Consider the following 223,866-nt stretch of genomic DNA (forward strand, 5'->3'; position numbering starts at 1 on the left):
AGGGGTGGGAGTATAATGTTACAAATAATACAACTGCAAATATTTTATCAGCTATTTTAATCCATATAAATTTGATTGAGACTGAAAGATTAAAAAACAGCTTCCTCTGAGTTTTGGTAGATTATTGTAGCTGACATAAGAATTCAGCCCGACAAAAAAAAGCCCCGCTGAGGGAACAGAGAGTTTTATGTTCCTCAGTTGAACTTTTGCATCCTCTGAGGATTTGAACACTGACCTTGCAGTCTGTCCTCTGAATTATAATCAGCTAAAATTAGAAAGTTAACATCAATACTCTTAACTCCAGCTTTACAGAGTAAGAAGATTTCTCTGTTATCTTTGAAATTACACAGTGGTGGATATTGCTGCTGGTCCTCCACAGTGAGGCTACACCTCAGGCCCAGTGTCAGGCTCAATCAGTGGGGACCATCATTAGCTGTATCCCTGAGGAGCTGTTTCCACTCCACTTCACCCTCAGCCCTTTGTGGCCTGTGCTGATAAGGCCAAGCTAATATCTGCTCAGTCACTGGCTGCATGGGAAATGATAAACATAGACTGAGCTGCTGTCTACTCCATCAGGACAATAAAAACTCCAAGTCTAACACCTAAAGTACACTTTTAGTTTTATACAGTTCCAGTCAAAAGTTTGGATACACCTTCTCGTTCCATGTTTTCTTTTTTTCTACATTGTAAATTAACACTGAAGTCATCCAGACTGTGAAGGAACACATAAGGAATCATGTAGTAAACTTAAACGTGTTAAACAAACCAAAATATGTTTTAGAGTTTAGATTCTTCAAAGTCAGCACCTTTTGCTTTGATCACAGCTTTGCTCACTCTTGGCATTCTCTTAATCAGCTTCATGAGGTCATCACCAGAAATGGTTTTCCAACAGTCTTTAAGGAGTTCCCAGAGGTGCTGAGCACTTGTTGGCTGCTTTGCCTTCACTCTGCGGTCCAACTCATTCCAAACCATCTCAATTGGGTCCCACTAAGTGTAAACCGGATGGGATGGCATGTCACTGCAGAATGCTGGGGTAGCCGTGCTGGTTAAGTGTGCCTTGGATTTTGAATAAATCACCAACAGCGTCACCAGCAAAGCACCCCCATACCATCACACTTCCTCCCCCATACTTCACGGTGGGAACTACACATGTAGGAACCATCCGCTCACCTTTTCTGTGTCTTACAAAGACATGATGGTGTTTGGAACCACAAATCTCAAATTTGGACTCATCAGACCAAAGAACAGATTTCCACTGGTCGAATGTCCATTTCTTGTGTTCCTTGGCACAGCCCATTCTCTTCTTCTTGTTGTTCTTCATTAGAAGTGGCTTCTTTGACCATAAAGTCCAGATTCACGCAGTCTTCTCTGAACAGTTGATGTTGAGATGTGTGTGCTACTTGAACTCTGTGAAGCATTTAGGTGGGCTCTTATCTGGGGTGTTGTTAACTTGTGGTTTCTGATGCTGGTAACTCTGATGAACTGATCCTCTACAGCAGAGGTAACTTTAGGTCTTCCTTTCCTGGGGCGGTCCTGATGAGGGCCAGTTTCATCATAACGTTTGATGGTCTTTGTGGGATACTTTGAAAGTTTCTGACATTTTTTTGGATTGATTGACCTTCATTTCTTAAAGTAATGATGGACTGGTGTTTTTCTTTACTTCGCTGAGTAGTTCTTGCAGTAATATGGATTAGAGCATAACTCAAATAGGTCTATTCACTGTATACCAACTCTACCGCTTCACAACACAGCTGACAGTGTCAAGCACATTAAGAGGGCAAGAAATTCAATAAATTAACACAGCTTATAACTGAAAGCCATTCCACGTGATTACCTCATAAAGTTGACTGAGAAAATGTGAAGATGTGCAAAGCTGTCATCTAAGCAAGAGGTGCCTACTTTGAAGAAAGTAAAATATAAAACATATTTGTTTAACATTTTTTAACTGAATAATTCCTTGTGTATTTCTTCAGAGTTTGGATGACTTTATCATTAATCTGTAATGCAGACAATATTTAAATAATGAAAAACCACTGAATTAGAAGGTGTGTCTAAACTTTTGACTGGTACTGTACATGGTTTCTAACTTAGCTTAAATATTTTATTTGAACATCAATGACAATATGGCTTTTATGGTTTCTATTGAAGTACCTTTGAAAATGGCTTTCAGTAAAATCTCAAATGGAATATGAACACAGTCTGCAGCTATTTTTATTTTTGAAATATCTGACAACATTTCCATTCATTGTTTAATCTATAAAACATCTTTTTTTTTGTTTAATTCCCCCCAAATCTGGTTTGAATAACAATAAAAAAAACCGTCATCTCATAAAACAAAAAAGCAACAAAGTCTGACGCCTGAGCCAGATTCACTGTTGACAGTTTAAGTTAATTAAATGACAGATGGGAAGAGGCCCCGTGGTAGACCCAGGACACGCTGGAGAGATTATGTATCTCGGCTGGCCTGGGAACGCCTTGGGGTCCCTCCGGATGAGCTGGAGGAGGTGGCTGGGGAGAGGGAAGCTTGGGCTTCTCTGCTTAGGCTTCTGCCCCCGCGACCCGGCCCCGGATAAGCGGAAGAAAATGGATGGATGGATGGATAAATGACAGATGGATTTTAATATGGATGATGGATTATGTAGCAGAAGACAAGAAAGGAAACAAATAAATTCCTCAGTAATATTTGATGGTTTTGAACTGGTACAATTATAAGATTTTAACTGTGAAAGTCTGAGGATCTTCATGCTCAAAGTATTATCATCATATGATTAGGAAAAGAAGCTCCTCAAAGTAATATTTGTTTTCTTGACTAAATACTCAGACTTCACCAGCGTTGTTAATGTGATGGAGATCAAGGATTCCAGCGAGCTGTTGAAATCGTGATTTGTCTTGTGTTCTACTTTTTTTTATTCTCATGATCTTGACTCCTCTAACAAGGCCTCTGGCAGCTGGTTACTTTCAGTAGTGGTTAGTGTTAGTTTGTCTTTTATATAATGTGTGATTAAAAAGTTCTGGGAATCAGCCAATCACATGACAACAACTGGTCTTTAGTATTTCAGAATCCACTGAACTACTGGGATTTTCCCACACCGCCATCTCTGGGTTTTACAAAAGAAAAAGGAAAAAAAAAAAAAAAAGAAAGAAAATGTTGAGTGAGCAGCAGTTCAGAGCAGTCAGAGGTCAGAGGAGAATGGCCTGACTGCTTTAAGCTCAAAGGAAGGCGCCAGTAACTCAAATAACCACTTCTTAAAACCAAGGTATGCAAAAGAGCATCTCAGAACGCACGACACGTCAAACCTTGAAGCAGATGGTCTACATCCGCAGAAGACCACATAGGGTGCCACTCCTGTCAGCTAAGAACAGGAAACTGAGGCTACAGTTCATGAACTCACCAAAACTGGACACTTAAAGACTGAAAAAACGTGTCATCTGATGAGTCCATGCAAACTCCTCAAAACAGAGGCTGTGTTTGCATTTTCTCCCCATGTCTGCATGTTCTATTTTCAGGTGCTCTGACTTTCTTCCACAGTCCAAAGACATGGATGGAGGTTGGGTTAACTGGAGATTCTAAATTGGTCGTAAGCATGAATGTGAATGTGAGTGGTTGTCTGTTTCTCTGTGTTGGCCCTGTGATGGACTGGCAAACTGTCTAGGGTAGGGGTCTCAAACTCCTGGCCCGGGAGCCACTTCCCGCTGCCCCCCCCCCCCCTTCCTTCCGGCTCGTGAATTGATGACTCACTCTTGACTCGTGTCACGACCCTTGTCTTTGTTACGTGATACGTTACCCCTAAAATTAAACTCACAAGCTTCGCTGGTTCCCGTGCCTGTTGAAAGGCCCTTACACACTGGATGTGTAAATTACGTACATTAAAAATATTTTTTCAGACTTGCCTGTTTTTAATGCAGCTGACTGCGTCATTTCACAGGACGAATTTGCAGCATTTATTTTTTCTGATCAAATTTGATTCTTCTGACTTTCGAAAGCAAAAAAAACAGATCTGACCAATCAGAGCGCTGCATTCAGCAACATGTGAGCTCATAGCTCAAAATGCGCATGATACAGTGAATATACAGCGATGTGGGAACAGTAAAATCAGACTATTTTACCTCAGAGACACACGCTGCTCCTGCTCCGGGTCAGTCGGCTCTCTGAAATTATTCTCTGCCTCCTCAGATGTGATCCCAACACTGACATCATGAAATGTATGCGAAAGCAGCCGTGATGCAGCTTCAACTCTGGGATCAAACCATTAAACTCTCCCTGCTGAACTGGGTGAAATATTATATAAAACCACAAACAGTGGCCCTCCACTGAGATGACAGAGCCAGAAGTGGCCCCCAGGTCATTTGAGTTTGGTCTAGTGTGTACCCTGCCTCTTACCCTATGCCAGCTGGGCTAGGCTCCAGCTACACTGTGACCCTGAATTTAATAAGCAGAAGGATGGATGGATGGATGGTTTGGTATTGTTTTTTCCTACAACATTTGCATGGTAATGTCAGAGTTTGGGTAAATAACAAAAAAGCATGGATCTATCCTGCCTTGTATCAGTGGTTCAGGCAGGTAGAGGGGGATATTTGGATGGTGTCGAGGGTATTTTCTTGGTTCACTTTGGGCTGCTTAGTACCAACTGAGCTTTGTTTAAACACCATGTCCATCCTTTTATGACCAGTGCTTCCAGATCTCAATCTGATAGAGCACCTTTGGGATGTGGTAGAACAGGAGATTCACATCATGGATGTGCAGCTGATGGATCTGTGTCAGTATGGACCAAAATGTGGGTCCAAACCAGTATTAGCAAAATGTAGTTAATAGTAGTGTCCTGTGAGAGTTTATACCACATGTACGGTAAATTTGCAGGTTAGTATATTAACATTCACTACAAATAAAAAACTGGTTTCCATCCATCCATCTTGAAATCTGGCTCACAAAGAAGCCAAGCCAAGCAACAGCCCTGATGTTTTTCAGTATTCACCCTTTTCCTGAGTCTGAGGTCACAGGCCCTACAGAGGATGCCTGTTTTGTTTTTGGCTGCCAGCATCAGTAATATTTTTCTTTTGGTCAGAACCTAGAGGTCATGACCACAGACAAGAGTAGGAATCAGATCAACAGGATCCGGCTGGTAGAGCAGCTCCCCCATCACTGCAGATGCTCTCGTCTCCCCTTCGTTCATCAACAGGATCTGACGATGCAGCTCTTTCACTCGGGGCATCATTTGTCTCCACACAGACAGTTACATTTAATAGCTCAGTTTTTGTTTTTTTTTATTAAGACTTATGACTATCTGTTACATTAATTAAAGCAGAGTAACATTAATTTACATCTCACTGAACAGCTGAGTGACAGCTACCCTCAGAGCATGAAGTGATGCCTTCAGCTGAGGATGGGTGGTGAGGCAAGAGGGTCTTAATGTGTACAGAGGCAGGTCGACAGTTTTTATCTCTTCACTCAGTGTTTGAGTGTATGCATATGTATGTGTGGGACCACCTTTGAGGAACTTCCCTCCCTTCTACAGACATGCAAATGTAGACAAAACCACCTCTGTGTCTCTTTCTACTGGTTCTGCATGGTAATTACATTCTGCCTGGTTATTTAAACACGCACACATACACACACACACACACACCAGCTGACAGAGTTCCTTTCTGACTCCTGATTTTTGTTGCCAGCCCAAACTGTACGTTCACGCAGAGGGTCCGCTGAATGGAAACCAGAGACTTTAAATGCGGTGCAGCAACCTTACACCATGTTGCTTGCAGTATTAAATTTTGCTTGGAGTAACTTGAACTTGTTTAGTGTGTTTGTTAACAATAGCTTTTCTTGGCTCAGGGAAAGTTTTGCAGACATCAACACTGTCCTGAATTTAAAGGTACGGAAAATAAGAGCGTCCCCATTTTATGTAGTTCCTGTCAACATTTTTATGAACCCCTTTTTTATAATGATAGTCTGTGGGGATAAAGTGGGTTTCAGGCTCCAAGAGATTTATGCTGCAGTTTAACACTTGAACAGATAGGCTGTAATGTTATTTACTGCACAGTTCCTAAGTCTCATAGCACATCGATACTGCAGTCATTATTTATGATCGTTAACCAAGTCGGGAAAACTTTTCAAAATATAGTTTTAATTCATTAAAGTGAGATTGCTGCAACAAGTCTTTGGCCATTTGTTAGGTTTTCTTTTGTATCTTTTGATTCAAATGTACAGAAACAATCTTGACTCTGCTGACTAAAGACTGACACAGTAACACAAACTTTATAGTAAATATCAATGTATCATTCATGTTCTGCATTTATATACCAGATTTAATACCTAAAACAATGTGCATGTATGCACTATATTCTGCCTTCACACACATATGAACTTGAATGACATCCCATTCATAATCCATATGGTTTAATATGATGTTGGCCCACCCGTTGCAGCTATAACAGCTTCAACTCTTCTGGGAAGGCTTTCCACAAGGTTTAGGAGTGTTTATGGGAATTTTTTTTGACCATTCTTCCAGAAGTGCATTGTGAGGTCTGCATGCCTAGGTGCTTGGTTTTAGACACCTGTGACCATGGAAGTGATTGGAAGACTTGAATTCAGTGATTTGGATGGGTGATTGAATACTTTTGGCAATATAGTTCATGTTTTGTAACATGAAATTCAATAAAAAAAGGCTGTGTATAATACATTATTTCTTATTGAGCTATTTTTGTCTGCAGTGGTGGTACTACTGCAGTTTCTACTCTGCAAATTTTTTTTGTATTGAGTATGTATTTAGTGATAAAAACAAACAAACGAGTGCTATAAGCAGCTGTTTAACCAGCGAGTCTCTGCTGCACAAATTCATCATCTCAGACTGCAGCTCCTGATGGCAGTCCTGTGTTCTGCAGCTTTAGTGAGCTCGGCTTAGAGGCTTATGGACCACCTTCTACAGGTTCTAGCTAAAGTGTCCCTCCAGCTGTGAGAAGATCTCTAGGACAGAACAAGGCCCACCGTCTCCAGCTGTAGTCCAACAGGAGGTCAAGAGATCCTTTCTGGAGTAGGTGAATTATATTGAGGACTTCTACAACAACCTGGCCGGCCAGCTGTTTAGTTACTGTTTAAGACCTAAGCTAGCTGTACAGTGTATAGTTAGTCATTAAACAGGAACAAAAGGTATAATATCAGAGGTTGGGGCAAACTCAAAGACTTATAAAGGTAAAAGAATTGGACAAACAGAGGTCGGCCGGTCAAAGGACCAAACACTCCAGGGGATGGGAACTTTTCACTGAAAGGCAGGATGTCAAAGGTAAAAGATTCAGAATAGTGAGGCTTTCTGAAGATCCTTCATCAAACATCTTTGTTTTCTCAGAGGAATAAAATATCTTAATATTTTGAAAAGCCAAAAAGAGCCAAACACACTGGGGGCAGGTATTAATATGGCTGGACAGACCACCCGGGTAAGTCTATGTGAAGGAAAGACAGTAAGATGCTAAGAAAGAGATGTATATCCATAATATTATATACTGCTATACTGAACTTTAATGGCTTTTATTGTTCTACTATTCTACTTCCCCGACCATCCAGCTCTATCACAAAATCTCTCCGTACATGTCTTTAGTGTGTTTCATGTGTCTCCACTACATATGGTACCTGTTGTATTCTAGAAATATTTACCCCCCCCCCCCCCCCCCCCCCCCCCCCTTATCTTAACCACACTGTTAAATTGCTGGAGTCTGCTCAGACCTTCATCACAGAGCTGTCAGAACAGAAGACACAGAATGGTCTTTGGTATGGAAGGCACTGATAATGTGTGAGGATGCGATGCTCTGTGTGGATGAAGCTAAACATGTTTACTTGAACAACACAAAAACAGCCACAACTGTTTTTGGTGTTAAAGCTCTGGGCTGGTTTTTGTCTCCGTGAGGCTTTAGGTTTCAGTATTTGCTCCAAACTGTGAGATCTCTATTAAGATAGACCTGAGTGACAAGAGCTCCAGGTAGCTAACAATCTCTCTGTGTCTCCCGCTGGTTGGCAGTGATGGTATGGTGTAAGCCACTCACTAGTGAGGGGGGGGGGAAACCCTAGCTAACCAGCAGGATAAAAATCTGCAGGGAAGCTGCTCAGCCTCTTGAAACGTTGCTCTGAATTTCCACTTTATTTTTATCCAAGACAGCCCTGAAGAGTCACTCCTTATCTGTCAGAGAATGAGCTGAAAACTCATCCTGTCAAAATAGGTTTCACACACCCACTCCTCCCTAGCCAGATTTTTCTCCCTGTATTTGCTCTTCTTCAACAGAAAGGCCCAAAATGTTGATGAGTGAGATGGCGTGCTGCTCCGAGGTGATATCGTTTCCTGCCTTCAAACAGAAATCACAGGGCTAAATTTCCCCAAGTGAGAAATGGCATTCAGGTGGTTTAAGTTGTACGAGCAGAGAGAGTGATGAAGTGGGACTTCTGAAAGTTAAAACGATGGCTACCTTTTCTCCAAGTTAAAATTGAGGACCAAGATAACTAAAGTTACCACAACATTTAAAACACAGCATATTTCACAACGCCTGTGAACTTTCAGAAATAAGCTTCACAAAGTAAAGGCCAGTGTTTTCTGAGGTAATAAATCAAGTGAGCAGTGGGGTCATTTTTTCCCCATATGATCAGACTTATTTTTGGAGTCACAGGAGTTGCCCCCTGTGGTTCATAGAAAGAACACTGGTTTTAATGGCACTTCTACAGCGGGGGCTGCACAGATCTCCTATATACTATCAACAGTTTCTCACAGTACAATAGTCTCAGTCTCAGAAATGATCACTGTTTTACAGAATTATTATAATTATCAGTTGTAACGACCTTTAAAGAAATTAAACCAAGGTTTGGTTTTTATAATTGTCACTTGAAAACCAAGTTGATGAGTTTGACAGGCAGTTGAGGAGACCCACATGCAGGTGAGAAACTGCTGATCTCATGGGATTTTCCTGCACAATCATCTCTAGGGCTTACAGAGAATGGTCTGAAAAGAGAAAATGTCCAGTGAGCAGCAGGTCTCTGGGCTAGAATGCCTTCTTGGTGTCAGAGGTCCCAGAGGAGAATGGCCAGACTGTCCCTCCCTGAGCCTGGCTCTGCTGGAGCTTTCTTCCTGTTAAAAGGGAGTTTTTCCTTCCCACTGTCACCAAGTGCTGCTCATAGGGGGTCGTTTTGACTGTTGGGTGTTCTCTGTAATCATTGTAGAGTCTTTACCTTACAATATAAAGTACCTTGAGGTGACTGTTTGTTGTGATTTGACGCTATATAAATAAAATTGAATTAATTTGAGAAATCTGCAGCAACTGTGTGATGCTATCGTGTCAGTATGCACCAAAACATATAAGGAATATTTCCAGCTCCTTGTTCAATCTATGCTATAAAGAATTAAGGCATCTCTGAAGTCAAAAGGGGGGGTTGAACCTAGTACTAGCACTATGTAACTAATAAAGAGGCCATACTGAAAGTTTTCCTCTTGTCACTACAGGCCAAGCTGCAATTCATTTATGAAGTTATTCAAAGGTAAATGATGGTTGTGTCATGATCTTTATTTTGCGCATGATTCTGCTGTTATTGTCCGTATTTGTTTTCATCTTTTGTGTTGTTAAACACTGATTTGTGCATTCTTCTTTGATGCCTACGTTAAAAATTATTTTAAAACCTGAAGTTTTACCAGGCAAATTTGATGATTTTAATACTGCAGAATAGATCGCTGTGTAATTATGCTTCTTTGACCCCAGTACTAAAATTTTTCACTTGGACTTCTGGCCCTGCCCCGTCCTTTGCGGTTGATGTTTGTTTAGTTAAAGTGAAGTCTGAGAGCTAGCGGTCTGCTCTTGACAAGACTCGAGCGAGAGGTTTCTGCCTCCTCAGTGTTTGATGGGCTTGTTTAAAAATCCCTCAGCACACGGAGCAAAGGTGCCAAATTCCTCTTGACATTTTGTTTTGATGACTGACAGCAGAATAGCAATGTTGCCCAGTTAATGAGATTTATCCAGAAAGGCCAATCTGCTGATCCACAGCGATGCAGTGGCATTTCTCTCGCTATAGATTGATCGATAAGTGGCTAGACCTTCCCCAAAGGCTAAACATTAAAACAAAAACACAACAAAAGCTGACTTTAGATGAAACTGCTCACTGGATCAAAACCTTTTCTTTCCCCCTTCCCAACAGATTGGCTTAAATGCTTGAAATATTCAGAAAAATTAAAATGCAAATGTAAAATGCTGTATTATAATATGAGGTCTATTGTGTGTTGTTCTTCCAAATCAGCGTGGGCCCGTATCAGCTCAAAGAGCTGAATACATTTTAAACCTTGGAGCTGTCACTTAAGTAAAATTGAGCATAGGTTAAGTACAATTATGAAACTTTACATCAATTACTGCATTTAAATAGTGAAAGGAGTATTTAAGTTTTTTTTTTAATGAATATTATGCATATAAACAGATTTAATATGCATACCACAGGCAGGAACACAGAGGTTGCATATTTATTGTTTGCTCAAAAAGAACCAGTGTGCAGATATTGTCTCCACATTAGCAGATGCAGCACATGAACAAATACAAATTATCTGCCTGTTCACTGCATTTTTATTTTCTTTCAACACTCTATACAAGCTATGATATTGTGGGTATTTGATTTGGTTTCTAGGCAGGGTGGAGAATAGAGTAAAACCTTAATTCCCTGCTTTGCGGACAGCTGTCCAACACAGTGCAACACACAAAACACAGACAAGCAACAAACAGGACCACGTTTACTGTTTGCTATTCGTGCAGCACCCTCTGTGCATGTCTTTTCATACACGGCTTTAAAAATGCACCAATTTATGCTGATTTGGGTGGAGTGGGTGGAGGCGAGCGGCAAGGGTGGCAAGAGTGAAAAGGGGGCTGACAAGAAGACAGGAGGCAGAAAAGATTTTCACTGGGAATGACCAGGATGGACAGCTCAGGCTGAGCAGCTTAGAGACAAAGTTAGAGATGCTGAGATTGTTTGGACATGTGCAGAGGAGGGATCGTGGATGTATCGGACAAAGGATGCTGAATATTTAGCTGCCAGGCAGGAGGAAAAGAGGAAGACTACAGAGGAGGTTCATAGAGTTCATGGCGTGAAGGAGGACAAGCAGACATGAAACCATAAGAGATGGTTCTCTCCAAAGATGGCTCTCTCCTCTCAGAAGTCTGGTTTTCATTTGTTGTTGAATTCGCCCTCATTTTACATTTTTTAAATTCAAAATTATTTTGTTACAAGTTTATACAAAGTGTATCTTGATGAGCTACAGTAATCCCTCATGTATGAAGGCTGTTAAGTTGGGTGGGTTTGTCTGCTGTATTCAGGGGCGCTTGCAGGAGTTTTTCAATGGGGCGGTACAGCAGGAATAAAGTGGTTTGATCAGAATTAATGTAGAAAACATTGGGTATGATTTTCAAGCACATGTTAAGACTTATGCATTCACACAGATGTATTATATTAATTATGGAGTTGTACAAGACAACTATTTAAATATCCTGAAGATATATTTATAGTACCTATAATAAAAGTACTCATTATGCATAATCATATGCATTGTATTCATATTTCAGTGAGGGGCACCACTCTGGACATCCCCTTGCTTGTAGTTTTAAATAGAATAGCGTTATCAGGATTTTCTTTTTGGCTGGTTTCCCAACACAGAACATTTAATTCCTCCTTGAATATCTTCAGTTTACACAGCGGCGGCTGAAGGGTTAAATATGTGAGCTTTTTCCACTCGACTGGCCGAACTGTTCTGGCTGGCCAGAGTGGCGAAACTTTAGTGCTTTCTCCTCTTCATTTCACCCTCGAGGGTCGCTTTGTCAAGCTGACCGGGGGCTGAAGTGGGCAGCTTCTAGGTGTGAGTGTTTGACATTGTTGTCATCTTTTAGTTGCAGCCGCAGCTCCTCGGCTCTTAGCGGGGACCAACATTAAGTCCTGTGTTGAAACAGCACAGGAGTCTGTCTGAAAACAGTATTGCTGTTTGGGGAAGAAATGTGGCGTGAAAAAAAAAAAACTGTTTAGAGATCTCAGCAGCTGCTCTTATCCAGAGAAAGTGTCGTGGTGTTTTGGATGACAAATGTTATAAATGTCTGCTGGCTGGAGCGGTGACAGAGATCGGTGCTGAAAGTCAGTCAGATCAGCTCCAACACACACACACACACACACACTCTGTCTATGTGTGTGTGTGTGTGTGTGTGTGTGTGTGTGTGTTTGTCATGGCAGGCATTAATCCAAAAACTGTTTCTCCAACTTGCCTGAGGGTGCAGCTGTCTCCATCAAGGGCAAATAGAAGCAAATAATAGAGCAGATTAGCATAAAGTGTCAAGACTCAGCTTGGGGATTTGTCTCCAGACTGCTCCCGCACACTTCTCTGAGTAAATATTCACTGCATAAAAAAAAAAAAAAAAAAACCCACTCCTCCTAAACTTAAGTCTTCAAGGCTGAATGTTTGTTTTGCTTTGATTTTATTTTTAGAGAAACTAGGGGCACCTAAACTCCATTTGAAACGTTTAACCCTTGTCCCACCAACTGGGGTCCATCCAGACCCCAGAGGTATTTTTTTGTCAGCTCTCATTTTTTTTATGATTTTGCCAGTTTGTTTCTAATGATGTGTCGTTGCTTTCATTTGTGTATATATATATTTTTTAATATATATAATACAACTGTTTTATCAGGGGACCCCAGTCAAAAATACCCAATCCTACCTATAGAGTTTTAATAACCAGAATTATTTTTTCAATTAATATTTGCCATAGGACCAAAATTGAAGTAACACATATCACTCAGGGGTTAGGGGAAGTCATTTTAAAGGAGATTATATGGTTATATGGTATAAGACTATATGGTTGCAGATTGGGTGCTATAACTGCCTGTAATCTCAGATTAGCCGCTAGCGAGAGCTTTCTTTGAATCGCTAGCTGTAAATCAGACTCAACAATACTGTTCCTAATATTCATGGACAGAAATTCTAGGTTCAGCCAAGGTGTGGAGGGTGGCGGTCATGACCTCCAGTTTGCACTGGGGTGTCACTGAGTGTGAAGCAGATGGGATGAGAATTAACACCTCCAAGTCTGAGGTTGTGGTTCTTCAGGTGGAAAAGGGTGGAGGGTTAACAAGTTGATGCCCCATATGGAGGAGTTTAAGTATCCCAGGGTCTTGCTCATGAGTGATGGAAGAGCAGAGCAGGTGGTTGAGCAGTTGCACTGATGTGGACACTGTACTTGTCTGCTGTGGTGAAGAGAGAGCTGACCCCAAAGCTGTCGATTTACAGGTTGATTTGCATTCTGGTCATGAGCTGTTTTGGTGACTTTAATTACATAACTAATAATGCTTTAAGAAGAAATAAGTTTTGCTATTTGTATTAATTTGCTATTATGATTGCTTTTTTACAGTAAATTATTCTTGAGTTCCCGAGGGACCAGCACTCCATGTATGTAAAATATGTTGGCAGGATGATGGTTAAATAAAACCTATCGATTGCAACAGCAACTGTGAACACACCATGCTTGGTTTGATCGGTGAGCTTCCTGTTCCACGATGACACTGTTGAACAAAAGCAGGACAAATGCCATGTTGTGATTTTACACGCTCGGTCAAGTTTGTCCACCGTGTCATCCTCGAGATTCGCTGCTATGCCTGATTGCTTTCAACAAGTTCCACTTCTCCAGTCATTTTGACGTCGGCAAGTTCCAGTAGAAAACATCACACGCTTTGATTTCTGGAGGTATTTGCCTGAAGAACCTCTTGAGAAAAGCAGTGTCGTTTTCTCTGTCAGGACCTTACAGTATAGGAGAAATGTAGGACTGGACAAAAAAAAATGAGCGAAAATGTTCAGATGCCTCAGAAAGCCTGGAAACTACTGATTAGGACCACTTTAAAAAATGACAGGAAAGTCTGGCTCCTTGGAAGCAAAATATAAAGAAATAAAGAGTACATGTCACAAACTGTGAGGCTGTTTTACATCTCTTTCTTTCAGTGGCTGTAAATAAAAAAGAAAAAACTGAGTCGAAGGCAGATAAGTTGATAAGTTGTTTATGTGTTGGCTGTTAGGACGGAGGAGTCGAATTGGCAGAGACAGTAGATGTTGAGCTGAGCTTCTTTGGAAGGAAAGGACAATGTTTTCTTCCTGTTTCCACCACTAATCATTGCTTAACTCAAACCTGCCAGAAAGCAAAACAACAGCCCTGGAATTCACAGCAGTGTGAATTACAGTGAGGGAATCCTTTTCCTCCATGTAATACAAGTTAACAGGTTTAACTGCGGAGCTGAGAACAAATGCCGGGATGCTGCGGGATTGAAGGAAGAGGAGAAAAAAGCAGGGATGCAGAGAGAGAGAGAGAGAGAGAGAGAGAGAGAGGCATACACTCTGAGTTATGTAAATTTCCAGAAGCTGTTTCCAGTAATCATTTCCATTGTAGATTGTGGTGTCATTGTGCTGCTGTTTTGCTGCTGATAAACCTTTGGAAGAGTCTGGTCTCCATTGGATTCTATCAGGGTGGTGTCAGACAGAAAGTGTTGGCTCAGCCAGCAACCAGGAGGGTTTTTTGCTACATTAGCAGTAGTTTTTCTTCTTTGTCTCAGCACTAACAACATGTAACGAGAAGACAGACACGGCACACAGGGAGGAATACCGACACCTCGTTGTCATACATACATGTAGCTCTCTGGATGCTCTTATCTGCAGCAGCTGGCGGTGCTGAGAGTGCACAGCCTCTCAGTTTAGATGGTCCCAGTGGAAATAAAACCACCAGTGGAGCAGCTTCTCCACTGGTGGAACTTCTTTACAGAGGCAGTGCTGAAAAAAAAAGTTTTTAAAATTTAATTAGTCAAATATCGGCTGGAATACTTTTTTGGTTCCATATATTTGACTGTTGTGTGGGGGATGTGACCTCTGAGTAAAAGTTGTCCTCAGTGAATCAAAGAGTCTGTGTGAGTCATACACAGCACTACACCGAAGTACATTCATAAATACAGGTGTTCATTTAAAAAAATTAATTCTAAATAAAGTCCCCTGGTTTAATGTTTTATACTGCTTGTTATTTCAAAATCAGCATGCATTAGATTGGACTCTACCAAATATGTAAGGACTAGGAGAAGGTGCACTGAACTCAGATGTAACCAGTATTCCTCCGACAGAAGTAATGGTTCCCTGCAACTGTCACCTCAGCTGGTAAAACATGTGCCCTACTGTGCATGCATGAAGAAACACAGCAGAGAAGCAGAAGCCAACAAAATAAATTGCCTTTTCTCCAAAGACCTATTTGGGTGTACTCCCAGCTGCAAGAGAACAATAGCACACAGATAAACCAACCCAGAGCTGACACTGAGCAAAACATCTGGAGGAAAGAGGTGTCACACAGCACCAGTGACAAGTGACTTGTTATTACATCAAGAACCATCCAACAATGAGCCTCAGGCATGAAGAACTGGACAGCACCAGGACCTAACACCATCCACAACTACTAGCTGAAGAAGCCATTCATGAGCACTTCACAGCATAAATGAATGAGCAGCTAATTACAGGTACCCAACCTGATCATGAAGAATCACCGTGAAGCATCACCACTGAACTATCCAATCCAACTTTATTTATAGAGCGCTTTAAAAGACAACAAAGTTGAACAAAGCACTTTCCAGATAAAAGACAGCAATACAATACAGCACAAAAAAACCACATAAAATAATAATAATAATAATTTAAAAGGATAAACCATAAAAGGAGTACTTAAAAAAAAAAACAAAAAAAAAAAAAACAGTTCCCAAAATGACTCAATACTAACTAGAGACTATTATTTTGAAATGCCTCAGAGAAAAGGTGTGTTTTTAATCGAGATTTAAAGACCTCTCGTGTTGGGGCCAGCCTAACATAGAGAGGCAACCCATTCCATAGTTTAGGCGCCACCACAGAAAAAGCTCGATCACCTCGGTGTTTCAGTCTCGACTTGGGGACAGTAAGAAGTAGCTGGTCAGCCGACCTGAGGGACCTTTGTGGGGTGTATGTGTGTAAGAGGTCTGTTAGGTATGTGGGGGCCACGCCACTTAAGACTTTAAAAGCAAACAATAAAATTTTAAAATAAATTCTAAAATAGACAGGCAGCCAGTGTAGAGAAGCAAGAACAGGGGTGATGTGCTCGCGTTTACGTGTCCCTGTCAATAGACGAGCAGCAGCATTTTGGACCATTTGTAAGTGCGACAGTGAAGCCTGGTCAATACCGACATAAAGTGCATTACAATAATCAAGACGGGTGGTCACAAAAGCATGTAAAACCCTCTCTAAGTCTTGAAAAGATATAAGAGACTTAGTTTTGGAAAGCTGTCTCAGCTGAAAAAAGCCATTTCTCACCACTGCATTTATCTGTTTGTCCATTTTAAAAGCTGTATCGAGTTTTACCCCAAGATTGGTCACAACTGTTTTTACACAGGATGTAAGCGGACCCAGGTCAGATGGAGGAACACCTGGGCCACTTGGCCCAATTATAATGACCTCTGTTTTCTTATCATTACAATCCAAGAAGTTCAGAGCCAGCCACGCTCTGATATCTTTAAGACATTCTAACAAAGGTCTAAAAGAGTTAGGGTCTTTACGCTTGAGTGGTAAGTAGATCTGACAATCATCTGCATAAAAATGAAATGACACCTTATGTTTTCTGATAATGGAGCCAAGGGGAAGTAAATAAATGCTAAACAGAAGGGGCCCAAGGATGGAACCTTGGGGAACACCACATGACGGAGCAGCAGATGAAGAACAAAATTTACCGACAGCGACTGAGAAACTTCTGTCAGTCAGATAAGACTTGAACCACTGCAGGGCAGTATCCCTAATGCCAACGTAATGTTTTAGGCGAGAAATTAAAATATCATGAGCTACTGTGTCAAAAGCCGCTGTTAGATCTAGAAGCACAAGTATGACAGAGTCTCCTGAGTCAGCAGTTATTAAAATATCATTAAAAACTCTCAAGAGTGCAGATTCTGTGCTATGAAATGCTTTAAATCCTGACTGAAATGTTTCAAAAATAGTGTGAGTATTTAAGAAAAGATTGCAACTGTGAGGCCACTACTTTTTCCAAGATTTTTGACACAACGGGAAGCTTTGAAATCGGTCTAAAATTGGATAACAAAGAAGCATCCAGGCAACTGCCTGTTTAAAGGATACCGGTACTTCACCCAAGGTCAGACTGCTGTTTATAAGCCTTTGAATATAAGGTCCAATAGTGTCCCAAACCTCTTTAAAAAAACCGAGGGGGGAGAATATCATTAGGAGAGCCTGATTTAATTTGTGTAACAATTTTCTGCAGATATGAAAGAGACACAGGTTCAAAATGGCTAAAAACTGCAGGTGGAGTGGTGACAATGGAAGGGTCATAGGAAGGGGGTGAAATACGTGCTCTGATAGTCAAAATCTTGTCAATGAAAAAGTTTAGAAAAGCTTCACACTTTTCATCAGAAGCTTCCAAGCAGCTGGATTGTGGAGGGTTAAGAACAGAGTTTAAAATGCTAAATAAGACACGGGGCTCGTGACTGTTGTTATTGATTACACTTGTAAAATATGCCGATTTCTGGTTCCTAACAGTTTTCTGATATTTACACCAGCTATGCTTTAAAATATCATAAGACAACTGAAGCTTATCTTTTTTCCATTTCCGTTCTGCTTTTCTGCAATCTCTTCGAGCAGCACGAGTGACGTCATTAAGCCAAGGCTCAGACTTGACTTTTGGCCGCCTGACCTTCAGGGGAGCAACAGTATCCAAAATGTTTTGACAAATAGAAAAAAATTCTGCAGTCAGCTCCTCAGTGCTGGTGCAAACGAGCCGCTCTGAATCAGCCTCAAATATCTTATTAAAAGCAACAGAAAACTGAGCAGCAGATGAGGGTTTGAACATACGAGATGCTGTAGGAGGCCCATGCATAGCAATGGGACGAGGAAATGAGGGTTCAAATAAAACAGGCATATGATCGGAGAAAACAGCATCATAAATTTTAACATTAAAAACAGGTAAACCATGAGACAAAACCAGATCGAGTGTGTGTCCATGTTCCTGTGTGGGACCTGTGACAGACTGTAAAAGGCTAAAAGCATCCAGAAGGTTTAAAAAGTCCCGTGCTAGTGGTTTAGTAGGACAACACACATGAATGTTTAAATTGCCAAGAATTAATATCCTGGCATATTTTGGCACTATTTCAGCCAGAAACTCAGAAAAGTCATTGATAAAGTTCTTGTGATATTTGGGTGGACGATAAATAACAGCGCACAGGACAGGATGACTTTTCCCAATCTCAAACAAGTTCAGTTCAAAGCCGGAAAAACAGACAGACGACAGCTGACGACAGTGGAAAGTATTTTTATAAATAGTGACCACTCCTCCACTGCGACAAGTTGTCCTCAGTGAGTTAAAATATGAACAGTCTGGTGGTAAAAGTTCTGAAAATGGACTTAACTCACCAACACTTAGCCAGGTTTCAGTCAGACAGAGGAAATCCAGCTTATGACAGACGAAGAAATCGTTCAGTATGAACGTCTTATTCGCTACCGATCTAGCGTTAACCAGGGCAATCCTGATAGGGTCCCCCGGGCCAGGGTCAGCCGTCCAAGGAACCTGTTTCAGTGTCCGGAGGCTCCATGGGTTCACTCCACCGCTGCGAAGGCGAGGTGGAACAAAACGGAGTAAGTGGTTCCCCTCAGCCATTCCGACGACAGGTATCAGCCAGGTGCCAACAGGTTCCAAGGAGCGATGGGAGACAACACGGCGGTGCAAGAATTTGAGTTCCGCCAAGATGCTGTGGGAGATTGTTTTGCCATTTCCAGATGACCGCATCAGGCATCTTTTTAATTTCACCAACAGACCGCTGCGTTTACCCCATCGTTTGCAACGCTTCCTCTTATGAGATGAGGCAGGAGTGCGATGCAGGTAAGCCGGTGTTCCAGGTAAAAGTAGAGGTCGGACAAAGGCCTGTCAGCCAGCGTTTTTCCTTCCCAATTCCTCTGTGACAAGTCGAATATTTAAGAGAGCTTCGCGATCATAAGTCAGTAAAGAGTCAATGTGGTTCACAAAAAGTGTCAATAGCAAAAAAACCACAGAAAATACAAACAGAACTGAGAGCCGTGGACGGCGAGCCACACACACCGGCGCCATCTTGAGATGGATCTACTGCCTCAGCAGCATGGAAGCTCCTCTCAGGCATCATGGCCACCACACTGAGTAGGTGCATGGGTCAACACATGACCAGACAGACAACACAAGAGGGTCAAAGCACCAGCTACTTGTTTAGAGCAGTACACCAAATATCTAAGACTGGGCAGGAATGCATAGCACAAGGCTAATAATGCTCCAGGAACAAGTGTAACACTGGAAAACAGCTTTGGAAGAAAACTTCAAGACCATCACATTTGAGAAAATACCAAGGTGACAAAGGCTGTCGGTCAGTTCTGGTCAAAGATTCAAGATTGGAGAGACCATCTGAAAACATGAATGAATGAATGATACCTTTATTAGTCCAACAATGGGGAAATTACATGGATGAAAAGAACCTATATGCCAAGAGCAAGTAAGATATCAACCTGTTGATCAACCTCACCTGGACCTACAGCAAGGGCATCAAGATGTAATTCAGACTTGCTAATTGTGGCCCAAGTTCCAAGAAGGCAGGATAGGAGACATACAAGGCAGCTACAAGTACCCGGATATCCCACAGACCAATGATGAAAGTGCAAGGAGGTCATCTGCAGTCATATACTGCCAAAGGGTAAGATGTGATGAGAAGCCAGCTCAGCAGTAGGGACAAGACTCAAATGATGAATACATACATCCTACCGTTCATCAAATATCCTGCTGGAATAATAAGATGGCTGCATCAGGAGAAAGATGCCACTGATGTCAAGATGTGAAAACTCCTCCCAGTGGACGGTTCCACCCAAAGTCCATCACGCTGAGGCACTTTGAGCAATGAAAACGGGAGAGAGGTTTTTCAGAGCCACAATCCAGGATGTTAGAAGGACACACACACATCAGGAAGGATCGCCCTGAGCTTGAAGGAGACACACATACAACTCTGTGTTCTATATAGTCACTGAAAGATGAATTAGTTAGGAAGAGTGTTCAAAAACAACAGTTTTAAATAAAGGTTCCTAAATTCACTACACTGAACCAAACCATCCTCAGTCATTTTTAATCCAATGTGTTTTAATCAGCAGTTTTGACAAAAACCGCTGCCCTCTAAATGACTTCCTCTCCTCTCTGTTTGCTCAGGCGTAGTGCAGAGGACAGAGCTGTTTGATGACTTTAAGCCACTCAGGGTGAAGATTTGTAATTACTCTTCAGGACTGTGAAGCCTTTCAGCGAAGCAAAGGCAGAACCTTTAGAAATACAAATTCAGAATTTCACGTTTAAGTATGAATACTTCATTTTACTTGTAGCAATATAATTATAAAAGAACAAATACAACACTTTTCATGGTGATCAAACCGAGTACATGAAAGTGCAGCTTAAGTAAAGCTAGTGCTGCTACATGCTGTCCTGCTTGCTCACTTCTTCCAAGACAGTAAGGACACAGCAAGGTGACTAAAAAAGGACCAGCATAGCTGTGCACACCACTCCTGTTACACATTAATCTCATAACTATCATTTAGTGAAACCATAAGTGGCTAATGAGGCATCTGTGCACTAAACAATTAAGGAATAAACACCAGCTTCTCGCATTAAAAGAAAAGCTCCAAATGAACTTGCTGTGACTGGACGTCTGTGTCCCTGAGGACTCTTTATCTCCTGCAGCTGAATATTGACAGAAAAAAAAAAAACTCCTCAAAAGGTTTTGTTAACATTTTTCCAAAACCCAAAAGTCCAAGGTCATTTCATCACAGCAGCAACAATAAGATGAGAAGGTGTTTCTGTCCAGTGGGACAAGGATTTGTTCGGTGACTGGAACTTATCGAGGTGAATGGACGTCCTTGGCTAAACTCCAGTTTCAGTGTCTGAACAGACAGGATGAACAGCAAAGCTCTGAAAACTCTGAGTGGATGAAAAGTCTCCAGAGATATTCAGGGTTTATATGTGTTTTGTGTTGCTGTAACTGGTTACTGGCAAAAAACAAATGCAGAATTGCAGATCACTTTAATCTATACTGAATGCCTTTTAGGAGCAGTGAAATCGGTCTCTTCATTTTTCAGCTGCAGCAGATTAAGTCTGTAGCTTTGAGGAACAGAAGGATGCTAACATATCCCAGACCTGATGTCTGCCTGAAGGAAGCCAGAGGCATGTTATTGTTTACTGCAGTGGGAAATCATAAACTCATTATTAGATAATATGTACAGTTGTATTCTGTAACACTATGCATTTCAGTCACACAACTATAGTCAAAAGATTTTATTTCCATCTTCAGTAACTTTTATTCCGCGGCCTCCTCATCTTTCTATGAGCGTATATGGAAATGACAACAGATATTATACTGATTAAGGCAGATGCACCTGAAAGGTGGCGATAGAGTGGGCCTCTCTTGAGGGTTCAAATTTATTCCTGGTGTTTGAAGTGTTTGATTTCTGTGTCGGATTCCTCAGGTCCTGTTTTGATTTCTTTATTCTAGTAGATTGTAAGCTTTATTTCCTGTGACATCTTTGAGTCTTTGATTTTTCTATGGATGAGGTTCAGTTTTGAATTGTCTTTGAGCTTTGGACACACACACACACTCATATGACTGGTATTGTCTGCTTGAGTAAATGACCCTAATTACCAAAACTAGTTATAGTGTGTGTGTGTGTGTGTGTGTGTGTATATATATATATATATATATATATATATATATATATAATATAATATAATATAATATAATTAGGGGGAACTCAATGGGGATGTGGAGAACAGCACTAGGGGCCAACTTCAAACCCATCGCACAGTCAACATCAAGTGCAGCATTTACCAAGGAGATCTGTCCCCACTGTTCTGCATAGGCCAAACATCAGCCACCTCCTGTGCATGGATGACATCAAGCTGTTTTTTTGCACATTAATCACACTTACATGTTTCAGATTATCAAAGAAATGTTAACATTAGATAAAAATAACCTGAGTAACTATAAAATTCAAGGCCAACACATGAAGCGAGGACACTGGACTGTCATTTGGACCTGATACAAGTAAGTGCGGCCACATTGTTGCAAAGAGCAAGAAGGTGATCCGGACTGAAGGGGTGGAGCTGCCCGAAGGCAGAATAGGAGATATACGGGACAGCTGCAAGTACCTGGGTATCTCACAGGCCAACACGAACCATGATAAAGACAAACAAATGTCAGCCACAGCCACCTGTCTTACCTCCAGAAGGTAAGACAGATGTGGAAGGTAAAGTCCAAATTGGTCCCAGTGGAAATAAGAACATTAGGAATTGTATCCCCCAAACTGGAGGAGCAGCTCCAGCAGGTTCCAGGCACAACATCTGAGGTCTCTGGCCAGAAGGGTGCAGACCTAGAAACAGCTAAAATACTGCTTAAAAAAAAAAAAAAAATACTGTGCAGAGCCCTCAAACTCCCAGGACCCAAGCTTGTGGATCAGACACATACCAACATACCACCTCCCCCAGGAGGTGAGAGAGAGATTTTAAGTGTGTGTGAAACAGTATTACTAAATAATACTGATCTGTATCTTTTCCTATGAAATAAGTTATCTTTAACTGTAAATTCACAGCACGTTTCCTGGAAAAAAATTATATTTGTTATTGGAAACGTGTACGCAGCACTCAGTTCCAGTAAATTAACTACAGCTAATTGCTGGTGTAACCCTTGCTTTAAGTCTGCTTGCAGTTGGTTTGCAGAACATGGAGATGTCTGCAAGCAAACCCACGATTTAATATAAACAAAGTTTCTGGTGATGAGTCATATAAATCTTTGCTCAGGGCTTAAATCGACTAATCTTCATAAGCACATTTTATTTTGGAAATTGGAATAAAATTCATCAGGGCTTGCTGAACAGCTAACTGAAGAGGCTAAAACCTGCTCCCTGTTTTCCCATAGTTATTACCAAATCACAGTTTATTCCAGGGCATTTTGGAAATATGAGCCTATAGCATTTGTCTGTTATTAACACTCATCAAGCAAGCAAAATGTCTTTATGTTGGACCTTTTAGAGGGAAACGTCACAAACAAATGTCATTACAAAGAATATTATAATGGAATTATAAAGAAATTTAAAGAAGCATAAAAATTGAAAGCAGTAATAAAAGAAATGAAGTCAACATTGAATTAAACAACAGAATTAAAATCAATAAACTAGCTGTGGGAATAAAACCAATAAATAACTGGGGACAAAATATAATACTGGATTTGAAAAAAAAAAAAAAAAGAATTCAGAACACCTTAAAGCAGGCCTACTGCACCTAATGCCACCCAAATATTTGTCTAATCAGAGGTCTTTAACTGTCTTTAAAATCATCCACAGAACTGGTAGATCTTAGAGATGCATGCAGAGTATTACACAGTTCAGGAGACTGAAAAGCTCAATCACACAGAGTCCTTAGGCGTGTATAAAAAGCTGTGGGGACAGACAGTTAGATTATTAGACTTAAGCGAGCAATATGAAGAGTGATTATGAAGGAGATCAGCCACGTACGCAGGAACCCGACCATGAAATGCTCAGTATGTAAGGGTAAGAATTTTAAACTGGATCCTCAACTCAAACGGGAGCCAGTGAAGGGAGAAAGTAATGGAGTGATATGAGGCCATCTGTTTGACATAGTAAGTAGTCTAGACTGGTCCAGTCATGATGGAGCCTATAGGAGGCTATAAACAACAGACTTTATTGTAATTTCATGTAAAAATATTCACCGTGCACAGAGATCTGAGCCTGCACACCAATGTGAATCGCATGCTGTTCTCAGCCGCTGTGCACAGTAACAATGATCAGCATCGTGCTAGTGCTGAGTTACTGCTATGTGCTTTGTGCAGAGATGTTTTGGACTCTCAGTGCCAGACATCAGAGATGCAATGACAACGTTAACCCCAAGCAGACGGCGTCACTCTCCACCAAACAGACAGGATGAAGTCTCCAGCAGGAGGATTAGCATGATTAGTGTTCTGGATGGTGGCGCTTTCTAACTAATATTTTTTTTTTTCTGCATAATAGATTATTAACTGTGTTGCTTCTGTTTACTTGGGTTTTGTGTATGCTATATCCACACTAGCAGCTCATATGCAGTATATGGAAAAAAAGTAATGGGCCATTTCTACACCTACGGGAGCTGCTTGGCCGTGCAAACCCATGCCACTAAGCTCCAAGTGCAAAAGGTTTGTGCTGATGTTAATGCCCAAGGAGGTTTGGAACTCTGCAGAGCGCTGGCATATTTTACATATTACGTAAACTGACTTGTTGCAACGATGGCATCTTGTTGGCTGATTGGTGGATTTAAACCCCGGCTCTTCTTGCTGTGACCTGACAGCGTTAACCACTGCAGCACTGTGTTGTCTAAGTGTTGGCTTAAAAGAGAACAGAAGGCTTGTGTCAGACTGTGGATGAACTGAGGCGCTGCAACCAGACTGTGTAAGTTAAATAAAGACTATTTTTGACCTCTGAATATCATGCAGTCCCATTCTCATGCATTACAAGAAGAAAAATAAGGAGTTGGAAATTAACAAAGAGGCCCCCTTTAAGACCCAGAGAACAGAAAAACTGACTAAATCCATGCTGAAAAGCAACAGCTGTACCTGCTTTTGTAGTGAAAGCCAGAAAATGCACTAAACTTTGTCTTATAAGAAACATTACACTTCGCGATAGCCACAGTAACTCAGTCAATAAGAGAATTTTATCACTGGCAGCCACACAGACGTGTAGAAGTGCAGTGAGTCGAAGCGTTTCTCTGTGGGGTTTTACTTCCAACTGGGAATACATGTTCTACTAAATGTATGCACACCCAGTACGTTAAGAAACTGAACAAAAGCTTTTGTTCTTTATTCTCCTTCAGGGCCATTTTCTAATTCATGCTCATAATTTTCCCTGAAGGAGATTTAAAACATGAACAAATAATTAAAGCATGGGAAAAGAAAAGGGAGAGGAGGGCAAGAGACGAGTGAAATAAGTAGAATAGAAATGAGGACAAATAGAGAAAATGACACTCGAGGGGGGGGAAGTGCACAGCAGGAGGTGTCGAGGAAGAGAAGCAGCAGCATGTAGACTGCCGCCCTCTCATTATAAAGGTCATTAGTGGTTCCCCTCCTCCGGCTGCTGATTAATAACATCATTTAGATCAAAATGCCGCTTAAACTCAAGAACTCTGAATTATAGTTTAGAGAAAATAAGGTCACCAGAGAGTGAGGCTGAGTGAGGTAGCTCTCTTACTGCAGTGAGCACAACTTTCTGCTCTTGAATAAAAAAGCTTTTATCTTCAAACAGTCAGATTTACAAAAGTCTGCAGCTGCATAATTACAAAAAAAGGCCTTTGTACCCCCCCCCCCCCCCCCCCCCCACACACACACACACACACACACACACACACGCACACATACACACCTGAAAAAACTTCAAAAGTAATTGTACAAATGTTTGATTAGAAAGCGGCCAACTTCTCTTAACTGCACTGAAAGAGAAGGGACATTTTCTTTTGTGCTTTAATCTCTTTGTGTCCATCGCCTCTGCTATCTGATCTGGAACCAGCTGCTGATGGAGAGAAATTGAAATTCATAAAGAGACTAATTCCCACGTAGCTTCAGTTTGATTATTTATCCAGTTCCACCCCTTTCACATCCTTCTGTCTAATTTCATAAACCTGGCACCACATTTGACTCTCTTTCCCTGTCTCATTCATCAGTTCACCTGGCTTGGTTTAAATTTTAATTTCTCCTCTCGGTGCCGTTCATTACGCGTGTAATTGTCCTGTTTCTTTATTGGCCGACTTTGCCTGCAGCTCGGAGAGCAAAACAGAGCTGCAGCGGGGTTGTTAATGACGGCAGGGAAGAGCCACAGACTGAAGGTTCAGGAGACAAACTGCTGTTACTGTACCTGCTTCACTGATGACGTCAAATGAGAATGTCCCAGTGCTGTCGCCTTTGACATGGCTGAATGTATTTTGCGATGCCACAAAGTGTAAATTACAACAACAACTGGCACACTGGTTAAAAAAAAAACCGAGACCACAAGATCATTAATATACTTATACACCAAGGCACTGATACATCAATGCGCTTGGCTTGTCAAATGATTCTACTGTGTGCTTGTTTAACTCCATGTAAACAAAAATAAATAAATAAATAAAACATCAAGAGCTCGCACGCTGCCAGGCACCAGTTTTGCCTTTTTGTTGCACCATGGAAACGGTATCATTTTGAGCATACCTGGTATTCATTAGATGGACAAAAGAGGAAAATTGGAGTCCCACAGTGTGAACATTTAATTAAAAATTTTTTTTTTTTTACATTTATTGTTGACTTGTTTTCCGCCCAGCACCTGTTCGCGTCTGGTTTTTAATTCCATCAGTTATCGTGACTCTTCCTAGCCTGCTCCTCTTTCATCTCATGGGAATTATACTCCCCTGAAGTCCACACCAACATGAGTGTTTGATGTATTGTAGCTTAATGTCAGGCAGGCCCATGAATGTCTCATGTGTTTGATGACAAAATGTACAACACTCAGATCCAAGCAGAAGCAGTTAGAGGCTTGTTGCGGAAGCTCCAGCAAGTCTCTAACGGCTCATTTAGACTTCTGCTGTGAAGCTTTGTGTGTGCATGTGTGTGCTTGTGAATGTAAACTTGTATTTTATTTCCTTGCAATTTTTTTGTTGCTTTTATTACCTTAAGACATCGTAGACCTTCATGGTTTTTTTTTTTAGCATTTATGGTAAGCACATTGAATTTACATGCCATGAAATATGCCATATATATAAAATTGACATTGACATGACACAATCTGAAGGAGCTGCCAGCTTTCATGTTTTTGTGTGGTGATTTATGTGGTCATGTCCAGGTGTTATATATCCGGTGCCAGCCATGATGGAACCAAAAAAAAATGCTGGGATTTTTTTTCCTTTCTGGGTCCCCACTTTTTAAGGAAATCTGTGAATCCTTATATTGAGATCATGATTATTTTTCTCTCCCTGATAAATTAAAAAAACTGAATGAAAAAGAAACCAGAAATGCACAGGAGGACTCAATGGTACCAAACAGGCTGCACTGACACAATGTGTAGTTGCATTTCCGGGGCGTCGTGTCAGCTTACGGTGCAGGTTATGGCATAAGTTACTGTGTAAGGTTTCAGAGGGATTTGTGGTTGTGATGTACCCATGGCATAGATTTAACACAGAAGTATAATTCCCCTCTTAGATGGAGAACCAAAGTGAGGAGAGGTACATCAGGGATATACAAAGTGAGAAATGTGAAATGTTTGAGCTCATCTAACTCCTGAGGAACATTTCTGGCTTTGTGGCTTAACAAAATGCAGCTTCATTTAAATGCTTTTCGCAGGGGAGCTGGTAAATTTGGCTGTCATCTGTCGTGCTGGGCGGGTAGTAGATTGATCTAAACTTTATACAACATTTGGGAACTGAGATACTGAGAACTGTAAAACTAAATTATAAATAAAACAGAGAAGTCAGGCTCTAACATCAAACTGAACTGACAGACACTGAAAAGCTTTGCTGGCTGATCATTCATGGCGGCTTTTATTCCTACAAGCATCACCTTTCACTGACATCTAGTAACAAATTTTTGATCAAGGCAGCTTTTAGATTGATTTTTGTTTCAGTAGATGCTCACAAACAGTGTTTAGACCTGTAATCTGTATCATAATGAAGGACCTAGAGATAGTTTTGTGTGCTGAGCGCTTAAATTCACTTTCCACTTCTTTAACCAGACAACCTGCAGAAACGCCTCCCTGAGAAAAGTTTTAAGCCGAAACAAACTTTAGTCAGAACCGGTTCTTTTGAAATTACAAGGTTACCTTTTCTTTGAAGTTTCACACATTTCATTAAAAACCTGGCTCTGCCCAGGTAAAAGTACCACCACTGCTTTCTAATGAAACAGGAACCACAGAGAGCTCAGAGTGTGCAGAGACAAGAGCTCTCCACCTCCACATTTACAGTATCACCAGCAGCGTGCTGCAGGCATCCTGCTGAACTGATCTGAGCCAAAGATCAAGGCAGAGAAGGCAGGGGATGGAAAGACTGTGGCAGAGAGAGACTGATTCAGACAGAGGAAGAATAGAAAAACAATGTGTTGCAGCGGGCCGAGAGAAACCCTTCGTTTTGTATTAACAGTCTGTTCAGCTCTGCTCTCACTCCTCATCTGGGATTCTCTCCTTTCCCTGTGCTCAGTTTAACGCCTCAGCAGTTATCAAATCATTAATTAGGCATGCTTCAAATCTACTCCCACAGAGCCCACATTGTGTGTGTGTGTGTGTGTGTGTGTGTGTGTGTGTGTGTGTGTGTGTGTGTGTGTGTGTGTGTGTGTGCGCATGTGTATGTGAGTAAGTGAGGGGTTTGCAGGCAGGCAGTGCTACCCTCCTGCTTTTTGAATGCAAATATGAAGACGCAAAGTCATCATGTTGTCAGTGGTGTTAACTTCTCCACAGGGAAATTTTATTAGAGTTACCACTAAATTAAACTCAACACGACATCCCATGTCTCCATTAAAACTAAAAAAAAATCTTTGATTGCAATTACATGCAGAGATTGAACATTTCCTTTTGTATAATTGTATTAAACTGAAACGTACAATCGATGGCAGGTTTTTACTTTATCTTTGCATAACATTGCTGGCTTCATCAGTCTGTAAGAGGGCATCCTGCCACTCAGACACTGGTCACATTGCCATTAATAGGCCTCATGGATTTGCTTTGAGATAACCACAGAGATTCCTCTTACAGGGTGTGATGAAAACTCATTTTCTCTTCATGTTACTGTACCCTGAAAAATGTGGTAACAGCTGTTTTTACTTAAAAACATCTCCTGCCCAAATCCTGCCTCATCCATATATATACAAAATTGAGTGGCATCTTATTGGCCTTCAACTCAAGTAGTCTGTAAAACCCAGAAAGAAACATTTGAAATAGTGTAGCTTAGGAGAAAAGAAATGTGTGTATGTAGGAGTCGGTGGAAGGAGACACGAGCAGGTATGTAGTCTCAGCTTTATTCGTAAAACACACAACAACTAGAACTCCAAATATAACTCCTGCAAAAGGAGGAGTCAAGCCCTTTTATCCCAGGCCTCTCTCTCCCGCCTTTTCCAGATCTATTCCGGTCTCTCTCTTCGCAATAAGAGCTTGGGGCATTCTGGTGTGAAATGTGCATATATGTGGCCACCACACAGGCCCCCCTGAACACACAGAATGGCAAACAATACAATAATAAAAACAGCAACCATTTTCAAGTCAACATAGCAAAAATAAAATACCACATCAAGAGTATCTCCTAGGGGGTTTAACAAGGCGGCCGCCACGGCTGTGCTTGGCGACCACAGGTGGTGAAAACGAGGGAGGGGCATAGCCCCGACTACGGCGAGACTGCCCCCTCGCAGGGGAAAAAACAGCAGCTGGGGGCAGGTCCTCCGAGTGAGGCATAGAAACGGGAGGACGACCGCGGCGCGGAGGTTGGGCCAACTCAATAGGACCATCCGGAAACATGTGAGCAGGCTTAAGGCGATCCACCGAAACCCGCTCCTGACGACCTCCCAGCTCAACCAAAAAATCCTTAGGTCCCACCTCTAGCACACGGAATGGACCATCATAAGGAGGTCGAAGTGGAGAACGGTGCGCGTCATGGCGGATAAAAATGTACTTGGCAGACATCAGGTCCTTTGGCACATATGACTGTGGAAGGCAGTGATGCGCCGCTACTGGGGCCAAAAACCTATCATTCCCCGGGAAAACCGGCCCGCTCCTTTTGTCGGCCCCCGAAGCAGATGCACCAGGAAGGAATTCCCCTGGAACCCTCAAAGGCTGGCCCAGGACCAGCTCGGCTGAAGAAGACTGCAGGTCCTCCTTAGGTGTCGCACGCAGGCCCAGCAGGACCCAAGGAAGGCGGTCAACCCAGCTGCTGTCCACCAGCGCAGCCCGTAAGGCAGCCTTCATGGTACGGTGGAACCTCTCGCAAAGGCCATTGGCCTGCGGGTGGTACGCGGTAGTGCGATGGAGTCTGACGCCAAGGTTCTCCGCCACAGCAGTCCACAGCTCAGACGTGAACTGAGGACCCCTGTCAGATGTCAAGTCAAGCGGTACGCCAAACCGAGATACCCAGGAGGAGACGAACGCACGCGCAACATCTGCTGAGGTGGTTGACGTCAAAGGAACTGCTTCAGGCCACCGAGTCGTCCTGTCCACCATTGTCAGGAGATGGGTGAAACCCCGGGAAGGGGGAAATGGACCTACCAGGTCTACATGGACATGTTCGAACCTTCTCTGGGGTATGGGAAAGTGCTCCAGAGGGGATTTGGTGTGTCGTTGCACTTTGGCGCGCTGACAAGCAACACATGAGGAAGCCCACGCCCTGACCTCTTTCCGGAGGCCGGGCCACACAAACTTGGCCCCTACCAACTTAACTGAGGCTTTAACTCCTGGGTGCGAAAGAGAATGAACTGCCTCAAAAACCCGCCGACGCCAGCAAGCAGGAACCAAGGGGCGAGGCCTGCCCAATGAGACGTCGCAAAGTAGGGTTACGCCACTATCCTGAAATGAGACATCTTCCAAACGCAAACTGGACTCGGCCGCCTTAAAAGCCTGAATCTCCGTATCCGTAAGTTGGTCGGCAGCCATGGCAGAGTAGTCCACTCCCAAATGCACAGAACTAACCTGCGCCCTGGACAGACAGTCAGCCACCCGATTACACTTGCCGGCGACGTGCTGAATGTCAGTGGTAAACTCTGAAATAGCAGAAAGCTGCCGTTGCTGCCGTGCAGTCCACGGTTCCGAAACCTTTGCCATGGCAAATGTGAGAGGTTTGTGGTCTACAAAAGCGGTAAAGTCACGGCCCTCAAGCAGGAACCGGAAATGACGCGTCGCGAGAAAAAGGGCAAGGAGCTCCCTGTCAAACGTACTGTACTTTCTCTCCGCATCCCGAAGCTTCCTGCTAAAAAAGGCGAGGGGCTGCCAAGCACCACCCACCCATTGTTCGCACACGGCCCCGACTGCAAAATCGGAGGCATCGGTAGTAAGGGCAACAGGCGCCTCGGGAGACGGGTGGGCCAGCAGGGCAGCGTTGGCAAGAGCAGCTTTGGCACTGTCAAATGCCTGCACCCGCTCAGGTGTCCACTCTATCTCTTGGTTGCCTTTCTTGCCCTTAAGTGCATTGTACAGAGGGTGCATGAGGTGAGCAGCCCGGGGGATGAAACGGTTATAAAAGTTCACCATCCCCAAAAACTCCTGCAGGGGCTTCACTGAGGAAGGGCGCGGAAAAGCAGAAACCGCCTCCACCTTAGCGGGCAGGGGAAACGCCCCTTGGGGCGAAACGAGGTGTCCCAAAAACTCTATGGCCGGCAGACCGAACTGGCATTTAGCTGGATTCACAATCAAACCGTGCTCACTGAGACGCTCAAACAACTGGCGGAGGTGCACTGAATGCTCCGCGGCGGAAGGGCCGGCAACCAGTATGTCATCCAGATAGACGAACAAAAATGGCATACCACGCAAAACGGAGTCCATGAGGCGCTGAAACGTCTGTGCCGCGCCCTTCAGACCGAAAGGCATTCGCAAAAACTCGAAAAGGCCAAAAGGAGTGATAACCGCGGTCTTGGGCACATCACGCGGATGGACAGGAACCTGATGGTATCCCCTCACCAAATCCACCTTTGAAAAAATAGTTGCCCCCGCAAGATGAACCGAAAAATCTTGAATGTGGGGAACCGGGTACCTGTCATTAGTCGTCGCATTATTAAGGCGCCTAAAATCCCCACAAGGGCGCCACCCACCGTCAGCTTTAGGGACCATGTGCAACGGGGACGCCCACGGGCTGTTTGAGCGGCGCACAATACCAAGGCGCTCCATGTTTGCAAACTCCTCCCTGGCTATCGCTAACTTCGCGGCATCGAGACGGCGTGCACGCGCAAAAACCGGCGGACCCACAGTGGTAATGTAATGCTCCACACCATGTTTAGCTACGGCTGCAGAGAAGGTGGGAACCGTGAGGGTGGGAAACTCGGCAAGCAAACGCTGGTACTCATCACCTGTGGCAAGCATGTTAGCGAGGGGCAGGGGGCCAGGACTACCAAGTGTACAGGGGTAGGTATCAAAAGACACAGCATCTATCAAGCACCTATTAGCTACATCGACCAACAACCTGAAAGCACACAAGAAATCAGCGCCGAGTATAGGTACTGACACAGACGCTATCACAAAGTCCCAGTTAAACTGACGTCCCTTGAAACACACAGTCACCAACCTCATTCCATATGTGCGAATGGGGGTACCGTTCGCCGCGTCCAGCAGGGGTCCGTGACATTGTCCCAAGGCGTCCGCAGCTGAAGCCGGCATGATGCTACGCTGAGCACCCGAGTCCACAAGCAGACGGCGTCCCGAAGCAGTGTCCTCAATGAAGAGCAGCTTGTCCGAGCTGCCAGCGCACACAGCTGCTAGTGAGCACCGGCCCTCTCGTTTCCCTGGTGCTGGAAGGTACACGGCGGAATGCAGCGCTTCGCCTTCACTCCGAACCGGCGATGATAGAAGCAGAGCACGCTCTCCTTCCTCCGGCGCTCTGCGACGGCGGCCACAGCACCAGCTTCTCTCGTCTCCGCCCCTTGTAGAGCCGCACTCGGTAAAAGTGCATGCACACCGGAATGCCTGGATGCCAGCAAAATCTTGTCCGCCTCTTCAGCTAGCCCGCGGTAATCCTTGGCCCGTATCAGAGCGGAGCGGGCTAGCGCGGTGCGCACGGGAGGGGGGAGCTGGCGCAGGAACAGATGCGTAAAGAGAAACGAAGCGTCGCCCGGGCCGAGCAGAGCCAGCATGTGCTCCATCAGCTCGGAGGGTTTACCATCTCCCAAGCCATTCAGGGACAACAGGCGATCAGCCCGCTCTTCGTCTGAAAGCTGATAAATCCGCAGCAGGTTCTCCTTCAGCGCTCCATACTTGTTAGCAGGCGGCGGGTCCCGGAGCAGTCCCATCAGCCGGCGGGTAGAAGCAGAGTCCAGCGCCGCAACGACATGGTAATACTTGGTGTCGTCTGAGGTGATCCCGCGGAGGTGAAACTGGGCCTCCACATGCTGGAACCAAGGCTCTGGATCGTGCTGCCAGAACTCCGGGAGCTTGACCGTGGCCGCAAAAATAGCGGGAGAAACGGCGGCGGCTGGTGAGGAAACGGCGGCGGCTGGTGAGGAAACAGCGGCCGCGGCCGTTGAGCTGTCGTCAGCAGACATGTTCTTTAGTCGGGGTCACCAATGTAGGAGTCGGTGGAAGGAGACACGAGCAGGTATGTAGTCTCAGCTTTATTCGTAAAACACACAACAACTAGAACTCCAAATATAACTCCTGCAAAAGGAGGAGTCAAGCCCTTTTATCCCAGGCCTCTCTCTCCCGCCTTTTCCAGATCTATTCCGGTCTCTCTCTTCGCAATAAGAGCTTGGGGCATTCTGGTGTGAAATGTGCATATATGTGGCCACCACATGTACAGATATATCCTTACCTATAGATGTAGGTGTCTAAGCTCTTTTGCTCTCACTGGATCTCTTTTAGCCTTATGGTGTTGTTCTCTCTCACTATGTCCACAATCTGCTGTGTGTGCATTAAAATTGGTCCTCTCCCACCAGAATACTAGTTTGATGATACAGTCAATTATTATATAGAAGTCACAGATTCTACCGTTATTTACATTAAACTGCAGAAATGTGATGTTGCATATGGTACAGAACTCTGGGATCAGATACCTGTTGTCATTCCTGAATGTCTGTATTACAGAAGCCACTGTAGAGTAGGTCACCTGACCCTTAGGTCAACAATTGTTGCCCTTGTGCTGGATACCCTAAGGAACCCATTCATTTCTCTTACCCATGCCCCTGACACTTATCCTCAGTATCCTCCTCTCCCACTGCCATACATCATAGAGCCTGGTTCTTGTACCTACATGCCATCTTTCTGTTCCATTTTCAACATTATTCACTGGGTGAAACATGAGCATCATCTATGCTTTTGTGTAATTAGCAGTGCCATGGCATAAACCTGTGATGCAAGACGGGGAGCACCTCTTTCTCTAAACCTGTTCTGAGAACATGCGCCTGTATTTGTTTTCAGCTGAAGAAAAATTTTACTACTACTGCCTGGAGTGTGTGACTGGCTTTGCTCTTTCATACATATTTGAAAAAGTTTGAAATGATTTGTTTGAAATCATTAATGCTTCACTGGAAAGTTTTTAAGGTAAAAGAGAGCTCTGTAGTTCTGATTGACAACATGATAACACAATGGCAAAATGTCTTTAGTAGTCAAGTTTGTATACAGACAATAACAGTGTGTACAAATACAGTGAGTTCTGAATTCCTTTAAGAAGAAGCAGAGCGGTGTTCCTGATGTGAGAATTCCATCAAAGCAACTGAGAAAACTGTAATAGTTAAACTTCCACACAAAAATCATAATCTAATGACCACAAAGATACTAAATTGAGGATTTCATGCTAAACATCCCCATGAGTCTACACATGTACACACTATTAAATGAAACAAGTGTGCACAGCTATACTGTTCAGAGTGCCAGCCAAACATACAGATAAGTAAGTAAGCTTCAAGAGCTATCATAGATTAATTTATTTTAACTAACTACAATGTTTCCATTCATACTCTAAAGAAAAATGCAGAAATAAAATCAGAACTTGCTATAGTATAACAACATAAATATTTTTCAACATAAATATTTGGTTGGTAGTAAAGTGATGCAGCCAAGGGAAATGTGATAGCACACCAACACTATCACATCTGACATTACCAGGCACATTTCACACTCTCAGACTATCAGTTTCCATTTCATGGTCCCATAATGGATGGATGCAGCGTTTACTTAAATGTACAATATATGTGTGAGTGTGTACTAGAAGAAGAAGATGATGATGATGAAGAGGACATCTTCCCAATCAGAGTCTTTGTAAAAGACTCTCGAGCCGTTACTCAAAGCATCTCCTCTGTGAGTCAAACTGAAGATTTTTGTTTATAAAATGTAATCAGAGCTGCACTTGAAGAGCTTTGATTGGACGAGCACAGAGGCTCCTCTGTCTCCGAGGACAGAAACTGAATGCTTAACTGCTTTCGAAGGACTCCAGCAACCACTCAGCAAGAAGGATAAAGAGATAGAAGGAAATAATCTCGCATACCACTGGGAACAAGTCCACATCTCCTAGTTTTTCTAAGAGACCATCTGAAATGTGAGAAAAAAAAAGAACATTTATGTTTGGAGTGTTGATGAGGGAATTTTGTCTCTAATGTGGAGAGCTTTGTCACAGCTTGCTGATGAAATATGAAGAAATGGAGAGTAATGGATGTAGTTAAAGTTTAACTTTAGTCTCTCAGTTTTTTGTTTGTCAAAATAACATTACAATACCTGCAACCTAAGGTGTCCTGGTATTACATGCACTTGGACATCCTTATGTTCACACACTGTGTTCATTATGGACCAACTTTGGTTTGCACAGAAGTCCCCCTCTGCAAATTACCACTTTATTGTGATGGTCATCCCAGGGGCTAAGTTGTCTGGGGGAATTTAGCCTCCTGGTAAGGTCTCCAAAGGCAAATTAATCCTGGTGAGGGGCCAGATGAAGAGTCATTCAGACAGTCTTTATGAGAGGAAGTTCAAGACAACAGTTTACCCAGACTGGGATAGGGTTATCAGGGTCCCACTGTGGAGCCAAGCCTGGGAAGGGTACTCAAGGGAGAGTGACTGGTAGCCCGACCTTAGCCCGTGGGGCCCGGCCAGATGTAAGCCAAAGAGGGGCCAGACCTAGTGTAGGTGCACCATCCACAAGAACATAACGTTGGGTGTAGTGTGAGTTGGGCAATGGCCAAGGGCGGAGGTCCTGACAGACCCATCCCCAGATATAGAGGCTGGCAATTAGAACATGGAACGTCACCTCTCTGGTGGGGAAAGAGCCTGAGCTAGTGCATGAGGTTGAAAATTACTGGCTAGATATAGTCTGGCTCACCTCAATGCATGGCCTGGGCTCTGGAACCAGTCTCCTGGAGAGGGGCTGGATTCTATTCCAGTTTGGAGTTGCCCTCGGTGAGAGGCTGTGGGCTGGGATGGGTATCCTTGTGTCCCCTTTGCTTGCTGAGAGGGTTGTTTCCCTGAACCTTTGGGCCAGGGAACAGGTCCTGACTGTTAATTTGGGCTTATGCTTTTTTCACACCTTCCAAAGGGGACAGTCCACATTAGGGTTTAACCAATCTGCAAGAACCTTCAACTACAAGTTGTGATATAATTTCAGAATAATGTTCCTTAATGTAAAATTCAGAGACTTTGACTTTGTGAAGACTCATTATCAAAGTACATAATATCATCAAAAGATTCACAGAATCTGGAGAAATCTATGTACTCAACGGACAAGGCTGAAAATCAGTACTGGATACCTGGGTGGACCCTCAGGCGGCACTGCGTCAAAAACAAACATACTCTCATGGAAATCACTGCATGGACTCAGAAACTCTTCCAGAAATCACTGTGAACACACATCACAGGCCAAAGCTCATTTAAAATGGACTGAGGCAAAGATGAAATCTATGGAAGCTTGTTTCCGCCACTAAAAAAAAAAAAAAAAAAAAATTTACATCCGTAACTCAAAATTTGAGTGATTTTCTCAAAATTTCAAGTTATTTTGTTAAAATTTCAAGAAATTTCTCAAAATTTTGAGTTGTTTTCTTGAAATTTCGAGTTAATAACTCGAAATTTTGAGTTACGTATGGCGATTGTTTTTTTTTTGTTTTTTTTTCTTTTCCAAGAAACAGGTAATTTCCTTGTTACTGGGAAGCAGATGCTGCCAGCGCATGCACACTTAAAATGGGGTAACGACAGTATCAGTGAGCTCGCAGTTTCTAGCAAACATGAATAAATTGTCGGCATGTTTTACACAGTCAATGGTCAAAATGTCTTCTAGAAAAAAACAGCTGCATAAAAGCTAAGGAATCAATGTTTTCATGTCGATCTGTTGGACAGTTGATACATTCAGCTTCCTGCTTCCAATTAACAAGGAAATGGTGTATGGATCACGGAGCTTCCTGATTGGCCGCGGTAAGTAGAAAATTTTAGATACGTAACTTTAAATTTTGAGTTAAGGATGGCGATTTTTTTTTTTTTTAGTGGCGGAAACAAGCTTCCATAGAAACCTGTTCTGTGGTCTGACAAATTATTTTATGGAAAATGTGGACACAGCATCATCCGGATGTAAGAAGAGAGGGACCATCTAGGTTTGTTATCAGCAGTCAGTTAAAAAGCCTGCATCTCTGATGGTATAGGGGTGCATCAGTACCTATGGAATTGGCAGCTTGCACATCTGTAAAGGCACCATCAATGCTGAAACTACAGTTTTTAAAGCAACAAATGCTCCCATCCAGATGTCTGTTTCAGGGAAGGCCTTGCACAATTCAGCAAGACAATGCTAAATGCTATAGATGATTTTTTTTTTCTTTAAGGTTAGCTAAAACCACGGGAAAATCACTGGTGTTGCAATATAAATATATATTTGAAAGATGTTTTAACTGTCAAATAATTCAGAATTAACTGATGATTCTAAGTTGGCTGTAGTCTGTTTCTCTGTGTTAGCTATGTGAAGACTGGTGATCTGTCAAGAGTGAGCCCCGCCCTGTCACCCAGTAACAACTGGATAAATGGATGGATGGATGGATGGATGGAAGGATGGATGAGTTTATGTCATAGTCTCTGCTTGCATTCAGTGCCAGCCACCACTTTCTCTTTATCTTTCCCTTTCCCTTTATGCATGTGAACATGAGTGGATTTTCCTGTTATTGCCCTTAAGGGCACTTACCTGTTCCCATTGGATGCCTAGCTGACACCACTGCTCCTCATCAACCAATCACTCGCCTGCAGGATTTTAAGTCTGGTTCATCCACCCACTCTTCACTAGATTCTTACAGCAGTACAAATGGTATCACATTCAGACTCAGTGTTATGTTTACTCCTGGCCCTTCCTGTTATTTCAGTTCCCCTTGTGTGTCAGGCAGCACCCAGCCAGCCTCATCCCAGGAACTCACCTATAAACCTACCTTGACTCTAGTAATCCACTTACAGAATGACCTAACTGCCTCCTTAGTCACTCCACTGCCAAGAAAAAAAAACTTTTGCAACTTTTAGAATAAATACTATGTCCTGCTTTTGATTCAGCCAGTTCTGTAGTGCTTATAACAGATTTATTTACTGGGGGGTGATAACAGTCATTTCTATTTATCAAAGAAGGTAACAGGCTTAATTACTGCTTAATACCTTTATTGTATGCTGGGTATTCCTACTTAGTCACAGCCTGAAGGTCTGTTTTGAGCCATGAAAACCCCTAAAACCCCTAACACTGCCTTGCTCATGGAGTCAAGAGCAGCTTATTAGAGAAGTCACTGAGGATCAGATAACTGAGAGCTGACCTTGACCAGTGTGAGAGAAAGTCACTCTGTGTGTGTGTGTGTGTGTGTGTGTGTGTGTGTGTGTGTATAAAAGCTCTGGTGTCCCAGTGTCTTTTATTTCCACAGACAGCTGGAAGACCACTGCCCCCCCAAAAAAGACAAACAAACAAAAAATGCTTTTTTCCCTCTCTGTCCTCCTCCTTCTCTCTTTTTGTGCTGCTCTTTCACTCAGTCCAATTCTTTACACAAAAGCTGGGAAATATCCAAACATATTTTTATCTTTGTTCCCTTTCACTGTCGTCTCTTCTTCTCTTATGATGTTGTACTCGGTGCTCCGTTGCTTTGATTTTCTGAATCTCTTCCATTGAAATCCAATTCTGTACCTGACAGTTTGAAAGCACTGAATTTCCACATCATCTTTTTGAGGTCTTTTATATCCTGAATGAAGCCATATTAACCTTGCTGGAAAGAGATTTCACTGTCATGGAGGATCAGAAATAGCCAACATTCATATGTAAACTCGATTTTTCAGCAGTTTCTGCCTTGAACCATAAAAATGACACAAATTAACAGGCAATTTTGAGTTGGAGATGCAGTTCAATTGCTGTGATGTTTTGGGTATGTTTGACTATAAGTTACTGAATATCACCTCTGTAAATGGGGTCTGTATAGTTGGAAACAGTTGTAATTCCTTAACAGTCAATGTAAAATTTTTTGTAAAAACGCAAACTCTGCACTACAATCACTGGATATTAAACCTACAAAAATTGTGCCTTTGCCTAACATATTGTGGAGCTAGCTGCATACAGCACACAACAATTCTTTGAATAGTCTAAAAATAGCCCTAAAACCAGTTACATTTCTATCAATCTGTCTTAAAGCAGCCTCTGTGATTAACATGCGTCCATTCAGTTACTTCAAAAGCGATTCTTCTGTCACATATCAGCTTTTTGAGGGAAATGAAAGAACTGGATTTCATTTACACGCATGTCTTTTGGATTAGCATATTTTAGGGTGGTCAAGGCAAAAAAAAAGGACATTTCAAAGGCCTGTTTTCTACTTCTTTTAGTCAAAGGTTAGTAAACAGGATACAATGAAAAACTGCCTGGATCTGACCTTTAATCAGCAAAGTAGAATCCCATGAGACACAGCCCATACACACAAAACACACACTAATCATTACACTCTTATTAGTGGCATCACTAAAAGCTTTTCACATCAATAGCAGGGCTGGGCTTTATGCCATACATGCTCTACAAAACTGCAACACTAGCTAATATTTAGGATTTACAGCAGGAATTCATCTCTCAAAGGAGGTAAATTCCCCGCCTGAAGATGGACAAAGACAAACTGGCCACAAATGAGGTAACTGTCGTGCGTTAGTGGGGACAATGATGAGAGTCGAGGCGTTGATAATTCTTTCAGGTACGAGGCTCTGGTTCACTGTGATCTCTATATTTTTATCTTCCTCATTCATATTCCAGACAAGATGCTCAGACTGTGTCAAATGGCTGATAATTGCATAGCACAAAGAGAGTCCCACTTATGCAGCCAATGTGATGTGACCAAGACAGGTCCGGCTTTTATGACTGTAGGACGGGCTAAATACCAACAGATCACAATCCATTGCTCAACATCATTACAGTGGCAGATTATCATTGGATGATTTTAAATGAATCATCACCGAGGCCATCTTTGTGATTTTATTAGGTCCAGTACAGAGTATCACTTTATATCGTTTGTTGAACCTCAATTTACAATTCGCTAAAACTACTTCCCAAGCAGTAAATCAAGATTTAAATGCACTAGAAGACTTAGCAAAGATTTATAATGGACTTACAAAAGACTGAAGTCTGACATCCTGTTATCTAAATAAAGACTCGTGAAGTCAGGACAGATATGAAAAGACTGGGGTTCTACTCCCAGTGTCAACAGCTATTCCTTTTGAGACAATATTCCACTGTGCATCTGCTGGAAATTTACAGAAAGGCAAACTGCTGGCCACAGCTGCCCTTGTGTCTTGGGCGTGTGTGTGTGTGTGTGTGTGTGTGTGTGTGTGTGTGTGTGTGTGTGTGTGTGTGTGTGTGTGTGTGTGCGTATGTTTATAATACCTTGTGGGGACAATTTTCCTGACATATACTACGTTGTGGGGACCAATTGCTCCTTGTGGGGACTGGAACCTTGTCCCCACAAGGGGAAACCCTGTTTTTGGGTCAGGGGTCAGAGTTAGGGCTAAGGTATGAATTGAGTTTAGGTTAGGGTTAGGGTTAGGTATGTGATGGTTAGGGTTAGGAAAAGGGTAAAGGTAAGGTTTAGGCTGTAGAAATGAATGGAAGTCAATGGAAATTCCCCACAAAGATAGCAAAACACACGAACTGAAACCAGCTGATGCACAAGACGAAAAAGGCATGCTTAATGTTTTTTTCTTCCTGTCTATCCATCGTGCAGATAATTGAAGAATCTTTATAACTAACTCTGTAATTAATGACATAATTATAGTTGAAGTGTGATTACTGAATTAGGTACAGTGATGTTTTACACTGCTGCATTACTGAAAAATGGAATGTGATTATAGCAACATGTTCTTTGTAACCCAACAATGGAGTGTGCAGATCCAAATGATAATGACACGTGAATTTAACCTTTATGTTACATGTTTAAGTGTATAGCCATGGCCAAAAGGCCTACCTCTAAGGGTGACTGGGCTCTCCCTTTGAGGTAGGGTGAGGAGCTCGGTCTTTCAGGAGGGGCTTGTCCACATCGAAAGGACCCAATTGAGGTGGTTCAGGCATTTGACTGGACGCCTCCCAGGTGAAGTGTTTCGGGTATAATATACCAGGAGAAGGCCACAAGGTAGATCCAGGACATGTTGGAGAGATTGTGCAACCCCACCCCCACCCCAGGATGAGTTGGGAAGTGAAAGGTCTGGGTGTCTCTGCTTAGACTGCTGCCCCTTTGACCTCAACCTAAGCAGCAGAACATGGATGGATGGATTTATAACACAAGACAAAATGAGATTATCATTTTGAAACAGAAAGCAGCTTAATAAACATTTTATCTTTATTATCTTGTTTTTATGTTCATTGGAAGCTGAAAATTTGATTGAAAGTTTGATGAATTGCCTAGACCTACTAATTATTGTAAGCACTATTCATTTAATCATTAAAGTTCTAATGAATGGCAACATAAGTGTCAATTTTCATTTCAGTTTTCATTCATTACAGAAAAGCAAAAACATGATATAATGCGATATTTTCTTTTCCTCTGTTAGGCCAGGGCATTAGCTACTTAATTATTCTATGACAAAAAAAAGCAATATTAAGCAATTAATTAGACCTGCTCCAACATAAAAGAGTGTTACTTTGATAAAAAATGACCTGCTGAATCTCTGCTGCTGTTCCTTTGAGGGATTTAAAAGTTTGCAGCTTCTACTTTCTCATAAAGAGAGAAGGATAAAAGAGGTGCAAGATCTCCTCTACTCAGATTAACATTTCACCACATTATTTGCCTTTCTGGCCCTGAAGAAGAAATAATCCATTAACCCTTTGAACCTGCAGCTACTGAAGCAGCAAACAGCTTTGCTTTAATTCAGTAGGGTCATTAGTATCTCTGTTAATTCAATGCAGTTTGAGCTCCTGCACACAACAATTCAAACAGCTGGGGGAACTATACAAGCAGGTCTGTAGTTCTTAAGGATCATTACAGCAGAGTATTTATGCTCAGAGGAAAAGTCACAGTTCACATATAGCAGTTTGGGTCAAACATCATGATATTGAGTCAACAGATGATTGGTGACATTTTCAGGGGGAGCGTTGGGACAGTCCAGCGCTCTGAGGAATGCTACAGCTTGGCCATAAAATTGCTGAATTGTTCAGTGATTGCTTGACCTTTTGTGGGAAAGTGCTGATGGGGAAATGAGGTGTTTTAATTTGTTCTTTGTCCGTTAGAGCATTAGTGTCACAAGAAAGTCAGAAGTTTGATGAAACTGAGCAGGATGTGATGAAATAAAAAGGATTTCACTGCTTTAAGTTGGACATTTTTGTCTACTGCTAAAACAAATCTGTTGTTACTGTAATCTCTGATTATGGCATGTTAACAACTTCTTTGCTCTTTTGTTAGCCTGTTGCACCATCTGGGCAAAAAAAATGCTCCAAAAGTTGGACAAACATTCAGTGCAAAGGGCAGTGAGGACATGTGGCACTGTGGAGTCCTTAAACATGAAAGACATTAGTTGTAGCTGCATTAGTTGGAAGAGAAACATGACTGGCCTGGTGGCTGAACTCTCCCTTATAGATTGGGTGAGGAGTGCAGCCATTTGGGTAAATCCACTGCACATCAAAAGGAGCCAGTTGAGGTGGTTTGGGCATCTGACTAGGACGACTCCTGGGCACCTCTTGGGTGAGGTGTTCTGGGCATGTCCTGCCAGGAGGAGGCCCCAGGGCAGACCTAGGACACACTGGAGAGATTATATCTCTCAGCTGGCCTGGGAATGCTTTGAGGTCCCCCTGGATAAGCTGGTGGAGGTGACTGGGGAGAGGGAGGTCTGGGCTTCTCTGCTTAGGCTGCTCCCCCTGCGACCCGGCCCCAGATAAGCAGCAGAAAATGGATGGATGGATGAATGGATGACATCAAATAAAAGCCAGTGATGGTTCATAAGTGCTCATTGTGGAACTAACAGGGATGCAGGCATTTACTTGACTAGATAATTCTATCCTCACAAGAATATCGGTTAAACAAATTATTCTGCTTGTTTTAATGTACAATTCCTGTTAACTACATAGTCACACATACATACATACATAGTAAAAGGGCACCCTCTGATGCAAAAACTACAACACTCCTATTAAGGTGGTTGGGGTTGCAGCCATGCGATGAAACTGAGCAGTATTTTGATGTAAAAAATGTAAATTATGATGGTATGTATGGTAGGCATGTAAATTTAATCTACTAGAAAAATCAGTTACCAGAAACATTTCTAGTAAATTTACAGGCATTTCTTTGCAAGCATGTCAGCTATAATAACTTCATCAAGCAATAACATGATTTTATTGATTCTTTCATCATATTGTGGCATTCTTCTTTCCTGTCTTGCCAATAAATCGATTAATGCATCTTTAAATGTAAATTCTTTAATGATGTGGATTGCATGTCAATATTCCTTAGAACCCTATGTAACATCTTTGGCAGAAGCCGAGCAGTGAGCAATAAGTCTGTATCGCATTCATCATCTTGCTTCATGGGCTGCCACCGTGCATGCTGCTGATATCTTCTCTTTAAGTGAGCCACTGCTGGAAACAACTAATGGCCCGAGGTTTTGTAATGGAAGTAAACGGCAGCATGAAAATGTGATCTATTGTTGGGGAATTGAGGTCAAAGCTTTCTAAAGGTTTTTTTTTTTTAAATAGTAAAAGAAACTCCCTTTGGCATCTTACATCCTATTTCTCCCCCTCCCTCTGTGCCCCCTCCCCTCGCTTTCAGTGGTCAGTAATGGATGTTTACAAGAAGGGAGAAATAGTTTGCTCAGATCTGTGCTGCTGTCAGCAAAGCTGATCTGGTGGAAGGGAAACAAGTGTCTGCTGTGACAGGAAGAATCCCCACAGAAAAAAAAAGACTAACAGTAAGACAAACAGAAGAGGAGGGAAGAAAAGAAGAGAGAAAAGTAACTGATGTGACATGGACAGAAAGGCAGACAGGTGGAGAGAGTGAGACAGGAGGAGAAGCACAGGAGGAAATTATATATGTGAAACAGAAATTTAATCTGAAAGGAGAATGTAGCCTAAGGCAGCTCTAAATACATTAAGAGTTAGTGAAGAGCAGGAAATTATGTTATTACCAAGGAGTGTGAAGCAGGTTATTAGAAATGAGTAATTGTCCAAATGTATATGAGGGTGATTTCCTTTTTATAGGTTTAAGCCCCAAACCAGTGCAGCTTTATAATATGACTCCAGCTACATACGAACCCCCAGACCAGTAGGATAGAAGGCCACTTTCATCTCACATTTTAATTTTAAAGTGGACTTTCACTGATTTTACAATGTCAGAGCCAATTTACGGGCCATAAAAGGTGTTTCTAAGCCTTTGTAAACAGTGTTATTACAGTATAAGGAAAAGAATCTCAAACATTTTAACTGGAAGGTGTTGAGCCTGGGGCAGCATGGTGGTGCAGTGATTAGCACTATTGCCTCACAGCAAGAAGGTTCTGGGTTCAAATCCACCATCTGGCCAGGACCTTTGTGCATGGAGTTAGCCTGTTCTCCCTGTGACTATGTGGGTTCTCTCTGCGTACTCTGGGTTCCTCCCACAGTCTATAGACATGTGTTTAGGGGGTTAGAGTAACTTCTGTGATTCATCATCATAACAGATAAATTTTCTCTTACTGACCGCCTTGGCCAACAGATGTGATTTAGAGATGATGGAGTGCGGTTTAAAAATTTTTTTAATAACTCTTTAAACACGCTAGCAAGGAAGGGGAGGGAAGATGTCAAAATCCTGTTTAATAAAACGGGCAAGTGTAACAGGTGCAGGCTCAGCCAGCACAGATTCAGATGATCATATCTGAGAAATCACTATTAAATGTAACCAGCTGTTTTCCAAACACACCACCTTCATTTTTCAATAATATTTCAATCTCCTTGTTGACAGTTTAAAGTACGTTTTATATACTTTTTAAAAAAAATCAAGATGTAGGCTGAGTTGTGTGGTCCTCACAGGACAGCCACTACAAACATATGCTACATTTCCAAAAGTATTCACTCAGCCATCTGAATCATTAAATTCAAGTGTTCTAATCACTTCTATGGCCACAGGTGTTTCAGCACCTAGGCATGCAGACTGCTTCTACAAGCGTGTGTGAAAGAATGGGTTGCTTGCAGGAGCTCAGTAAATTCCAGCATGGTACCGTGATAGGACGCCATCTGTGCAACAAGTCCAGTCATAAAATTTCCTTGCTACTAAATATCCCAAAGTCAGCTGTTAGTGGTATTATAACAAAGTGGAACACAGCCATGAAGCGGTAGGCCATTTAAAATGACAGAGTGGATTCGACGTGTGCTGAGGTGCATAGTGCATAACTTTCTACAGAGCCAATCACTACAGACCTCCAAACTTCATGTGGACTTCAGATTAATTTAAGAACAGTGCGCAGAGAGCTTCATGGAATGGGTTTCCATGGCTGAGCAGCTGCATCCCAGCTCTGCATCACCAAGCGCAATGCAAAGTTTTGGGTGCACACCACCACTGGACTCCAGAGCAGTGGAGACATTTTCTCTGGAGTGACGAATCACACTTCTCCATCTGCCAATCTGATGGATGAGTCTGGGTTTGACTGTTACCATGGGAACAGTCTGACTGCACTGCGCCAGTTGTAAAGTTTGGTGGAGGGGGGATTATGGTGTGTGGTTTTTCAGGAGTTGGGCTCGGCCCCTTAGTTCCAGTGAAAGGAACTCTTAATGCTTCAGCATACTGAGACATTTTGGACAATTTAATGCTCCCAACATTGTGGGAACAGTTTGGGGATGGTCCCTTCCTGCTCCAACATGACTGTGCACCAGTGCACAAAACAGCTCCATAAAGACATGGATGAGCCAGTTTGGTGAGGAAGAACTTGACTGACCTGCTCAGAGTCCTGAACTCAACCTGATAGAACACCTTTGGGATGAATTAGAGCAGAAACTGCAAGCCAGGCCTTCTCGTCCACATCAGTGTCTGACCTCACAAATGTGCTTCTGGAAGAAAGGTCAAAAATGACCATAAACACTCCTAAACATTGTGGAAAGCCTTCCCAGAAGAGTTGAAACTGTTATAGCTGCAAAGGGTGGGCTGACATCATAATAAACCCTGTGGATTAATAATGCAATGTCACGCAATTTCATATGCATGTGAAGGCAGACAAGCAAATACTTTTGGCAATATAGTGTTTATATAATATGATGTATTACTGTAGATAAACAGCCTTAAACATCTTCAGCAGTAATGTTAAACCACATAACTGCAGAATAATTTTTAGTTTTGATTCTTTATGTACCAGTAATACATATTAATGTTCAGTGAAGTGTTCTCATTGTGTTATATTGCTTCTTTTGCTAAAGCAATGATTCTAAAAAAAAAATGTCCACCACTTCTCATCATCAGCTAATAGTAATCATTTTTGGTAACACACCAAATATTTATTTAAATATCCAGGTAATAATATTTTACAGTTCTTCACTAATGAGTGCAGAAAGGTGAAGATGTCCAGTGCAGCAAGCTGCAAGAGGCTGTCTGCATATTTAAAAGAAAAAGTGTGTTTTAATGTGGTCCACAATGGCAGACATTTTGTGTGTGTGTGTGTGTGTGTGTGTGTGAGAGTGGTGGTGGTAGGTGGGGGCGGGGGGCACCGTCTCTGCCTTTCTGTAAAAGTCACCGCACCCCACCACTTTGGCTTCTGTGAGGCTTTCAACAATTCTAAAAATGACAAAACGTAAGAATAATGATGATGTCAGCGTACCTACTGGTGGAACTGTAAAATGTACACTAGACAGTATCATACACACCATTGTCTGTTTACATTCCTTTTTCCTGGAAATCACTAGCAAGCTTCAACCTTCAAAAACAAAGGTCAAGACAGAACTGCCAAAACTGCAGTTCCTCAATTCGCCACTTGAAAGTCAGTGCTACCATGTTAAAATGTCCAGATAAACATAAAAACTAAAAAACATATAAAACTGTAAGAACTCTGGTGCAACACAAAGAGGAAAACAGTCATAACCAGAATAATGCAGCAGATAACTGAAATAATCTGTCAAAAGTGGGTACAAGCACCCAAATTTGCATATTTGTCCCTCTGTAGCCATTAATAAAAAAAAAAAAAAAATCCAATTAGACATTTGAATTTTCAAAATTATCCAGTTTGGCTTCTTTTCTATTCTAGGAAACAGCTGTTTTACTACAGAATTGTAACCAATGGATTACTCTTTTTGACTCTAAGAAAATCAAATTTATAAGTTAAAAAATTCTTCTGAGCTTCTTTATTTCAAGTAAATCCAAATAATTGCAGTGGCACATGCACGTTGCTCCAATGGTCCGGTGATAGTTGCAGCTGCACAGTCTGTGCAGGTCAGGGGATTACCCATTCACAGTATTATAACACATACAGCTAGGTTCAGACATTTAACATTCATATGGTGCCAATTTATTCAATGTTCAATTCAATGAGTTTCTTGTATTCGATGCATGAGGACTCCTTTTCCTTTGGCTCAGCTCTCTCATGTGGGGACATCTTGTTGCCCTTTTCTTTTTTTTACACAGAGAGACAGATAACAGTTAGCCCTCATACCAACAGCCCCTTTAGAATCACCAGTTAATCTGACAGGTTCAAACCTAGAACCTTCTTGCTCTGAGGCAACCGATGCACCACCGTGCTGCCCAGCTATTTGTTCTGTTGGCTTAGTCATTTTACTAATCTAACTCCACTATCAAGTTCATAAGCTTAGTTAATGTTCTCCCCTCTTCTAGTTTAATCCATAGTAAATGGGCCATGATTTAGATACCACTCTCAACTCTCAGCTAACACTCAAAGCACTTTTTTTCACTGCAGCCTGCATCCACAAACACAGATGGATGCTTCAGCATTTTTTCCAGGGACATTTCAAGATGCAGATGCAGCAGCTGGGGATCAAACCACTGACCTTCTGAATTGTAGACAACCAGCTCTAAATTCTGAAGATTTTGGGGAACCCTTGTTGGGAATTGGGTAACCAGTGAATGCAATGGGTCCATCCAGGAGATGTGACTGAACTCTGTTACTCCACACCCCTGTTTTCAAATTATTAAAAATAATTTTATATTTCCTTGCAGTCATTTTAAAAATAGTCAACATATTTTCAAATGTCTAATGGGCTTTATGAAAAAAAGAAAACATTAAAAAAAAAAAGTGCACGCACCAATTTTGATTGTACACACCTGTGAACAATTTCCCTGTAATGTTAGGTTCCCTGCTACATGAGCATGCACCACTGGAAAGGCTACATTTGATATAAAAGCCAAACTAAAATTATGCTTGCACACTTCTCCTGAATTTTAAGTGTATTTACAGTAGACGTCAGACAATTTTATCATGAGTCAAAATATTTAAAAAGCTTAAACAGAAAGACATTACATGAAAAAAATTTTTTATCCATGGCAAAACACTTATAAGTAGCTAAAACTATATATCAGTCTGTAAATACTGGAGTCCAACTATTAATCTGCATTTCACAACACATTTTTTTGTTGCTCTTTTTTTTTCTACCCCACACCTATTTTCTCTTTCAAAACTATGCTGTACTAAATGTAACTTTTACTTATTGCCTTTACTCGGATTCTCTCTCTGAAACTGGGGTTTCAGCAGAGTCATCATATCGTCGAATGATCTGTCACTCAGTCTCATCAGAACCTATTAATGTTTTCTAGGTGTTCACTAAGCTGTAGGCAGTCACTCTGCCCTAACAACAGGTTTAGTATGTTGACGCTTTCCTCATTATTTCACGGCACAGAGACAGCTTTAAGCAGCATTTTGTTCCAGCTGTCAGTCACAGCTGACGGGTCATAGGTGCCCAGAGACTGTTAGGAAGCCTCCTGCTGTGAAGTTCAGGGTCTAATACCATGCTTCACAACACTTTTGAGAGCTCCTCAGCTGGATAAGAACCTCAAGGAGCAGTCACTCAAACAGGCAGTCGTTAAGTGGTACAAACAGGTAGCAGTTCAGAAACAGAGTGATCAGATTCATTTAAAAGAGAACGGGGGGGGGGGGGACTCTTGCACACATATGTAAATGAAATGCCTGAGCAAAGAAAGCAGTAAAGGTAGAGGATTAATTTAGATTTAGATTCATATTAGTGATTCATAAAGAGAAAGTACGAGGTTATGTTAGCACAGAATCGGGGTTTCAGGGTTTCGCTTAACTTTCAGAAGCATGAGGTTAGTGAAAGTGCACTGAAAAGTTTTGGTTTGCTAAAGTTCTTCCATTTTGGGGGGAATTTATATTGGGAGTTATAAGTGATTGTTTCCATTTTGCCAAATCAGACCTCAGGTCAGTGTGTTTAAAGGTTGTGAGAAAAGTCTCAGCATGAGTACTTCTCCTGCCTTGCTGTGATAGTTCAATCACTGCTTAGCTCTGGCTCTTTTCTTTTCACCCGTTATCCTTTCTCTACCGCAGGCGATACTACCATTGCTTATATAGGAATGATAACACGCTGCTGTATCTCATGTTAGTATTTACACAGCAATCAGCGCTGCCAGCAAAGACAGTCTTGTGAGTATAAACCCTTTTCAGCAAGAAGCAAACGACCTGGTTTAAACTAAAATCTGAATTAAAAAAAAAAACGTAGAGTTCTTAAATCCCATAAATGATGTTCTAGAGTTTCATAAATATTGGAAATTTTGCCTCTAGGATTTCATTAGAACTTCTAAATACCCTCTTCTGAGTCCACTGCAATGTTCCCACATGCTTCTTCACATAATGCAGGATTCGCAGCTGTGAATAAACATGCAGGGATTAATTCCTGCTACAGTTTGTTGCAGATAAATCTTAGTACAGTCGACATGTTAGAAGCTCAGGTGGCAGCTTCAGGCTCTCAGTTTGCCGTTTTATCTTTGTAGATGACGGGCTCTTCCTTTTTGCTCCAACGTCTTGCTCAAAATGCCCTGACAGCTAACTCCTAAAAATGCCTGAAAATGACAGTTCTGAAGTTAACACCAAAGTTTGGTGGCAACATGCTGCATTTCAGAGTGAAAAGCAACATCTACAAACACTTAAAAAAAAAGGTGATCTTGTACTTCTGTAGTGCACATGAGGAGTGTATATGAAAGCTAAGTAACTGTAGCATGGGCTCAGGCAGGCCACAAAGTCAAACTTAGCTGCAGTTCCAGCAGATCTGCTTCTATCAGTGCCAGCCTTCATGAGCAGATAGCTTAGCTAATACCCTTCTATCTAACTGGAAACCTCATATAGGGTGAGCTATTAACATTGCTTTAGCCTGCCTGCAGTTGCTCTGCACTGCAAACAACTTTGCAACCCACCTCAACCTCAGCTTCTCTTTTCATGTTGTATCTGACTTAAACAATATAATTTCTGTTGTTGTTGACGACTCCCCTGTTCTGTGCTCAGTTTTGCTGCTGCTCTCCCATAGCAGAGAAATACTGCCAAATATAAATGACTGCAGATAGGGACAAAAATCTTCTAGGGGCAGTGATGGCTCTGGTGGTAGAGCAGCTCATTTACCAATTGTAAGGTCTATGGTTCAATTCTCAGCTCCTCTAGTCCATGTTTTGAAGTATCTTTAGGTAAGTTGGCCCCAATATCCATCGGAGTGTGTGTGAATGTTAGATTAATGTTTATCTAATAGACTCCAATTTGGTCATGTAAATGTAGTCTACTTCACACACAAAGGTTAATTATGGAGTTCCACAGGGTTCTGTGCTAGGACCAATTTTATTTACATTATACATGCTTCCCTTAGGCAGTATTATTAGAAAGCATTGCATCAATTTTCATTGTTATGCAGATGATACTCAGCTTTATCTACCTATGAAGCCAGATGACGTCAATCAATCAATGACATCAATTAGTTAAACTGCAGGAATGTCTTAAAGACATTAAGGCCTGGATGACCTCTAATTTCCTGCTTCTAAATTCGGATAAAACTGAATTCTTGTGCTCGGCCCCACAAATATTAGAAACATGGTGTCAAACCAGATACTTACTCTGGATGGCATTACTTTGGCCTCCAGTAACACTGTGAGAAATCTTGGAGTCATTTTTGACCAGGATATGTCCTTCAATGCACATATTAAACAAATATGTAGGACCGCTTTTTTGCATTTGGGCAATATTTCTAAAATTACAAACATCCTGTTTCAGAGTGATGCTGAAAAACTAATTCATGCATTTATTATTTCTAGGCTGGACTATTGTAATTCATTATTATTAGGCTGTACTGACAGGGACTAGAGAGAGCAGATTTCTCCCATATTGGCTTCTCTTCATTGGCTCCCTGTTAAATCTAGAATAGAATTTAAAATCCTTCTCCTCACATACAAGGTCTTGAATAATCAGGCCCCATCTTATCTCAAAGACCTCATAGTACCATATCACCCCAACAGAGCACTTCACTCTCAGACTGCTGGCTTACTTGGTTCCTAGGATACTTAAGAGTAGAATGGGAGGCAGAGCCTTCAGCTTTCAGGCCCCTCTTCTGTGGAACCAGCTCCCAGCTTGGATTTGGGAGACAGACACCCTCTCTATTTTTAAGATTAGGCTTAAAACTTTCCTCTGTGATAAAGCTTATATTTGGAGCTGGATCAGGTGACCCTGAACCACCTCTTAGTTATGCTTCAATAGGCCTAGGCTTCTGGGGGGTTCCTATGATGCACTGATTCTTTTTATTCACCTCTTTACTCTGTTATACATCACTCTGTATTTAATCATTAGTTATTATTAATCTCTGTCTCTCTTCCACAGCATGCTTTGTCCTGTCTCTCTCCCTTCAGTCCCAACCGGTCACGGCAGATGACTGCCCCTCCCTGAGCCTGGTTCTACTGGACGTTTCTTCCTGTTAAAAGGGAGTTTTTCCTTCCCGCTGTCACGAAGTGCTGCTCATAGGGGGTCGTTCTGACTGTTGGGTTTTCTCTGTATTATTGTAGGATCTTTACCTACAATATAAAGTGCCTTGAGGTGATGGTTTGTTGTGATTTGGCGCTATATAAATAAAATTGAATTGAATTAAAAAGTGCTTAGATATAGATCAAAGCACTGTATGAATGTGCATGTGATTGGGTGAATGAGACCACCTTTAAATGCCTCCTGATCAGTAGCATTGACTGTAGCTTCCTAAAGGTTTCGGATCATCCATGATTTTGAACTTTCCTGCCCAGACTTCTGTTGTTTGTGTGAACTCATAGATCAACCTTTTGCCACATACGTCTTCATCCAGCTGCACCAGGTTCTCACATATGGAAAAATTTGGTGAAGGTCACTTGGGTTGAGCTGTAAAGAATAAATGTTTTTTGAATTGTAATGCTCTCTGAGGAGCCTTTGATGAAGAAAAAGCTGCAGCTATGAACTCTGCAGTAAGTGTGCTGCAGGTCTCTCCCCTGGACCTCTGAAATGTCGTGGATTTTCAACAGAACACTTTGAAAAGTGCTTTTGTAAAAAAGTTTGCTTGCTCGCTCACTCGCTCAATTTTAAAATTTGCTGAAGAGCTCCCTGAACAGAAACCGGCACAGAAGCTCTTCTTATCGTGGGTTCAGGAAAGAGTGAAGTCACACTTCGTTGTCTCTCTCTTTTTTCTTTTCCTTTACTGCCCCTCCAGTGCTGGTTCTTTGCTCATAAAGCTCATAAAAATAGTCATAGTCACAGCATATGATTAACAATTATTACAGTTTTATTTGTATTGCAGTGTATGCACTTTAAGTTACTTATGATATTGTTTTTATTAATATTGACTGGGGTTAGGTTAATTGGCTACTCCAAATTGCCCATAGGTGTGAATGAGAGCATGAATGTGAGTGTGAAAGGTTGTCTGTCCCTCTGTGTTGGCCCTGCAACAGGCTGGCGACCTGTTCAGGGTGTACCCTGCCTCTCGCCCTATGACAGCTGGGATAGGCTCCAGCCCCCCCGCGACCCTTAACAGGATGTGCGGAAGCGAATGGATGGATGGATGGATAATATTGAGAAGATTTTAAACAGATTAGCATTGAAAAAAACATGCTCAATTCTGAAATTCAGTTTTATATATGCCAACTTGCATTACTCTGCACCCTACATCTCTAACATCTTGATTTGTGGAACACCATTTAAAACTTTAAAATTGACAATGTAAGCTTGATTTCTTGACTTTTGTGGAGACAAAATTGACCATATTTTAGTGAACAGGTTGAGTGTTACAGTATCAGGTATCTTCTTTAGCAACAACAGGGTAGGCGTTACAGAAATTCAGCCCCTGTACCAATGCTATGACACACAAAATTAGATAAAGACCAAAACTGTTTTTGTAGCAGGCTGTAAAAATGTTCATTCATCCTGTAAAAATTGTACATTTTAACATGGCAATCTGTGGATATTGACTCAAGTGGTCACTGGTGGAACTGCACCCTAGAGCCATCCTCTGAATACAGACATAATTACTGCTGTATATCTTAGCTGGTTTCAGCTGATCTTTGCTTGAACATTCATAGGTGCTCACTATTGAGTGGCAGGCAAACAATTCTCCATTAACTCCTGTCCTCAGTGAGATTACTGCAGCATCTCCTTATCTGTGGAAAATGCAAACAGTGCTTTGCTGACTCTGCTTTTCTTTTTTATCACTTTTAGACATACAAGATAGCGGTCTGATCCTGAACCTGGATAGATTCACAGAGTGTCCGCAGATCCGTAGAGGTCGGTTATCTCAGCAAAAGAAAAAGAAAAGTCATCGTCAGTCTAAATAAGTGAGGCAATTTGTTAGTTTTATCTTAGTTAGAACTCAGTTCAGGATCTTGCTTTCTTTCTTTTCAAGCAGGATAAATGAAAGGAATATGCACAATAAAAGATAAGCTTTCGACTGAAAGATATTTACCAGACTCTCTTTCGCAGCTAATTTGAGATAAAACCATAAAGTAATTGCATACCCTCCATATGTTTGAGAAGGCTTAAGGAGCTCTGCTGTCTCTTATCGTGAAGCAGACGTTGTGACTTCTGAGGCGAGGTAAACCAAACATAGCTTTTAAGGTTCAGACACTTCACACTATGTTCATTTATATTTTGGCTCCTGTCAGACACTGTATGAATAAATATCATCTGAGCAAAGCGAATAGAGAAACGCTAACAATGAGATTGACAGAACATTTTAGCTCTGATTACATATACTTCACAAAGTGCAGACGTTTCATGCTTTGTTCTTTTCCCTTTTCTCTTTGAGTCTGTAGCTTGTCTCAATAAATTAAAGGGGGATGTGAGAGCTTTTTTCAAGTAAGTCAACGAAAAATAAATCCTATTCTACTGTAAAGTTTGATTTGATTTTCAGTGCTTTCAATTATTAGCACGTCCATCTCTTCATGCTTCATTTTAAGTCCACTACTGACAGAGATACAGTATTTAAATATGAAAAGCAATTCATACTGATATATCAAAAATGAGACACATGACCTGTATCTTCTATGAAGACAGAAAGTGATGTGGGAGACTTTTCAGTACTTAAATAGGAAGTCTGGCAATTTCTCGGCACTTCGTCTGCACTTTAAATTTGAAATAATGTGAGACACTGTTTTAAATTTCAGTACAATTACAACTCTGATGGAGCTGCTTGGGCTCCGAAGTCTGTTTTACTTCATTTCTCTAACTTTTTTTGCCCTTAGTCTCAGGTGGAGTTGCTGGGCTTTCTCCTCTCACTGGGTCCACCCCCCCAGGTGGAGTTTCTCTGCGGTACCGTCCTTCCTACACCTCCACATTTGGTAATCAAGTGCTGTGTTGCAGGCTGGAGGCTGAAGGTTGCAGCAGTTTTCTGCCACGGTGTCATCATCATTATGGTGAACATTAGACCACCTCTGTTACAACTTGTTTGCAATCACCTGTCTAGAGTAATCACTCTCTTTTCACCTCACCTAGTACCTGCTCCATGCTCTCTTGGAAACCTTGCTGCCTTGGAAACATACTCATCTGTTGCCTGTAGAAACCTTTAGCCAAGTTTGCCTCCTTCATCACTCATTCTTTGTAACCTGTCAAATGAAGGACTTACCTGCTCACTAGCCTGCCCACCCACTGCCTGTTGCCCTCACCAGCTTTTGGATTGCTGCCAGCCACCCACATATCCCTCTGAGTCTCCAAGTAAGTAAGACTGTCACAGTTTATCAAGTTCTTTCCTGCAAGCAATATTCCTTATTTTAACTCCCATTAACTCTTTATCCCCTTTCTGACAGAGCTCCCGAGGTGTGTGATCCGTTTGTGCTGCAGAATCTCTGCACCTCCAACCATCTGGTCGATAACAGTTTACTCTTTATCAATAAATCTTTTAAACTTGCCAAGGGTTAGAGTTAACCCTAAACCAACCCAAATTATGACACTCTTTTAAAATGGTTTACCCTAAACCCTCAAAAAACTCTGAATCTGCCCTATAGTTTCACTGTTTTTCTCGTCCCCATCTCGTATTGGCACCTTTACTGCTGCTGTCAAGTGAAGGCAAAAAAGAAAAAAGTGTGGCTGTACTGTAATTTGAGAATGACATGGACAGGAAGCCCATGCACTGCTGAAGAGTCATCTTTAATGTTCTAACTCTGTACACCAGTTTAGGTGTACCACAGCATTAGGTGGGTGTGTTTGCTACATGATGTGAGGACAATGACCCGTGTTCAGGTCTGTGAAAGCAGTGCAGCTTGAGTTACCTTCTTGACCTAGCTTAGCTTGAATTAACAACCATTTTATTTCATTAACAAACATTTCAGTGCTGAATAACTGTTGGCTTAATGTTACAGATATCTAATAATTTTATGATGTTTTTAATCAATTAAAACGAACCAAGAAAAATCTCACTCACGGTAAAGTACTAAGAAGATTCAAACTCATGATCTTTTTCCTTGGAGATCTTCATTATTTTCTTTATATAAATATATATTAATGTGTGTGTGTTATAAGCTTGAAAGGCAATGGTTCTCAACAGTAATCAGTTCTCGTATATTTGGTCTGTAGCTCATGAGCTCGTGGATATTTGGGATTTTGTTTTTGTTAGATTTTTTAAGGAGACAAAGCTAAAAGGACCAAAACAAAGGAATAAGATAAAGTGTCCCTCTTTTTTAACTGCCATTGTTTTTCTGTGCTATCAGTTGAACAACTAATACTAAAGACGGCTTGTCATTTAGTCACGTTCCTGTTTTAGAAGACAGAAATCAGCCCAAATCCAGCTTTCAGTTCTTATTAGCTCATGCTGTAATTTGACTTCTACTTTTAGCCTGTTGCCAATACTACTTATAATTGTCCAGTTCACCATCTTTATTTCATCTCATCCTGTCTCTGCTTCTTATAAATTGTTGCTGATTTTACCTGTTGTGTTGTTGAGTGAATTTAAGCTCAAGTAGTTTACCCAGTGCTAGAAACGCTAACTACACCCAGAGAACTTCCATTAGGGAACAAATGAATGCATGATTATCTATAATATCTCCATTGGTTTCCTGTAAATGATTACTACATGAGCTAAGGGCTTGTTAAGATGTAGATCTTATCATACCACAATTTCTATTCCACTCTTTCCGCGCTTGTAAGCTGGGTCCTTCTAGAGTAACTTCTTGGTAGGTAAGCAGAGAGTTTTATCAGAAATCTCTCAGCCTACCTCCTCCTCAGGTAGCCCTCTGGCTGTGTTCACACTACAGTATAGTTCTGCAGATTATGTATCGGTGCTGGCATTAGCTGAGTCTAACAGGCTTGTAGTAGCGAGCCCCCAACTCCCCTCAGCAGGGAACACATACAACTACAGTACAGTAAGTCCAGAGGGGAAAACATAAATCAGTTACCACCTGCACAGCTAGCTTGTTACAGTGTTGTACGTTTTTTCTAAGGCTGGCAGTTTGGGTGCTAACTCATGAAAGCTGAGTCAGAGAGCTTTTATCATGTTGGTTTGTAAAGTGTGAGCATCATTTTCTATTTGTTATCCAGCGGTTGTCACATGGTAGAGCCTAAAACCACTGCAGGGAAAACGAACAAACAAGAGTTTGCGGATCTTACTTTCACTTGTGGGGGCATGAACTTTTTTTTTTTTTTTTTGCCTGTTGAAGAGGTGCATGGTAGAAAAACTCTGACAACCTAAACTGTGTCATTGTGGAAGTGCAATCTTATCACAGTTGGGCTGGAGCTTATCCCGCTGCTATTGGGCAAAATGCAGGGTGTACCCTGATAGGTCCCAGTCCATCATAGAACTAACTTGAGTATTTTACTTAAATAATTATATTCCACAAAGCAGCAGCCTCCAGGAATGAAAGTCAGTTCCTCAAGTCAATCCTTATAGACTCCCATGTTAAAATGTCCACCTGTAGCTCTGAAATTAACTTGTAGCCTGCTACAAAAGAAGGTTTTGGAGTCTATAACTAATTTAACCCTGCATAACTGCGCTGGAATGAATTCTCTTTATAACTTTGACTTGCTGGTGTGCCAACACAGTCAGCTGTAGCTGACACCAAGGTCTCACCTCCACTAATGTGAGTCACTGTGAATTTTACAGTATATAGGTTTATTACTTTAACCTCTTCAGGCTTTTTCATTTTCTCCATGAATCTGGGAATTAGGCTGTGGGAGAGAAGTTGATTTGCACCTGTACAGTTTATATATATATATATATATATATATATATATATATATATATATATATATATATAAACTGTAGACACACATATATATATATATATATATAAACAGCATGTTGGAAAACAACGTTATCTTTACACCATGTTCAGCAGCCCATAATCTGGTTAAAGCTCTCTGCATCTACACGCAGTACTGATGCTGAGGACGAACTGTACATTGGCAGTTGTGTGGAAAAAAAAGCAAACTTATCTAATATTCAATAATTTCAAATTACAACAAAAATACGATCCAAGTAAATCCACATTAAAGCCAAGCGCATAAGTAATTTATGAACTACATGATTAATTTCCTCACTATAATTGAGCTGATGATCTGGGCCCAGACAAATTTCCTCCCAAAAACATTTTTAATGAAGAAGGCAAATTGAAATGCTATTTTCAGGTTTAATGAAACCTCTTTCCCTCCATTCCTTAATTAATCCATTAATGCACAAAAATAGAGAAGCTCTGGTGGAATCAATTTACACTCAGCTCTGATTGACGTGTTGATTAATATCTTCTCAGCACTCTTCAACCTTTATTCTCCTTTGAGAGTATCAAGCTTCTTGGACTTCAACATTCAGATTGTTGAACATCAAGATTTCTACATATAGAGTTAGTTAATGTTATATTTTCAGCCAAGAGAAAATCCTTGTGTCCTATTAAACTGCAGACTTGAACAGTGGATTAGCAGTGAGGATCGGCTTACTGTAATAAATGGATTCTGATGAAGCTTCATCGCTTCACTGAATGCAAAGCGTCCCTTCATGGTTCTGGCAGGCTTCTGCTCCTCTTCTTCCTGCTTTTCTTCTCTCTCTTTCTCTTTGCTCTCAGGTGGAGTTTGGGCAGTACTCTGTTCTTGTCTCACCCCTTGGTGGGGGTGATCCTCATTGCTTCGCATCTGCTCATCTACTTTAAAACACCAGCTGAATCCTCTGTTCTTTGTCAGGGTGGGATGGCTATCACTCAGAAGGTAGAGCAGGTCATCTACTAATCGGAAGGTTAGTGGTTCGATTCCTGGCTGCTTCAGTCTGCATAAGATAAGATAAAACTTTCATGATCCACAACGGGGAAATTTGTGTATTACATCAGCTCAAGTACAGAGAAAAGGGATGAAATACAATAGAAAACACTATATACATATAATATATACATATAATATATATCAATATACATATACATCAAAACACTATATACATAAAGGTGCACTAAAGTGATGGCAGTGGAGGTAAAGTGTCCAAGTGACTCATGATGCGTGATACAGTCTAACTGCTGTAGGGATGAATGACCTGCAAAAGTGCAGCTAGTGAAGAAAAACGCTGACTAAGAACTAGTCCATTTACCATTCAGGTCGAGTTTGGGCAGTACTCTGTTCTTGTCTCACCCCTTGGTGGGGTTGCTCCTCATTGCGTTGCATCTAGATTCAACAGACCAGTTGAAACCTCCGCTCTTTGTCAGATTATTGTCACCCACCCATGGTGGCAACTTGTGAGTAGCTTGCCTGAGACTTTCTAGTTATCTCAGTTATCTCATCTTCTCTCCGAGTTTTCCTGCTGGTGTGTGTTTTAGCTGGACCAGGAGTAAACCTGCAAACCAAGAAATCTCCAAGTTGTTCATCTGAAAAGTAGGGACATACCTGAATTGCAAAGCTGACTGTTTGTAGTCTCACTTACCAGAAATGCCCTTGACTGTCCATCCTCTACCGTCATGGCTTCCTGGAATCTTTGCCTGCCTTCCCCTCCTGCAAGTCCACAAGAAAAACACAAGAATCCAAGTCAAATCTGACAGAATAATTCTGGCCAAATACTCACCTGGAAACTATACTAACGTGTTGCTAGCTGCTTGTGTAATAAAAGAATTAAAACTTGGAATTGAGTCCATTTGTTCTGGCAAATATGACATCCATAGCTGTAATTAAAGCCATATAAATAAAATCATTCTAAATTGCTTTTAAGCTGTGATAACTGGGCGCTCGGACCTTTTGTTTTTGACTAATGATGGTCATATAAACATTTTCTTATGTCTTTTTTTTTTTTTTTTAAGTAACAAAAGAGTATCATACATTTACACCTTTCAGGTAGTTTTGTGTTGAACAAGAAGCGTAATTTAAAAAAAATCTTTATTTAGTGCAAAAAAATCTAACTTGTTGAATAGTTTCCATTTCTTTTAATTGCCTCCAGCTTAATTATCAATTATACAACCATAACTGCATGATAATCTCAATGAATATTTTAATGAATATCATGAATATCTTGATGGGTATACTGTGATATATTGATAAGGGTGATATTAAAAAGTAAGGATATTTCACAGGTCATGAATAACAGAGTCTCTACGTTATATTGAGGGACTCACACAGCTGTTAGGCTGTTATGCTGCTGATTGAGGCACTAGAGATGGATGAAGTGTTGAGGACTGGAGGCTTTATTGAATTACCAGTTTGTCTGTTGTTACTCCAGCTTGTGCTGCTCTGCTCTCTAAGTGCAGCCTGTGCTGTGCAGGTGTTTCTCCAGTTTTGTACTGGTGTTTTTTTTTTTTTTTGCTTTGTGTTATTTTGTATACAAACTGTCCTCTGTGACATCTTGACTTTTGTTCCGAGCCATTTCAAAAGTGGCTTTTCTGACATTTTCTAAAATTTGTTCTGATAATGGTTCAATCTTATTTTACATGTCACTTGTAAACTCCACCCCTCCCCCAGTTCACATCACCTCCCCACTTTAAACTTCTTGATCTGCAGGACACACTGCAACACAAAAAACTTTTGTCTATATTTTTAAAATAGTCTATAAATATCACAGAATTGTAGTGATTATAGTGGCGTTCACTCACACACTTTTGTCTGCAGCACATGTAGCAGCAGACGGTGGTAAATATTCAGGAGGTGTCTGCATGGCAAGTTGTTAACAAGTCTGTAAAATAAGTGCACAGGTAATAATTTACACCACAATTCTCCTCTTTCAGTGCAACATGCGTGCATACAAAGGATTGTCAGATTAACATAGTGTCTTATGGGCCACCATGTGTCACCAGAACAATGTCGGTGTGCCTTGGCATTGTTTTTCAAAGTCTCTTGTACTCTATAGAAAGGATGAACACAACTTTCAAAAGATATTCACTCATTTGGTGCATTGGTGGTGGAGAAAGCCAGTCCAGAATCACCCAAAATGGTTCACCTAACTTGATGATGATGGTTTTCATTCTTAAACTTCTGAAAGTTTAATGAACCCGTGTTCACTTTGAATGGGATCCTCGTCATTCCAGAAGAAGCTGTTTCCATAGAAAGAAATATTTCAGCGTAAAGATGGTCACTCAGAGCAACTTTGTATTGATATGCAGTGAGCCTTCCCCCTAAGAGGATAGCTGAACTGAAACAATGCCAGCAAATTCCTCCCACAGCATAACAGCACCACCCGAGCTGTAACGACTCAAAGGTTCAGGCTTCTAATGTATCTCCTATCTTATCAATGCTGGAATTTTTTTACTCCTTAAACTGGGCCATGTTTGTTGGGCTTCAATACAGAGAACAACTTGATGCAAGTATGTGAGAGACATATTTCCTTTTTCAGCTGTTATGTTGATGTTTAATTGCCTGAGCTTTGCAGTAGCAGAGCTGCTGTGTAATCCAGCAGCAAGCATGTTAATTCCTGGAAGAGATGAGCTGCAGCGAACCGACCAACAGCTCAGACGTCTGGCGCTTCCAGGAAGCTGCTGCCTCTCTGATCAGCTTTGTTCCAAAACAATAGAAACCTGAAATGCCCTGAAAGGGAGTCCAACAGGATTAGCAAAGTTGCCATCTGTTGTTGTCTTAACACCAGTATTTCAGAGAAAAAACAGAAAATTATACCGAGTTCACTTTTAATGGCATTCTTTTCTTATCTGGCCTGGTTTCATAAATCCAGGCTTAGGCTATAAAACACCTTGAGGCTATTTTTAATGTTTATGAATCAAGGCTCTTGTGCAAAAACAACCTTTCATATTTATAGCCTCCGACAGGAGTCACTACCACCATTTGCATCAGGCAGTCTGAGCCAGAGCAAAAAGGGTTCAAGACCCCCCCACAGTGATACAGAAGAGCACCTTTCAAGCAAACTAAAGTTGTTTTATCAGTCAAATGATATCAGTAGTTAATGTTTACAGCTCAGCATTATTATATTGACTAGAACGTTTTTTTTGAGGCAAATGCTGATATGAGTCATGTTTGTGGATGTTACTGTATTTGGTATCTTCACTGATAAATTCGATGTTCACTGCTTTCTTGCCAAGAGTGATATTAGAACAGTAAGCACTGGAGCGGGGCCCCGATTAGATTAGCTTTCATCTGGTTTTCAAGTTAGATCAAGTTACATAATTCAGATATAAGGCAAACCTCAGCTATCAAAGATTTCCTGTCCTGTTGATTTTGCCAGTGGCACTAACCTAAATGCCTTTGAATTTGTAAGTACAGTGTCTGTCAAATGTTAAAATGTTCCAAATTGCAAGATTTGTCTAATTTTCACAAAGAAGACTGTTTTTTTTTTTAATGCTGAAAGTTATCAGGAAACTAATTTGATCAGCCACTATCTCTTCTTTCAAATCAGTAACACTCGAGGCTTTTTGTAAAATATTTTCAGACTTCAAACGCCACTGCGACCTCTACAGTACTAATAGATTTTAACTTTCTTTCTTTTTTCTTTTTTACAGACTGCGAGTGGACAGTCTGAGTGGTTGAGATAAATAACTGCAGTGTTTATGCTGCAGGGACCTTTGCTGCATTCGTCCCACCGTGTTTGCAGTCAAGAACTCTCTGCAGAGTGACCCAGTAAAACAAAATGTGGCACAAGTGTGAGTTTGCATGGGACATGTTGGTAGATGATTTGCTTACATGTAACTGATTATATCTAAAAAAAAACAAACAAACAAAAAACATGTATAAGTTGTGCAACTTTCCCAACTCCCTTACTGAGAATAAAGGAAGGAAACTGGCTTCAGTGGATGAGATGAGGAGCTGCACAAAGTCCATCATAAGGTAAACTGGACTCTGTGGTACAGTAGCTTTGTATGATTCCATTCAAAATAATCCCAAATGTGCAAAGAATATAGACCTAGAAATAAACATGAAATGAAATTGTAATGTTAACTTGCCTTCTTGTCGTACAGAATCATTTCTGAAATCACACGTCTTCTATTCAGAAGCTGTATTCTTATTCTGGTGTTTTTTAATGTGAGGTAAGTAGGTTTTAGTAATAAGTATAAATGGTTTATGCAAGAGACTTAATCTGTATCTGCAGCTACTTCAAGCATGAGTCTTATAATACTAACTTCCAAGTATACTTTCCCCCAGACCAGCAGTGATTAAGATGTGTAGCCACAGACAGACAAGAGACTGTCAGCTCAACAAACCCTCATTACTCTCCTCTAAAAGATCTGATGAAATACGACTCACCTGTAGTCCACCCAGCAAAGGCAGGAAAAACCCCTCTGGTGAAACCTGCCACCACCCTCATCTGACTGCCAGCCTGAAGGCATTTCTCACCAGCTGTCAGGTGAGGATTAAACAAAGCAGAACTATCGACACCCAAGGCTCTCTAACTCTCACTAACAATTCACCTTCTTACACAAAACCCCAAGAAAAAAAAAAAAAAGACAAGTCAGGATCTAGTTAGAGGCGGACATTGTGCACTTTTTGTAAAAGTAATTTATTCTTGGTGAAGTTCATTAAATCCAGGCGGCCGAGTTAATTATATGAGTGCTTGTCTGGTTGGTGTTTGTGCCCCTGATTAATATTACATATTCTTAGATTTAATCTTCTCAGAGGGACTTGATTGATCACCGACTGTCAGTGGATTGACAGCAGGATGATTTGAAGGTGATCTGAGTGATGCTTGTTTGTCAACTTTGTCCCAGATGAAGTTGATTTCATCATGTCAGTCTAACCGGATTGTGCAGAAACATTTTGTCAGCTGCTAATTACAACTTCCTCTTTGCCGTGTAGTTTTAATTATGTCTGGCATATGTTGCTGAACTTGGCAAGGGTGAAATGACATTTTAATGATTTTTGTTAAAATGTTACTGCAGTTCAGTGCTTTTAGAAAGGTTACTCGAGAAGAGTTTTGTGCTTGCTTAGAAGCCTAAAAGGAAAGCAGATAAGGAAAGCACAGATCCTGACTCTAGCCTATTATCACATAACAGTGCCTCTCCTTGCTAAAAGGTGACTTTTATACATCATATCTCATTGAGAGACTTTGTTTCTAGCTACAAACTTTTTGTTCCTACTTCATACGTAGGTTTCAGAGCAATGAAAGTACTCTTCCTGGCAACTTTTAACCTTAAACCTCACTGATAGACCCAATCTTCAATCGATACAGACTGAATGATGAGCTGCAGAGCATTGTAAAGTCACAGAAGTTTATTTTAGCAATTCAAGAAATCTGTCCATTCATCTGTTTGTGTGTGCCTGCTTCAAATTTGGCTGGTGTATTGGTCTCAACCAGAGTAAGTGTAGGGTTTTTCCCCATGACTGCTGCCTACTGCCTGCTCCACAGGGTGTAGTGAAAGGTGCATACGTTCTTAAAGACAGTATTTGACATTACTTACATTCCAGTGCCAAACCTCCACTCTAACCATGAGATAAACCCAATTCAGATACTGTGTGTGTGTGTGTGTGTGTGTGTGTGTGTGTGTGTGTGTGTGTGTGTGTGTGTGTGTGTGTGTGTGTGTGTGTGTGTGTGTGTGTGTGTGAAAAAAGCCCAGCAAAGGCTCTACTTCATCAGGCTGCTCAGGAAAGCTGGACTTAACCAACACCCTCTCACCCAGGCCTACAGAGGACTGATAGACAGCATCCTCACTGCAGGCATCACTGTCTGGTACGGAAACACCACACAGAGAGGAAGGCTCTGCAAAGAGTCATAAAAACTGCAGAGAGGATCATAGGGACAAACCTTCCATCCATGGACTCCATGTACGTGCAGCGCTGTCAGAGAAGAGCAGAGGGACTCATCAGAGACCCACTCCACCCAGCTCACTCTCTGCTCAGACACACACACGCTGCAGTCTGTTCTACACAGCCATGTTTTTAACTTAAACAGGTCCATAATGTGTTGGACAAACACTTCTTGTATTTTTGGCTCTGCATGACACCACAGTGGGTTTTAAATCAATCATTACGTGACTGAAGTGCAGACTTTCAGCTTTAATTCAAAAGGTTTTACAAAAATGTTGCATGAACGCTTTAGGAATTACAGCCATTTTCAGAGGCTCAAAATTAATTGGACAGTTGACTGATAAGCAGTTCCGTGGCCAGGTGACACCTGCTCCCTTGTTATTTCCTAACAAATGAAGCAGACATAAAAAACTGCAAAATTACAAAAATTGGTTGTAAGGAATTGTGGCAGAGCAGGTGAAAGTGGACACTAATGGGAAATGGTGGTTATGGAACTACATGAATATGTAACTAAAGACTAAATGTATTGTTTTCTACTAAAGGTTAAAAACCTCAAAATGAGAGCCAGTAGCTGGCTGCTCCAGGAGCAAAAGCATATTTATAGCATGTTCTCCAGTATTCAGATATCAGGAGGCTCCATAATGTCCTTTATTTTCACAAATATAAACAAACACTACTTGTACAGCAAAAACAAAAAAGTGACACAACACAGGACTTTAAATCTACTCGAGAGAAATTGTCCTTATGTGGTAAAAATGGGAATTTTTAAGATGTTTTTTATTTTGTTTTCGGGAAAAGCGATGAACCTTTTCTCACAGTGTTTTTCATTTGATGGAAATATGTAAGTTCAGAAAGTGTGTGTGTGTGTGTGTGTGTGCGTGTGTGTGTGTGTGTGTGTGTGTGGTGGTTCAGAGTTAATGTAATTGTAAAGTCTGCCTAACCTTTAGTTAGGCAGACAACAAAATTTTGTATGGCAAAGCTCTCAAAACTGGAACAGGAGAAGATTTAAAACACACACACACACACACACACACACACACACACACACACACACACACACACACACACACACACACACACACACACACACACACACACAAAAAGATCTATAATGGATTTCAGTCTATGCAAAGATTTGAAAGTATTCAGATTAAGTGTTTTAAATATAGTTCTGCAATGATTGTGTGGATCTCAAACATAGTTTGTAGTTTTCCTGTTAAACAGCTGCAGAGATATTTTTCTTGCAAAGATACTCAAACACATGATGGCACATTGGAATTGGCCTTGTGATGCTTTTTTGTGTGCATACACACCTTCACCCCCTCACCTCACGCCCACTCTCTACCCCTGCATCCTGCTTGATGTGTTATTGATGGGGTTGCAGAGCAATGCCATGATTTTTTTCTTTTGCCAGGGATTCTGAGGGTTATGAAAATAACTCATTCATTAGCTTAAAATGGAGAAAGAAATATTCTGGGTTTTTTTTTGGGGGGGGGGGTGTAACATGTGTGGTAATACTCTACTTGGCAATAGAAGCTCTACAGTGTTTAATATCAGGATTTAGCTACATGGCACATTATGTACATGCAAGAAATATGTATGGATAAGTGACCTTGAGGTGTGCTCTTGATGCAGTTGAATGGCAATTCATTTACTGCTGCACTGAGATATCAAACTATTTTATATTCCCAGTGACACATAAAACATATTAACAGTGGAGTAAGAGTGGCCTACAGATTTACCTCTGCACTCAAATAACACTGTCAGATTTCAGATAAAAAAACAAGAAGGCTCGAAATAGCAGAACCAGAGATTGACATTTTTAATCAGTTTACCTATTTTTTGACCTTCGTTTGCTGCATATATTCATGCACAGACCTTGGGCTGAAATTGGAGTATGTTACGCTAGTTTTTGGCTAAGGTACCCCCCCCCCCCCTTCCTGCTGTAAGACGATGAGAAGCGGGCTGTGCATCACTTTTCTACAGATCTCTTGAATTTTTTCACTTTGAATCTTTTCTTGCTCTCTTTGATTTAAACTTTTTTTTGTGGGGCAGTTTTGCTTTGTTACACACATCAGTGTTACACACATCTGTATAGGGCAGGGATCCTCAAATCCAGGCCTTGAGGGCCGGTGTCCTGCAGGTTTTAGATGTGTTCCTGATCCAGCACACCTGAGTCAAATATAGAAGTCATTAGCAGGACTCTGGAGAACTTGACTGCATACTGAGGAGGTAATTCAGCCATTTGATTCAGGTGTGTTGGATCAGGGACACATCTAAAACCTGCAGGACACTGGACCTCGAGGCCTGGATTTGAGGACCCCTGGTATAGGGTATTAGCAGACTAAATGACATGGCTGATCTCACTAGTTAGCAGCAGAAATGCTTCTTGGTCAAACTAAGTATTCATTTTTCATTCATTAATGTGCGATGCCAGTTAACTTTGGAGTCTAAGATTTTGCGCAGACAACAAAATCCATCACTGCAAGATGCAGGGTATGGCACTTATTTGCTGGTTTGCTGACTTTGCCCTATAGAGATGTTAATATTTATATTTTTACCGCCATATTTTCTGTTGCAGAATTCTCCCATAGAGTTGAAATTGAGATTCTGGCACAGGCCTGTGCTCTTCTGCAGTATTTGCATCTCCAAATGAGCAAATGCATGTTGCCTGTTTCTGGATGCTAGTCTGAAAGGAAATGAGGCTTTTTTGTGTTAGCACTACAAACATTAGCTATACTCTGTATATTATTCTGGCACTGTATGTGCCATATTATGTACAATGCCACACAGTGTTTCTTAAATATATGCACAATATTTTTACAGTGTTTAGCTCAGATTTGATTGTTTTGAGTGTTTTATTTTAGACTAGTCAGTTTGTTCACTTTTAGGCAATTAAGGACATTAGTAGCCAAGAACATCTGTACTCTGTGATCATCACTGGCCTTGGTCACAGTAAGATATCTTTGCAATGACCAGAAAGAATGAAGAGAAAGCTTTCTGCCATTCTTCAAGCTTTGGGTATTTACTGCTGCTTGGTTATTATTAGTGTAATGTGAGTATTAATGTTATCAATATTTAATTTTTAAAGATCACTCATGAGTATGACATGACACACCCACGTCTGATCTAACAATGCAACCCTTGTAAACACATGAGTGCGCACAGCTCCCTGCAAACACACACACACACACGCACAAACTATCCTCCAGCTTGTTCTAGTTGCCGCTACAGTCCAATGCTTGTTAGGATACTTGGTTTTTTAATCATCATTTAAATGTTAATCACAACAAGAGTTATAGTAATGAAAGCTTCCCCAAGTATTTCAGTCTCACTAAAAATAAGGGGATTCCTGAATTCGACACATTTCCTAGCACTATTTTATAGAAACCTTAAAGCACCTCTATTGTAGCTGCACTATTTCTTATTTGGGCTATTTCTAGAACGCACCCCATACAACAGACAGCAGGTCACTCACTCTGCTATTTGACTTAAGTGGGTCTTTAATCTCCAACAGAGGGGCTCTATTTCCAGCCGTTATTACCTAGAATGCAGTACAGAGCTTACAGTACACAGAAGACTGGACTTCTTTGTAAAATTCGTTAATTTCTCTCCCTCTTTTCTGGCTCCCAGCAGCTTGATCTCTGCTCTGCTCTCAAAGAAACTTTGTGTGTCTTTTCTGCTTCAGCCAACTGGCCAGCCGGTCAGGCAGCAGGCCTCCAACAGCCTGCAGCTGCTGCTGTGAATATAAAGCAGAGTCAGAGTGCACTGATCACCAGCTCGCTCCATCTGCTATTCAACACAAATACAAGTGTGGACAAAAGGCGAAGCAGTGGCCCGGGCTCAAATCACTCAGCGGCAATCTGACTCATCATGTTGGAGACATTTTGAGCCTTTAATGCTGGATGATTCTACTGCTTTCAGTCAGAGATTTTCATCTTGGAAAGATATGCGGTTCGAGATGTTTGATGGCATGAGGACTGTTTGCAAGGTTAACTGCTCTACTGATGATGAGTTTAATACTAGCCAGGTGGGTTCCTGGCAGCTCTAGTCAGTCACGATAACTTTCAGGGACTCTTGTTCTATAGACTGTACATCGTTTAATTTAATAAGGAGTTTAAATTAGCTGTGAAAAACTATGAGCAACTGCTAACTGTGAGTTTGGAACTTCATTAATTGGGTTTCTGGCAGCACTGACTGAAAAACATTCCTCTTTTAGACTCCAGCTTTTTGTTTCCTCAGAGGTTCAGGATGCAGTCGAGTATTCTGTAGTATCAGCCTAGAGATTCATGTCTCAGAGCAGGTCTGAATAAATGGAAAAGGTCTTATGTAGTGCTTTTCTACTCTAGCTGAGCACTCAAAGCACTTTATACAACACATTTGGATTTACCCATTCACACAAGCACTTCCTTCTACAGCTAAGTGCTTACTGTCTTAACATTCACACTCCGACGGTTGCATCAGAGGGCAACTTGGGATTCAATATCTTGCCCAAGGATACTTTGGCATGCAGACTGGAGCAGCCAGGATTCAAACTACCAACCTTCCAATTAGTAGATGGCCTGCTCTACCTCCTGAACCACAGCCAGTAAGCAAGTGAAGTTTAACAGCTGACAGTTAGTTGTCCCTGTTACAGGTGCGATACATTCTTGTAAAAAATGATAATGGGCATAGAACGAACTATGAAATCAGTTGGTCTAATCCTATCATTTGATCCATGGGGATCAAATGATAGGATTTATTTATTGCATGTGGTGGAATAAATAAAGTCTAAACCCTGTTTTAAAAGTCGTTTACAAAATGCTCAAATGCATGGGCCTACCTGTGCAGTAGCCCATTCAAATTTATTTCATTATGTTTATTCATCATGGCGGTAATTTTGCTGCAGAATCTAGGGAGGGAGCATAGCTGAACTTTGATCAGTTTTTTGCACTGGGCGGGAGATGTGAGCCTCTATAATGCGATCGACCACAAAAATTAACCCTGCACCATCGAGCCTGCGATATTTTGTCAACTCGCTGTCAAATATTTCTCCTACCCCCCACCCCCGTTTTTCTGCTGTTTTCTCCTCACAAACTGTGAAGTCACATCCCAGAAAGTTGATTCTGTACAGATGCAACATTTTTAGAGGGAGAAATGCTTCATCACTCATCCAAGTGACTTCTTCAGTCTCAGCTGATTGCAGGTTTCCCAAACCTCATGAACAGTTCTCTCTTACCTGTCCTCTTTATGACCTATTTGTAAAAGAAACAGGGGGGGAGAAAAAACAAATCCTCTGGTTGCTAGGCAACATGATAACATCATAACGTGATATAGATAAACCGTTCGGGGGCCTAAGACGTACTCGTGTTCCCGGACAGACCGACAGAGATTTGTAAGACTTCTTTCATACGACATAATGATGCTACAACTGTGACTTCTCTCCATGCTCTGTTGGAAAAAGGGCCTATCTTGATTTTTAGAAACAAACCTGATATGACTGTAGATCAGACAGCACATTACAGTGAAAAGCTTCTCTCTCTCTTTACAATATTTATCCTAAAACTCACACAGAAATACTAACAGATCCCAAGTTGATGTTTTCACCAGTATTCGCACTCTGGAATTTTCAGCTCTGCTCATGAAGCATAATTAAATGAATTTAAACTAAATGGAGCTGCAGAAAAAAAAATCCTACACAGATGAAGTCATAATTAAAAACCATGTATATTGCACAGCCTTTATATCAACCACTTACTTTCAGTTTTATTTACATCTAGACTGGCCTCTCCCTCTGTGCTCATTCTCATGCAGCTCTCCTTTCTATTTTTCAGAAGTCCATTCAGTGTCTCTGTTTAGCTGTGCAGGAAGTTACCATGGTAAAGGAAAAATATTTAATTAATGGTCATGTGGTGCAAAAGTAACAACTTGCTCGGGGATCAGGTTCAAAATCTGCTGAAAGCTTTGACCGGCCAACTTGGCAGGTCGGAGAAAGAAATTCCTCTGCTTTTGACAGAAGAGGAGATGGTTTAGTAGTGAAGGATCCATTGGGAGCTGAGGGTTGAATGAGCGCTCAAATAAAAGCAAGTTTGAAGAAGTTGATTCAGTCACTAAAACATTTTACTTCTTTGGCTATGACCACAACTTTGCAACTAATGGCAATATACTTACCAGCATTATTGCCTGGGGTGCTTTTTAATTAACAGACAAGCCCTGCCAAACGTTAGTTTGTGGGATTGGTAATTCATTCAGTAATTGTTTTACCCACTCAGGCAAGAAAAGCAAAGTAGTACTCAATCACCAAAAGACACCAAGTTCAGTCTCAAGAATCTTCAAACGCTGTGATGAAATTATGGAAAGGAAGCCCAAGGATCAATGCACTGTGCTAGAGCCTGCATCAGAACTTTTCAAAGTCCAAACTGTAGACACATCTGAAAATCACCTGTTGGAAGGAGACTATCAGGTTTTTATGGTCACAGATAAAACACTGATTCACATAGGTTTTTATCTGCGAATCAGGATGCTGCAACATCCAGGATAGTGAGCCAAAACACACCTCCAAGATCTTAAAGGATGCTTGACCAACAAGAAAAATGACAGAGTAGTATCAGATCACTGACCTTAACCCAAGTGAGATGGTTTAGTATGAGTTGAATGAAAAAATAAAGCAATAGCAAACAACAAGTGTAGTTGGGAAAACATTCTAGATGACTAACTTATCTTAAAACATCTACCAGAAACAGGAAGCCTGATCTGGCGCAAAATACAAATATACACCTCAAATGTATAGTGTAAGATCCTCTGCTTGTCCACCACCATGTCCGGTTGGTTAGCCATCACAAGTTTGTCTGTATCTGGAAGTCCCACAGGATCTTCATTCTGTCATTTTCAACCACCCGTGGGGGCGTATCCCATTTTGACCTCGGGATTTCCAGGTCATACTCGGCACAGATGTTCCTGTATACTATACCTGCCACTTGGTTATGGTGTTCCATGTATGCCCTGCCTGCTAGCATCTTGCACCCTGCTGTTATGTGCTAAATTGTCTCAGGGGCATCTCTGCACAGCCTGCACCTGGGGCCTTGCCTGGTGTGTTAGACCCGAGCCTCTATCAATCTTGTGCTCAGAGTTTGTTCCTGTGCTGCCATGATTAGTTCCTTTGGTTGGACTGAATGTATATTCAGTTCAGTTTTGTTCAGCCATTGTTAAGATTTTTCTACAGTATATCAGCCACTTCTTCTATCTGCCGGTGGTACATGCCGTGCAGAGGCCTGTCCTTCCATGATGGTTCCTGTTCTTGCTCCTCTTCTTTCTCAGGTTTCTGCTGCCTGAGGTACTCACTAAGCACCAGATCCTTTGTGGCCATCTTTCTGATGTTCTCACAGATATTTGTTGTTTCATCCAGGATAGTTGTTCTGACACTCACTAGTCCTCAGCCACCTTCCTTCTGCTTAGCATACAGTCTCAGATTGCTGGATTTGGGGTGAAACCCTCCATGCATGTAAGGAGCTTTTCTTTCTTGATGTCAGTGGCTTTTATTTCCTCTTTTGAACAGTTTATTATCCCAGCAGGGTATAGGTGTTGATTGCCCAGATCTAGTTCTTCCCATTCAGCTGACTCCTCAGGACTTTCCTTATTCTCCGCAGGTATTTGGCAGTTGCGGCTTTCCTCGTGGCCTCTTCATGGTTCCCATTTGCCTGTGGGATTCCAAGGTACTTTTAGTTGTCCTCAGTGTCTGCAGTGTTGCGTTCTGGTAGTCAAATTCCCTCAGTTCTACCTTCCCTCTCTTTGTTATCATCTGACTACACTTCTCCAGTCTGAATGACATTCCGCTGTCATTGCTGCAGCTCCTAGTGATGTGGATCAGTGAATCGATGTCTTGCTTACTCCTGGCATACAGCTTGATGTCATTTTAATACACACACACACACACACACACACACACACACGTGTGTCTCTGAGTAACCATCGCACTCATCTATCTGTTTTCTTTCATTATCCAACATAATCACAGGGGGCTCATCAAAGTTGACACTGGGAAAGAGGCTGGATACACCCTGGATACATCACCAGTCCATCACAGTGCTAGTGTTATTTTATTTTGGATCTTTTCTTGAAAAGCATGAGAGAAGAGAGTTGGGTCTTGTCATCATCACCCCCCCCCCCCCGCTTCCCCCAAAAACAAATAAAAAAAAAACATGAATTGCTCAAGCTATTGCTTTAAGGTACTGTGACACTAGCACCAGTCTCTATCAGTGTTTTTGTCTCCCTTTCAGTTAAATTGCAGTCTGTCTGAATGACAAATTCATGGGTGTGCTTCCTGTTTTGGTCTCATTTCTTTGCCAGCTCTGGCAGAATGGAAACTTTGCTAAGCTTTGTTCAGTGTCCCAATTTTAAAATAGAGAATTGATTATCCGAGCAGTGCCCCATCACCAGACTGTTATGAGCATTATTGCAGTACCAGATTATAAAATCCCCCAAGCCACATATAGCCCACTCTCAAACAATTTGATCATTCAAAAAAATATTGCAGTTCAATAAGGAGAGATCATTTGGAAAAACTGAACATGATTTATTGTGATACAGAAATTAATTAATCTATTGGGTGAGTAGACTCCAGTGAGCCATCATGGCAGAACAGAATCCCAACAGTGATAGGATTTAGGACGGGACCCCCTGGAGTCTACACGCTGGTGTTGATGAAGCTGGAGATGAAGGCTTGAATGGAGCTCTGAGTGACCAGGGTGAAGCAGAGATGGAGAGGAGGCAGGTTGTATGAATGAGAGTCTAAAAGGCAGAAGAGCACTAAGATTTAAAGCACACAGATTGGAGACGGATTGCTTTGCTGAAGGTGGGGAAGACAAGGATTGGACTCAAGTAATGATGTCAGTATTGACTTAGACTGCGTGGGAAAGTGGAAGTGATGTAAAGAATAGGCTAGCAGCCGAACACCCAGGAAGCAGGCACATGAGTGATTACAGATCTTCCTTATTGAACTTCCGTATAAGCCTAATTTTTATCCCATGGGCGGCTGAAGTGACTGTTCCATATTAGGGATATACTGAAGCAGAAGTTAACATTTAATTGACAGTGGTCTTTCATGCTCATCATATGAGTACTTTTCCACAGGCCTGTCACCCTGTGCTGTCATCACAATTTAGGATGATTTCCTTCTGCTGTCAAAATCTCCAACCAGACAAGATAAAAATGTTACAGTCTGATAAATGTGCTCCATCCAGGTTTAACTGACTAACTCCAGCGAGAAGGCCTTACCCTATCAAATTCTTCTCTGTATCCGTGGAGGACGGAGGGACATTAAAGTGTTCACTGATGGATAACTTCTGGGTCACAATTAACTCACGTCCTCTGCTTTCAACTATATAATACCCATTACTGCCAAACCAAATGGTCACAAAGACTCTTATCTTCTTTCTTTAACCTGTAAATGAAAAATCTGGTCACTTTTTTTTTTTACACACAATTCTTTGAAGGCTTTTCTATTTGAAATGAAGCAAATTGGTTTTCCCTCGTGTCCCATTGTAGGCCAGTTTCACTGAGAACTGCCAAGTGATTCTATCAAACCTGTCAGACGAAGCAGAAACTAATCTTCCTTTAACAAAGTGAAAACTGCATCCATGTTGTGCAGTTGTTTTCCTTTTCAAACTGTACAAAACCTAAGATGAACTCTTCCCTTCCCCACATTTTATTCTTCTGTGGATTTTGCGATCTTTAGAGCTGGTTGAAAGAGAAATGAGAGTGTGCATTCATTATCCCTTTACCTGCTTCTAAATGTTAGGCAGAGTTATTTTCCATTTGTCTTTATCAGTCTAACTTGCTGTGTGTGTCACTGTTTGTTTGACCCCTGCCACCAAAAGCCTGCTGTTTTCTCAGATCGACATAGTTGAAAAACTTCTCGCCCATCTGATTTTAAACATTAAACAGCCAGCTGTTTTCGCTGTGTGCGGTATGTGCACAGGCCGGCGAGGTTTCTGATGCTAATGCTGAGTGTTTGTATCTGATTCTCCCACTGTGTTTGCTCTCAACAGGTTTTTTATCATCTCGTTCCCCTGCTGTCTATACTCTCGGTAGGTTTTCATTATCAGATCCCCCTGCTGACTCTCTGCACGCCTTCCCCTCTCTTCTCTGTTTTCATGGCTTTTTCTTGACCGTGCGTTATCGACCAAATGCAACCAACAGCTTCTCTCTCTAAATGTATGCACTCTGTATTCTGCACTGCACCCGATCTGTTGAATGTGACATTATAACCTCATCCCCAGGCACTTCTGTGTTACACAAATTGGTCTAAAACTACTATTGTGTGTTGAATCACAGTGGCTTTAACCCACCTCTTACCCTTGACTTGTTTAAAGCCAAGAGACAATTTTCCTTCCAAGTGAAGAGTAAATTTTAACCAAATTTCTATAAAATCTAGGTGCCATTAAGGCCTTACAGAGGGAGACCACACAAAGACAGAAGTAGGTCTTTTTTAGTGTATTTATCTGTGGAACTTTACAGTCTCCTCGTCTTTACATGCAGAGCAGATGTTTTTGTCTCTCACAATGCAATGAACACAGCAAAACATTTCCATCCATACTACCTGACAAGTTAGTTTGAATTAGTGGCAGCTCCTGGATAACTCAGATTACAATGGCCTATGAGAACAAGCTGCTAATATACTTTATCAGAAACATTAAATGAGGAGACATGGCTCAAAAATGACTAAAAATGTGTGGGAGGATTCTGAATGGTGGCTGCCTCACCCCTGCCCCCAAAAGCCAAACATCAGATGGCTAATTTTCTTGGCATATTGATGTATCAGTGTAGTCTGAGGTCAGCTAGTCTGATGTAATTTAGCTTCTGGGGGCAAGATACAATATTGCAGAAGTTCCAGTGTAGGACATGACATATCTAGGCTAAGAAGCTAAGTAATTATTGGGTGAGGACCAGTGGTTGTCCAATGCATTTTGACATATGCAGTTCTTCTTTTTCTCACCACACAGACTTGCATGTAACCAGTTCTGCTGCAATGCCAATATCATAACCAGGAATTAAAGTGGGCTAGAAAATGAGAAAAATCTTTAACCCCTGATTATCACTCTTAGCTGAGATCAAATGTACCAATTATCAGTTTGCATTTAATCTGCTGATGTATTTTATTTTCCTTTGGGATGTGACATTAGCTGCTAGCAAATGGCTGGAACTCATTCATAACAGCTCATGTAACACTTGTATTGTAGAATACAGTTGCCTAAATCCACACAGAGCAGTAAACCTCAGAGCCATGAGCAGCAAGTCAGCTGATCACATTTCTCAGTCAAAGCAAGTCCACCAGAGTCCTCAGGACTAATTAATTCAACACTACCTTAGGGTCCCCCCATTTCCCAAATCCCACTTTGCCCCTGTGGGGCCCTGTAACAGAAAAATAAAGGTTGCTTTTAGCCGTTAATCCTGCAAAGCTACGGCAGTAGTCTAAAAAAATTGGGGGCTAGAAATGAGCATACTTTAAAAAAACATCATCTCCTGTAATGCTTCTCTTGCTAGCAGTTTATATTAAAAACAATGCACAACTACTCAGTGTCTGAAAGTATTTACTCATCCTAGTTTAATACAGCAAACTCCTCCAAGTGTAAAGGTTTTTGTGTCATTTAGAATTTCTGTGGTTTTGCACATTTCCAGTGTTTGCAGTTTTTTAATGTATAAGAACAAAGCAGATGGAAGGAAATGCACTCCACTTCTTTGGCTGATTAACACAAATCCCTCTGGGATCACATAGTAGGAAAATCAGGAAAGTGGCTAAACTGAGAAATCACATAAACAGCTGAGAGGCGTAATGGCTTTTCATTGCAGTTGAATTTAATGTCTTTGTCTTTCTGAGCTTTTTGTTTGTTGTAGCTTTTATTTTTGCTTTCTCGTCATCTGCTTGACCCTGTAAGTCCTGATGTTCCTCAGAAATTTGTCTGAAAGAGAGAGACCGTAATGGAGTGGCATCACATTTTTAGGAAGACTACAAAGCTGTATATTAGATATAAATCTGAGGTACTTATATTTTCATTTCATGCAAACCACCACATTTTACTGAGAATTAAGTGCGTTTGTGTGTGTGTGTGTGTGTGTGTGTGTGCGCACGTGTGTGCATGTAAAACTGAAGTGATTATTCAGTTAATTTATCAGTCAGTTGAAATGTAACTGATCTCATCTAAGTTTCATCAATGAAAAATACACATGAAGTCTAAAATTAAAATATTGTTTATATTGTTTAACAGTAGAACATAATGACTTTTTATATCTCTCCTACTCTTTGTATTTTATTAGTTATTAGTTTTATTAAGCTGGAGGAATAAAAGGTTCTTTAAATACATTCCTCATGACTAAATGATAGTTATGCTAATGATGATTCTCGTCAAAATTGCTCCACAACCAACTGTGTTAACTCCTGTGGCTTGAAAGCGAGCTATTAAATTGTCTAATAACATCACAGGTACAGTAATTGCTATCACTGTGTACTCACTGTAATCTTTGCTCGATGTCTCTCCGATCATGTTGCATAGCTCGATTTCTTTCAGCCTGATGCAGAGCTCGCAGATATCGTCCGCCTCGCTCCATGAAGCTGCACTAGGACCTTCTTCTGCCGCACTGAAAGCATCCAGAGGCTGGTAATCAGGCACCACCAAAACATTCGATGTCTTCCAGGCTGCTGAAGCTTCAAGCTGCTGATCAACACCATCATTCAAGTTCTTAGCAAAGCAGTCATTTCGGGAACTGATGGGGGAAGATTTCATCTGCTCTGGTTTAGGGTTAAAATGAGGCCAGATTTTCTTGTTGTCTGTTCTGTTGTGGATAAAAGGGTAATACCTGCCAGCAGCCATTTTGCTCATAGAGCGCATTATTATTGTTTAGATTCAAAGTGGGAGACATCTACCTTTAGATATTCTAGAATAGGAGGCAGTTTCAGGTTCCACAGTAACCGATGACAGATATTATGAAAAGACCAAACCCAACTCACAACCCTACTAACAGTCTTGCATCCAGAGTACCCTGTGGCACATTGTTGTTTAAAACAAAACACAGGCTGATATGCTTCTTCAGTCTGAAAAAAGTCTAGATCCATTTGAAAAGTGAAGCTTGCACACGTGTGCCTAAAACCTGTATTCTTTCCTTCAGTTGCCAGATGGGGGCACGTCTTCTGGTTGCTAAAACAAGCCAGATTGTATAGAAGTCTGTGGGAAAGCTTCTGCTCAGTTGATCTGTGGCCACAGTAAACCTTTTCTTGATACAGTAAGGCTACGGTCTCAGTTGCAAGTTGCAAGCCATTTAAACTAGCATGAGGTTCATGTTATAAATTATGATTTTCATCAGAACCAAAAAGGAGGACAAAGACATGCTTTAGTTTGGTTAACATGCTCCAAAATAAGGTTCTAACCCCCCTGAAAATGATGCTTCTATCACAATTTTCCTGCTGCAGACTTCCACAATAGATTTTAATTCAGGATTCTTTGAGTACCATGTCTCCTCTTCTAATGTATCTGCAGCATTTCAAAGGGATGATTAGAAATGTTGCTCAGACATTCCCCCCAGCCAAGTACACAGCAGTTTTGCTTTTTTAACACAAAACAATAACAAATCAATATTCCAGAGTATGTGGAGCGGCCTAGATGGTGAAGGTGATTGTGCTGATGCTGTTTTGAATGAATCTGTTTCCCAGTGCAATGCTGTGGCTCAGCAACGTCTCTTCAAGACAGTAATGAAACTCTAACTTTTCATGTGACTTGTCATGCTTTTGCAGGATTTGGTAGCTATTAAAATAAACACACACGCACACATGAGCGCACACACACCTCCTTTTAACAAAGAGATGATAATATATTGTGGAAAACGTGCTTGTTTGATTACTTGCCCAGAGCTGGGTGAAAAGATTGATGATGCTCTGATGTTTGTGTGGTAGCTAATGTGAAGCACAGTCAGTAGCTGATTAGGTTAGCTTGGATCTTGGCAGTGACCTCCAGGAGCTGAGTCTGGAACAACTTGTACACAGATTGTCCTTTTTTTTTTCTCTAAACGAAATGTAAAACATTTCAGCTTTTTTGAGATTTTACAGCCGAATATTTTGATGGCAACTTTTTTTCAGAGCTATCCCACAATTTTTTTTGTATTGTTTATTAGTAAAATTTATTTTAAACTATGACTCAGCAAAATGTAAAGGCTCCATTCTTCTCACAAGGTTTGATCTCTTGCTTTGCACACGTTTCAAGCGTACAAATGCACCAAATGCTTAAAAACTTAAGCGCATATACAGTCAGTCAGTAAAAAAAAAAAAAAAAAAAAAGCAGGATTTAAAATGCACATACCATAAAAATAAAGTGTTGAGTAAGGCGTGGATTTTTGTGTGTAAATGTGCATTTCACGTGAAACGAGTCTGCCTGGAAGGATTTATTACCTCATTGGAACTGAAGGACCCAATCTTGCAAGGCGCAGGGTTTTTGAAACTGCGCTTATTAAACATCGATGGAGTGGAGAGGAGGCGCACGGAAGCTGGAGCTGCGAACGCGTAGTAAAACCCTCCACTCTCTCTCTCTCTCCTCTCAGTCTCCCTCACTGCCTCCCTTCCTCTCCCCCCAATTCTGGTTTGAGGAGATCTCTCTTGGAGCTGGAGAGGAGAGGTCGGCCGTCTCTCTCCTCCAGCAGCCGCCGGGCTTCTGTGCAGCCTCTCGCCGCTTCATCATGGATCTGGGAACTAAAAGAGTTGCTGGGATTATCGCTCAGGTCGCCCTGCTTCTCTCCTGCTCGTACGGGACAACCGGAGAAGGTGAGCTTTTTTTTTTTTTTTTTTTTTACTTTTCCCGCAGGTAACACAGCGAGTGCGAGGAGCGCGGACACGGAGAGTCTGCTTGAAACACGGCATCCCTCTGATTACGGTGATAGAAACAAGGAGTCCCTGTTGTCTGGAAATTTTAGTTGTTACTTTTTTGTTAATATTAAAGCTTTATAGAGAGTTTTTTTCTTTAAATGTAGCAGCTTTCAGCGCGTCTTTGTTGCGTATCAGGGGAAATGAAAAGAGTTGAAGTGGTTTTAATGAATTTTTGCCTTTATTCTTAGAGCAACATTTAAGCTAAATGCTTCTAATCCATAAGCCAACTTTTCTAGAATATCCTCCCCCTTGTGATTAAGCCCATTGTATTATATTTTTTCCCGTCTTTCCCGATTCTCAGACTCCAAATGCCCCCTGAAAACCTTTGTATTTAGGATGGTGCAGCCCAGAGAAGGTTTCACAGAGCTCAGTGTTTGTCAGTAAAAGATCTCAGCTGTGTGTTTATACCTGTTTAGGCTGAAAGAGGCATCTTTATGACAACTATGGAATAGAGTTCAACCACTCAATGTATGCAACAAGGTTATGTATTTGCTTTCTGGTTAATTTTGTGCTTGGCACAGCATGTTGAGCCTGCAGGGACTACGTGTGTGTGTATGTGTGTGTGTGTGTGTGTGTGTGTGTGAGAGAGAGAGAGAGAGAGAGAGAGAGAGAGAGAGAGAGAGAGAGCGAGAGAGAGCGAGATTGACTGCAGGTTGAAGATGTGGACATGAGACTGAGATGTTTGCTGGCTTGAGTCTGAGGTGAAGAAATGCCACTTTTCATCACTGAATCATGTCTGAATTGAGCTTTAGTGAATCTCCAAGCTGTGTGTCTGAGTGGGAATGTGTAGCTGGGCGTTGCTGTTATCCTTCCCCGCCCGAAAGAGGAGCAGAATGGGAGAGAGATGGACAAAGAGAGCAGAGGTGGAGATGACATCTCAGTCGAAACAGATGGCAAAGGAAGTCTCATCCTCCTGTTTTGTTCTCTTCTCTCACAGCTCAGTGATTTCTTTTTCTTTCCCATTTCCTAGCTTTCCTGCCTTTGCCTTTCAAGGTGTGATTTGTGCAAGATATTGTCTTCACTATTCTGTCCATACCCTTTTACTCTGCCAGACTTCCACTTTTGTTTTTCTTGTTCCCCTTTCCTCTCGCTTCCATATTTACAGTCACTGACCCCCTGAATCCCCCAGTCACTAGAAACACTTGCTCTGCAGCCAGAACATTGCTCACACCCACAGAGCTTCATTTGAAATTCAAGTGGAGACCTCAAAGTTTCCAAAGATGCCAGATTTGTCAGACTGAATGTTGTGAGCATGTTGGGTTAAAGGGATACACTAGACATCCTGAATATTTTCACTTGATAGAAGGGTGCAGTCATGAAAATACATGAAGTGTTGTGCTTATTAATGCATTTGGATGTTTGAGCTTCACTGTGCAGAATGATATATGGGCAGTGTGACACCAGAAGGCTGGATTCACTTTTCATCTGGTGGAGGGGTGGAGGCTCTCTGAGCCCACCTTAAATCTTTGTTTAAAAGGAGACCTATTTTGATTTTCTTAATTTTCTGTCATAAATATATTGTTAGAATGGTGGATATTCATTTTTAAATATGGTCAGAGTTTAAATAATAAAGTCAGAGCCTAGTTTCAGTCCATTTTTTTCTACTCATTACTCTGCATGGTGTTCTAAAGAGGAGATATCATACAGTAAATATGGTCATCTCAGGCTCACAGCCACCTACCTGCTCAAACCTTCTGTTTACAAGGGGCAGCCAGTCACCCCCCCCCCCCCCCCCCCCCCAAACTTCATTTTCTTTGCTTAAGGGAAGAAGCGAAGCTAAAATTACTTGTTTCAGAGAGAGAGTGAACTGCACCGAGATCCCAGTATAAGGTGTATGAGTGAGCGGCTTATATAAGTGTAATGTGGACATTTGAAATATCGTATGTTCTGAAATGAACAATAATTGCATATTTTTAGGTTCTGGATTTCTAAGGGACAGAAGCAGAAACAGTTTTATACACTTTTGTGAAACTTATTGGGGGGTTTAATTTGTCTTTATATAATTTCAAACATCATTGAGCTTTAATAAAGCGCAGGAATGCCAACTGTAAAAGTACAAGCAAAGAGAACTTACGAGGATCCTAATCCGAAGGAATGAGCATAAGGAGCATTTGTTGGCTGACAATAATGATGTGATGAAAGAGAGACAGATTGCTGCGTCTACAGACTGTCAGATGATGGGCAAACCCTGTTATGGAAAGAATGTAGACAAAGTTGTGCGTATGCAGTTCGAGTAGATGGCTTTGTAGTTTCCATCCTTCCTTCCTCCCTGAATAAAACATCTAGAGCTTCACCAAAATGCCAGACTCTCTTTTTCCACCTGCTGTGTTTCTCCTTCAGTTGTTTCCTCTCTTTCCTGCTGCTTCTGCCTCAGATGTGGTGCTAACTCACCGTCCGCTTCTCCTCGACTCGTCTTTCTGCTTGTTGCTCTTTTCTTTTAGCCTTCTCTTCCTTTTGTTTCCTGTCAAGTGTCTCTCTTCACCCTTGTCCTACCCATGAGATGCAGCTCTATTTGTTTTCATTTTCCAGTCTTTTTCTTTGTCCTTTTCTACCTGACTGTCTTCTCTCCACCTGGATCAGAGTGTATCTTACTCTACTCACTCTTTTTCCCCTTTTCTCTACCTTCTACAACCTAATTTTTTCCTTCCAATTCACGTCCCCCGTGTTTTTAAAAAAAAATCTTTTCTGCATTTGTTCTTGCTGCTCACTGACTCCTTGCATTTCCACGTGAAGCTGATAACAATTTGTTAAACCTTTATGACCTAAAACCTTTTTTTCTGAGAGACCTTGCTCACCCCTTTAGGTGTTTTTCTGCACATTCTTCAGCCCAGCTTTAAGGTGGGTGGACCTGTATTTGGTGTCTGCTGACTTGCGTATATGAGGAACAGCAGAGATGTCATTTGTGTCACCTTTGCACATGCAAGAAAACTAACAGGGAAGCCCAGAAGATTTTCAGACTAACACACATTATGTGCACTTGTAATCCTGAGATAAAGTATATTATGAGTGAAAATGTGTATTTTGCTGCGCTGCATATCTGCAGATGCTGTTGGCACTGCTTGTCTGAGGGTTTAATAGCTACAGAAACCCTGTCATCCCACAGCAATCCCATATTTGATTAAGACGTCTCTGTTTGCAGTTGTGGCTGGTTGAAACAACTCAAAACACTTAATGTCTGATGTGCTTGGAGAACACCGCTTATGGACTAGCTCTGATTAAAAAGCAAATCTTTCAAATGCTAATTTTCTCAATATAAAAGTCGTGTGCAGTAGACTACTGATCCTCACACTGAGGTTAAATCAGACTGTTTTAAATAAATAAAAAATGTTCCAATGTCTAATTTCACTGATAAATACCAATTTAGTAAATGTATGTTCCTGGATATATTTATTTGTCACATTTTATTTTACAAAATTGTAAATGTTTAAGTCGAGCCTGATGTTGCTTTCCTGATAATGAACAGATCAGGTGCCGGGTGACAGACATTTTACAATGAGAATATAAAGAATCACTGACAGCAACGATAAGTAAAAATTAGAATGTTAAACAAAACGTCGTCCATTTGTGTCACCAGATGAAACACGTGGAGCCACCTGCTGCGGCTCGGAGCCGCAGGTTCAAAACCGCAGCTTTCAACATTCCTCCTAATGTCTGACCAAAGGTGAAATTTACCGCCTGGAACACATAACTGCATTAGGGATCCCCGTCTTGGGATGTGTCCGTGTGCCTTGAATTAGCTTTTAAAGTGAGTCACATGTGATCAGTGACAGGAAAGTCTGTGATTTAGGATGATTTAAAATGACCAGATAGTTTATTAACAGGAGCTGAAAGCTTAGAGAATATGTAGAAGTCGTGCCATGTCAGTGGCTCCATTGCATGAACGCTGAATGCTCAGTATTGACTGTTTCTAATAGTCTAGTTACTGTCAGTGTCTCTGTCTGTCGCTCTCAGTTTTCTTTATTTTTGCTTTGTGGTTCTTTTCCTTGGCTAGTCACTTCCTCTCTCTCTCTGTATCTGTCTCTCTCTGTGATTATCTCGCTCAGCGTGACCCAGCAGCACACTCATCATGCACGGGCCATAAACCACAGCAGCATAATAAGTTAAGACTGCAGAGATGGAGGGATCCCAGCTGCAGGTTCTTAGACTGAGCCTCACATCTCAATTCTCCACGGAGACTGTTCACTGTTCATTACAGAGGTGGCACTAAATGACAACAAAGTAGAGATACATATTTTAACAACTGATGATGCTTGGATGACTTGTTAGCTGAAGCAGTGAGCTGCTTTGTCCATGGAGTTGGCTTGATGAGATTCAGGGAAGTCGGCGAGCGAAGCAGCTGCCCGCAGGGCCGTAAAGCCAGTGTGCATTTAATCGCCTTCCAATATTAAAACATAAAAAAACATCAATGCATGTTCAGCAGCTCAGAAAATGGCAGCCATATGACTAAAATATAAACTAAAATATGCCTTTAAGCTGCCAAAAACAGTGAGTAACTGTTTATTCACCGGCGCCTCAGGTCAGTTTTAGGTGTTAGAATGAGGTAATGCAGGGATATAAATGGCATTGAAAAGTAGAGTAGAGAAACATAAAATCTGTAGTAATGCTGAGTTTATCAGCGGCCATTGGAGCTGGGCTGCCTTTGTTATGTTGAACACAGCCCAAATTTGACTAGAAAGATGTTCGCGTAATCCAATGATTTGACCATTAATCAGTAGTTCATTCAATGGCTCCTCTTGTCCTTGAGCAAGTCACTGAATGCTAAATAAGTGACACGCATGCCTCCTCTCTGTCAATGGCCAAAGTGTATTTTGGGAAATGTAGGAGATATACATAATGCAGAAAGTGGGACATTACTCTGATACACCTCCTGCTGTCTTTGAAGGAGGTCCTAAATATAGAAAAATAAAAGTTGGACGCGGCCTCTGAGTCTGAAAAGTGAAGCCAATGCAGAAGTGCCTTAAACCTGCATACATTCTAATAGTCACCAGGGGGGCAATACCTGTGGTTGCAAAGAAGTGCTATAGGAAAAACGACCCACGGAGTTGACCTCAGTAAACACTTTCCTAAAGAGTAGGAGTCAGTCCTTTTGGGTCCTACTGAATAAAATATTAAGTCCATCTTGGAGGATTATCTGGGGTGTTCTAATTGGGATTGCAATGAGCATAGAGTTTCACAGTTATGAGAGTAATTGTAATAAATGAGTAATAAATGCCAGTTTGGAAACACCAAGATGGCAACAGTGAAAACACTCATCTTGGGGTTTTAAAAGGGAATTTCAGAAACTGAATGATGACATCACGGCAGCGGCAGTGGCGGAAAGCAGATCAGGGCAGTAATAAGTGAAATGACATATTATAACATTTCAGTAATAATGATACACATACACACTGGCAACACAGTGCATAAAAGTGACACAAAATTCCTGCTTTTTGGCCTTTTTAGGCTTATTTCATATACAGAAATTGTGATGTGTAGATGTTGGTCTTGCAGTGCATCAAGTATGACCAGATCTCTGTATCATGATGCCAGCATTATCATGGGCAGCATTTCATGACAGTATTGTATGGCAAGCTACGCTGTGATTCCCAGCCTGAGTCTGAACCAGAGAATATCACACAAAACTGCTTTTTAAAAGAAAATAATTCATTCATTAATAAAAATATTGTTCTCTGTACCGAATGTCAAATATTAGTTGGAATCCATTTATTGCTCCTGTATTTTTTTAAAGAAACTATGTATGCTGAAGTTGAATTATAATAACCATTTCTTTTTTTTTTTTTATATAATAATATTTTAATCTTTATTAAGAGAAGACGTAAAGTTAAAATGTCATCTTAAGGTGTTATCAACCAGCCACAGTATGAAGATTGTTGAACATTAGAGCTTAGAGTGAATCCTCTCAGCTGCCTGCTGGGAAACAACCTGCACCGTGAAGGCTGGCTTGTGAAATCTTTGAGACAGCAAAGCAATGTTAACTACAGCGGTGAGTTAACTTATGTGAACCATTTCAAAAGTCATGTTGCAGGAACAGAATTTCAGCTAAAACCATGCACATGCATCCACAACCTGAGGGTCGAGGGGTGTGGAGGGAAGTTCACGGTCTTGTTTTGCTCGGCTTTTTAAAAGGTATTGAGCATCCAAATATTTTTTTATTGCAAGACTGAGTGGGTAGAATTGATGCAAAGAGAGGAAAGTAACAAAAATATAATTAGAGGTTTGTTTCAAATCTGCTGTATTTCCAATTGTGCCCTCTAAAAGTTTTATATCATGACTTATTTTTCCTCTGATTTATTTGAATAAATCTGAGCCCCACGCTACTTTGAATTTTGAGATTTCTGTTTTAATTGCTGGATTAAATCAGCTTTGCTGCATCATTAGTTGGTGCTTATTTCTCTTTTTATTTGATTATCTTTATTCTGCCTCTTCCAATCTTTTCCAAAGATATATATTTGTTCTACTACAAATTTTTGGCCTTCAGGGTTTTTGTTGTTTAGTTGTGTCCAAGATGTTGTTTTATTCTTGTGTTACCAAGAATGCAGAAAGCTATTACTTTTTTCTGAAAGTATTACTCAGTGAACAAACAAAACAATTAAGAAAAATACACAGTAGAGGTTTGTACCACATTTATGTGGACCCTCAATGACATCAGCCAAGCCTTACTGCTATATCTAGTCTACTATCAAGTCCACTATCAGTGAAGTTCAAGGGGTAAATCTTTGAAGTCTAATATCGTGCACTTCATTTGAATCCTAGGATCCTTCTGAGTAGCTTGTTGTCTCTGGTGTACAATATGGGTGTAGGTGGATGAAGCAATTGTGGTAAAGTAATGAACTTCCAGGGGAGGAAAAGTTGGAGTGCAGAGGGATCAGTGTTTTAGCACGCTGTTCCCATCTGTTATATTTATGAAAAAAGATTTTGAAGAGGCTACTTTGGGTGCAATATTGGTCTCCCGCCTCTTCAGTGATGAATTTTTATGCCTGTGCGCTGGAGACAGCTGTGGAGGAGGAATTTTGCTTTTTGAATTGTCCGTTCTTCCTGCGAACAGGATGCTGCGGGAGTGCGTCTGGAGCTATTGTAACCCAGGTTTTTTTTTTTTTTTGTAGGTACTATTTACAGATTTTCCCTGAACATATCACAAGCAGGAAGCATTAAGTTACTGTTTCAAAAACAGAATCCCTATGAGGATGCATTCACCGACTCTCTGTGTATATGATTGAACCCATTCAAACAGAATGGGTTAAATCATACAGAATGGGCAGATTGTTGGTTGCACCAGACAACATGAGTGGGTGACTGAAGTCAAACCAATGGCAATAAATAATCATATCAGTAAAAGCAGTGTAGAATATAAGCAAAAAAATTATAGCGTGTACTAGCTTTTTGAGAGTTTTAGACCATCAGGGTGCTGACATTTTGTAAACGTTATAACTTTTTGGATGGCTGTCATTTTCACACCATTTTCATATGCCTGTTTGCTACTTAAGACTTGGTTTTAGTATGCATGTATGTTTGTCCTTCCCCCTACACCCTTCTCCCAGAGTGAAGCAGGCAGCAGTCACTCTGGAGGAAACACCGGTAACAGAGAACAATTTTTAGCTAAAGCATAAGAACCGCCCAGTTAAAACGACCTCAAACGTGCTGCTGCATTTAACTGGTTGTCCACCCTGTGCACCCAGCAAGTTTGATGTGGAACAGATGAACTGTTGCCAAGATAGGTAATGAATGAATAGACTGACACGCAGAGTTTTTCAGCTTTATTTGGCACACATGATCATTTGGAGTCAAGGATAAACTTTTTATAATATTTTGATCAAAGACTGAGGTCCTTGTGACTTCGTAAAACACATTTTAGGTATTCTGGACAGCAGCTGTGTCCGTTTCACTGGAAGGTGCTACAGCAAAACGTCACCTTATGTTTATGTTTGTGGTTGCTGTAAAGGAAAGGGGTGTACTTAATTGAGCAACACGAGGCAACACAAGCTTCAGTCGTTTAATTACAATTAGTTTGTTTTCACTATCATTGGAAACCAAAATTTTATTTAACATTTAAGTTAATTCAATAATTGCTCAGTCCTATTTATTAATAAAGGGCTTTACAGTTTTTGCCTCTCATTCATAAACACTCTTACACCAGTGGGAGTTGAGGTCGCAGACAGGGCCATATGGCAGATATGTTTTTTTTTTTTTTTTTGATTAAACATTTATGTAACCAAAAAAGCAAGAATGCCATCTGGCTGTGCTATGAAACAATATCAGCACATTACAGATAAATTACACTTAGAAGACAGATTTATTTGGAACACTTAAGTTTAGGTCCACTGTTGGTCCTGCAGAGCAGGTAGTGTATACAGTACAGTAGGTGTAGAGACCGGTCAGTGACCCACTGGCAACAGTAAGAAAAATGTGTACTCCCCAGCTGGTTGGCGATTCATTGCTGGAGGTTGCCTGTTGTTGAGATGTAGGTGAAATTGGCCGCAAACAGTGTGCTGCACCAAAAACCTCCGTGTGATTGCAAGTGCAATTTGCATGAGAGATGCAGACATGTCTGCAGCACTATTTACTCAACAGCAGTAGTGAAAAGGTGTGATGCAAACCAGAAATGGAGAACGTTCACCTTCTGGTGGTGGGCAGAAGGTCACGAACCGGCCTCTAGGCCTTTGTGACTGCAGCCTTCCACAGCTTACTCACTGTAGACAATTCGGTGCCACAACTTGTGAAGATATGTGCTGGAACATTAAAAACAGGATCCTAATATACTCTGTAGAGTGGAGAGAGTTAAGATTTTGGCCTTTGAGTTTAATGTAGTGAGTAAACCACAGAAAACTACTCTCTACTCTTCTTCCCCAGTCTGTATTCATAAAACACACAATTAATTCAGTTAATCAAGCTTTTTAGCAAAGCGGTCAATTTTTGTGTTTTGTATCATGCTGTAAAATAATTTGAGAATGAAGTAAATCTGTGTTACACACATAAAGACTTTACCAATGGATATACAGACAAACTTAAGGCTGCATTGACAGAGTAGGGTTCAGGAATCGATAAAAAGAAGACTAGTGTGCTCCCTGAAAGAAAGAGAAATGAGATGAAAAGAAATAAAACTTTAATGTTCCTTGTGGGGGTAAGGGGTCAGTGCAGCTGAAAAAAAAAGAAGAAATGTGTGCGTGCACGCACACACACACACGCACACACAATCTGATGGAAACAATAAAACAAAAACAACAAAAATGTCAAACAGAAGGCAAAGCTTGCGTCGAGCTGTGTATGAGTGTGAACACTGCCAGATTTCTTGTTTAGGATGGAAAATGTATAATAAACATTATAATGATCCTGGAGTTATATTTTACTACATAGATAAAGAATAAAATTATAAAAGCCAGACATGACATGTTAAATCAATACGTAGATGGACAGTTCCTAAGATGGAGGCTAAACAGTAAAAACAATATTTGTAGGTTTTGACAGACGGTATATAAATTCAGAGTAACAAAAGCTGGCATTGGAAGTACATATACTGTCATCAGATGCTGGGGTGAATCAAATTAAAACCACCTTATAGCCGAGATGAAAAAGCTTCTGGACCCAGAGGAGATTCTACCATTTTTAAGCTATAACCAAACACGGATGCCTGAGACCAATAAGTTGTCCTTCAGCTATTTACTCCTCAGAGAGTCCACCTATAGCACATCGTTCACTTAATAATCATCCACGTCGACTTTTCCCTCCACATTTCATTTGTTTCAGTGCTCTGCAGCTGCCAGGGGCAAGGTCTGGCTAAAACTGTTTATCAGAGCAAAGTGAAAGAGCTAAAATACGTCCTGAGAGGTTTGAGATTTGTGTTTCTTCACTCACGATATTTCAATGTCTCAACAGTGAGACTAAATCACCTCTGTAAATTGAGCTTCTTTTCATCTGGATTGGGGGAGGGGAGGGGGGGTATTACACTGACAAAGCACAACATTAAAGCAAAAATCAAATCAGCTCTGACCCATCAGGGCATGGACATGTTGGTAGTATTTGGGGTTTTGTTGGGTGTGGAGTGGGGTGGGGCCTCTGTGGACTGGGCTTGCTATGGGGCACCTCACAGATGTTCATTTGGATTTGGGATCTGAGGAGTTTGGAAGCTGCCAGTGAGATGTTTTTGAAGTATATTGGAGCACAGTCCTGCTGGGGTAATCTGCATCCATTGGCTTCTGGACCTCATATTTTAAAGCTTAAATGTGAGCATTTTGGATGCCATCATGTTGGCTTTTTGGAGCCAGAAGTAAAAGTAATTAGACCAGAGGATGGACTTTTTGGCTAATGCAGGCAAACTTTGTTAGCAAACTGCGTCCATAAACTGCACTGGTGCAACATACACACAGACCTAACCTGTTAAGTAGCGGTAAGAAACATATAAATTGAAGCACAAACTGCATAAGGCAGAAAAATAGTTTGGGGGGAAAACAAGCAGGAAAAAAAAAACCACATGAAAAAAGAAAAAAAAAATTCACATGCTTTTTAATGTTGCCAGACTTTTATACATGGATGTTTATAGGGATTGTCTGACTGGTCATTAGAGGAACTGCAGGTTTTGTTGCTTTGCATTGGCTTTATTGCACACACACACACACACACACACACACACACACACACACACACACACACACACACACACACACACACACACACACACACACAATTTAAGCCAACATCCTTCTGATTGGCTGCTTCTCACAAACAGAAGGTTTAAACAGCAGGTGGGTGGGGCTTCTGTGCTCATAGCCAGATCTGCCTGAAATGACTGTACCAGGATATCCCTTCGTCCAGAACCAAAAGTTGGGGGAAAGTGTTTATTGTATTCAGGAAAAGCATAATAGGTCCTCCTTTAAGTTAAACTCAGGAGTTCATATAAGAAAAAGGAAACTGTTGCTTTTGCCTGTTTAATATGCTTTTTCTTTGCTGGTGTTTTTGTTAGCTTGTTTGAATTATTCCCACACATCCCTATATTTATTTATATAAGATATGTTTGTGATTACTCCTGGTTTAAACATATCTTGTTTATTGGACCCAAAAAACAAGATTTTAGTTCAGGTTCTAGAAAATTATCCCAATTTAAATAGGAATTGCAAAATTGCTCCGAAAAACTGCATTTGGATATTTTCCTCAAATCGTTTAGCCCTAATGGAATTTTTTTTGTCTCCATCGTCATAATACTCTCCCCCACTCTCATCAGTCTTTCTTGAGGATTTTATCTCCCCTCTGAGCTGGTTCACATCCACTGGAGTGTGTGCTATAATCATAGCCTAATGACAGATAATCTCAAGAACACTGAGTGACTTTAATCCTAGCCTAATGACAGATAATGCCTCCCGATTCCTGCTGTGTGTGTCTCTACGCTGATTTGCATTTTCGCCCTCGTCCCTCTATGTTTAAATGGCGGTGACGCACTGGTTCCTCTGAGTCTCCATATTCCCGGTACAACAAATAAAACTTTGTAGTCAGTTTAGTTTCTGCCTGCAGAGAGAACCTGGGGTGTCCTGACCTGCCTGAAAGTCAAACTAAATGCTCTTTATGAGTCAGATGCCAGACTACTGAGAAAGCTGCTGTTAAATTCACTCATATTCTGACTCTTTCTGCGCAGTTGTCTTATGATTGAACGTCATGATGGTTGATATAATGGACAGGTAATCCTACTTTCATTATCTTGAACTTAGTAACTAGTGTCTAAGCTAATTAGGCTGAAAGATGTGCATGGTCTGATTATTCACATGCTTGATGCTGAAGGAAAAGTTTGATTATTCAGCTGCTGCAGGCAGGGGGGATTTAATATGAGTTAGAGTAAATTATTGAGATGCTGAAGGCTCAATGGCAAAATCAGGGGTGTTATTATTCACCCAATGAAGGCTATTGGCTGCCTTTAGAAAGAGTTGGTTATTTAAGCTGTGGGGGCTCCAGGGGAATATTAGGAGGGCTTGATTAAATCTCTGTGCTCATGAAGTATCCCTCATCTGTCCCAGGATTAATCTGGTTAAAAAAAAAAAAACTGAGGATGGAGAGTGTGAATTTGAACTCATTTCAGGTGTGGCACAGACCTGTCCCAGGGGAATTTATTGCTTTTCAGTGAGGTGGCTGAGAAAAACAATGCCATTGTCATTTAGGTGTGAATATGTGGTGAAATTCCTTGCAAACCTCCCGGCTGTTTATGATTCATGAGAGGGTGGCATCAGCAAGAGCCTGGATGGAGGGGGAAAAGAAAGTAACTGAGGGTAAATCCCCTTCATATTTCTTCTTTAGTGTCACTTATGGAAATGTGTGCTGGCAAAGTGGAACCATGAATGGGTTTTGATGAAGTCAAGGTTGCAGAGCAAACGAGAAACCACCGGTCATGAATCTGGATTTATTAACCCAGGAACAGGTAGTTAAATCAGGAGCTGAAAAAGGACTACAGTCCAGCCTTGTGATATTAGGACCTGCTGGACTGGTGTTTGTTCAAGGCTGTCCCTAGAAGAAGTCTGGCTCCCAAAACAATGAAGCCATTTATCAAATGCAGCCATTGTCATCGAAGATGACTTGTTGTCGCTTCAAATATCAGCTCTCATGTGTGGAGGTCGTGATACTCCATCACTCTGAGACTGTAGACTCTAACAGTAAGTGGATTTTACACTTAAAACTCTATTTGCAGCAGCTCATACTCTATTAGTTATGAGTGTCATAATTTGACATATATACTGGGGACATTAAACTTACCAGCTCTAACTGCATTAGTTACCAAGGTCGCCATGCTCTTTCATCCTCTGTTACAGCAGAGATCAACCTTTCATGAGACAGACTGTCCATTTAGGAACAGACCCCCCCCCCCCCCCCCCCCCCCCCCCAAAAAAAAAGATACAAAATTTATAATGCTTATTAAAATAATATACTTATTAAAATGGAGACCTAAGATGCATTTCTCTGACTTCTGTCATATTATACTGTTAAATAGTGGTTTCCCATGTTAAACACATCTTATGTTCCAAATAATAAATAAGGTCAGCATATGTGCAGTTAAAGACAGTTTTTCCTACCTATGACCAAACCTTTTGTTTAAGAGGGACAGCCAATGAAAAAGGAAGCTGGAAGGGGGTCATTAAAGGGGGAAGTGCTAAAACTTCTTGTGTCAGACAGAGACTGGAAACCTAAGGGGCAACAGCAAAGCTCAGAAATGGATGAATATGGATTATTTTAACTCAAATCATAAAAAACAGCTGTAGCTGAGTTCATAGTTACATAAATGGTGCTGAAATGAATGTATGAGGTCCTCTTTTAAGCGGAGGAGACCAGCACACACGTGTGGATTCTATATGAGAAATCTACAGGGAGAATGTGTTAAAGTTCATGACACGCTCTCTGATCGGATCCATATCTGAAACTTTGGCCTCATGGTGGCGCTAAAGAAAAGCTTTGCAATGACACCAGTTACATTAGGATTCATTGTGTGGGGATCATGAGGTTCAAAACGTCAAAAAGGAGCACAAACAGAGTGTGACTTTTTATAAAAGTGTTTGGAGAGTGAATTTTTAATTGGTAATTTTACAGCTGTATTAGAATGTCAATTTGAATGTCAAGTCAAAAATTAGTTTTACAACACAGTCAGATTAGCTAATTATTAAATAATTAGATTCGATCAGAAACATAAAAGAAAAAATTTAAATAAAAACACTGTTGAAAAGAAATATATATATATATTTATTGTGTCTTTATATTAGGGATAATTTGTGTTTAGAGCTCTACTTGTGTACTGATGTGATATTAGCTTTGTGGAAGTACTTGCTGCAGCCTGATGGTGGCACCAGATGGATGCGCCGGAAGTCATAAAAATCATAATGATTCATCTTTTGGGGATCTTCAGTATTCTCTTTATCATCTGTATCCTTTGGCCTTTGTGTCGACCCTGCATCTCAGTCTGATGCACACTAGATGAAGTTCCCTTTGTGAAAATGGTTTTCCCTCAACATCATTTGAACCCCTCCTTTCCACTTATAGAAAAGTTGACATCATCCTGCCCTCATAGTGTGAGCTAGATACTGAGAGTATAGAGTCCCTGCAGTTCTTCTGCCACATCACTCTTTGTGCAGAAAGAGGACTTTTCTGCTGAATTAGAAACCCTTGCATTCTGCATACCTGTTTTCTCTCTTGTCTCCAATTCTTTCTTTTAAACATAATGCCTGATGTTATTTAACACCAGTATCTTATGGATACGGTTGTACTCTTAGTTTGTGTTATGGCTTCTAGTTTGAATTCTTTTCACTTTGTTTTCTGTGTGTCAGAGGCACAGATCATGTGTGAACAAAGTTTTCAACCCGAGTTCCTGGATTTGTCCATAGTTGTGTCAAAAAACAAACTGGAATTTTTGCTTTCAAATTTGCAAATTTTGACCTAAATTCTGACCCTCTGAATGCTGCGACAGGAATTGAGACTCATGAGACCAGGCAAAATTTTTCCAATCTTGTCCAATTTTGGTGACCCTATGCAAGCTGTAGCCTCACTTTCAGTTTCAGTTCAATTCAATTTTATTTATATAGCACCAAAAAAATCTTTCCTGCTCTTAGTTGACAGTTGCGGCACCCAGTGTGGTCTTCTGCTGCTGTAGCCCTTCTGCTTAAATTCTGATAAAACTTTGGAGTCATGTTAACAATCCATTAAACTTTGGCTTACATGCAGTAAGGTCTTCGAGGTTAGCTTAATGATTTATTGGTTGAAAATGAAAAAAAAAAAGCCTTTTAGCTTAGAAACTATGTTTCATACAAATGTGGTGTGTATTGTCAACATATAGAACGTACTGTATAAAGATTTAAAACATCATGTCACATTTGACCTCTGACCTCACCTTCAAGGTCAATAGATTGATCTGAACGTCAAAATGATACTAATGCTATTTAGAGCTAATTTAAACTGTTTCTTATTGCTATTGATTGTATGGACAATATGTAGGTATATAGGGAACAATATATAGGGATTCTAAATACCACATTATAGTTGCATCCAAATATCATGTCAGATTTGACCTCTGATCTCACTTTTACATTTCTTTCTTTTGAGTTGACCACAAAATGTGTTCTATCTAGAAACCTAACCTCAGTTAGGGCTTTAGCCAAAGTTATGGAAAATAGAATGAAAAATCACAGTAGTTTTTAAGTGCTGTCAGGTTTAAGTAGCTGGCGTGTCAACCTTACTTTACAAGTTCTAGGGTGTCATCTTTACACACTAGAAGGGATGCTGATCACAGTTTAATGTTCTCAGTACTGTGTATTTTTTATGAACCCAGTGTCCAACAGCTCTGCGGCCTGCTGCTCTGATATTCTGCAGCGACTGCTGATGAGAAGGAACACGGCCAGTCAGTTTGTATTAGAGAGGAGGACAGAGCTGAGTCAGTGGCCATTAAAGACAGAAAGTAGAGGCTGAGTTTCAACACAATAAGTCAGCGGTAAATCAGAACTAAGCACTTTAAGGTGAAACAGAAGAGGATGAGGAGAAGTGTGGGCAGCGAGGAAGAGGAGGAATGAAAAGTGGGGAGAGCATATAAAGTATGAAAGGCTAAACTTTAGAGGTCAGAGTCTGCAGGGTGTCTGGCTGTAGTATTCCCTCTGTGTTTCTCACAATTGCAGTGACATTTTCTTCTGCCTTTCCCATTTTATCCCTCACTGACTTTCCCGTATGTGTGTACCGGCCTCCATCTGCTTCTCTGGATGCACTGCCTCACATCTTGGAGATGATTTGACTTCACGAGAAGCAAAGAACAGACTGTGTATGGGGAAAGAAATGATAATGAGGAAAGTAAAAAAAAAAAAAGTCTTGAGGATAAGAGTGTAGAGAAGACGGGGGAAGAGGAGGATTAGGATGAGGTGAGGAAAGAAAAAGAGAGCAAAAAGGGAAGATAAGAAAAAGTGTCTAGTGTCTAATAGTTCCCCCGTCTGTTTCCCTGCTGTGACACGCTGAACGTCTTCTACAGTTTCACCCCTGCTGGCTTTTTAGGGAGTGTGAGTGTCTGTGTTCCCTCAGTTTTGCAGATCCTCTAGAGTACTGGGTTTCTGCAAGGCAGCAGGACTATAAATATTAATGTCTGTCCAGAGAGGTGAACATTTAAGCAACAGCTTTTTGTAAAGAGTTGTTTAATCTGTCTATATTTGTGCCAGTGTCACTGCTACCTGAAACAATTACGAGGGGTTTAAAAAGATGCCAGGATCTAATTTCCTTGTTTTTCTCACCATATCCAATTAGATCTAATCTCTTATGACTCTGGGCTCAAGATGCTGAGGATGTGATTTTAAGTCATTGCATCAGGCATCCAGTAGCGTTTTAATGTTTTTTCTTTTCTTTTTTTTTCTAATTACATTTATGCCATCAGGCTATTTTAAAGCTATTCTAATAAATACTTTTAGATTAACAATGGATGAAAGGGAGTCCCTCATTGTGGACCCACAGGGATTTTTTACCCTTTTCAACTCTATGGGACATTTTAGTATGTTTTAGATATTGTTTTTTCTTGGTTTTATAACACACAACTTAACCACTATATCTGGTGCTGTCTTCCATGAGAAAATAATCCAGAAGTTCAGTAGTTCAAGCTGTTATTATGATGCATAATCACATTTTAAAGTCAAGAAGAAACTAGCAGCTTTGTGTATAATAGTGAGTACAGCGTGCACTGATGTGGATGGCATGGAGCTCAGTACTCTTTTGACTTTGAAAATTGAGCTTTCTAACATTGTTTAACATTTTAGAGTTGATTTTTTTCTGTAAACTAACCTATTAGATTTTTGTCAGCTCTAATCAACCAGCAAATAAAAACTAAAGTAAAGAGCAAGTAAAAGGGAACTAAAAAAAAAAAATAATAAACTACCTAATGCACAGTCACAAAAAAGCAACTGATATTGTTTAGTTTAGAGAAATCTTTGGGAACTTTCTGGGAAACATATGAGCCAATCCTGTTATTGGTAAAGGAACTTATAATTTTTCTTCTCTAATTATGTCCCTGTTGTTGATGGGATGAGACAGAAACATTGATTTGTGTCGGCACTTTGTATTGAGCCATTAATTAAATTGTAAAATTGTGTATTTGTAGTGGATGTATATCTCGTGCGGAGCAACGGTTTTGGAACTTTTGAGAGTGTTTTGCATCACGTTTGACTGCTGATTCTTTACGTGCAGGTTTTCTGTCCCCATGACCTTTGAAATAAGAGGTGTGAATCTCTCCACTGATTTGGATTGAAGCTTCAAAATAAGCGACTGTAGTGCCAAGTTGGTTGCTTCAAGAAGGACTTCAAGAAGGTGGACTTGTTATTCCAGATGTGGCAGGCAGATTGGGAAAAACAAAAGACCTGTTGGTGTATAGTTCTGCTGTCAAATCTTTTACTTGTACAATATGAGAAACACTATATTATCAAAAGTATTCACTTACCCATCCAAATCGTTGATTTCAGGTGTTTCAATCATGTAGCGCCTAGGCATGCAGACTGCTTCTACAAACATTTATGAAAGAGTGGGTCGCTCTCAGTGATGGGATGCTAGTTGTGCAGCACGTCCAGTAGTGAAATTTCCTTGTTACTAAATATTGCCGCAGGCCTTCAAGGTGGCTGTAATTAAACCGTTACTTAAAAAGCCATCACTTGACCCAGCTGTCTTAGCTAATTATAGGTCAATCTCCAACCTTCCTTTTCTCTCAAAGATTCTTGAAAGAGTAGTTGTAAAACAGCTAACTGATCATCTGCAGAGGAACGGTTTATTTGAAGAGTTTCAGTCAGGTTTCAGAATTCATCACAGTACAGAAACAGCATTAGTGAAGGTTACCAATGATCTTCTTACAGCCTCTGACAGTGGACTCATCTCTGTTCTTGTCCTGTTGGACCTCAGTGCAGCTTTTGATACTGTTGACCATAACATTTTATTACAGAGATTAGAGCATACTATAGGTATTATAGGTACTGCACTGCAGTGGTTTGAGTCATATTTATCTAATAGACTCCAATTTGTTCATGTAAATGGGGAGTCTTCTTCACACACTAAGGTTAATTATGGAGTTCCACAGGGTTCTGTGCTGGGACCAATTTTATTTACATTATACATGCTTCCCTTAGGCAGTATTATTAAAAAGCATTGCATACATTTTCATTGTTATGCAAATGATATCCAGTTTTAGCTATCAATGAAGCTAGATGACACACATCAATTAGTCAAACTGCAGGAATGTCTTAAAGACATTAAGGCCTGGATGACCTCTAATTTCCTGCTTCTAATTTCAGATAAAACTGAAATTCTTGTTCTCGGCCCCACAAATCTTAGAAACATGGTGTCAAACCAGATACTTACTCTGGATGGCATTACATTGGCCTCTAGTAACACTGTGAGAAATCTTGGAGTCATTTTTGACCAGGATATGTCCTTCAATGCACATATTAAACAAATATGTAGGACCGCTTTTTTGTATTTGCGCAATATTTCTAAAATTAGAAACATCCTTTCTCAGAGTGATGCTGAAAAGCTAATTCATGCATTTATTACTTCTAGGCTGGATTATTGTAATTCATTATTATCGGGCTACCCTAAAAGCTTCCTGAAAAGCCTTCAGCTGATCCAAAATGCTGCAGCTAGAGTACTGACAGGGACTAGAAAGAGAGAGCATATTTCTCCCATATTGGCTTCTCTTCACTGGCTCCCTGTTAAATCTAGAATAGAATTTAAAATTCTTCTCCTCTCATACAAGGTCTTGAATAATCAGGCCCCATCTTATCTCAAAGACCTCATAGTACCATATCACCCCAACAGAGCTCTTCATTCTCAGACTGCTGGCTTACTTGTGGTTCCTAGGATACTTAAGAGTAGAATGGGAGGCAGAGCCTTCAGCTTTCAGGCCCCTCTTCTGTGGAACCAGCTCCCAGCTTGGATTTGGGAGACAGACACCCTCTCTATTTTTAAGATTAGGCTTAAAACTTTCCTTTATGATAAAGCTTATAGTTAGGGCTGGATCAGGTGACCCTGAACCACCTCTTAGTTATGCTTCAATAGGCCTAGGCTGCTGGGGGGTTCCTATGATGCACTGATTCTTTTTATTCACCTCTTTTACTCTGTTTATATATCACTCTGTATTTAATCATTAGTTATTATTAATCTCTGTCTCTCTTCCACAGCATGTCCTTTGTCCTGTCTCTCTCCCCTCAGCCCCATCCAGTCGCGGCAGATGACTGCCCCTCCCTGAGCCTGGTTCTACTGGACATTTCTTCCTGTTAAAAGGGAGTTTTTCCTTCCCGCTGTCACCAAGTGCTGCTCATAGGGGGTCGTTCTGACTGGCTTACTTGTGGTTCCTAGGATACTTAAGAGTAGAATGGGAGGCAGAGCCTTCAGCTTTCAGGCGCCTCTTCTGTGGAACCAGCTCCCAGCTTGGAATCGGGAGACAGACACCCTCTCTATTTTTAAGATTAGGCTTAAAACTTTCCTTTTTCATCAAGCTTGTAGTTAGGGCTGGATCAGGTGACCCTGAACCATCTCTTAGTTATGCTGCTATAGGCCTAGGCTGCTGGTGGTTCCTATGATGCACTGAGTGTGTCTTTTCATTCACCTCTTTTTACTCTGGTTATACCCCACTCTGCATTTAATCATTAGTTATTATTAATCTCTGTCTCTCTCCCCTCAGCCCCAACTGGTCGCGGCAGATGACTGCCCTTCCCTGAGCCTGGTTCTGCTGGAGGTTTCTTCCTGTTAAAAGGAAGTTTTTCCTTCCCACTGTCACCAAGTGCTGCTCATAGGGGGTCGTTTTGACTGTTGGGTTTGCTCTGTATTATTGTAGGGTCTTTACCTACAATATAAAGCTCCTTGAGGCGACTGTTTGTTGTGATTTGATGCTTTATAAATAAAATTAAATTGAATTGAATTGACTAAAATGACAGAGCGGGGTCAGTGGATGCTGAGGTGTATAGTGTGCAGGGGTCACCAACTTTCTGCAAAGACAGTCACCACAGACCTCCAAACTTCATGTGGTCTTCAGATTAGCTCAAGAACAGTGTGTAGAGAGCTTCATGGAATGATTTTCCATGGCGGAGCAGTTGCATCCAAGCCTTACATCACCAAGCGCAATGCAAAGCATCGGATGTAGTGGTGTAAAAAAAAAAAAAAATATATATATATATATACATATATATATATATATATATATATATATATATATATATATATATATATATATATATATATATATATATATATATATATATATATATATATATATATAAATTACTAAAATATCTAAAATAATAAGAATATTCAAAATAATTAAAATCAGTCTTTAAAATTCTTTAGACCTTTGAATACTCATACTAAGTTTGAGAAGAATAAGCCCATATATACTGAAGTAGTAGCAACTGACATTAAGAATCAATCAAAAAATTGGGAAAATTTGTGAAAAATCAAAATAAATTGAAAATCTATCTGCAGTGTTGCTCAATGAATATTAATGACAAGTTTCAGAAGAATAAGACAATAAATAAGGGTGGCATCACTACTGAAATTAATGATCAAAAAGATTCAACCAATAAATAAGGTCACCGAAGTTAAACATGAATGTACTGTTTATCTTCAAAATTTCAAAAATTCTTTAAAAAAATGAAGCATTTTCTAGAGCTTTGCACACTGAATGCTCATACCAGATTTCAAAAGAGTCATCCTAAGAATAATGGAGGTGCAGGGATTAACGGTAAACATCAATGTACAGTATTTCTGGAAAATTTTGAAACTTCATAAAAAAAGTTTCAGAAGATTTCAAATATCAATGACCGAGGACTAGCAACTTTAGGAAACAAATGACATAAAAGTTAAGAGGATTAAAAAAAAAGAAGATTAGAACAATCCACATAATAACATCACTAACAACAGAATTTTGAAGTTGTTTAACATCATGGAAAAAATACAGGAAGTTATTATATGACAAATATTTTAAGATTCTCTAATGTAGTGTAAACATTTTTTAATTAATAATCAATAATGATAATGACATTAATCCGGTTTTCCTTATTCTGCTTTAGCATATGATGGGTTGCCACGAAACTGGCGCTGCATGACACCACGGATTCCTGAACGCAATCAGTAAATGCAGCTCTGAAACAACCCTTTTTAAAGTTCTTCAACTACATTTGTAGTGACAATGAAAAATGTTTTTTATCCAAGGAAGAATTATGATAGTTTACAAATGAAGAAATGTAGGAATGTACTGCTTCTGTTATAATATTGTAAATCTTAAACTCACAATAAGGACCAAAAAGGTTACCTCAAAAAAAAAAAAAGTGAACTGTAAATCAAAGCTGGATAATGTAAAAGCCTGTGTTTGTTCTTAATTTCATTACATGTCTTCCTATTATACAAACTTTTATTTTCCTAATAGTTTTACACTGTTTCCCTGTTATTACAGGATGATAATATTGCAGAGCTGAAACCTAAAGGGATACCCAGCTCATATGTGAGCTGCGTCTGTTTTAATGGAGAAAAGTGCAGCTTGAGGAGATTTCAGCTCTTGACCAGTCATACTGTGTGTGATAAATTCGAACCCCAGCAAACAAACAAAAAAACTGAATTTCTGTACAGGGTGTATTATCAACTTGGAGATAAAACACTTCAAGCTTCAGCAAAAGATTCAATTTAAGGCAGGCTGAGAACAAATGTGTGTAATACTGGTCTGGAGCGATGCCCCCTACAATCTTCTGCTCCCTAACCGCCATCATTACCAAGACCAGCATTTTTCTGAGAAGGCACTGGAGTTCATCTTCGGTGTGATCATGCTGGTTTATCAGTTTGTGTGTTATCTCATGGAAAGGTTGTGTGTTTCTTTTTTCATGTCAGCTGAAAGGACTCCTATTTATTGCCTGCCTGGCTGACTCAGGAACTTTGAAAAGTTGTGCAACTAGTGCTGTTTTGGGATTCATGTTCAAGTCAAGTTTAACTTTATGGGGCAAAGTGAGACTTTTTTTTTTTTTTTTTGCTGTAAGACAGTATACCTACAGATTCTGGATAAAGTGATAACATAAACAAAATATAAAACAAAACAAAAAGTCATCCCCATAAGCACACCTAACAGTCCATTAGACATTTTCAGTCAGAACCAAAGAATATGATAACTGAAAGAGAGTGGCTGGAAATATTCCTCTGAGGTTTTGGTCCATATTGATATGATACCAAAGGTGCTCTGCTGGTGATCTGGTGACTGTGGCCACTTGAGTATTGCCATTTTCCAGAAACCACTTTGAGATGATTTGAGCTTTGTGACATGGTGTGTTATCCTTCTGGAAGCAGCCATCAAAAAGATGGGTACACAGTGGTCATAAAAAGATGTACATGGTCAGTGACAATACTTAGGTTGTGGTATTTAAACAATGCACAAGTGGTACTAAGGGGCCCAAAGTGTCCCAAGAAAATATCCCCACACACCATTACACCACCAGCAGCCTGAATGGTTGATGCAAAGCAGGATGGAGCCACACTTTCATGTTGTTTACATGAAATTATGACCCTACCATCCAAATCTTGCAGCAGAAATTGAGACCAGGGACCGTTTTTCCAATCTTCCATTGTCCAATTTTGGTGACCCTGCGCAAACTATAGCTTCTTTTTCTTAGTTCACAGGATTGGCACTCAGTGTGGTCTTCTGCTGCTGTAGCCCATCTGCTTCACGTTTCGATATGTGGAACATTCAGAGATGCTCTTCTGCGCACTTTGGTTGTAACAAGTGGTTATTAGAGCTTCCTATCAGCTCAAAGCAATCTGGCCATTTTTCTCTGACCGCTGGCATCAACAAGACATTTTCAGCCAGAGAACTGCCGCTCACTGGGTACTGGATCTGTGCCAGGCCATTCTCTGTAAACCACAGAAATGCTTGTGTGGGAAAATTCCAGTAGATCAGCAGATTCTGTAATACTCAGTCCAGCCCACCTGGCACCAACAACCAAGCCACATTAGATGTTTATGCTGATTATATTAATGAGCAGTTAAAGACATTTACCTAACAAACTGGGTGTATAAATTATGAAATACATACTTATACAGTAATAAATATTGATATCAAAAAATTCCGCACATAATGTAACTGGCTTGCTGCGTTAGTGACTTTAGCAGACCTTAAATTAACTGCTACCCAGGCAGATTAGGCAAATCCATCTATACTTTTTTTTAAACTATATTAAATATATAATGTATATTTTGCCCATTCAATTGGAGAACATGGTCCTTCCCCAACAATGAAATGCTCTTGGAAGCAGATACAGAGCCATTTGTAGCAATTTCTATATGTGCAGTCGCAGCCATATTTAAAGGGTATAAAGTACAGCTATGAGGAAATCTGGAGGGTGAACAGAACTCTTCAAAGAGGCACTTATTCATCTTTACTTTTTGGGACCCATTTGACAGAAAGTCTAAAATCCAGCCCATAATACCAGGGTTTTCCCCAGCTTTCTTGCTATAACAGGAGCTATTCACCATGGTATCCCTCATTTTTGACCACTGACTTAATTGGAGACCGAATTTTAGCTCCAGCTCCTCACAATTACCCTGTACTGTGAAGATTTAGTAGTTCAGGCCAAGGGTTCTGCTTCAGTACATTCCTCTACAACTTTCTGGAAAGCTTGCAAACTCCTCTGGTAGCTAAAGAAATCCTAGTAGCTTTTGTGTTTCAGCCCTCAGGAAACCTGAGATCGTATTGTTGGAGAGTCAGGGAAAGATCGAGAACATCAAATTATCTGCACAGAACTTTTTTTTTTAAGAGCACTTATTTTAATGTCTCCTTGGGGACGTTGGCTGTAAAGTAAAACTAAGTAGTTGCTGCGAATGTGGCTCCTGTTGTGGTTTAGTGAAGGTGTGAAGAGGCTGTGTGCACACAGGGTAAGAGGGAATAGGATTTATAGATACCCTCCGTCATGACATCTTCTTTTTTTTTTTTAACCTTTGAAGCTTATATATAAATATAAAGAAATATATTATAGCAGCATTAGTGCAGGGAGGATTTCTGGTCTCTGTAAAGCAGCTTGCAGTGAATGTGATCTTCACTGCCTTACTGTAACAGGAACCTAACCTCAGTTTACCAGAAACCTGTCCCACCACATCCTGACAATATTTTCTGCACGAAGCTCTTCATCTATTCCATTCATCTATTCTATTCTCTAGTTGACCACCACTGTTGTTTGTAGATTAGTGATGCCTCTCATAAACCTTTAGAGAAGGAAAAGAAGCGTAACATGGCTTTGTGTTGATGCACTGTTGGTTTAAAACTTAAATGTACAGCTTATAGCCAGAGGGAATCCAACAAGAACATATCTTTTTTCTCTGCCACTCTCAGTTTGTGTAGCATCCCTCTGATAGTACTGGCCAACAAACGGAAACAGAGCTGAGTATTATTTACAATATCAAATATCACAGTGTTTTTGAATCAGTTCTTAAAGAGTAACTGAACACCTGGCAGAGAGGACTGTTGGCGCTAAGCTCTTTGGATGAAAGTTTCTGGCCTGAGCAGAAATCTGCTCTGTTCCAAGTATGACTCCTTTCAACTGTGAAAGCACTTTGAATATTAATACTGGTTCTGTCATACCATATTTAAAGCATGTTGTTGTGCTGACAGAGTTTTTTTCCCCCCTCTGGTAGAAAAAAAAAGATAATCTTGGTTAAAAGCTCTGAGCTGCCTGTGCTGCTTTTTGAGCATTTCATGTCAATCACTGTTTTTAATTTTTAGTTCTACAAGATGGCACAAAAGTTGGATATTCCACCTAAAATAGCTTTAATCAGAGATGCGTTATATGGTCTCTAAAAAAAATTGTCACCAACTATTTAATTACAATTTTTTTACACAAGCGCGAAATCAGCTGTTAAATTGAAACTGTGTTATCAGTTATATCAGTCATTATATTTAAAGAGTAGGTGAGCAGTTAATCTTGATTTATAGCACTGTGATAACTCCACTGTAACCTATGCTGTAGCTTTATGCGCATCTTCCCAGAAAAGTAACTTTCCTGCATGGCAACAGCTATGATTGGTCTGCTTGGTAGTAATATGTTACGTTAACACAGTAAATTGATTAGCGCAGGGATAATTTCTCTGTTTAACAAAACATAACAGACTGTAATTAATGTGATGCAACATAAAGCACAATGCAATAACTAGTGCTTTTCAGTGTAGACAGACACCGTTTTCTTGTTTGATAATTAATTAGTGAATAAACTTGTTTATGTTGTTGCTCGTTCCTGCATTTCAGTAAAAGTATCTCTTGTTCAAAATGTGGTCCAGCACGATTTGCTCAGGGATCATGGAAGTATCATGGAGGGGCTGGAGCCTATCCCAGCTGTCATAGGGTGAGAGGCAGGGCATACCCTGGACAGGCTGCCAGTCTGTCTCACTAATTACATGTCTGTGGACTGTGGGAGGAAGCCAGAGTACCCAGAGGGATTCCACACAGACATGGGGAGAACATGCAAACTCCACAAAGAACGGGCCTAGCCAGATGGTGGATTTGAACCCAGGACCTTCTTGCTGTCAAGCAACAGTTCTAACCACAGCGCTACCAGGCAGCACAGTGGCAAAACGAACAGTTCAAAGAAATCATTAAAAACCCCAAATTACCATGACATTCAAGATTCAAGATTCAAGAAGTTTATTGTCATGTACACCGCAAAACACTGTGGTTATGCTGAGCAATGAAATTCTTACTTGCGACTGCCTTACAAACAATTGAAATAAGCAACTAAGTTAAAATAAAATTTAAGAACTAGTATATTAGGAAAGTAAAAGTAGAAAATAAAAATAAATAAATAATAAAGCAAGTGCAATATATACATATATATATTATATATACAGATGAAAAGAAAGGCAGGTAATCACAGTTTGATAATCAGTTTGATAATGACATTCATGCCCCCGATGAGTGCATGTGAACTTCTGACCACCACTGTATGTCTGCCTTCTCTTCAGTATAATACAATTAAAAGGCACTCACCTTGTAGTGCTTAAAATGCCACAAATGTACTTTTGAAAAACTCTGTAGCCTTGCCTCTTTTCGGAAATCACGAAGAGCTTACTCCGAAAAATCAACAAACCCTTTAGGAGCATTTGCAGGAACCAGTAAATATTTGTGATGAGAGGTTTGTAACAGTGTGGCAAGACGTAAAACTCCTGATTATACCCGCTTAGCTTAGCTATAATGTTAACTAGCTGCATGTTTCCATTGGTGGCAGGTGTATTTGAGTACTAAGAAAATTGTGCCAACATAATATGGTCAAGTTTTTCAATCAAATGTATTTTGTTTGTTTCTTTTTTTTTTTTTTGTGGTGCACCACAAGGTGAGAGTCATCTAATTCTGTTCTAGTCGAGAGAAGCCAGACGCCTCAACAACAGATGTCTTCAGAATTAGGCAACCCACACCAGAATTCAGAGGGATAAATGGCACCACAGGCAAGAAGAAAAAAAATACATTTATGCATTTGATTCCCGAGATTGAAATGCCCTTTAAACAATCTGAACCGAAATATATACAGTAAATGGAAAATTCCCGGTTAAGCATGAAGCAAAATGAATACAAACAAATATATAGTTTCACATTGCAATATTGCTTCGCATTTATGGCTACTGACCCTATGAAAAAAGATAAAAGTTACACTGTGTTTTCCTCGCACTCATTTGCATAAATATAGTTTGTAGTGTAAGCTTTTCTGCTGGTGCAATGCAGTTTTCAATTTTATGAATCCCCAGTGTCCAATTCAGTGTTTCCTTTTTGAAATAAATTAGATTTGCCGTTGCTTGGATGATATGAACATCCCTGCATTTTATTTGAATGACAGAACAATATTACATTTTGTACCATTTTTTTACCCCCACAGAGACTTGCTGGTCTGCTGCTCTCTATTAATAGATATTTAGAGGCAAATATATTAAAATAATTTACTTATTGCTGCCGGTGAATTAGCAGATATTAAACATATGTCCTCCTGGAGCCATCAGTATGATTGGTGTTTCCTGCAGAACTCCCTCAGAATCTGCATATTTCTGGATTATGATTCATAATAAATGTTCCAGGTTATAGCAGCGTATAACCTGACCAAAGTCTTGCCTCTTAGCAGCTTCTTTTAACTCTGTATCGGTGTTTTTTTGCAAGTTAAACCTGGAAATTTCAAGATGAAGAGATTTTAAATGCTGTCATTCTGTGGCTCGTTGCTGTTTTTGATCACTTCATTTGGTTGATGTCTGTCTCCCACACACCCACCCACATTGCTGATCAGTGTAACGAGCCTCAATGAGGAGGATGATTGTTCTCTGATTTCAAAGGCAGCGTCAGACTGGTGTCTGTGTGTGGGCTACTGTATATCCTTGCACACACAGATTGTGTTGTACATAATGAGTTGATTATCTGGTGGTTTTCTAGCAGGATACGGCCAGAAGGATTCAGCATTATGCAGGAATCTTGTTCGACATCTGGATAAAGAACTGGAGCTGAGGAACAAATATTCTTGCCATAGCTCACAGCCAGAGGACTTAAAGTGCTGAGCCTCTCAGTTTGGTAGCTGTCAAGACAGGCAGATGTTTACAGGCAAGAACACAGGAAGAGAAGAGGAGGAAGCCAAATGAAGTATCGACTGCTTAAAGCGCAACTGGTATTTTGAACCATCAGTGAGGAAGAAATATAATTGCTTATCTTGTATTTCCAGTGTCACAATAATGATTGGTTCAAGGTGCATTATGAAAGCTTTTTTTTCAGTGCATCAGAAAAAAAAAAAAAAAAAAACGGGGAAGTGGACAACAGGGAGCAAAGCTTGTCCCGGTGTAGCCTAGAAAATTCCCTGTTTTCAATGCAAGGTGTGTTGGAATGCACTGCTGTCCGTGGTGTTTATCCATTTTTCTCTCTCAAAGCTCTCAGAGCGTTACATTAGAACTTTAAATCAACAGTCTGACCTTGTGAATGTCCATACAAGTTTAAGCTCCATAGTGAAATCGTAAATGTGTAAGTGCAAATGTAATAGCACCAGAGAAATCTGAAAATAGCAGGAATGCTGGAAGTGGTCCTCAGATGCTTGGAAAAAAAGTCCATTTTATTTAGTTTGTTTTTCTTTGCTTATCTGTGTCTTGCACAGTGCTCATGTGAAACAGGGGTTTGGTTTTCCACCTGAATTTATTGTACAAAATGAGTAACACCTGAATCAGCAATACAATCAACAAGGAACTAATTATGTGTTTTTTTTTTATTATCTTCTGTGAGCACTGTGGTAAAAAAAAAAAAAAATCACAAATGCTTAAAGTTATAATCTAAACACATACATCTTCCCCTTCTTTTTTTGTTTTTTGCACTTGTTGAACCAGACTTTTCATTTAATAAACTTGTTCCCCTCTGGAGCCCCCTGTTCTCAGTCCAGGCCATATTTTTATAAAAGAAAAAGAAAAAACATTTACAAATGTTGCCAAGCATGACACATTCACTCAAGAAACCATCCACTGTTACTGTGACTAAAGGGATGTAGGGTTTGTTGCATTTCATTTATGTTCCTTCAGATTCGGTGACCATTATTTTGTTAGTTGTAAATACATTTGTCAGTGTTTTATAGAGTTTTGAAAATCGCATTCTGGACTGATGTGAATGTATTTCAAAATTCTATCACGTCTCTCATTAGAGTCTGAGGTTGTTCATTTTGTCAGATAGAAATGTGAAACAATATTTGAGAGCTTAAAGGGTTACTTAACTGTCTATAGGTTTAGCTGTGTAGTACAGTCAGGCTTAAAGAAGTAAAGCTACAGCATATTATCTGAAAATACTGAGTCAACGGTTTTAATAAATAATTGCTATTCTGTATGTACAAAAACAATCAACTGGACTGGACAAGTGGCAGAAAGTAGAAATATAAGTGAAAAAATTAAGTGTTTTCATGACTACCTGATAGGTTTGACACCTATTTAAGGTAACGGATGAGACAGCCCAGGTGGGATTAAATATGCTAAATGTCTTAAAAATGGCAAAATAAGGCAAAAACATTTGAATTGATAATGAAATGATGATGTTCTGTAGAGCTATTTGCGGACCATTTTAAAACACCCTCACCAGTTGTGACTCAAAATATCAAAATATAAGCTTTTGGGTTGTTTTCTTTAGCTCTGCAACACTGAGAAAATCTACTGTGTTGTTGAGCTAAAGAAAACAAAATGCAAAGTATCTCACTATGTTGTATTTTTAATGCTTTCTTTCTTTCTTTCTTTCTTTCTTTCTTTCTTTCTTTCTTTCTTTCTTTCTTTCTTTCTTTCTCTGTGTATATCTAGACGAGAGCAGGCTTGAACCCCCTTGGGTCAAACTGGAGGTAGACGTTGTGCGGATTAGTAAAATGAGCATTGATGTTTGCTGCTTGAGGATGATTGTTAGTGCTCTGGAGCAAAAACAGCCATCGCTGGAGCCTCATTATCCTGCTTACTGCTACGTGCTTTGAACGGCTAAATAAGTTGGCTCTGCTCATACTGAGAGGCACTGAACTTTGGGTTTGTGGGGCTTATAGAGCTCTGAAGTGCAGGACCTTCTGTTTGCTGAGGTGATGGATGGAGATCATCGGTATTCCCGGTCCCCCAGCTTTGTCACGGACTCTATGGGCATTTTCTATTCAGTAAAGAAGTGGACAGTGCAGGTGAAGGAGCCACTTTGTCTCTGGTATTAGTCTGTCATTTCAGGGGTGATAAAATATATTTGGCTTCTACCCTCCAGAGATTTTTTTTAAACTGCTTTAAGGCTTTTTAATGCAGTCAAACTGGCCATTTGTCACATTGGCAAAATGATAAAGTTGACACTGTATGAACTGATGGATAGTGCAGAGGCTGAGTGATGGGTGTCCAGGAGGATTTTGACTGAACTGAAAAGATATTTCCCATCACTCAGATGTCAATATTTGCTTCCTGTTCTGGTGGTCAAGTTTTTGTCTTACCAAATGCAAAGACTTCACCTTTTGTTTGCCTGTAGATATTTTACTCTGCCCTTGGCTTAAGAATCATCTGTTCAGTGTAAATGTGTTGTAAGATGTTAAGGAATAATGTTTTTATGGTAATCCGGATGTTTAAAAGGTGCTTTCAGAAGACAAGTGTTATTTTTTGACTTTAACTCCGATTAAATGTTGAAGCTGACAAAAAGACAGGAGGTGTTTTCAGGAAGGTGCAGCAGTTTAATATTCAGGAAGGTCTCTCTGTCCAGCGCAGCCAGGGTCAGTGTTGAGGTTCGTTGGCTGCAGAGGCCAGCAGGTATTCAACATTTAGCTCCATTTTCCTCTGAGCCGTCTGTGTTTGTGCTCCACTGGTCACACTGTCAGGGATGTCGGCTCTTAAATGCCAAAGCTCCGCTGAGGAAAACTGGCCCGGTGTTTTTAAACTCCACTGCTCTCTCTCGACTGTTACCTCAGCGAGGCTGTGCTCTCACCACGCATTATCTCCTCAGGGATTACAGCACTCCGCGTTGGAGAGCCGTCCCTCTCATCTCACCTCTTCAGACTACTGTAATTCACCTGCTTTTCATACTGAGAGCTCCCCCACCACCCACAGTTACAAGTGTCTGTAAGGGCAAAGCCTGGAGGAATAAAAACTATCAGGAGGAACTTCAGAGGACAAAAGAGCTGGACGCCTTCTGATGATTGTTGAGTAGCTGGATGGCATTTAAAACAGGAGAATTAAATATGTATAAGCCTCTGCACCACTCTAGTAACTATAAAGTGCCATATAACTGCATTATACAGTGGGAGGTTTAATGATAACTGCTGTAACAAACTGTACTAAACAGAGTTCAGACTCAGTTAATACCCAATAATTTTACAACCAAATTGCAGTGCCACTGAGGCCAAGCTGAAGGCTTTTTAATGTTAGCATGCAGCTGAACTAAATATTTATAGAAAGCTATCCGTCCATGTGGATATAAACTCACCAACCACTTAATTAGGTCTACCTGCTCAACTGCTCGTTAACACAAATATCTAATCAGACAATCACATGGCAGCAACTCAGTGCACTTAGTCATGTAGACATGGTCAAGACGACCTGCTGAAGTTCAAACTGGGCAGTCAGGATGGGTAAGAAAGGTGATTTAAGCGATTTTGAACGTGGCCTTCTTGTTGGTGCCTGACAGGCTGGTCTGAGTATTTCAGAAATTGCTGATCTGCTGGGATTTTCTTACACAGCCACCTCCAGGGTTTACAGAGAATGGTCAGACTGCTTTGAGCTGATAGGAACAGTAACTCAAATAACCACTCGATACAACCAGGTTATGCAAAACACGTTGAACCTTGAAGGAGATGGACTACAGTAGCAGAAGACCACCCCGGGTGCCACTTCTGTCAGCTGGAAAAAGAAGGCTAAATTCACATGGGTTCACCAAAATTGGTCTAGAGAAGACTGGAAAAAGATTGCCTGCACTGACGAGTCTTCCATGCTCTTGTATGTGTTGCAGTTTGGGTGTTACTCTTAATTTGCTAGTAAGTGAATGCCAGTAGTATGATATAAAAATCCAGTATTTTGAAGCTTTAGAATGCAACATTAGTTAAATCAATTATTTACATTTAGACCATTATCCATTATCATTATGGCTGGATTCCACCTTTGGCCTCTACAATGTATTTAACTGTTTGCTCAAATACTTGGCGGGAAAGCCTTTCTTTGTCTTGAAGCTTTCAGAGTGACTTCACCGTTCAGTTTGAGAAGCACTGTCAGTGAATTAAAATGCTAAATCTTGCTCTTTTATAACCTCCTACGAAATCTTCTTTAACTAAGGGTAAATAAGCCAATGCTATTGTTGGCTCTAGCTACAAATTTCATTTGAAAAGAGGTGCTGCAAATGGAACGGTATTCCTCTTTAAAATTATCAGGAGGCGGATGAAGACCTTGTGTTGTTGAGATGAAGTGGACTGATGTTGACAGAGTAATCGAAACTAAAGCCCTGCTGTCAGAGTTGTGGGCCCAGATCGGACTGCTGCGTGAATCATAGTAATTGGCTCTTGTCTCAGTGGTGGAGAACAACATCCATTAACAGAGAGGCTTTGGATGGAGGCGGCATTAGTTTGGCTTTAGCTTACAGTTTGCAGCTTCAGAGGAAAACTATGAATATTTATGGGGCTGGCAATCATGAATCTGTGTGTATATCTGTGGGATGTGATTACATTGTGCAGACAAAAGACAATCTCTTACAGTAAAACAAACATTAATTTGGGCTGTGTGTCTTTTTAAGATTTAGAAATGATTTTTCTATGCTATGTAGATATAATAAATGAAAGATGAAAGCTGCAAAACTTACCCAGTACTTTCATTTGAGAAACAAAACCCCAAAACAAACAGTTTCTGATTTTTTTTTTTATAGGTTTCTAGGGGACTGTGGGACCGGCGCCAATTAAAACAAGACTAATTGATGTTAATTATTGCATAATGTATAATATATGGTGTTTTGATTGCAGGGAATCAACCGTAAACCAAATGTGAGAAAGATGTAAAGGTTTCCTCTGACAACACTGATTCATCCCCATCAGCATCCAGCCTGTAATGAGTCACTCAGGACGCCATTCATCTCCACAACATGACATGATTGCAACATTCATTTATCCATTGAGCCAGAATTACACCATTTACTCATCCAACTGGACATTATTACGCTGTTCATTCATCTAATATGGGGCCATTACAGCTGAAAGAACTGTTTCTACCTGGGGAACATTAAACCTACTCCTGAATGATTAGGCTCTGCCACTCATGTTGCTATATTCAGAGACTCAACACTTCGGTTGTCATTAGTACCTCTCGAAGGTTTTCGAATGAAACTATTAAAACCTGTCTGAATAAACTTCTTATCTTGTCTTGTCTTGAAATGCTGATCATTTGCAGAGATGAGGCTTTTACCTCTCAGCATCAGTGAGCTCCCACCCCGCTGTTTATAACATTTCATCAGTTTTTCACTCAGGCTAAGAGATGGAGACTAATCCATTTCCAGCTGTGTCGGGTATTGTGATATCCTCATTGTGGTTTTTGCTGTTGATCTCTGCTCTTTTGAACCACTCAGCTATTTTTTTTCACTCAGTGGAAAGGTTTGGATGCTTCTTTCAATCTTTTTTTTTCTTGATTTTGAAGCACCAAAATGTTTGTATTCATGCTGAGAGGGAAGACATTCCTGCTGTTGTGAACTACTTAACTGTGCACTGAGGGACTGCAGTTGACATTAACCCTGCAATTCAAAGATGAAACATCCACTACTATTACCTGCATACTGAGGCTAAAATGTGACACTGATGCCCAGTAACATCTTCTTTCCTGAGCTGTGAGCTCTGTCACTCAAGATGTGTCATGCCTGTTTTAAACTATCCTCACTTTTTTCAGCCTATTAATTTTGTTTTGGGCAGCACGGTGGCGCAGTGGTTAGCACTGCTGCCTCACAGTTAGAATACCATCTGGAAGGCCTGGGTTCGATTCCACCTTGGCCCAGGCCTCTCCCTCTCTCTGTGTGGAGTTTGCATGTTCTCCCCGTGCTTGCGTGGGTTTCCTCCGGGTACTCCGGTTTCCTCCCACATTCCAAAGACATGCACTTACTGGGGTTAGGTTAATTGGCTAATCTAAATTGCCCATAGGTGTGAATGAGAGCATGAATGTGAGTGTGAAAGGTTGTTTGTCTCTCTGTGTTGGCCCTGCGACAGGCTGGCGACCTGTACAGGGTGTACCCTGCCTCTCGCCCTATGACAGCTGGGATAGGCTCCAGCCCCCCCGCGACCCTGAACAGGATAAGCGGAAGTGGATGGATGGATGGATGGATGGATGGATGGATGGATGGATGGATGGATGGATGGATGGATGGATGGATGGATGGATGGAATGGATGGATGGATGGATGGATGGATGGATGGATGGATGGATGGATGGATGGATGGATGGATGGATGGATGGATGGATGGATGGATGGATGGATGGATGGATGGATGGATGGATGGATGGAATTTTGTTTTGTTCACTCTGGGATACAAGTCTGCATACAAGTCTCAAGATGCTGAAAATGTAATAAAAACAAAAGTAATAATCACCTCTATTTCTCTCAGAAATGCAGGTAATTATAGACCCGCAAAAAGCACGCTGATATTAAAGTGGCAAAATTTGACAGACATCCATTATGCTATTATTCTAAAGACTTGTTTGTGTTTGTTTATTGTTGACAGACGTGTGTGACAGTGCACTGGTGTCCAATCTGCCGCCATCTTCCTTTCGAAGCTCCTCCCAGCTGTCCAGCAGCCACGCACCAGGATTCGCCAAACTCAACAAAAGAGAAGGTGAGGAACAGATTCTGCTGCCTCCAAGTACTTAAGTCATCAGCACATCAGGGCCTGATATGGCTGTGAGGCCAATAACAATCAAATCACTTGCTAAATCAAAAGAACGACAGCTGCATTATGACAGTGTACACTGATTGGCTACTGAGGGTTCTTTACTTCTCGTGGTCCTCTTCTTCTGGAGCTCTTGTGCATTTCTCGTTGTTCTAAGAGGGAATGTGAGCGTCTTCTTTAGTCCAGCGAAATGTGAAGTTTACATGAGTTGCAAAAGATCCAACAGGAAGCAGTGCAGCCAAAGACTACAGTGTCATGAAAACGTATTTGCCCACTTCCAGATTTCTTAGTTTTTTTTCATATTTGTCACACTTAAATGTTTGAGATCATCAAACAAATTTTAATATTAAACAAAGATAACCTGAATAAATACAAAATGTAGTCTTTAAATGATAATTTCATTTCTTAAGGGAAAAAAGCTATCCAAACCTACCAGGCCCAGTGTGGAAAATTAATTGCCCCCTAAACCTAATAATGGGCTGTGCCACCCTTTGCAGAAGAACCGCAAAGAAGCATTTAATCAAATCGCATCGGAGGGAATTCCTGGTTCCATCAGTTACAGCAAGTTGTCCACTCCTGAAGCAGCAGAGCAGCCCCAGCCCATCACACTGCCACCACCATGCTTTACTGTTGTGATGATGTTTTTAATAAAGTGCTGTGTTAGTTTGATGCCAGATATAACAGGACTCAAACCTTCCAAAAAGTTCAACTTCTTCCCACACAATATTTTTCCAAAAGTCTTGAGATCAACAAGTTTGTTTTGTTTTCTTTTTTGGTAAACGTGAGACAGGCTTTTGTGTTCTTTTTGGTCACCAGTGGTTTTTGCCTTGGATCTCTCCCGTGGATGCCATTTTTACCCAGTCTCTTTCTTATCGTTGAAACATGAACACTGACCTCGACTGAGGCAAGTGAGGCCTGCAGTTCTTTAGGTGATGTTCTGGCTTCTTTTGAGACCACCTGGATGAGTCATCATTTTTGGAAGGCTGGAAAGGTTCAGCACTGTTCCAAGTCTTCTCTATTTGTGGATAATGGCTGTCACTGTGGTTCACTGGAGTCCATGTAATCCTTTCCAGACTGATGGAAATCAATGACTTTGTTTCTCAGCTGTTTCGTGGTATGACGTGCCACTTTTTGATCTTTTAGCCTACTTTACTTAATCAGACAGGTTCTATTTAAGTGGTTTCTTGATTCAGCAAGTGTGGCAGTCAGGACTCGGTGTGGCTGGTTACTTTTTAAGAGATAAAACTAAGGAAAAAAAACAGCATAACTCATTTAAGCTGAATCTTACTGCTTAGCAGTAAAGAAGTGGGCAGGGGTTGCAGTGACACTTCGGGTCATGTAATAAAGACTGCAAGAGCTAATTTTCCATTGTTGCCCTTTGCTGACATTTGATGTTCAAAAATTGCCCTGCTGTAATGGAACTGACATTTCTGGGTCTTTCATTAACTGGGTGACTCAAAGATGCCAGAGATACAGTAGGACAAGATTTCAAAGATCTGTGAACAGTTAAAACTCTTGCGAAAATTGACCTTTGACCATTTTCGTATTATTTTTAAACAGTTTGCTTCTTGCTGATTGTTTTAAAGATATTTTATGTTAGAATGTTCAGCAATTAAAGATAAGACCTATATAATCTATAGCAGGCTGTAGACTGTGGGCTTATAGTTGATTTATAAAACTTTAAGTCTATGATGTAACCTTCTTGGAAATATAACTACACATTGCAGCAACAGAGGCAGGTCCGTTTGAGAGTAATATGTGATGTAAGCACCGTATATCGATTAGCACCACGATGATACCACAATGAAACAGCATGCAATACACTGTAATTGTATCTTGCTTGCTCATTAGTCTAATGCAGTTGCAAAGATTCTTCCAGAGAAGAATATGCATTTTTTTTCCTTTTCATAGCTGTGAGAAAATCAGTCTGTTCTGAAGTCTTTAATCCGTCCTGTGTTTCTGTAGATGTGTGTTTTATGTTGTGTGCTGATGTTGTTTAAGATTTATTAATTCTAAATCCAACATCAACAGCTCAGTTTGCCTTATGACGGCAGAGCAATGCAGACCCACCAGTATAAGTATAAATGCAAACAACTACATAATCAAATACGGTACAGATTCAACACAATACTGTAATGCCTTGTAATACACCAGATGTCATGCAGAGAAGCATGTCTTAATAAGTCTGTGTAGATTCTCAGTCATCCAGGTCATAGATTCTCTGGAGCTTGAAAAAGGCGACTGACTTCTTTTTGTTTCTTGAAGACGTTTCACCTCTCATCCGAAAGGCTTCTTCAGTTCTCAACCAAATGGTGGAGAGACCCAGGTATTTGAACCCCTGTGGGCGTAGTCCCATGGAGGTGGTTATGACCCTCTATTGTTCCTCTCATCCTCTTCGGATGAGAGGTGAAACGTCTTCAAGAAACAAAAAGAAGTCCAGTCGCCTTTTTTCAAGCTCCAGAGACATGTCTAAATAACTGCCATTAACTGGAACAACATAAAGTTTTCATAATTTAAATGCATTATCCATTTGCATCTTTCTCATCTGATGGAGTTTGCACAGTTATCATCCACATGAGCTGAGTTTGGTGATTACAGCTGTTATCTTTTTCACAGGGAATAGGATTGGGTCTTCCTTTTCTTGAAGTGACATGCCATCAGCATCATTAGTATTTTAGGAAAAATCAAAGTAAGAAGACCAAAGCAACATAACATTTTTAGCTGATTCAACCAAAGGATCCATCGGCTCGTGCCATGGTGAGGAGTCTGTTGTTGTTGGATTACTCTAATGCTAAAAAAATCTTTGAAACCAGAGGATTCAAAGTCAAGTTCTGAAGCCGGTGCACTCCCTGCTCCATTAATCTGTTGTACAATATTAAATACTTTTTATGATAAAAGGAAAATCATCACAATGAGGCCCAAACATCATTCCTAAGAAAAAGGAAAAATGCTTGTCACAATCCATTGAGTTAACTGAGTTTCCCAAATGTGAGCAAGTATAAAACGTGTTTATGTTGCTGCCAGATGTCACTCAGTGAAACACAGCAGTACACATCTGGCTGCAGAGCTCCACTCACTGGGGATTCGGCTCCACTATAATAGTTCATCCAGATAATATTACAGGTTCTGTGAAAGGCAGTCAGTGAAGTGGGCAGGGGAAGGAGGATGTAACGGGCTGCCTTTTTACGACACAATGTGACAACTATAAATAGGTATATTGCACACCATCCTTGTAGCTGCTGGTCAGCTGTACAGACAGCAGCTGATCAGCAGATTAAATTTAGTTATGTCCATTGTAGATCCACCAGTCCGGTCTCCTGCCCTGGACCTGCAGGCCACAGGGAAATACCACACATCTATCTGTTGTCTGTTGTCATACAATTTTCTTGAAAAAAATTTTTTTTTAGTTTGATAAGTTTATATATTTGTTTGTCTACAAATATTAATAGTTTTCATAAAGAGCCTAGCAGGGCTGTTTCTGGTAGGTGTTTAAATCTGTGAATATCAGTAAAATTACTGTTCAATGTTTCCATAAACAGTGAACAAACAAATGCTGTGATCAACAGCATTTGATCAACAGTGATCAACACTGTAACAAGTAAAAGAGAGAATCCTAAGGCACGTTTTACGTGTATTTGCTGCAGACTGAGCAACTTCTTGCTGGAAGCCTTAAATGTCTGTATTTTGGCCAAAGTTATAATTTCTAGATCCTGACGCACACTTTCTTTCCTGATCCTTTTTTGGTTTTGTTTTTCATCATAAAAGGTATGTGATGCTACAGTACAGCAAATTAATGAGACAAGAGTGCAGAGCTCGTCTTTGACTCCTTTGGTTTTAAAAGTTTATTAACTAAAACAATTTTAACCCATTAAAGTAAGCAATCACAGCTGGACCCCTCTTTCTTTGGGCTCCGCGCTCCAAATAGTCAAGAATCAGTTGATTCAAGTGAGCAGGATTCAGCTGAGAGTGCAGAGTTAACTGCGATACCATGAAACTGTAGCAGCGCACAAAGCAGGCAGTCTCACCTGCACCATGGCTTCTTTGTGCATGTGGCTGCTGAGTTCTACGCATGCGGGTCATTAAATTTATGCTCAAGGAATTTAATTGCATGAGTGACAGTGAATACTTGGACCCGTGAAATGAAATTATGTGCTCGTGATTATGTTTTTTCTCACGTGTGACTTTTGACATGAATATAATTCCATAATTTTCAACCACCTTGTGTTCAAGGTCAAAGTCACATTTGTTGTTCTCAGTGGATTTTAATTCTGATACGTTTGTGCAGGAGTGCCAACCAATGACCAGTGGTCACTTTCTCTCTGTGTTTAACACATTACAGCACACCTGTGTGAAACTGAACCATTAAACTGTCTCTCAATTGCACATGATCTTGGGGTCATGTTGAAAATTTGTTGCATGAGTTGTTTTTTTTTGCCATTTTTAACCAGAACTTCAAAATATTTCTAGTTTAATACCTCAAAATCATTTCTTTTGTTCAAAACTCCTGCCAATGAGAAATGATCCTGCTTCCTTTCCCCAGGCAGAGAGCAAGAGTAGAATAAGGTTCAGTATTTTAGCTATTTATTGAAATTAACTTGATATTGGTGGTCTTAACGAGTGTTTGACAGAATCCATCCATCCATCCATCCATCCATCCATCCATCCATCCATCCATTTTCTTCTGCTTATCCAATTCAGGGTCACATGGGTGCTGGAGCCTATCCCAGCTACCGTAAGGTGAGAGGCAGTGTACACCCTGGATAGGTCATCAGCCTGTTGCTTATGGCCTTAGTATCCTGAGCACGCTCAAATATGAACATGATACTGATAATGTATACCCCAGCCTCTTTGGAATATCCTGAGGTAAAATAATTCAGGTACAATCAAAAGACCCAGTATAAATGTAAAACCTTTAAGTAGTACATTGTATCCACAGGGGATGTAGTTAATGTATGAAAGAAAATGGATAGAAACAGATCATTTAAACATGAAAGAACCCCTGGGCTATAATAGACAATAGAGTCCCAGCTGAGATCCCACAGCAATATCTGAAGTGTTTAATGTCTTAACAAATAATTTCATGACAGCGGTAACCTTCATGCATTTCTTCCCTAATCTAGCTCTAGTATGTTGCTTGTAGATAAGGAAGTTCTTGGTTCAGAATCCCAGGGAGCAATCCCAGCTGTTTGCTGAGGAAATCGATGAATAAATGAATGCCTCCATCTCATTTCCATCTCTGCTGCTGCAAACTCTGCTTCCTCCTGTTGTTCTCTGAGGAGCTGCTTCACTCTCAATTCATTTACCCACTAAGTGAACACGGATTATCAGGCTTTGAATATGACCTACTCGGCACACCATAACAAGAAATCTATAATGTTACTCTCGTTCAAACTTCATTGTTATTGATGTGCATTGAAGGTCATTTGCAAATCACATATGTGATAAATTTTATTTTACTTAATAATGTAATAACAATGGATTACAATACCATATTTTGTGATGTACAGAGTACACCTTATTCTCATTACACTCCTCCTGGGGTAAAAGAGAAGGCAGAGAGTCATCATACAGATAAAAAAAAGACAAAGAAATAGAAATAAATTAATTAATCTATGAACAAATTACCCATGTCTAAATGCAGATATAATTTCTTTACAAAACGTTGCAAGTTTACACTGCATAATGATGTCTTTTGAGTTATGCAACTTTGGTCTCAATCTAAAATATACAGGCAGATTTTTCAGTCTTTGCAACCTAAAATAACTACAATCAAATAAATAGTGGAATACCTCTGGGCAATTAACACCAAATAGAGAGATTAAAGTATGGCATATGTATTAAAAGAACTGTGCTGCCGTGGTTTGAATCACATCTATCTGATAAGACTCCAATTTGTTCATGCAAGTGGGAGTCTTCCTCACTGATGTTAATTATGGAGTTCCACAGGGTTCTGTGCTAGGACCAATTGCATTTACATTATACATGCTTCCCTTAGGTAGTATTCTTAGAAAGCATTGCATACATTTTAATTGTCAGATGATGCCCAGCTTTATCTATACATGAATCCAGATGACACACACCAACTAGTTAAACTGCAGGAATGTCTTAAAGAAATAAAGGCCTGGATGACCTCTAATTTTCTGCTTCTAAATGCAGATAAAACTGAATTTATTGTACATGGCCCTGACAATCTTAGAAACATGGTGTCTAACCAGATGCTTCCTCTTACACTGTGAGGAATCTTGGTGTAATCTTTGACCCTTAAGTATGCACATTAAGCAAATATGTAGGACTGCTTTCTTGCATTTAAGCAGTCTGTACAGGGATACTGAATTCAGCTGTGGCTCACCAATGGAGCTTGTTAGACCATTTACCAATTTGGTTAAGTAAGTAAGTAAGTAAGTAAAGTTTATTTATTAAGCACTTTTCACAGACAAACAGTGACAAAGCACAGTAAAACAAAAACAAACTAAATAGAGACAGAAAGCCTGTTTAAACAAAAATGTTTTTAACTGCTTTTTAAAAGAATTCACAGAGTCAACTAAACGTAGCTGTAGACTGTTCGACAGCCTTGGTGCTAAATGCACACACACACAGGCAATGCAGTGATCTGCAAAAATAAATAACAATAATAATATCAATAAATAAAAACCTGAAGCCATGTTCAAGGGAAACAAAAACCTCCTTTTAACCCATTTTCTCAGTAGACACGTTATGAAACAGCTCAGCTTCCCTCTGCATTCACACCTGAAGACCTGACATCGTACTTGAGACTTTAACCTGACGTAGCTGATCACATTGGAGGTCTGAAGGGGACACTAGAAGTGGATAAAAACCCTTTATAGTCTATTGATTGGAGATGAATGGCCTATTAACAGGAACCTGGAGGATAAATGACTCAACTATTTCAGTCTCCCCACTGGTTACTGTTATCCTTCATTTATCTTTCCTTTCTCTGCCTCCCACTCTCTTCTTCCCTTTGTAGTATCCCATTTTTCTTTTCCTTTCCATAAGGGATCTCTCACCCCACCCCACCCCCCATCCTCCCAACCTCATCCTTTAACTGAATTGTCCCTGTCCATCTTCTGCTCCATCTGCATTACATTTTATTTTCACTGGTAAGAACTCATTTAGTCAGCTCGGTCTTCTTGCCAAATGTTAATAGCAGTCTTCATGTTTAAACATTTTCTTTCTTCTGTAGGCGCCGCTGACAGTTATCAGTGATGCCACTGCAATTATACTGAAATGGACTTGAAGAGAATTATTGTGCCACAGTTAGATTTGAAGGCAGAATTAAACTTTAATTGGAAGCTGTAAATTGGAACTATGTAAGAGCAGCCAACTAATCAGGTATTGATTTTCATATTCAGTTACGCTCTGTGGTTTCTCAAAAACAGTATTAATTAAATATATGCTTTTAGTCCTGCATGTAATTTATTTGCAGCAGTCTGAGCTCATGTTTCTAGTTTATAAATTCCCCAAATTCACATGTGATGCTGGATCTTGTTTCCATAAATTGCAAAACAGTAGCAAGTACCACAAAGGTCCAGTCAGTAGAGATTTATTAATTAGTTTGAACACCTGAAGTTTGTGAAGCCAGTTTCAGGTAGCACAAATCCCACAAACCCCATAAATTTGCATCAACACCTTGATTTGTTATAAACGTATTACTGCAAATTCTGTTTATGAAAACTGTGATGTATTCATCCTAAAATAAGATACTTTACATTCTTCAGGGGCTCTTTTTGTAGCATCTCATATGAACGAATCTTCCCTGCATCTCCTGCAGAGAACCTGCAGTATCCCTCAGCCTGCTACTGCTGTCAGTGCTGCATCGAGCCCATTAGCATCCTGTTGGACTCCCTGTCGGACTGACATGTTATCAGGCTGCTGAAATTACCCTCCAGACTCGGTATTCTCATGCAAATGACCAGTGCTCATTCTGGGCTGGGTGCTTGTATCAATCTGTTACATGTCTTTCCAGCTGCCTTTCTATCCCTCTAAGCTGCCTGTCTCTCTACTACTTCCTGTCTCACTTTTTAATTGTCTGTCTTTCAGTTTCTTTTCTTTCTTTTCTTGGACATTCCCTCTGTTCTATTCAGTCTGTCTGCCTGTAGCTGCATGATGGTATATTACTTCACAATTGATGGTGAAATAGTAATTTGTTTATTCATCCATTCACCAATGTTGTACTTGGCAGCATCCAATATTACTGCATAATTAACCTTAGACAAAGACTGCATTCACCCTCAGGCAGCTAATTCTTAAAAACACCTCGTTTTCTCCCTGAATTGTATCTTCATGCACTCCAGAGTCCATCCATCCTTTTTTTTTTTAACTGCTTATTCAGTTCAGGGTTGTGGAGGTGCTGGAGCTAACAGAGAGACAGACAACCATTCACACTCACATTCACACCTAAAATTATCACCAATTGGCTTGTCTTGGACTGCAGGAGGCACAGAGCATGGTGACAGTGGTTAGCACTGTCACCTCACAGTAAGCTGCACCTGAGTTCAGATCTGCTGCCTGGAGTCTTTCTGTGTTCACAATCCAGAATCATCTGCTTTAAATGCTAAATCCTGTTGAGTGGCTCTTATCAGTTTTATCAGTACCATAGACTGCAGATACAGAGAACTATTGAGCTAAAATTTGAGCCCTATAGGCCATCATGATAACAAAGAACAATGATAAGCAGTTGCTTCTCCCAAATTCTCACCACTGTAGATTCTGTGAGCTGCTCAGCAGCCCAAAGGTTAGACTGTTTTTGGGAAGTTCCCAAAGGTGGATTGGCTAGTGTGGTCACAGTGTTCCTTGAAAAGAGAACTGTCAGTGAAGCTCTAATTACTGTTTATTTGACTTTTTGGAAAAAATTCTAAACAAATGAAAAATATGTGCAAAATACTCTGCTACAATGTATGCAGTGTGGTACGACTCTACCTTGATTTGTCGGGCTACATTTATAATTTCATCCTGTGTTTGGCCGTCACACTCCTGACCTCCATTAACCTTTACCTTCTTTTGTGGGTGGTTAGATCAGGTATGCTGACAGACACTGGGGGAGAAAGAAACCAGGGCGATCTCTTTGATTTAAAGCGACAGCCGTGACACAAAGTGTTCAGACCATCCACCATCGGCTCACCTCCATTGTATTAGCTGCAGTTACTGTGACAGGGTGGACACAGTAAATCTTTGTAACGCCTCTTAGCCTCTCAGTCATTTTGCTTTAATCTCTTTCTCCTTTTCTCCACAGTCTTATCTTTATGAGTAAAGGTCAGAGTGTCTGCTCTTTTCTGTTCTGCTGTCACTGGACACGTCTGTTAGTCAAGTGCTTGGCTTTGGCCTTTAAAGATCAGCATGGACCTGCCACCAGACCGGCACAGATTTCGTTTCACTGTTAAATTTTTCCCCTCAGTGTGCTGCCACATTTTTCAGCATTGTTTTAAATTGATAAACAAAATAAGTAGTTGTTCCAACTCCTGTTTCCCTTTTCAACTAATACAACTCACAGGGTGAGACTGTGCAGCTTAATGCCACTATTTATACTAATCTTAGCTCAACACGTAAGTAAAGACAGTTTTTACTAAGTGGCAATTTCAAGAAACAAATATTGAAAACTCCAGAGCTTGCTGTAGAGTTTATATATCTTCTCTGGCCCAGGAGTGTCTTGGAATTCACCAGGAGGAACTGGCAAGCATTGCTAGGGAAAAAGGATGTCTGGAATACCCTGCTAAGCCTGCTTTCCATGTTAACCTTACTTCTGCTTTCAGTGAAATGGACAGAGGCATTGAAAAAAAACAATATTGCTCATCTCCTTTTCATTTAATATGAAGTGTACCTTGTTACACCACATTAGAGCAGACGGTAAATGCTCCACCAGTGTCTTGTTTTTGGTTTGGTTTTTGTTGCCTCTCTAAGTCTTCCTGACGTCCTGTGCCAACATGTGGTGCTGTGGTAAAGAACAGAAAAAGGCACACGCTGAGCTGTAGCTTCACGACAGGAAGGTTTATTCTTCACATAGGATCAATGAACATAGCTCATCATTAAACAGAATATAACTACATCTATTAACTACATCTGTAAAAAATGTAAACAAACTATTTTAACACCTATTACAGCATTATGTGCCTGACATGAAATAATGTAACGCAGCTCTAAGCTGGTTTTCCAACCGCCATTAAAGTTGCAAGAAAAAGACAACAACGGAGGACTGTAATGCTGCTAGTGTGGGTGAAACGCTCCACTTACACTTATGTTGACACCTGAGCGCTGCAGAGTTTAAATGAAGCATCGACGAAACAAATTTGCTTCGAGGATTTTTTGTAATCGAATAATTTGAGTTACTCGAGGAATCGTTGCAGCCCTAGAAAGAAGTGCTTAAATGAATGGGTAAATGCAAACCTGTTCTATGAAGCACTGAGTGCTCAGCTAGAGTAGAAGACCGCCATATAAGAACTAGTCCATTTACCATTTTACTGACCTGTGGTAAAGAATAGGAAAAGGCACATACGTTGAGCTATCATAGCTCCAGAAAAGGGAGGTTTATTCTTCCTTTATGCCCCAAACACTACTATATATCACTAGTGCAATAAGCGCCCTCTAGCGTCTTGATGTGGAATAGTACTGTGCCTGAAACCACAAATACCCAATGACAGAAAAATTAACAAATACAAACAAAACTAAAAAACTACGTTGTTGTTTTAAGCCCATGTGGGGATGCAAGTATTTGTCTCAGATACTCTGTGAGGCTTTGGCTGAAAGATTTTTGTACATGTTGTGTTTTATAATGCCAAGATTTCGGTCACTGGTCTTTCCTGCTTGAATACCTTTGTTCAAGATGCAGATCACTGTAAGCTGTAATTGGCTAGAATTCAGTGTGCAGTGAGACAGCAGGTTTTTAAGGAGACCTAATCACCAAATCATACAAGTGGCCATCTGGAATGACAGCACTGTTGTGTAATCTGATCCTCGTGGTCTAGATTTTGTCATAGGGCTGCAAGAGGAGGTCCAGCAGCTATTTTGTTTTGTACATGCTTATGCCTTTTAGCCTGGCTGTACAGCAGCCTGTTGAGAGAAAACTGGCTCCAAACTGAAGAAAGAAAATGAGAGCTGGCTGTGAGCGTGTTTGTGTTCTCTATGGCTTTCTGACACGCAGCGCGCGTGTGTTAGCTTGTGAGCTCAGTGGGGCTCTGGTCAGCAGTATCCTCCTTCAGAATTCGTCCATCTGGTGTTTGAGCTCTGTGTCGCTGTTTTGGCCTGACCAAACATTTTCCACACACACACACACACACACATACACATACACACACACACAAACAGATTGCCTCTCTTTCTCTGCTTTTAACGCTTCTTTATTGTGCAGCAGCCCATTTAATCAACTGCAGTTTATCTGTCCAGGCAGACTTCTGTCAATAACACCCACGCTTCTGCATGCATTGTGAGCAGTTTGCATGTTTTCACTTATGTGCACACACACACACACACACACACACAGACACACGTAGTTGTGATTTGCCACTTCAGAGGGCATTACATTGACTTAAATTGATTTCCTGGACCTTACCTCGCCTCAGTCTTAAAGGGGACCTGTTATGTGTTTCCTTATTCTCTATCATATACTGTTACAATGGTAGATGCTCATATTATACATAATAAAAGTTTTGAATATTAAGGTCAGCATATTTAAAAGTAACCTCTCTGAGCCAAAGGCTTGCCCCCACCTTACGCATGTTTAAGTCAGTTTCATCTTTATTGATTGGTACAGTAAATGCTGTTTTATTTATTTATTTTTTTTTGGCACTGTATCACTGTGGAAATGGGCTTCCTCTGAAGGGTGGCTGTGCTCTCCCTTACAGATAGTGTGAGGACATTAGTCATTCAGGAGGGACTCAGAGTAGAGCCACTACTTCTCCACACCACAAGGAGCTAGTTGAGGTGGTTCAGTCTTGGATGCTTCCTGGGTGAGATATTTTCAGGCATGTCCTAGACGAGGAGGCCCTGGGGCAGACCCAGGACACACTGAATCGATTATATCTCTTGGCTGGTTTGGGAATGCTTTTTTTTTTTTTTTTCTTGGATTCTACTAGAGTAGCTTTGTATGATTCACAGTTCAGAATGATCCCTGTTCATATTATACTGGGCCTTGGTGCAGCCCTCAGTTCCTCCAGTGTGAAACAAATAATTTAAGCCTTTCTTCTGACGGGCTGCCTCTAATTAGCAGATGGATGGGGCTACCTATCAGCTCAGGCATCTGTGTGCTTGACCATATTAGGGATACCCACTAACTTTGATCTCATACAGAGCCATGAGTAGAAAAAATGGTCTAAAATGAATCATTTCGGCCAGTCTGATCCTCGAGCTTTTGGCTCATGTGGACTTGTGGATTTATTGACCTCGTTATTTGAATCTTAAATATGAACACCCACTACCACAACAGCGTATCTATGACATAAAATATTGATGAGCATAATGGGTCCCATTTAATGAAAGAAGAAGTATATTAACTTTAACTTTAGTGATCCGGTTTAGTGTCGCTGTCTTAAGCAGACCTTTTACAGATCAGTTTACACACAGACATTATCCAGAAATGGTTCTTTCATTGCTTTGAAGTGTCTATTTTTGAAATTTTAATCTTAAAGGGGACCACAAATATATTTCATTTTCTAAAACTGAGATGAAAAAAGCCACACATTCTTGAAGGCTCTCTGAGTCATGGGAAATTTAAGTTTTTTAAGTTCCTCAAGAAAGTTCTTAAAGTATGATTTATATTTCACTGTAGCTTCTGAATGGATTTACTGATGCATACTGTGGTTCAATCAATTTTCATTATTCGGGTTTCATAACTGAAAAGTGGGTTTTTTAGTTTATAATGAAAGGTCAAGCAATGCAATTCATTCCTTTCTCCTCGCCAGAACATATTTCATCTCATCCAATCTAGATGGAAATCTAATCACTTATATATGCATATTTTTTTATTCACATCTCTCTGCAGGAGCTGGAGGTTGGTCACCTCTCATCTCAGACAAGTATCAGTGGTTGGAGGTTGACTTGGGCGAGCGCACCAAGATCACAGCTGTTGCCACACAGGGCCGCTATGGCAGCTCTGATTGGCTGACGTCCTACCTGTTGATGTTCAGTGACACGGGACACAACTGGAAGCAGTACAGACAGGAGGATAGTATCGGGGTGAGTAGGGTTTTGTCAATCTTCTCCATAGTCCTGTTGTCCCCCTGTGAGATGAGGGTCCCCCCTAAGCCCCACATTAAGGGGATCCAGTAGGTCTTTTATGTCATAGGTGTCTTTTGTTTATTGTGTTTATTTCCACTTGTCTCCTTAAAAGGAAGGGTCACTGTAAATCAGTAGAAAATGATCTTGACTAATCACTTTTATACTAAGATGAATGACTGTGTCCTCATCTGTAGGTGACATGTTTACATTGGGTAAAATAGATTTGACTCTTAGAATTAATCCAAAGGATCAGTGAAGCTGTTCTGGAGACGTGTTGGCCCCAAGCCTTAATCAGACATTTTCTGTTGGATTCTCCTTTCATTTGTTACCTTCCTCTGGCCCATTTTATTACTTTTTCCACCACTGATCACAAGTAACAACATGGCAAAACATAGCCATAAAGTAAAAAAGGCTCAGCTGGTCTCTGTAGGGCTGATTAATGAAAAAAAAAAAAATCAGAGAGATGTGTCACAGAGGCAGTTAGGCATCACCTCCCGCCTCTTCATAGACACAGCACTCCCCTTTGGCGTTTTCTCATTGCACAAGTGTCATGTTGGACGTTGTATTTGTCCTACTGCAGTGGTGGTACATTGTTTAGTATAATGGCACTGGAATACAAAGTAGTTTTGGTGTTGAAAGCAAACACAGTGATGAATTGTCAGCTCAGCGAGCCACTTCAAAATATGTACCTGCATGCTCCCAGTGACTTGGACACTAAATCAAACAACAGACCTGCAAAGTTTTCCACTGTGTACCTGGACATTGATCCAGGAAGAAAGCAGGTTTGTTACAGCGCTGCAGAGACGAGCCTTTGATTAGAAGTCGAGCTGAGTTTTAAGCCAACTAATCTCGGCACTGTGGATCTTTTCTGAGAAAGCAGACAGAACTGCTCCTTACAAAACGTGTTAAAAAACACGGTGCTCTGACACTCTACATAAACTCTCTACAATCCCAGTCACATTTCAGAGTGTTCCTCCTGTGAACGTCGGTGAATTAGTCAGCCAGGCTTAGAGAGTCTTCCAGAGGAGGAAGTTGATGGCAGAGTTCCTGGATCATTTCCTACTTTGCTTCACTTCGCAGCACAGTGAGCTGATGATCAGGGAAGGAAACTTGTTGTTTTCCTCTTCCTCTCTCAGGATGACATCTTTTTTTTTTCTCTCTCTCTTTTTTCTTCGGAAGCCTGTGGGTGCTGGAAAATACTGCAATCCATCTTTTCTTTATTGTCTCGCTCCTCTTTATCTGTTTGTTTTCTCTTGCCTGGAGGGCTGAAGATGAGGAAACAAGTCCTGCTCTTTTCACTTTTCCCTGTTTCTCAAATTTCCTTTATTACTTTATTTCGTTTTCTTATTTGCTGTCTTTGCTGCTTATCTCCCTCTTTCTTCTCCCCGTGTGATTTTCTTCCCCCTCTGTCATTTTCCATTAATGCTCACTGCTCTGTTTTCATCCTTCCTGCTGCTTGGCTCAAAGCTGTGAGCAGATAAAACACTCAGCATCTTGCTTTTTTTGGACTTCTGCAGCTTTCACTCAACTGCATATACACAGAAAGAGTACTCTTAAACCACTATTCAATTCTATATGAGATTTTTCTTAGCAGAACAGCCTTGGCCATGAATTTCAGCTCTTAAAGCGATGTACGTGCATGCCTTCTTGTCCTCCCTGACAAGGTCTGTGTGTTTACATTTTTAACACCACACTATCTCTTAGGGAGGAGGTCAGGGTTGCAGGTCTGGTGCATAAACCTTTTGACAACATGCAGTTATTTTAATAATAATCTATCTTTTTTTCATCTTCATGAAGGAACATGCAGTTTGCACATTCAGTTTTGAAAAGCCACCTAAAATGTATTCAAACATACCTGTGAACAAAAAGCTGGTACGGTTAGAGAACATGGTACAAATAATACCATTTATTCCAAAATTACAGAGATCACAGATTAGAGTGATATTTATCTTTTTATTAATTAATTAACTGTTTTTTTATATATCAGAATAGGTGCCCTTTTTAAATTCTACCTGTTTTCTTTAATATAAGGATGCGGTACGAGCTGGGTATGTGTATAATTTTAACACAGGCAGTGTCATGTTTCTAATGTTTTTTCTTCTATTGAGGATTTTTACATATTTCAAAAGCCCGGGAGTTAGAAGTTGACATCCTTTAAAGAGCAAAATGAACTAATTCATACATGAAAATTAAAAATAAATTCACAAAATTTACATTGAATTTTTTTTCTCCTTTCAGTCAACCACAGGGTCTCTTTTCATCATATGATGTGATTCAATTCCACTTTCTCTTGATTACAGAGGAATTAATAAGTTAATTAAGTGTCTAAGTTTTATTCAGTTGTGGGAGAGCCAGTTAACCTGCGTGTCAACTTCAAGGGAGGCATGTAATTAGGCTAGATATCCAGATGGAGGAGATGGAAAGAAATCCATCAGGCATTATGCCCAGAGTCTGAGAGAGACCAGCAAACCAATTCCCTGCTAACACTCCACATTTTATGGAAGGATTTTTGCATGAAGCAGGTTAATGAATTTAATTTCCTCAAAGGAATACTTTCCAAATTTGAAAAGATATAAACTGTGTTTGAAGTTCCCTTTCACCTCTCCTTCACGCCTCATCTCCTAATCAGAAACAGCTTTTTCTATCGGCATACTTTGTTTCCAGTTGCTAATGGGAATGAGCTGTGTCCTTAACATGCCCATCATGCGGGTCGGCAGTGTGATCAGGGATCTATGCCTTGTATTCGACCCCTATACAAGTGCCACGTGTCTACCTACTGTCAGTGATCCGCCAAGTGAAAACTAGATTAAATAATCTGGAGTCAAGAATTATAAAGCTAAAATAAACATAATTTTGTGTTTTTAGAAAAACAAAAAAAGAATCTCCATCTCAGAAGCTGAATCATTACTACTGATCTCGTTGCTTTTTCAGCCCATCGATTAAAGCCGTAGAGGTTTGGTGCTTTGTGGATTGGGCGGCGGGCAGGGTTCCTGGCACTCTGATCCCCAGCTTCCGAAACTGGCTTGTGGCACATGGAATGTCACCTCTCTGGTGGGAAAGGAGCCTGAGCTTGTGCGTGAGGTTGCAAGATACTAACTAGATATAGTTGGGCTCACCTCAACACACTGCTCGGGCTTTGGAGCCAGTTTCATAGAGAGGGGTTGAACTCTGGAGTTGCCCTAGGTGAGAGGCGCCGGGCAGCGGTGGGTATCCTTCGGTTTGCTGCCTGTATTTTGGGGTTTCCCCAGTGCATGAGAGGGTTGCTTGCCTGTGCCTTTGGGTTGGGTATTGGTCCTTACTGTTGTTTGTGCCTATGCACACAAGCGCACATGGTACCAGGACAACCTAGATTACAGGATGATGATTGATTTTGTAATCGTATCACCAAATTTGCAGCCGTATGTCTTGGACACTCGGGTAAAGAGAGATGCTATGCTGTCAGCCGATCACCACCTGCTGGTTACTTGGATCAGGTGGCAGGGGAAGATGCTGGACAGACCTGGTGTATTCAAATGTATAGTGAGAGTGCACTAGGAACGTCTGGCAGAGGCCTGACTCCATGAGCTCTTCAATACCACCTCCAGCAGAGCTTTGATTGCATTCCAAGGGAGGCTGGGGACATTGAGCCTGAGTGGACCATGTGATGCAACTCCAGTGCTGAAGTGGCTGACATGGCTGCAAGGAGCTGCAGCTGCCAGGTCGTTGGTGCCCATTGTGGTGGTAATCTCAGAACCAGATGGTGGACATTGGATATAAGAATAGATAATATCTATTCTTACACCGGAGGTGAAGGGAACAGTTGGGCTGAAGGAGTCCTATTGGGCTTGGTTAGCCAGTGGGATTCCAGAGGCAGCTGGAATCCCCTATGGTCTACTTACCAACAGGCCAAGTAGAGTGCAGCTCTGGCAGTGGCTGACACAAAAAATCAGGTGTGGGAAGAGTTCGGTGAGACAATGTAACAAGACTTTTGGTCGGCCTCAGAGTGATTCTGGCAAACTGTCAGACGACTCAGGAGGGGGAAGCAGTGCTCTCCTCACAATGTATACGGTGGTCGTGGGATGCTGATGACTTCAACTGAGGATGTAGTCAGTTGGTGGAAAAAACACTTTGAGGATCTCTTCAATCTCACTATCACACCTTCTTTTATGGAAGTTGAGTGTGGGGATAAGGGGGATGATTCATCTGGGATGATACATATACATACTGGGGGTGAGGTCACTGATGTAGTTAAACAACTGCTCGGTGGCAGAGCCCCTAGGGCAGGACCTCTGGGGTGGATGAAAGTCGCCCTGAGTTTCTTAAGTCTCTGGCTGTTGTGGAGTTGACCTGGCTGACACATCTCTACAATGTTGCGTGGAGGTCTGTGGCGGTATGCTCTAATTATAGGGGGATCACACTCCTCAGCCTTTACGGAAATATCTATGCCAGGGTGCTGGAGAGGAGAGTCCATCCATTGGTTGAACCTCAGATTCAGGAGGAACAATATGGTGTTCGTCCTGGTCACTGAACACTGGACGAGTTGTTACTGTATTCCTCTTGAGGATATTCGAGGGTGCGTGGGAGTTTGCCCAACTAGTCTACATGTGTTTTCTGGACTGGGAGAAGGCATTCAACCGCCTCCCTTGTGGAATCCTGTGGGGGTGCTTCAGGAGTATGAGGTGTCTGTCCCCTACAGGCGATTTGACCCCTGTGCAAACATAGTAAGAGCTTGGTTTGTATTGCTGCCAGTAAGTCTGACTTGTTTCTGGTGGGTGTTGGATTTCGCCAGGGCTGCACTTTGGAATTTGTGGTGGAGGGTCTTCACTTTGGTGGCCTCAGGATTTCATCTTTGCTTTTTGCAAACAATGTGGTTATGTTGGTTTCATCAGGTGGTGATGAAGCCAGCTTGCACTAGAGCAGGTCACGGCCAAGTTAGAGTAGAGTGTAGAGTGTAAGATTGACATATGGATTGGGGTGGTGTCTGCAGTGATGCAGACGCTGCACCCATCTTTTGTGGTGAAGAGAGAACTGAGCATAAAAGCAAAGCTGTTGATTTACTGGTCAGTCTATGTTCCTACTCTCACCTATGGTCACAAGCTTTGGGTGGTGACGGAAAGAATGAAGTCATGGATGCAAGTGGCAGAAATGAGTTTCCTTCGAAGGGTGGCTGGACTCTCCCTTAGAGAGAGGATAAGGAGCTTGGTCATTAGAGAGAGAGATTCAGAGGAGAGCTGCTACTCCTCCACATCAAAAAAGAGTCAGTTGAGGTGGTTTGGGTATCTGATTAGGATGTCTCTTGCATGCCTTGTGGGTGAGGTGGTTCAGGCATTTCCCATTGGGAGAAGGCCCCAGAGCAGACCCAGGACTCACTGGAGAGATGGCTTAGGAATGACTCATCCCCCCCGGATTAGCTGGGGTAATAAAAGTCTGGGCTCATTCGCTTAGACTGCTGCCCTCACAACCTGAACCCGAATAAGTGGTAGAGGATGGATGGATGGATGGATGGATGGATGGATGGATGGATGGATAATTAAAGATTGAAATGGACCATCCACAGTCATATCAGAATATCAGAGTGATGAAAGAAAGGTTCATAGAATGGTGAATATTGCTACAGTAATTACACTGCACATAAATGTTTTTGACCCTGTTAACATTAAAAACAACCCCTTTAATGGGGCCGTTGAGCTGGTTCAGTTGACTTTGAGTGAACTGATTTGACATCTATTAAATGAGTCACCATGAAAGTCCCCTCAGGATGGATTTCAGTTATTTTGGTGTTTTCTTAACATTTATTTATCATCAATTAAAAAAATTAACTTTATTGCTTTTACTTTTTTTGCTTTCAACGCTTTGGTGAATGTCAAGAAATTGACATGATAAATAAACATTGCATTTGCTAAATATCAGCATGTTAGCTGCATGTGTATACAGTCCTCAGGTCTTATCCTTTGATGTGCAACCATAGACTAGTCTTGCAGCTTAGTCTCTGCGGGATATTGTTCAATATTTCCAGACTTTCAGTGTAGCCTGCAGATACCCAGGCCAAGATTTCCTGTTACCCCTGCCATTCATTGTTTAAGAATGCAGATAAATTAAAAACAAATGCAAATAGCCAGATGGTAGTTATTGGTTTTGTTAATATTGGGAAATGTTGTCTTTTTCCTCCGTGTGGACAGTTTATCTGTATGAATCTAAAACCTGCTCAAGCATGAGAAGAAACCTGGAACTACATTCAGAAACAGGAAACCAGAAAGCTTCCATTTCTTTGCCCACAATTCTCCATATTTTTTTTATATTAATCTTTATGGAGATTACATTTTCAATGCAAATACTTACATATCATGTCTTTTTCTGTGTTTGTATGCTTTCAGTCATTTCCAGGTAACAGCAATGCAGACAGTGTGGTTCAATACAAGCTGCAACAAGCGGCGATCGCGCGCTTTCTCCGCCTCATTCCTCTCGACTGGAATCCCAGCGGACGGATCGGACTAAGACTGGAAACCTACGGATGTCCTTACAGTAAGTTCTGGCTTCTTTATCGAAGAAAGAACTGCTAAATCTTTTCTTGAAATATTTCCACATTTCGCTCCTTTGTTATTGCACTGCTTTTCTTTCACACAAAGCATTTTGTTGATGGTTCGCAGTTCTTTTTATTTTGTTCTTTTGTTCTTTTTATTTTTATTTTATTTTATTTTTTTACATACTGTCCCCATCAGCCTTAGGATCAGCACAGTGGACCAAATAAATATTGCATTGCGTTTTGCATGTAAGCATATTGTCAGATTCGGTTACATAACTTATCTGACTCCATTGGCAAAAAAAAAAACTGCTACAAAAATTACAGAAACTAATAGATATCAAATGTGTCACTGCTATTCTCCCATCAGCCTGAAAACATGCTGTGGCTTTATTTTCTCAGTGCTGTTTTTATTTCACATAAAGCATGAATCCTATTGACTCAGCATGACTTTAAACACATTACAGATGAATGGAACTTTACTTTATTCTTTAACCCCGTCACGGTTAAGGTTTACAGTCAGCTGTCAGACTTTGCTCATATTTTTTTAAAGAGCAGGCTTTTGTACTCTTTTGTCCTCCCAGTGTTCGTTCGCTGCTCTGCCTTGATTTCTGTTCTCTAATCAAAACACAACATACTCATGAATATACATTGGCTGTAAATGCTTGGTGCATATCAGTCTTTTTTAAGGAAACGTGAAATAATGTGTTTTGTAGTTAATCTAATAAGGAGTTTCAGGCAAAGAAGAATGGATGGAAAACATTTTCTCCAACCTCCATGAGTGTTTAGACTTATTTACATATACATACTGGAATATACGTATCAAAGAGTAGCTATTTATGTGCAAACATGGTTTCCTGGGATTTCCTCCACAGCTGTCTGTGTGAATTAGTTCAAGTTTCTCCTTGTATTTAGTCGACTGTACTCTGAGCGGAGCATAAAAATAGTATAAAAACAGAAGAAAGATATCAGCTTGTTTGCTTTCAATAAACTAAAAAGGGGAACGAGTACAAATACATTTCTTTGGTCAAATACCATTATTTTAAAATGTAAGTGTTATCCACCTCTTCCCCAATTCAAACAGAATGTCGCTGTACCAAAGGTGTCTCGTATTTTGTGTCATTCTTGGTGTTCTTGGTGATCACCACTTTTACATCATCTCTGTATCTTCCTTATATTCTTATATCTTGTGCTTGCATATTCATCATTTGTAGTCTTCCAAGTGTAAAGATGATTTATGCTCAGACCATTGTATATTCCCCAAAACTGTATTTATCGTTGTCTGCTCGAGAAGAAGATGGATTTGGAGAAACATTAAAAGCTGGATTTTGATGAATAGCCTATAGTGGTTTTGGAAATATTCAAAAGTCACTTAAGGACACGGGAGATATATTTGTGTACTATATTTATCAGCTAGTGTCACAGTTGTCAGAAAAGATTCCCAGTGTTCCTGCAGAAAACTAATGCAGCATCCATGGCAGAATCCTCTCTGGAAAAACAAATGTAATGCATTGCAGGGAGCTGCGATATAGCTGCTGGTGACAAACGGTTTGCCACAGTGTGAGAAATGCATTGAATGTAAATGCTTGGTGGATATTATTCTTTTTTTAAGGAAACACAAAATAATGTGTTTTGTAGTTAACACTGAAAGGATTTTATAGACAAAGAAGAATGGATGGAGAACATTTTCTCCGACCTCCATGAGCGTTTAGACTTGATAAATGAAATCTATGAAAACTGGAGCAAAAAAATCATTTATGATTAAAAACTCAACTAATGACAACAAATAGCCACACACCAGTGAAACTGCCTCAAAGAGTAGTGGTGACAGCAGAAAACTAGGGTAAAAAAAGTAAAAAAAAGTAATTAGACCTCAAATACAGTAAAACACTGTAGGAAGAAAGAATAATGGTGAGTATGAGGAGTATTTTTAATTTGCATTTCTCAGTTTCTATGCTGAATTAATTTACCCGTTCTGTGAACGTTTGCAGAGATGCCTCAGCTGTTTGGACATATTATTGGTGATGCAAAATATTTCTTGAGCAATAGCAAAGGTTTTGTGACAGAAAGCTTTCTTTGTGCATTAGCATCAAAGCTCTTTAAATGACAGTAGGGGGTTAAGCCGATCTTGAAAGTATTTACTGGATGGATTTAAAGATTTTTACAGTGAATCATGGAGTACAGATTATTCTCCTAGCACCATGAGGATGAGTAAAATGGTTACCAGCCATGGGATAGGTTGCCTTAAATTTTGGCACAGACAGTTGTGCTGTGTGCAGCTTAGTTCAGGGGTGTCAAATGTTAATGAATCACATACAGCCCGAGTTAACCTTAAGTGGGCAGGAGCAGCCAAACTACTGCATATCAAAACACCTCCAAATCTATAGAAGAACAAGTACACTTTGTGTGTAAGAAAGGCTAAAAATTGATGATGATTCAGATCTGTGGTTGAGATGACATTAACGATTTGGACAACCAGCCCCTTGTCGTCCTCTATTCTTAACAACCTATAACACAATGCTTCCTACATCAAAATTCAGTGAAAAATCCAAACATTATGCTCGCCCTTCTCTGCAATATTCCCAAAGCCATCCAGTGGGCCACACTGGACCATTTTGTGGGCCAGTTCTTGCCCAATAACCACGTGTGTGAAACATGATATTCATACCAGTCTAAGCCACTAACTGCAGCTCCCAGCACTGCTAAAGGGATTGTCCTCTATTTATTTATTTATTTATTATTATTTTCCATTGTCATATGTGTGTTTCTATGATGATTACTGCAGTTATTTGAATGAATGTGTGAGCAAAAGCCTGTCCACCTAATTACTGTTCTCACTATGTCCAGTGCTATTTTGGTGCCCAGGTAGTGAGTCAAAAATAATCAACATTATGTTCTGGGGATAATTACAGGGATATGGCTGATTGTAATTACATAAAACATAATATTGTAGAACAAAATGTAATCTGGGACTTAATTAGAATGGCTTGATAGTCCGCAGAGTAGACTTAAAGTAATGTTTTCAGCTTTCCATGCAGAGGATGAGTCAGTGCTTCCGAGCCCAAGCCTGCTGCTCTGCAATCAGCAGGAAATACACTGTACAATGCAATAAGAGCATTACTGCAAGCAAAGTGGTTGGCTGATTGTGTGTAAGACTTAGGGAGCCAAAGAGTTGCCAAGTCCATTAAGAAACATTCGGTCAGAGAAATTAGTTGTACAACTGAAAAGGATTTTGATGCTGAACTCAGCGGCGGCTCTCTTTAAAGTATTTCAGCATTTGCAGTTCATTCTCTACACCTACACCGTTTACCTCAACTCGCCTCAGCCCAAATCCCCAGCGAGCAGCACATAGTAACTGAGAGACTTCTTGATGAAAAGTGTTAGGCAGAATACAGATTCAGTCCTTGCTGGAAAATTTTCCCTCGCTGTTTAACAGATTGTCTGCTACAACCAAAGTATTACAGGAACAGGCAGATTATGCAATCCAGGTGTGGGTTATTGTGTGTTTATGTAGAGCACTATAGGGATTAATTAAGAACCTTGAATTCTGATGTTGCATGAAATTAATAGCAACTCTGATACCCAATTATGAGTTGCAGGTTTGAGTAATCTGATGCTGTAGGAAAACTGCACCAAAAAAATAGATTGTTGTCTGTTTAAGGGTGTTATGATCAATTGTTGAGCCTTTGATTTTGGCTAACATTGTGGTTTCAGTGTTTTGCTCTTTTTTTTTTTTATCATGAGATCTATTTTGTTTTTCAGCCTCTGATGTGGTGAGCTTAAATGGCGGCAGCAGCAGCCTGGTGTACAGGCTCAGTCCTGGGCCGTGGCGGACATCCAAAGAGGTTGTCTCTCTGAAGTTTAAAACCCTGAGGAATTCTGGGATGCTACTGCATGCAGAGGGGCAGCAGGGAGTCAGCCTCAGCCTGGAGTTAGAGAGAGGAAAGCTACAGCTGCTGCTCAGAAAAGGTACAACACAACACAAACATACAGTAATGGTACCCATTCATAAGAACAGACATTTTCTCATATATACTGGAGTAGAAGTAGTATTTGTAAAAGAAAAATAGGGGGATAGATTTACTTAAAACATCTCTTAACAATATTTGTATTTGGAGAACTATGCAAAAAACTAAAAAAAAAGGCACACAACAGGCTCCCCAGATGCAAGATGTGATTGACCAAAAAACACTAATCAGGGTCATAATCTGTTGAATGTGCAGGCGACTTCCAGTGTTTCTGCTATTTTTAGACCACTCTTCCTGTGCACGCGTGCCTTCTCCCCCTCTGTGTGAAAACGGTGACCCTTTAACTTGATTTCCCTGTTGGTGAAGAGGATAAAAATCACAGGGAGAATAAAACTGGAAAATAGGGCAGGTCGTGAGTCAAGATTGTGTCAGTTTTGCCAAAAGACTCCTGTGTTTTCAGTGTGCTGTGTGCTGGCACAATGGCACGTGCCACAGTTCAGTATTCCACTGAGTGCAGTCCATCAGACACCCTGGGACACAACAGGAAAACTTCACGTTCATGCTGGTGGGGGGTGAATTTACGGTGCACAACCCTGTGAATGTCCCACTCCTGACCTTTTGTATCTCCTCTGGGCTTGAATGCACTCTTCAACTGCTGAAAACTGCTGGGCTATAGATGGAGACCCAGCACTCGTCCTCCTCCACACTAATGTCAAGTCAGATTGAAATGGGATGTTTCCTGTCTTTGATGAAATCACAGCACATACACTATATTGCCAAAAGGATTTTGCTTGTCTGCCTTCACACACATATGAACTTGAGTGACATCCCATTCATAATCCATAGGGTTTAATATGATGTCGGCTCACCCTTTGCAGCTATAACAGCTTCAACTCTTCCGAGAAGGCTTTCCACACGTTTAGGAGTGTTTATGGGAATTTTTGACCATTCTTCCAGAAGTGCATTTGTGAAGTCAGACACTAATATGGACAAGAAGGCCTGGCTCACAGTCTCTGCTCTAATTCGTCCCAAAGGTGTTCTATCAGATTGAGGTCAGGACTCGACTCTGGAGGCCAGTCAAGTTCTTCCACACCAAACTGGCTCATCCAGGTCTTTAACCCCTTAACTGGCAGCAAAAAAATCACCTGACAAAAACTACATAACGCCTTCTGGTCATTATTGGCTCTGAACAACCCATTTCATAGCCTATTAATCGGCTGCGTCTGGTCCGCGGGCCGAATGAAGTGCATTTATATGGCAGGCTAGACCCGCCCATTTTGACTGACACCTCATTCGGCCAATCATGTTAAGAAATGGGTTTCCCAGAGCCAATAATACTCAGAGGGCGTCACGTAGCTTTGTCAGGTGATTTGGTGCAGCCAGTTACATGATTGGCCGAATGACGTGTCAATAAAAATGGGAGGGTCTAGCCTGCCATATAAAAGGGACTACAAACGGCCCGTCACCGGGCCCTTGCCAGTTAAGGGGCTACGGACCTGCTTTGTGCACTGGTGTGCAGTCATGTTGGAACAGGAGGAGGCCACTGACACCCCTCTGTCATTTTACGTGGCCTTCCACTTTGTGGCTGAGTTGCTGTCATTCCCAGTTGCTTCCACTTTGTTATAATACCACTAACAGTTGACTGTGAAATATTTAGTAATGAGGAAATCTCACAATTGGACTTGTTGCACAGGTGGCATCTTATCACAGTACCACAATGGAATTCACTGAGCTCCTGAGAGCAACCCATTTTTTCACAAATGTTTGTAGAAGCAATCTGCATGCCTAGGTGCTTGGTTTATACACCTGTGGCCATGGAAGTGATTGGAACACCTGAATTCAAGGATTTGGATGGATGAGTGAATACTTTAGGCAATATAGTGTACATAACATGCCTAATGACTCAGTCACACTAGAATAAAAATAAGACGGCAACCTCCTTGCAATTAGGAAAAATCAGCGGTTACCAAGTGATTGCATTGAAATTTTGTTGCATTCGTTGACCCATTGCAAGCAACATTCTCAGCCTCTAGGTGACCACTTTTAATAGCATGGTGATTGGAGAGATCACATGGTGGGAGGCAACCTGTCTCCAGAAAAACTGTGGCCTGACTCGTACTTACTGCGATCACTTTCAGACAGAGTGCTGAAGGTTTGCAAATAATTACTGTCGGATTTATAAACGCTGACAGATTGCCGATCAGTCTGAGTCCGTCTGCACAGATGAATATAACTCATATATATTATATTCCTATCTAAGCAAGGTTTCTGACCGTTGAGGTCATTTTGCAGTTAAATTGCCATCCTGCAGCAACAATGTCACTACTTGTGAAAGAATTTCTAAATTTCTGATTCCCATCTATGAGTTTCTGGCTGGACTGTGAATGTAAGTAGTTAATGTCTATTTCTGTATATGTAAGCAGCATCAGATAGTGACAGATTTGCAGTTTTTGCTGATTTATCACACTTAGTTACTGTATTAAAAATCAACATAAACAGATTGCATGTAGTTGCCAGTTTGACCCCCAGTCAGTCACAAAGGCGAGTAGTTACAGACCTGGTCCCTGTCTTTGAGGCAACCATTTTAAGATGAAAATGATTCAAATAATTTGATGATGATCATTTTGGTTGTGCAACATGTGAGAAGATTATCTTGAAATCAAACTCTGCCATATTTTAATTCTTTATTTTTGTTTTGTCAGTTCATTCAGATTCCCAGATTTATTTAATTGCACCTTATAGACCAAAACTCTAGCATTAGTTCTGACGGGTGATCAAGTCAAATCAGCCGCAGTCCCAGAAGATCAGCTGATTTCAATGCAAGCCAAAATCAGCTGATGGCTCATTTTTCTTTGCGTCATATTGTTGAGCTATTTATGCTGCTTTAGCCTGCCCACAGCTGCTGCATAACCACAGATCTTCCTATTCATTCTGTGTGACACAGACAGCGTTATCTGTTATGACTGATGTCTGTTTTTGTTCTGTTCTGTGCTTGTTGTTGCTCCCTGGTTTTCCATGTTTGCCCCAAATGTTTGCAGAATAAATAATGGCAATGTTTAAAAGCATGACATGGCTCCTGATATATGACACAACTCAAAGGCTATATGAGTGTATGTATGAGATGCCAGTTTTTTTCCTTTCCACCAGTTTGCTTGAAAATAGGCAAAAGAAAATTCTACTGCTATTGCTAACAGCATTTTTAGCACATCACTTTTGCAGTTAAACATATTTCCTCTGAGAGGAAACATGGCATTTCTGTTTTTATTACCTGGCTAGTATTTACTACTAGTTCTTTTAGCACACAGAGTATTTCTTACTCCTGGTAAATGGTCACTTTGTCACTTCAGGGTTGTTTTGGTACACAAGTTTGAGGACAGTATGAACTAAAATAACTTTAGATTGTTTTGGGCCATTACGCATACTGCCATGTGATTGGTTTAGTCTTGGCTGCTGCTGCATCTCTGTCTAGTTACAGCCGTGATGGATGGTACCCGTTCACTGTAGCATGTGTTGGGGCTGGACTCTGTAAGACTTGATGCATGGCTTACAGTCTGTATAGAGCTGTGTGTGTGTGTGTGTGTGTGTGTGTGTGTGTGTGTGTGTGTGTGTGTGTGTGTGTGTGTGTGTGTGTGTGTGTGTGTGTGTGTGTGTGTGTGTGTGTGTGTGTGTGTGAGTGAGAATAGGGTTAAACCAGAGACTGTCAGGCTGCCATCATCACCATATGGCTTGCTAGTCATCAGGATTCCCATCAGATTTATTTATCCATCTATCCATCCATCTTTTTGCATGCTCACCATTTCATATCTTCTAACAGTTATTCCTCCATCACCTCCTGTTTGCTTTCATCTTCCCTTTTATCCACCCCTCTGACTTCTATTTCTCACAAATGCTCTTCATCTCTGCATCCTTATCTCCCATTCCTCCCTCATGTGTCCGTCATCTATTCTGTCTTTCATCCATCTGTCAGCCACATCCCCCCTGTCTCTTCTCCTAGACTGTAAACTTGTTTTGCACATCCTTAAAGTAAAATAGCATCTTAAAGAAAGGTTATGACTCTTTAAAACAACATTGCTATGTCCCCTCAAGCACTCAGTTCATGCAAGGAATCATTATCACCTCTAAAAGAAGTGACAGGGACTTCTTAGGAATGTCATTTTCTGAAATGGATCACCTTGGAAAGCTTTCTGTTTACACTTGGACTGTCACCATCAAGAAGCTTAAATCAAGTGTAGTGCAAGTGCTCTAACTTAGTCAGATTATGCATCATTTTACATAAAGGCAGTTCAAAGTGTACCTCCCTTAGCATGCTTTCATATAGGATATACATTATGTACTTGTGTAGTACCCGTTTAGGGTGGTGTTATCTCAATTCAAAGTCACAAGCTGTACACTTAAAAGAAATGACGTTTGCAGGGCTTGACTGCAGTTGCTTTGCATTTTGTGAATATTTCGAAGTTATCATGCCTCTTACTTCACAATATAGTGAAGAAAAAGCAGCTCCACAGCACATGTAATGTGTGGGTTTGCCAGCAGTATCTAAAAAAACAAATCTGCTGCTGTAGCTCGGTAGCATTGGCATTGGTGCTCAGGACATTTTGTCCTCCTGTTAGCTGAAAATGGCTTGTTTGTCTCTCCCTTTCTGCTGTGCAGCTAAGCTGAGCATGGTTGAGGGTGAGAAGTGTTCCACCTTCCCCTTTTTGACTGGACTTTTTGAACTAGGAATGCGAGTAGCTAGTTGACTGAGTGTTTCAATACAGACACCCTTGCTAGACTTAATAGCTGGAGTAATTACTCAAATTTTATTAATTTACACTGCCAGTTAACTGTCACTTCTGAGATGTTACGCAGATGTTACACAGCCTCCTAGCCCCAGCAGATGACAGCAAACCTCTCTGTCTCATTGTGTCAGGATAAGCTGGCATATTACTGCTCGCCTGGAGCAGTTCAGAACTACATGCAGCACAGCAGGTGGATGTTAATTTGCGAGGAAAGAAGGCAGCTGGTGCAACCACTGCTAATGTTAGCCGCACGCAGGCATCTGACATCATGCATGTACAGCGTTATGCATGGTGCAACGCATTTCAGCTGCATTTTGATTATTGACCATGTTTAACCTCATGCATTAGACTGAGTTCAATTTGAATGCTTTCTTGTTGTTTTCATACTTGTAGGCTGGTTGATTAGTTGGATTTTTTTTCCCCTCCCATTTAATCAACTAGTAAAATAATCATCAGGAACGTCCTACTGTGAACAAAGGTATGCACTCAAAAAAGCAAAAGTCCTTTGAAATAAAAGCGAGAGAGCTTTTATTGTGTTCTCTCTTTCTGTTCCTCTCCACCCCTTCGTGTTTCTTTGCGTGACTTTCTGTTTTCATTTTCCTCCTTTTCTGTTTTAATTAATGTTGTTTTTCTTGGTTTGTCTCCCTACATCTCAGTCTTTTTCTTTATCAGAAGAGACCATTTGGCTGTTTTTAGTTTAGTGCGTTCGCCTGTCTTGCCTGCTTGACACACACAAAGACCTTTTGATACCCCCCCGCCCCCCCCAACCATCTTTCCTGTTTTCCTGTTCCTTCATTGTTATGTATCTCTGTCTTGTGGATATGCCGGAGCAATTCTTTTCCTCTTATGTTATTTCAAAAGCTTCCGTAAGCCATTTTTTCAGTCCAGCGTCCTTCAGCTCTCTGCCTCATATTATCTACTTTTTTCCTCCCTCCCTCCCTCCCTCCCTCTCTTTCATTCTTTCATTTTTCTGAACAAGTTTTTAGGTGAAGAAATTGTGTAATTTGGGTCATCTGCTCTGTGCACTTTTGTGCCTACACTAACACATCCAGGTCTGACCCCCTGGAGCAGATGCAGTCCACTTTATGAGGCAACACTGAGTAAGAGCCCCACAAAAAATAGCAACACTGTCCTGGATGACAGAGGAACCAAAACACAACATAAAAACTGGGTGGTAGATTAATTACATTTCAGCAGATACTTCAGCACATCAGTACTTAAAGTAATGCAATTAATTTCTGCCCCCTGTCACTCTCCCTTTACTTATCAACCAATTTTCAGTTTCTGCATCACTCACCTCTCCTGGCCCTGCTTGATTTGTGTCACCATTTGCCAGTTTGTCCCACATGTCTTTTTAGATAATTGCATTCTTGATTAAATTTGTACGATTGCAGCAGGGATATGTAGCAAATATATACAAAAGCTGAAGTTCATTTCATATATTCGTGGATATTCTACAGAAATGACCCCATTTTACAGCACAGTTGGCTGTATGGAAAGCCCTGGTGCTTAAAGAAAGCCTTGTTACATGCTTCCTAGATATGAAAGCAGTAACCAGGTCTTTAGTCACAGTCACCCACTTGGCTGCACCGCAGGGTGTAATTATTGGCCAATCTTATTTTGCGACACTACGTTGGCAGCTAAACATGTTATGAAATCTCACAGCAAATATCACACTACCCCTCAAAAAAATTTCCAGTAAGTTTACTGTAGGTCATTTTCAGTTCATTCAACTTAGAAACCTAAGTGCCTTTAAACATTTGGGTTAACTGAATAAAAATTTGAAGGGGAGGAATTTTGGAGTTAGATTTTAACGAGACCTAATTTACTCATTTCCTTGTTTTTATTTCTTGAACTAGTTTTTCATGATTCACATTTCAAAATAATTGTTTTTTTATCTTTTATCTTTATCTGGGTGTTGGTTCTGACTTCACTTCATCCACTGTCTGAAACAAGCTGTTCTATCTCCCTTCCTCATCTCTTTAAGACTCCCATCCATCCATCCATCCATCCATCCATCCATCCATCCCTTTTCGTCCGCTTATCCTGTGCGGGGGGGCTATCCCAGCTGTCACCTTTCTATTAATTTCCTGCCCCTTCCAGAATAGCAGAACAGAAGATTTGAACATAGGTGGGCGGTTCGTCTGTGCTCACAGTCAGAGCATATTAGGGATATTCATACCATTTGTATCAAGAGCCAAGAGTAGGAAAAACTATCTTAAACCAGCCTGAAGTCTGTGTTTTTGACTACTTGCGCATCAACAAGAGCAAAACTCTTGTGAGAAACCTGTAAGAAGTGGGAACAGCATGGGAAGTTCTAAGCTCTGGCATAGTTTGGGGTCTACAAGGAAGTCTGGCTCCTTGGAAGCAAAATATAAAGAAATGAAGAGTGACTCAAGGCTTTAACATAGTACTGTGTGATCATTATTCCCTGGATTGAAAGAGAGGGTATGACTGGACCACTATTCAATGTGTCTCCTCTGGCTGCCTGCCTCATAATCACACTACAGTTTTTGGCTTCAGACCTCAACCACTTTTGGCCAAAGACACAACACTGCTGCCTCAACTATGTTTGCTGGGATCATTCAGCCCTCCACTTCAGCTCAAAACAGAACTACTTCTCACAAAGTACTCACAAGTTCTCCAGTTTCCTGAAAATAAAAATGAGAACAGCTAGTCCTCTAAATTACTGTATGCTTTAATTTGTTGGCAACTAGTCCTTCACATACATAATGGAAGCAGCGACCTTTGCAGTATTTCTAGCTTCGGAGAAAAAAAAGCTGTTAGCCGCTACAGTAGAATTCATTTTGTAACACAGTATTTCTCATTATCCAAGTTACAGTAATATTCAAATGCTCAATACATTAAATGACTCTTTGAAAGATGGAAAATGATCCTGTTTGATCGGCTTCTCTCAGTTTGATTTTTGCAGATGACATTTTTTGTTAGTTTAGCTTATTGTGCCGAATCAGTCTACAATAAAAAAAAAAAAAAAATGATAAGAGATAAAAGATAAAATGATGATTTACCTCACTTCACCTTACACAATGGGGAAAAAATAACACAAGAAAAATATTTTGAGGCATTGAAAATCTTCCTGCAAACTTGTCACTCGGTGACCTAAGCTGTGAATCATTACCGAGTTTCTATGACAGACATGGTGTTTTATGGGAGTCAGTTGCTGAAATAATTATACTAGCCTGTTTTCTGATAAGGGCAATCAGATTTTGAGGAGCTGTAATAGAATAGCAGACAAGATACAGTGACATGTTACTGTCTTGAGGGCATGTGTAGAATGACAAAATGACTCAAGCTGGTGTTCGGCACAGACTTATAATGATGAGGCAGCACACTCAGTCTGAAGAAGAACTGCTGCATTCACAGTTTGAACTAGTTTTTAGACTTTTCTCCAGTCTGCTTCTCAGTGTCTTGCTCGTGGGCACGCACATTTCCACTTAAGTCAGATTTCAGTCATTAAAAAAAGGGATCTGATCACATCTTCTCTCAGTCTTGTCTAGTTAGGCCTTCGGGTGAATATGCTGGAGACAGTTGCTCAGGATGTTCTTTCTTTCTGATGTTCATAAATAAAATATTCAGCAATTTTTGAAATTACACATTTTTAAAGCTTCAAAATAGATTTCTTGACTGTTTCTGGGATGAGAAGTCATGCAACTACAGAACATCAACTGCTTTTATGTGTGTTACACTGACTGTAATCAGATATACTCCCCTTATGTTATATTATTGGTTACTCTAGCATGTAGGAGAGAGTGGTCCTTGTGAGATCCCTGGCTTTGTGTGTCCATATTGATCTGTTACATTAATTCAGTGCTTCTCAATTATTTTCTGTTACGCCCCCCCTAGCAAGAAGAAAACTATTCGCGCCCCCCACTCCCCACTGTGACTATCCATCTCTGCATAACATTTTATCCTTATTAACATTAAAGAAAAAAAGAAAGACATATGGTCAAACTTACAAAGAATAACTTTATTAAATCGTGTTTTAAGTCTGCAACAGAAAAGATTTTAAGTGCATCATTGCCTGAAATTAAAAATAAATAAATCCTTGTTTAAACTGTAAACATGTTTGACCAACTAGACACAGCAAACACACCGGTCTTTCCTCTTCTCCAACTGTAGTGACAGTGAAGCCAAGCGCTAAATACGCTTCGTCGTATTTCCTCGTCTTAGCTTTCGGGTGACTTTCTTTTGTCTCATTATCTTTGTCTCTCTCCGCTTTTCTTTTCATCCCTGTTAAAAACTTTTTCATGTTGGGGGTTGTTATGTTGAATAACGGAGGCTACAGGCAGAACGCAGTCGGAGCTTTCTGTTGACTCAACACTGCTAACCAAGGCAAACCTGTTGTCTTGTAAGTCGTAAAATGTTGCACTGTCGCAAACGTGACAGAAGTAACAATGACAGCACCACTGCCGCCTACTGTACTGGATGCGCAATTACACTTTATACTAGTACGGCCCCCCAAAAAAAAGCCTGTTCCCCAGGGTCACACGCGCCCCCCCAGGTATCGCACCGCGCCCCCCAAAGGGGGCGCGCCCCACTATTTGAGAACCACTGCATTAATTGGTTCCATTCAAAATTCAAGTATCAACAACCTGGTAGATGCTGATCCACAGAGTTTTAATGCAGAGCTTTAAGAGTGAGCAGACAAGAGAGTTTTGAAAGGCAGCAATGTCAGGACTGAGCCAAGTATCTGTAACTATGTATTATAGGAAGTGCTCCAGTAAAAACTTGACCTTTACATTTTATTTAAGGCAAAAATGTCTGCAGTTTTAACCCTTCACACAGCCATTTTCTAAACCTCTTATCGAACTGAGGGTTACAAGAAGGGTGGACTCTTTCCTGGCTGAAATTTGGTGAGAGGCAACCTGGACAGGTTGGCAGTGTATTACAGAAAGACAGTGAACCATTAAACCACAGTGGTGACCAATTAACCTAACATGCTGATATTTGGACTGTGGGAGGAAGCCGGTGGACCCACAGGAAAGGGACAGTATTTTAACTCGGCTCCAGCTGAACAGGACTTTTGAGTATAGGAGGCTTGATGCTGCGAGGCAGCAGTGATTTCTGTGCAGATATCAACTTATGTGTCAAGTTAAAGCCCCTTAATGAGCATCATCACTGGTAATGAGAGCCAGGACTTTGGCTAGAACCCAGTCACCAAACAGAAGTTGTTAGAGGAAGAGCCCACCGCCAAGCCCGAAGGCGACACATCAGTTCAGGGAGATAACCTGTCATATTTCATTAACAAGGTTGTGCACATTGAAGTTGTCCCCCAGGGTCATACTGTCAACATGGGGAAATACTGTAAGGGCCTTAGGTGCCTGACGACATTCAGAACAGCTGACCTCCACTATGGCACGTGTCACTGTGGGTCTGTCACAGCACACTGAGTGGGCAGAAATGTTTGTCCCTCACCAGTTGCCATATTTGTTTTACTATAACTTCATCTTTTTACCAACAAATGAGACTCAATTTAATTAAACGTTTGTTTATATAGCGCCAAATCACAACAAATAGTCACCTCAAGGCACTGCATATTGTAAGGTAAAGACCCTACAATACAATACACTCTAGTGAAAGGGTTGCAGTTTTGACCCACTGCAGGAACCAGCAAAGATGCACAAGCTCAAGTGGTCAGAACGGGACGTCCACAGAGTGACGTAAAAATAGCAGGAGCGTTGACAGTAGTGAAGAGGTGCACAAGGAGATGACCTTGAAGGGAAGGTTGGAAACATTTATGATTTGCTTTTTATAGGCAGGATTGTTGGAACTCATATACTATGGTTTAGCATTATAATATCAATTATACCTAAATTAACTGCATTACTAAGTTATTCATTAAATGACTGTATCTAATGTGATGACAAAAAGGTGAGACAGTCTCAAAGTTTTACCACTAACTCTTCAAGACTGGAAAAGTTGCCTCCCTCACACGCAATGATTTCACAGCCACAAAAGATATGGGACTACGAAGGACAGAAAACACATGAAGAAAGACTGATGAAGAGATGGAAAGAGATGACTCTATTTATTAATATTAGTAAAGCAATTTTCTGTTTTGGCCTCTGATCTCTGATATTGATTTCTACTTTCTCTTTCCCATCATTCACGCACTAATCAAATCATCCATCTAATAAAACATCCATCCAGTAAGGCCCTTTTCTCTACCTCTTACAACACAGTAATTTTTCCATTAATCAAAGCCCATAAAGAGATTCTCATCTTTCCTCTCATATTGATTGCACTGTCTCTTTTTGTTCATCCAGACTCTAATCAAATAAGTCATCACAATAACTGTGTTGACAGGACAGACTTCCTATGTATTAGTTTAACTTTCTCTGTTTTGATCAAATTCATTTTCCTCTTTCCACCTGAAATAAGAAAACAGAAAGCAGACAGATTCAAAGAAAAAACAATAAATAAAGCATCTCAGTAAGGTGTTAGGCCACCACATATCATCAGAAGAGCTTTAATGTTTCTGCCTTCCAAGCACGAGGAATCCAAGGACGTTATTTTCTGGGCTAAATCTGGTCAGTTAGCTGTGACTTTCCTTTCTGTATAAACTTGGTTTGCAGCTAAAAGGTTAAAATTGTCTTTTCAGGCTATTGCAAATTCTTGAATTGAGCCAAACTGCAGGAATTTGTATTTACTCCACTAAGCTATTTTCTGTTAACTGGAGCTCTAAAAGATGCCTAAGAGGTACATGGCCATCAAGGCTAATCGTGGCCATCAGACGGGAAAGTCTAGATCACACTTTTTGTTTAAAAAAAGATTTGCCATGTGTTTTGTTTTTGATTAAATATTTGACTGGCATTTTATTTAGTCAGAGTACAGTTTTGAAAAAAAAAAAAGCGTTTGAATCCTCCAGCTGTCTGAGGAGTTTGCAGAGGCACTGAGGAGGACTTATTCTCTTTTCAATGACTTAAAAAGTTGGCCTTTCAGGGTTCAGTATTTAACCAGATCCCACTGTTCTATATACGTGTGGTAGAGTCATTTTTTAAAAACATCTTCAGAGTTGATTTTTTGCTCAATTTGGAGGATAGAAATGTTATTCTTCAAAAAGATATTCCTTCACTTGGATTTTGGATGATAGAGGTGGACGGCTCAAATCCTCCCAATACCTGGTTACTGTGAAGGCCACAGCATATGATACCATATTCATACTCTTCAAACCTTTCAGTGCCCTATCAATGAACATACGGGATGTTGTAGAAACCACTCACACCAGCAGGACTTTGAAGTGACCCTTCCCTCTAATGTTGGGTATACACTGTGCAATTTTAGGCTGTCCCAGACAAGAGGTTACCAGCACAATCACCAAATCGCAGCAATATCTTTGGTCATGGCTTCAAAATGGTGTTCTTAAGCAGAAGGCTAAATGCTAAAGGTAGCATAGAAGAAAATTCTGACAGTGTCCAAAATTTAGGATGACCATCAGTGTGGCTGTTGTTGCAACCTGCTGTACTCTACCAACCAACAAATAGAAATGCAGCTTAAAATTATGCAATGGTTCATGTAACACAACAGTGCTAACCATGGTAAAACAATGGTAACCTATCTCAAGTGGACAGATGTCAGTAAAATGTGCAAAACTAAATATCTGGGATTCCAACAAGGAAGAAAATGTAGTTGAGCTGTGGCAACAGAAGCATGGACGCAAACAGCGGAGAATTTCATTCAGTACGCCTGATGTTTACTCAATTTCATTAGATCCAAGTCACACAGTTTGGTTAGCTATGAACTTATTGTAGCAAACACAGAAAGGACACAAATGCAGGACACCAGGAGGCAGAGTAAAATCTGAAATCCAAATCCTTTAATCCAGGAAAAAGTCACAATTAAAAAGCAGTCAACAGCAGCAAACAGTTCCAGCATGGGGTAAAATCTTCATTATAAAGGAGGACATTGATTAAAAACATAAGGGAAATACAAGAAACACTGAGAACTGCTGGAAAGCTTGATTATTACAAAATAAACAATCTGGCTAATTGAATGTAGGTTGAGACGGATTCAGAACAGGTAAAGCTTAAGAAGGTGAGGCAAACAAATACAAAGGGGGATTAAAAAAAACAACCAGGAATAACAAAATTAAAACAGGAAATGTTTGAACAGAAACCCAGAAGCATGACATGTATAAGCTTCCTGAAATCTGACAATGTGGAGGCGCCTTAAGATGAGTCGACCCAAATGATGCCAGCAAAATTCCCCCCACAGCAGGATCTCTGAAGTGCTCGGGTTTTTTCCTTTGATTTGTCACTAGTTTGTATATCTTCTCACAAAATGAAGTGAAATATCAAAGATACATTTGTCCATCAGCTTCCAAATGCTCTGTTTCTTTCTCTGAAGTTGAAATTGCCTTTCCCTTAGGAATATCTAATACATTTTTAATGACTGACAGTATTCTGCTCTCTCCAGTTCCCCCTCTAAGCAGGAACACAGTTTCTCTCCTATCCCTAGTGGCGAATAGAGATGGATCCACTTATTAGGACCGGCTGGTGCTCATCTATCATTAATGATGTCTTGCCATGTTTCTTCTGTAGTCTTTTTTTTTTTTTTTTCTCCCCAAAATTAGGCATATCACATATTTGGCTTCAGTTTTCAGTGCAAGCATGCAGTTATATCCAGTCATTCCTAATGAGATGAGCGAGGGTGACCTCCCAGTGATCCTCCCTGCGGGATGCTGAGAAAAATGAAATATTTAGATGCAGCATGGAGGCTGGTTGTTGTTGTTGTTCCCCTGACACCAGGTCAGACTGTCAGAAAGAAGCAGACTAGTAGGTCAGCTAATGAAGACCCTACAAGCTAACAGGTCATATAATAGAAGTGGCTGCCAGATCACAAGTAAAATTAGAAGAAAAAAAAAAGCTAAAAGCCACCAGAAGAATTGAATAATCCTAGATATAAGTAAAATAATTTGATGAGAACTTAAATTCTTTTCCATTTTATGGTGCCCAATGTACGAGGTTTCTTTTTTCTTCTTTGCTGCAAATAAAACAGTTCTGAGCTGTCTTTGTAATTTCAATTTCACTCTGATTAGTTTTAATAAAGGCCTATTTGTCTCTGCCTGCTTTATCCTCTCCTGCCTCTTATACTTTCCCTGCCACCCATCCATCCTCTTTGTTTTTCATCCACTGACATGTATCTTCACTCCCCACCTCTCTTCTTCCTCTTGCTGTTTGTCACCTTTCCACCTCTTCACTTTCTCCACCTACCTCATTCCTCTTCCCGTTCATCCTAAATGTACTGCTGTCCCTCCACTTTCTTCTTCTGTCCATTCTTCTTTCTTTCTTTTTTTGTCCTTTTGCATTTTTTTGTCTTTTCTCTTGCTGTTCTCACATCACTCCTCTTCCTGCCTCCACCCCTGCCTCTCCTCCTTCAGGTATGACTTCCCTTGAACCACAGCGTCTCACCTCTCTTGGCAGCCTGTTAGATGATCAGCATTGGCACCATGTAGTACTGGAGCAAAGAAATGCTCACCTCAACCTCACTGTGGACAAAAACACGGAAAGAGTTCAGCTCCCTGCAGAGTTTAGCCGCTGGGACATTGAACAGGTGTGCTGAAACACACCGACTTTGAACTGATGAGTTACATGTGCATGTGAATGTACACAGAAAAGTATTAAACAATATTTTGTATTGTTATCCCGACGTAGTTGAGTTTAGGTGCCGTCCACAGCCTCAGCTCTCAGAAACCAGACATCTCCAAGAAGAACCTCCATGGCTGCATAGAAAACCTGCTGTACAACGACGTCAACTTGATCGAGCTAGCTCAGAAACGTGACCGCCAAGTTACTGTAAGGGTAAGTACATGATACCAAGAACATCTATTTTCTGTTTTTAAAAGAGCACTGAGCATCAGCGCTTATCAGCTGTGACCTCAGGCTCTGAAGCAGTCTGCCTCAGGATCTGAGCCGCTTTTCAAAAGAAAATTCATGCCTTTGCTGGCATGATCATACATTTTTGTGTTCTTTTCATCCTTTACACTCATATCTTTAACTGCCTTTTATTTATTTTTATCTAATTTGTTTGAAACATTTCTGTTTCTCTGTTATTTATTGTTGCCTTCCTAACACAGAAAGTGATTCAGCATTACAGCATAAAACAGCTACAGTGTGTAGGGCCAATAGTTGGACCGACTATTAACAAAGGCGAGGGTGGTGTTACATGTAAAGGGCTACTGTCATCTTTTGTATGCTGAGAAGTTTAAATGATCCCAGAACAGTAAGAGCTAAGTGTGAGTTATGGATGTTATTAATTGTGTCAAATAAAATATTGGAGTTTCTTTGCGAGGAGGAGTTAATAAGGAGCAATCGATTGGAAGAAAAGTACATTCATTACAAGGACATAAACATACATTATTAAAGTATTTTTGATGGACAGAGTTAAAGGAGTACGCTGATGGCTGATGGTTGAGGTGCCCTGAGCAACTCAACAACCTGGATATGGTGGAGATAGGGAGGATATGGCCCAATAGGCGGTATGAGAGATTTCAGTGAATTTAAAGAAAAGGGACTAGAGGCTGATGGTTATGAGAATGCTGGCAGATAGATCATTGGAAAGAGTGGTGGCATTCATTTTCAGTGAGGTGAATTCAACAGCGTGAAAAGACTGAAATGACAAAGAAAATAGACTTTTAGGAGGTAAATGTATCGCAGAATGGCCTGTGTGTGAGCTGCACAGGTGTCCTGGAATTTATCTTCAGACATTTCTAATGTCTTATTTTATTAAAGTTTAATCTGTCCTAAATGGGTCCTTTACACACCTTACATCATCTAGGATATGTCAGTATTTATCACTGCCTCATGAAAAAAATAATAGTCCACATACCTTTGGGGGTACATTTTTCTATAGTGTGATGATGTCAGATTTTGTCAATCATTTGGGGAGAGTATAGTGCTTTGATGTTCAGCTTCTCAAACTCCTCAAGCTCTATGGATTTTTATATCTGAGAGAAAACACAGCATCAGTAGGAAGATCTGAGGCACTAAAAATATATTTTTTTAAAATGAAGGCTCTCATGACACAGTCATTTTTATTATTCATTTTATTCATTTTTATTATTATTATTATTATTATTATTATTATTATTATTATTATTATTATTATCAAGAAATCCTGACAAATACCACAAGACAGAGTCCTCTGCTGTCTCTCCAGAACTATTCCTTTGCATGCATAAATAATGACAGGTTAGCCTCTAGAGTATTTGAGTGTGTTTGTACATGCAGGTGTGTTCATACATGTTGACATCCTCTGAGCACCACTGGGAAATTATGTGGATGCCGGCAGTGCCGCTGCTAGCTGGTTAATGACACTAATGAGCTCCTAACGAGGAGACTGAATGATGAAAGGAAAGAGGAGCCTTGATGCTGGTTAGATTTCTAGTAAGCCCTTCCTTGCCTTTGTCATTAGAAAAAAACATTTCTCCAATGACAATAAGTGTAGTGAACTCAGTGGAGAGCAACTCTGAACCATTTTGTAACAAATGGTTTCTCATTACAGTTTAGGATGAGAGGGCAGAGAAGCGCAGCGTCTTGGTAAAAATGGTTCAGAGATTCACATGCATGGCTGAAGGTCTAATAGAGGCTGTTTTACAAGAGTGCTGTACATCTCTTAGTAATAGAGAATTAACACTGTTCTAGTCTGTCTTGATAAAGAGAGCACTTTTAGTCCGTCTTAAAGGCACGGTAACTGTAATGCAGAGTATTTTGGGTGTGCATGGGTGTTAGTGAATGGCTTTTGGGGAATTTTATAGCTCACTTTTTACTTTTTATTTTGCAGTGGTGAAGCTTTCTTCACCATATACTTCCATATATCACTTTAACAGCTCTACAAAGGGCTTTTAGATGTCATCTGTGTTTCCAGAGCATTATAAAGATAGCAGGCTGATATTCCCAGAAGAGAGCAGGGACTGTAATATATAACTGCTGCAGACTTAGCAATGGACCCAGAGTCATTACCACCACTCAAAACAATGGGCCACAATGGAAATGTTCATATGCATATCCACCTCCCTGTACAGCTCTGTGATGGGTGACATTGCTGCTTTCAGTTTGGAGCCGTTGCTTCTATTTTCAAGGAGACTTGCTGATGAGATCACTGCGACACAAGGTCACATCGACACGCCCTCAGCAGCTGATTAATATTCATGTTTTATGTTGTTTTATCTCTACAGTAATCACTTTTTTCTGTCCCACCTCCTCTCTCCCCACTCTGCATGTTTGTCTCTCAGGGCAATGTGACCTTTTCTTGTGCTGAGCCAGTTTCCATTGCTTTGACGTTCCCCGGGCCCCAGAGTTTCCTCCAGTTGCCAGGGACTACAACGTCCTCTCTGGATGGTGTGTCTGTAGGTTTCCAGTTCAGGACATGGAACAGGGCAGGACTTCTGCTCACCTTTGGCCTCCTTCAAAAAGGGGGCATGGTCTGGTTATACCTGAGTGACGCCAGGCTCCGACTGCAGATCCATAAAGGCGGCACAGTGGTGTTAGAGCTCAGTGCAGGTCAGTTTATAAACCTAGTCAGTGAAATTGTAACCTTGCATATGTTTTTAAAAAACATGACCCCCTAAACCCTAACAGATTTATGTTTTCAATGCTGTTTTTAAAATGAAAATAAATAAAATATGATTAGGGTTGTCACCTGCTTTTTCCCCAGGTGCTGCTCTGAGTGATGGTCAGTGGCATTCAGTGGATCTTACATGCAGACGGGGTCGCCTCACAATCTCTGTGGATAAAGAAGAAGGAGGCATAGCTCATGCCACCCCCTCATTTCCTGTCACCACAGGAAGTCAGCTCTTCTTTGGTGGTAAGAGTGACTCATGGCTCATTGGGCTTTTAGAAACTAAAATAAGGCAACCTTGAAATCCCTCAGCATCAGTGTTTCTATTATTTTTATGCTTATATTAACTGGAAAAGCCAACAGAAGAAACATTTCATAAAATATAAGTCAACATTCACAAGTGCTTTTTCTACATGTAATTATACTTCTTATTCAGTTACAAAAGCCCCTGAAAACTGATTTTAAAAGTATTTCTCTGGAAAACTAGATGTTCATGAAAAAAAATACCATTTGGGAGTTTAATACACAGCCAGCGTACTTCATCATGACTGTGCGGGTGTGTTCTGCATATATTTGATATTCAGCAAACCGAGAATAAAACAATCTTATATCTGTTTAAATACTGCTGATCCTGATTGGCGCATTAAATTGCACGCCATTGCATTTTATTACCGAAGCCTCTTCAGAACTCTGAAAAGAGTAGAAAAACATGAGTATAGCAATCTGCTGTATTTAGTTGAAAACATTATTTTCAGGTATGATATGTGGATATCCCTAATATGATCATCTCAGGCACATAACAGTCCCACCCATCTGCTGTTCACATTTTGTGTTAATAGGTGGCAGTCAGTCAGGTGAAGTTGGCTTTCAGTACAGTTTAAAAGAGCCGTATTTATAAAAGATGTGCATCCGTATTTGAAAGTTTTTTATATTGCACCATACAGTCAGTGTGCTCTTTCTCTCATCTTGCTTCTGTCTCTCTCTTGCCTCGTTCTGCTATCCCCTTCATTCTCTTTTCTTTCATTTTTACTCCTCTCTTTCCCCTTTTGTTCTTACACCGCTGCTTCCCTCACTGCCTAAAAATCTCATCTCCTTTGTTTTCTCTCTGCTCAGCAATACTGTAGTCGAGGCATTTTGTTTAACAGCTGTAGGCTTTTTATCATCCTGCAAGTGCGTTCTCACACACTTACACATAGGCTATCTCGCTATCCACAGTAAATGGATTGATAGATAGATCTGTAAATACTTTTATTAATCCCCTTAGGAAATCTCAGGTGACACAGTCAAGAAAGAAAAAATATAAATAAAAACAGGACATTAAATATCAGCAGTACATAGAATTAATAAAATACCCAAGTAAAAAAGTGCAAATTATCCCTACAAGACTAATGACTGGTATTATAAACTTTAACAGCAGGGATAAAGAATCTCCTGAACTGCTCAGTTCTATAGTGCAGGGACAGGAGCCGGTTGTTCCTGGGGTTGCTGAGAATGACATGCAACTTGCTCCTCACATACCTCTCCAGCACAGCCCCCAAAACCATCGGTTTAGTCTTGGTTGTATTCAAGATGAGGCAGTTCTCCTTACTCCAGTCACAGTAGGCAATGGTAAAGTCCCAGTATTCCACCTCCTGACCATCTTTTATACATGCCACAATTGCTGTATCATTAGAATATTTCTGAATGTGGCAAATAGACTTGTATTTCATGTCAGCAGTGTACAGTGTGAAAAGGAATGGGACCAAAACAGTTCCCTGCGGGGCTCCAATGTTATTTGCAACCGTCCCAAAAACATAGTCGCTGTCCCGTTAGGTAGTTATGTATCCAGGGGGTGAAGGTTGAACCGACCCCCATCTTCTTAAGCTTGTCTCTCAAAATCTGGAGTTGAATTGTGTTAAACACACTAGAGAAAAACACAATCCTCATATAGCTGCCAGGCTCGTCCATAAAGGAATAGGTCCTGTGAAGCAAGGAGAAGATCATGTTATCCACACCGATTTTCTCCTGGTACACAAACAGGTCCAGTGTATGCTGGACTTGTGGTCTCAGTAGGCAAAGGAGTAGCCTCTCTATTGTCCTCATATATGATATGGGAAGTGAGGGCAACAGGTCTGTAGTTGTTAATCATGGTCAGCCACCCTGCATTACTGGCACAAGACATGATGTTTTCCACATGGTTAGAACACAGTCTGGACCAGCTGCTTTGCCAGAGTGCTGCCTCCTCAGCTCAGTTCTTACATCATCCACTTAATAATAATAATAAAAAAAAAAAAAAACAGCTGTGAGAAGCTGGTGTAGAAGGTGCGACAGCTGTGGTGTTGGGGGGGCTGCTTAGTGAGGGTGATGGTGGAGAAGAGGCTGGGCCAGCAGAGGTGCAGGGGAGCACCAAGTCAAACCTTTTATAGAACAGGTTAAACTCATTTGCTATGCCCATGTCTCCTGGAGGTCGTCTCCCCTTGAAGCCAATGATGGTGTTCATTCCTCTCCAGACCTCTTTGATGTTGTTGCACTGCAGTTTCCTCTCCAGCTTCCTTTTATAGTCCCATTTTTCCTGCTTCAAACTGCCTTTCAGGTCATGTTGTGCCAACTTAATAATTTCCCAGTCACCAACCTTGAAAGCTTCCTTTCCCTCAGTTAGGAGGCACTTGACACTGCTCACAATCCAAGGTTGTTAGGAAAGCAGTGAACTATGGTCCATATTTGCATGATTTTAACCACTTAGGAGCACAAAAACACCACAAATAACAGCACCACTGTTTTTGTGGCAGAAGACCTTTACCAGAGTTTGACTTCGTACTCTCACTATTCATTTCACTCATCCACTGCAGCTCTGACATTTTCTAAAGGGCTTAAGGGCTTACCTGAGGCAGCTGTATGTGGGAACAGATGTGTTCAATGAAGATGAGATATTAGCTGGTCTTTAACCAGCCAGTTATGTAGGACAAAGGCCATGTGATGTTGGATTGTGGTGATATAAGAAGAGAGCAACTAATATTCAGGCACATTCACAATCACTGGCGTGTGGGTGTTGTGTGAGCTGCTTCCTGCATGCTCCACTAAGGCAGCTCCATCACATAAATCCTGCAGATTATTTCCAGTAGTCCAAATGTGTCTGAAACAAACTATCTATCTATCCATGCATTTCCTTCTGTTTAGCCTTTTCAGGATCATGGAGGGGCTTGACCCTATCCCAGCTGTCATATGGTGAGAGGCAGAGTACACCCTGGACAGGTCGCCAGCCTGTCGCAGGGCTGAAGCGAACTATTTACTGCTTTCTGCTACATGTGAAAAAAATGCTGACCTGTCTCCCCTAAAATTGTCCAAAGTGCATTAGTTAAAATTGCTATTATGAAAATCCATACTCAGTGCATGTTGACCTTTTCATCAAGTTATTAAACTCAGTGAATTTTAACCAACACAGTGGGTATTTCTTTAAAGTAAATATTCATTTTTCATGATACAACCACCATGAGTGTTACAGACACATCATATATCAACTCTTCCCCTTTTTTGTGAGGCTTTTTTCAGCTTTATTTTGATAGGAACAGTTGAGAGACAGCCAGAGAGTAGGAGAAGACACGTGGCAAATAGCTGAGGGCAGACTTGAACCCAGGCCACTGCAAACACTTCCTCATGTAAGGGCAGACAGAGTTCACTTTAAGAGGCAAACACACCCGACCGCTGACCAGGAGACTAGTGTCGGAGTTTCCTTTGGGACCACGTTTAAGTTTTGCATTCCCTTCACAAACAAACTGCAAAGTTTTAATTTCTAAAGTCAGAGCCAGTCTGGATCTTCTCACACAGCCACTAGTGATCCCGAAACTTTAAAACCAAACTACCGGTCATGATATCATCTTGTGCAGATGACCTATCATGTTGTTTTCTGTGAAAGTTAATATAATATAATTTCATTAGTGTCTTTTCTTTCCTTCTTTCTTTCTTTCTTTCTTTCTTTAATAGATCAGTACTGTCTTGTGACTGTTTTTCTTCTGCTTCGTCCCCATCAAGGTTGTCCTGCTGAAGAGCACAGTGAGGAATGCAGAAACCCCTTTGAGACTTTCCAGGGCTGCATGCGCCTCCTCACTGTGGAGAACCAGCCAGTCGATCTAATTATGGTACAGCAAAGACTGCTGGGAAATTACAGTCAGCTGCTGATCGACATGTGCGGCATCACTGACAGGTCAGCACCAGTAGAATCCCATCTCATTGAGCTCAGATTTAATCATAGTTCTACCCTTGCTGTCACTGACACTGAGACGCAGAGACACCAGTGCAGAAATCCTTAACACTGTGCTTCTTAGATAAGCATTCGTGTTTAATTTTAGCCATAATGTGATGGAGTGGCTCTGTCATTGACTGCAGGAGTCCGAACACATACACAAGCACAACACACATTCCCCTTACATGCTTACATTTAGCTAATAAAACATGCTATTAACCGTTTTTCCTTGACCGTGTCAGGAGCATTTGTACATTTGTACCATTTGTTGGTACATCAATCACTGTGTCATCCCATCAAGGAGATTGGTTCACAAAACAGGGGTGTTTCCTCTGTTAAATAGTAGATTGCTGTGCACTTTCACTGTCATATTAACAATAGTGATATTTCTTGTTTGTAATATTATTATTTTTGCATTTGAAGGAAAATGTGTATGAAAATAGAGATTTGTTGTATTTTTGGGTCTGAAAAAAATGAATCAGGTAAGAAAGTCTGCTGGTTTTATTTTTTTTTTAAAGTTTAAGGCCTAGTGGGAAAGGCACTAGTGCCTTGGCCCTGGTGCAGCGCCCTGTTATGATCATATCATTGGCCACACCTTTGGGCTATTATCAGTTGTATCCAGTCCCATAGATATGGCCTGCAGTCTCACTTATTAATTAATCTAACAGCAGAAAAAAGTAGGCTGTTGCACAGACTATATATAAAAAATGGACATCACTTATTGGTTTGGAGAACCACTTTCTGAAACTTCAACAGAAGTATTTCAGCTGTCAGTGTGTTGGTTTTTGGAGCCAGAAGTGACCATATTTGGACAAGAGGGTGGAGTGCTAAGTTATCAGCTAGTGCTACATAGATTGGTTATCAAACATCTATAGATTGTGTAGGTCCATAACACAGACTAAGCAATATACAAATAAAATACTAGAACTTCACTAAGCAAAATATTAGTATAATTAATGGCACAGAAAGACATACTACTTGTCAGAGAATTAAATTTAAAATCCTCCAGCAGGCTACAAATACAGTCAAAAGGTTCAGTTCAGCAGTGGTGAAGCACAGCAAACAGCTGATGGCTACATCTGCCTGGATCTGCATACATCTGTCCGTCAACACACCAACACCCTTACATTATAAGCCTTAATAAAGTTCAAAAGGATGAATTACAATAAAACCTATAAATCAACACCCAAACAGCTGATAAAATATAAAGGGGTAAACGTGGACTGACCTGCTTTTGGAGCCAGCTTCTACTTTTTGACAGTTCTACATTGGCTTCATTTTCCAGCTATAGAGCTGTAATGTCACGCATTGTAACCAGTGATAAACAGAAAACATATCATGAAAAAGGCCTTTAGTGGTCAAGTAAACAGGTACATGTAAAAATGTTCTGTGCTAAATGCAGAATTGAATTTTCAAACATATGGATTACTTTGTTAAAAAGTATATTTTTATGCAAATTTAGATCTTTTCCTAACTCAGACCAAGTAGTATTAGTGCCTAAATCCTAACCAAATGTGTAAAATACACAAACCGAGTAAAAGAAAACGTAAAAAAAAAAGCCAAAATGACAAAAAAGTGCAAAGTCTAAAAAGTGTGAATTGAACTTATGTGTTTTAGATAATGTGTCTGCAGCTCATTTTCCCTCTTTTGTGCATTTGCTGCTGTTTTTAGTCCTCACATTCAGCAAGCAGAATGATAACCACTGAAAACTGTCTGTTGAGCCTGCTCGCAGGTGGAGGAGTCAGTCTTGGTCTGTTTTGTTGTTTGTTTTTTTAGCTGCTACGTTTTGTATCTTTTATATATGCTGTACAGTATTTTGGCTTCTGCCTTTCATCCTTTTCCTTTCTTGTTTTGTTTTGTATCATCACTGTTAGCACCATCATTTTTTTATGTTCTCTTCCACTTTTTTCAGGAGTTAGAGAGAGAGAATCGAGAATCACACATAATACACCAGGTGCTTTTGCTGGTCACCTGGTGTGCTCTGTGTGTGGAGCTTTGATCCTTCAGGGAGTATGGATGTGAGATTTGGGGAGGGTTCAATGAATAACATTTGGCACAGATTGAAAATGTTTTTTACGGTAAAATCATTTATTTTCTCCCAGGAGAGGTCAGTGCTTTGCAGCAGCCGTTGAGATATGTTTACTACCCTCAGCTGGTCGGTGTGTCATGATGGGAAAATAATGGAGCGGTAGTGAATGCAAACACTACAGTGTTCAGATCTGCAGTTATCGTTATACTAAAGGAATAAATGACCTTTTTTTGGCAGTTTCAGTGGCCGAAATCCAAGAATATGAACTAATCAAAAACAGACCTGTTGAAAGAAAACTACACAATCCTCCATCTACCACATTGTCCTTTCTTACACATAAGCTAGCAGACATCAGGAAACCTCCATGATTTAGGTCAATTGCTTGCTATGAATTAAGCAGACGACACGGTGCTTTTGGATTCTAATCAATTCTCTAGAAAAGACTTGAGTAGTCAGCTTGAGCAAATCATGTGAACATGCACTCTACCAGCAGTGGGGATTGAACCCACGTGGGCACATGTCCATTGGAACTTAAGCCCAATGTCTTAACCAGTCAGTCATCCTGGCATTGGTGGGTTGAAGTCAGCACCTTGTCCATGGTTATATCAAACTGCTTGGACTCACCCAGCTGTGACTGGTTGGGGGTGAGAGCAAAAGATATATATACTTTTTCTTGACCTCATGACTTTTTCTGTTGATGTCACGAAGAAGTATTTACAAAACGCAATTAAGCAGAACAGCGATGTCCATCTGGGCCACTGTGTGGATGGCAGGGCAACATGGTGGCTTCCACAAACCAATTATTTCTGTGTTTATAAGAATCCAACTTGTTGGAGGATGTAATTACACACTACTCAGTGTATATTTATGAGTGCAACATTCTTTTCTTCCATTAACAAAACTCAAAAACAAAAATACTTGGCGTACCTTTAAACAAAGACCTTGTCACCACTGCAATGATTACCAGGAACCACACAAGAACCTGAATTCTACCAGGAGTGGGGCTTGAACCCACGAGAGTATGTACTCATTGGAACTTAAGTCCAACGCCTTAACCACTCGGCCATCCTGGTGGTACCAGGGGGTGTGATTGTAACTGTTAAAAAGATTAAAAGAAAATATGGTACAGCATACAGTAGATGCAGGAAGACAGTCAGAACACTTTCTAAAAGTAATTTATAGTCATCTCAGATCAGTAGAGTAAGTCATGTGCAGCAGAAACAATTGCCTTCTGTCTCGATGATACACTAAATACACAATGCAGTAAGAGGAACAATTATCACAATTATGAATGTTCCTTCTGGCATAAACCAGAAAACACACTTATGTATGCTATATAATTCATGAATACAGCTGAAGACATAAGCTACATATTTTCACCAGAGAAAGAGGATCTCCTCCAGCTGGTTTTATTAAATAACTTTCCTTTCCCACATTTATCAGATTATTTTTCCATGAAAATTCAGCTCCTGCACAGATCTGGCTGCAGGAACAGAACAAGAGAAACAGAATCGTAGCCTCTACTGTACAATCAAGCTTTGATTAGATTTAGGGCCTGTGAGATATAAAGTTTTAAGAAAAATAGACCCACACCAGACACACCTTCTGTATCCTGCTCTAGCCTAAAGGAGACTATTTCTTCTCTGTGTACACATTTATGTCAAGATTTAAGACCAGAGTAACTCCGTGTAGCAGTAAGAGTGTTGGAGCATCCATGTTTTTATAGACTTAACACATTCTTCAAACTGCAAGCAACACAGTTAAAACACTTTTTAAGCATCTTGAGTGCAACACCTTAACCACTGAGCCAACCTGGTCACATTGTTGTGAAGGGGCAGAGGGGGTGGGGGGTGGGGGGGCCCACTCTTTTTTTTTTTTTTTTTTTTTTGCACCAAAAAGGAAAAGGCACGTGCCAATATCAATACAACACGATTAATGGTAAGTGGAATTGATCCCAGAGATCATCTCTGGTAAAGTGTCTATATATACCGGCAAATCATATTTACCCTGGTTCACCTACAGCTATGAATCATTTAGGCTGCCTTGATTAGTTGACAGAAATCAGCTGATCGCATAAATCAAGAAAATTCTCCAACTTTCAAATGACTGGATAAATGTCATGTTTATCTGAGATTTCCAGAGTAGGATTTAACCCAAATGGGTATGCACACATGAGCTTAAGCCCAACAGCTTAAACACTCACCTATCCTGGCAATGAACAAGGAACACCAGGCATGCCATGGCAGCTGCTGCACAAAGAACTGTAGTTGTAAATGACGTGAACTGGGCCAGAAAGTTTAATAACAGGATGAATTACAGAAAGTTGAATCTGTTCATCTCAATGTAAAGTTTTTCAGTGAGAGAAAAAAACACTACGTCCAGATGAAGATTCAAATTTCTAGGATTTCCTTACCTGGATGACTGAGCGTGCATCAAAACAACAGGATGAATCAGTTGTCTTTCATTGTTACTTTGGTTTATTCTTTTGCATTATTGCTTGTTTAAGGGCCATTGTTTACGTGAAAGACATTAATCTCGAGGTTGAATATGGTCTGTTTGCAATAAGTAAGCTGAATCCATTTGTTTTATCTAAACTTAGTTTCAAGCTTGAATTTAAATTGATTGCTCTCGTAAAGTACAATAAGAGTTGCTACACAATCAAAGATATGTTCACAAAGAAAAATATTACTACACTGTTTAAACACTAACATATGGACATTATGAGTATTTAGACTTCCTGAAAAACCAGTAAACCTCTAGTGTGGTATCTAGCAGACATGCTTAAATTTCCAAAATGTTCTTGTTATTGTCAAAGTCTGGTCACCTGTCAATATGCCCCCATCCACCAACACCTGACTGCAGCATTACCTGAACTCTAACCAGTTATGTCAGGGTTAAACAGATCTGGTTGGTTTGTTGACTGTTTCAGAAAACAGTTCATTAACACTTTGACTTCACCCATTAGTTTGGGAAGTTCCAGCTCAAAGCCGTAAGCTGAGTGGTTCCACTGTATCTTTCTGACACCAGAAAAAAAAAAAAAAATCAGGTTTATTCAATAAGACTTAACACTGGAGCCTGAGACCATCAAGTTATCAGGAGCACTAAAATTAGTAAATAGTGTTGTCACTAAAACTGTCAACTAAATTGTAAGCAGACTGCCTTATTTCACATCTATACACATCTTTGCTCCAAAATAAAATTGGTTTGGTCTTAAATTCAATAAATTCAGTGCATCTCTTAGCAGAAAAATAAAAATATTAATAAGAAATGTGTACTAAAACCAAACACAATATTAAATCAGCCGGCCACTGTTTTCACCTTTACATTGAGCTACATTCCTGTTACTTAAAACATCGCCCATTGACTATCCCTGCATGATGGATGTGACTAAAACTCATAGCAAGGTATTTGACAGCTGTGAGATCCCTTTCTTCTTGCCAATTATTCTGCAGTTTACTGTAATAAATTACGACAAACTTTCAAAGAGCTCTCATGGCTAAAATGGGTGAAAACACAGTAGAACAGCAGTGCAGTAGAAAAAATAATTATTCCAAATATAAAAGTTCCTTTTGGCAAAGACCAGCAGGTACTTGCTAATATGTAACACATAGTACATATAAGCTTGACAGAACTAGGTAGGATTTTTTATTTTTTTTTTACCAGAGAACCAGCTCACACAGATTTATGTAGAAAATTAAACACAAGTTTTGACTGTTACAACCTCCAGCTTGTCTCACACTGCAAGGGAACCACACAAGAATGTGAAATATACCAGGAGTGGGGTTTGAACCCACGAGAGCATGTGCTCATTGGAACTTAAGTCCAACGCCTTAACCACTCGGCCATCCTGGTGCCTTATGGAAATGTACAATACAAATAATCATGTTGTTAAAGATGATTTCAGGACATAAATGAGATTAAGGAGTGGGGTTTTATGTGCCCTCGAGCAATGAACCCAAAAATATCCACTATTGTAGCATAGTGTTAGACAGCTGTGGGATCCCTCTCTTTTTACCAATTTGAAAAAATAATTGCTATAAAATATCTTTGCCCATTTTCCTGAAGCCTTTGTTACTCACTGTCTTTAGAAAACACGTATCTTTGGCCAAAGGAAGATGATTGTTTGTTGAGTTCAGTGCGTCTTTGTGAAGTTGATGAAGACATTGATGTGATTTAAGGTCTGCTTTTAGGTGTGACCTAAGTTCATGCTGGACGAGTCACACTAGCAGCACTAGCATTTATTATACTGCGGTTTATGGTGTGCTATCAGCCAGTCGAATACGTTTGTTTTGTTGCTTTGTGGTGCAGACACAATTCTGCAGCACTCTTTGCATACAATTTCTTCTTGGTTTAGATCACTTGCTCTAAATCCAAAGTATTTCCAAACAGCAGATGATGATTCGTGTCAAGTGACAAGCTCTTTGCCTTCTGCTGTGCCAGAAATTAAAAATTTGTTGTATATCTGTCTTTTAATGTAGTGTTAGTCGTCCAGGAAGAAGCTGTGACTGGGCCATGCAGGCATGTCATCAGGCAGTGATTTTGGGAATGCTTGATTTGATTTTGTGTTGCCTTTTATTGGCAGAGCACACATTTTCAACATTGTTCAATCATGCCCATTCAATTGCGGGAGGCTAAAATCGTGATTTGGGTAATTGTGCAGTCCTGCATGTACCTGTATCCTAAACTTACATCAAACTGATCAGCAAAGTACTGATCACAGATTTTAATGAATTTAAAAGTATGAATAACAGTATGAACTCACAATAAGTGAGAAAATCCATATGATTCAGGCCAAATCACTAACATCTCCTATTGCACAGTGAGCTAAGTGGGTGGGCTCCTTCTTGGGATAATGAATGTTTTAGACCATTTAAACAAAATTGCGAAAGTGATTCAGAGCGCAAAACAATTTCACATATTCATCCCCTCACAGGCTCTCAGTAATTCATATTTGTTTGCTACTCTTGAGTGCATGCACATCTAAGACGTGTATAGACTTCTTATTTCAGCAAACACCGCGCTGAACGTGAAGTTCATCAGCAGTCATCTGTGACACATCTGTGAGGCTCGAGTACACTATAGACTCCTGACACACTGAATTTGATTGCATCAACAGTCAGATTCCTGATCCATCCTGTAACACATACACAAACAGTAAATATACTGTGTAAAATAAAGGAATGGAGCAAAGTGGTAATGTGAATTTAAAGTGAAAGCTAAGTGGTTTATCTTCAAGGCTCCAGCTTACTCTGAGATTAAAGTAGTATAGAGATAAATGGAGGTAAAAAAAAAATCCCACTGTAGCAGGCTGACAGGCTGCTGAGTTAGGGCTTTTATCTAAATAAAGGCGAGGTTGCAGATTCTGTGCAGTCATCTGTTTTCTCTTAAATATTCCTGCCTGCGTTTGGGCAAACACACAATTTAACACTGTCACATACATTTGTGTAAGTAAACTCACACTAAAACGTACGTTTAGGATTGAAAGAGTAAGTAGAGTAAGAAAGTCTGTGCCAAGCACTGCATCCACCAATGACTTAAAATTGTTTTTATGTGTGTGTGCATGTTTGTGTCAAACCTCCCGGAGGTGCCAGCCGGTCTTGGAGCAGATGGAAAGCAACTGGTGTGGCTAAAAACAGCGTTACTCAACGTCTCCTGTTGTCCTCTCTGTGTCTTTATCTCAAGAGAATGAGGTCACGTTACTCCTTCATGTGGTTTAACGGAGACACAGCAACACATGTGTCACATGTGTCTTCTAACTTGTCTCAGGCACAGCACAGATTCTGAGGTATCTGTCTCTGAGATTTTCATGGTGCGGTGGTCAACACAGTGCAGCCAGAGAAGCACATACTGTACAAACAGACAATGCACGAGCAAATGCTGAAAATACAACAATTCTAGAGGAATTTTTGGCTGTTATAATAACAGATAAAAGTAACAGCAACCTCCAGGGCCTGAAAAATAGAGCCAATGTGAAAATGCCAATAAACGGAGTTCCTCAAATGGTCACTTCAGGCTAGTTTCAAAGGTGAGTTAATCCCCTTGGACTCCCATCTTAAAATATAGTTTTTTCAACTGCTTATTCAGGGATGCAGTAATCTAACTATAATCTATGTATATCTGTAATAATATATTAGTTGTGTCAATAGAATGATATGAATTAAAGGATTTACATATTATCACCTTCTAACAAAGTTGAAGGATTACCAACTTCAGTAATTTTGTGAGTGGCCATGGCAGCAGCTGTGTCCCAGTCGTGCCATCACATTTTGGTGGCAACTGTGGAGGTCTGAAGGCCACTGAACAATGAAAGTATGGATTATGTTTCTGCAGTGCTCACAGTGTTGAAGAAAGGACTTTTCAAAAACCCACAGCAGCGTTTCTCTGGTGTAGGCGGCAGCACAGATGTAAATAAAGAAGTAAAAAAAAATCTCATAAGAATGAACTGAATGAATTGTGCCACAATACATATTATAATATTCAGTCAATTCAACCACATCATTAATGCCTTGTGATATCAAAACAGCTCTGACCCATCATGGCACCTAAGACCTTTAGGGGGTGTCCTGTTGTGGCTACAACCAGGATGTTGGCAGAGGATCCTTTGGGACGTGTAGGCTGCAGGATGAGGCTTAAGCATCCAACTGGGAACTGGGAACACCGCTGCTGTTAGGGAGTGTTGTTTGCCATGTGTCAGTGTTTAGATGGGTCATGTGTGTAACATCCGCTCCAAAAGCCAGGACCTGAGTTTTTCCACCAGGAGGCTGTGTTTTAAAAATGCAAGCAATGTATGATTCAGTCACATTAGCTCACATGTCTCAGGGACATCTGTGTTTGACTTCTCTTTGTCTAAATCATCGTGGAAACAGGGAATGTTACTCTGCTGTAACTGAATCACAGCTACAGAGGAGTCATAAAGGCATTTTCTGAGGTATAAAAGAGCACGTAGTGCCTTGATTTGAGTTTTCAACATCAAGGTAACAAAAGGGAACCTCATGCACAGAAGATGCAGAAAAATATAAGGCCTTTTGAATAAAAATGATAGAACTTACCAGCAAAGAAAAACAGTATTAACAAACATATAGAGCAGTTTTGTTTTTAGAACTACATGAAACTAAGAAATATATGATGAGCATTCATTAAGTTGCCATATGGCAATGGTTATTTAATCATTTGTAGGATATTATTTCACAACTGAAGTAATATTTTACTATTATTTTAGTGATTTTGAGCTCGCAGAAAGCTCATTTGATGATTGTCAATTGAAGTTTTATCATCCAGTCTCCAATTTAGAGACTTTTTAGACAAATAGTGCAAATAGTTTTCCATCTGTGATGTTCACTTAAAATTAAAAAAGTTTGTTTTCTTGCCTTTACCTTCTACCACTGTGTGTCAAAATATTTTGCTCCTGCTCACAGTTGTGCATATTTGCTTTCTAATAAAAAAAACGGCTCCGTTTTATTGAAATAAATCACACGTTGGCTTTCATCACAACGAATTACCAGCAGTGGCCCATGGACAAAGTAATAATGAGTCACATTTGCACACATGTATCTGACAAGTCAGTGAAAAATGTAAAAGCATGATGAAACAAACAAACATGAATGGGTACTTGTAAATATGATTACAGTTTCTACAGTATTTATCATTTCACAGGCATTTTATCACTCCCTTAGTAAGTTGTGAGCTGCATACATACCACAAAAATGTAGAGGGGAAAAAACACATGTCAAAGGGAGTAGAGTTTTTCTTTATCTTTTTTTTTCTTAAATGTCACAGTTTAGTTATTTATTTTCAGTGCTGAAATGTAGTATTTTTACAGTCTCTGCCTGCCTTCTTCAGTCCCCTCCATCCCTCTCCCTCCCACACAGAACTGATGTCATGATGTTACAGCCGTATGATATTTATCTATAAATAACACACATAGCTTCAGTAAAGCCTCCTGGGATCTGGAGTCATTGATGGAGCTTCTTCAAACAGTCTTGCAGCAGTCAGAGAAGATCTACTGCTGAGAAGAAGCAAAAATATATCCACTGTTCAGTGGAAAACCTTTCCTTTTATATAAAATGAAAGAAAAATCTGAAGCACGAGTGTGTGAAGTGGTGAAATTATTCTTTTGATCTCACAAAGGGAAGGTATTTCAGTGGATACTTTCCATTAAGCAAAAGGAAGCAGATTAGACCAACAACATTTCAGATTATACTTAAATAGAAAAATCAATATTGAAATGTTCTGAGCTTGTTTAGTTACTTAAAGACTGGGAATAAATGACATTGAACATCTGCACCCCCCCATGAAATGGAAAGGTGAATTTCAGCCCCAGAGCCAGTTTGATGAAGTATTTTTTTTTCTTTATGAAAGGTACTTGAAGTGGGAAAGTCTTTTTTTCCCTCTCAATATTCACTTTTGATGTGTAGGTCCAAGATTCAAAGTGTTTTTAAATATTAGCAAATACTTTTATTTACAGTGACACTAAGACACATATTATACAACTTCAAACAAATAATTTAACACAGAAATTTCTCTCTGCCTTAGAAGAGCATTCAGTTGAATTAGTGTTGGATTTCTACTCTGATATTATCAGATTCAAGATGTCCAGGTGTTTAAGAGAGAGATTTATTTTCCATGCACTCTTTATGTGAGTAATGGATACATATATTAAGATTATCCATTGAGCTTTTAAATTTAAAACCCACAGGAGGTGACACAATATGATTTATGTTTTTATATTGGGGTGAAAAAAAAATTACAGTATAGAGGATAAAAAACATACAATTTTTTAACAGTCTAAAGCCGGATTGGTCAGACCAGAGCAAATGTTTCCTGACAAATCTAAACATCATACCGAAACAATGACAGAAAAAAAAAAACTGTCTGAAACTGAGTGTTTAGAGCAGTCTGAGTTTCTTGGCTCACAGGGATTATTTACACTGGCCTCATTATTTAGAAACTTTGGCCATTTTTCTTATGAGGTCTCATTATCCACCACAGTATATAACATGTATATAACAGGAAATGAGCAAAAGCACAGTAGATCCCCTGTAATACATTCATTTTGTTCTTTTTCAACCTTTTTCACCAATGTACTGCAGTTCTGTTACTCTTTGTCATGACCCTTGTGGGACCCATCAGATTGTTTATTTGTTGTGTGTTTTGTGTTTTCTGCGTTTTCCATGTCTTGTTTAGTTATTCTTTGTGTCTCAGTGTTAGTTACTTGAGTTATCATTGTCTTTTATTTTGAAAGTTAGTTTGTGTTCACTTCCTGTTTTTGCTCCTTTTCCTAGTGGTGTGCAGTACTACAAATTTTAGTATTCTCCAGGATCAAGAAAATGCAGGGCAATATTGTCGATACCAGTACCGATACTTTTAAAGGCATCTTATGTAGGAGAGAGTTGATTGTGTCATGATTTATGAGATGAATCATCACCAATTTGTCAAATCTGAAAAATTTTAATGACCACTAAATTACTGATCTTTGCTTTCAACTATAGTTAACACAATAAAACACACCTTTTAGCTTTTCATGTATTTTGTAACTTTTTTTTTTTTGGAGGGGGGGGGATGTCTGAAAAGGCTTTAAAGCACTTTTGGTCAGCTTCTCTTGGTTAAATATGTTATATAAATAAAACAGACTTGACAGTCAATGCAAAGGGTTGTTATCTTGAGACATATTTCATAGTTCATCTTTGAGGTATAATTTTTTTTCAGTTTCAATAAAGTAATTTAACACAATTAATTTGGCTAAATATTCATATATATTGAACATCTGACTATAGTCTACAGTCTGCTGAAGTAACAGCTATGATGACCAGAGAAATGAGTCATGATTGAAACATTACTGTGACAGTGGGCTCTGTCACTGTGTGTGTGTGTGTGTGTGTGTGTGTGTGTGGGGGGGGGGGGGGGGGGGTCTGAGGGATTTCCTTGCTCCTGCTCATTCTGGGACAAAGCTTTTTCTTCTTTTTCGTAGTCTTTCAAGTCTTTATATACGTTGGTGGTGTTGCCACAGTAGAGAATTTCCTTCCAACATGCATTCACAGCTGTATATTACCTCTACCCACTGCCCCACTTTCTCATAACTAATCCCAGCAGAGCAGTGAGAAGGGGAAGGAGCAAAGTTTGCCTGCATGAAAGGTGGTGTTTCTGATGAATGGGAGATCCAATACCAATACCAGCATCAGTATCGATACTATCGATATTTGGATCGATCTGCCCGCCTCTATCTTTTCCCTCGTATGTGATTGTCTGTCCCATCCTCAATTGTAGGTATTTGATTGTTTCCACATGTATTTCACCAATCAGTCATGAGTGTGGATCTATAGTCCTAACTTTCCCTTTGCTGCTTGCAAAACCTTTATTTCTGATTGGCCAATGAAGGCTCGCTTTATTTTGTCAGTTTTTTCTGCCTCTCACATGACAATCTGCCCTTAAAATGCTTTAACCTCTCTACGCTGAGAAAGCTTTTGATAGGGTCAGCTGCCCCTGTCTATACAGAGTACTTGAACGCTTAGGCTTTAAGGATAAATTCATTAGATGCATAACTCTTTGTATAGCAGCCCGACAGCCAAAATAAAAATGAATGGACACCTAACTAACAGTTTTCAGTTGTTTAGTGGGACCCGACAGGGTTGCTGTTTAAGCTTGTCACTTTTGTTCTATTCATAGAGTCTTTGGCTCAGGTTGTCAGACAAAACAAAGAGCTTAAAGGCATCACTATAGAAGATGCTGACCATGTCATTGGACTCTTTGCAGATGACATCATCACCTATCTCCAGAACTGCCTAAACTTAAGTCAACCCTGAGTGATTACGGATCGCTGTCTGAAACTGAAGTGGAAAGCAAAAAAAGTTAAAATATGTGGGAGTATCTATTTCTGATGATCTGGACGAACTTTTTAATTTAAATTTTTTACAAGATCGTGAATTCAGTAAAAAGAGACATGTTACGCTGGTCAATGCTTACTCTGGATTTGAATGCGAGAGTGGAGATAGTGAAGATGAACCTGCTGCCAAGATTTCTGTATCTTTTTATGGCTCTCCCAATCAGGATTCCAGACTCTCAATTTAATGCCTGGGATAAATTAATATCACGGTTTGTCTGGTCAGGAGCTCGACCAAGGATAAAATTTAAGACACTCCAAATTGATAAAGAGCATGGTGGTTTAGCCCTTCCTAATTTAAAAGCGTGTTATTATGCTTCCCAACTGAGATATGCGGTCTGTTGGTGCTCCCCAGAAATAGAGTCACGATGGAAACAAAATGAGCTGAGCCAAGAACAATATCAACCCCAAATACGACTAGGAGGACAGATTACTACAGACAGAAAGGGGAACCCCATCGTAGAAGACACATTGTGAATTTGGAAAGAAGTTTTTAACAAATACAAACTGGCAAATGCTATTAAACTTTTGATCTGGCCTTCTTGTCACTCAAAATTTTATCCTGGTGAGGCAGACTGTATTTTTTATAAATGGAGTAACCAAGGTCTGACAGCTGTGTGTCAGTTTATAGAAGGTAAGATTTTTTAAACCATTTGAAAAATTGAAAAGTGAATTTAACTTGTAAAACAGAGATTTGCTTAGGTACTTTCAAGTTAGACATTTTTACAGCACAGAAATAAGAAAATGTATTCCCTCTGAATGTATTGATTTTATTAGCGTATTTACAGATGCAATATCCTGTTAAATCTGTGTCTAAACTGTATAGAGGGCTGCAGAGACAAAATGGAAATAATACATTGTAAGATCCAGGTTAGATTCTTTATTACACCTCACATTATTAGTAGACAAAGGGGGATACAACAACAGTGTTGGAGGCAGTGCGGGCACATGAACACCAATCACACTCACATATTTTGGTCATGTATAAAATTACAGCCTTTTTGGGACATTATTTCCCAAAGTATTGAGTACATTATGGGCTACAGCATTCCTGAAGACACTAAGATTTTCTTGCTGGGTCTTTTATCTGGAGTTACAATCCCAACAGAGGACATCTATCTTCTTAAAATTCTGATTGTTACATGCAAAAAGGCCATCACAAAGTCGTAGCGAAAAACCAAACCGCCTTGGATAGAGCAGTGGCAAGAAACTGTGGAGGAGATTCACAATATGAAAAAGCTGACTCATACCCTACGGATAAAAGGACATTTGTGCTACAAACGCTGGACAAAGTGGCTTGCTTACAAACTAAAGGAGGCAGAAAGAGTTCTTACTGATTCTTACTTACTTTGGTGTCTTTACTTTTAAGAACTAGATAAAAACAGGGACTTTTCCTTTCATGTAAACCTGTATGAGCAGCCACAAAAGATCTTTTCATATAATCAGTGTTGGAGTCATTGCTCAAAAAAGTAGTGAAATAAACATTACTCATTACTTTTCTTAAAAGTAATGTAGTACAACATTTAATTTCTTGCCGAAGAAAACAATTCATTACACTACTCATTACATTACTTTTGCATTATTCCATAAAATGACCTGAAACTCAGTGTTACATAATTACCAGTTAACAATATAAACCTTAGGAGACATTCCCACAAATCCCTATCCTAATGAGGACACAAATACGACTTTGAGTGTTTACATATGAACACAAAACTGCTAACACAAAGCAGTTTAAAGCCATTGCCACAGTTAGAAATGGAGGATGCAAAACTGACTGCTCATCACTGCCTTTGTTAACTGTTGAAGTTCAGGCTCTGGACACAAACTGAAATCAGCTGACTGTAGTGCAAGTATGCAGGATGAAAAAAAAAAGCATCTTTATTTGATTTTTTTTTTTTTATTATTTCTATCTGCCCCCCCCCCCCCCCCCCCCCCCCCCCCCCCTCTCAGGTGTTCTCCCAGCCGTTGTGAACATGGTGGCCGCTGCAGCCAATCCTGGACCGTCTTTCACTGTAACTGCTCTGACACCGGCTACAGCGGAGCAACCTGCCACAGCTGTGAGTCACCTGACAGACAAGCATCAGCACATTACAATCACAAGTGAGGACAAAGAGAGAAAGATGGGAAGATGGGTAAGAGGGACAGATGACATGCAAATGAGGAAGAGAAAGCGTGTCATACAAGATAATGAGGATGTTTTTCATCCCAAGTAATTTGAACCAGGGGAGATGGGAAAAAACCTGTAAAAAAAAAATCAAACTGCCTTTAGTGACTTGGTTCAGTCAAAATAAGTTATTTGCTGCTTATCTCAAACTTTCCAGTGGTCAAGCAAAACTGCAGTAATGAATCCTACAGCTGTGCATTTTAATTGCATATTTTTTTTTTGCTGTTGCACACTCATGTGGTTGAACCTCGTCAGTCACAAGGGAGGCCCACTTTGAAGTGAACCCTACATTACATTATGAAGACCTAGAAACCTGCCATTCAGACTGTCTGACTGAGCCAGAAGAAAGTTCATTTAAAGGAAGGTAGAAGAGAGCTGACTTGTCTTGGATGAGTGAAATAAGATAAATAAGGACTATTTTAAACTGTGACTCAATCTATTGTGGTATTAATCCCAGAATAAAAATATGTAATTGAAAATCAGCATAATAGGTCAACTTTAAAGTATTTTCATTAGAGAATAACTGTTGACAAATATCTGCTTAGAAAATATGAAGAAAGCTCATTGATCATGTGCCATTGTTTATCTAAAGGGAAATGCAGTGACTTTAAAGACTCATGTTCCTTAGAACTTGTGTGATCTTCTGACTGCTCGTGTGTCCATAAATCTTTATTGTGGAATTAAACTTTAAATGAAGTGTCCCCTGAGATCTATTTTTATTACCTGCACATCTTTGCACCACCTTCTTTTGTGTGTATGAGTAATATGATGGAGGTTAGTGAGACTGTAGCTGTGACTAAAATGCCAAAGAGAGAATAAATAAATAAAACCATGACAGTGAGGCGAGCTTGTAGGTGAGATTTACTGGCTGGGTGCCGACTGCCTCGAGTCAAATCCTCGAGACTAAAACGAGGAGAGTTTCCCACACGGTTCACCTCTGGTCTCATTTTTATTTCTGATGTTTCTATGAAATCTGTTCTCTAACCACACTCAGGGAGTGTGAAGAATAAAAGGCCTTTGGCTGTGGAGAAGAAGAGAGATAAACAGGTGAGCAGAGTGTGGGAACTTTCAGATATGGGTTTGAATTGAAGGGCTCCATTCTTTGACTGCAGAAGATGTGCTGCTGTGTGACTGAGACAGAGATGAGGGGAGAAAGACTTATGGAGACAGAGAGAAAGAGGCAAGAAGGTCTGATAAAGTTAAATTTATAGTCTGTGTATTCCCATTAGTCATTACTGTCATCTCCAGTTGGATTAAACTTTAGTTTATGGGATGCTGGTGCAGAAATAAAGAACCTCAGATTATTTTCTTCACTCTGATCATGAGATGTTGATTCAGTGGTGATACATACGTATGAAGCAGCACCAACAGTATGTGATCTTCATCCCCTCACAGCTCTTGTGGGTCATCGTGTTAAAGTTGTTGTTCTCATTATTTTCCACCCAGCTGTGTACGAACAGTCCTGCGAGGCGTACAAACACAACGGCAACACGTCAGGACATTTTTATATTGATGTGGACGGCAGCGGACCAATCAGACCACAGCTGGTCTACTGCAACATGACAGGTGACACACACATGCACACGCACACACACACACACACACACTTTTGCACCTTGTCTTTCTCCCATCATCACTCAGCTTTTAATAATTTTAAATGACGCCCCTCTTATCACACCCAGATCCACATTATCTTCCACCTTCCTTTTTTTTTATTTCATTCTAAACTTCGATCACTCCCTCTACTCTTGTTTGTCCTTCGCTCCATCTTTCATGTCATTTTTATAATCATATAAATAAATTGTGATGACGTTCGTCCCCTTTCTCTGAATCACACACTTCTTTTATTTTTGTTTTTCTCTCATTGTCTAACTCACTGGAGTGACCCATACACAACATAGCTACTTTATACTGTGGAGGGTTGCAGGAGGGCTGGAGCCCATCCCTGTCCACATTGCCACAATGGGGAACATTGACTGCGGATCAGTCAGGCTATTGCAACACTAACACTGACAAATAACACTTACACACTAACTTAACATGCATGTCTTAAGAAGCAGCACCACACAGAGTGAGTTTAATCAAAATCACACACACAAAAAGAAATTTGGAAGGACAAAAAACATTGTCAGTTTTTATGTTTTATATGCATGATGATGATTGTATGATTATGAGAGTTAAGTATGCATTGGGTAAGACATTATGCTATAAGAAGCAAAACTCAAACATTTAGTACCAGTGAAAGGTTTAGACATACTAATGGGTAAGTATGTCCAAACTTTTGACTGGTACTGTAAGTGTAAAAAAAGAAAAAGCAAGCACAAACTTTTATTATTGAAGGCAATGGGACATTTTCCTTTGTTTTTTCCATACTGGCTGAACATTCTTACTGTAAGGCAACATTGCCAACCACTGAATCTCTGTGTAATCATTTACATTTATACATCAAATATGGAGAGAATAACAAACAAACAAGCACATATAACTGCAAAACTTAGCTGATGAAGTAATTGGTCAATTAGCAGAAGATCAAATGACTTTCAATCCTGGTTACTCCCAAAATGGACAAGATTAGAGATGAGCATATCATAGGGACAGCTCGAGCCCAGTGGTTTGGAGACAAAGTTAGAGGTGCAAGGGTGAGATGGTTTGGACGTGTTTATAGAAGACATAATGGATATACTGGACACAGGAGTTGAACACAGAGCTGCTAGGCAGGAGGAAAAGGGGAAAACCACAGAGGAGGTTAGTGGGTGTAGTGAAGAAGGGTTGGTGTGAAAAAGAGGATGCTAAGGGATACAATGAGATGGAAGGAGATGATTCACTGTGGCCTGAAGACCGGAACGAAGACGAAGATCTGGCATGAAAAAGGTGGCTTGATCAGCACTGTTACTGTAATAGCAAGAAATTTTCTAGTTCAAACCTGGTCAGCTTGGGTCCATCTGTGTTCTTCTTGTGCCTGCGTGGGTCTCCTCCTAGTACTCCAGTTTCCTCCCACAGTACAAAGACATATGTTAGGTTAATTGGTGAGTCAAAATTGGTTGTAGGTGTAGATGTTAGAGTGTGTGTTTCTCTGCTTCTTGCTGCTGTCCCTGTGGTGACCTATCCAGGGTGTAACCTGTCTTACACTGGGATACAGTACGCTCCAGCCACCCACTGACCCTAAATAGAAGGCCCCAGGTGGGTGGGTGGGTGAATGGATGGATAGATGGATGAAAATAACTAAATCTTAAAAAATAAAAAAAATGCACCATTTTCTAAAAATTATAATCTGCAAATAAATAATTTTAATCCATTTTCACTTTGTACATTTGTGTAGTTCTTCATGCATATATTGCTAATTTCACAGTGTGGTTACTCAGATGTCTTTTAAATGGTACCATACATATTCTAGGACAGGAGCTTTATCCAGTAAAGTTATATTGTAATAATATTCCATGAGTATAAACTGTGTGCATCTTTCCCACCAGAGAAGAACACATGGATGGTGCTCCCGCACAACAACACAGAGCTGACCCGAGTCCAACCCTCTCCGGGTGTGTCCCAGCATTCAGTTCATTTTGACTATTCATCTCAAGAGGAGCAGCTGTTGGCTGCCATCAGCCAGTCAGAGCACTGCGAACAGGAACTGTCCTACCACTGCAGGAAGTCCCGCCTCCTCAACACTCTGGGTAAAGAATGGTTGTTGGCTGCACTATATGATGACATATATTTGCTTTATAATTCTGGAGAGGATTACTTTGATGCTGCTCAGCTGGAATAACTGGAAGTGTTTAAGGGTTAGCTGTGAAAATGCATTTCAACCTACAAACATTTAACTGTCCTATGTAAAATGATGTTTGTTTGTTCATTTCCAATTTCCTGTGAGGCAAAACATTTCCCTCCACTTTCACAGTGTGCTTGATGTTCACTTCATATTTCAGTCTCTGAAAATAGATACTGGTTTCTCAGTTCAGTTTCAATTCTATCTTTGAATAACTGTTGGTCTCCATTGGTGCTGAAATTTTATTTTATTTCAATGTGTACTTGTGATTCTACTTCAGTGATTCAAAAGTCAATCTTATTATTCAAACAGCTTATCTAAATTTTATCCTTTTATTCATAGTTAATTTTATTGGGCCTTAAGAAAAGGCTGATAACAAGAACTTGTTCTTAATTGACGTGTCGGGTCAGCACGTCAGCTGGGTGATTAGATGGACTCAGCTGGGACTCATCACACTGTGCTCTCACTCTCAGCCAGAAAAGAACAAACTTATTTCACTCCTTTCTTCAAACTTAGTTTAGCTGCAGGGATTTTCTTGTCTTTCACAAATGATTCAGAAACATTGATTGTTCAGGATTTGTTAAAAAGCTCCCCCTTTTGGAATGAGTATTGAGTTGGATTAGTGTTTTCTTTGGTTGGTCGTGTGTTTTGTTGCGATTGCATTGGCTCAGAGGCAGTGAGTATTAGAAACAGAATTAGAATTACTTTGATCCCTAAGTTGCATTAAATTTGTCTTAGTAGCAGTGGATTCAACAGCTTATCCTTTGAGTCTGTGTAAAAGAGTACCAGAACATAGCATTCAGTGTAAAGAAACCCCATTGATTTAACTCATCAAACACATATAGAGTAACAATCAAAAGCTTGGACACACTCACCCATTCTGGGTGAGTGTGTCCAAGCTTTTGATTGGTATTGTTATTGTGATTGGTATTGTGTAAACATGACTGGTCTCGTGGCAAATTGTGATAAAATGTGATAGTCGTGACAGGCTTTGAAACTCATGTGTTTTAATAGGAAGTAGATGTCCTGCTTGGACTATGTATGCCTGAGCAACCAGTCCCATCACAGAACAGACAACCTAGAAAACAAATCTTTTTCTAAAGCTTTTCAAGTTGTTTTGTTGCCTGAAGTTCAACAAACAGCTGGCAAAAAAAACAAAAGTAAACAGCAAGATGAAATACAAGTTTAAAAAAAAAATGGGAAAGAAAATGTAAAATATTGGTTACATTTGGGATTTGAACTGTAGTCCTACAGGAAGATGTCCTTTGACTTGTGTCCTGCAACAACCCAAAAAGTGACCAAGAAATGTTAGTCTGCAGCAACAAAGTGGACTGACTTGTGGAAATTTCCATCGACCATGACTGAGCTAACCAGATAAACTTGCGAACTATGAAGCAGTATGTAAGAGAGAACTTCCAGTGGTGAAGAAACTTTTGGTGTGGTGGGTAATAGAATGATAGATGAAAGTGGGAGAAGTGGTAGAGAGGGAAGAACGAGTGGAGAAACAGAAGTTCCATTATACACTCTCTGGCACTCGCTGGGAAAAATAAAGGAGTGCTGACTCAGCGGAGACATTTCCAATCACTCTCTCGCCATCCTCTCCACCTACACACTCTGAAAATGTGAAATACATATTTCAGGTTATTCTGTCATCGCCCTCAATATGAAAAACAATATATTCGGTGTTAGGGTTAGGAGCTGGCAAACATCCCTCTGCCTCAAACACTGGAGTCATCTCTGGAGCCTGATGTGGGTTCTTTCCATACGATACTCTATTTTCTCTCAGCCCAGTTCATCTTGGGACACACCGTAGCTTATAATATTTCCAAAGAAAGTGCAGCTGTGTCATACATTTTGTGTTGTACAAAAGGTAAGAGCCTGCCCTGCATCTGAAAATTGTGCCAAGAATTTTGATCAAGTCTGAAGTAATTTTAAAACAGTGGGTTAAAAATGACCAATCAAAGGACTGCAGTGGGTTCTGGTAAAGGTCAGAGCTGTTCTCAAAGCATTATTTCAATAAAGTGATATAATTTTTTTCTGCAGTAATTTGTATTTGGTGGTTCTGTTCTGGGTCCTCCCCACCAATATGTTCAAACCTCCCTTTACTTATATGGGCTTACATGAATAACTAAGGCTGGGACAGCAGCAACAAGCTCCCACCCCTACAGAAAAGAGCAGATATCCATGAGGACAGACATGACATTAAGTCATATGGTGCACTAAAGCAGTGGTTAGGCTACAGCTGGGTAACAAAGTGGCTTGCAGACCCTCGGGAATTGTAGGCAGGCTAAAGCAACTTAACTTGCCGATAGACAAATCCAGCAACCGGTCTGTGTGTTAAACATGTAGTAGTGCTGCTGTTATTATGGCGGCAGGTTCTAGACATGAATAGCAGCATGAGTAGTTTGACCAACGATGTTGGGCAGTAGCCTACTAAATTGGCTGGTTAGCTTTTTTGGGAACAAAGTCCTTTCTCTTAATATTGTTGCTGCAGTTCTGGTAAATGCATTGCATCAGCATGTTCAGGGAACTTGTGTAAAATACGTTGTCACAATCAGCTCTATTCCAAAGGTGAGATTTGTCAATACGTTTGGAGCTTCTGAAACTGCATAGGTTTCCACCTGTTTTCTAAAGAATATTTTCAAAAGGGGGACTTAAGCTGAAGGTCAGTTAAAAGTAGAAAACACTACACTTCTTAGAGCAGCTTGTATTCAAAAGGCATGCATGTTGTAGTGAGACACCACTGCAGTAAGGACAACTTCTGATATTTCCACAGATTTGTCAATAGTACAAAAGGGCATCAGCTGAACCTCAACTAATTTGGACTGCCACTGAGAGCAGCTGGTGTGCTGGGATTGCAAATTGAACTTAAATTTGAAATAAGTTGTGATCAGTTTTTTTTTTGAAAGCACAAATATCTGTTAGTGTAGGAAAACTCATGCCAGTTATAAAATGCCAAACCTTAGAAATGTCCTAAACCGTAAAGTCTAGCTGAAGTTTAGAGATGCACCGATTGCAATGTTCTTTGCAGATTCCAATTTTTCACAGTGTGACCTGGTGATACAATTATTATTTTTATTATCATCATTATTGTCAATTCCAGTTTTCTTTATCATAACTTTTGACTTCCTGTACACATCTGGGTTTTCAACTCGGCAGTAGGTGAAAAGAAGTAGATGGATGAACATTTATGAATTCCTAAATTTTAAAGGGGATTTGTGTTGTTGAAGGTTGAAATGAAATAAGAGGTCAAATGTTTATGTGAAGGCTTAATTTGATGGTCTGTGTGTTTCAGAGGGCTCTCCATTTAGCTGGTGGCTCGGTGGTCCCGGTCAAGGTCGAGTCCAGACTTACTGGGGAGGGGCACATCCAGGAAGCCAGCAGTGTGCCTGTGGCCTGCAGGGTGACTGTGTGGATCTACAACACTACTGCAACTGTGATGCTGATCGCCTGGAGTGGTACTGACCTTTAAAAATTTGTGGGCGTCATTATCAGTTTGTTCATCTTAAGCCAAGTTTACTTTCGCTATATTGATTTATAAATTAAACTATGGTAACCCTGCTGTAATCCAGTATTAGTGGACCATTTTAATAATTATAGTTGATAACTTTGTCAAAGAGCTATTGCTTCATCTCTGTGGTAACTTTTGGTTGATTTGTCATTGATTTTACTGTATTGGAATGAATGCTTTACAGCAGGGGTGGCCAATCACATGCCAGTCTGCAGGTTTTTATCTAACTAATCACCTCAGCGAGTGGTTTCACTAACGAAGTCTCCTCTGCTAATCAGACACATTGAGTTTTTGGTTGTAATAAAAACCTGCACAGTTTTGGCCGTCAGTTTATATAAAATATGCACAGAACCAGTAGGTATGTGCTCTCTTGTGGGCTTTGATTTTTCAGTTTACCTGCCATGCATTTAATGATAGTGCATTAAACATTAATACCTGCAATCATACCAGAATATTGGTTTTAACACAGAGCATTACAAGCAAACTTGGGTACACTAAAAGCTGTGCTTTATGACAAAGTGGCAATGGCAATAAAAGAAAACAACTAAAAAGTAAACAGTTTCATGAAACACTGAGCTAGGCAGTGGTATTCAGTTATGATCTTTTTCTTGTATCAAGCCTTTGTTGCATCAGTTAATTTGGATATAACTTGTGATTTATGAGTACACTAATATGGACAAACACTCTAGCCTCAAAACATAAATTGCCTTTTGCATAAAACCTGCACTGAAAACCATGACCGTTCTTCATGCTGTGAACAAGCCCGCTGCTTCCATCACACTTCGCCTCCTACTTTCTCTCATCTCATTGTCAAGCTTTTCACCGCAGACTCGCAAGTTTTACAGATCTGCTTTGCAAATATGCCACTCATTTCCAGTCTCAGATAAAATTCTCACCTGACAGCGAGACTGTCTTGTAGATTATCTGAACATGTGTGTAAATTGACAGAGCTGCTCGTTCAGCTGTCTGTCTGGAGTGCGCTTTTGGAAAAGGCTGTCAGTGAAACTGGCAGAGATGGAGTGTTGAGTGTCAGGTTGGATATGATACAATCTGTCTCACTGTTAAATTGTCTCCCTGAAAATTTGTCTTACACATAAAACAGGTTGTGGCAGATTATTACAGCAGTCTAGACTTTTTTCTTTTTTTTTAGCAGTGCCATTTGCTTGGAGATTTATGCAACCAAATTAGCCTAATTAGCATACATGTCGAAGCTGTTAATCCCAATAAAAACTAATTTGTCCTTTTTCATGGTTTTCCTCCTCTTCTTTCTTTCTTTCTTCTCATTTTCTTGCTCTAACCTCCTCCTCCATCGATTCCTCCTCTGTCCCTTTCCTCCTTAATCATTCTTCATTCGTGTATTTCTTCTCTCCCTTTCGCTCTCTCTCAATCTCTCATCACCTTTCCCTTCGCCCTGCCTCTTTTTCTTCATTGCTGCCTCCTTTCTCATCCTCCTCTTGCAGGACTGAAGACTCAGGCCTTCTGACCCATAAGGACACCCTCCCCATCAGGTCTCTGGTGCTGGGTGACATCCAGAGGCCGGGCTCAGAGGCTGCCTACAGGGTGGGACCACTCCGTTGCCATGGAGACAGTAAGTCTCCATGACCATTTGGTTTCAGCAGATGGAAAGATAACAAAAATCCTCCTATTTATAGGTTTTATGTGACCACACATCATTATATGAATGCCCACCTGGAAGCAAAACAAAGCTTTCATTTGGTGTCTGCCAGTTTTATTGTTTTTTGTTTTTTTTACCAGGTTTGTTTAGCCAAAATAATGGATGGTTATTAAATCAGATGCACTAACGACCTGCTGTCAGCATGGCACTGCATGCAGAAACATTTCTCCTAATTCTGCCGTACACAATGTCTACATTGAACAAGTATGCCAAGCTGCAAACTTCAGAATGTGGAGTTATTAAAGGGTAAACATTTAATCCCAAACAGTGTATTTTAATTGGTTTAAATGCTAAATTTAGGCACTGTTAGATGTTGATTTTCATTTGTTTTATCAGGTTTGGAGGTGTTAAGCATCACTTTTATTGTTTTGGACAAGTTTAGCTGTGGTGTGGACTGATTTCCGAGCAGTTCATTGGTTTAGACAGCTTTGAAGAGGTTTTAACATTGATTTCATTGGTTTAGACAGCTGGTGGGTGGAGTTTAATGTTGATTTCATGGGTTTGGACAGGTTTCAGTGTGATTAAACCTCTATTTCAATTGGATGTCTCACATTTTAATCTGAACCTGACCCAACATTATCTAATTAGGACTCACATGTGCTTTGATACTGAAGAGTTTCATGTTCCTCACTGTTCTGAAATGGTAGCATTTTTAACCAATCCAAAGAGGAAATGCATAAATCGGTGTGTTCTGATCCTGGAAGCAGTTTACAGAGAGGAATTCTCTGAGATATTTTTAAACGTTGCCAAAATGGTGCTCTGTTTGGACTTCACTCTTTTTTTTAGAAATTCAGATATAATGCATATAACATATTCACATGTTTGCGTTCCTTCTTTTTGAGCTTGTGAAGCAGTTCTATGGAGTGCCAGCTTTGGGCGGTATGATGAAACAGTAGTTTGCTCTCATGATCTCCATTGCCAGTCACGTGACTCAAAACTATGAATTATGGAAGTAATGCCATCTCCTTCCTGACTCAAACTACTAAATAAATAAAAAAAACAAAACAAAATAAAACATGATTAGAATCTTTTTTTTTAATCAAGTATCAACCGCTTAGAAAAAAAAGATTATGTGTTTAATGTTTAATTCATCATGAATTGAGTGAGTTCTTATTGGTTCAGTACCTCCTCCTTTAGAAGTTATCACTAACAGAACTGCTGCTAATCCATATTTCCCTTTAAGTTTTCATACCCAGAGAATTGCTTCTCATTAAGAAAAAATACAACGTAAATCAAAGTATCATGCTGCCTTTCTTCTATTTATTGGTTGCAGTTTTAGTCACTGTTGAAATACTCCACTTGATGGCTAAATAAATATTTGTCATGATTAAGGAAATAAGACCACATAACAGAAATCCTACCCTTGTGTGACTTGTTTTGCTACATGATTTCCATTTAAAGATGATGACACAAAGATTTTATTGTGCTTCTTAGAGAACTTCTGGAATGCCGCATTTTTCGACAAGGAGACGTCGTATCTCCACTTCCCCACCTTCCATGGAGAGCTGAGCGCCGACATCTCCTTCCTTTTTAAAACCACGGGCTCGTCTGGTGTGTTCCTGGAAAACCTTGGCATCAAAGACTTCATCCGCATTGAACTGAGCTGTGAGTACCGTGGAAGCTTGAGGGTAAAGATTTAATGAGGATTAGGGTGATGTGTCACTGAAACCCGGAAGTCAAAGTTTTAATCTGGATTTGTGTAAACCCAGAGGTTAAAGACTTTATCTGTGTCAAGACTGTCCTGTAGGCAGAAATATTAAATTTAACATCATTGCATCTTTCTGTGTCTTACATGGTGTGAATGCAAATAAGCTACACAAAGTTGACACACGGACACTATTTGTGACTGTGGTATTACTCTGCTCTGAGAGTACCCTCCATTCTTCTGGGAACCCAGATAATGATCATGCCTGATTCACAATCATCATATTGAAGGGTTTTGGATGAGGTTGAGGTTGTGCCTCTGTGCAAACATTTTATTTCCACACAAAAGTAGGAAAACACTTTCTTCACCCAAGTAAATGAGAACATTTAAAACCTGTAATGGACTGCAAGCTGTTGCAATAAAAAAGCTGCATAAAAAGCTATAAAAAGGCACAAAAATATATTTATCATTAGAGACTGACTGTTACAGGTTTTTTAAAACCAGTTCATTTAAAAATCCTATTAAAAGCCTATTAAAAAACAAAACAAAAATAAATTCCCCACTCTCCCTATGGGCAGTCTTTGTCCTCCAAGCTCGGGTCCTCTACCAGAGGCCAGGGAGCTTGAGGGTCCTGTGCAATATCTTAGCTGTTCTTAGGACTGCGCTCTCCTGGACAGAAATCTTGGATGTCGTCCTGGAATCTGCTGGAGCAACTCTCCCAGTTTGAGGGTCACTGCCCGGAGTGTTCGGATTACCACGGGGACCTCTGTAACCTTCATCTTCCTCATCCTGTTTAGCCCTTTTCTCAGCCCTTGGTATTTATCAAACTTCTTGTTTCCTTCTTTCTGATGTTGCCATCACTTGGCCTTCTTTATCTGCTTGTCCACCGCTACTATGTCCAGTTGGTTAGCCATCACTAGTTTGTCTGCCTATATCTGGAAGTCCCACAGGATCTTATCAACCATCCTTGGGGGTGTATCCCATTTTGAACTTCCAGGCCATACTTGGCACAGATGTTCCTGTAGCCATTTGGTTATGGCATTCTATGTATGCCCTGCCTGCTAGCATCTCGCACCCTGCTGTTCTGTGCTGGATTGTCTCAGGGGCATCTCTGCACAGCCTGCACCTGGAGTCTTGCTGGTGTGATAGACCCCAGCCTCTATCAATCTTACGCTTAGAGTTTGCTCTTGTACTGCCATGATTAGTGTCTCTGTGCTGTCTTTCAGCCCAGCTTTGTCCAGCCATGGTAGGATTTTTCGATATCAGCCACTTCTTCTGACAGTGCTACACGCCATGCAGGGGCCTGTCCTTCCATGATAGTTGCTCTTCTTCTTTCTCAGGTTTCTGCTACCTGAGGTATTCACTAAGCACATGCTCAGTTGTGACCATCTTTCTGATGTACTCATGGATCTTTGTTGTTTCATCCTAGTGGCTCTGACACTCACTAGTCCTCGGCCTCATTCCTTCAGCTTAGCATTCAGTCTCAGGATGCTGGATTTGGGGTGGAGCTTTGTCATCTTGATCTCAATAGCCTTCATCTCCTCCTTTGGCCATCTTATTATTCCATCAGGGTATCTGACTGCCAAAGTAGGTGTTCATTACCTGGATATTGTTCTTCCCATTCAGCTGACTTCTCAGGACTTGTTGTTGCAGCTTTCCTAGTGGTCTCTTCATGGTTCCCATTTACCTGTGGGATTCCAAGATACTTGTAGATATCCTCAGTGCCTGCAATGTTGCATTCAGGTAGTGTAATCCCCTCAGTTCTGACTACCTTCTTTCTCTTTGTTAAGATCTGACTACATTCCGAGTGACATTTCAATGTCGCTGCTGTAGATCCTAGTGGTGTGGATCAGTGAATTAATGTCTCGTTCACTCATGACATACAGCATTATATCATCTATGCAGAGGAGGAGTCATTATCCATAGCCAGTCTTGTTAATGAGCTGGCTCAGGGGGTTCAGACCTATGCAGAACAGCAGTGGAGACAGAGCATCTCCTTGGTAAATCCTGCACTTGATGGTGACTTGTGCAGTTGGTGATGTTATTGTCAGTTCCTTTCTGGGTCCCATGTATTGAGCCATGTGCCTGTTTATCTCAGCCGCTATGATGCCTGACAGGAGCTTCCATCTTGTGCCCACTTACCGGCTGGTAGTTGGATGGGACTGGTCCCTACTGGGGGTCCTTGGGAACCAGGACTGCCCGGTCTTCAGAAGTTAGCTTCTTTAGTCAGTACGTAGGTGTGGATCGTATCAGGACCTGGTGCTGTCCAACTCTTCATATCTCAGACTCTTTCTTGGATGTCTGCCACTGGGATGGTTACTGTGGTCTTCTCTTAGATCCACTAGCCACTGAGCATTATTATTGTGTATTGCATCCTTTTCCCATATGCTCCTCCAATTCTTGGATGTCTGCCACTGGGATGGTTACTGTGGTCTTCTCTTAGATCCACTAGCCACTGAGCATTATTATTGTGTATTGCATCCTTTTCCCATATGCTCCTCCAATATTGTTCCCTTTCCAGCCGTGGTGGGGGGCTGTTCTTGAGCATCATTGTTGATTTCACTGATGGTCACAATTGGGATTGTCGACAGTACTGTATTCACATTTTCTAGTAGACTTCCAGAAGGTGCTTCACTTAGTCTTGGTAATCGGCTACAGAGCATCCAGGTTTCCAGCTTAGCTATGATCTTCTCTGGTTGTTGTTCCAAGTACATGTTGCCAACAGGGAAATTTCAGTGTGCCCTCTGGGGGACAAACTCTGCAACATCAAGAGTCATAACATAGCTGAAGGGTGTTTCTTCCATCTCTTCTTTAATTTTTAGCCCTCAGCCTAAAAAGGCTGATAGGGTATTGTCACCCCGCTGGGTGGGCAGCCAACTTTCAACTTTGTGTATGCAATAACTCAAGAACTCTGTCACCTAGGATTTTCAAATTGATACCATAGAGGTAGCTACTAAAAATCCTGGATGAGTTTGAATCTCAGTGACCTCTGACCTCAAGGTCAGAGATCAAGTTTTTCTGAAAATCTTGTGAACACAATAGCTTTAATGATTTTTTTTTTTTTAATTGGTTTTGGAACTTCATTGATAGATACATTCATCCTTAATCAATCCTAAACTCTATGATTTGCATTCATTAATCAAAACTTGAGAATCCCTACCTCAAAGTAATATTTTTGAGAATTATATTTTTTACGTTTTTTTTGTTTTGTTTCCCATAAATGCAATATGGATAATGTCATTCTAATGGCTTTGTATTAGTGGAAGAGTGAGAAAGTGATTAGCTCAAGGTAAGCCTGGGTCTCTCCAAAGCTTTCTCAGAAATGTAAGCCAAAATGGCAGGGATTTTTTTTATTATTATTATTATTTTTAACTTTATAGGTGCTCCAACATTGTGCTTTCCCTGATTAGTCTGTGTTTGGTGCAGCCTCAAGCTGAGCACTGAGTCTTTCTAAAACTTTTTAAATGAGCAAAGAATGCCTAAGTAGCCAAGGAAGACTACACTACCAGGTACCCTACTTTACAAAATGAGTGTTACGTTGTATTCTGTGAGAGTTTAAATTAGTAAATAAAAATAAAAATTCATTACAAAGTGTTTGTTTCTTTTAGAGTCTGAGAATCTGTTTTCTTTTCAAACTCAGATGAGTCACCCCATGCTGGCCATTAGGCAGAGTTCATTTTTAAGTCACTTTGGCATTCCCTCTTCAGACCCAGAGGCTATGTCCATCTTCTATTACTGTCTGTAGTATGGTATCATTTAGGGAATGGCAGAAAAACACACATGGATGGGCCTTACTTCGCCTATGGCACTGACTGCAATGCAGCAAAGTAATAAGTACACATTTATATATACTATGTGGTGTTTAGAAAGTTTTATAGTCAACTTTGGTTACCTTTTAAGACTGTTTCAGTCCATTTCACCAGATTAGTTTGAGGTAAGTTTGCTGTGTTATTGCTGCACTGCTTTTTGCATTTTCCTAAAAAATGGATTTGAAAAGACACGCAGAGTCAAATGCAGGGACACTGCTGCAGGAACAGCTTTTCTCCTCAGGGAAATCATTGTCAGCGAGGTTGTTTCAGCTCTGAACATTGCTGCTTTGTCGGCGGCTGCCTCAGATCACTCTGTAACACTGCAGCTGGGCCTGAGAACAATTTCTAAATGAAGTTACTGCAGGATGCTGGGATATTGTTTCATCTTGTTCTGTGCTCACAGAGTAATACATCTTCTCCTTTCAAACCATGAAGGATGAGAGTTACAGAACTGCCATCATCTCTTTTTGTTGAAATGAGCACAGCAGGATTTTTTTTTTTTTTTTTTTTTTTGAGGTTGTGCGGAAAGGTGTAACGCTTTAAAATGTGGTTAGACTTTTCACTTCCTGCTCTGCATTACCAAAACTGTTTCCCTCGTTTCTGTCAGAGCTGGGGGAAGGGATGATCTATACCATGAGACTATAGATTTGTCAGCCAGCTGGGATTTAGTTACAGCCTTTATTTCAAATATCATATATAAATCTGTGAGTTGCTTTCTGGCAATAAAGCCATACTGGGTGTGTGTGTGTGTGTGTGTGTCTCTAGCATTTTTTTTTTTTTTAATCCATCAAGAAGCGATTTTTGAGAAAAAAAAATATTAAAGATTTATATTAATTAAAAATGTAAAATTAATTGTACTATAAGGTGCTTAAAGCTGAGGGATCTGACTAGGATTCCCAGGCCAGCCGAGAGGTTACATGGCCTGCGAATGCCTCTGTGTGCCCCCGGTGAGCTGGAGGTGGGGTATGGGGAGAGGGATTTGCTGTGCTGATGGTTATCAGTAGTCTTCAAATTGTAGTTGAAAATGAAAGCCACAACAGAAGTGCTCACCAATGGATCAGAGCTGATGCAAGTCAGACCCCCATGCTGAAATACCCAGCTGTGCAGAGCAGCAGAAATAAACATGTTTACAGCCTGGTACAATAAATGTCTTTGGTCTCTATAGGTAACTTGGACAAAGGACTATAGGTAACTTGGACAAAAAAGTACTGAGCCACAGGATTTCCTGAGCCATGGAAATACATGTCATGAAACTCCCAGTGCACAATTTTTGTGTTGATGTGAATGCTGGAGGAGGTTTGGAACTCTGCAGTTATTAAGTCAGCAGAGTGTTGCTGACTTTTAGGCATCATGTGCCTCAGCACACACTCTGTAACTGTGGGATTTACCACTTCGTGGCTGAGTTGCTGTGCTTCCTAAACGCTTCCACAAGTTGACTTATAGCAGCAATAGCACTCTATTACAGTACCACATTCAAAAATCATTGAGCTCTTTAGAACGACTCATTCTTTCACAAATGTTTGTAAAAGCAGACTGTGTGGCTTGATTTTATACACCTGGGGCAATGGAACTAAAAACACCTGAATTCAAAGATTAAAGTATAATTTATGGTCTCGCAAGTGTGTCCATCTGTAGACAATGAACAGAGAGCGGTTTTCACTCACCGCAAACGTGCTCCTGTGCAGTTCTGCAAAATCCCAATTGCACATAACTGGATGTGGACGATCTATGTGTCAGCCGAATGCTGATTGGTTGACAAGTGGACCTGAATAGGGAAGGGAGAGACAATGGAGTTCACCAGGAACAGGAGTGCAGAAAAGTCATCAAAGATTAAAAGAAAAAAGAATACAGCATGAAAAATGCAGACAGTGGCTGCAGTGGACCCTCTTCATTGTTTTTAACACTCAATTTCACTTTAGCCCTTATGTTATAACTTCACTCTTCTCGGCGGCTGTATTTTAGCCACTGATGTAAATGTCTGACCAAACAAGCAGAAACAGACTTCATGAGGGTGGTCTGAGGGCACTGACGTCCGCTAGTGGGCCCTGTGCTCACTGTCCAGAACCTTGGAGCCCAATTGGCATTTGCCATAGAATACCAAAATTGGCAGGTCCACCACTGGCACCCTGTTTTTCACAGATGAGCGCAGGTTCACCCTGAGCACATGGGGCTCGAGACTGGTTTGCTGGTGGGTCAGTGATGGTCAGAGAACGCATATCCATGAAGGGACACAGAGCCCTCTACATGCTAGGCAACAGGACCCTGACTGTCGGGTATTGGGATGAAATCCTAGGATACGTTGTCAGACCCTACGCTGATGTGGTGGGTCTTGGATTCCTCCTGGTGGATGACAATGCCCAGCCTCGTGCGGCAAGAGTATGCAGGTAGTTCCTGATGGATGAAGGAATTGACTGGCCCCCACTCTTGCTTGACCTAAATCCATTAGAATACCTCTGGGATATTATTTTTCGGTCCATCTGACGCCACCAGGTTGCACCTCAGACTGTCCAGGAGCTCAGTGATGCACTGGTCCTGATCTGGGAGGAGATCCACCAGGACACCATCCATAGTCTCATTAGGAGCATACCCCGATGTCAGGCATCCATACAAGCATGTGGAGGGCATACAAATTACTGAGTACCATTTTTGAGTTGCTGCAATGAAATTTCAGCAAAATGGACTAGCTTGCCACATCATTTTTTGACTACATTTTTCGTGGGATCTTTGTCGACAATTTTAATTTCCATTGAACAATGTGGCATCCTTTCATTCCTATCCCATTACCCAGTCCATATCAGTACCAAGTAGGGTTTAATCCCGGGATCCGGGATTCCCGGGAAATGCGATCAGAACCATTTCCCGTTTCCCGGGAAACGTTAGACGGGAAACCGGGAAAAAAGTCGCGCACGTCGATTTGACTTTCAGAAAGAAAAGAAAGCTTCAGAATGTTAAATTTAAGGAAATATTGAGAGAAGGGTTCGTTTAATGCGAAAAGCATTACTCTTCATTTCAGGCACGTTCAGCCTCCGTTTAAGGCTTCAGCCTTCATCTCAAGCGTTTTAATAGAGGTATTACACAGTTGTACTTTTTTCCTCTTTAATTTGTTGAAATCGTAGGCAATGTGTTTACCCTAAGGTATTTTGTATTATATAATTTTATATTATTATATATTGTTATATTGCATTATATAGCCTATAAAATATGCCTGCCCTGAACAATAAAGAAATATCTGTTTAACTTCGAGTTTCTTTTCCTTGTTTGCAGCCGCTTACTAACAATCATGAATTAGGATACGGGCCTAATGTGTGAAGAAATTATCATGAAATAGATTACTTTAACATATTTCGCTTTTAAAATGGAGTTGAGTAAAATGTATATTTTTTAGGCTATAAGGATTGGCCAGTTTTTCAATAGACGATTCACAGCGAACCTACTTTAACCCTCAGACACGGTGTTATAAATTTGGTGTTGCCAGAATGGCAATGACCAAGTCGTAGTGCATTACTCAAGGCCCTGTGTTATGCCATATTATAGTGTAGTACGGTAGTTAACTTTTCAATGACTATTACAGCGTTCCACTGGTGGAGATATAGTGCAACAGATGTCGCCACGACAGCGTGGCTGAGCCTTTATCAATGCTGTGGAGATGAACCGTATTGTTTTGCACCAGCAGTTGTAAAATATCTTGGTATAATTCCATGTACAATGCAGGAATATTCGAATTATATTTGTTAAGGGAGTGTTGAGGAACGATACAACACCGCATAGCTCGAGCACTCGAATGTCGAGATGTAATCAAGCCAACGTTGCCCCCTACTGGGCATAACAGGACATAGCTGGAAAGCTACCTCTACAATATCACAATAGGTTAAGGCCGACACAGGCTACAGAAGGCCTAATTAAAATAAAAAAATAAATAAACTTTTTCCCGGATTCCCGGGAAATGATGAGCCATTTCCCGGGATTTGATTCATGTCATTTTCGGGAAAAATATTAAACCCTAGTACCAAGATCAACATGAAGCAATATGAGGCTGTTTCTAAACATTTTCTTTATTCTTAAAGAAGGACTGTTTTTTAAAGCTAAAGGTCATTTACATAGAAAAAAAGGCTCTTATTACTAAATAACCAGTCTAAATTGAATGGTGTCCCATTTTGAGCTTCATGATTTTATAGAACCAAACTTTTATTTAGTAACAAAAATGTAATTTGATTAAAAACACCTTCCAAAAGTTTCCAAAACCACAACCTTATCTTCCTGTCTCTTGCTTCTTTTTCAGCCTCCACTCAGGTGGTTTTCTCCTTTGATGTTGGTAACGGCCCGCTGGAGGTTCGCGTGGAGTCGAGCGTCCCGCTGAATGACAACCGGTGGCATCGAGTCCGAGCCGAGCGGAACGTGAAGGAGGCGTCGCTTCGACTGGATGAACTTCCTGTCGCCACGCAGGAGGCGCCAGCTGACGGACACTTCCACCTGCAGCTCAACAGCCAGCTGTTCATAGGTGAGACTGACAGGCATGCATTTGGACACCTGTTTTGTTGTTGTTGTTGTTGTTGTTGTTGTTTTTGGTTAATAGTAATATTGGTGGTTTTGTTATCTTTTTTTTTTTTTTTTAACCTCTATTTCTTTGGAGCATTTCTCAGTCTCCATATATCCCCCACACTTCTGTAAAATATAGTATATATAGTTTATATCTCACACAATAGCTTCTTGGTTCTCTGGGGAAACAGGAGTTCAGCTCAGTGTTTCTGTACTGCTCCTTCTAAAGTCTTCTTTTAGCTTTTAATCCTTTTCTTTTCTCTGTGTCCCCATAGAATAACTCTCTGCCTCCCACTTAAGTTCACATCAGATGTCACTGTATGAAATGCTGTACTGTACTGTATGGGGCTATTTCTAGTTCCCAAAGGCTTTGGTTTAGAACATTTCATTTTCGTGGATGCTTGTGTAGCCATCTGTGCCAGGAAGTGGAGCTACCTCAAGTTCAAATTTTATTTTTATTTTAACTGTTTGGAACCTGTACGTTACAGCTGACATTATAGAGACTGCAAAAGTAAAACATGGAAAAATACATGCTCATATTTGCATTTTTTTGCGTCAGATGTGTAGAATTAATTAACCGGTCAGCTGTCGGGTTTTAATTCATTCTTAAGCATCTTCCTAGTTAGTGTCGCTGGTCATTTTGCCTGAGTTTCCCCAACTCTGGTTATGTCTTCCAAATTTCTTAGTTTTGTGGCTGTGAACCAACATTTCAGGCAGCTGCATGTTGAGCTGAACATTAATTAACAATGTATGTTAGCATTAATGAAGCACAGACGGTTAACATTTTCATTATATGTTTTGCAGAATGGTTGTTGTGTGTCCTGTCCTGCATTTAGGGCAAGTGCAGAATAACAGATACAGTGAGGGGACGATGCGCACAGAACTCCATTTTATTGGAGTGTTTATCTGGCAAATATCCAGTGTGACGAAATACTGTTGTTTACGAGGAAAAGAACACAAAGAATTACATCCTGCTGATATATATTCTTTCAAACAACCCTAAAGATGAATCATTAATATCAAAAAATACATTCTTCAGGCTCTGTGAAGCCACTTTTTGCAGACAGTAGCTTTACCAAAACACTCTGCTGCTGTTTAGCAGCAGTGTTTAGCAGCAGAGTGTTTTCTTCTGTGTTAGTTTGTCGATACTTCATGTGAGCAGTGTAATTGCCCTTGTAAAGGACTGACTCTCAAACCGGTGGGGAATAGAGCCACTGCACGTCCTGATTACCAGAGGAAAAAATATTTATAATTAAATTAGGTTAAAGGAATATGGATGAACCAAAGAAAAAAAAAAAGCATTTCAACCTGTATTTGGATCCTTATTGATTGATTTAAAAAAAATAATAATAAATTAAAAAAAAAAAAATATATATATATATATATATATATATATATATATATATATATATATATATATATATATATATATATATATCAAAAATACATGGGTATTTTTTTCAGTTTCTGAACTGCTCTAGATGATTTCAGCAGATGAGACACATCTGGATTTACTTTATAGCTAAAATGCATTCAGCCCAACACAAAAGCTTTTACTAATTAATTAATTGTTCCGAATGCTAATGGTAACCACGTTCATATATACGTGTGCATTTATTCTGTCTAATTTAAATTCTTCATCCATCTCACATTCGCAACATCAGTTTAAAATCACCAGTTAACCTAAAAAAAACATGACTTTGAGGAAGCTCTTGCAGGTGAAGATGCAAACTTTTTTTTTTTTTTGCTACACATAAATCTTGTTCCCTGATCAGTATGACTGCTTGATTGCGTCAGACACAATAAATTTAATTATTTTGCTGAACAATTTAAATCTCTACTCTTTAAGACAATTATACATTACCTCAACAAACATCATGCATTTATTGTACAAGGTATTCAAGGTGAAGTCCTTGAACTCTCAACAGAATTCAAATGAAACAAATCAGTTTTTAAACCCCCCCACCCCCCAAAAGATATTCTTCTTCTTGTTATTGTTGAAAGACTTATAAACTCCTCCTACACTTGGATTGAAGGCACCTTCCATGGGCTCCTGGGCTTCTGGGCTCCTCTTCCAGAGCCATACTTTAAAGGAAAAGAAATCATCTACAACAGAGAGCTAAACTGTTTCTGGCCAGATGCCACCATCTACTCAGCACTATTGAATATGAAAGTGCTGAGGCGATGGTTTCTGACCGCTGAACAATAACCACAATAAATAAGCACAGAGCAGGGAGTTGTGATTGTATATACAACACAATGGGATTTCTTGCAGCAATGAACTTTAAATAAACTGCAAACAAATCTGAACCTCTGAGTTATTCATTTGGCAGTCATGTAACTAACCAACTACAAACTTCATCAATGCAATGACCGTACAAGTCTACGATTTTAATGCTGTAGCCAACCTCAGGATCTGACTACAGATCTGTTAGAGGAAAATGAATTCAAATCATTTTATCAGGTTTTATCACTCTGTAAATATTTTGTATTTCACTTCTTATTGGCAAACACAGTGAAGGGAAAACAAACTCTGAAATTGGCTGACGGTCGCAAGAATGGAAAAATCAAGGAGAATATAGATTGGCTGAATGTGTTTAGCCAGTAGGCTCTTTTCTAGCAAGCAGACAAGAGCAGGCAGGAGGGGACAGAAACAAACATCTGCAATGAAGGACAGTTTCCAGCAGCCTTCTGGTCTGTAACGGAGTGTTTCCTGATCCTTTTGTAACTTGTCTGCTCTCTCCAATAGTTGTAACATTTGATGCGGTAGATTATTAAACTGCTGTACAGGCTGTGTGTGATCTCGCTTCGTGGTTGGTCATAGTAAATTTCACATTAATTCTCCTTTCGATCAGCATCTTTTTGTGGCTGTATATAATGCTGTGGGATATTTTGGCACTAGATAAAAAAGGAAAGAACATTCAGTATGTCAGCTTTATATTTTCAAGGCTACATATAGCATACAAAAAAATGAAAAGTTTTTCTAAAATGTTGCGTTACTGAATGGAAATCGAAACCTGTCAGCTGTTAGATCAAGAGAGAGCCATTCGTTTACCATCATGTTTGAGACTGTGCAGTCGGAGCAGCTGGAGAAGAGACTGCAGCCGCTGCAGACTTGTGAAGTTGTTGTTTCTAATGTTTTTGTCAGAGGAAATATGTCATACATATCGACAAAGGCAATGGTGAGCGAAGAAATTAAACCTGAACTGTACCTCCTGAGTTATATTTAAAATATGCATATTTTTAAAATTAAATTAAAGAGCTATTGCAGTGCATGAGGGTCATGAACTCAAGAAACATTAAGCAGCACCAGGAACCCTGATTTCACATGAATAAAACAATTTGTATTTTAAGTAAACATTAAGTCTCATAAATATTTACTGTTTATGTTTTCTTTAAACAGGCAATACTTATTATGTAGATCATTTTAAAAAGCATCTGCTGATACTAGGATGGATGCCAGATACAATATCTGGTTTGTTGTTGTTTTGTGCCTGCATTTTCTTTTTATTAGTTTTATTTGTAATATCAGTGTTTTAAAATTTTAATAAAGATGTCATTGAAGGAAAAAACGTAAGTCCCATAATTTTACAGCAAAACAAACTGGTTTTATTGATGATTTTGTTTTAGAGTTTTAATGACTAATTTATGCTGCTTTCAAAGGCAAAAACATTTTACTTTCTGAATGAGGTGCTTGTAATCAGTGCGAAGGTCCTAGATGCACACATTTCAACAGTGTATTTAATGACTGATTTTTCTACATGTTTTGTCTGTGCTGTTCACACTGGTTCTTCACAAATCAAATCACACTAATGAAGAAGAAGGCACTGCTCCCTTATTTCCCAAGAGGTCAGCACAGCAGATGAATCTGCATTTTTGGATTGGCATAGATTTTATAGATGCCCTTCTTATCCAGGCTTGGGACTGGCATCGGGAGTACACTAGCTTGAGAACCCCAAATCAGATCTTGAGTAATATTTAAATTAATGTCTTATGACAGTTGTGGGCCTATTTGTCATCAGCTTAATGACTGGTGCCGTCCATTTAGATTTTCTATAAAACAGCTCAGTAGTTTATTAGCCATGCTAGCAGTCTTAAGGATCATGTGTATATTATATATATATATATATATATATATATATATATATATATATATATATATATATATATATCTATATATATATATATATATAATATTATATAATGTTATATAATGTTATATATATATATTATATAATATATATATATATATATATAGAAGTGGCTGACGTAGAAAAATCCTACCAATAGCTGGACTGACAGCACAGAGACACTAATCATTGCAGCACAAGATCAATAGAGGCTGGGGTGTTCCACACAAGGCAAGACCCCAGGTGCAGGCTGTGCAGAGATGCCCCTGAGACAATCCAACACATAATAGCAAGGTGCAAGATGCTAGCAGGCAGAGCATATATGGAACGCCATAACCAAGTGGCTGGCATAGTATATAGGAACATCTGTGCCAAGTATGACCTGGAAGTCCCGAGGTCAAAATGTCCAGCTCTGTAGAAGGTCCTTAACCGATCAGTAGGACCAGTATCTGCTCCTTTGTGCAAGGAGGAACAGGATGAGCACTGCCAGAGACTTCATGGGGGTGGCCTGAAGGTCCTAAGTCCTCCAGTGGGTCCTGTGTTCACTGCCCGGCACCAGAGGAACCAGAGGTAATTGCTGGTTTGGCATTTGCCAAAGAATACCAGAATTAGCAGATCCACCACCGGCACCCTGTGCTTTTCACAGAGCAGGTTCCCCCTGAGCCCATGTGATAGACACGAAAGGGTCCAGAGAAGCCGAGGAGAATATTATGCTGCTTGGAACATTGTTCAGCATGACCTGTTTGGTGGTGGGTCAGTGATGGTCTAGGGAGGCATATCCATGGAGGGACACACAGACCTCTACAGGCTAGTCAACAGCACAGCTAAGATACTGCACAGTGTATAAATGTGCTGACTCTTTCTTTAGCACCATTATCGGATCAAAACTGTAACTCTGTTGTCCAGTTCTTTGGTTTATTACTGAATACATGGTAAAATGAACACTAATGACATACCCGTCAGCACCAGCTGTACTTTGCATTTTGTGCTAATTTGCACATATTTACATGCTAATAAACTGCGATTAAGATGCTGAACATGAGCTGCTAAACATCAGCATGGCAAGCTGATGTCAGCATTTCTCTCACCACCACAGTGCGTAAGTACATCCTCCACAGAGCTCCCGGCATGGCTGTAGTCTCATATCTTGCTTTTATTAAGCCCTCCCTGGCAGGTGGATGGCTCCTTATTTCCACCTCTCATCCTTCAGTTTGTAGCAAACCCTTTCGCTTTTAAAGATGGAAATATCGCAACCCTGTATAAGATACGGGGTTCTCATACAACACATGGCTCCAAAGATATCCAATTATAAGTCAAAAACAGTATTCTTCACAATTAGTAATAAGATTTTAAGTGTAAATTGTATTTATCCAATGTAATTCTCCATCTTCTGGGGGGGGTGGGGCCTTGTTCAGTGACTGTCGAGCTGCACTTGGATTTCTCTGTAAATCGTTGGTATCTCACTGTGTCCCTCCTCGTACACACAGTATGCGAGACAGAATATTAAGTTATTTGCAGTCACAAGTCTCAGCATTGGCGTGCTTAAATTTACAATCCGTTTCACCGCATGAATTGTATTTATGTGACTACATTTGTAAGGCAAATGGTTCTATTGTGTAAATTATAAGCTCCTGTGTTGGTTTGTATAAATTCATAAGCCATATTTCAATGTATGCTGTATTTATGTGCCATAATCCTGCCTTGCTTTATAAGGCAGTGGATTCCATTGTCTTGATTAATAAGCCGTGTTATTGCCTTGCATGGATTTATAATCCCCAGCTTGCTGTTTGAATTGGAGGTGCTAAAAATCCATTTCATACACAGCAATTTAAAGTGAGCTTGGCAATTAGCTCAGCAGAAATCACTTCCTTTGTGAAGGTTTATAAGCAATTGTTTGGTTTGGTTTGGATAGTTAAGCCTTTGTATATTTGTGCAGCATCACTACCCACAAACTGATATGCTCACACGTTTTATTCTTCAGTGCTGTGTGCAGATGAGACTCCATCCTCTACAAGGATTTTCAGGAATCCTTTGATCTTCCCTTAACATATCCCTCGAAATGCAGCTATATTGGCACCAGATTGTCCTGTTATAGACAGTATAGCGTACACAGTATCCATCAAGTCAAGGTTATTTTTTTTCTAATCCTCTTTGAAATACAGCTTTGTTTTGTTTGGGTTGTTTTGAGGTTTTTAATATGATTTCAGAGTTAATTATTGACGTGCAGTACCAGTCAAAAGTTTGGACACACCAAAAGTTACCTGCATGTTGAAGCAGTCATAACAAAAGACTGTTTAAAAAAAGGAAACCATATCAGTGTTTACTAATCTGTTCATATCCTGTTGATCAGAGAGTTCACATTATAAGCCTCATACACAGAACAAAGACTTGAAAACTGAAATTCCAGCAGAAAATTTTAAATCGGCACAGACTTATACATAAACAGCAATTCACTGATGAGTGCATGCCTCAGAGTAGCACGCTATGATTGGTTAATATTTTTAACTCCTGCCACATTAAATTGTTTTTTGGAAAACTTTAGTGCTCTGAAGCACTACAGAGGACTTTAAATCAAACAGTCAGGAGATTATTGAAGTGCAGACATTCAGTTTTAATCCAAGGGGTGTAGCAAAAGTATTGCATTAACTGTTTAAGAATTAAGGAAATTTTCAGAGGCTCATAAGTAATAGGACAATCCTAAGTTTCATGGTCAGATGAGGCCAGTTCGCTTGTTATTCCAAAGATCTGGAGTTGATTCCAAGTGTTAAACTGGCATTGCATAGCTTTCTCAATATGAGCTCCAGGTACATGTTGTTATAGGTGAAGGAGATCATCATTAGACTGAAAAAAATAAACAAGAGGGACAGCAAAAATGTTAGTAGTGACCAAATCAATGATCTGGTTCATTCTTAAAAAGAATGAATGCATTAACCAGCTCAACAACACCATAGGGCCTGAACTTTGTCCCATGATTAAGAAAAACGATTTCAAAACAACTAGCAAAGTCAAATTAAGAGACGACCTCATTAATTAAAATACAGAGTTCACAACAAGATGCAAACCACTCGTTACACTCAAGAACAGGAAAGCCAGATTAGACTTTTCTAGAAAACAACTAAAAGAAGAGCCTGCACAGCTCTGGATAAAAAAAATTGGACTTATGAAACAAAGAGTAACTCGTATCAGAATGATGAGAAGAGAAAAGTATGGAGGAGGAGAGAAAAGGCTCATGAGACATTGTCTATTAAACATGGAGGATGGCTGCCAATGGAACTGGACCACACGGCTTTATTGCTTCTTAACACCGAGCATATTGTCACATTTGAAATACTGTACATGTTGGTGTTTTTCCACATTTTTTCACGCCTCCACCACTCTCTACACCATGTGTGCCTTACTGCTGCAACCAATTTTTTTCAGAAGGCACAACTTTTCCTTTGATGGCAAACAGTCTCCAGTTCCAGTTGGCATTGCATTTTTTTCACAGTGTCAGTACCACTCAGCAAGCAGTTGGCAAATGTTTGCAGACAAGTCAACATCTTCCTTGCAAACCACCACAGCAACCGCAGCAACCTGCTAAGCATCAAAGCAAATGCATGGAGGTTTTCAGTGGAGCAATGTATACCTCTTTGTGACCAGTTTCACCTAGCGACAGCCAGCAACCACTCACCAACCAATCAGGGAATGCAGATTTTTTCCTTGGTGAAGTGGATGTCAGAGGGTCACTGACTGGTCTCTAGGCCTGTGTGACTGGGGGTCTAACTTCCACTGGCTTTTTTCAGGCTTTTTTTCTTGGCCTTTGTTGAGCTGTGAAAATGAATATTTTGTAAATCTGTATTTATCAGTGATGCTACAAAGTAAATGCTTTGTCAAAAGTCTGAAATTTTCTGCTCAGTAATGAGTAAATTGAGTGTGTCATGGACAGGCTACCAGAACTCTGTGCTTCCATGCATTGAGATCTTTCAGCTGCAGCTTCACAGATTCTTAACTGTGAGGGTGGAATAGACATCAAACGTAAATAGTTTAGGGTCCACTGTAATTGCCGTGTCAATCTATATGTTATTTTCATGTGTGCAGCATAAGCAGCCCACGCAGCACAGTGTTTTTGATGGTTGTTTTGATCGCCATCTCTCAAGCCGTGCAGCTCGGTTCATCCTACATCTACACTGTTTCATCTGTGTTTTCAGAAAATATCCGTGTTTCATGCTGAGCTTTTCAGTCTTTTCTGTGCTGTCAAATATGTGGTTGAATCTCTCGCTGCTTCTGAGTTTAACTTCCCTTCTTCCTGCGTTTTGCTTTTTGAGCTCGGTGTTCGGGCTTGAACACGCGTCAGCTTTGATCTCCATTTCACTAATTAATTTCTATTCACTCTCATGTGGTCCCATATGTGCAGTATTACACAGGATCCAGAACTTATAGTAGAGACTGAAAATGTCTTGTTAGAGCTGATGCATTTTGATGGTTATGAGGCTGAAATTCTCTTGAAGGTCTTATTCATAGCTCTCCTCCTTTGGTCAGAGGTGGAGTTTATCTGCATTTCAATTCTTTGATGTATGCTTTGATCTCCACAGCACAAATCCCTCATTATGCTGTTTTAAGTGTTTTCTTTAAGCAGCGTTTCCATTTGATGTGAAGAGTCTATAATCCTTGTTGGAGCTGAAGTTGTACGGCAGGATGTTTGCTGAGAACCCTCACTGCTCCGATGGCCTCCCTGGTAGGAGGGTTTGTTCTCTAATAACCTCTCCTTGCTGCTGTTTTATTGCTTTGATCAGAGGTGGTGGTCCTCAGGGATGCCTTTCTGCTCACCACTACAGTCACCTCTTTTACACTCACGCAGTGCCATTTAAAAAATTTCTAGTGGTACTAAAGCTTTTCTTTTGGCCGCCTGACAGAAGTGGAATAAGATATTTCAGACATCTGGGGCTCCTGATGTGACAAAGCTGAGTGGAGCGCTTAAAGCTCAGCTTAGAGATAGACATGACAAAGGTCGCGTTTAAATGTTCAGTCTGAAATTCGAGCAACTGTGTCAAAGGATTTCTTGAAAAAAGATATATAAAAATCAAGAATAGCAGAGAACGATGACTCTCAATGTGCACTTTGTGAGAATTCAACTGTTTTTGTGCATGGACAAAAATTCACTTTTCACTGACTGGATCAGTTTTTTAATAAATCTGAATTTACAATTAATTTACTTTGAACTATGACATTCTGTTTTGCCATCAAACATTGTTGTGAAGCATTCTGTTTCTGGCTTCATCTCTTCAAACAAACAAAGACTGAAGCTCTGTAGACTGTAGTTCTCAGAGCCATAGGAAACCATAAAAGATAAAATATTCCTGATAAATGAAGCTGAAATAATTAAAACTGATTGTCATAACTGGAAAAATAAATAAATAAAATTCTAAACTTTGTGAATATCTCCCAGAGCTCTGATTAATGTTTGGTAAAAGGACTTTGTTTCTGGAACCTTTTAAAACTTTATTTAAAATTGCCAAACTTGTGTCCTCTTGGGAATTTGAAATCACACCTGTGAGTTGTAACTTTAATGCATTAATGTCAGTCACAGCTTGAGATTGTTAGTCATTTTAGTTCTTTAAAAATTGACTTCACTTTCACTTATATATAAATACACAATATTGCCCAAACTGTTCCCTCGTCTCCCTTCACACGCACGTGAACTCGAGTGACATCCCATTTTTAATCCATACTGTTTAATGTGACATTAGCCCACCCTTTGCAGCTATAACAGCTTCAGCTCTTCTGGGAAGGCTTTCCACGAGTTTTAGGAGTGGTTATGGGAATTTTTGACCATTCTTCCAGAAGTGCATATGTGAGGTCACTGCTCTAGAATCCAGTGGCGGTGTGCTTTACACCACTGCATCTGACACTTTGCATTGCGTTTGGTGATGTGAGGCTTGGATGCAACTGCTCAGTCATAGAAACCCATTCCATGAAGCTCTCTGTCTCAGTAATCTGGTACTTATGTGGTACTTGCAAATACAACCTCAGATGAACTACAAAACATGACATTTTGCTCCAATCTCATTGTACATTCTGTACAATGACAATAAAGGCATTCTGTTCTATTCTATGTCAATACAGCTTACTGCTTTCCTAGAAATTCAGAGGGTGAGAAGAGCCAGGCGCTGCTGATGAAATGCACTTAATTAACTGATCATCAGCAAGTGTGTCTACATCTAAAGAGTGGGCCAGATTTCCTCCACAACAATGTGACAGAATGATAAAGTCATACAGAAAATGATGACTTAAGTTATTGCTGCTAACTGTGGTTCTTGTGGAGTCCAGGATGAAAATGTGTAACTTTTAAGGAATCATCTTAATAACAACACATGATTGTATGAAAATTTAATTTGTGATTTATTGTGCCATGTCCTCCACTCATATGGTGTAATGTATAATATAATTCCCAGCATGGGTCTAAACTACCATTTTTTACATGTGAAACTCTTTAATACAATATAATCATAATCTGAGAAGAAAGTATTCACATGGCAATCACAAAATTGCCTGAACAACATCGCTCATTTAGGGTCAAACATGTTGTTTTTGTCAGGATGTCCAGGTGGCAGCTTTTAATATGTGACTCCAATATCCTGATGATGTACTGTATATCCAGACTTTAACTTTATCTAGTTTCTAGTCAAAGCTTCAAAAGGAATTTTGTATCTGTGAAATGTTTTCATTTTACAATTTGTGGGTTTGGTAACATTTACAGTTTTTAATAAAAGTGTTTTCATATTGTATTAATTTGAATCACTATGCAGAAAACTGTGGTACAATAGCTGTGATTATAACACTGATTAACGTATGACTACACTTGAAGTCTGACCACTGCAGGGTTGCATTGTTATGCAAGTGAAGTCGGTAAGTGTCTGACCTCTTTGAGTGATTATTTAAAGAGTAACAGCTGAAAGGATGACAGTCTCTTCTTAATTATAGACATTTAAATCAAGAACAATTATTTCCAGGAGAGTGTGCAAGGATTAAAATGACTATTATGTTGTGTCAGAAACAAGTTTCGGATCATGTGTTGCTTTCCTGGTTTAATAATTTACGGCAGTTGAATCAGAACAAAGACCGGAGGCCCAGAGGAGGGTCTAGAGATCAGCGACTTACTGGTGTGAAAAGCTGCTGCTGAACAACAGGAAGTTGTCTCCTTCAAACTCTGAGAGTAAAAAGCTTGCTGAGTTAGTGCCTTGAGCAAGGTAAAAGATTCACTCTGTCATCTATGCAGAAAACAGGGTTGTCTTATTTCAGCTATGTGAACAATAGGTGACCATGTAAGATGTCAGAGAGAATGCATAATGTTGAAAAACAAGGTTTGAACTTCTAAAGTACTGAAGTAAGCTTGTGTAATGTCCCGTTAGACTGTCAGACAGATGGATGATAAAAGTTACGTCCCCCAAACTGTTTCCCACCTACAGTTTGTTGCCTCGTTGCTGTTTTATCATCGAGTCATTTCATAAAAACTGTTTTGACAGTTTGGAGCTTCCGGGGAAGCACAGGCGACATGTGGATCTGCTGTAGATGACAAGAGAAGCTGTCAACACATAAAGAAGTGAGAGAAGGGCTGAAACAAAGACTGCATGTCGTCATGCTGTAGTAGATCATTAGCTAAGCACAGGGAAATTTGTCTCCTCTTTGTTTTGGAGACTCTGGGTTTAGTTCAGTAATGTTTAAAATATTAATGCAATGCTAATGCCATGCACTCTTTTCTTGTTATCAGGAGGCACAGCATCCAGGCAGAAGGGCTTCCGGGGCTGTATCCGCTCTCTGCAGCTGAATGGCGTCACTCTGGACCTGGAGGAGAGGGCGAAGATCACACCAGGGGTTCAGCCTGGCTGCCCGGGTCACTGCAGCAGCTACGGCTCGCTCTGCCAGAACCAGGGACGCTGTGTGGAGAGAGCCAATGGCTTCCAGTGTGACTGCAGCCTGTCAGCACATGTTGGAGTCTTCTGCCAAACAGGTTAACACACACAGGAACACACATGGGGGGGGGGGATGTTATGTGCCTGAGAACTTGACTGCACAAGCTTCTTTGTTAGAAAAACTAATTATTTGAGCTATTAGTGATGTTGCCACCACCCCTGGGTTGACTGTTTCTTCACTAGTTTTGCATTTGACTAGGGTCAAAGTTACCAATACCTGTATTAGTCCCACAATGGGGGAAATTACAGTTAACAGAACACCCATCCAAGATATACAAACATAGAGACAAACACAAACAGGGGAGACAGGTCACTGCTGGTAGAATGAGACCATACCTGGACTTTACAGAGGTTGCACAGGTTGTCCAATTCCTCCAGGATGGCATATCAATACATGCCATGCCAGAAGGTTTGCTGTGTCCTGCCAGCACAGTCTCAAGGGCACGGAGCAGGGAGAGCATGTCCGGCCTCATGTGGCAAGAGTATGCAGGGCAGTTCCTGGAGGATGAAGGAATTGATACGATTGACTGTCCCCCACAGTCACCTGACCTAAATCCAACAGAACACCCCTGGGACATTATGCTTCGGTTCATCTGACATCCTTTAGTTCCTAACACCTTACCCAGTCCAAATCAGTATAGATATCAAGCATGATTTTTTCCTGTTGGGATCTCATGTATTTTCAAAGTCTTCCTTTACTTTTTTGAGTAGTGCATATAGTGTCAGTCTTCCTTCTGTCCTGTGTCACATCATACTGTGTTCTGCCTGTCAGGCCTCCTGGTGTGTTTTTCTGCATTGTTGATTCGTTGGATTTTCTTTCTTGTATTCTGACCTTTGTTCTGAACTCTGTTTGAACTGCTTCTTCATCAGCCATAAATTTAAAAAAAATCGCTTTTTTTGTTAATTCAGTCTGCTTCACACTTTCTGCATTTGGCCCAGACATTAACCCTATAAAGTTGATTCACTTGAAATCATGTTTCTGGCCAGCTAATGAATAGCAGGCCTGTATTCGCTCTGCTTTTAGCTCTCTTTTGATTTCCAAGAGTCAAGTCAGATAATTCTGGACAACAGTTGATCAATGAGCAACACTAAGACTGAATGAGTAGAGAACAAGTAAAGCATAACCAAAATAATTATCCTCAAAGCTTAATCCTGCAGTTTATAATAAATGCCTGCAAACTTTACAAGCTTCCCTTCACATTATTATAATTTGCTTCATTGTTAATATAAAAATACTGATCATATGAGCTCTTGGTTAATGCAAGGTTACTTGTCCGTAATGTAGTTTTATCCTCTAAACTTTATAGATGAATATATGGAGAAAAAAAAAACCTGTCCCTTTATCTGAGATTTAACAGGCTAACTTTTCAGATCCCAAACTCTTCTTTAATTCTGCCTGGATTCAAACCACCATCAAGCCAATCCGCTTGCTGGATAGTCCTGTGGTTATGTGCGATCTCTGCCTGCAGACAGAAGAAAACAGACGGCCAGTTGTTCTGAAGATCATTTGTTGCAACATGGTTGATCGCTGTGCCAGAATGCTAGACCTGCAGATAGGAAGTAAATAGGAGAGCACTTCAATACTTTAATAAAAGTCCCAAAGACAAGCATCCCATGTTCTTTAAATGTTAAAACAGTTGTATTATTGCCAACATTTTGACTAAATATCTAACATTTGTCCAGATGCCCATGCATGGCTCTTCTGGTGCATATGTTTTTCATTGTGCATGGTGGGATGCACATTCCTTGATTTTTATATTAGCCAGAATCTTTTTATTCTGAGACATTTCAGACCTATTAGTTAGCTGCTTTGACTGGCTCAAAGAACACGGGTAAAGAAACCAAACAGCGGTCTTAAGGCACCCGGTTCTTCTGAAGGTTGGAAGAGCAGAATATAGGCACTGTGAAAACATGAAATAAGCCCCTCTTTGAGTAGCAGTAATAAAAACAGCCAACCATAGTTCTGTTTGAAAGAGAAAAGTACCAATTTTGGAGATCGCAAAGCATTTGATATTCAGAAGACAGAGTTTGGGTGGAGTTTTACTTCAGCGGTGCCACCATGCTTTGACCTCTTTCTAGAGGAGCTGTCTAAACTCTCTACAGCATGCTGCAGAGTGTCACATCATATATCCATCCCTTCCCTCAGCGTAGCTGCCTCATACAATCCACACACCAAGGTTAAGGTATGTAGTTTAGTTTATTTCACCAAGAAGAGTCCTCACTGTGGAGATCCGTCCTAATTGTCTCTTTCTACATACAAAATTTGTCTTTTAGAGTCATTTCTAATAGAGAGAGGTGGAGTTCCTCAAGCTTATAGATTGAAAGTAGAAATACTGCTGAAGCACTTGTTTAGCTGCTGCCTGAAGGTTAAGAACCTGTATTTTACTAAAAGCATTTTTCTGCTTGTATGCTACTCAATAATCATCAAGAAGTACTCAGCAGCCGTGTGGCATTAGTGGTTCGATGTAGCTAGTGACTGTTTGATATGGTTCAGGTCTATTTTTGTCATTTGTTTTTGATGTTAAAGTCACTAACAGTGCGTCATCACGTTGACCTTTGTGTTCTCCATTAGTTCGATAACTGAGTTCAGCCATCTCTCCTTTTTTAGCCCTTCACCCACTGAACACTGATATCTACTGATCTCCTACATCCTGCTGATGCGCTTTGTTTTTCTTTGTGAGTCATAGCGACACACTCTGATATATTAAAAGTTAATCTCTCTGTGGTTGGAAAATGAAACCAAGATATTCTAAAGACTAATTTCTGTAATTATAAAGTTTTGTCTTTCTAAGTAATAAGACATGAAAAATCCTTCCTACGCCACAGCCTTCATTTGAAGTTAATTAAAGTTAGAAAACTCCGTGGGGATCATTTTGTATATATTTATTGTTCTGCGCCTCAGAAATAATTTGTTTACTCTAGCATTATTGAAAGCAGAGCTAACACTTACAGTTTTCACAGTAGAATTGTTTTCATGCAGGCTAAAAACTCAGGAAGTGGAGTTCTCAGATTCTTGCTAATACTCGAGCATTCAGCTGAAGATTAATTCATGGCAATTTTGATAACTGAAATTTTGGAGAAGTTTGGTAAACTGGTAAACTAAATATGGAGGGTCTCAAATGTGTCAGCTAGTTCAGGAGGGAACTTGAGCTGCACTGCATCATGCAGATGTAACATGCCTCACTCACATACAGTATAACATGTAACACACATGGATATCAAACCTGATGTAAAATTTCTCATGCCTTCCTCGTGTCATTGTCGCTGCACACATACAGTGTTGCTTGCTGTATCAACCCCTCCACCCTCCCACATCCACCTGTAGATTCTTGGAAATAATTTACTTATCACTCCCCAAGTTTTATGAATTTGTGGGGAGTGATGAGCTTGAAGCCTAGACACCAAAATCTAACTACTTCCTGCTGCTATTCTAAATCGCTTCAAACGCGCACTGTATGGCTAAAATGAGAACATGCCAGCTTTTCAAGCACCTCAGGGTCACGTTCACGAGTCAGGGAAAAGGTAGCAGTAGACTGACTGGTGCAGCATCTGCAGGGATGTCGATGCTGTGCGGGTCCCTTGTGGTTAACGGATAGCTGAGAGTGAAAGTGAAGCTGTCAATTTACCAGTTGGTCTATGTTCCTAACCTCGCCTATGACCACGAGCTGGGAGTATAGTGGCTAAAAGAATGATATTGTGGAAACAAGCCCCAGAAAAGAACTTCCTCCATAAGGTCTAGGCTCTTCCTTAGAATGGTGTGAAAAGCTCACTCATTTGGAAGGGACTCAGAATAGAGCCGCTGCGCCTCCACACCGAAAGAAGCCAACTGAGGTGGTTTAGGCATCTGAGTTGCCTCCAGGATGCCTCATAGGTGAGATGCTCAGGCATGCCCAAATGGGGAGACCAGGGGACCCAGAACACACAGGAGAGAGAATGCCTCAGTGCCCCCCTCCCACCCCACCCCCGGTGCCCCCCACCCTCCGTTTAGAAGAATGGGGGAATCAGATTGAGTTCCAGTGTCCTTTGATGCCTCTGAATGATGCTAACTTATGCAATGGTAGTTTTTAACTCATTGATGGCGACTTTTTCATAAGGTCATAGAAGGTCATACAATTGATGTTCACAACACCGAGATATACACCAATCATCAGCAGTAAATTATCAAATTTTAAACTTTTGAACAGCACTCTGAATGTTCACATATTTCCTCTTCTTCTGTCTGTCAGAGGTGTCAGCCAGCTTCAAGTCTGGAACTTCAGTCATGTACACCTTCAAGGAGCCCTACGAGCTGAGCAGGAACAGCAGCGCTCTGCCATCCTCCATCTACTCCGACCTGACGCTCAGAGGAGAGAACGTCTCCCTGAGCTTCAGGACGAACCAGAGTCCAGCTCTGCTGCTCTATGTCAGCTCCTACTACAGAGAATACCTGGCTCTGCTTATCAACAGGCATGGTACGAGGGACATTTTTTTTTTTTGGAAGGAGTTGTTTCCCTTTTAATGGTCTCATCTCCCCCTGTCTTTTGGTTTCCTTCGTCTGTGATTCAAATGATCAGTCTTACCCCTGATTACTGTACTTTTAGTTTTCACAATTTTCAAGTTCTCAAATCTCAGAAAGTTTCTTTTTTGCCACTCGTCATCTTTCTCCCTAAACTTTCTCTAGTTTTTTTTTTTGCTTCTCCTTGATGCTCATCTCATTTTACCTCTCTTCACCTCTCCTTTTGTTCTCTCTCCCATTCCTGACATCCTCTCCTGATTTTGACCTCCTTTCTTCCTCTGTGTCATCAGAATCTGTCAGATCACTCCTCTCTCTGGATTCGCCTCGTCAGCCTTTACCATTTTTCTGTACGTCCAGCTTTTCCAGCTATTAGGTTTTGTCTTAAGTTAAGAAGAAAGCATTTTCTCAACTATCTCTGAGACCTGATGAGTGACACTGCAGGAATAAGGATTAGGTGGGCCGATAAAGGGTGGCAGGTCAGCGCACTTCTGAATGGAAAAGCCGAAAACATGCTGAAGTGTTTTCTTAACTTCTATGTGAAATAATTATGTTGTGAGTTTGACTTTTAAGAGTGGTACGAGGCACTTTGAGTTGAAAATTACATTTTCAGCATCCAGGAGTCTAATAAAATTGGCACTTTGCTGCTAGATTAGTTGTAAATGGAATTTTTTTTCTGGTGTTAATGACTCAGAGAATGCTGATGGACAGCAGGGCATTAAGGTTTGCTGCTGACCGTGGAGTCGTCAGGTAAATGCTCTTAAAATGAAGCGTCCAATTAAATCCCTGAGAGCTTTCTCTTGTTTGCCCTAAGATGGCTCATTTCTTTTTATCCTTGGCTGCAGTTAAACCCCCTCAGTCCAAGTACTGCTGCTTCACTTAAGGCTCCTTTTCTTTTTTTTAAAGAACACATTTATTGTTAATAGAGTGGTGGCAGGTACCTGGGGGTCTCTGATATTTCCTTTATTTCCACAGCACCTCAAAAAAGATATTGAGTTGTAATTGTGACCTTGTGATGTGATTTATTCACTTTTATTTATGGAAATATTGCACATTTGGGAAAAAACTTTACTTTTCAAAAACAATCTTTAATCTTCACTTTTTTGTTAAATCTCCAATTAATACGCTTGACTTAGATTAGTTCTGTTATTGATGAGGAATTAGCACTTATCCCCTTAATATGGAAATCTCAATTAATGGAACAACAACTTGTTTAAAGCATTGAGATATTTATGAAGGATTAAGTGTATGTGTGCCCTGCTGGCGAGGACTGCACAACGTAGCAAGGCCGAATTTCCAGGGTAAGAAAAATCTGCCTAATGCAGATGGTTTAAGCTGAAATCCTTCTTTGCGAAAGTGTAGTCCTGAATGTTGTTGCTCCTTTCAGAGAGTGGCTTGATGAGTGTTTGTGTGTGTTTCTGTTGTGTGTGAAGATAAGCTGGAGGTGAGATACAAGCTGGACAGTAGCAGAGATGCTGAAGTGTTAAAGAGCAGCGTGAAGAGTGTGGCCAACGGACAGCTGCACACGGTTGCCATCAGGAGACTGACGGACTCTGTGTCTGTCCAGGTAAAACCACCTCATCAGCTCATAACATTGTTGCAGTTTGCACATCAGCAAACTACATAGAAATCCAGCAGACTCGATGCATCCAAAGGTCTTAGGCTATCTAAAAAAAACAAAGAAACATCCGGTGTTTCATTTAAAGCAGCTGCGAAGTTGTTGTTTTATTTTTTTTTTTTTACAAAAAAACATCTTTGCAGGACAGATATATTCCATTTGCATAGTTAATGTGAATTATGTTGATGACTAGCCACTACTGTAGCAGCAACCCATTCACATTAGAAACCTTTGGCATTTACAGCATCTCACTTTCCACACAGAAAAAGGAGAAACACAGAAAACTTCACCTTTATTTTTCTCTTTTTCTTTTTTCTTTTGGTTGCACATACTGTGTGCAACCTTCACTTCATAACCCAGTCAGAAGTCTACAAACTGAAATTTCAGCAACATGGATCTTATACACTTGGGTGCACCAGAAAACACATCATACAAACAGGCCTCTGCTGCCACAACTGAACAAGAATTTAGTCTTTGCACCACACATTGATCAGTGAGTCATTTTATTCTGCATTTCCAGAATAGTTAGTTGATGTGGCTCATAGCTGTCACAGCAGTCACGTTGCAAGATAGATATGCTGAACAGCCACCGCTGAACTTCTCTTGCTGTGCAATCTATATAATACCGTCATTTTGGGACCACAACCATAAAATATTGCCACGATTCTTTAACATTTGTCATCTTTCATCTGGAATTTCTAACTTTAAGGGACTGTTATGAAGATTTTTGTGCTTGTTGGCCATTTCTGGAAAAGAAATGCATCCTGAATAGCCCCTGTACTCAGGAGGATGTTTTTCAGTCATTCATCACACATAATTATGACTCAACAAATATCTCCATTTGGGGTGTTTATGTCAATAACGCACAGCTGATGATATAAATTGTCTGGTCTTTTTTTAAACTTTCATGCAGTTAAATGCAGTCACTCTCATTTTGAGTCTAATTTATGTGCAAAGAAAGGGACTACAAACACAATAAACAAAGTTGGATTATTTTTATTTTCTAAAGATGTCATGATTGCATTGTTATCTTTATTATTTTACAGTAAATGATTGGTGAAAATACAGTATCATAATTTTGATGACCCAAATCGGATTTAACAGTCATGCAATTTGATTCACTTGCTAAAATGATTCCATAAATAATGCAATTTCATGCACTGCTGTGTTGTAAAAACCTGCTGCTGGTACGTCGACGATGTGCTGTTTGCATGTGCAGACAGAGGAGACGAGGTGTGAAGCTACTTAAGATAAACTTTTTTGTTCACGTTTGCAAATGAGGTGCTTATCTCAAGGGTAATAACACACACATGCACACACACACACACACACACACGAGCAGTTCTTGTGCGTACTGCACTACAGTATTAGGAAATCTGTGAGGAATCCTAGTCAGCAGTTTAGTTTCAACCCACAGCAGTTGGATGCAGCTACAGCAGGACAGCGCGGACAAACCGCCCATTAAAACAGCCACAGATGAAATATGAAGCATCTTCATCGTATCTGGATCTCCTGAATCTCCTATCTTGTTAACAAGAGCCTCAGATGATGTATGAGGTAAATTTTATCTAACCAGGAGGCAGCAGCCTGAATGCCTGTATAATTATCAACTGTGAGATAAATTACAAGGTGACCTTGTCTGGCGTGGGTGTAGCGTCATGATTCACTGTGTTGTGAGGCTATGAGACACATCTCAGCTTATCAGTTTCCATCATATTGAATTGCTGTAGCATTAGCAGCATACAGTAGAGGTGTAAGGTGGCGGCTTTGTCTGGGATATTTTAACAACTATTTATAACAAATATAGGTAAAATCCGAAGCACATTGAAAGTTCCTCTAGATGAACCATTTCTATCTTGGAGACTCTGTGAGACGTTTTTTTTTCTTGCCATATCTACCGCTAGAAGTCGCCAAAATTAAAATAAAACGTTCCACTTAAATTCTGGAACTAAATCTTTTCCTTCAGATTGATGAAAATGCCAGAGAAGACTTCAATCTGACATCCGACGGGGAATTCAACGCCGTCAAGTCGCTGGTGTTGGGCAGAGTGCACGGTAAGTGAGGAGCCTGTAAAAAGAGAGAAGAAGCCCTTTTAGTCAAAGAGCACTCAGACTCACACTCATTTGGATAACAGCTCTGGGGTGTTTGGCCTCATTTCACACTCAGCTTTGGAAAACTTAAAGAAATAAATGTAGCTTTAGCTGTTCTCAGCAAGCCTCATTATTCAGATTATTTGAAGGAAAAAAAAAAAAAGAAGACTAAGGCAAAATAGAAAAATGTCTTTAATCACAACTTTAACCTGGAACTTCTCATATAGCTGCTCCAGGAACTGATGTCAAACTGGATATCAACTTTAACATGTGATTTTTGGTTTAGATGGCTACTGTTTCATAAGATCATACAATTACTCTACATAAATGCAGCGCCTCTGAGTGAGGTGATTATAGTTAATTAAAACTAAAACAGGGTTTTGTTTTGTTTTCAAAACTACCTAAAATAAAAATAAAAATACATGGGAAATATGTTTAATTTTAATGTTTGTCAATTATGGGGAAATCTGCCACTAAGGCAAGCTTAAGAAAAGTGCATGTATTATTAATTCTGAAATATCATGACTGTAGGTATGACTCACTTGTCTTTACCTGTTGTGTTTGCACTTAAATCTTTTTAATTAATGTCATAGACTGTATTATTTCAAATAGACAAGTTAAGCTTTAACGTGCGTCACTCTCTTCACGTTACACAGTAAATACACTTCTCGTTTTGGCATGTCGATGCCATCGCCTGCTACTTCAACACCTCCACCACCCCAGCATCCAGCCATAGGCTCTTACTTACTTATCAAGTAGGGTCCCTAACCTAATGGCTCAAAAGGAACCCATCATGTAAAACGCCACAAGCAGCTGCCGCTCAACAAGCTTTTAATGATGAAAACATGCTTACTCAAAACAGACAAACAGAATTGGAAGAGAGGGGAGCCCCGGTTGTGAACCAACCACACAACGGGCCATCGGAGTCAGGCTTCCCCCTAAACTAATTCATTAACTAAACTAATAAAAAAAACCACAGTCATGCCGGTAACTCCCTCACAAACTGCATACAACAAACAGAGCTTTATGAGCAGCAGATGGGCGATGCTGATGGAGATCTGGTAGGAGAAGTAGGAGAGTGATGGAACTCCAGTTGCCGATCACCCAGGCTCCGCCTTCTCTGGGTTTATATCATGCTGCGATCCATCAGCAACCAATCAGCACTGGGGACAAAACAGAGAAGTGAGAGAGCAGGTTAACGAGGATGACAGTAATAACTGGACCAACACCCTGACCTGTAACACACTCCCCAGTTTTATATTTGTGAGGAGTGATAAGTTTGGGGCCATACACCAAACTGCTGCTCTGATGAATCAGTGTATACTGAGGGTATTTAAAAGTAGAATGTGAGGCTGTTCTGTGTTATTGTAGAGTCTTTACCTTACAATATAAAAGCTTGAGGTGACAGTTGTTGTGATTTTGGTGCTATATAAATAAAGCTGAATTGAATTGGATCCCTGAGTTGTTTGATTGCATAATAGTCAATGTTTCAAAAAAGAAATCTATGAGTTTTTAAGCAAACGATGTGGTATTAGTGTGCTCATGCTGGGGGTGATAAAATCAAGGCACCACAGGAGAAGTTTGGGAACCTCTGCATAAGCATTATTGAAGATAAAGTCTGATGTGGCTGAGATGCTTGCACTTATTCAGTGTCTAAAACAGACAGGTTCATTGAATTATTTACTCATGACAGAAGATGCATTCCAAATAATTTTATTTATTTATGTATAGCCTATTTTTTAGCAGTGCACTTATGGGGATTATTAAAACCAATGTACACTCAAGTTCCCAGCTGCTTTTTTGTAACACACTAAAAAATAATGTAGTCTAATAATACCTATAGATAATATGCATTATAGACAAAAATATTGGGCCATGCCTCTTAACCTTTGAATTCAGGTGTTTTCAGTCACATTGCTACAGGTGTATAAAGTCAAGCACCTAAAATCAACTGGAAGTAACTCAGCAACAAAGTAAGAACCCAGCAGAGGGTTGGCGTAAAAGTCACCATCACTCTGCTGACTCAGTAACTGCAGAGTCCAAACCTCCTCTGGCATTAACATCAGCCAAAAACAGTGCGCCAGGAGCTTTGTGGGTTTCCGTGCCCAAGTAGCTCCTGCAGGTGTAATGTGTAGGTGTCCACACAGAGTATGAAAGTTCATCTTATTGACTTAAATTATGAAAAAAAAACCCTTTCCCACAATACTTACATTCTTTGAGATGCACTAGTACATTAAAAAAATCAATGACTTGTCCCTAGTCCCTCTTTATAGTGAGATTTGAAAATACAATTGAAATTATAAAGCAGACAGTTAATAACAGCCTTATTACAATCTTTTAAATTTAGGACAGTTCTGTCTTACAAGAGAAAACACCATTTGGTTGAGAACTGAAGAAGCCTTTTTGATGAGAGGTGAAATGTCTTCAAGAAACAAAAAGAAGTCCAGTTGCCTTTTTTCAAGCTCCAGAGACACTGTGACTACTGGATGACTGAGACTGAGAATCTACACAGACATGATGTACAACTTAGTTCAGTAAATAGAAAGTACAGAACACAAAGAGCTCGTTATTCATAATATCATAAAAAAGTTTAATAAGTAATATCTAAAATGAATGCAGGTGTTGTGATAGGTTGATAAATTTCCCTCAGCAAATAACAGCCAGCAGTTCAAAAATCAGGCCACAGAAACCTGCCTTTGCAGTAACGTATCCAGGATTACACCATGTTTCAATTAGTGACCCTTTTAGTGACCCTGATGTTATTGAAACCCACCAAATTCAATGCAAATGAAACGAAACACAACAATGCTGCATTTATGCAAATCACGGTAGTATTCGACAGCCTCTTTGTTGAATGTGCCACACTCTTTGACATTCACAAATTGGTACTCATTGCATTTTAATTACAGATATGGGCCGTCTGGTCCCGGTACAAGCATATGCTGGTGAGAAGGATAAGTAAAGGCTAGCTCTATGAAGAATATGGTGTTCATTTTTTAATGAAACTTTGTTTAATTCATACTTGCGGTCACTTTGCGCAAAGTAGTTGGCATTTTTTGTTGCCATTAATATGAATCGCATTGCACTTCCATCATTTTGTTCCCCGTTTCCATCAACAAGGCTCGGCTAAATATTCAGAGCACCTTCTCTGTATAACAGTGTATGCATAAAACAATACAGCACTGCAGACTTGAAAACACATGGTTCAGGCAACACACTATAATCTATACAACAACAAATGTCTGTACAAATGTAACAACCTCCAAGAACATAGCTTTAAAATGTATTTATAGTATAACTCATCAGCGTTATCACAGTGTGTACATGTAGTTATTTAAAAAATAGATGAAGACCTTTCTTCAAATGTGGTCTCTGCAAAGGTTCACCATCACTGGCAGGTGAGGTCAAAGCAGAACTGTGTTTCCTTTACACATGCACAGATTTTTACACCTGGAGGGGGGGAAAGATGCTCCCCCTCTGGGAGGGTTAAACCGCATCTTCATTGATCTCCTGTGCGTACTCCTGGACTGGAACCTGCAACAGTGTTGGGGTGAGAGAGAGATTGCCTCCGTCATGACTTATTCATGTTCTCCCTGAGCAGCTCCATCAAAGACAGGCTGAGATATAAGCTGTTAATAACAGGTGCTGAAAGGCTGCAGGCTGTGGTCACAGCTCTCTGATAAGACTCGGAGTCACAGCAGCATGCTGCCGGTTTAAAAGGTAGCGTGCTGCAATTAATAGTGAAACATGAGTCAGTCATATGAAATGCCTTTCACCTTCATGATGATGATCATAAGAAAATGTATAATTTTGCACAAGTGAAGTTTGTTTTAGAATGTGCGTGCCAGTATAAATCTTAACTGAAAAAAACTGTAGCAAAATCTGTAAAGGTTGAAAACAACATGTAAATCCACATGTAATGGAAGCCATGCGCTCACACCATCTAATTGCGCAGCTAATCCAAATTCCCTCGAGATCCTTTGTTTTTTCTGTATGCTGTAAAACTGCTCAGTGTAGCACAGTGGGTTTTAACCCTGTCATGTCAGCACGTGACCGGTCCTCCCCTCTGTCAAACCAGAAGAGGCAGGGAGCCAGATCAGGATCCAAAAGGCAGCAGGAAAGTGGATTTTCTGTCACTCCCCTCGAACCCTGTCATCCATCAGCCAAACTAATGGACCCGGAAGGAGTACACAGAAGCAAAGTGGGGGCAGAGAGGGAATGTAGTGTATCAGAGGGGCTTACAGGCTGCGGAAGTGTCTCCTGCTGCTCTCATCAACATGCAGATGTGTGCTGGTAAAACCGCAGTCACCTCTCAGTCATCTGAACAGATACTGATGCAGCTGCTTCCAGCATTAATGTGGGCTTTCACAGCTGCTGTTTACACTGCTGTGAAGGAGCAGAGGTGAATGATGGAGGGATTTAAGTCAATAAAATGAACAGATAGAGCTGGAGAGACTGCACGTGTCTCGTGGAATGATGGATGCAGACTTTAAAGCTGTGTGTTGTATTGACAGTGTGTGTGTGTGAGGTTAGTGTGTCCTTTTTACAGCCAGTGAGCTACCACTATTGTCCCAGTCTGATAACATGGGAATGTGACGCAGGATCAATGAGCCTGTCAGCGTTTGTCATGTTTTACTTTACAGATCACGAGGAGATAGAGAGAAAGCTTCTAAAAGTTTAAACGATCAAAAACCAGAAGGGACTGAAAAAGTTTATTTTTAAAGTACCTTGATTTGATAAAACTCTGCTGGAAACCATGTCTTTTAATTTTTGAAGCTGTTTTTTTATTAGACACGTGGCTTTTTTTTTTTTTTTTTACCGTAAAGGGATTGGCTTACATTTGGGAAATACAGTTATTTTCTTTATCAATAACATTCAGATGAGAACATCAATAAAGAAGGAGATCTGTATGCTAATTCTAAAGTCAGTGCTAAAACCGAATTAAGATGAAGACGAAGTCTGGAAATAAGACAAAACAGGAAGGCCTGTCCACTGTGACATGCTGGTAAATGGTAAAACTACAGATTAAACATACAAGTTAAAGCTAACCGAGTGCCAAAAACAGATGCACTTTTCTTTGTGGCACTGTGTCATCCTTCTCACTAAACTGTTACCAAGAAAAGCAAAGATGTGCACTTCTCAAATACTCGTAGCGATGAGTTATATGTTCACGGGGCTTATTTCTCTGTCTCACATTGTAGTTGTACAATAGTTCACCCACAGCGAGCATGGCAAGGCTTCTCCTTGAGCGAGACTTTCTGGTTGATTTGTAAAGTAAGACTTTCCAACCATTATACAAGCACAGATCTGACGAGACAGAATTCTCAGAAATGAATTACATGGATGTCGGGGAAAAAAGACTTTTGATTCTTCTCATTTTAAGAGTTTGATATTTTCTCATTCCCAGAGTCCGATGACCTAGATCCAGACCTGGCCAGGCTGGCGTCCCTTGGTTTTACCGGCTGTCTGTCGGTGGTTCGCTTCAACGCCATTAGCCCTCTGAAAGCAGCACTTCTCCACCCAGACACCAGCCCTGTCATCATCACTGGACCTTTAGTCCAGTCTAACTGTGGCTCTGCGGCTTCAGCCAATCCCTATGCAGCTGAGAACACACACCACCTGTCAGGTAAGAAGGGAGGAGCCTCATCTGTACGATCTAGTAAGTCAGAAACACATATCTGTGAAGAATTTAGTTGTTTTGTGCTAATTAGATTGATCACAAAATAATTAGTCTTATATTTAAGTGTCAAAACCTAGTTTCACAAGTTGCTAGTTTTACTTTAGCTTTAATTGGGCCACTGCATCAAGTCTCTACATTTGTCTCACTGCCGGATGCCTAATGAAGCAACCAATTAACAAAACCATTTATAAATAAATTATCTTCAATAATTGGTCGGTAGCTTGGTATTTGTTGGTGTGAAGTAAAAACCTATATTAATGTATCTCACAGAACAGCAGCTGGGGTGGATGATGGGTGTGCAAAATGTCCAAAATCTGGGTTTGGCTTCGCTAACAAACAAACTTTGGTTAAGCTTGGAGAAATCTGTCAATCTCAAGCTTTTTTTTGTCTGTATTAGATTAAGACCATGGTGCTGTTGCTGCCTTTAAAACACAATTTTAAAAAGTCCCTTTGAGCAGATATCGCATCGTGCCGTGAATATTTTTGGAGAAAAGCATTGTCAGTGACCTTTGTGCTACTTAGTATCAACATGTTTGAGACATGACAGTTAATTACATTGACTGAAACAATTACATTAGCTGGTAAAGAACACACACCACATGCTGTTAAAAAGTAGTTGTGTATATATACACAATTTCTAAGAGATATTCTTGTTAAACTGTTTGGTACACAGGAATCCTCCAGCCAGAATTTATCATCCCAACAGAGGGTTGGTTCTTTGGGTCCAATCAAGCTGTCATATAGCCTGCTGTGTGCTTTGTAGCTTGGAGAAGGCATGATGTGCAGAGGGTGGGATGGGAGGTCAATAGAGGCTCAGCAGTGAATTCTTACCTCGTACCATGGCTGGAATGTTGTTTCATAAAAAACGACAGCCCAATTTTCTTGCACTGGAAATATTTGCCTTGCTGTATGAACTTTTGAATCACCCAGGGAGCTGTACTATAGCTCACTGCAGGCATTAATATTTCTGGAAAAATATATCAAACCCAAAAACCTTATTCAGAGGATACTTTTGCCCTTTCATTTTAAATGTGACTGCTGTTCTCGCTGCTCTAAATAGCTAAGTAGCTAGGCTAATCTAACCCTTTTAACATGATGGCAAATGTGCGAGAGCAGGTTAGAAGGCTAACCAAAGAAAAACGATGTCAGTGTCTGAGTGTGTTTGTTGTTGTTTTCTGTCATGGTTCTGTGTGTGCGTGCATTTGTGTCTATCTTCTTGATGGGAGCTGTTTTTGAAAGCTCTATTATGTCTCATTAAATGTGTACACCTTGTAGGGGAGACAAATGACAATGTGCTTGATAACATAATTAATTAGGACCACAGAGGGGAGTTACTGGTCTTGTTTTCATTCAGTTTTATATTCCTTCAGAATGTAAAAGTCTTCCTGGTCCAGTTTTCTGTATCCGCTCAAAATTATGATATTGTTACTGTTTCTCTAAATAGCCCTTCTTGTCTGTTTCTCTGGTCTGAGCTGTTTACTTCCTCTCAGTCTTCTATTCGTCTACCTTACCTGGCTTTTCTATTAAACCTCTCTCCATCTCTTCTTTTAATTAATGTTACCCTTGGTCGGTTTTCCATCTATACTTGTGTGTATTTACGGCTTTTTCCCCCTCTTTATCTCCTTTCTCTTTCTCTGCTGTAGATCAGTCTGGTTCGACAGGTTCAGGTCAACCTTTGATCAATGCCATTAGGACGGACTCGGCTCTTATTGGAGGTACTTTAAGCATAATTCACTATGCTGGAACATTTTCACCTTGTTTTGCTGTTGAACTTCTCTTGAACTGTGTGGGACTCAATATTTCTGCGATAAGGGGTTTTCTGCAAAGTTTGATATGCTGAGCAAAATATTTCATTTAAACTACATTAAATTATTCCTCCCCGTGTGCCCAGATTAATTTGAAATGAAGATTGATCCCAAAGTGTTCCTGTAAAGTTTTAGCAGGACAAACGTGAGACAGTCAAGTGCTTTAAAAGTGTCTATAGTCTGCACAAAGGACAGCTGAACTAACTGAACCTCTGCTGAAACTTTCACACTGTTATCTTCAAAAGTTTTGAAACCAAAGTAGTACAGTGCAAAATTGATTTCTGCTCTATTTTTGAATTCCAATTAGGTTAAACTTTCCCTGAATGAAGAAATGTGTCAAACGGCGAGTTCAGCTGAGTGTGAATGTGTGAAATTCTCTTCAGTGTGTGCTGAAGTTAGATTAGAACAACCGGACTGCAGGGCAAAGAGCCGACTTACCCAGGAGAGATGGGCAGACAACGTGCTGTGAGACTGTGAGCACTGTGAAAGATTTACAAGTGAATTACAATATGGGTTCTATTCAGCTCATTGTCTAACCAAATGGGACTGTAGGTATCAGCCCTTTACTGCGGGGCATAAAATTATTACCAGCTTTCTTATGAAGACAGTGCTTTATGTTGTTGTAGAATAATTCCCCAGCATGTGTAGCCTTTGGTTCCCATTCTTTCCTTTACAATATGAAGCCAATAAAGATATGAGTAGGGCAATCTGTCACAGAAAGCAACACATTTGAAAGTGTGTGTCCAAAGGCTAAGCATGTTACTGTTATTGGCAAACTTACAGTTGCACTGCACAGAAATGTCTTTGGGTCAGTGCGGGCGACGGCGTTGCAACAGCCCGCAAAAATAATGAAAACTTTATGATCATTTTTGGAGCATGTAGTTTGTGGTGCTTTTGAATTCTGTGCTGTGTTATTATGTCCACTTCACTGATTCAAATACTTAGTTTAATAAGTTTAAGTGCAGGCTACATAACATAACATAAAAGGCCCGTCTAATCCTGAATGTTTGAATCAGTAAATATCCTCTGCCCTGCAGGTGTCATCGCTGTTGTTATCTTTGTGGTTGTGACTGGACTGGCAATAACAGCCAGATTCCTCTACCGGAGAAAAGAGACATATCGAAACCAGCAGGTGAAGGGAGTCCAACAGGAGAACAGCCAGGATTTTCCCTTTAACAACCAGGCTGACTCCCAGAATGTCTCCAGTGAAAACCCAAAGGAGTATATTATTTAACCTGATGCCTGAATGCCTGATGAGATGGTGGTTTTTTGGAGATGAGGGTGCAGACCGGACTGTCCAATCATCCCTCAGGACTTCAGACTGCACACCGAGCCACAGCGCAGTGGTCCCACGCAATAGAGAACGCAAAAAAAGGAACAGTGCGCACAGTCTTTTACTGTATATTGTGTATATATATATTGAAGCAAACAGACTACAGTGCTGGACCTAAAAAGTGTTGACACCCTTGTTTCCACTCTATGAATATTAAAAAAAATGTATATGTCAGAAGTTATGTCTACAGCAATCTCTAGCTATTGTCACTCGGTCATATTCAAAAGTTGCAGGTATTTTGTGTTTTTATGTGTTGACTTAACGTGATTTCTTTATTCCAGTGAATCAGGGTGTTTGGAGTTATTTGGCTGATGGCACATTTTTATGAGGGTGATGAATGCTCGTTTGCTTAACTGGAAGTGGAAAAGTCTGTCCCGTAATCAGGCCCTCAGGAGGAGTACTTCTGTAAGTGCGGGCATTTGTTCATTTGTGATGCCTTTTTATTATGTGGGAAACTCTAGGAGAATAACAATTTAGAGGTTGTGGAGCCTTGAAACCCTCTTTAAAGGAAACCTGTGTGAGCTTGTAAAATTGTACATTGTCAGAGGGAATTCAGCTGACAAACATCCATGAACTGCCAGGCTTTTGTCAGCATGCCACTTATACATTTTGTTGTGAGTGATTTCTTTCCAGCCACGTTTTGCAAGAACAGATTTTTTTTTTTTTTTTAATTTGTCCTTTTTAAGTGGCATCTTAAAAGTCAACAGTCTTGCTCACTCATGAATAAGCACATATTGCATTTGTACTGTTGGTATGCTGCAGTCCTGAAGATAAGAGATTTTTATACAGTAGGGATTGATTTTCTCCTTTCTTTCCTTTTCGGTCTCCTCTTTCCTCTCCTGAGCACACCACAACATTAAACTTTTTTCTATAGTTTGCTTGCATTTCAGAAAAAAAAAAAAAAGCTTTGTCCTTTTATTAAGATTTTCTCTCTGCTGCATTTTGCCTGCTCGGAGCACTGTCTCCCAACACTCTAAATGTCTGTGAGCGGGGACGTTTTTAACGCTGGCGATGGTGCTGCAGACTCTGTGACAGCGTGGCTGTCTGTCACCTCATTCACTGCACACACAGACAGTTAATGTGTTTCTGAAATGCTAATCTGCTCTGATCTGACAGGTGGATTGTGATTTGATGGAAAGCAGAGACAGATGAGAATAATAAGACTGAAAGATAATCTGAGCGACTGTGTCAGGCAAACATGGTTATAATGAAAACTCTACCAAGCAGAGAGGCTCAACAGCAGCTGTTTATAACGCTCACCACCGTCTCTCTGAGAGACCCCAATGCACAGATGGGATTTTAATGACAAAAGTTGCTAAATCTTCAAAGTGCATTATTCATCTCGTTCTTTGCATTGTTGTCTGTCCCATTCTTGATTCCAGAGAGTTCATTCTCTGGTGAAGAAACGTCGAGTGTCCTTGGAGGAGAAGTAACTGCGGTGCAACTCTTGATTACTTAGAAAGACTCAACAGGTGGCTTTCACATCCAGACAATCGTGCGGACTGAACTCTGCTGGGTGGCACACTGCATACGTTCAAGCAAATGAGATGTTTTC

The 223,866-nt window shown here is 40.4% G+C and overlaps 1 protein-coding gene and 2 non-coding genes across 3 annotated transcripts; 1 reads left to right on the forward strand and 2 right to left on the reverse strand.

The window, feature by feature from the left end:
* Positions 1 to 79,392: 79,392 nt before the first annotated feature.
* On the forward strand, positions 79,393 to 222,282 carry LOC115795422 (contactin-associated protein-like 4). Its single transcript, XM_030751320.1, has 24 exons — positions 79,393 to 79,503; positions 113,772 to 113,882; positions 126,925 to 127,118; positions 133,514 to 133,661; positions 137,422 to 137,628; positions 151,806 to 151,978; positions 152,080 to 152,226; positions 154,659 to 154,926; positions 155,081 to 155,230; positions 158,993 to 159,164; positions 174,062 to 174,168; positions 175,722 to 175,841; positions 177,746 to 177,946; positions 181,334 to 181,496; positions 183,010 to 183,137; positions 184,659 to 184,829; positions 192,958 to 193,176; positions 205,092 to 205,331; positions 209,520 to 209,744; positions 211,219 to 211,352; positions 213,370 to 213,457; positions 218,901 to 219,119; positions 220,817 to 220,888; positions 222,016 to 222,282. The coding sequence occupies exons 1-24, from the start codon at positions 79,419 to 79,421 to the stop codon at positions 222,210 to 222,212; spliced, it is 3,939 nt and encodes a 1,312-aa protein (XP_030607180.1). The 5' UTR covers positions 79,393 to 79,418; the 3' UTR covers positions 222,213 to 222,282.
* Positions 162,223 to 162,305, reverse strand: trnal-uaa (transfer RNA leucine (anticodon UAA)). The gene has a single exon. It is a non-coding gene; the product is annotated as a tRNA-Leu (tRNA).
* On the reverse strand, positions 165,002 to 165,084 carry trnal-uaa (transfer RNA leucine (anticodon UAA)). Its single transcript has one exon. It is a non-coding gene; the product is annotated as a tRNA-Leu (tRNA).
* Positions 222,283 to 223,866: the final 1,584 nt, after the last annotated feature.

This window comes from Archocentrus centrarchus, chromosome 17 (assembly GCF_007364275.1).
Source record: "Archocentrus centrarchus isolate MPI-CPG fArcCen1 chromosome 17, fArcCen1, whole genome shotgun sequence".
Lineage (NCBI taxonomy): Eukaryota > Metazoa > Chordata > Actinopteri > Cichliformes > Cichlidae > Archocentrus > Archocentrus centrarchus.

What these genes read in the sequence shown, in the direction of transcription:
- LOC115795422 (XM_030751320.1), top strand. Translation starts at nt 79,419, where the DNA reads ATGGATCTGGGAACTAAAAGAGTTGCTGGGATTATCGCTCAGGTCGCC. An exon ending in CAAACTCAACAAAAGAGAAG is followed by an intron (nt 113,883 to 126,924) that starts GTGAGGAACAGA and finishes ATCTCTCTGCAG; the next exon opens with GAGCTGGAGGTTGGTCACCT. An exon ending in GGACTCGGCTCTTATTGGAG is followed by an intron (nt 220,889 to 222,015) that starts GTACTTTAAGCA and finishes TCTGCCCTGCAG; the next exon opens with GTGTCATCGCTGTTGTTATC.